This window comes from Hemitrygon akajei, chromosome 23 (genome assembly GCF_048418815.1).
Source record: "Hemitrygon akajei chromosome 23, sHemAka1.3, whole genome shotgun sequence".
NCBI classification, from domain to species: Eukaryota; Metazoa; Chordata; class Chondrichthyes; order Myliobatiformes; family Dasyatidae; genus Hemitrygon; species Hemitrygon akajei.
Window position 1 is genome coordinate 9,575,821 of NC_133146.1, and position 288,358 is coordinate 9,864,178.

General features: G+C 42.4%; 2 protein-coding genes across 3 annotated transcripts; one reads left to right on the forward strand and one right to left on the reverse strand.

The window, feature by feature from the left end:
- Nucleotides 1–5,312: 5,312 nt before the first annotated feature.
- as3mt (arsenite methyltransferase) lies at nucleotides 5,313–43,674 on the forward strand. Its single transcript, XM_073026924.1, has 11 exons — nucleotides 5,313–5,419; nucleotides 6,352–6,403; nucleotides 7,394–7,521; nucleotides 12,907–13,057; nucleotides 16,645–16,781; nucleotides 19,451–19,520; nucleotides 20,817–20,898; nucleotides 21,479–21,610; nucleotides 23,613–23,755; nucleotides 25,212–25,346; nucleotides 42,357–43,674. The coding sequence occupies exons 1-11, from the start codon at nucleotides 5,391–5,393 to the stop codon at nucleotides 42,459–42,461; spliced, it is 1,164 nt and encodes a 387-aa protein (XP_072883025.1). The 5' UTR covers nucleotides 5,313–5,390; the 3' UTR covers nucleotides 42,462–43,674.
- An 8,101-nt stretch (nucleotides 43,675–51,775) lies between these two features.
- On the reverse strand, nucleotides 51,776–219,515 carry LOC140715148 (metal transporter CNNM2-like). 2 transcript variants are annotated; one of them, XM_073026925.1, is made up of 8 exons: nucleotides 217,871–219,515; nucleotides 91,069–91,212; nucleotides 88,999–89,136; nucleotides 78,309–78,478; nucleotides 76,595–76,688; nucleotides 74,228–74,290; nucleotides 57,227–57,405; nucleotides 51,776–52,359 (listed from the first exon to the last, which is right to left on the reverse strand). In XM_073026925.1, exons 1-8 carry the CDS (start codon nucleotides 219,261–219,263, stop codon nucleotides 52,153–52,155), a joined length of 2,388 nt encoding a protein of 795 aa, XP_072883026.1. In that variant the 5' UTR covers nucleotides 219,264–219,515; the 3' UTR covers nucleotides 51,776–52,152. The 2 variants fall into 2 exon arrangements, with proteins under 2 accessions (XP_072883026.1, XP_072883027.1); XM_073026926.1 differs by lacking the exon at nucleotides 74,228–74,290.
- Nucleotides 219,516–288,358: the final 68,843 nt, after the last annotated feature.

The window sequence follows — 288,358 nt, forward strand, 5'->3', positions numbered from 1 at the left end:
TAGTGAGGTAGTGTTTCATGGACCATTCAGAAATCTGATAACAGAAGGGAAGAGGCTCTTCTTAAAATATTGAGTGTGTGTCTTCAGACCCCTGTGTCTCCTACCGAATGGTAGTAAGAAGAGGGCAGGCAAGTTCTAGGTGGTGTGGGTCCTTAACAATAGATTCACCTTCTTGAGGCATCGTTGTTTGAAAATGTCCTCAGTGGTAGGGAGGCTAGTGCCGTGATGGAGCTAGCTGAGTTTACAATCCTCCGCAGCTTTTTCCTAATCCTGTGTGATAGCCTCTCCATACCAGGTGGTGATGCAACCAGTCAGAATGCTCTCCATGGTACACCTGTAGAAAGTTGCTTGAGTCTTTGTTGACATTACCATATCTCCTCAAACTCCAAATATACGTGTCATCATCATAATTACATCAATATGTTGTGCCCAGGATAGATCTTCAGTGATGACACCCTGAAATTTGAAGCTGAAGGGGGGGTTAAGCATGCACCAGTCCACATTGGGGTAATAGTGATGGAGAGAGCAGCTTCAAATTCCTGGGCATTTACGTATCAGAGCACATGGGTGCAATCACAAGGAGAGTGAACCAGAATCTTTACTTTCCTAGGAGGTTACGAGGGTTTGCCCTGACACCAAACATTTACAGATGTGATATTGAAAGTATCATGGTCAGACAAGGTAATTTGAGCAAACAGGAATGCGAGAAGCTGCAGCAAGTAGCGGACTCTGCCGGAAGCATCGTAGGCACAACCCTCTCCATCACTGGTAGAATCTACAGAAGGTGTTGCCTCAAGAACGCAACGTCCATCGTCAAAGATTCCCACCATCTGGGCCATGGAATCTTTTTGCAAGAGGTACAGAAGCTTGAAATCCCACGCCACCAGGTTCAAGAGCAGCTACTTTCCTCCAACCATTTGGATCTTGAACCATCACACACTGTTAATCACCAATTTAGCTTAACAATAATATGATCACTTTACACTAAAATGGACATATTTTGTTTTAATTCTGTTCTTTCTTATATGAATTGCATGTATTTATGTTTCTTATGAATGCCATGTGTCTGTGATGCCAAGGTACCAGTGTGCATGAATTTGTGCATGTGACAATAAACCAAACTTTGTCTATATTTTACACTTGAGAAAGTCTGCAGATGCTGGAAATCCAGAGCAACACACACAAAATGCTGAAGGAAATCTGCAGGCCGGGCTCTGCATCTATGGAAATGAATAAACAATTGACACTTTGGCCCGGGACCCTTCTTTGCTACCTCAGCCTATGTTTGACTATATTTGTTCACAGATAATCAATAATACTGCAAAGTGAGTCATCCCTGAGAAAGTGAATGTAGAACATGGACAAGAGAGAATCTGCAGATGCTGGAAGTCCAGAGCAACACACACAAAATGCTGGAGGAACTCAGCAGGCCAGGCGGCATCTATGGAAAAAAAGTACCGTCGGTGTTTCAGGCCGAGACCCTTTGGCAGGACTCATGGAACGTGGAACACTACAGCTCAGTACGGGCTCTTTAGCCGATATAACCATGATGCCAGATTACCATAAGACCCATCTGCCTGTGCATGGTCCACCTCTCCCATTCCCTGCCTGTTCAAAACATATTAAATGTAATAATCATACCTGCTTCCACTACTTCTCTGGCAGTGGGTTCCAGGCATCCACCATTACTCTTGTGTAAATAAACTTGCTTTACACATACCCCTTAAACTTCTACATTCTCACCTTGAAGCAATGCTCTCCAGTCTTAGATATATCCCCCCTGGGAAAATTATGTGTGAGCCTTTACTATTTACTAGTAATGTGAACGAGCTGTATTTCCTGTTTCCACATTTCAGGAGATCTTTACCCTTTGCAAGACTGTGGATAAATGAGGTGAAAAGGGGCTTGGGAGTCATTGTGCAGGATAACTTGTTGGTTGAGGCAGTGGTAAGGATGACAAGTACTATGTTAATATTCATTCCGAGAGAACTAGAATATAAAAGCAAGATGTGATGCTGAGGGTTTATAAGGCATTGGTCAGACTAGATTTGGAGTATTGGGAGCAGTTTTGCATCCCTTATCTAGGAAAGGATCTGATGGCATTGCAGATGGTCCCGAGGAGATTAATGAAAATAATCCTGGGAATAAAAGAGTTTTGGGCTTGTACTGGGTGGAATTTAGAAGAATGATGGGGAGTCGAATACTGAAAGGCCTCGATGGAGTGGATGTAGAGAGAATGTTTCAAATATTGGGGGAGGTCTAGGACCAAGGGCACAGCCTCAGAATAGAAGGGTGTCCCTTTAGAACAGAGATGATGAAAAATTTCTTTAGCAAGAGGTGCTGATTCTGGTGAATTTGTTGCCACAGATGGCTATGGAAACCAAGTTATTGGGTATATTTAAAGCAGAGGTTGGTAGGTTCTTGAAGAGCATGAAAGGTTTCTGGGAGAAGGCAGAAGAACGGGGTTGAGATGGAAAATAAGCCAGCCATGGTCAAATGGTGTAGCAAGCTCAATGGACCAAATGGACTCATTCTGCTCTTGTGTCTTATGAGAGAGAGAAATCTGCCTCCTTATTCAGCCTGTCTTGTATATAATTCTGGACCCATGAACAAGGATGGCATTTGGCTGGTTTACCAATGCAGCAAGGCAGTTAGTTCAGGGGAAATAAACATGAGGCTCCTTTCATTGCAACCTGCGAGATACTCACTGAGTACTGGAGTGATGCCAGGAAGCAGATTCCGACCTTTCGGAACCCAGAGCAAGGCATCAGCATCTCAGTGCTCAGGCCAGAGAGAAAGAGAGACCTCCTCACTGACAATCCATCATGACAAATCTGGACTGAAGAAATTGTGTTACTTCCAGGCCTGGCCTGCAGATTGTTCACTACTGTAGTGCAGTATTAGCCAGTATGATTCCCTTGCTCCAATCACGCAGTGACACAATTCCTGTGATGTAGGAAATGGTGTTTAATAGGATATCACTGCCCTCATATATGTACGTTCAGGCAGAGAGTCAGGTTTGCCTGAGTATGACGATGTCATAACTTTCCCATTTATTGATTGCAGCATTTGAGTTGGATTAAACAATAGGTGATTGACCACGGTCATTAATCCATAATGAAAATGGCAGAAGCAGACCAAATGGAAAAGAATTTTAGACAAATTGTGTGGAGTATCTGAAATATGGATTTATACCAATACCAAGTAACCAACTGCAGCCAATGTTTCTGTTGTGTGAAAAAGCTTTTTCAAATGAGGCAATGAGACCATCCAGGCTCCATGAATATTTGAGGAAAATACACTCTGATAAAGCAAACAAGAACTTGGTTTATTTTCAGACATTTTGTGAAAACGTTCAGAAATGGAAAACACTTCAAAACATGTTTATCAGCCCTTCACAACAAAATGGTGATGGTTTCCATGCTTCATACAACATTTCATTGCCCCTTGCTAAATCAGGAAAGCCCCTACAACGGGAGAAGATCCAATTTTGCCAGCAGTAAGGGAGGGGTTTTGAGTAAATATGTGTATAACCACCAGAACAACTCTGTTCAAAGACAAATAGATGAAATGTCTGAGAACTTGGAAGACACATTGTGCAACATACTTAGGACAACAGCATTTGCTCTGCAGTTGGATGAGTCAACTTCGCCGGGCAACAGATCTTTACTTCTTCATTATGTCACTTCATAAGTAATGAAGGCATGATTCAAGAGTTGTTATTTTCATGGGGGCTAGAAGGAGATATGAAGCAGGGGTAAATATTTTAGGGTGTTGAGCAATTTTCAAAGAAAGATCATTCTACTCACCAATGTTTTTTGCTTGAGCATCAGACAGGGCACCATCGATGACAGGACACCACTCTGAGCTTATCACTTCCTTGAAAAAAGCTGTACCTGACATATTTACCATTTACTGTGTAATCCACAATCAACATGTTGTCATGAGCTGCAAAATCTTTAAATACTCTTATCACAACTCTAAAATCAAACCCCATGCTCTCAATTCTCAACTGTTTCGAGAGCTTTGTATTGAGAATTATGAGAACTTAAACACTTGTAGTTGCACTCAGAAGTCAGATTGCTCTCAAAAGGACACCTTTAAGAAACTTCTTCATCTATTTGAAGACTTGAATGCTCCATTCAGTAATCAACTCAAGAAGATGAGACATGACATTGCTTATTTGTTAAAATTATTCGTAAATTTTAATGAAATCAATCTTCAATTGCAGGAAATAATAGTGAATCTTATAAAAGTCAAGTCAGTCGTCTCCACATTTCTGTCCAAATTAACCCTATTTACACACAACTTCGGCTGTCGCGACCTTTTCCAATTTCCAAGTCTCTTCTGAGTCGGAAGAGAAAGAATACCAGACGATGATCTTCAAGTACTGTGCCCACCTGGGTGAGCTGCATAAAGTCATGTCGGAGAGGTTTCACGATCTTCTCTTGATCAAATTCTAGATTGAATAATGAATCAATTCCTGAACATTTGCAATGAGGAATTAACGGGAAGGATGGAGGGAGAACTGATCTCGCTACAAAATGTCTGACCTGAATCCCAGGTTCAAAACAACATCGTACCTGATGTAGAGAAGTTGATATCACCGCACCAAGCCCATTCATCTCATTGAAAGGTGAAAATGACGTGGTGACTAGTTATTTGGACTATTAATATACACTCTAAAATCGTTTAATAAATTTGTTTATACTGTAATTAAATAAAGTAATTATTTTATTTGTAACTTTAGATTTAAATATTTTTGCAAATATCACTTTTGAATTTGCAGTTTCTTTCACTGTGCATCATAAATCAAAATTCATTATAGTTTTTATGTAATGGTCGGGAAGGGAGAGGCGGGCGCTGCGAGCCAAGGGGAAATGTTTGGGAATCACTGCTCCACACACTCGACCGCGTGGCTCGGCACAGCTGAAATAAGTTCGCCGACCACGCATCCGTTGTTGGCAGAATCTCAGATGATGCAGGATTCATCGGCTGCTCGGGTGATCGCCACAGTAACCTTGAACCAAACATCAAGGAATTGGTTGTGTACTTTAGAAAGACGCGAGCAATGCCAACTGGTGATCTGTATCATCGTAAAAAAATAGGCAAACTGGAGACATTAGGCCTTTCATCTGGCGTTCGAAAACGAATCTACGCCCACTTTATTATGTTTTTTTAAATTTAATTGCATCTTTTTAGCTTTTACAATTCTATTCCCGTAGAAGGTACCTACAACCTTCGGACGTCTCAATCTTTCAATTAGGGAAATGAACCCGCAAGAACATCCAGCCGCGAGCTCCGGGTTTGCAGCTGATGATTGACAGAGGTTGCCGGGATACCGGTCACGTGGGTGCCCGGAAGTGTTCCGGACTTTGAGAGGAGAAGTCATGGCGCAGGAGCCGGGCTCTGGGGGAAGGTATGCTTGTCTTCTGTACGTTGTAGAGTGGGGGTGGGGGGCAATGGTTCACCCTGCACCCTCCCCATTACCACCTTATTCTGACTTCTGCCCTCTTCCTCTCCAGTCCCGATGAAGGGCCTCGGCCTGAAACGTCGACTGTTTCTTACTCTCCACAGATGCTGCCTGACCTTCAGAGTTGCTCCAGCGTCTGCAGAATCTCGCGTGTTTATGTCTGTGGAGAATCAGTAAACGTTTCTGATGGAACCTCTCCGTCAGAACGGAGAATAAACAAGTTAGCTTTAATCGTCAGCTGTGATGTGGTTGGGTCAGCGGCACAACTGGCGTCGAATCGCAGTGTGCTGGAGGAGCTCGGGGTGTCCAGCACATTGTAGGTGCAGATTCCAGCATCTGCAGTCTCTATTCAGATGTCCTAATGTCCTGTCCCTAAATACGCCTGTACCCCATCGCGAATGCCTTAAAGCTCTCATCTTCACTCGATAGCAAACTCGACTAGGTCCCCTCCATCACTACCCTCCTCCGTCTGGCAGAACTGGATCTCACACTCAACAATGTCTCTTTCGGCCCCTCCCTCTTTCATCAAACTCGAGGGGTAGCCATCCATGTAGCACTCCATCCATGGGCCTATCTAAGAGTCTCTTAACTGTCACCAATGTATCAGTCTCTCATTGATCACCCTGTTTAAAAAAAACAGTACCTTTGACGCCCCCCTATGCTCTCCTCCGATCTACCTCTCCTAGCCATTTTCACCCTGGGGGAAAAGGTGCTGGCTGTCCACTCCATCTGTGTCTTTCCCAGAATGTAATCCTCATAACCGAGGGAGACCTGTAGACACGAGTTTTTTAATCATTAAATTGCTGTGGTGGATTTCTGTCGGGGAAGGCAAGGTTGCGAGCAGCTTCTGACCTTTGGTTTTTAATTATTCCTTGCAGGCTCTCTTCAACTAAATGCCGTCAACGTTCGAAAATCCACGAGGAGGTCAAGGTAACCCAGTCACATACAAGAGAAAATTTGCAGATGCCGTCAATCCAAGCAACACCCACAAAATGCTGGAGGAACTCGGCAGGCCGGGCAGCGGGAATTCCCAGTGGCCGCCAATTTTAATTCCACTTCCCATTCTCATTCCGATATGTCGATCCGTAGCCTCCTCTACTGTCGTGATGAGAACACACTCAGGTTGGAGGAACAACACATATTCCGTTTAGGTAGCCTCCAACCTGATGGCAGGAACACCAATTTCTCAAACTTTCGGTGGTGTGCCCCCCCCAACCCCACCGTTTCCCATTCCCTTTTCCCTCTCTCACCTCATCTCCTTGCCCGCCCATCGCCTCCCTTTGGTGCTCCTCCCCCCTTTTCTTCCTTCCATGGCCTCTGTCTCTTTCACCAGTTTAATTGCCAGTTCTTCATCCCCTCCCCTTCGGGTTTCACCTCTCACCTTGTGTTTCCCTCTCCTCTCCCCCCCCCCCCCCCTCAGCTTTTTGTACTCTTCCACAGATGCTGCCTGGCCTGCTGAGTTCCTCCTGCATTTTGTGAGTGTTGCTAGGAGGTCAAAGTAATATATTTCAATGCAGGTTCTACCTTTAATTAATTTATTTAATTGAAATAGGCCCTTCTTGCCCTTTGAGCCATGCCACCCAGCGACCCCCTGATTTCATCCGAGCCTAATCATGGGCCAATTTACAATGACCAGCTGGTACATCTTTTGGACTGTGGGAGGAAACCAGAGCACCTGGAGGAAACCCACACATCATGGGGAGAACATATAATCTCCTTACAGCAGGAATTGAACCTGTGTTGCTGTAAAGTGTTGTGTTAACCATCTTTCGTGGCAACAGTTTATTATAGTCGTGGTTATGAATGAGTTTTGAGAGATTACCCCCCCCCCCCCCATGTGCTACTCCCCCTAGGGCTCAGTAAGTTCTGTCCTGTCCTGGCAACACTGTGACTCTCTGACGCTCTGCAACTTGCCAACAGGATTACTATGGAAAGAGGCTGAAGCGAACGGAAGATCTGGTACTGAATGCCTGTGTCACTCCTGCTAAAGCACTCGCTAAGCACGTGCACGAAGCGTTGAAAGATGTTCACGAGGAAGTGAGCGCCAGGTCTGAAATCTTTATAATCTTTATGATCGTGATCTGTGATGTTCAAGATTCAAGGTTGTTTAATTTCCTGTACACAAGTGTAAAGGAGAATGAAGTAATTATTATTCTGGATCTGATACAGCACATAGAAAACCACAATAAGATAAAGAACACAATAAAGATAAATACACCTTCTTAAGCCCCATCGCCCCTTCTGGGGCATAGGCCGCTGACAGAAACTGCTCAGAGCCGTCTGTCCTGGTTGAGCCTTCCCTGTTGTCTCCAGTTATAAATACGCAAGATAGCTTATTTATGTTGATTGCATGTCTATAAGATGATGCTCGGGACAGGGGTGTCCGTACATAAGATAGGAAATGTTAAAGTAGTGGTGGAGGTGTTGATCAGCCTTGCTGCTTGGGGAAAGTAGCTGTTTTTGAGTGTGGTGGTCCTGGTGTAGATGATGTGTAGCCTTGTCCCTAATGGGAGTGGGTCAAACCGGCCATGAGCGGGGTGGGTAGGATCCTTCATGGTGTTACTGGCTCTTTTCTGGCACCTTTCTGTACACAGGTCCTTGATGGCAGGTAGGCTGGTGCCGATGATGCATTCTGATTACAGGTTGTAGCGCACCCCCCCCCCGTCCGCCACAGTGCAAGTTTCTGTACCGTGCAGTGATGTAGCTCGTTAGGATGCTCTCTACTACACATCTGTAGAATAATGTGAGTGGAGATGCAGCACAAAAGAGAACATGATAGTTATAAATACGTAAGACAGCTTGTATAGACGTATGTTCATAAAGTGACACTGACACAGGAGTGTCTGTACATAATGTAGTGGTGGTGAGGTTGTACAGAATTTATTTCACTTTCGTCCTACGTCTGTTCCTGTTCGCCTCAGCATGTACACAACTGTTCATACCAACGTGGCACTCTTGTATTGGTTGCTCTCCTGTGGTATTAAGCCCACAGCCCAGCTTGTCACTGCCACCGAGCACATCTGCAGGAAGCATTGCCACAAGAAAGGACTCTCGCCATCCAGGCCGCGCTCTCTTCTCACTGGAGCCAGAGATCTCACACCACCAGGTTCAGGGGCAGTTATTACCCCTCAACCATCAGGCTCTTAAACTTCACTCACCACAGCACTAAACTGATCACTGAAAGCAACCTATGGACTCACTTTCGAGGACTCTACAGTTCACATTCTCAGCATTTATTTATTTATTTATTATTATTACATGTTTATTTTCTGTTTGCACAGTTTACTTTCTTTTGCACGTTGGCTCTTTGTCAGTCGTTGTAGTTTTTCATTGATTCAGTTGTATTTCTTTGAACAACTGTGAATGCCTGCAAGAAAATGGATCTCAGGGTAGCCTATGGTGATGTGTACATACTTGGATAACAAGTTTACCTTGAACTTTGAGCTGTTGAAGTCAAAAGCTTCATTCACTGCACGTACATTGAACCATACAATGGAATGTGCCGTTTGTGTCGACGACCAACGCAGCCCGAGGATGTGCCGTGGCCAGACTGTGTGGCAAGATTCAAGGTTGTTTATTCTCATTCATGAGTGTAAAGGAGAATGAAACCCAGGATAGAAAATACAAAATAAACATAAAAAACACACAAAATATAAATACAAAACATTCCTATAAACACTGTTGAGCGTGGCCTTGTATACATAGACTAATCACGTGTCCATAAAGTGATGCTAGGTGCAGGAGTATCTGTACACAAGGTGAATCTGGCAGTAAATGATAAACTGACAAAGTTCGTCTTGGCAAAAGGAACTCTTCTAGGTAGCAACACAACAGGACAGTGACTGTGTCAGTGTAGGTATGAGGGGTGGATTGTAAGCATAAAGTGATAACGTAGCATGCCCACAACTTACTGTGAGTCTTTGAAATGTGGGAGGAAACCCATGCAGTCCTGGGGAGAAGGTATAAACTTCTTACAGGCAGCGGTGGGAGTTGAACCCCAATCATGGGTGCAGTAAGGTGTTACACTTAATGTTGTCGCTGTCTGTTTTCTCCTGTAGAGGGCCCACCTGTGCACTCCTCAAGGTCATTTGGAGTCAAACTGATGCATGAAGTTTATTGCTTGTAGATAAATTGATTTAGTGTGTAGATATCGAGAGCAAAGTCAGCATTAATTGACCATCCAAATTGTGTTTGAACAGACCGGCGATACAGCTTGTAGAATGCCTGCCTTGTGGTGCTGGAGAACGGATTGAATCTTTGACCTTGAGTGCTGTTTATGTGGAGTTTGCACATTCTTCCTAAGAATGTGTGGGTTTCCTCTGGAGTTGTAATAGATTATTTACTCCTCGGCATTTTTGCTAACCTTGCTTTCTAAACGCAGCATCTTGTAAGATGAAACAGTTATAAGTAAACTTCCAACTAACAGTTTGTTTAACTTCTGGTCATAAATGGAAGTTTTAAAATGTGAATGAAAAGCACTCAGCTTTGCAAGTAGTCTCTGTATTTTGAAAATACTCTGTCAAGAGTCACTGCACCTGCTTTAGGGTAGAGTACAAGATAATGGGTTGTTTCAAACAGACAAGCTGACTCTTAAGTTGTTTAGTTCAAGGAAGCTCATAGACCAGATGGATAATATTGTTTACTGAATCAGTAACTGATATGTTTTTAATTTGAAAGGCTTACGTACTCAGAAGTTAGCTTTACAAAATGAATGGTACTAGCTAAGATCTATACCTCCAAAAATTGCTTTTAAAAGATGTGTTACAAGGATATCTGGTGGACCATGGGGAGGCTCCACTGAAGTTACTAGAGTCTGGTCAGTCTCCTACCAGAAACTGAAGGTGGTCTCAGTTTCAGTGGCCTTGCCCACCCTGTTAGCAATTCTGCGGTGTTGGGGATAGTGCAGATGGTCGTCATAAGTTGCAATAGGATGTCGAGCTGGGCTGAGAAGTAGCAGATGGAGTTTAATCTGGGAAGCATGAAGTCATCCACTTCGGAAGGTGGAACTTGAAGACTGGATGCAAAGTTAATGCCAGAATTCTTAGTAGTGTGGAGGAACAGAGGGACGAAGTAGTGGATCTGTGATTAGGTGGTGAAGAATGTTTATTTTGGTGATAGTCAAGTTGCTGATGATTGGGTAATTCCCCCTGTCAATCAAGCTTGGAGTCCATAGTGTTATGGGTACCCACCCCGCTGTGCATTCTTCTGGGGAAATTCCCTCCAGGACCAGTCGAGGAGAGTTTTTTGTCGTGCACGAGCATGGTGAGTGAGGTGCAGGTACAGTGTAACACCTATCTGCACCTCCATCACAGGCACATAACTACTGACTACACACATTGTATTAATTATACAAAGTCATATACAGTGAAGAGAGGGAAAAGACTGCAAAAAAAGCATTTATTTGTGCAGTTAAAAAACCTAATTGGAGACAAGTCAAGAGAGGTGTGAGAGGTGTCTGTGATGTAAGTTGTCTCGTCTTCCTGGATGAGGTTGGTTTGAAATTCGGTCAGAACTGGTGGACAGGTGGATGTTGGGCTACCCCAGTTCCCCTGGATCAGAGCAGAAGACGTGAAAGCTGGTCAGTTGGCATACCCAAAGTTTGAGCCTGGAAATCAGGGTCCCTTCATTGGCTGGTCTGGAGGTCGAGGTTGAAGATCAGAAACCGAAGGTTGATCAGAAGCCCTGAATTCGAAGCCCTAGCCGAAGGCTAGAGGCTTGGGGGTGGAGGATTGTCTGTGTGCGTGAGGGTGGGGGGGGGGGGAGTGTGAGGAGGAAGGAAAGGGTCTTGTCTTGCTGTTGCTGATTGTGTTCTGTGTTGTCCCGCTGAGCATTGTGGGCATGCTATGATGGATTGTGTGGTGACACTTGTGGGCTGTCGTCGGGTTGTGTTCGTTGTTAACACAAAACAATGCCTTTGTATGTTTCGATGTACCTGTGATGAATAAATCGGAGTCTAAATGGGAATTGGAATTGGTTTATTATTGTCACATGTACGAAGATAAAGTGAAAAGCTTGTTTTGCATGCTCTTCATACAAATTAAACCATTACACAGTGCATTGAGATAGAACAAGGCAAAACAATAACAGAATGCAGAATAAAGTGTAAAAGCTCTAGGATATACAGGAAATACAGTGCAATCAGTATGTCTTTACATTCATTGTGTCATTGAAATGATAAGTAACTCTTACCAAATATCAGTGTTATTTAGTTTGCCTCTTTAAACAGTAACTGCATAAAATAACACCCGCAAAATGCTGAAGGAGCTCAGCATCAATGGAGAGGAATAAACAGTCGACATTTCAGGCTAATGCCCTTCATCAGGACTGTTTGTACATTGTATTGTACACCAGTCATTGAAGGTGGGCATGCAGGTACAGCAGGCGGTGAAAAAGGCAAATGGTATGTTGGCATTCATAGCAAAAGGATTTGAGTACAGGAACAGGGAGGTTCTGCAGTTGTACAAGGCCTTGGTGAGACCGCATCTAGAATATTGTGTGCAGTTTTGGTCCCCTAATCTGAGGAAAGACATTCTTGCCATAGAGGGAGTACAGAGAAGGTTCACCAGATTGATTCCTGGGATGGCAGGACTTTCATATGAAGAAAGACTGGATCGACTAGGCTTATACTCACTGGAATTTAGAAGACTGAGGGGGGATCTTATTGAAACGTATAAAATTCTAAAGGGATTGGACAGGCTAGATGCAGGAAGATTGTTTCCAATGTTGGGGAAGTCCAGAACGAGGGGTCACAGTTTAAGGATAAAGGGGAAGCCTTTTAGGACTGAGATGAGGATAAACTTCTTCACACAGAGAGTGGTGAATCTGTGGAATTCTCTGCCACAGGAAACAGTTGAGGCCGGTTCATTGGCTATATTTAAGAGGAAGTTAGATATGGCCCTTGTGGCTAAAGGGATCAGGGGGTATGGAGAGAAAGCAGGTACAGGATTTTGAGTTGGATGATCAGCCATGATCATACTGAATGGCGGTGCAGGCTCGAAGGGCCGAATGGCCTACTCCTGCACCTATTTTCTATGTTTCTATGTTTATTCCCCTCCATAGATACTGTCTTATGTGCACTTTGCTCTGGATTTCCAGCTCTGCAAATCTCTTGTGTGTATGATTTGCAGCTCCTAAATGTTGACGAGGTTGTCATTCAGGATCCAAAATGGACTACGGATGAATTCTCTTCCCTTGCTCTCGGTCCAGAAACCTTCTTTCCTCTATTTTTTGTCCTGCAAATGCTTGCAAGAAGCTGAATCTCAAGGTAGTACAGAATAAGGTAACAAGTATGGTAACAATTTATTTTGAAATTTGAAACCCTGAAGTTTCTCCAATACTTCCCCAAGGTCTTTGGAACTTTGCTCTGCAATCCTGTTTCCACTCCTCTTTCAGGTAACGGATTTATTTGTTATTGCCTCTGTGATATTTGACAGGTATTACGGATGTGGACTCGTGGTTCCTGAATGCTTGGAGAATTGTTGGATCCTGGATTTGGGAAGTGGGAGTGGCCGGGACTGCTATATGCTCAGCAAACTGGTCGGGGAAAAGGGCCACGTGACTGGGATAGACATGACTGATGGGCAGGTAATGCATGCATTTCTGGTCTTCCCGTTACCTCTGTTCTAAAAGATCGCTCTTCAGTTTTGAGGCTGTGCCCTCTAGTTCTGGATACCCCCACCATAGGAAGCATCCTCTCTGCTCTAGGAAAGTCGTAGAGGCTTTGGAGAGGGTGCAGAAGACGTGGTGTGAGCTATAAGGAGAGGATGGACAAACTTCTGTTGTTTTCTCCAGGGCGTCAGAGGCTGAGGGAAGACATGTTAGAAGTTTGTAGAATCATGAGAGTTTATAAAATTATGGGGTTCTTGTTTCTTGGATGTCTGTGAAGAGTATAATTTTCAGGTTGTATACTGTATACATTCTCTGATACTAAATGAACCTTTAAACATTTAAGCTGAGAGGGGGAAGATTTAAAGGGGAAGAAAATGGAACAGACTGCCGAAGGTCGTGGTGGAAGCAGATATGACAGTGGTGTTTAAGGGGCTGATAGACATGTGAATATGTAGGGAATGGAGAGATACGGATGATGCGTGGGCAGAAGAGGTTTAATTTAATCTGGCATTGTGTTTGACGCGGACATCGGTGGGGAAACGCATTTCCTGTGCTGTACCGTTCTGTGTTCTGTTTCTCCAAGAACAGGGACGCACAGAGCAGCCAGTGACCAGGGCAGATAGTTATGCCCTACCTGAATGGACTGAGGTAGATACAATGGTAATCTTTCAAGAAGGATTTAGATAAATGTTGGAAAACGAAGCACTTGCGGAGTAGGACATTGAAGTAATTAAACCACACTTGCAGAGGAAAAGAGAGGGTGTGGGTGCGATTCTGTGTTCTCCTGAGCATTGTGGGTATGCTATGTGTTGTGCACACGTGCCAGCAGACCCCTGCACGTTCCTCAATGTTACAACACAGCTGATGTACTTCATTGTATGTTTCCATGTACATATGGTGAATAAATCTGAAAGTGATTGGGAGCCCTCAGTTCTATTTCTGAGGCTCTGCTTGTTCGGGCAGAAGGCTGAAGGGAAATTATTTCTGTGACCTTCTAAACTTGAAGGCTGTTCCACTTGATCTGAACAGATGTGTCTGCCTCACCTTGTCCTTTTGGCCTGGTATCTTTCCTAACCACTTCATCCCAGTGCCTTCACTGTGTCACCTTCAGAACTGCAGTGTTGTGGCTTCCAGCTGTACAGGTTACTGATATGGTGGGGGGGGGGGGGGTGCCAAATCTGTGGAATTCGTTGCCACGGACAACGGTGGAGACCAGGTCATTGGGTACATTTAAACTGGAGGTTGATAAGCTCTTGATTGGTCAGGACACCAAAGGAAATGGGAGAGGGCAGCAGAATGGGGTTGAGAGGGATAATAAATCAGCCATGATGGAATGTGGAGCAGACTCGATGGGCCGAATGGCCTAATTCTGCTCCTATATCTTTTGGTCTTGAATCTTATTTTGGTTGTTAAACAAAGGTCACAGGAAGTAGGGGCAGGGGTAGAGTCAGTCATCACAGTCTTGGCTGTTTGTGTTGCCCTGACATCACCCTGAGCTCCCTGATTATCCATAATTCTTCTCAGTCTCTGTTTTGAATGAATTTAATGACCAAACCTCCACCACCTCTCAGTGATGACACTTTTCCTCATCTTTGTTTCAGTAGACTTGACCCAATTCTCATGCTATGTCTCTCTCCCACCAACCCCCCACCCCCGGCACTGCATTCCAAACACCCACCACTCTCTGTGGAAAAATATAAACCCAGTACTCACCGTAAGATAAGTTCTCGTGTGCTAGCCTTTGCCGCGGTGGGAAGAAGTCCCTGTCTGTCCACTCGATCTATGCCACTTCTCAGCTTGTACACCTCTGACAAGTCGCCTGTCACCCTCCTTTGCTCCAAAGAGAAAAGCTCCAGCTCACTCAGCCTTTCCTCATAAACCATACTCTCTAGATCAGGCAGCCTCCTGCACCGTCTCTAACGTAGAAACCCTGTCTTTATTGCTGATTCAGGGCAGTAATCTAGTTCCAGGAACACATTTGTTACCTGACTTTGTTTAACACCTCCAAATACACGCCAGGCTTTCTCAGGGGAGTATTATTCATCAATACTGAACATAAAATGAACAAGTCATTATTCTCCGTTAACACTGCGAAAGAGACCCGAAGCTTACAGTTTCTTATGTGAGTGTTGATCAGGGCTGTATTCAGAACCAAGACATTGAGAGTCCTGGTCCCACTGCAGACTCAACAGAAACTAGTCTGACGTTCCGATGTTCGGATTCAGATTGAAATGTATTTATCAAGTGTATCGAACGTACAGTGGAATGAGTTGTTTGCGTTAACAACAAAAGAGGGCACGGGGACAGCATCCGAGTGTCGCCATGTGTTCTGGGGCCGACATAATATTCCCACCATGTTCATCAGAACAACATGGCAGAGTGCAGAGCAATGTGGCACGGTGCAGAGCACAGCACAGAACAAGACAGGCCTTCAAACCCAGGACAGGCCTTTGAACCTCCTGTCCCTGGTCTCAGACATCGGGCCTCTGGCCTGGAGTTGCAGACTCCACCTTCAGACCTCTACTGATGAATTCTTTGACCTTTCCAGCTTTCTATCTCTGGACCACCCTTAAGTTTTTCCCGCCAGACTTCCAGCTGAAACCTCAAGCTGCTCCCTCAGTGGAGATGACGAATCCCACAGCATTACTTTGGGAAAGACTAAGACTTCGCTCTGGTGTCTTGTCATTTACCCACCACTAGCCCCAAAGCTTATAATTATGGATTCTAGCTGTACTCTAGTTGGCCGGCAATAGTCACAGGACTTCATACTTTCTCATTGGTTGTAAAAAGACTGTGAGGTCTTTCAAAGACTTATGTTTTACTTGACCTTTCTTCACCATTTTAGAACATAAAACATTTCGGCATAGTACGGGCCCTTTGGCCCACGATGTTGTGCCAGTCTCCTTCTATCCTACGCTAAGATCAATCCAAACATACAGTGGAATGAGTTATTATTACCTCTCAGTAGCCGTTACTGCCTCTCAATCATCAGCCTCTGGAACCAAAGGAGATAACTTCACTCAACTTCATTTGCCCCCATCACAGAAATGTTCCCACAACTCACTTTCGAGGACTCTTCATCTCATGTTCTCGATAGTTATTGCTTATTTATTTATTATTATTTCTTTTTGTATTTGCGCAGTTTGTTGTCTTTTGCACATTGCATGAGCACTTAAGTTGGTGCGGTCTTTCATCGATTCTATTATGGGTATTGTTCTGTTATGGATTTATTGAATGTTGTACATGGTGACGTATATGTAATTTGGATAATAAATTTACTTTGAACTTCTGAACTTGCAATCTAACTCTTCCCTCTTACATAGCCCTCCATTTTTCTTTCATCCATGTACCTATCTAAGAGCATCCCCCCCCCCCTTACTTTCCTCCAATTACCTTAAAGTTCTGCTCCTCATATTAGCCATTTCTGCCCTGAGGTAAAAAAAAAATTCTGGCTGTCCACTCAATTTATGCCTCTTAATGTATAATGTTTTGATATATAACTTGGGTTGGAAACTTTTGGCTATGAGGAACTTTCTTGTCTACCTGTTGATTTTGTCCTGCAGATACAACTGGCAAAGAAGTTTGTTGACTATCACACGAAGAAGTTTGGCTTCAGTAAACCCAATGTGGATTTCCTTCAAGGATACATTGAAAACCTTGGTGATGTTGGATTGAAAGACAGTACCTTTGATATTATTATGTATGTTTAAACAGTAACTTTATTTCTTCTGGTATTTTGTAGTTTAACTTTGCTGGCTTTTATCTTTGAGCTGCCTAGGATCAGAGTAATTCTGTGGGTTATATAATTTTTTTTAATCATGGGAGCTTCCCCCTTTTTCAACAACTGAGTTGTTTTCCCCAGAAGGAACACTTGGAAAATGTGGCAAATTGGCCACTTTTTTCCCTGAGAGTAGGAGAATGAGAGGAGAACAGAGTTCAGAGTTTATTATCAGAGTGCATATATGTCACCGTATACAACCCCGTAACTTGTTTGAAATTTGAAAAATCAAAAGTATGTTGCTTAAAGGAAAATTACATGCTGCAGATGGCACAGAGAGTAATTCAAGAGAGGTATATTTAGAAGTTTTGTAAGCAGCCTGAAGCACGTCGCTGTGGTTCACTGTGACATTTTGGACAAGAAGGATCTGGGGTTACAGATCCATAACTCTTTAAAAGAGGTGTCACAGGTTGTGAAGAAAGCTTTTGGCATATTGCCCTTCACAAATCAAAGTATTAAGTGCAGGAGTTAGGATGTTGAAATTGTATAAGATGTTGGTGAGGTCTAATTTGGAGAATAGTGTGCAGTTCTGGTCACCTGCCTTCAGAAAGATGTAAACAAGGTTGAAAGAATACAGAGAAAATTTACAAGGATGTTGCCGGGAATTGAAGACCCGGGTTATAGGGAAAGGTTGAATAGATGTGGGCTTTTTTCTTGGAGTGTAGGAGATTTGGTAGAGGTACACTAAATTATGAGAAGCATGGATATGGTAAATGCTTTTTCCACAGAGAGCTGAAACTAGAACTGGGGATCATAGGTTAAGTGTGAAAGGTGAGATATTTAGTGGAAACCTGAGGGGAGGATCTTCACTCAGTGGGTGGTGAAAGTGTTAAATGAGCTGCCAGCAGAAGAGTTGGTTCTCAGTTTGATTTTAACATTTAGGAGAAGTTTAGTTAAGTACATAAATAGGAGGTGTATGAAGAGCTGTGGCTCAGGTGTGGGTTGATGGGACTAGACAGAGTAATGGTTTGGCATGGACTAGATGGGCAGGAGGGCCTGTTTCTGTGCTGTAGTGCTACAGTATGTGGCTTTGGGAAATTGTATCAGATGACTGCAAGCTTTATACCTCTGTGCAGTGTTGTGCCCCTCCTAACGCATCCACTACCATTCCTTGGATTCTAACACAGCCCACTGGTGTTGTTTAACTCTAAGCAGGCGATGGATGAGATAAGTAATGGCAGGAATTTGCTGAGAGAGCGACAGAGATGTCCATTGTATCCACAATTCTGTTCATCTCTCTGTAAAATAGGATTGACGAAATTATTTCTTCGCAAGCTGCTGTTGGTGTTTGCGGTTTTTTGTGGTAGATTAATGATGGATTTATAGTATTTGTCTATTTGATGTAGACAATAAGACAAAAGGAGCAGAATTAGGCCATTTGCCCAGAGTGTCTGCTCTGCCATTCAAATCCGGCTGATTTATTATTTATTAACCCTCTCAATGCCTTCTCCCTGTAGCCTTTGACACCTTTACTAATCAAGATCCTATCAACCTTACCTTAAATATCCTCAATGACTTGTCCTGAGCAGCTGTCTTTGGCAATGAATTCCACAGATTTAAAGATGATTTAAAAAAAACCCATTAGCTTTATTTGTCACAGGTACATTGAAATATTGAAAGATGTGAAATGCATCATTTACATCAATGACCAGCACAGTCTGGGGATGTGTTGGGGACAACCCACAAGTGTTGCCATGCTTCCAGAGACAACATAGCCCACAACGTGGGAAGAAACTGGAACACTGAGAAGAAACCCATGCCATCATGGGGAGAATGTAAAATTCCTTACACAGTAGTGGGATTGAACTCTGATCACTGACGCTGTAAAATCTTATCCTAGCTGCTATGCTGTGTTATTGTAGAAATGTTATTACAGACTTCGCGGATATTTTTGGGTTTAGGAGGGTAATGTTATTAAACCTTTTGACTGTGAAGCAAATGAGATTTATAATCAATGAACACACACAAAATGCTGGTGGGACACAGCAGGCCAGGCAGCATCTGTAAGGAGAAGCACTGTTGATGTTTCGGGCCGAGACCCTTCGTCAGGACTAACTGAAAGGAAAGATAGCAAGAGATTTGAAAGTAGTGGGGGGGAGGGTTTTCGCATTTCCCCCTCCTTACTATCTTACTGTCTTTCCTTTCAGTTAGTCCTGATGAAGGGTCTTGGCCCGAAATGTCGACAGTGCTTCTCCTTATAGATGCTGCCTGGTCTGCTGTGTTCCACCAGCATTTTGTGTGTGTTGTTTGAATTTCCAGCATCTGCAGATTTCCTCGTGTTTGCTCTTCATAATCAATGCATTCCTATGGATTTCCACTGATTGCTTCAAGGTGTTTAATGCAATAAAATAAATTGAAGGATTTAATCCCTCATGTTAAGCTTGTGGATGCATTTGCAGCTACTGTGGTTCTGGTGTGATGCTTTAAACACTGACTGGGATAGTCCCTTCACTATCAGTCTCGATTGATTTGGGATCCATGAGTACCGTAGACCACTGATACTGCTGGTTATGAATACAGTTGGTGTAACTTTCTGCTGCTTGAATTTTCTATGTATGCAGGTTAAGGGCTTACATAATTTTTCTTTTCAGATCAAATTGCGTGATAAACTTATCGCCAGATAAAACAGCTGTGCTGGAAGAGGCCTATCGAGTGTTAAAGGTACCTGTTTAGTATTAGTCATGCTGTTCTTTTTTTAATTATTGTCAGGAGTATTAAGAGACTGTGAAAAGTTTTTATTTCAAGTTCAAGTTTGTTGTCATCAGACTGTGCATATAATCAACCAAACAAAACAATGTTCCACTGGACCACAGTGCACCCACACACAGCACCTAAAACAAAATGTTACCATAAATATGTTAATAAAATACAGTTCTAAACTGCGTGTAGTGCACAGCACAGGTAAATAGTGAGTAGTTCTTTAAGGTTGTTATAGCTGCGGGTGGTAATGGAGACACGTTCACATTACCTTTTAAGTTCTCCCAGTGCTGTGCAAATCTGACAGCCAAGTCCAGCTCCTGGCCTTCACGCGTGGCTTAGCTGCTAAGCCCAGCAGAACTGTTTCTACTGACAGGAGAAGGAGCAAAAGCAGGTTACAGGCACCTTAAAACCAGTTGCTTGGGGCAGATGGGTCTTGTCAGCCGTGGTTGGCAGTTGATCTAGGAGAAGGAAAACTCTGATCTGAAACCTCCGCTGCTTTGCGGCTACACTAAAGGAATAGGTATAGGTTGAGGAAGGCTTTGGGAGTACACCTCGAAGAAATATCCAGAGCTTAAGTCCCTACATTGAGTTCAACGCTGACTGGAAACTCTTGTGACACAGCTGGTGCCAAACTATCAGTCTCTGCCGTTCTCTTGGATTTGTCAGCTGCATGGAGACAGGGAGCCTGCTATGTGGCTTGCGTATCACTTAGACAACTGGCACACAACATCCATGCTCCACCCCGACTGACGGAGAGCTCGCTGTCCTTAGTGATGAGACCTCGGTGGAGGCAGAGTATTCATTACTTGCGTGCCACCCGTGTGCTCCTACCACCTTTGGTGAGGCTACACCTGGAGAGCGCAGCAAACAGCAGCAAAACAGTCCCCTGTACCTCTCCCACCTACTCGCGCACACAGACCTGGACAGGCCTCCAGCCTCCGTTAGGCTCACGGACTCACAGACAACAAGAAAGTCAGGGCTCCTGTAGGGGAGGGATGAGGTAGCTGGGATGCAGCAGATCTTGGTATAGGGATGGAATGAGAGGCGGGCTATCTCTGCCAGGACCAGTGTCCAGGGGGTGGTGTGTTCACGAGTGTGTAAGGGTTGACTCGTTCCCCAGAAGGATCTGGAGAATGACAAGACAGTTTTTAGTTACTGACTTCGTGATAATTCCACAACACAGACTGATTCAATTCCTAAAGAGTTGAATGCATCGGACGTTATGGACCTTACAGGAATTGATTTTCTCATTGTCAGGATGGTGGTGAGATGTACTTCAGTGATATCTATGCTGACTCTGAACTGCCAGAATCTGTCAGAAAGCACAAGGTTTTGTGGGGTAAGTGGAAAATATTCATAAGTAACACAAACACAATGCCAATACCATTTATTGTTTCTGAGGAATATTAAGTGGTTAGCTTGGCTTAATTTGTGACGTACATTGAAACGTACAGTGAGATCAAATCAAACCAATGAATATGTGGTGGGGGGAGCCTGTATCTTTCACCACCCTTCCGGCACAAGCATGCCATGCCCACAACGTACTAATCCTAACCCAAACGTCTGTGTGGAAGGAAACAGGAGCACCCGGAGGAAGCCCATGTGGTCACAGGGAGAACATACAAACTCCTTACAGGCAGTAGCAGGATTGAACCCCGATTGCTGGTGCTTGAAAGTGTTCTGCTAACTGCTATGCTACCATGCCATGCCCTGTTGCTCCCGATGCGTAATGTGCGGCACGTGAGCTTCCGGGCTCGATGTCTCTCTCTGTGCCTGTACGAGGGGGAGGACTGGCCTGCTGCTGTTAGTTCTAGAGAGCTTTGGGTGGAGATCTGGTACTGCTGGTTGGGAACACAACAATCTGCTGAGTGGCCATCAGGAACTGAAAGAATGTAATTTGTCGAATGATTTTCCTTCAGGTGAGTGTCTGGGTGGAGCTCTGTGGTGGAAAGAGTTTCTCAAAATTGTGGAGAAGGTGGGGTTCAGTGCCCCACGGCTGGTCAGTGCCACCAAGGTCCCCATGGGCAATGAAGAACTCCAGAAGTTAATTGGTAAGTAACCAAAGAGACCTCAACATCTGTTTGTGTCTGCACATTATTCACTTTGATATGGAAAATTGTTTAATGATTGTATCTTAACTGGTCGCATCATGGCCTGGTATGAAAACAAAATGCCCAGGAACAGAAAAAGATACAGATAGTGGTGGATACAGCCCAGTTCATCATAGGCAAAGTCCTCCCCACCGTCGAGTACACTTACATGGAGTGACGTCCCAAGAAAGCAGCATCCATCATTAAAGATCCCCTCATCCCAGCCAGGTCCTCTCCTTGCTGCTACCATTGGGCAGGAGGTAGATCCCACATCCTGAAGCAGAGAGGGAATTGGATTTAACCGATAGGCGATAATGGAGAGAGTGATGAAGGAGCAGGTGCCAGGGAGGACCTTGAGGGGATTTGGAAGGAAGTTTGGAGTGTGGGAGCCATGGTTAAAGGCATTGCCAGCAAAGTTGTTCACAAGGCTGAAGGATGAGGTGCAAAAATATTGAGCAGAGGGCATGAGGTTTTGGGATTAGGGATGGGGAGTAGGCAAGGGTTGATCAGAGATTAGTTTAATGGTAAGTCCAAAACCAGCGTTTGAGCATTGGGGTTGATAAGGTGATAAAAGTCAGGCTGTGGGTGTCCAGAGGGATGAGGTGATGGAGATTTGATTACTTTGGCAGACAGGAGGGACAGTAGTTCTCCAAGGCTGAGAAGGGACGGTTTTAAAACCATGATGTATTTAGATAAATTGAGGAAAGGTTGCGGAAGAGTTCAGGGTTAATGCAAGGATTAATGCATTCTGCATTCTTGTGGCATCAATCAAAGAGAAGCTTCTCCAAATTCTTAAGATTTAAATTTTTTTTTGTGATTGCTGGTAAATGCCGCAGTTCAAAAAGTGGTGCTGAGTGTCACCTTGAATCCTGGAAGTCTCTCCAGTGAAGGTGCATATGTAGGGCTGGTATGGAGATTCCAGGAAGAAGGAGCAGTTGATCATTTTCCTGATTTCTCAGCATTCCCGATCCCAGTTTCTGTTGTATCCCAACCCAGAGCATTCTCAATCCTGGCTCCAGCCGTTCAGAGACTATTGAGTATTGACATTAAAGTGAAGTTTATTGTCATCTGCAGAGAGGCAATGAAAAACTCACTAGCAGCAGCATCACAGGCACAACATTCACAAGAGAAACACACTGTGCAGTTTTTACAAGAAAGAACAGAATAAGAACAAAACAAAGACCATTTTAGGATAAAGTGATCTAAGTGGTTGTAGTGTTGCTAAGCTTGCAATGATCAGGTCTGTGCAGGTTGGTTCAAGAAACAAGTAATTGAGGGGAAGTAGTTTTCCTTGAAGCTGGTGATGTGGGATTTCAGACCTCTGTATCTCCTGGCCAAATGTAGCTGTGAGAAGTGAGGATAGTGAGGATTTTTGATGATACCTCCTTGAAGCATCGTCTCATGTACATGCTTCCGATGGTAGAGAGGGATGTGCCCGTGATCTATTGGGCCGAGTCCACTACACTGTGTGGCTTCTTACATTCCTGCACATTCGAGTTGCTATACCAGACCATGATACAACCAGTCAGGATGCTTTCAACAGTACACCTGTCGATAGAACAGTTAAGCACAGAAACAGTCTTTTCAGGCCACCTTATTGACGAGGATTTAGGAGTGCAGTTTATGGGGAAAAAAAATCAGGAAATTGGGATTAATTGGATAACATTAACAGAGTACAGGTACCTGTGGGCTGAATGGCTTTTTGTGCTTTATCATTCAATTATGTTATGTCAGTGTTGTGACACCTTGACCTTGTATCTGCGGTGAAACATTAACATCAGTTTAAGCATCTCACTAACATTCCGGCTGACTTTAAGCACCAGACTGTGCTTTGCACGTTAACATTGAGGTGATTGATTCAGTATTGTAAAGCACAAAGAGCCTTTCTGCCTACAGCTGCCTGTACCAACTCTCTACTACAGTATTTAGTGGAGCCCATTTTAACTTTTCAAACTTTCCGCAGATGGCTACAAGTTTGTTTCTGTCACATGCCGACTGTTCAAAATCCCAGCCGGCACTGCGAGAGAGAAAAGCCGTGTAATTTACAACAGCTCCATCACGGGCTGCACAGAGAAACTGGAGTTCGACGTCAATTACACATTTAATGTAAGATACAAGTTCGAAGCTCTAGCTTTTCAAGGGATTCATGTCCTAGAACTGGGTGTTTTTTGACTTGGATAAGGAGAGTTCAAAGTCACAAAACCATCAGGTGAAAGTGGAGATATATGGAATGTGTATCAGCAAGATATCCCATCTTATCTCTGTTTTAGTGCAAAGTGGTCATAATGTTGCAAAATTTTAGTGATTAGATAAATACTTTATTGATCCCAGAGGAAATTGCAGTGTCACAGTAGCATAACAAATGCACGGATATACAGATATTAGAAGAGAGAAAGAAGGAAGACTAAAATTAAGTTAACTCAGTCTAACAGGAGGGGTTCATCACTTCCCCGGCTATAGGTTGACTCATTATGGAGCCTAATGGCCGAGGGTAAGAATGACCTCATATAGCGCTCTTTGGAGCAGTGCAGTTGTCTTAGTCTATGATTAAAAGTGCTCCTCTGTTCAGCCAAGGTGACACGCAGAGGGTGAGAAACATTGTCCAGAATTGCCAGGATTTTCCGTAGGGTCCTTTGTTCTACCACAGCCTCCAGTGTGTCCAGTTTGACTCCTATAACAGATCCAGCCTTTCTAATCAGTTTATTGAGCCTGTTGGCATGACTCCTGTTGATGCCATTGCCCCAGCACACCATCACATAGAAGATTGTACTGGTGACAACAGACTGGTAGAACAAGTGAAGGAGAGGCCTCTACTCATCATGGAGTAGAGACGACTCTGGCCCTTCTTGTACAAAGCCTCTGTGTTGGTGTTCCACTCAAGTCTGTCATCCAGGTGCACCTCCAGGACCTTGTATCACCTCACCACATCCACGTCCTCACCATCAACAGTAACAAGGAGCAGTGCAGGCTTAGTCTTCCTAAAGTCCATCACCATCTCATTTGTCTTACTGATGTTGAGCTGCAGATGATTCAGCTCGCACCATTTGACGAAGTCCTCCACCAGGGTTCTGCTGGTTGGTTTGAGAACCCAGTGGCTGAAGGGAAGTAGTTGTTCATGAACCTGGTGGTGTAGGACTTCCTGCCTGACAGTAGCTGTAAGATGATGTCTTGGCTCAGTTTTGGGGACCTTTGATGATGGATGTTGCCTTCTTGAAGAAGCACCTCCAGTAGATACTACCAATGGCGGGGAGGGATGTATTGGGCAGAGTCCGCTACTATCTGCAGCTTCATCATTCCTGCGCATTTGAATCACTGTACCAGACCAAGATGCAAACCAGTCAGGATGCTTTCACAGAGTATCACAGAAACAGGCCCTTTGGCCCACAATATTGGTTTATCTGTTCATTGTTCCTATTTCACCTACCTTTCATCAGCTCTTTCTGTTCCCTCTTCTGTCATATACTTGTGTAATTTCCTGAAGCACCTTGCGGTAAGCAGTGCAGATGGGTGTCTTTTCCAGTTGGTGAGCATTGAATCAGTGTCTTCTCATTCTCTTGACCAGGAAGGACAGACTGTGGTTGTGGACGAGGAAACCGCAGCGATTCTCAACAGCTCCCGATTTGCAGATGATTTCACTATTCAGTCACTTGCCAAAGTGTCTCCCAGCTCTGCAGAATGCCCACCCACTGAGTCGCAGGTAAATCCGTCCAACATTTAAAACAAGGTCGCTTGGTTTTCCGTGTTAATTAAAGTAGTCAAGAGAAATCTGAGCAAGTAATAGGGCTGTGCTGACCACCTCTACCCAGATAGTGTGTTTCTTATGGTGCATCAATAAAGATCCCCTCCAACATCACTCACCACCTTGACCTGGAAATATGCAGATATTCCTTAATTTTGCTGCATCCAAATTCCTGACGTAACAAGGCACTGAGACAGAACTGAGTATTATTTCAGCAGGAGGGACAGAAAGACATCATGTGACACAGTGCAAAGTAGCATTTTGAATGACATCGGGCTTATACTGGACTGAATGAGAATCCAATTCAAGAGTGTGTTTCAATAGAGTCATAGAAAACTGCAGTACAGAAACAGACCTTTTGGCCCATCTAGCCCATGCTGAACCACTTAAACTGCCTAGTCACATCGTTCTTTACCCGGACCATAACCCCCCCATTCGTGTACCTATCCAAACTTCTCTTAAATGCTGAAATCAAAGTTGCTTCCACCACTTACTGGTGGCAGTTCATTCCACACTCTCATCGCCCGAGTAAAGAAGTTTCTCCTCATGATGTTCTTAAACATTTCACCTCTCACCCTTAACCTGTGACCTCTAGTTCTAGTCTCACCCAACCATAGTGGAAAAACCATGCTTGCATTTATCCTATCTATACCCCTTGTTATTTTGTATACCTCTATCAAATACCCTCTCAGTCTTCTACGTTCTAGAGAATAAAGTCCTAACCTATTCAGTCTTTCCTGAGACTTTATTACTCAGGTCTTCCAGTCTGGCAACATCCTTTAAAATTTCCTCTACACTATTTCAGTCTTATTTACATCTTTCCGATAGCAGGTGACTAAAGCTGCACACGATACTCCAAATTAAGCCTTATCAATGCCTCGTACAACTTTGACATAATATCCTATTTCCTGTGCTCAGTTCTTTGATCTATGAAGGCCAATAGTGAAGGTTAGAGAGACACTAGAAGTACCTTCATCATGCAGATGTAGAGTCCAAGGAGACGGCTCTCCACTGCGTTCTCAAACTACCAGGAATGGCCAATGAATGTTGTCCTTGCCACATCATATGTATAATCAAAAGGCTGGAGGCTAAGAGTGGAAGGAAGGTCACCTACCAGATGGCTTTCTTGAACACAGAAAACTAAAAATCTTCAGTGTGTGCTGGATGCAATTCATAGAATTTTGTTCCTCTTGGTTGTAATTATTTGATTGTTCTATTTATATTTCTGATACAAAAAGAAACATCAAGTGAGAATTCACGAGGAAATCTGCAGATGCTGGAAATTCAAACAACACACACAAAATGATGGTGGAACGCAGCAGGCCAGGCAGCATCTATAGGGAGAAGCACTGTTGACGTTTCGGGCCGAGACCCTTCGTCAGGTCTCGGCCTGAAACGTTGACAGTGCTTCTCCCTATAGATGCTGCCTGGCCTGCTGTGTTCCACCAGCATTTTGTGTGTGTTGTATCAAGTGAGAATTTCCGTTTTTCTTTTGGAGAAGTGGATTGGGCGATAAATCAATTACTGAGATACTGTAGAGCAGAGGATAGCTCATGGTGATCTACTGACTAGGAAGATGAAGATAAACAATAGCTTTGTTTGTCACATGTACGATGAAGCAAACAGTGAAGTGAACCATTTGTATTAACAATCAACACAGTCCAGGATGTGCTGGAGCCATTTGCAAGTGTCCCTGTGAGTCCAGCGCCAACAGAGCACGTCCTCAAATTACTAACCTGAATGTGGGAAGAAGCTGAAGCAGCTGGAGGAAACTGGCAGTTGTGGGGAGAACGTACGAGCTGGTGGGAATTGCACCCCTATTATTAACGGCTTAAAGCATTATGCCAGTTGCTGTGGTGCCATGCCGTCCACATAAATACAATAATAAACGCAGCGATGAGTGGAAAAACAACAGGATGGTGCAAAGCTTGTAGTTCAGCCCTAAGAAATGCTGAAGTGACCAAGAGCAGTGGAGAGAAGAGCCTGAGTACGTGGCAGCACCATCGGGATAGTGACTGGTTCAGGAGTGAGGGGGGGCGGGTAGGGAGAAGAAGGATAAAGCTACAAGGAAGTGAAATTAACAACACAAAGTTGCATGTGATTTTGTTTAAAAAGGAGATGCATGATAATGTAAGCTTACAAAAGACAGGACTTCTGGGGAATTTCTCACCATTTTATGAGCTAGTGAGGCAAGAAATGGAAAGTGAAGTGAATGGCTAACGAATACAGGAGTGTGTAGCCGCTCTCACCAAAGTTTATTGGCACGGCTGCGTTTTAACTCAGATCTCACAGTTCACAGTTTGTCCCACACATGGTGCAGACAGATACAGTCTACATCCAGGACTAAACATGATTATTCCAGAAAGTTGTGACTAAATACAAATGAAAGAAAGCTTCCTTGAAGTTTTTAATCTTATTAAACGTTAAACAAGCCAAGGTCTCTAAACTGTCTCAGTCTCTGTCTCCTTATCTCATCTGCCCCAGGAAAGGTGGGGGAGGGTGAGTACCCAGCGGTCGTGGTCCACATCTGTACCCATGGCCAAGGCAGGAAGGCAGATGAGGTCCTGAACAGAACATTTAGGAAGGTTAAGGTTCTAAGTTTAAAGAAGAGAATATCTAGTGTAATCACAGGATTACTCCTCATGCCACAACCTAGTGAGGTCATCATCATCATTATGTGTTATGTCATATGATGCGGGCGATTATGGTCTCTGACCATGATTGTTCTTGGCAAATTCTACAGAAGTGGTTTACCATTAACCCTTTCTAGGCAGTATCTTTACAAGACAGGTGACACCAGTCAAACACAAGTTGCTCTAAAAAGCCACCTCATAGATATTCTACAAAATTCCTCTCTTGGGATCCAACACTAAGCTGATTTTCCCAATTTGCCTGCATATTTAAATCCCCCATGATTATCGGAACACTGCCCTTTCTTCATGTCTTTTCTGTCTCCTGTTGTAATATATAGCCCACCTCCCGGCTGCTGTTCGAAGGTCCGTATATAACTCCCATTAGGGTCTTTTTACCCTTTCAGTTTCTTAACTCTACCCACAAGGAATCTATATCTGCCAATCCTATGTCACCTGTTCCTAAGGATTAGATTTCATATTTTTACCAACAGAACCACCCCACCCCCTTTGCCTACCTGCCTGTCCTTTCGATACAATGTGTATCCTTGGATGTTAAGCTCCAACAAATTATTTTCTTCCAGCCAGGACTCAGCATCATTCCTGGCAATCTTTAACTGCAGGATCATCTAACTTATTCCATATACTGCGTGCATTCAAATATAACACCTTCAATCCTGTATTCATCATCCTTTTTGATTTTTGGCTTATTACACTTTATAACTCATCCCACTGACTGCAATTTCACCCAATCATCTGCCTTTCCTTCCTCACAGTCTCACTATACACAGCATCTAGTTGGTATATTGGAATATACACAGCATTATACCAATTGTCTCATCCCCAGCTCCATCACTCCTGCCACAGTAGTTTAAACCCTCCCCAGAGCTCAAGCAAACCTGCCCATGAGGCTAATGGTCCGCATCAGGTTCAGGTGGAACTTGGTCTTTTTATTCAGGTCATAACTTCCCCAGAAGAGATCCCAATCATCCAGAAATCTGAAGCCCTGTGCCCTGCACCAATTCTTCAGCCACACATTCATCTGTTGAAGTTGCATAAGATGTTGGTGAGGCCTAATTTAGAATATTGTGTCTAGTTTGGTCACCTACCTACAGGAAAGATGTCAATAAGATTGAAAGAGTGCAGAGAACATTTACAAAGATGTTCAAAGATCATTAAGTAACTTTATGTTCTCAGTAGATATATGTCACCATATACAACCCTGAGATTAATTTTCTTGTCGGTATACTCTACATTAGAATAATAACCATAATAATGGATTCAATGAAAGAGCACAGCAACTTGTGCAAACGACAACAAACTGTCGAATACAAAAAGAAAGAAATAATGATAATAATATTGAGAAGATGAAGAATCCTTGAAAGTGAATTTTATAGGTTGTGTGAACTTGAGGACCTGAGTTATAGGGAAAGGTTGAATAGGTTAGGATTTTATTCCCTGGAGCATCAAGGTATACAAATTTGCAAGCAGTATAGATCGGGTAAATGCAAGCAGGCTTTTTCCACTGAGGTAGTGTGAGACTAGGACAAGAGGTCAGGGGTTAAGGATGAAATGTCTGAGAACATGAGGGGGAGCATCTTTACTCAGAGGGTGGTGAGAGTGTGGAATGAGCTGCCTGAGGAAGTGGTGGATGCTGGTTCAATTTCAACACTTAAGAGAAGTTTGGATAAGTACATTGGTAGGGGTGCATGGAGGGCTGTGGTCCAGGTGCAGGTCACTTGGACTAGGCAGATTAATAATAGGCATGGACTAGATGGGCTAAATAGTCTGTTTCTGCACTGTAGTGTTCTGTGATTCTATCAGACCTTCCACCCTCCCTATCTAGCCCCTTCCTGTCCTGACTACTGCATTTTTTCACTTTAGCGTTTAAATTTGTTCCATCTTTCCCATCGATTACATCACCTTTTTGGACCCTGCCCTTCTTGCCAGACTAGCTTAAACCCTTCCAAGCAGCACCAAGCAAATCTCTCTGCCAGGATAATCGCTCTCTTCCAGTTTGGCTGCAACTCATCTCTCTTATACAGGACCCACCCATCCCAGAAAAGAGTCCAGTAATTTCTGTAGCTTAAACTCTCCCTCCTGCACCAGCTCCCTAGCCACACTTAACTGTATTATTTTTTAGTATCTTGCCTCACGAGGTGGAGGGGTGGAGATACATCTCTACTAAAGGAGGTGTAATGTGATCCTTCCCTCCGCTAGCCTGTGTAGATCACCCTTGAGCAAGGTGTAGCATCTACTTAGCACCCACTTCCTCAATCACGGTCACGTGATGCCATGGGAGCAGGTGGTGGATGGTCGTATGAGCAGCTGATGCAGGTCGCAAGTCCTGGTAGTGCGACACAGTTGTCCCTGATGACCACACCTGCAATAGGTGCATCCAGCTGCAGCTCCTATCAAACCGAGTTAGGGAATTGGAGCAGGAGCTGGATGAACTACGGATCATTCGGGAGGCAGAGGCAGAGATAGATAAGAGTTATCGGGAGGTAGTCACACCGAAAAGACAGGAGGTAGGCAAATGGGTGACAGTCAAGAGAGGCAGGGGGAGCAGACAGAGAGAGAAGAGCACCCCTGTGGCCGTTCCCATCAAAAATAAGTATACCGTTTTGGATACTGTTGGTGGGGATGACCTACCAGGAACAAGCTGCAGTGGTCCTGTCTCTGGCACTGAGGTTGGACCCTCGACTAGGAAGGGGAGGAGGGAAGAGAAGAGAGCGGTAGTGATAGGGGACTCTATAGTCAGGGGGGCGGATAGGAGATTTTGTGGGGAAGATCGGGAGTCTCGGATGGTATGTTGCTTCCCTGGTGCTGGGGTCTGAGACATCTCAGATCGGGTGCAGGTTATTCTCGAGAGGGAGGGCAAGAATCCAGATGTTGTGGTCCATGTAGGGACCAACGACATGGGTAGGATGAGTGAGGGGGTCCTGCGTAGTGAGTTCAGGGAGTTAGTTGCGAAGCTGAAGAGCAGAACCTCCAGGGTAACAATCTCAGGATTGCTACCTGTGCCATGTGCGAGTGAGGCAAGGAACAGGAGGATTATAAAGATTAATACGTGGCTGAGAGGATGGTGCAGGAGGGAGGGCTTCAGGTTTGTAGATAATTGGGTTTTGTTCCAGGGAAGGTGCGATCTGTTCCGAAGGGATGGTTTACACCTGAACTGGAGTGGTACTAACATTCTTGCAGGGAAGTTTGCTAGTGCTTCTTGGGGGGGTTTAAACTAAATTTGCAGGGGGTGGGGATCCAGAATGTGAGAGAGGATAGCGAGAGGAAGAATAAAGGACAGGTGGGGACTACACGGTTCCGGAATATTAAGTGTGTAGTAGAGAAAGGTGAGGCGGAACAAGTGATAAGGAGGACACAGAGGGATGGTCTGACAGATCATGGAGTTAAATGTGTTGAACGAATAAGTAAATTTAGGAAGGACAACAAAATTCTTGGGGCATATAGCCCGATGGGAGTTCGGGAAGCTGGGTTAAGCACAATAGGCAGCGATTCAAACAGAGAGAGGAGAAATGGGCTAAAAATTCTATATCTGAATGCACAAAGTGTCAGAAATAAGGCAGATGAGCTTGAAGCCCAGGTGCGAATGGGTAACTATGATGTTTTTGGGATAATGGAGACATGGCTGCAGGGAGATCAGACCTGGGAAATGAATGTACAAGGGTATACGTGCTTTCGTAGGGACAGAAATGTGGGCAGAGGGGGTGGGGTGGCCCTGTTGGTGAGGAATGAGATTCAGTCCTTTGCAAGGGGGAACATAGGGTCAGGAGAAATAGAGTCTGTGTGGATAGAACTGAGGAACAGTAAGGGCAAAAGGACCCAAATGGGTGTTGTCTACAGGCCACCAAACAGTAGCATGGAAATTGGGTGCAAGTTGAATAGGGAGTTAACATTGGCATGTGGCAAAGGTAATGTCGCAGTAGTTATGGAGGATTTCAACATGCAGGTGAACTGGGAGAATCAGGTTGGTGCTGGACCCCAGGATAGGGAGTTTGTAGAGTGTCTACGGGATGCTTTCTTGGAACAGGTTGTACGAGAGCCGACCAGGGACAAGACTATTCTGGATTTAGTGTTATGTAATGAACAGGATTTGATAAGTGATCTTGCAGTAAAGGAGCCATTAGGAGGTAGTGATCATAATATGATAAGTTTTTATCTGCAATTTGAGAAGGATAAGGGCAGCTCGGAGGTGTCGGTGTTACAGTTGAACAGGGGAAACTATGGAGCCATGAGGGAGGAGCTGGCCAAAGTTGACTGGACGGATAGCCTAGCAGAAAAGACAGTGGAACAGCAATGGCAGGTATTCTTGGGAATAATGCACAAGGTGCAAAATCAGTTCATCCCCCGGAGAAGGAAGGATTCAAAGGGGGGAAAGGGGCCACAGTGGTTGACAAAGGAAGTCAGAGATTGCATAGCATTAAAAAAAAAAGGAAGTATGACAGAGCTAAGGTGAGTGGGAGGACAGATGATTGGGAAGTTTTTAAGGAACAACAGAACTTAACTAAAAAGACAATACGGGGAGAAAAAATGAGGTACGAACGCAAGCTAGCCAGGAATATAAAGGAAGATAGCAAAAGCTTTTTTAGGTATGTGAAGAGAAAGAAGATAGTTAAGAACAATGTTGGGCCCTTGAAGAATGAATTGGGTGAAATTGTTATGGGAAGCAGAGAAATGGCAGAAGAATTTAATGAGTACTTTAGATCTGTTTTCACTAAGGAAGACACAAGCAATCTCCCAGATGTATGGATGGGCCAAGGACATAGGGTAACAGAGGAAATGAAACAGATTGACATTGGGAAGGAAACGGTGCTGAGAAGACTGATGGGACTGAAGGCTGACAAATCCCCAGGTCCAGATGGTCTGCATCCTAGGGTACTAAAGGAGGTGGCCCTGGAAATTGCGGATGCATTGGTAATCATTTTCCAATGTTCCTTAGATTCAGGATCAGTTCCTGAGGATTGGAGAAAGGCTAATGTTATCCCACTTTTTAAGAAAGGAGGGTGGGAGAAAACAGAGAACTATCGACCTGTCAGCCTGACATCAGTGGTGGGGAAGATGCTAGAGTCCATTATTAAGGATGAAATAGTGGCATATCTAGATAGCAGTGATAGGATTGGGCCGAGCCAGCATGGATTTACCAAGGGTAAATCATGCTTGACTAATCCGTTGGAGTTTTTCGAGGATGTAACCAGGAAGTTAGACAAGGGAGATCCAGTGGATGTAGTGTACCTCGATTTTCAGAAGGCATTTGATAAGGTCCCACATAGGAGATTGGTGGGTAAAATCAAAGCTCAGGGCATCGGGGGGAAGACATTGACATGGATAGAAAACTGGTTGGCAGATAGAAAGCAAAGGGTAGCGGTGAATGGGTGTTTCTCAGAATGGCAGGTGGTGACTAGTGGGGTGCCACAGGGCTCGGTATTGGGACCACAGCTGTTTACAATTTACGTCAACGATTTGGATGAAGGCATTGAAAATAACATCAGCAAATTTGCTGATGGTACTAAGCTGGGTGGCAGTGTGACGTGATGAGGATGTTAGAATTCAGGGTGACTTGGATAGGCTGGGTGAGTGGGCAGATAATTGGCAGATGATGTTTAATGTGAATAAGTGTGAGGTTATCCACTTTGGGAGTAAGAACAGGAAGGCAGATTATTATCTGAACGGTGTAGAGTTAGGTAAGGGAGAAATACGAAGAGATCTAGGAGTCCTTGTTCATCAGTCACTGAAGGTGAATGAGCAAGTGCAGCAGGCAGTGAAGAAGGCTAATGGAATGTTGGCCTTTATTACAAAGGGAATTGAGTACAAGAGCAAGGAAATCCTCTTGCATTTGTACAGAGCCCTGGTGAGACCACACCTGGAGTATTGTGTACAGTTTTGGTCTCCAGGGTTAAGGAAGGACATCCTGGCTGTAGAGGAAGTACAGCGTAGATTCACGAGGTTAATTCCTGGGATGTCTGGACTGTCTTACGCAGAGAGGTTAGAGAGACTGGGCTTGTACACGCTGGAATTAAGGAGATTGAGAGGGGATCTGATTGAAACATAAAAGATTATTAAGGGATTGGACAAGATAGAGGCAGGAAATATGTTCCAGATGCTGGGAGAGTCCAGTACCAGAGGGCATGGTTTGAGAATAAGGGGTAGGTAATTTAGGACAGAGTTAAGGAAAAACTTCTTCTCCCAGAGAGTTGTGGGGGTCTGGAATGCACTGCCTCAGAAGGTAGTGGAGGCCAATTCTCTGGATGCTTTCAAGAAGGAGCTAGATAGGTATCTTATTGATAGGGGAATCAAGGGATATGGGGACAAGGCAGGAACCGGGTATTGATAGTAGTTGATCAGCCATGATCTCAAAATGGCGGTGCAGGCTCGAAGGGCCGAATGGTCCACCTCTGCATCTATTGTCTATTGCCTGTATTGTGACCACTGATGCCAGGCAGACAGTCTCCGAAGAGTATTGATAATGGCTGGGGTCACCCGTCTTGTAAAGACACTGCCCAGAAGAAGGCAATAGCAAAACACTTGTGTAGAAAAATTTGCCTGGAATAACTGTGGTCATGGGAAGACCATGATCGCCCATGTCATACAACGTGTAGTGATGATGATAACTGTACTGCTGCTGCAAAACCACAAATTTCACTATATACGTCAGTGATAATAAACCTGATTCGGATTTAATGTATTTTCCATTCCATATACGTTTCTCTTTAAAAGAGTATCTGTTTCTTTGGATCCATGTTGTTCTTAGGAAGCCTTTATATATTTCTGTTAAATTTGGCTTTACAAATAGATCCCATGCAGTCTCTGTAAATATCACAGCCTTCTCTTGTTCTGTTGCTGCTGAGATTACACCTGTTACAGTGGCAAACATGGGACTCGTATCAGTTCCACTTCCCATACCGACTCTGACATGTCAGTCCGTGGCCCCACTGCTGCCGCAATGAAGCCACACTCTGGTTGGAGGAGTAACACTTTGTATTCCATCTGGATAGCCTCCAATCTGATGGCATAAACATTGATTTCTCGAACTTCCTGCAATGCCCCCACTTCACCACTCACCATTCCCATTTCCCTCTCTCACCTTATCTCCTTACCTGCCCATCACCTCCCTCTGGTCCTCCTTCCCTTTCTTCCATGATCTTCTACCCTCTCCGATCAGATTCCCCTTTCTCCAGTCCTTTATCTCTTCCACCAACCAATTAACTTCCCAGCTCTTTATTTCACCCCCTTCCCGGTTTCATCTATCACCTACCCGCTTGTGCTTCTTCCTCCTCTCCTCCACCTTATTCTGACTTCTCCCCTACCTTTCTGGTCGTGATGAAGGGTCTCGGCCTTAAACTTTGGCTGTACTCTTCCATAGATGCTGCCTGGCCTGCTGAGTTCCTCTAGCATTTTGTATGTGTTGCTTTGGATTTCCAGCATCTGCAGATTTTTTCGTGTTTGTGACACTAATTCAAGCTAATTAGTGCAGTCACATTCCTTGGATGTATTACCATACCCTGATTTGTTTATTTGTAATTAAAGCTTGTGTTTGGACAGAAACTCTAACCCTGGCCATCAGATGTTTTCCCCCATTCTGCAGGTTGCCCTTTTCATTTTGTCTTTGGGATAATAACAAGAAACCATTTGTTCCTTACTTTACGGACTTTGGTAGATTTGTGCAAATTCATACAGGGCTGGAAGGCAATGTACAGAATTATGTTGAGTCTTGCTGAAGAAAACGTGCAGACAATTGATAAATTCATTAGTCGGAAATATCTTTAGAACAGTGTGTTAAAGTGGATCTAAATCTATGAAAATACTGGCGTGGAAACTGGAAAAAAGACAGCAGAAAATACAATTCATAGAAATAGGGATCCAAGAACAAAAGTGATGGGTATACGGCAGAGTGGTATAAAGATTTTAAAAATGAGTTAATTCCTGTTTTACTCCTCACACTGAACTGGGCTCTAAAAAAGGCGCAAATGCTACCCAGCTGAAAGGAGGCGATAATCTCAGCTATACCGAAAGAAGGCAAGGATAAAATGGAATGTGGGTCATTTAGAGCAATATCTGTTCTTAATGTAGATTATTTACCTCCATCATGACCAAACGATTAGAGGAGTTTCTACCCACACTGATACGTAACGATCAGACAGGTTTTATACAACAACACCAAACACAAGACAATATACGAAGGACACTTCACATTATGGATCATATACAAAAAATAAAATTGAAGCAATAGTGATTAGTGTGGACGCTGAAAAGGCATTTGATTCTGTTAATTGGAGTTTTCTTTACAGAGTTTTACATGGATTTGGTTTACATGACACAATTATTAAAACTATACAGGCACTATATGACAATCCTACTGCTAGGATTAAAATCAACAGATATTTATCAAATAGTCTTACCCTAGAAAGGGGCACGAGACAGGATTGTGCATGGGCTACTCTTCATATTATATCTGGAATTATTAGCTCAATACATCAGACAAAATTAAGCTATTAAAGGGTCAGAGCATAAGTTGGCTTGTTACGCGGATGACATTTTGATATGTCTAGGGCAACCAACATACTCTTTACCTAAATTGATGCAATCTTTTGAACAATATGGTCAATTATCAGGATACAAGATCAACATAGATAAAACCCTCAGAAACTCTCATATAACTATAGCCCACCAAGAGAAATTGAAAGTAGGTATCCTTGGGCATGGCAAACAGAGTCTTTCAAATATTTGGGCATCCTGATGCCAAAAGATTTGGCAAAATTATCAGAATGCAATTATCAGCCTATATATAAAAAAATTAAGGAAGATATAACAAGATGGAACCTGATTCCTTTTTTTAGTCTCAGTTCAAGGATTGAATCCATTAAAATGAATATATTGCCCAGACTATTATATCTCTTTCAGACCCTACCAATAGAAATTAACCAAAATCAATTCAATGACTGGAACAAAATGTTATCAAGATATATTTGGCAAGGTGAAAGGCCTAGAGTTCGTGTCAAAACTGTGCAATTAGCCAAAGAAAAGGGGGGGGGGTGGGGCCTACTTTCTCAGAGATGATTATTTTGCAGCACAGTTGAGAGCTGTGATATGTTGGTGTAACCCATCATATGACGCTCAATGGAAACACATTGAGGAGGGGATACTTCCCATCCCCATACAGGCAATTTTGGCTGACAACAACCTACAAGGTACATGAATACTATTGATAACCCATGGGTGAAATGGCCTCTTATAATATGGAAAACTATTATAAAAGAATATAAACTATAGGGAGATATTGCAATTCTTAAATGGTGTGCATATGACTCGTATTTTATGCTGAATAAACTGGATGCTAGATTTAAGGACTGGACAGCTAAAGGAATAACAGTTCTTAGCAATATAATGAAAGAAGGAACACTGTTCAGTTTTGAAATGCTTAAAGAGAAACACTTATTAGAAAAACAAGACTTTTATCAGTATTTGCAGATGTGACAGTATGTTAATAGGGTTAAAAATATAACCACAAGTACATGTTTGATAGAGCTATTTAGAAAAGCACATAATTCAGATAATGGTAGTAGAATCATTTCAAGCATGTATAGGGTTTGTCAAATCTTAAAACACCTTCGACTTCATACAGTGTGCTTAGCCCACTGCTCTCCTCTCTGTATACACATGACAGTGTGGCTAGGCATAGCTCAAATACCATCTATAAATTTGCTGACGATACAACCATTGTTGGTAGAATCTCAGGTGGTGACGAGAGGGTGTACAGGAGTGAGATATGCCAACTAGTGGAGTGGTGCCACAGCAACAACCTGGCACTCAACATCAGTAAGACGAAAGAGCTGATTGTGGACTTCAGCAAGGGTAAGACGATGGAATACATACCAGTCCTCATAGAGGGATCCGAAGTGGAGAGAGTGAGCAGCTTCAAGTTCCAGGCTGTCAAGATCGCTGAGCATCTAACCTGGTCCCAACTTATCGATGTAGACATAAATAAAGCGAGACAGCAGCTATACTTTATTAGGAGTTTGAAGAGATTTGGCATGTCAACAAATACACTCAAAAACTTCTATAGTTGTACCATGGAGAGCATTCTGACAGGCTGAATCACTGTCTGGCATGGAGGGGCTACTGCACAGGACCGAAAGAAGCTGCAGAAGGTTGTAAGTCTAGTCAGCTCCATCTTGGGCACTAGCCTACAAAGTACCCAGGACAGTTTTAGGGAGCGGTGTCTCAGAAAGGCAGCTTCCATTATTAAGGACCCCCAGCACCCAGGGCATGCCCTTTTCTCACTGTTACCATCAGGTAGGAGATACAGAAGCCTAAAGGCACACACTCAGCGATTCAGGAACAGCTTCTTCCCCTCTGACGTCTGATTCTTAAATGGACTTTGAAGCTTTGGACACTACCTCACTTTTTTAATATACAGTATTTCTGTTTTTGCACATTTAAATCTATTCAAAATATGTAAAATTGATTTGTTTATTATGTTTTTTATGTTTTATTTTCTCTGTGCTAGATTATGTATTGCATTGAACTGCTGCTGCTAACTTAACAAATTTCACGTCACATGCTGGTGATAATAAACCTGATACTGATTCTGATTCTGACTTTTCATGGTTCCTCCTGGCTTTCCTAATTCCCTTCTTACATTCATTGCTGGTTTCTTTATATTCCCCGGGCTTCATTTGATACTAACTTCCGAAGCTTTCCATACTTTTCCTTTTTCATCTTGGCTAAATTCATCACCTCTCTGGACATCCAAGTTTCTCTTATCTTTCTATCGTTGTCTTTCCTTCTAGCAGGAACATACCTTTCCTGTACTCTGTGCAATTGACCTTTAAAAAACTTCCACATGTCTGATGTAGACTTGCCAAAGAAAAGGTGTTTCCAATTAACACTTCTTAGTTCCTGCCTAATGCTCTCGTAATTTGCCCTACTCCAATTTAAAACTCTCCCGCAAAGAGCATACCTATCCTTATCTACAGCTATCTTGAAAGTTAAGGAGTTGTGGTCACTGTCCCCTAACTGTTCACCCAGTGGAAGGTCAGTCACTTGGCCAGGCTCATCCTCTAACACCAGAACCAGTACAGACCCTCCTCTCGTTGTACTGTCCACATTTCGATTTAAGAAACCATCCTGGATACACTTAACAAATTCAGCCCCACCTAAACAATAGTAAATTTACCTTGAACTTCTATCAAGACATCTCTCAACCTCCATTGCTCCCAGAGAAAAGACCTAGCTCATTCAACCTATCCTCATAAAACGTGCTGTCTGATCCCTATCAGCATCCTGGTAAATCTCATTTGCACTCCCTCTAAAGCTTCTAAATCCTTCATATAATGTGAATCTGATGTAACCCCTCCTGTAGATATTGCCGATGGTGAGGAGGGTTGTGCCTGTGACGTACTGGGCAGAGCCCACTTCTCAGTGCAGCTTCTTGTATTCCTGAGTATTCATCTCATCTCCATCCCTATTACCTTTCCCTTAGGAACAGACTGCATTCATCTCATCTCCATCCCTATTTCCTTTCCCTCAGGAACAGACTGTGCATTCATCTCATCTCCATCCCTATTTCCTTTCCCTTAGGAACAGACTGTGCATTCATCTCATCTCCATCCCTATTTCCTTTCCCTCAGGAACAGACTGTGTGCATTCATCTCATCTCCATCCCTATTTCCTTTCCCTTAGGAACAGACTGTGCATTCATCTCATCTCCATCCCTATTTCCTTTCCCTCAGGAACAGACTGTGTGCATTCATCTCATCTCTATCCCTATTCCCTTTCCCTCAGGAACAGACTGTGTGCATTCATCTCATCTCTATCCCTATTCCCTTTCCCTCAGGAACAGACCGTGTGTATTTACTCTGTCTCTGCCCCTCATGATGAAGGTCAAACTTGGCCCTTCTTCCCAAGTGGTTGGAAAATACTGATTTTAAAAAATGCCAAATTGTCCAAGAAGCAGGCATCTGCCTGGCAAAAATTCTGTTCTGCTGAAGCAGGAACCTTGTGCTTATCAATCGTTTTCCCTTCAGCACAGGCCACAAAGAACATTGCTTGCTGTGGAGCCAGCTCACTATCACGTGCCCATTACACAGCTGTGTTGACTTCTGGTGGGCAGAAAAATTCTGTACTTTCAGAACCTTGGATTTCCCACAGAAAGTGTTATGGATGAGAAACAGCACCAGTTTGACTGTATTCATTCAATCTGCATAATTTATTTACCTCTATAAGGTGACCCCCCTCAGTCCCATATGCTCCGAGGAATAAAGTCCTAACTTGGCCAACCTCTCCTTATAATTAATGCCCTTGAGCTCGTCCTCCTCAAATTGCAGTGTGAATTTTATCACATTATGATAGAATTACACGCTGCATCACTTCATGGTACGGAAACTGCATTGCGGCAGTCAGGAAGTCTCCAAAACAGGTAGTCAAAACTGCCCAACAAATTTCCAGCACTTGCCTACATATCTTCAAGAACATGTAGTCACATCAAGTCACTTTTATTATCATTTCAACCATAACTGCTGGTACAGTACATAGTAAAAATGAGACAATGTTTTTTCAGGACCATGGTGTTACATGACACAGTACAAAAACTAGACTGAACTATGTAAAAAAAAACAACACAGAAAAAAACTACACTATGTACACAGAAAGGTGCAGGAAAAGGGCCAGTAACATCACAAAGGACCTCACCCACTCTGCTCATGCACTATTTGTCCCATTCCCATCAGGGAAGAGATTACATAGCATCCAAGCCAGGACCAGACTCCTAAATGGTTACTGTCCCCAGGCAGTGAGACTTGTCAACTCCTCTACCCACTGACTGACCCTGCTAAGCCCCCAACCACCACTACGTTATAATTTTCTATCAGTCACTTTATGTACAGACTCTCCTGTGCCTAGCATCAGTTTGTGAACATTCTATGTATATAAGCTAACTTGTGTACTTGTACATTACTGTACAAAAGTCTTAGACACCCTAGATGTTTTGTATGGTTTCTGATGATATGACTTCCGCAGAGCCCTAATCTCAACGTCATTGCGACTGTCTAGGATTACCTGGAGAGACAGTCAAAGTCTGCAGAAGAACTGTGGCAAGTTCTCCAAGATCCTTGGAACAACCTGCCAGCCAATCTTTTTATAAAACTGCACGGCAGTGTATCTAAGAGAATCAATGCAGTTTTAAAGGCAAAGGGTGGTCACACTAAATATTGATTTGATTGAGTATTTTTACTGCTTGCTGCTCTTTGTCGTAATTGCTTTGATATTTGGAAACTTTTCATTATTTTTGAAAGCACCTTCACATTACAGAATTTTGTTTACATGGGTAAGTGCAGGTAGGAATGGGGTGAGGATGAATGTGTGGCTGAGGAGATGGTGCAGGGGACAGGGTTTCAAGTTCTCGGACCATTAGAACCTTTTCTGGGGAAAGGGTGACCTGTACAAGAGGGACGGGTTGCACCTGAACTGGAGGGGAACCAACATCCTGGCCAGGAGGTTTGCTAATTCCACCTGGAATGTTTAAAATCATTTTGCAGGGGTCTGGGAACTGGTGCACCAGATTAGTAAGGGAGGGATTGGACCAGAAGGTAGATGTCAGGTAAAGTATTGAAAGGCAAAATTGAAATAACAAGTAAGATGGGTTGGATAGTTTTGAAGTGTGTGTATTTTAATGCTAAGGGTATTATGGGTGTTATTGATTTACTTTTTAGCTGGTTTGGCACAACATTGTGGGCTGAAGGGCCTGTTCCTGTGCTGTACTATTCTAGGTTCTTGGTGCTTAAGACTTTTGCACAGTACTGTATTTAGTATGATTTTTGTTATTAGTGTTCTTATTGTGGTTTTTTTTTGCTGCATCAGATCCAGAGTATATTATTCCATTCTCCTTTACACTTGTGTACCGGAAAATGATATTAAACAATCTTGAATCCTTCCCACATCTATTCTTTTCCTCAGCTGCCTATCACCTCTTTCTGGTACTCCTCCTACTTCCATGGTTTCTCTCCTCTCCTGTCAGGTTTCTATTCAATCCTTTACCTCTTCCAGCAATTATCTCCAAGCTTCATTCCCTGGTCTCATCCTTCACCTGCCAGCTTGTACTCCTCACCCTCCTTCCACCTTCTACATCTGCCCCCTTTTCTAGTTCTGATGAGGGGTTTCTGGCCCACTGCTTCGACTGTTTATTCCTCTCCATTGATGCTGCCTGACTTGCTGAGTTTCTCCAGCATTTTGTGTGCGTTGCTTAGAATGTCTTGTTGTTGCAGTCAGTTTGTTAGGAAGAGGCGCCACCTTATGGCAGTATTAATTTTTCTTGCAATTGGTCCTTTAGGCTGCTGCTGTCGTTGATCCTTTCCAGCTGTCCGAGAAACCGGCAGAGGGACAGAATCCATCCTGTGCAACAGCGTGTTGCACACCGAGCAAGGGTTGCTGCTGAATCGCCTGCATCCACTGGAGGAAAGAGATTTACTTGCTTAGATAATCAGCAAACATAATATCTATGAATGATTGGAGGGAAGAGAGAGGTTGGCCTGAAGAGGGTCAGAATTGAATACTGCACCATCGTGCCTTCTTCACCACTGCACTCATAAGAATAGTGCAGCAGCCATCTCATTGTCCCCGTGTGATTGTGGGACTGCTGAGGTCATGTATTGCCTCCTGCAGCTGGTCCTGCTGAATTTAACGTGTAATCTTAAATGATGCTGTTTTAGAAACTCCCAGGAGTTTCTGTGTTGAGTGTGCCTGTGACAAGGTCACAGTGCACAACAATCCAACACATACTTCATGGGCAATGTCGATGGAAAGTGATTTTGCTTTTTAATCTACCTGACGGGGTGTGGGAGGGGGGGAAGAAATTCCTCTTCGTAGGTGAATGTGACTCCATTCTGAGAGCTATTGGCACCAACAAAGTTCAAAGTACATTAATTATTGTATTCATATTTAATACAACCTTGAGAGGTCTTTCAGGCAGCCGCAAAACAAAGAACCTATTAAAAAACAAAGTCTGTCAAAGCCAGCAGATAGCATTCAGAACTGAAGCGTTAAGAAAACGAGGCCACAGACACGAAGCCAGGCATCAATGCAGCCAGAGCAGGCCACAGAGCTGAGCCAACACGGCAGCACTGCGAGCAGAACCCCCGGTCCCGACACCCCGATCACATCTCAGCTCTTACCAGACCATAGAGAAGGCTCAAAGCTCGCGCTTTCGGACTGGCTAGGATTCTGGATACAGCGGAGGGCTGAGGTTTCTATTTCTTGGACGAGAGTTGACCGCTTGAATCTTCAAGCCATAGAAGGCTGCAGAGTCATTCTGGTTAATGAAGACTGCGGTTGGCATGGATTGTGAGCTGCAGGTAGTCCAAGTCTCAGAAAGCTAGAAGGGAGCAGAGAGCATTGCTGTTTGATAACTATATGTAAACTGAGTGCTTCAGCCATTGTGCTCACCAACTTTGTCTTTGACCTTTGATCTGTGTGACACTTGACCTATGGGATGGAGGAGGAGTAAAAAGATTAACCTTGACATTGGATAGCTGATCAGACTCACAAAGCCCCTTAGCCAACTTCTGCTTTTCTTTGTGTTATGATTGGTATAAAGATTCACTAGAGAAATCCCTGATGCTTTTCCCATGCAATAAACACAACTGAGTAAATGACTGTGTGTGTGTATAATCATTGGCCATCTCTGTCAAGGTTTCAGTTCACACTTAATTGTTTTAGGGGACAACATGGGGAGTTAGGGGTCAGGTTAGAATTTAAGGGTCAGAAATGTGGGGGGGGTCCAGGTCTGAGTACTCCTTGGGTCAAAGGCTAGTGATCCCCCGTGGATGGATGTCGGTGAGGATGCGGGCTGGTGACCACTCCCCACAAACTTACAGGTCCGAAGACTGGAGGTCTTTGCAGGGGAAGGCACAACAGCTGATGAATCCTTAAGTCAGCCAGTCCAGAGTTTGAGGCCTAGAGTTCAGGGCCTGTCCTGTGGTTGATACTGAAAGTTGATGATGAAGTCAGCAAGTTGGGTAACAGAAGTCTTAAGGTCTTAGCCCTGGGTCTGCGATTTTGTGAGTCCATTGGGGAAGTCAAAGGCCCGATGCTTGTGAGGCAGGTGGAGGTAAACTGGTCAGGTGTTGGAGGTAGGGATGTGTGTTTCTGTGAAGGTGGATGGGTGGGTAGTAGAGAAGAAAGGGCTTTGTTACTGTTGATGCTTGTGTTGTTTTGCTGAACACTGGGCATGCTATGTTGGTGCCGGAATGTGTGGCAACACTTATGGCCTGTCCCCAACACATCCTTGGGGTGTATTGTTTGTTAACACAAAAGATTCATTTCACTGTATGTGATAAATCTGAAATCATCTTACATAAGGGCGGTTGAAGATCAAGACCTTGGTTTACCAGGCAGCAATGATCTTCTTTCCCCTCTAGGTTTGGATTATCTGTAGCAAATGCCCTAAAGCACTTAAGAGATATTACTAACATCTGTCTCTGCAAAATCCACTGGTGCATTGGGTAATCCAGTGTCCTTCCCAGACCGACATCAATGATTAATTACATTCATTTCACATCAATCTCCAGGCCAATTTTTTGCATTTTTAACACATGCTTCTAGAGAAAAACCTAGTTGAGCTCCCTTTACAATGTCCCATTGAACATCAGGGCAGGAAGAAAAGGGTTTAAATACATAAAGCTCTTGTGAGACTGTCCCATAAAACATCTGCATGGGAGGTCCAACAACAGTTAGGGAAAAGAATATAGCCTACTGACCATTAAAACAGTATGGACAAGAAGTCAAGCTAAAGGCAGAAACTTTGGGCATGTGATAAAATACTAGTGGTCACACTACAGTGCAGTACAGACCCTTCAGTCCACAATGTGCTGACCTTTTAATCTGTTCTAAAGATCAGTATAACTTCCCTCCCACATAACCCTCCATTGTTCTATCATCAATGTGCCTATCTGAGTCTCTTAAATATTGCTACCATATCCTCCTCTACCACCACCCCTGGTAACACATTCCATTCATCCCATCACTCTCTGTGAAAAAAAAACTACCTTTGACATCTCCCCCTATATTTATATCACCTTAAAATTATGCTCCCTTGTATTAACCATTTCTCCCGTTCTATCAAGTACCCTCTTATCCTCTTTCACCCAAGCTCAATTTACCCTCATAAGACATCAGATTCATGTTCTCCAATCCAGGCAGCATCCTAATAAATCTCTGCATTCTCTCTAAAACTTCCACATCTTTCCTATAACGAAGCAACCAGAACTGAATACAATAATAATCTGCAAGAGAGGCAGCAAGTGACTGATTAGATAAGTGCAAAATGAGCTTACTGTTAAAAGATGGAAAGAGAGAACAGAGAGAAATGGCACAGTTCTAATGACTTCAATAGAGGGATTTGAGTGCCTCCATCTTATTTTCTGTTATCTGATCAAAAGACAATACCATTTTGCTACCCCAGTTCCACATGCACTAATCTTGTTCTCCTGCTGTTTGATGCTTTACTGAAAATCTAAATACAACACATTCATTGGTTCTCCCTCAACCACTTTACTAAATATATCCTCAAAGAATTCCAACATTCTCTCCATTCCATTACTGCAATGATTTGGTGTTAAGGTTCAGTCTGATTTCACACTGAGCAGCACTGTGCAAAGTGTTCATTCTGCAGTCTTGCTCCATGTGCTAGACTCATTGTGCAAACAGTGGCATTTACTATGTTGAATCCACATTTTTGCAAAACATTGTGCAGGGGTTCCCAACCTTTTTTATGCCATGGATCAATACCACTAAGCAAAGGGTCTGTGGCTCCCAGGTTGGGAACTCCTGGTAGGGGCCTGATTTTTACCTTACTAGGGAATACAGTGATATTCATTGCACTAATTGATTCCATAATGGGGTACAAACTGGCAAAGGAATGTACATCATGTAGTGCAATTCCATACTTGTTCTTTTGTGTTAACACACTACTAGAATATTAGACCATAAAATACATGAACATAATTAGGCCATTTGGCTGTTGAGTCAGCTCTATAATTTCATCATGGCTGATTTATCAGTCCCCATCTTCTGCCTTCTCCCTTCATGCTCTGACTACTCAAGAATCTATCTACCTCTGCCTTAAATATACTCAATGACTTGGCCTCCACAGCCACCTGTGGCAACAAATTCCACCGATTCACTACACCCTGGCTGAAGAAATTCCTCATCTCCATTCTAAGAGGACACCCCTCTATTCTGAGGCTGTGTCCGCTAGTCTTAAACACCACAGCCCTAGGAAAAATCCTCTCCATATCCACTCTATTGAGGCCTTTCAACATCTGCTGGGTTTCAATGAGGTCACCCCTCATTCTTCTGAATTCCAGTGAGTGGAGGCCCAGAGCCATGAAACTACTCTTTATATAACAAGCCTTTCAATCCTGGAATCATTTTCATGAACCTTTGAACCCTTTCCAATGTCAGCACATCCTTTCTAAGGGGCTCAAAACTGTTCATAATTCTCCAGGTGAGGCCTCACCAGTGCTTTATAAAGCCTCAACATTATATCCTTGTTTTTATATTCCTCTTGAAATGAATACTAACATCACATTTGCCTTACTCACCACCGACTCAACCTGTAAAATAACCTCTAAGGAATCCAGCATAAGGAATCCCAAGACCCTTTGCACCTCAGAATTTTGTATTTTCTCTCCACTTAGAAAAGTCAATGCTTTTATATCTTCTACCAAAGTGCACACTTGTATGAGCATACAAGTACGATTTTGCAAATGCAGAATACTTATTCAGCTTGTCCACCATATCCTTGTCCTCCATTACTACCTCTCCAGCAGTCTGATATCTACTCTTGCCTCTCTTTTACTTTATGTATTTGAAAAAACTTTTGATATCCTTCTTTACTGCTATTGGCTAGCTTAACTTTGTATTCTATCTTTTCTTCAGGACTTTCCCAACACCATATTCGATCTGCCACTTCTTTGCCCATTCTCCTAATATGTCTAAGACTTTCTGTAGACTCTTACTTCCTCAGAACTGCCTGCTACTCCACCTATATCACAAAGCCACCAATTCCATCATCCAAGTCATTGACTTGAAAAAGAAGCCGTCTCAATACAGACCCTTGTGGGACACTACTCACCGGCAGCCAACCAGAAAACGTTCCCTTTATTCCCACACTTTGCCTCCTGCTAATCAGCCACTGCTTTATCCGTGCTAGAATCTTTCCTGCAATACCACGGGCTCATAACTTGTTAAGCAGTCTCATGTGTGGCACCTTGTCATAGGCCTTCTGAAAATCCAAAAACACAACATTCACCGGTTCTCCTTTGTCTATCTTGCTTCCTTCTTCAAAGAAATCCACCAGATTTGTCAGGCAATATTTTTCCCTTGAGGAAACCATGCTGACTACAGCCTATTTTATTATGTGCCCCTTAGTAACCCAAAATCACATCCTTAACAATCAGCTCAAACATCTTCCCAACCATCGAGGTCAGACTAATTGGCCTACAATTTCCTTTCTTCCACCTCTCTCCCTTCTTGAAGAGTGGAGTGATAATTGCAATTTTCCATTCCTCCAGACCCATGCTGGAATCTAGTGATTCTTGAAAGATCATTACCAATGCCTCCACAATCTCTTCAGCCACATTCGTGGTGGTCTAACTGACTCATCTACTTCAGACCTTTCAGTCTCCCAAGAACCTTCCCCATATTAATGCAACTTTACACACTTCTGCCACCCGACACTCTCAAATTTTTGGCTTACAGTTAGTTTCTTCCACAGTAAAGACTGATGCAAAATTCTATTCAGCTTGTCCACCATTCCCTTGTCCCTCATTACTACATCTTCAGCAGTCCAATTATCTACTCTCGCCTCTCTTTACCCGCTATGTATTTGAAGAGACTTTTGATATCCTTCTTTAATGCTATTTGCTAGCTTGTCTTCATATTTCATCTTTTCTTCATGACATTTTTAGTCTCAATCTTCTAACTTTCCACTAATTTTTGTTCTATTACATGCCTGCTCTTTGGCTTTGATTTCTTGTTGGCCACAATTGTATCATTTTGCCTTTAGCATACTTCTTCCTCTTTGGGATAAATATTCTGCACCTTCCAAATTGCTTCCAAATTCCAGCCATTGTTGCTCTGTCGTCATCCCTACCAGAGTTCTTTTCCAATCAATTTTAGCCAGCTCCTTGCTCATTCTTCTGTAATTTCCTATCTATTTATTCATTTACAGGATGTGGGCATCTCCAGCTAAGCCAGCATTTATTGCCCCATTCCTAGTTGCCCTTGAGAAGGCGGTGATGAGCTGCCATCTTCAACCGCTGCTGTCGCTGAGGTGTAGGGACACCCATAGTGCTGCTAGGGAAGAAATTCCACAATTTTGACCCATCGCCAATGAAGGATCGGCCAAATGTTTCCAAGTCAGGATGGTGAGTGACTTGGAGGGGGATTACCACGTGGTGGTGTTCCCAGGTATCTGCTGTTCTCGTCCTTCTAGATGGTAGTGGTCATGGGTCTGGAAGTCCACTATAACATTGATACATCTGATTTAGCTTTTCCTTCTCAAATTGCTGTCATGTTATGATCACTCTCCCCCTTTTTCCTTCTCAAATTGCTGTCATGTTATGATCACTCTCCCCCCTAAGCGTTCCTTTATCTCTGGTTCATTGCACAACGCCTAATCCAGAATAGCAACCACAAGCTGCTCTAAAAAGCCATCTCTTTAGGCATTCAGGAATTTTCCCTCTTAGGATCCAGCACCAACCTGATTTTCCCAATCTACCTGCATATTGACATCCCCCATGACTATTGTAACATTTCCCTTATGGCATACTTTATCTCCCATTGTAATTTGTAGACCACATCTTTAATACCGCTTGGGGGTCTGTATATAATTCTCATCAGGGTCTTCTTACCTTTGTAGTCCCTTAGCTCTTCCCACAATGATTCAACACTTCTGACCCTATGGCACCTTTCTAATGATTTAACTTTTTACCTTCAGAGCCATGCCACCCGCTTTGCCTTCCTGTCTGTCTTTTGATACAATGTGTATCCTTGGACGTTAAGCTCCCAGCTATAATCTTCCTTCAGCCACAATTCAGTGATCTCCATGTCGTACCTCCCAATCTGTAACTGTGCTACAGGTTCATCTACCTTACTCCATATACTGCACACATTCAAATATAACACCTTCAAGTCCTTTATTCACCGTTTTTGATTTGCCCACCTGCGACTCATCCTGCTGTGATTGAGTCTCTCAAAATACTTGAGTATTTTGTGTCACAGTTCAATACAAAATGCTACAATGTTTTCTCTTGTTCTGGGTATGTTTAAAAATTTACAAAAGTGCAGAGTTTGATTTGTAATTTTACACTCTGGAGATTAGCACAGGTTTTCAATCATTCCACAGTGATTATGCAGTAAAAACATTACATGTGTGACCACAATGAGGTATCATGTCCCCTTTCTGCTGCATCCTGTGGGGAGGACGGGTGTAGGTTGGGGAGCTTGATATTTTGTACAGATTTTACCCCTCATCTTTCTTGGCAATGAAGATTTTAAAATCATTGTTTAATCAATACTGCATACAGTTGCAATCTGTTATAGTCATGGGGCACTTCTCCTGTACACATTTTCATTCAACCACTCTGTGAAGACAATACTCAATCCCACAACATAGAATCTGACTGAAAACCACTTTGATTCTAAATCTCTTGAACTTTCCACCATTCAGATCAATTGCATTGAAATATTTCACAGTAGTTGTCAGGTGCAAACACAGGACAGAGCAGAGGTCTCAGATCTGTCTCTTGCACACAGCTATAATTCTAATAATGATGATTCTACTGGATCAGCACCATTCATTCCTTGGTTACAGGACTTGCAACATAGGGTCAGGAACCCATGGGGGACAGGAAGAGAGAGAGAGCACTGGCAGGGGTGGAGCCATGTCATAGCTGTGGCTACTCCACCTCCTTTCAACTGCACTCTGCTGCAACACATCACACACCCACACACACTTAAGAAATATAGGACCATGCTTATGGAATTCATTACCACAGACATCTGTGGAGGCCAAGTCAATGGGTATATTTAAAGCAGAAGTTGACAGGTTCTTGATTAGTAAAGGTGTTAAATGTCACAGGAGAATGGGGTTCAGCAGACACAATTGGCCAAATGGCTTAGTTCTGCTCCTATGTCTTGTTGTCTAAGCCACTCAACCCCTTCTGCTTTCTTTGGATTGCAGTGTGATCACCACTGATCACTAACTTCACACTACTTCCCATGACTCCTTTATTTTGACTCTTCCTGTGCGTACATTCCATGACCATTCCGCACCTCCTATCTGCCGCTTGTAGCAAGGGAAGATTGTCAACGACAGTTGAATGGTGTTCCAGACAAACTGGATAGCTCCTGGAGAAAAGAAACAGAGTGCACCTGAAATTTAAGAGAAGAATTAGTTGCACCTAGCACACCTCACTCATCTATATAGGTGTCTTTACCTGTGAGTTGTATATAATACACCAAAGGTCCTGTTTTCAAGCAACCCCAATGAACAGAGTCTTTGGTCCATTCTCATCCACTTACAAGTTTTCCAGTGTCGGCTGGCTTTGATTATGTACGGTTAAGGAAATGAGGGGTGAATACTGGCAGAATGGATTTAAAGAAGCGTCAATACTCCTTTGTTTACCTGCTATCCTAGATGAAAAACTGCTTGTTCCTAAGCATATCCTGATAATAATTCAGTGCCCATTTAATTATGAATCATTTCTTTATTAAAGTTATTCACTTTTGAAGTATAAAATGAGAAACTCCATTAACCAACTCCAGGCCAAGTTAATCGTTTTCCATTTCCATAATTAGCCCCATTAATGATTGCACAGGTTGTACCTGCTCTAAGGAAACCAAGACAGAGAGAGTGAAGAGGCACTCAATATGAAAAAACAAAACCGTAATGCATACTGAACTGAGAAATAACACAAAGGACAAAGTGGAATGAAAAATCATTTAGAATAAAACCATTTTAACCAAATGGAATGATAGAATCAGAATAAACAAAACAATGAAATCACAAAATATACAAATAAATCATATACAAAATAAATAGTCTGTAATCTACAAAGTCTTTACCATTGTTAATTATAAATGTCATTTAACTGACAATTTTATGAAACTTACACTTCATCCATAGATTTTTTGTGCTTAATATATACATAGTTATGAATACTGTAGTCAGAATACTTCACCTCAGAGTCAGTTTTGTACAATATAATACAAACTGCAATTTACTTGCAAATTTGATTGATTAAACAATATGTAATGATAGTCTATCTGCCATAAGAACACTTACAGTTACAGCCTTGTTTCTCAATTGTGAAAAACCCTTTTTTTTTACATTCGTCCATTGGTGGATTTGGCATATTTACCTGCTATGTAGACACGACTATATCTTCCAAAGGAGTTCTAGAGTCCATATATATTGGAGTGTTATTCACAGTTTGCATACAAGTGTTGAAATCAATTAAGTCAATGATGTTTTGTGCAAATGTGGAATCAAGTTTCCATTTTCAAGTTACAATTTAAATGCCCAGCAACCCCAACTCTTTTGGGATAGAATATGCAGTAACATCCCATTTAATGCAACGGATGTTTAAAATGTCAAACACCTACTAAATTAAGCTGGAGAAATGGAAGCATTTTCAAAATTCCGAACATTCACCTTCAATGACCATCATAAATCACACGCCATAATTTAAAACAAATTTTAGTCTCACACTTAATCTCAATGGGTCGTCATTTAAAAAAATACACATTTCTCTTCCCAGCCAGAATGTGGTGCTTTATACTACTTTCCAACATTTACCATTCTCCTTTTGTGCAAGGAAAATCAAAAGAAAACATGAAAATAAAGAAGGATAACAAGCCACCAGTGTGCAGAGGATCTGTCTGAATCTTGGCAGTTGTTTATAGTGTTCAACTCAACCACCTCTGTCATTCTTCGTTCACCTTCTTGTGCCGAGGCACATCTCTTTGGTCTCATGACAGTGGACATGTGTGCTTGCATGTGCCTGCATACACAACACAGCAGTTCTCAGAACAGTAAGCTAGTGAGCAGCTCTGTCGCTATGCTATATTTTGCCTTCATTGTGCATGCTATGATTTGACTTGTGAGTCACACAATTCTGCTCATTGAGTAGATTTGCTGTTTCATCAGGTAAGTGATCATGCATCTCATTTAAAGTCAATTCAATCTTAGTGTTTTCACTGTCTGACGACTGTGGAGTTTTATCCATGATGGATGCCATCAGGGCATTCTGATAATGCTGTCTTGTAATCTATAAATTGGAAAAAATGCAAAATAGATCTGAATATGTGTTTAAATACATACAATCTATTTATATTTTGAAGATACCTTTCCTCTCTTAAAAACATACCCGAGGATATTTCACTAATTGTCAGCAAAATTATAACTTCCATCTGTTGAGTCTTGTTTAAAAATGAATGCCCTAGAGGTTAAAAATGTGCATGAACAGGCTTAAACAATACAAAGTATAAACCAGGTGTTAAGAAAAAAATCAAATGCACATTTAAGTTACACAGGAGACAATTATAATATCACTCAGGGCTTAAAGAACTTATTATGTGAATAGAGATTATTCCAATCCCAGGGAAATACTAAAAGTGACAGTAATCTACATATTTGCTTCGTATTTTAAAGTACTTTTACTTCCTTGCAGCTTTGATCAAAGTTACAATGGTATGAAGTACCAACATTTCATAATAGTTGATCGCAGCAATTGAAAGTCTAAACTTAAACATTCTGATTTGAATTTGAGAAGTTGCTTAAGACATTAAAATTACCAGTCATGGAGATAAAGGGTTACAAACAGCAGATAATCTGCAGATACTGGAAATCCAAAGCAACACACCGAAGAGAAGGTGGAGGGATTTCCCGGTGGCCATCCATTTCAATTCTATTTCTCATTCCGACATGTCAATACATGGTCTCCTCTATTGCTAGGATGAAGACACACTCAGGCTGGAGAAGGAACATCTTATATTTCATCTGGGAACCCTCCAACCTGATGGCATGAACATTGATTTCCACAGCTTCCAGTAATGGCCCCCTTTCACCATTTCCCATCCACTTTTTTCTCACCTTATCTCCTTGCCTGCCCATCCCCTCCCTCTGGTGCTCCTCCCCCTTCCCTTTCTTCCATGGTCTTCTGTCTTCTCCTATCAGATTCCCCTTTCTCCAGCCTTTACCTCTTCCACCAATCAACTTCTCAGCTCTTTACTTCAACTCCTCGCCCCTCTCCTAGCTTCATCTATCACCTGCCATCTTGTACTTCTCCTGTCCCTCCCTCCCTCCCTCACCTTCTTATTCTGAACCTTCTCCCCTTCCTTTACAGTCCTGATGAAGAGTCTTGGCCTGAAGAGCTGATAGTTCACTCTTTTCCATAGATGCTGCCTGGACTGCTGAGTTCCTACAGCATTTTGTGTGTGTTGGAACAGAGATAAAGGGATTCAGCCATTTAACCTTCAAAATGTATAAAGACCATCCTTTAAAAAAAAATTGCTGCAGCAGTTCATTGTTTGAGAAACGCCAGAAAAATAGCCTCTCCTTAAATGCTTCCACAATTGATTTGAATAGAATGGTGAAAAAACATCAACCTTTGTTTGGTGCCTTATTTTTGTGCATTAGATTTTGTAAATCTATAAGATGACTGATTTAAAAGTTCAATGAAGGCTTCATGGGTCTTACAAGAGTTTTGGTCTCTAAAAGCAGATGTTGGATCTGATCAGCCTGTGTAACAGTGTGACAGAGGCATAAACCTAGTTCAAACAGACTGTTCACTTTATCAGATAAACAATAAAGAACTGAGCAACTAGTTGGAGGAAATCACACACAAGAGAAAATCTGCAGGTGCTGGAAATTTGAGCAACACACACAAAATACTGGAGGAACACAGCAAGCTAGGCACCTATGGAAAAAAGTATAGTTGATGTTTCAGGCCGAGACGCTTCGGCAGGACTGGAGGAAAAAACCTGAGGAGTAGATTTAAACGGAAGTGAGGGGGGAGAGAGAAACACCAGGTAATAGGTGAAACCTGGATGGGGAAGGATCAAGCAAAGAGCTGGGAAGTTGATTGGTGAAAGAGACAGAAGGCCATGGAAGAAAGAAAAAGGGGGGAGGAGCACCAGAGGGAGGCGATGGGTGGGCAAGGAGATAAGGCCAAGAGAGGGAAAAGGGAAGGGAAATAGTAAGGGGGTGAGGTGGGGGGGCATTACCAGAAGTTTGAGAAATTGATGTTCAAACCAAGGTTGGAGGCTACCCAAACAGAATATAAGGTGTTGATTCTCCAAGCTAAGTGTGGCCTTATCAGGACAATGAAGGAGGCCATGGTTGGACATATCCGAATGGGCATGGGAAGTGGAATTAAAATGGACGGCCACTGGGAGATCCCCACTTGTTCAGCAGACGGACCATAGATGCTTGGCGAAGTGGTCTCCCAATCTATGTTGGGTCTCACCGATATACAGGAGCACCAAACACAGTAAACAACCCTAACAGACTCACAGGTGAAGTGTCACCTCACCTGGAAGGACTATTTTGGTCCCTGAATGGTAGTGAGGGAGATGGTGTAGGGGCAGGTGTAGCACCTGTTCCGCTTGCAAGGGTAAGTGCCAGGAGGGAGATCAGTGGTGACAAGGGAGTTGCATAGGGAGTGATCCCTGTGGAAAGCAGAAAATGAGGGGGTTGAAGGAAGAGAGAAGATGTGCTTGGTGGTGGGATCCAGTTGGAGGTGGCAGAAGTTTTGGAGCATTATGTGCTGGATGTGGAGGCTGGTGGGGTGGTAGGTGAGGACAAAAGGATCCCTATCCCTGGGAGGGTGGCGGGAAGATGGGGTAAGAGCAGAAGTGCATGAAATGGAAGAGATACAGTTCAGGGCAGCGTTGATGGTAGAGGAAGGAAAGCCCCTTTCTTTGAAAAAGGAGGACATCTCCTTCATTCTAGAATGAAAAGCCTCATCCTGAGAGCAGATGTGGCGGAGACAGAGGAATTGAGAGAAGGGGGTGGTGTTTTTACAGGTAGCAGGGTGGGACGAGGTATAGTCCAAGTAGCTGTGAGAGTCCATGGGTTTGTAATAGACATTGGTGGATAAGCTATCTCCAGAGAGAGAGAGAGAGAGAGAGAGAGAGACAGTGAGATCGAGAAAGTGAAGGGAGGAGTCAGAAATGGACCTGGTGAATTTGAGGGCAGGGTGGAAGTTGGAAGCAAAGTGAGTGAAGTCGACGAGTTCAGCACAGGATGAGGAAGCAGCACCAATGCAGTCATTAACGTAGTGTAGGAAAAGTGCAGGTCGGTCACCAGCATAGGCTTGGAGTCAACAAACCGGCAAGCAGGCACCCATGCGAGTGCCCTTGGTTATCTCTTTTGTTGAAGGAAGTGGGAGGCGTCAAAGGAGAAATTATTGGAGTGAGGGAGGACAAGTTCCACTAGGTGGAGGAGGGGAACTGGTTAGGTTTGGTGCCCAGAAAAAAAAATTAAGACCTTTGAGGCCTTCCTGGTGGAAGATGGAGGTGTATAGGGACTAGACATCGATAGTAAAAATTAGATATTGTGGGCCAGGGAACTTGAAATCCTTGAAAAGATCAAGAGTGTGTGAGGTGTCATGGATGTAGGTAGGAAGGGACTGAACGAGGGGGATAAAACAAAGTTGAGGTATGCTGATATGTGTTCGGTGGGGCAGGAACAAGCTGGACAAACAGGTTTGTGGATCTTGGGTAGGAGGTAGAAATGGAAGGTGCGCTGTATGGGAGCTATGAAGTTGATGGTAGTGGATGGGAGATCCCTGAGTCAATAAGGTTGATGATGGTATGGGTGACAATGGCCTGGTGTTCCTTAGCGTGGTCCTGTTCAAGGGGGAAGAAAGAGGAAGTGTCTGGAAGTTGGCACCGGCCTCAGCAAGGCAGAGGTCAGTACGCTAGACTACTACAGCACCTCCCTTCCTCCCTTATCTGCAGGTTTGATGATGAGATAGGATTGATGCAGAAGGAGTGGAGAGCCAAGCGTTTGGAAGGAGTGAGGTTAAAATAGGGGACAGGAGTGTTAAAGTCTAAACGGTTAATGTCCCATTGGCAGTTGGCAATGAAAAGGTCCAGAGCAGGCAGAAGACCAGAGCTGGGTATCCAGAAAGAGGAGGAGGTTTGAAGATGGGAAGAAGGGGTTTTCAGTGTGGGGTGGGGAGTCCTTTCCAAAGAAATAGGCTTGAAGATGGAGGTTGCAGAATAAGAGCTCAATAAGCTCAATAAGTGTGGGCGCGGAACTCACTGAGGTGTGGGTACAGGGGGACAAAGGTGAGGCTCTTACTGAGGACAGAACGTTCTGCCTCAGAGGGGAAGGTTGAAGGAAATGGTGAAAACCCGGCACAGATGAGAGCTGGGATCGGAGCAGGCAAGGGGGCTGGCATTGTCTAAGAGGAAGGGTTAGGGAGGGGGGAGGGCTTCAGGGATGGTGGGGCAAGAGGAAGATGGAGTCTCCGAGGCCTCAAGAGCTGGTGGTGGGACTTAAGAGATATGGGATTGCTGAGTGGCAATGGGGGGAGGGGAGATGGAAGTTCCAGTGGCGATGCATGAAGACCTGGCTTGGAGGTCAAGGTTGGAGTTTGATGTTGTGCAATTGGCATTTTGGAGGTGTCCGAGGTCATTGGAACCCACTTTGATAGTGGAGGAGTCTGGGATTATAATCTGTTCTGGATTGTTAGAGCCGTTGAGGTCAGCAGCAGGGATCACAGTCTGGAGACATCCAGGCCTGCCAGCATTGGAGTCAGCAGGTACAGCAGGTAAATAGGTAATCTTCCGATCCTTGCAAGACTTGAGAAAGTCGAAGAACCGGCAACTGAAAGCATGGATCTGGTGGAGGATAAAGAAGCATACAGGTTCATTTCAGCCAGTGGAGAGAGAATCCAAGAGTTGTGATAGGGACACCAGGTACCAAGTGTTTCGACCTGAAATGTCAACTGTACTTTATTTTTCGATAGATGCTGCCTGGCCTCCAGCATCTTGTGTTGAGGGAAGCACAACTTATTTTTGCAAAAGAAAAGTAACTTGAATTGTAAGATGCAAGAAGACCATTTGATTTTGTTACTATGCATTTTTCATAAATGACAATAAAACAATGAAAGTATGCGGCCTCACCTTTACAAATTGTAAGTCAGTCAGAGCACGCACTGAATAGTCTGGAACATACATTTGTAGCAATGAATTTAGTTGACTGTTGTTACTCCCTATCTGCGATGCTATTGAATCAATCCGATCGCCCCGGTTCAGTGAATCAGAATGGTTTAAGCCACATGTTCGAGGTGGAGAACGATTATCTAAGCAAAGAGAAAACAAGACTGAAAAATTGAAATGTCTAGTACATTTTTGATGTATACAGTGATTTACGCTTTTGTGGGATCTTGACTTCAGCATTTCTGACCTTATGAGTAGTCTATAGGAATTTACTGTCAGTTTTCCCTTTAATAACAAGATTTAACGATTAAATTTATGTGCCTGTCCAAATGCTTCTTAAATGTTGACTTTTATTTTAGAGACAGAGCAAGGTAACAGCAAGACTACACTGTCCAATTACAACCATGACCAATTAACCCGTACACCTTTGGGAACGTGAGAGGAAACCCACAGGGTACAAACTCATTACAAGCAGCAGTGGAATTGAACCCGGGTCGCTGGTGCTATAATAGTTAGCGGTTATAACTTAACATTACTGTACTGCCCCACTAGGCAATTCTCTAGCCACTACCACTGTGTAAAAAAATCCCTCATAAATACCCTTCCCCTTTCACATTCATCTTAAACTGAGCAGTATTTGTCATTTCCACTCTGGAAAAAAGATTTGACCCACTCTATCTTTGCTCTCATAATTTTATACATTTCTATCAGGACACCCCTCAACTTCCTAAGTTCCAGAAAACACAATCCAAGTTCGTCTATCCTTTCGCTGGAGCTAATACTCTCTAATCATTGTAATATGGGAACAAAGTCAAAAAGGATGATGAATACAGGACTGAAGTTATTATATTTGAATGCAAGTACTATATGGAATAATGTAGATACTCTTGTAGCACAGATAGAAATTGGCAGGTACGAACTTGTGGGCTTCAGATCATTTTTCAAGAGAGTGAACCCTTGCAGACAACAGACCTTGATGGGGTATCTGTGCCAATTAACTGCCAACCATCTCTTGTTCCTACAACTGTAAGTTCCCATCTGACTTAAAAGAGCAACAATCAACCAAGAGCTGAGTGAGCTGCCTTAATGACCATCATCCAGTGGCACTCATGTCTATGGTGATGAAGTGCTTTGAGAGATTGATTGTGGCTAGAATCAACTCCTGCCTCAGCGAGGATCTAGACTCAACTGCAATTTGCCTACTGCCATAATAGGTCTACAGCAGATGTGATCTCATTGGCTCACCTAGACAATACTAATACCTATGTCAGGCTGCTGTTTATTGACTACAGCTCAGCGTTTAACAATTATTCCTATAGATCTGATCAAAAAGCTCTAAAACCTGGGCCTCTATACCTCCCTCAGCATCTGGATCTTCAACTTCCTCACCGGAGACTACAGTCTATGCAGATTGGAAATAACATCTCCATCTCAGATGATCAACACAGGTACAGCACAGGAATATGTACTTAGCCCACTGCTTTACTCTCTCTAGGCATAGCTCAAATGTCATTTACAAACTTGTTGGTTTGCACTCAACATCAGTAGGACCAAAGAATTGATTGTGGACTTCAGAAAGGGTACGATAAGGGAACACACATCAGTCTTCATAGACGGATCAGAAGTGAAAAGTGTGATCAATTTCAAGTTCCTGGGATCAACATCTCTGAGGATCTATCCTGGGCCCAACATATTGTTAGAGTTGATGGCACAATACTGGTTATAGTTCATTACAAGGTTGAGGAAATTTGATACGTCCAGATAACCATATAACAATTACAGCACGGAAACAGGCCATCTCGGCCCTTCTAGTCCATGTTGAACGCTTACTCTCACCTAGTCCCATTGGCCCGCACTCGGCCCATAACCCTCCATTCCTTTCCTGTCCACAAACCTATCCAATTTTACTTTAAATGACAATACCGAACCTGCCCTTACCACTTCTGCTGGAAGCTCATTCCACACAGCTACCACTCTCTAAGTAAAGAAGTTCCCCCTCGTGTTACCCCTAAACTTTTGCCCCCTAACTCTCAACTCATGTCTTCTTGTTTGAATCTCCCCTACTCTCAATGGAAAAAGCCTATCCACGTCAACTCTATCTATCCCCTCATAGTTTTAAATACCTCTATCAAGTCCCCCCTCAACTTCCTACGCTCCAAAGAATAAAGACCTAACTTGTTCAACCTTTCCCTGTAACTTAGATGCTGAAACCCAGGTACGATTCTAGTAAATCTTCTCTGTGCTCTCTCTATTTTGTTGACATCTTTCCTATAATTTGGTGACCAGAACTGTACACAATACTCCAAATTCAGCCTTACCAATGCCTTATACAATTTTAACATTACATCCCAACTCCTATACTTAATGCTCTGATTTATAAATGCCAGCATACCAAAAGCTTTCTTCACCACCCTATCCACATGAGATTCCACCTTCAGGGAATCTAGTTATCATTATTCCTAGATCACTCTGTTCTACTGCATACTTCAATGCCCTACCATTTACCATGTATGTCCTATTTGGATTATTCCTACCAAAATGTAGCACCTCACACTTATCAGCATTAAACTCCATCTGCCATCGTTCAGCCCACTTTTCTAACTGGCCTAAATCTCTCGCCAAGCTTTGAAAACCTACTTCATTATCCACAACACCACCTACCCTAGTATCATCTGCATAATTACTAATCCAATTTATCATCCCATCATCCAGATCATTAATGTAAATGACAAACAGCACTGGACCCAGTACAGATCCCTGAGGCTCACCACTAGTCACCGGCCTCCAACCTGACAGTTATCCACCACTACTCTCTGGCATCTCCCATCCAGCCACTGTTGAATCCATTTTACTATTTCAATATTAATACCTAACGATTGAACCTTCCTAACTAACCTTCCATGGGGAACCTTGTCAAAGGCCTTACTGAAGTCCATATAGACACCATCCACTGCTTTACCCTCAACTTTCCTCGTAACCTCTTCAAAAAATTCAATAAGATTTGTCAAACATGACCTTCCACGCACAAATCCATGCTGACTGTTCCTAATCAGACCCTGTCTATCCAGATAATTATATATATCATCTCTAAGAATACTTTCCATTAATTTACCCACCACTGATGTCAAACTGACAGGCCTATAATTGCTAGGTTTACTCTTCGAACCCTTTTTAAACAATGGAACCACATGAGCAATACACCAATCCTCCAGCACCATCCCCATTTCTAATGACATTTATAAAATTTCTCTTTTTAAAATTTTTTAAAATTGAATTTTCAATGATTACAGAAGAAAAAAAGTTATCAACCCTTCCCCCCTCCCCCCCCAAACAGATCCCTATAGAAAGAAAGAAAAAGAAAGAGAAGAAGAAAGAAAAAAAAAAGAAAGAATGCCTGGATATCAAAAGATCCCCATATGCTCCACGGCGTTCATAATAACTTTAGTATATATATTTATTTCTTTCCCCAAATAACCAATAGTTTTGTCTTCAGAGCATCTATATATTTAATCCTGTCTTTTGTAAATAAGGGCGCCAAATTTTCAGAAATGTTTCATATTTATCTCTTAAATTATAAGTAATTTTTTCAAGTGGAATACAGCTGAAGATTTCGTTCTTCCAACGGTCTATACTTAAGTATGAATCCGATTTCCAAGTAAATGCAATAGCCTTTTTGGCTACTGCCAATGCAATTTTTATGAATTCTTTCTGATATTTATTCAGTTTGGGTTTGGTTTTATCCCTTTGATATCACCCTTCGATATCTTTTTTGTTATTTCCAATTAAGGGCTTATTTAAGAGATAAATTGGGTCAAACAATGTTATTGCCGAAACCTAGTGAAATAGAAACTTTAATTCAAAAAGGAAAAATTAAAAAAATTATCTCTTGTATGTATAGTTTGATTCAAAAACAGGCAATTAAACAAGGAATTCATAAGACAAAAATGGGAAATTGATTTGAATATTAAAATTGAAGAAACAAGTTGGTCAAGACTATCTCTTGACAGTATGACAAATACAACAAATGTCTGGTTAAGATTAGTGCAATATAACTTTTTACATCAATTATATATTACACCACAAAAAATAAATAAATTAAACCCAAATTTATCTGACCAATGTTTTCGATGTAATCAAGAAATTGGTACTTTTTTACATTCTACTTGGTCTTGTTCCAAAATTCAACCTTATTGGAACACAACTTCCACATAACCCAATATTATTTTTATTTATAATATTTCTGTCAGAGTTCCTGCTATTTCTACACTAACTTCCCTCAAGGTCCTAGGGAATATCCTGTCAGGACCCAGAGATTTATCCACTTTTATATTCCTTATAAGCGTCAGTACTTCCTCCTCTTTAATTGTCATAGTTTCCATAACTTCCCTACTTGTTTCCCTTACCTTACACAATTCAATATCCTTCTCCTTAGTGAATACCAAAGAAATCGTTCAAAATCTCTCCCATCTCTTTCGGCTCCACACATAGCTGTCCACTCTGATTCTCTAAGGGACCAATTTTATCCCTCACTATCCTTTTGCTATTAATATAACTGTAGAAACCCTTCGGATTTATTTTCACCTTACTTGCCAAAACAACCTCGTATCTTCTTTTAGCTTTTCTAATTTCTTTAAGATTCTTCTTACATTCTTTATATTCCTCGAGCATCTCATTTACTCCATGCTGCCTATATTTATTGTAGATATCTCTCTTTTTCCTAACCAAGTTTCCAATATCCCTTGAAAACCATGGCTCTCTCAAACTTTTAACCTTTCCTTTCAACCTAACAGGAACATAAAGATTCTGTACCCTCAAAATTTCACCTTTAAATGACCTCCATTCCTCTATTACATCCTTCCCATAAAACAAACTATCCCAATCCACTCCTTCTAAATCCTTTTGCATCTCCTCAAAGTTAGCCTTTCAAAGACACTCGCAAATTTCTACAGAGGTACCCTGGAGAGCATTCTAACTGGCTGCATCACAATCTAGTATGGGGCCGGGGAGCACTGCACAGGACTGAAGTACACTGTAAAAAGTTGTAAACTCAGTCAGTTCCATCATGAGCACAATCCTCTGTTGCATCCAGAACACTTTCAAGAAGCGATGGCTTAAAAAGGCGGTCTTCATCAATAAAGACCCCAATCACCCAGTAGATACCCTCTTCTCAGTGCTGCCATCAGGGAGGAGGTACAAGGTCCTGAAGGCACACACTCAACAATCTTGGAACAGCTTCTTCCCCTCTGCCATCAGATTTCTGAATGAACATAGAACCCACGAACACTATCTCATTACTTTTTTTGCACTACTTATTTAACGTTACATATTATTACTGTAATTCACAGTTTTTATTATGTATTGAATGTATTGTACTGAATGTATTGCTGTTATGTAATAACAAATTTCATGACAATTGCTGGTGATATTTAACACGATTCTGATTACTGAGTCTTGCTGAAAAAAGATGATAGTTGGGAGCTTAACATCCAAGGATACACACTGCATTGAAATGACAAGCACGTAGTCAGAGTGGCAGAGTGACTCTGTTGGTAAAAAAAAATACCAAGTCCTTGGAAAAAAGTTTGGAAGATTTGCTAATCTGCCCATATTTTCATCCAAATAGAACAGTACAGCATAATATAGTCTCTTCAGCCCACAATATTGTGCCAACATTTTAACCTATTCCCTGATCGATCTAACCCATCCCTCCTATATAACACATAAACCTCCACTTTTTTTTTCCATCCATGTGCCTATCAGTCTCTAAATGTCCCTACTGTATCAAACTCTACCCCCACTTCCAGCAGCATATCCAATGCTCTCACCACACTGTGTAAAAGAAAACTACTTCTGACACCTCCCCTAAATTTTTCTCCATTCACCTTAAAAGGATGTCTTCTGCTTTTACCATTATAACCTGGGAAAATGCCAGCAGCCCACTCAGTCGATGCTCTCATATTCATATGCCTTTATCAAGTCGCCTCTCATCCTCCTTCACTCCAAAGAGAAAAACCCTATCTCGGTCAACATTTCCTCACAAAACATGTTCTCTAATCCAGGCAGCATCTTGGTAAGTCTCCTTTGCACCTTCTCTAAAGTTTCCACATTCTTCCTATAATGTGGTGAAAAGAATTGAATGCAATACTCCAGGTGTGGTCTTACCGGAGTTTTACAGAGCTGTAACATTACCTTGTGGCTCATGAACTCAATTTCCTGACTAGCAAAGGCCAGCAAATCATATACCATAACTCCATCAACTTGCACAGAAACTTTAAGGGATCTATAGACTTAAACCCCAAGAACCCTCTGCTCTTCCACAGTAATCTTATATTCTGCCTTTAAGATTAACCTTACAAAGTGAACCACTTCACACTCTACCAGACAAAACTCCATTTTCCACTTCTCAGCCCAGGACTGTATTTAATCAGTTCATGCCAGGGTGTAAACTCTTATAGCCTCCTACTCTCTCTACAACACCTCCGATCTTCATGTCATCTGCAAACCTATGAAACCACCCTTCCACTTCCACATTCAAGTCATTTATAAAAAACATAAAGAACAGGGATCCCAGAACAGATCCCTGTGAAACATCACTAGTTATCAACAGGCAAGCAGAATGTAGTCCATAATCACTGATATCATGATCTTATAGATCAAATGTTTACTGCTTAATGAATCAGGTATCATGTTATATGAAATTAATTAGCTTAATCAGTTTATTACTTTCATGGATTATATAGATCATTTTAATTGGTTCTTTGGAATGAAATATAAAGAAAACAATTTCTGCGGATTCAATGTTGAATATATTTCACTGTTATCCATTTAAGTAGTGAAGAACGGTATTTGAAATTCATTACTGGATAATGTAGTGAGTAAATGATACAACAAATGAAGGTCACCTCATATTCTTAAGTCAGGAATTTTGAAAATTTCTGGAATGTAGATCATAATGCAGGACTCGATAAATTTTAGAGGTTCCATAGTTACTTGTGTATGAGGTCATGTGAAACATATCATGTGAACCTTAAACTCTTGTGTGTTATCACAAAGCACAGCATCCTGTAAGAGTATAGAGAGCATAGTGCACCACCCAAAACACTAAAAAATCTTTCTCTGTTTTTATAGTTGGATCCAATTAAGGAAGCTGTTTTGAGTTAAACATACACTAAAGCCATCTGTAAGTTTCAGAAACAAAACATCATCCACAATTGTTTTGAAAAACTGTTTAATGCATGATTTTCATCACTTTATCTGAATTTGTAATCTTGAAGCACAGGTTTATTGTACTGAACAATTCTATGGCTCATTTTGTTTAAGCTGGATAACATAATTGTCCCCAAAAGTATTTTTTCCTCTTACACCTCTAATTGGTCCACCTCCAATAACAGCCTGTAGATATACAAGACATTCTGAACTGTGGAGTATAATCAGCTCCCCCCTCCCCAAGACATTTTATATGCCAAATGAACTTTGCTGATAATGTATTTTTAAAAACTGGCATGGACTCTAAACTACTTCAGCCATTTAAACCTTGAGAAACTAATATTATTGGGTGCTCTTTCATGAAATGCACGAAGATATACTGGTGGTACAAGTAAGATGCTGGCCAAATGGTGTGCCAGCCATTATTTCAAGAATGTTTGAGGATAACACTACGATGTCTTAATACAAAAAAAGCCCTTAAGGCCATAAAAACATAGGAGCAAATTAGGCCATTCGGCTCATCAAGCCTGCTCCACCATTCTATCATAGTTGATCTATTACCCCTCTCAATCCTATTCTGCTGCCTTCTCCCTGTAATCTTGATGCTCTGGCTATCAATCTCCCCTTTAAATATGCTAAATGACTTGACATCTAGAGCCGCATGTGGCAATGAATTATACTACCATCTGGCTTTAGAAATACCTTCACATCTCTGTCCTAAGTGGACATCCTTCTATTCTAAGGCTTGCCCTCTGGTCCTAGATTCGCCCACTAAAGGAAAACTCCTCTCCACATCCACACTGTCTAGGTCTTTAAATACAAAAGTTAAAGGCAGAGTTAAGAGCAAGAATAGATGTAGACCAATGAAGGAGATTGCTAATAAAACATTATTAACATTTTTAAAGAAGTGCTCTCTGAAATTTTATGGAGGTAGAAAGTATTTTTTGAAACTGCTGACATTGCAAGGGTTAATACAATGAAGAGTCTGAATATGGTGATGTGAACACAAATACCATTATAGGATGCAAAACAAAGTCTTTCCATCCCATATATGGTCCAACTTTTCCACATGTCATTCTATGTCAAATTCCAGTAACCATCTTCCAAAATACTCTGGAAATGCACAATTTAATTTTCCATGAGTAAACTTAAAATGTATACATTATGTTAAAATTCTCAGACAGGGGACTTGTCATAACAATTTCAGGCATTTCTACTATTTCCATAGCAAAGCTAGTGGATTTCCTTCCATTTCCGAACTACAGGAATGAAGAGAAAATGAAGATTAGCGTGACTTGAATTCTGTCAGACCATAAGATATAGGAGCCAAAATCAGGCCATTTGGCCCATCATGTCTGCTCCACCATTTCATTATGGCTGATCCATTTCCCTCTCAGCTATAATCTCCTGCGTTCTCCTTGTATCTCTTCATACCATCACTAATCAAGAATCTATTAACCTCTGTCTAAATATACCCAATGACCTGGCCTTCACAGCCACTGTGGCATCAAAATCCACAGATTCATCACCCTGAGGCTAAAGAAATTTCTCCTCATCTCTGTTCTAAATAGATGTCCTCTATTATGAAGCTGTGTCCTCTGGTTTTAAAACTACCCCATAATAGCAAACATCCTCTCTACATCCACTCTGTTGAGGCCTTTCAACATTCAAAGGGTTTCAATGAGATCTCTCCTTATTTTTCTCAATTCCACTGAGGCTCAGAGCTGCCAAACACTCCTCATCTAAGGAGCCTTTCAATCTGATATTATTTTCATGAACCTCCATTGAACCCCCTCCAGTTTCAGCACATCCTTTCTTAGATAAGGGGCACAAAACTGCTCTCAATACTCCAATTAAGGCATCTCTGGTGCCTTATAAAGCCTCAATATTACATCTTCACTTTTATATTCTAGTCCTCTCGAAATGATTGCTAACATTGCATTTGCCTTACTCAACACTGACTCAATCTGCAAATTAACCTTTCGGGAATCTTGTACAAGGACACCCAAGCTCCTTTGCACCTCTGGTTTTGAATTTTCTCTCCATTTAGAAAATAGTCTACCCTTTTATTTCTTCTACCTAAGTGCATGACCATACACTTCCCGACACTGTATCCCATCTGCCACTTCTTTGACCATTCTCCTAATGTCTCTTTGCTTCCTCTACACCACCTGCCCCTCCACCTATCTTCATATTGTCTGCAAACTTGACCATAAAGCCATCTATTCCATCATCCAAATCACTGACAAATAACGTTAAGATCCATCCAAGCCTACAGCTAAAATTGACTGTAAAAGCTTTTATAGATATGTGAAAAGAAAAAGATTGGTCAAGACAAATGTAGGTCCCTTACAGTCAGAAACAGGTGAATTGATCATAGGGAACAAGGTCATGGCAGACCAATTGAATAACTACTTTGGTTCTGTCTTCACTAAGGAGGACATAAATAATCTTCCAGAAATAGCAGGGGACCGAGGGTCTAGTGAAATGGAGGAACTGAGGGAAATACGTGTTAGTAGGGAAGTGGTGTTAGGTAAATTGAAGGGATTAAAGGCAGATGGTCTACATTCCAGAGTGCTTAAGGAAGTAGCCCAAGAAATAGTGGCTGCATTAGTGATAATTTTTCAAAACTCCTTAGATTCTGGATTAGTTCCTGAGGATTGGAGGGTGGCTAATGTAACCCCACTTTTTAAAAAAGGAGGGAGAGAAAAACCGGGGAATTATAGGCCGGTTAGTCTGACATCGGTGGTGGGGAAAATGCTAGAGTCGGTTATCAAAGATGTGACAACAGCACATTTGGAAAGAGGTGAAATCATCGGACAAAGTCAGCATGGATTTGTGAAAGGAAAATCATGTCTGGCGAATCTTATAGAATTTTTTGAAGATGTAACTAGTAGAGTGGATAGGGGAGAGCCAGTAGATGTGGTATATTTAGATTTTCAAAAGGCTTTTGACAAGGTCCCACACAGGAGATTAGTGTGCAAACTTAAAGCACACGGTATTGGGGGTATGGTATTGATGTGGATAGAGAATTGGTTGGCAGACAGGAAGCAAAGAGTGGGAGTAAACGGGACCTTTTCAGAATGGCAGGCAGTGACTAGTGGGGTACCGCAAGGCTCAGCGCTGGGACCCCAGTTGTTTACAATATATATTAATGATTTAGATGAGTGAATTAAATGCAGCATCTCCAAGTTTGCGGATGACATGAAGCTGGGCGGCAGTGTTAGCTGTGAGGAGGATGCTAAGTGGATGCAGGTTGACTTGAATAGGTTAGGTGAGTGGGCAAATTCATGGCAGATGCAATTTAATGTGGATAAATGTGAGGTTATCCACTTTGGTTGCAAGAACAGGAAAACAAATTATTATCTGAACGGTGGCCGATTAGGAAAAGGGGAGGTGCAACGAGACCTGGGTGTCATTGTACACCAGTCATTGAAGGTGGGCATGCAGGTACAGCAGGCGGTGAAAAAGGCAAATGGTATGTTGGCATTCGTAGCTAAAGGATTTGAGTACAGGAGCAGGGAGGTTCTACTGCAGTTGTACAAGGCCTTGGTGAGACCGCACCTAGAATATTGTGTGCAGTTTTGGTCCCCTAATCTGAGGAAAGACATTCTTGCCATAGAGGGAGTACAAAGAAGGTTCACCAGATTGATTCCTGGGATGGCAAGACTTTCATATGAAGGATGACTGGATCGACTAGGCTTATACTCACTGGAATTTAGAAGATTGAGGGGGGATCTTATTGAAACGTATAAAATTCTAAAGGGATTGGACAGGCTAGATGCAGGAAGATTGTTTCCGATGTTGGGGAAGTCCAGAACGAGGGGTCACAGTTTAAGGATAAAGGGGAAGCCTTTTAGGACCGAGATGAGGAGAAACTTCTTCACACAGAGTGTGGTGAATCTGTGGAATTCTCTGCCACAGGAAACAGTTCAGACCAGTTCATTGGCTATATTTAAGAGGAAGTTAGATATGGCCCTTGTGGCTAAAGGGATCAGGGGGTATGGAGAGAAAGCAGGTACAGTGTTCTGAGTTGGATGATCAGCCATGATCGTACTGAATGGCGGTGCAGGCTTGAAGGGCCAAATGGCCTACTCCTGCACCTATTTTCTATGTTTCTATGTTTCTCCCAAGAACAGTATGTAATACAAATTTTACACTGAATACAGTGAAGTATTCACTAAAATCAATTGATAAAATACTTTCCTAAGAAAGCAGAACACATTAGACAGAGACATAATAGTGTATGGATGCCATTGTTTATGGAATCAGCCACACCAATTAGAATCTTTGCAGCAAAATATTATATAAGCAAGTTCCTCTCATTAAAAAAAATTGTGGATAAAGTTACTGCTGAACAACTAAAATGCAAAAGAGATAAACTCTCCATATTTTTAATAAACACACTGAATAGTAATGCCCTATGGAGTGGAGGTCCAAGGTTCCCAGAAGGTGGCAGCACATGTAGGTATGGTGGTGAAGAAAGCACAAGAGACATTAACCAGAGCAGAACATTTAAGTAGAGACTAGTGAGACTGCAGATGCCAAAATCAGCAGCAACAATCCCGCTGACGGAACCAGTGGAGTTAGGCTACATTTGTGTGCTGATGGTAAGAAAATGGTTGGGGGGCGGGGGGGGGGGGGGGGGGGAGGAATTGTTAACATTTCTGGTCAAAATCCTGCAAAGAATTTAACTGCACTGAGGTTATGAGATAACTTCATAAAATATTGAAGGTACTGCATACAGTTCTGGTCTTCACAGAAGGCAAGCTTGCTTTCGACAGGGTGCAGAGGGGATTCACTAGGATGTTACCTAGAGCAGGAATTTCAAGTATAAGGAAAATCAGGATCAATTGGATTTAATTTCCTTGAGCAGAACAGGCTGACTGAGGTATACAAGATTATGAGGATCACTGACAGGGGAGGCAGTGAGAAATTTCGCTGTAGCAAAGCTGCCTGTAAGTACAGGCAAATGGTAGATTTAGAGGGGATTTGAGGAAGAATTTTTTTATTTTTTTTACAGAGGTTGGTTGGAATTTGTAAAGCACAACCTTGGGTTTAAGTGGAGGCAATAATTCTCACCATGTTTATGAAGTATTTATTATGGAGGCTAGGGAGCAAGTGCTGGAAGATGAGATGTTTAGATGAATATGTTATGCTTGGAATGGAAACAATGGAACCCATTTCTGTGTCATGGGAATCCAAAGGTAAAATAAGAAGAGAGGAAAGCTAAGTTGGAAATGGGAGATATCTGTTCAGGTGAATGGATTATTTAGAGAGACAAAGAGAAAGAGAAAACAATATTGTAGAGCAGTAACTGAGGTAACAACTAGTGGCAGAATGCCACTTTAGCTGGCACAACTGTTGGATTTTGGTCCCTGATGCTGTGAGGGGTACACACATTTTGTGTTATCATGTGTGCTTTCTCTAGTGTTTCAAAGAACAGGTACATAAGAAATAGGAGGAGGAGTAACCAGCAGTAACTTGGTCAGGAGTAAACTGACCAAGTGTTCACGTGACCAAGATGGCGGCACGAAGCAGTTTGCAGCGGCCACTCTGGAGTTGATATCTGTAATTTGTTAAGCAGGGTGCCGTGCACAAACCTAATCTGATGAAAAACAGACTTGGGAGCACAGCGGAACATCTGGAAATCTCCAGCAAGGCCTTCTTCGTTTCTGCTGCTATTGTGAGGTCTGGGTCTCTGCTGAGAAGAACAGGTCCCCAGTCCTCGGGGTCGCGCTGCCGGTGGCCGTTGGTGGGGGCGCCGTAGTGTGCGCGGCAGAGGATGGTGCTCAGAGAGGCTGTGCCGGAGGGGATGGTCGGAGGCTCGGAGGTTCAACAGACTTGGGAGTCCACTTTCACCGTGTGCTGCATCTGCGAGGCTGGGTCCGATGGCGCTTTCATTGTGTGCTGCGTCTGCGAGGCTGAGTCCGGCGCTGTGGAAGTCCATAGCAGAGGTATTCCCTTCTACTGCCTGTGTGGGATGACGAGTCTATCAAGACCCTGAGGACGTGGAAACTGTGTGGTGGTTTCTTTCGAACTTATAGTCTTTTAACATCTTTGGACTATTTTTACTGTGCCCATAGTCTGTTTTTTTTTATCAATTATGGTATTGTCTGCACATATGTAACTATATGTTAACTATATATGTAACTATGTGGTTTTGTGTAGGTCTTGTAGCTTAAGTTTTTGGTTTGTTGGGTGGTAGAGTTGGTCTCCTGACTTGGTATGTCTGGGTAGTCTTGTTTTGTCTGGTGGATTTGGAGCTCCTTTCCGGGGAACACGCTAAGATGGTAGTGCGATATTAATACGCAGCAGCCTCTCCGGACTCTAGATTTGGGGATTACCAAACGTTATGTGGATTTTCTGGTGTAGTCTGTTTTGTCGTGTGCTTTTGTGATATCATTCTAGAGAACGTTGCCTCATTTTTTAACTACATTGCATTTGTGGTTTCCAAATGACAATAAACCAAAACTGAACTGAACTGAGTAGGCCATCTGGCCCATCAAGACTGCCCCACCATTCAATAAGATCATGGCTGATCTGTTCGTAAACTCAGCGCCATTTACCTGCCTTTTCCCCATAACCCTTAATTCCTCTACTATGTAAAAATCTATCTAACTGTATCTTAAATATATTTAGTGAAGAAGCCTCAACTGCTTCCCTGGGCAGAGAATTCCATAGATTCACCACTCTCTGGGAAAAACTGTTCCCCCTCACCTCCATCTTAAATTTTCTCCCCTGAATCTTGAGGCAATGTCCCCTAGCTCTAGTCTCACCTACCAATGGAAACAACTTTTCTACTTCTATCTTATCTATCCCTTTCAGAATTTTGTATGTTTCTATAAGATCCCCTCTCATTCTTCTGAATCCAAGAGAGTATAGATCCAGGCGACTCAATCTCCCCTCATAGGTTAACCCCTTCATCTCTGGAATCAACCTGGTGAACCTCCTCTGCACTGCCTCAAGTATATTCTTCCTCAAGTATGGAGACCGGAAATGCATACAAGTACTCCAGGTGCGGCCTCACCAGTACCCTGTATGGTTGCAGCATGACCTCCCTGCTCTTGAATTCAATCCCTCTAGCAATGAAGGCCAACATTCCGTTTGTCTTCTTAATAACCTGTTGTACCTGCAAGCCAACTTTTTGTGATTCATGCACAAGCACTCCCAAGTCCCTCTGCACAACAGCATGCTGCAATCTTTCACATTTAAATAATAATCTGCTCTTCTATTAATCCTTCCAATGTGCATGATCGCACATTTACCAGCCTTGTATTCCATATGCCAGACCTTGGCCCACTCACTTAACCTATCTATATCCCACTGCAGGCACTCCACCTCCCCTGTACAATTTGCTTTTCCACTCAGTTTAGTGTCATCAGTAAATTTTGCTACGCTACACTCAGTCCCCTCTTCCAAATCATCAATGTAAATGGCAAATAGCTGTGGGCCCAGCACCAACCCCTGCAGCACCCCACTCACCACTGAATGCCAACCAGAGAAACACCCATTTACACCAACTCTCTGCCTTCTATCGGTTAACCAATCCACTATCCATGCCAATACACTTCTGACTCCATGCATTCGTATCTTATTTATAAGTCTCTTGTGCGGCACCTTATCAAACACCTTCTGGAAAACCAAGTATATGACATCCACATGTTCCCCTCTATCCACTGCATTCATTATGTCCTCAAAGAACTCCAATAAGTTTGTCAAACAGGACCTGCCCTTTCTGAATCCATGCTGTGTCTGTCTAATGGAATCACTCCTTTCTAAATGTTTTGCTATTTCTTCCTTAATGACAGCTTCAAGCATTTTCCCAACTACAGATGTTAAGCTAACTGGCCAATAGTTGCCCATCTTTTGACTACATCCTTTTTTAAAAAGTGGCGTGACATTTGCTGTCTTTCAACCTGCCAGGACCTGCCCAGAGTCTAGAGAATTTTGGCAAATGATTACCAGCGTGTCTCCTATAACCTCCGCCAATTCCTTCAGTACCCTGGGATGCATCCCATCAGGACCAGGGGACTTACCTATCTCCAGACCCTCTAGTTTGCCCATCAGTGACAGTGATTTTATTGGTAGAGGGAGTAAGTGAGGGAATGAAGTTTCCCTGAGCCATTCATTCATTCCAAATGGCTCCCTACAACAATTATGAAGTGCAAGAGCATATCAGGAAGGTACTGAGATTACAAGTAGAGGATTGTACCAGCAAATAGATTCAGAATCAGAGAAAAAGGCAAGTAAAGTTAAAGGCAATTTATCTGAATGCAGATAGTACAGAATCGTAGGCACTTATGTATAGCTAGGATGCCTCAAGACTTTTGCACAGTACTGTATTTGTCAATCTGGAGTGGAGAGTGAGTTTGTAAATCCGGCAGAAGCAAAGGATATTGGGAATGACAAGGGTGGAATGCTGCGGGTGGGGCGTGTGATAGATGGCAGAGAAGGAGTGCCAGAGGTGGGAGGGGGGTGGTTGTGGAGCAGGTGCAGACACACCCAGCCCTGAGATATAAAGCAAAATCATTTGATTCCAAACAATTGCTTTATTGACCACTACAGAATGTCTCTCTGGTGCTTTCCATTCCCTCCCCTCCCCCTTTACCTTCCCACACTCAGTCCACAATAAAATCATGTTTATCATCACTTACATTACATATTGACTTTTGCACAGTACTGTACTCGCAAAAAGATAGATGAATTGACACTGCATTTAGAAATATAACCTGACAGTAATGTGATTAAAGGTGACTAAGGAACTGAATTTTCAAAGTTATTTGATATTTTGGAAGTTTATGTAGAAAGGAAAAGGAAGTGAATGCAGTGGGAATATGTGGGATCCCTAACAATAACTTGAGGATATATAACTGAAAACTGCTATCGGTAATGAGCAAGATAACAGAATTTAAAGAGCACCTAGGTTTCAACAGGTTAGGTAAACCTTGAGGAGAACCATGTTATGACACATAAAACAGTTACACTGGGGATATATCTTCACCATAAACCTAGTTTAACATTATAATAATAAAATATACTGAGTCATATTCTATCTGACCATTATGTTACCACATAGATAGCACACCTACAAGAGTACATTTGATTCTAAATTAGTGCTTTGTGATGTATATGCTGTGATGTAAATGGCTTGGTTCTGCTAATTCCTTTCATCCTGAGACCTATTTGCAGAGATATGATTTAGAACATTTTTAGAGATCCCTTGGTTTTATGGCTGCCATTTCTTCCCCATGTAACCGTTATTCCACATCTACTTTACATGCATTAATAAAATGAAAGATGGGCAAATTATGTAGTGTTCTAGTTTTGAGAATTGAAAATTTCACCCATCACCAGGAATTCCATACAGGATTGAATGGGCTTTAGAATTCTGTATGCTAGAAAAGTGCTCTAACAAAATGATACCTGCATCTTACATATAGAACAGAATTTTACAACACATACAGGCACTCCAGCCCATTATATTATGCCAACCTTTTAACCTACTCTAAGAGCAATCCAACACTCCAAAATTATCACCCAGTTTACTTTCATCCAAGTGCTTACCTAAGAGTTTCTTAAATGCCCTAATGTGTCTGCCTGTATCACCACTGTGGCTGCGCTTTCCATTCACCCAGCACACTCTATGTAAAATATTAACTGTGAAGATTTTAATTTGATGTAAGATGAACATCTCCCATTTATTTGCTAAACTGCAACTTTAAAAGACAAACCCTAAATTAACTTGTGCAAATTTACCTGGTGAGCCAGCCAATGATTCTGTTCTGCTGACAGCAAAAGTACGGGACAGAGACAAGGGAACTACAGTGGAAATGGAATAAAAGAGAAATGTGAGATCTCATACATTTTAAATATATTGATTAGAGTAAGAGTGTCTAATAAATCAACTGCAAACAGATTGATGACCCTTAGTTGATCAGGGTCAACCATGGACTTTGTGTCCTAGCTGCTGAAGTCAATACGCAAAGCAGGGCAGTATGATATTGAGCGCAAACTGTTGCCCATGTAGCAGGCTCCCCCACCTCTCCACTCAGCTGCTGAATCCAAAGAAATGGCAGAGATGTTGTGGGAGCTGCCAGTCAGCATTGAACTCTACATAGGACTGCCTTAGGGACTCCAACTCCAGATTTTTCCTTGGGGTTAACTCCCCAAGCCTTCCCCATGAGTGGATATAGCTGCAAGGCAGTGGAGGTTTGAGATCTTCCTTCAATATAATGGAGGAGTAAAATCTGTGGAGTTTCTATAAACCTAGTCAAGAATGGCAAGATTTTAAACACAGGAGAATGTCTTATACCTGAAAATTGGTATGATGCAGTCTCCTGGACGTTATGAACTTTTATGAAATGTTTCACAAAAAAATTAATAAAAATGAAAGATGTAGGGATTAATAAGAAAACTGAGCATGGATTACAATTGAATTAGAGGAGAAAATCAATGAGTACTGGTTAATGATGTGCCAATGCTCAAGAGGGGAAAATTGATTGGCATCACTGGGTTTAATGTTGAAAGTACTTAATGTCAATTTACATTAATTACTTGCCTTCTAAAATTCTTGAAAACTGAATGGGTCTACAAAAGTGCTTCAAAATACAGACGTCCATTGCATTTAGTCACAAATTATCATTGTCATATAAGACAGACAGACAGACATACTTTACTGATCCCGAGGGAAATTGGGTTTCGTTACAGTCGCACCAACCAAGAATAGTGTAGAAATATAGCAATATAAAACCATAAATAATTAAATAATAATAAGTAAATTATGCCAAGTGGAAATTAGTCCAGGACCAGCCTATTGGCTTAGGGTGTCTGACACTCCAAGGGAGGAGTTGTAAAGTTTGATGGCCACAGGTAGGAATGACTTCCTATGACGCTCAGTGTTACATCTCGGTGGAATGAGTCTCTGGCTGAATGTACTCCTGGCCTAACCAGTACATTATGGAGTGGATGGGAGTCATTGTCCAAGATGGCATGCAACTTGGACAGCATCCTCTTTTCAGACACCACCATCAGAGAGTCCAGCTCCGCAGAGAAACAAAAATGAAGAGTTCACATTGGCTAATAGTTAGTCAAAGTCTTTCAATTTATCACATTTTTTTTTAGGAACTGCAACATTAGTTACTCATCTTATTTTCACTTATTAATTTTAGTTTTCAAATTCTGTACTTCATAAATGATCTGACCCTCTTTCGAAGTTCTTCAGTTAGTTAGTTTCAGTTATTATTCCTTTCCCAATCAGCCTATTTGACACCTTGGTTGACATTTTGACATCTTTCATTCTAAAGAACATTAAATGGATCAAGTGTTGATCTATTTGAAACTGCTCAGACAGAATTCAAAGTTTTCATCGGGTTTATTTTAGATTTTAAGCAAATCCCAATTAAAAGAACTTCAAAAGAAATGGTGTCCAAATACTCTTAAACTAATAAATAAGTTCTGTTAATTATAATTATGATTATATACTTGGTGAAAAGCAGGCTAGTTTTTCCACACCATAAAAGTTGCCTATGTCCTCACCTCATAGGAAGAACTCCAGCAGAAATTTGGGACAAAGCTGAATTCTCAAAAGATTAAGATGTGCATCCTCTAAGTGTTTAGAAATCTCCGTCTGGTGGCAGCAGAGTGCAGCTGATATCTAACTCAGGAATGCACAACATACATACCAAACAGGTTGTTCACAAGATTATTAGAGTTCCTCTGCATCACCTGTGGGTCACAACCACAGCGAGCCATATGTGCAAAGGCAGCACACAGATTTAGTTCGCAACTGCAGTGCCAAGGAATGCACTGTTTCAGAATGCTAGGAATAAGCTGTCAAAAAGTGTGGCATGTCCCAGGAACTAATTGCTCTATCTTCAAATAAACATGTGCATATTTGTAGACTGGGGGGAAAAAAAGTACTCTGTCGCCAAGTTTGGTCTAATCAATAACTTGGTACCCATTAGAGCTAAGCATTGTAAGAGGATTATTTGCAAATTTAAAATCCAAGCTTCTGAGTACTGATTAAATCCTAATAATTTGGACCCAAAACATTTTCCCATTATTTTATTTCATAGAAAACATTGATCCCTCCAAATTCTATAGTTGTTCAACTAAGATTAGTACCTGGAGAGGATGTGAGAGCCATCATGCCGTAGTAAGAGAAGGCGCCTGCTTCAAACTTCATTACTTCTTTCCCAGCTTCCACCTCCACTTTTCCCTGGCCACAAAGGAGCAATTGGCATTATTAAACTACATTCAATAAACAAGAGCCTATTTCCTCACAGCATGAATATTCATTAAACTAAAATATACTGTCTGATCAAATTCAACCAATCTAAGAAACTTTATTCCATAAACTTTATGATGCTATAACAATACAACTGCATTTTCTACAAAGTTTTTTTCACCTCCATTAAGTAGAAGGGTTTACTGAGGAAGAATTTATAAATCTACACAAATTGCTGAAAAGTAACTGGAAGTTCAAAGTAAAGTAAATTCATTATCAAAGTACATATACGTCACCATTACAACCCTGAGATTCATTTTCCTGCAGGCATACTCAATAAATCCATAGAATAATAACCATAACAGAATCATTGAAACTTCCAAACCAACTTGGGTGTTCAACCAGTGTGTAAAAGACAACAAACTGTGCAAATACAAAAAGAAAGAAGTAATAATAATAATAAATAAGCAACAAATATTGAGAACATGAGATGAAGAGTCCTTGAAAGCGAGTCCATAGGTTGTGGGAACATTTCAATTATGGGACATGAGCAAAGTTATCCCCTTTGGTTCAAGAACATGATGGTTGAAGGGTAATACCTGTTTCTGAACCTCGTGATGCAAGTCCTGAGGCTCCTGTATGTTCTTCCTGGTGGCATCAGCAAGAGAACATGTACTGGGTGGTGGGGGTTCCTGATGATGGATGCTGCTTTCCTGTGATAACACCCTGTGTAGGTGTGCTCGATGGTGGGGAGGGCTTTACATGTGATGGACTCAGCTGTATCCACTATTTGTTATAGGAGCTTCTGTTCAAGGGCATTGGTGGTTCCATACCAGGCCATGATACAGTCAGTCACTATGCTCTCCACTACAAATTTAAAAAAGTCTGCCAAAGTTTTAGATGGCATACCAAATCTTTGCAAACTCCTTAGGAAGTCAAGGCTCTGCCATCCAGACAAGGTGTATGAGATGAGCCCAGGAATGAAAGGGTATATAGAGCTTTTTAATGTTCTATGTCTATGCTCGTGGAGCTTAGAAGAATGAGGGGAGAATCTCATTCAATACCAAATATTGAAAGGCCTAGACAGACATGGAGAACATGTTTTCAATAGTGGGGGAATCTAGGACCAGAGGACACAGCTTCACATTACAAGGACATCCCTTTAAAACAGAGATGAGGAGGAGAAATCTAAATTTATGGGGAGCAGGCAAAGGAAGTGGAGTTGAGAGGGAAAATAAATCAGCCATGGAGCACACTCAGTAGGCCAAGTTGCCTGATTCTGCTCTTACATTCACATTTCATCGCATTCCTAGGCATATAAAATTGCAAGGTTCGGAGAACATACAGAAAATTCATTTCAATCTAAGAGCTCTACACATCTCAATGTAACAATGTCTTGCAGAAACAAGGAAAATACGCATTAAAAATATGGTCTTCCAACTGTAATCTCCAATACATGTATATCTGTGTATATTTTATATTTGTGTGCATATATATAAAAAGCGACAGACTTTTGCACAATACTGGAGTCAGATGTGATCATCTCAATCTATATAAAAGCTATTCTACATATAATTCCTTTAGAATCCCTCTCAAGTTAACCCCACTAACCTGCAAAACTAGAATAAAATAGTCCACAGGTTTGTTCCGATGGAAGAGATAATGTTCTGGGGCTTTTTTGTTTCTCTCATCAAATTTCATTTCCTGAATGACATTAGGATGCTTGAGCAGCCTCAGCAAGATCTTCTCTGACATCTGCGTTGGACTGAATGGCTCCACTTCTGAAATAATTAACAAAAAACATATTACAGTGTAATTTCAAGGAACGAGCTTTCTATAGCAATGAATAATCATTAGATAAATTGGTCTAAATTAGCCACCATGTACCGATGCAATAATACTTCACTGAGGAAAAAGAAAGATGTTTTGCAGCAGTTAAATAAATAGAAGTTCCAACAAAAATACCATTTTTTTTTACAACTTACTTATTTAAGAATTTGCATAGGAGAGGAAAATGGAAGTCATCCAACTATTAACAGCATTCTCTCAATGTGGTTAACATAAAAGAGAAGCCAAAGACTTCAATAGGCAGACTAACAAAAGCAGCTTTGCCAAAGGATTGGTTGACAGACTGCAGAGAGGTTCTGGATTAGATGGAAGGCACAGTTCAGGAGCTTTGCATTGCCAAGGAAAAAGACTTGGCTAAAGCTTTTATAAATGAGAATGTTGATATATGGGAAGAGATTAAAAACTGACAAGTACGATCTACTGGAAAGTATCACCTCATCCATATGAGACTTATCCAGGGGTTGTTGAGGGAATTAAGGGGAGAATTTGCAGTACTGCTGATCACAATTTATGAATCCTCTTTCAACATAGTAGTGGCCCCAAAGACAGTAAGACTGCAAATGCCAAATTCATTTTCAAAGGAAGTGGAGAAGATAAACTTCTAAGTACAGTTCCCCAAGTTTAATGCCAGTAATGAACAGGGCTTTAAAAACAATAAAGAAAAAAATAGTTGTTACATGACAAGCATAACCTGAGTGAAGGGAACCAGTAAATATCTGCTAAATATAAATCACATCTGACTAAATTTTCTGCTAAAAGAACTGAGGTCAGTTTAAACCACAAGACACAGAAGCAGAATAAGGTCACTCAGCACCAAGTCTGCTCTGCATTCCACCATGGCTGATTTATTATCCACCTCAACCCCATTCTCCAGACTTTTCCCCCTAACATTTGACACCATGATTAACCAAGAACTTATCAACCTCTGCTTTAATTATACTCAGTGACTCGGCTTCCACAGCCATCTGTGGTCATGAATTACACATTCATCACCCTTTGGCAAAATAACTTCCTTTTCATCTCCGTTCTCAATAGATGTCCCTCTATTTTGAGGCTGTGTCCTTTGATCTTGGGCTCACCCACTATAGGAAACATCCTCACCACATCCACTCTGTCTAAGCCTTTCAATATTCAATAAATTTTAGTGATATTGCCCTCATTCTTCTAAACTCTAGTGGCTACAGTCCTAGAGCCATCAACTGCTCATATGTTAACCCTTTCAATCCTGGAATCAGCCTCAGCTCATCTTTTCTTGGATAATATGGAGCTGAAAACCGCACAATACTCCAAGTGCAGTCTGACTAATACCATATAAAACCTCAGCATCATATCCTTGCTCTTATGTATATTCTAGTCCTCTCAAACTTAATGCTAACATTGGTTCCCTTCCCTACCACAGACTTAACCTACAAATTAATCTTTAGAGAATCCTGCACAAGGATTTCCAAGCCCCTTTGTACTTCTGATTTTTGAATTCTCTCCCGTTCAGAAAATAGTCTACCCCTATATTCCTTCTACCAAAGTGTATGACCATACACTTTCCAACACAGCAAAGAAGTGGCAGATGGAATACATTCTCCCAATCTGTCCAAATCGTTCTGCAGCCACCCTGCTTCCTCAACACTACCTACCTACTCCACCTACCTTTCTATCGTCTGCAAACTTGGCTATAAAGCCATCAATTTCATCATCCAAATCTTTGACATATAACATGGAAAGAAGTGGTCCCTGTGGAACACCACTTGTCACCAGCAGCCAACCAGAATAGGCCCCCTTTCTTTCTACACTTTCCCTCCTACCAATCAGCCAATCCTCTATCCATGCTAGTATCTTTCTTGTAATGCCATCGACTCTTGTTAAGCAGACTCATGTGCAGCATCTTGTCAGAGGCCATCTAAATATCCAAGTAAACAACATCCACCCACTCTCCTTTGTCTATCCTACCTGTTATTTCCTCAAAGCATTCAAACAGATTTGTTAGGCGAGATTTCCATTAAGGAAACCATGTTGACTTGTGTTTACTTTATCATGGTCCTCCAAGTACCCCGAAACTTCATCCTTAATAATGGACTCCAACATCTTCCCAATCACTGAATTCAAGCTAACAGGCCTATAATTTCCTTCATTCTCTCTCCCTCCCTTCTTTAAGAGTGGAATGATTTTACAATTTTCCAGTCCTCTAGTTCTCCAGAACTATTCCATAGTCTACTGATTTTTGAAAGAACATTACTAATGCCTCCACAATCTCTTCAGCTAACTCCTTTGGTACCCTGAGGTATAGTCATCTGGTTCAGGTGACTTATCTACCTTCAGACCTTTCAGCTTCCCAAGCAACTTCTCCTTAGTGATGGCAACTATACTCAATTCTGCCTCCAACACTCCACAATTTCTGGCATACTGCTAGGGCCTTCCACAGTGAAGACAAACACAAAATACTTATTCAGTTTGTCTGCCATTTCTTTGACCCCATTGCTACCTCTTCAGCATTATTTTCCAACGGTCCAATATCTACTCGTGCTTCTCTTTTACTCTTGATATACAGCATTTGAAAGAGCTTTTGGGATCCTCTGATAGTTACGACTAACTTACCTTCATATTTCATCTTTTCTTTCCTTATGATATTTTAGGTGCCTTCCATTAGTTTTTAAAAGCTTCCCAATTGTTTAACTACTTGCCAATTTTTTTTGTGCTATATTATATGCCCTCTCTTTTGCTTTTATGTTGGTTTTGGTTTTCCTTGTCACCCATGGTTGCTTCATTCCCTCTTTAGAATATATCTTCATCTCTGGGGCTTATCCTGCTTTCCAAATTGCCCCAGAAACTTCAGCTATTTCTAGTGACCCCTTCTGATCAATTTTGGTCAACTCCTCTCTCATGCCTCTGAGTTTCCCTTTCTTACACTGTAATACTAATACATCTCTACCTCTCAAGCTGCAGGGGTAATTCTATCATATTATGATCACTGTCTCCCAAGGGTTCCTTTTCCTTAAGCTCCCTTTCAAATCTGCTTCACTACTGAACACCCAATCCAAAATTACCCTTTACCTAGTGGGCTCAACTACATTACTCCAAAAAGCCATCTCATAGGCATTCTACAAATTCCCTCTATTAGGATCCAGCAACAATCTGATTTCCCCTTTTAATACATGCCATACCTTTCCCAGAAAAATTCCCAATTATCCAGAAATCTGAATCCCTGCCCCCTGCACCACTTCCTCAGCCATTCATTCATCATATTCTTGCCCAGACTAGCACATGGAGCTGGGAGTAATCCAGAAATGACTACCTTGGAGGTCTTGCTGTTCAGCCTCTTCCCCAATTCCATATACTTACCGCTCACCACCCTCCCTGAGAATCTTCTACAGCACTTTGAGACATCCTGGACCCTAGCAAATGGGAGGAAACATAATCCTGGCTTCCTTTTTGCAGTCACAGAATCTCCTGTCCATCCCTAACTATTGTCTCATCACTACCATTCTGCCTGATTTTACCCTTCTCTGCCAGCCTGACTGCCACTGACCTGTCTGCTGCTGCTGTGCTCTGATAGGTCATCTCCCTTAGCAGTATCCAAAGGGGTATACTCGTTGCCGTGGGGAGCCCTGCACTGACTACTTACTCCCCTCACTTCTCCTGGTGGTCACTCTGATACTACGTGAAGCCTGTACACTGTATGCGACCATCTCAGTAAAAGACTCATCAATTAACTTTACAGCCTCTCAGATGGTCAAGTCATGTCAAGTTTATTGACTTTAACTATACATATGTATACCATCAAATGAGACATTTCTCCAGAGCAGGGTGCAAAGCACAACAGTACACATTACACGCATATAACACATAATAGCTTAGGAAAGTAAGGATAAAATCTATAAATGAACCATACATAAATAAAGTACATAAATTAAATATTGTAAGCTACAGAACAGATTAATCGGTGACACTTCAAATGCAATGCAGCGGGGAGTTCAGAAGCCTAATGGCCTGAGGGAAGAAACTGTTTCCCATCCTGACCATTCTTGTTTTTATGCATCAGTCTCTGCCCGAATGGTAGAAATTCAAAGAGGATGCAGGATGGATGAGTGGGATTCTTGATGAGGACTTTGACAAGATTCCACACGGAAGGTTAGTTAGGAAGGTTCAATCGTTAGGTATTAATATTGAAGTAGTGAAATGGATTCAACAGTGGCTGGATAGGAGATGCCAGAGAGTAGTGGTGGATAACTGTTTGTCAGGTTGGAGGCCGGTGACTAGTGGTGTGCCTCAGGGATCTGTATTGGGTCCAATGTTATTTCTCATATACATTAATGATCTGGATGATGGGGTGGTAAATTGGATTAGTAAGTATGCAGATGATACTAAGATAGGTGGCGTTGTGGATAATGAAGTAGGTTTTCAAAGCTTGCAGCGAGACTTAGGCCAGTTAGAAGAGTGGGCTGAAAGATGGCAGATGGAGTTTAATGCTGATAAGTGTGAGGTGCTACATTTGTGTGAGGAATAATCAAAATAGGACATACATGGTAAATGGTAGAGGGTTATGGGCTGAGTGCAGGTAGGTGGAACTAGGTGAGAGTAAGCGTTCAGCATGGACTAGAAGGGCCGAGATGGCCTGTTTCCATGCTTTAATTGTTATATGGTTATAATACTAAGGGCCCTGTATACACTCCTGATAAACATCCCCAATTGGTGGTAGGAAGATCCCTTTGACCCTCTCAGCCATCCTTACAGTCCTTTGAAGAGACTTCCGGTCCAATGCTCAGCTGCTCCTATAAAGTTCAGTTAAGATGTTGGGGGCAGGCTTGCTTGCCTCAGTCTCCTTAGGAAGTGGAGGCATTGTTCTGCCTTGTGCCTTCTTGTTCAGGGAGGTGATATTAAGGAACTAGGTGAGTGAGGTCACCTGTGATGTGAATTCCTGAACACTTCCAGCATCAACTCGTATACCTTGTCAGTGAAGAACTGAAGTTGGGTGCGTTTTGTGCAGATGTAGTCATCAGGGAGACAATTACGTATCTTGAAATCCCACATCTCAGAGGAGTATTCTACTGCCTGAACTACCTTCCCGCGTACACTTGTTATGCTTCTAACTTCTCAAACTTAAGTTCTAGCCTGCCCAAGCCTGAACACTTTAACACTGTCCACTCACACAATGACCACTTCCGCTCAAACCCTGCTTCTTTTAATTGGCTCTTGAAAATTAAGCTTAGTTACTATTACCCCAAGCAATTACCCGCTCCGCTCGCTTTTAAAAGCTTGCATGTTAAGTCTGCAAGGAACTGTCTCTAACTCACTCCACAACCTCCCATTTTAGTAGAGGTTGTGTACGTTCATTTCTGAATGCAGCTGTTAAATTGCTACAATATGATAATTATTTCTCTGACGAACTTAATAATTATCAGATTGCTATGAATCTGATAATTGTTAAGTTTAACAGCAAAATGGAAATGAGTGGATGTGAAAAAGATGCACACCCAAAATGGTGGAGGAACTCAACAGGTCAAAGCACCATCTATGCAAGTGAATAAATAGTTGATGTTTCAGGCTGAGACCCTTTTTCAGGAATGGAGAGGAAGGGGGAAGATGCCAGAATAAAAATTTAAAATAATGATACAAAATTGACAAGAGGGATATAAAAAAGGAGTTGCAGTGAATTTTACTTTTGGAATGGAGAGATCTATTCAGTTTTGTACCTCCAAGGTTCCATGCAAGAAACCCTGTTACATTTGAGATATAGTGGCATACTATGTAGATAAAACAAATTTTAGAATTATAGTAAAAACACACAAGTTCATAAGAGACTTACAACAGAAATAGAAAGACTGGCAGAATGAGTAATCATGGCAAAGAAATATGAGGTAATGAAGAACAAGAAGAAGCCTCAAGAGAAATGTTACAGTTCTTCAGGTGAGTCCAGCATTCAAGGTAAATTTATCATCCAAGTACATATATGTTACCATATATGACCTTGAGATTCATTTTCTGACAGGCATTTATAGGAAAACAAGACATACATTAGAATTTTATGAAAAGTTCTTGAAAATGATTCTGTGGGTTGTAGAATTAGTTCAGAGTAGTGATGAATGGAGTTATCCACACTGGTTCAGGAGACTGACAGTGCATGATATTGAACCTGGTGGTGTGAAAACCTAAGGCTTCTGTCTCTCAGCTAGAAGAAAGCATGGCCTGGATAGTGGAGGTCTTTGATAATGAATCCTACTTTCAAAGTTCAAAATATATTTATTATCAAAGTATGTATACATTATACAACCTTGAGCTTTGTCTCCTAACAGGCAGTCACGAAACAAAGAAATCCAAAAACAATATATATATTGCGTTAAGACTGTCTAACACCCAATGTACAGAAAATAAAAAACACATTATGCCCATAACAAAAATAAAATAGAAAAACCCATAAAAAAGACTAATGTGCAATTTAAAAAAAACAAACATCATGTAAACAGCAACCGCAAGCAAATAGTATTTCTCAACTAAAGTCCATAAAGAGAGTCCATAGTTCAGCACAGAGCTGAGTAAATGTCACGGAGCAGCGATCCAAACCGGCCCATAACTCCGCTCAGTCCCAAAACCCTGACCTTTTCAATCCGGCCTGGCACTTAACTCTCCATCCAAACAATGGGTTCTGCAGCTTCTAGCAGTGATTTGAACTGACCCGTAACTTGCATTGATCCTTGACACTCTGACCTTTACAACCTGGCTCAGCGCTCAAATCTCCGTAAGAACAATGGGTTCTGCTGCATGGATGCGCCAGACTTCACTGCCTTGATTCAGCCTGTAAATTTCTGTCCGCATATTATGTTCAGTCATGTTGATATGTTCTGGGTCCTGGACCCCGCGGCTTCAATTCGGCTTTTGCCCAACCTTTCCCCACTGTTCTTAGCGATGGGCCTGCCGCCTTGCCTCAATTCTGCCATGTCGAACTACCTCCAACTCCAGACTTACTTGTGATGATTGCTTGCCAGAAAAAGTGTGGTTAACAAAGTATTTAGTTGCTATCCTTGTTTTGTTAGACACCAGACAGGAGTCGCTGAGGTTCACTAGCACCACCTTAAACTGGAAGTTTCATGTGGCAAAATTCCTTGGAAATGTACTGAATGGCGGGGAAGGCCTTGCCTTTGACAGACTGAGCTGTATCCATCACTTTCTGTACCTTTTTTCCATTCTTTTCATACCAGGTGATGATCCAGGCAGAAGTTGATACACTTCATGACCAACCCCTCAAAGCACTTCATCATGAATCACTTCAAGTGAGTGAAAGATTACAGAAATCTCTCTTCTGCACAAATGATCTCAGCCCAAAGTGTTGACTCTTTACTAATTTTCATAGATGCTGTCTGACCTGCTGAGTTCTTTCAGCATTTTGTGTGTGTGTTCTGCACAAATGTTTAGACAATGGCAGGACAAGTGAATAAAGTACTGAATAATATGACAGAATTTTATAACTAGTGTAAAAACAAGGGTAAAATCAAACATTTTTTATAGGAGATGTGTCTCCCCTCAGCTGGAAAGTTGAGTTCCTTTTAGGAATGTTGTATAGGCTCTACAGGGGTAGCAATTAAGTTTTAAGAGAATAATTTCAAGAAATAGTTACACAAGTTGACTGGAGAAACCTAAGGCAGTTGTCCTTTGAACAGAGAAGGAAGTGAGGAAAAGTATTAAAAATCATGAGGGATTTAAACAAAGGAAATTCTTCTAACAGCTGTAAGGTCAAAAATGAAAGCCACAGATTAATGGTCAAGCCACAGATTAAGCTATTGTGAAATAAAATTTTTATTTGTAAACCAATCACAAACGAGAAAATCTACAGATGCTGGAAATTCGAGCAACACACACAAAATACTGGAGGAACTCAGCATGCCAGGCAACATCTAGGAACAGGGTACAGTTGACATTTCGGGCCGAAACATCAACTGTACTTTTTTCCTAGATATTGCCTGGCCTGCTGAGTTCCTCCAGTATTTTGTGTGTGTTGCTTTGTATTAGTAAATGCATACTGCATTTAGAATTTGAATTAAACTCCTAGTCTGTGTAATGTATAAAGATTAAACAGTAACCTTCAAAAGAAAATTAAATTAATATATTGTGGTGAGCATTTGGTCCATAATGATGGACATGTATGAAAATAAAGAGTCAAAAAACGAACCAAATAGCCCAGATGAAAGAGAAAGTTCCCAGATTTTGAATAAATGTACACTGGCAAATTATAATTCTGTGCTTATCTTTTATATAGAGATACAGGCCCTTCCAACCCAATAAGCCCACCCAATTATATCCATGTAATTAATTAGTCTACTGACCCATATGTCTTTGAAATGTGGAAGGAAACCAAAACACCCAGAGGAAACCCACAGTCATGGGCAGAACGTACATACTCCTTCACATGGCAATGGGAATTGAACCCAGGTCACTGGCACTGTAAAGCATTACATAAACTGCTACACTACCAAGCCACAACTGTTCTATTATAAGTCAACCACAGTACACAGCAATTTAACTCAATTAGCTTAAAATATATAAAATTGTATTATTTATGTAGTTTCCCAGAAACTTAGCACACTATGCTTTATAGGACCTGTACATATACTTGAAAATACGAGATAAATCAATGCTACACCTTATATTGAAGTATGGTAAAACAAATTACTCTGAAGAGCAGACATTTTTCTGATTTATGTTATTTGTTAGAAAAATGCTGGAGAATTCATTTTCCCATCATTTCATTACAGATGCAGCCATTACTGTAAGTGCATTTGCCAAAGACTACCTAGAGTATACATTTTTTGACTGAACATTTTTAACCACATCAATGAATCCCTCGATATAAAATGAGTGGCTATTGGGAACAGATCACCTTTAGTATGTGGGAGTTGGTGTTAATTAACCTTACAGCATGGATTGGGCAGTCTCCACTCAATCTATTCAAATTAGACTTAGTTTGGCAGATTTAAACCACTGTGAATGTCAGTGGCACAGCTGTTGTATGAACACAGACTGCAGCATTACTGAGTTAACCCATACCATTAGAGCACAGTTTCATTTTACAACTTGTTTTCTTATTATATTTCACTTCAAAATTGTTGGTCTATTTTCCCAGATTGTTCAATATTACTAAATACACGCTATTTTTTAAACATGCTGTATAGGTATCTGTGCAGTTGGATACCAAGTTTTGAAAAGATTGTTAGGCAATAACTTTAAGTTCAGTCCAGAGGAAGACGGTGCAGTCAATGATGAGGATGATTGTTAAAATGCCAAAAGTTTTTTGGAAGTAGAAAGCTTGAACTATTATTGTAAGTATGGTGAAGGTGATTCCAATGTAAGGAGGTCAGGATTTAAAAACAGAAGGGTTTGACTGCCTTTGAAATGAACTGACAAGTTGTCTGTAATGTGTGACACAGTCAAATAGGTCAAACTAGGTGAATGAGCAGTTAATCAGAGGGTGTTTATCACCACTTGACTGATTATTGATTGCTTTGCCAGCAGCAAAGTTTACTTCTTTAATATTCTACAAAACAGAATTCATATTCTCAAACCAGCAAGGTAGGGGAGCGGTGGCTTTTTTTAACAGAAGCTTTCTTTATTATTGTGCATATACTTCTTGTGCACTTCAACCTCAAATGCCCCTAGAACCAATATTACATTTTTTTTTTATGACTGTCAGAAATTAAACAGTCTGATTTGTTAATCCCCACAATAGCACTTGGCCATTTTTTGTTTAAAAGTTGCTGGAAAGCTTGTGCTATTTGCTGCATAGGAAAGTTTTCAATGATAAATATAAGATAAACAGCAGTATTTTATTTTCCCAAAGATAATCCACACCTTGATGAGGTACAAAATTTCAGACCTCAAACTGTGTATTTTACTGTAATGAACTTTACAATTCAGGAAATAAACAATCCCAGTTCCTAGGAACCAATAGCAAAACCAAATTTCAAATGAAACCATAATATCCTAAGCACATAAATTAATGGACAATAAAACATCACAAAATAATTGCATCAAGCCTTGTTATGACTTTTATCTAACAGTTCTATTATGTTGCCACTTTTGTCCTCAAAACAATAAACACTTTCATTGCAAGTTGGTTTTAAACATAAGGTATGTCTAAGGTCATACTTAAAAGCACTTAGACTAGAAAGCGGGTGATTAGGAGTATTAAGTTAAAGAAATTAGTTTAAAAAGAAAGGTACAGAAATTAGAGGAAATTGCACAGTGTATGATCTAAGTTATCATCAGGGATGTAGGGAGTACACAGAGCAGAATAACAAACCCTATTAAAGTTGCAGACGATAATGGTATAAGGAATGGCCTTAGGAACAAGGAGCCCAATACAATTGTTATAGAAGCAGTATACAGAATTTATGATCAAGGTAACTACCATAATCAGTCTCGGTATTCACTTCAATATATCATTTTTTACTTGATAACAAAAAAAACTTGCCTGTTGCTAGAAAACGATGTGTTGCTAATAGTAGCTGTGGTGAGATTTTGACCTTCATTTCACTGTCTGTTGGTTTGAAGGCAGAGAAATCTTGTTTTCTTTCACGATGTGTAATTTTCTTTTTGGTTCTGTTATCCGCTGCAGATGTGGAAGACAGTTGAAAGAGAGGAAGTGATTGGAGTTCATTAAAACATGTTTACAGGACTTGATGACCGGCAAGTAAATCAGGTTCTAAAAACAAGCAATTTTTTTCTTAAATTAACCAAAATTAAATTAATTTTCTTTATTTAACCAGCAGAGATCCAAGCTTTCAGTTACTGTGACACAACCTATATGAACTCAATTGAGCTTATAATTAAATCGAAAAAAAGCCTAATTCTGCAGCTTAAGGAATAAAACTTAAAAGATTGCATTTCATCAAATAGAAAGTATATTCCCATTTTATATCTTATACTCTGATATAAAGATGTAATTTTCATCTGGAGGCAAGTTACAGAATAATTAGAATTGCTAATATTAAAAGTATTTGTAGGTGCTGAAGTTTTCACCCCTATTTCAGAGCATTGTTTTATATTAATATTTGCTTTTTACCAATGCAAAGTTGCATTGCTCATTCAAAGAGTTAAAAACAAACAGAAACAGCTTTGTAAGGCATGCTGCAATCTGAAAATGGTATGAAATTTCCATCAACCCACTGTCACAGTTTTTAAATCTGGTTTTACCTCCCTCAGAAAAACCGGTTTCAGGTGCTGTAAGGGAGGAGTGCACACGGTATGTCTTCTAAATGAACCAAGGCAGTTTATGGTTTACTCTCTTCATGAGTATAGTCTAACTCAATTAGTCACACATAAAGAGTCAAAAGAGAAAGAGCTAACAACATTTTTTTCTTAACCAATTCTTACAAAGAGTTTAGGGCCTGGACCTATTCCTTCTTCTTTCATTATGCTTGACTTAATGGGTGCTTCCAACATTTTCTGTTTTATTTCAAGGTAGTTTACAGCATTTTGTTGATTTAATTATTTAACCAGGTCAATTATTTCTTTCCCTTCTCTGCCATGACAGTATCTTGTTGTCCAATCAAAGTGAAGATTAATTTATTCAACAGGAATATTTAAATACTGAACTTTCATTCACTGAAGCTATCTCATGCTGGATGCTGTAAGCAGCTAGTAAAGTTTTAAAATAGTGCAACGGATGTTCTCCCTTGACTGGTGTTGCAGCGCAAGAAATGATGAGATGACTATTAATTGAATGGCAAGCAAATTTTGTTAGGAAATCTGGGACAGGAGGGGATTAAAGAACATCATGAGAAAAAGATGGTAAATTAAACAAAGTGAACACAGAAAAAAATCACTAAGCCAGTATGAATGTTAGCGGAAAATATAATTCAGAATGTGTGGGTCCAAGTGCTACAAATTAGATACAGTGCCTATAAAAAGCATACAACCTCCTTGTAAGTTTTTCGTTGTTTTATTGATTAACAACATTGAATCACAGTGAATTTAATTTGGCTCTTTTTGACACTGATTAACAGAAAAAGATTATTTTATGTCAAAGTGAAAACCAATCACTAAGATCCTGCAGGGCCTTCTTTTCAAAAACAGTAAGTTCTTAAACACAACTAATGACCCGTTAAGGGCTGAGACATTGCTTTGTTTGCTTAATTAACATGTACAACACGCTGGAGGAACTCAGCAGGTCAGGCAGCATCCGTGGAAACAAGCAGTCAACGTTTCGGGCCGAGACATTGACTGCTCGTTTCCACGGATGCTGCCTGACCTGCTGAGTTCCTCCAGCGTGTTTGTACGTGTTGATTTGACCACAGCATCTGCAGTGTACTTTGTGTTTGCTTTGTTTGCTTATCCTTCCACTATATTTGGAGCAGTGTGCGTGCGAGCGTGTTTTTGTGTGCGCGTGCATGTGTTTTTGTGTTTGCATGCGCGTGCACACGTGTGTGTACATACTCACTCTGAGGATAAATGCAACTTATTTCTTATATCCTAAAATATAGTTAAATTATAAAGAAATAAGAAATGTTTACACGTCACAGTATAGACCAAGAACACTCACTATATAAATCAGTCTCATCCAGGATTTCTGATTTGATAATTTCTTCAATTACATCCTCTAGTGTGACAATTCCAAGCACCTCGTAAAATGGATCCCCTTCTCCTTCATTGTTCACTCTCTGTACTATTGCCAGATGAGATTTACCTACAAAGGACGAAAGGGGAAATAACAACATAAATCAATGACACATGCATATCTGAAGGGCTGTGTTTACTTAAATATAAAAAAGCATGCTCTAGTGCAAAGGTAGCATCACCAAACTTAACTATTAACAGAATAAGTCTGTAACAGAAATATAGGCCATTAACCAGAGGAATAATCATCAGATTTAAAATGTGTTAAAACTGCATAAATTGTGAGCAATACTTAAAATATAATTCTTTATATACATATAAATGCTTGAAAGCATGATTAAAAAATGAAGTACATCCTATGTCTTCCTACAAGTGTTAATAATATTCACATATGCCTGTATAAACATGATCTAGATATAAATTCACTGAAGTACAGCTCAACTCATTAGCAAGATAATAGAATTAAATTCAGAATTAGCTATAAAACAAGACGAACGTTTTAATAATACATGCGAACAGCTTGAGCTTGAATGTTTGGAACAAAGAAAATTCCATGTGATGAAAGAAAATGCAGGCATAGCTGGGTCCATGCAAGTGCCCACAGCTACACTTTGATTTTGTAGAAAGTGTGAGGAATTAAAAGAGAAGTTTCGAAGGTACAAAACCAGTTTTGCCAGGTAGATGAGAGTTTAGTGGAGAGGAACTAGCCAAGCCTTTGATCCCAAAGAAGGGGTCTAAGATCTTTCTGATGGGCTATGGACATGCATGCTTCCCAGTTCTACTATTTCCAGGGTTGTGTTTGTAACAACATTACACAACGTTCTGCACATAGGGACTAGTACTCTCATCAATGACTCAGAATCAGAATTAAAGGAAGTTGTGTTTAAAATTGTAAGCAATTAAAACTAGAGAATAAAAGCAGCTGTAAGACAAAACACGCATTTAAAAAGTTAACAACACGCACAAAATGCTGGAGGAACTCAGCAGGCCAGGCAGCATCTATGGAAAAGAGCATAGTTGATGTTTCGGGCGGGGACCCATCAGCAGGACTTGGCCTTAAAAAAGTTAATCTGAACAAGTAGTGTAAAAAGATTTTTAAGAAGTAGTAAGGTAGTTTTTAATGGATTCAATGCCCGCTCAGAAATCTGACGGCAGAGGGGAAGAAGCTATTTCTGAATCGTTAAGTGTGTGCCTACAAGCTCCTACACCTCCGCCCTGATGGTAGCAATGAGAAGAGTGCATGTCCTGGGTGATAGGGGTCCTTAATGATTGTTGCCAACTTTTTGAGGCATTGCTCCTTGAAGATATTTTGGATGCTGGTGAGGCTAGCTCCCATGATGTTTTCAACATTTTACAGCTTATTTTGATCCAATGCCCACACCCATACTGGACAGTGATGCAGCCAGTTAGAATGCACTTCATGGTACATCTGAAGAAATTTGAGAATGTCTTTGGTGATGTACCGAATCTCCTCAAACTCTTAGAACTAAAAAAAAAGAGGCAAAAATAGACTTCAGTGTGAATAAGTGCAAGGTAGTACATTTCATAAATTAAAATGGAGTATGAGAGAAATCCATGTATCATAGTGGAGCAAAGTGATTTCAGGATTAAGATTTACACAACACTTCAAATGTATAGTTTCTAAAAGAGTACTGGGTTTTCGGGCAATTACCGCAACATATGAACAGCATGATGTACCTGAGAACCTAAATTCAACCTTAACAAAGTAGTAATAGGAGTCTGATCTTATTTTGCACTCCACAGTGTAACAAGGATTTCAGTGGAACACAGACAAAATGCTGGAGAAAAGAGGACAGTTGATGTTTCGGGCCAAAACCCTTCGGCAGGACTGGAGGAAAAAGTGAGGAGTAGATTTAAAAGGTAGTGGGAAGGGGAGAGGTGAAACCTGAAGAGAGAGAGATGAAGTAAAGAGCTGGGAAGTTGAATGGTTAAAGAGACAGAAGGCCAAGGAAGAAAGCAAAGTGGTGAGGAGCAACAAAGGGAAGTGATGGGTGGGCAAGGAGATGGGGTGAGAGAGGGAAAAGGGGATAGGAAATGGTGAGGGGTCGCATTACCAGAAATTTGAGAAATCAATGTTCATGCCATCAGGTTGGAGGCTACCCAAACGGAATATAAGTTGTTATTCCAACCTAAGTGTGGCCTTATCACAACAGTGGAGAAGGACACGGATGGACATATCAGAATGGGAATGGGAAGTGGAATTAAAATGGGTGTCTACTGGGAGATCCCGCTTTTTTTTTAGCAGAGTATAGGTGCTTGGCGAAGTGGTCTCCCAATCTACTTCGGGTCTCACTGATATACAGGAGGCCACAACAGGAGCAGCGAACATAGTATGTGACCCCCAACAGACTCGCAGGTGAAATGCTGCCTTACCTGGAAGGACTGTTTAGGACCCTGAATAGTAGTGAGAGAAGCGGTGTAGGGGCAGGTGTAGCACTTGTTCCGCTTGCAAGGTTAAGTGCCAGGAGGGAGATCAGTAGGGAGGGATGAATGGACAAGGGTGTCATATAGGAAGAGATCCCTGCAGAAAGCAGAAAGTGGCGGGAGGAAAAGATGGGCTTGGTGGTGGGATTTGGTTGGAGGTAACGCCACTGATCTCCCTCCACACTAATTTCCCTCCAAGCACTTAGCCCTGCAAGTCCCTTCCCATTGATCTTCCTCATGGCACTTATCCTTTTGCCACCTCCAAAGGGATGAGGACACACTTAGGTTGGAGGAACAACACCTTATATTCTGCTTGGGTAGCCTCCAACCTGGATGGGATGAACATTAATTTCTCAAACTTTCAGTAATGCCCCCCCCCACCTCCCACCATTTCCCATTCCCTTTTCCCTCTCTCACCTTATCTCTTTGCCTGCCCCTCGCCTCCCTCTAGCTTCTCCCCACTTTTCTTCCTTCCTTGGCCTTCAGGTTTCACCTATCACCTTGTGTTTCTCTGTCCCTTCCTCCCACCTTTTAAATCTACTCCTCAGCTTTTTTCTCCAGCCCTGCCAAAGGATTTTGGCTCAAAACATTGACTGTACTCTTTTCCTAGATGCTGCCTGGCCTGCTGAGTTCCTCCAGCATTTTGTTCTGTGTAATGCTCAGATTTCCCACATCTGCAGAGTTTCTCGTTTATGGAAGAATTTCAGTGGGTTGCTTCCCACTGTAAATAAAACTAAATTACAAAGAACGATTCAGATGGTAAACTGAGGAGATTACTGGATGAATTGAGACCGATACATCAAATTAACGGGGACTCAGTTGTTGGTATGCTAATAGAAATCATTGCCACACATTTTATCCTGCTAACAAACTATGTCAAAGTAAATTTGGCCTTTTAAGGTAGATTCAGGCTTCTTGTAAATATTGTGCAATTAGAAATCAGTTTTATAGCGAAATACTCATTCACGCATGCAGAATTAAATACAATACTTTAAAAATCTTGATTTAATTAATGGAAGTGATATTGTAATCTACACATGAGATATTCTTAACATTACATTAACAGATAAAGATTAAACATTAATAAAGAGCTAAAAAAAATAAAATGTGCTATGACAGCCCCCTACATCATGATCATTTTGAAACAGGGAAAAGATTGTCACTACTGGTGTTTTAGATATTCATAAAAACCAAACTAGTTGTATTAAAATAAAATCTCAGAAATTCATTTAAGAATCCTCAAAAGAGGAAACTAGGAGAGATTTTTTCCCCCTGACAATAGATAGTTTTTTTTCTCTGAAACAAGCACAGCCTTCTTTAAAACTTCTGTAAATGAGAGTTGCATTATTTCAGTCATTCATGCAAAAGTTAGCAGTTGACTGTATAAGCCTGCAATTTACAAACTGATAGAATGGAGAAGTGCCTTTTTTAAACTCCATTCACTGGTTATCAATTAGTTTTAATTCCAAGTAACAGCCTGTTTTGTAGCAAAGTTCTTAGTAATTCCCATATTTTACATTCAGTTAAGGTAGATATTGGAAAAGACTACTCCAGCTCACCTTTTACAGGATGTGATAGACTAAAAACCTAAAAATTTGTCCAATTTGTGTAAATAAAGGAAATGATCTAATACATAAATACACCAATAGATTACATATCTCATGCAACCAGTAATAGTTCAGACTATGATAAATTAACTTTTAAGTTATTCTTTGGACTTTGGTTAAAGTTAACTTTCAGGTGGGTGGATTACAGAATGGAAAAGCTTTGGTTAGGTTCACATAAAGTACCACACTCATGTCTGAGCATTGTTTCTTTTAGTTGTTCATTACCTTTTCAAAGCCAACTTCTCTGTCATTTTTATTTCAAGTTATTTTTAGTGGAAGAAGTAAGATGAATAAATGCAAAAAGCATCCTGTTATGATCAAAAACAGTTTGAAAAATGATATCATTCTCCTTTTGGGATCTTTCACTAACAAACACAAATATCAAAACTTAGGTATTAAAGATATGTATACACACAACCACAAAATATTGTATTTAAACAAAACATAATTACTGCACAATTAGCCTTTCAAACTAATACAACCTCCATTTAAGTTTATTTGGACCTGAGAAATCTGCAATGAAAAAACATCTAGGAATTGTGGTTCCTATCTCAGACAAGTTAAGCAAAAATATCTTAAGATCCTGCATTACTTTTCATTATACAGAATCCCCAAAATTAAACATTGCAATATTATGCAAGTTCACAAATGAATACCACTTTATTGCTATCCTAAAATTCCACAGCCAAGCCACCTGAAACTGGCCTTCTACTGACTTGTCATTTTATCATGCAATGCCACAAAGCACAGAAATGTACTAAAATTTCTAGAACGATTGCATTCATCTACATTCTATTTTGAATCGAACAGCTAAGAATAGCTAACAAAAATACAAGTAGTTTTGCGTAGATACATTTTCACAATGACAGACTTGAATTTAAAATAGCTACCTGGCTTCAATTACACTTCTGAGCCCCTGTCAGAACAATTTTGTACAATAATTTGCTTTGCACATGACTGACACATAATCTATAAAATGAAAGATATTGCTACATATAGGTATAGGCATCCGTTAATCTCGTGAGACCATGGATTTGTGCCTTGGAAAGTTTCCAGGGCGCAGGCCTGGGCAGGGTTGTATGGGAGACCGGCAGTTGCACAAGCTGCAAGCCTTCCCCTTTCCACGCCACCGATGTTGTCCAAGGGAAGGGCACTAGGACCCAAGCAGCTTGGCACCGGTAACGTCACAGAGCAATGTGTTGTTAAGTGCCTTGCTCAAGGACACAAACACGCTGCCTCAGCTGAGGCTTGAACCAGTGACCTTAAGATCACTAGACCGATGCCTTATCCACTAGGCCACGCACCTACAGTTACAATAATAATTGTGTTCTTATCATTGCATTTAGTGTTAGAAGCACCTTTAATAAACAAGCTCATGCATCAAAGGCCCCATTTAACAGAGACATTCTCTTGTTTCCTCTCATCCATTGGATAGAAGGTACAAAAGCCTGAAGGCTCAAATACAGTTTATACTCTACTGTTGAATATTCACTCTCAACCTCATTATGATCTTGCACTTCATTGTTTACCTGCACTGCAATTGCTCTGTAACTGTTACCTTTTTATTCTGCATTCTTTTATTGTTCATCTCAATGCCCTGTGTAATGTCTTGATTTGTATGAACACTAAGCGAGACCAGCTTTTCACTATATCTTGATACATGTGACAATCCTAAACCAATTCCAATTAGAGATCATAAACATGAGATTCTGCAGATGCAGAAAATCCAGAGTAACACACACCAGATGCTGAAGGAACATCTAGCAGCATCTATGGAGAGTAATAAAGAGCAGATGTTTTGGGATGAGACCTTTCAATCCTGATCCATTAAGGACCTTCATAACCCAGGCCATGTCCTCTTCTCATAGTTACAATCAAGGGAACAGTACAGGGCCCTGAAGACATACATACAACATTTCAGGAACAGCTTCTTCCCCTCTGCCATCAGATTTCTGACTGGACATTGAACCCATGAACATTACCTCACTACTTTTTCCTCTCATTTTGCACTATCCATTTAATTTAATTTTTTATATTTCTTATTGCAATTTATAGTTTTTATTGTGTATTGCAATGTACTGCTGCCACCAAACAACAAATTTAACAACATATGCCAGTGATATTAAACCTGATTCTGATGAAGAGTTTCAGCCCAAAATATCGCCTCTTTATTCCTCTCTACAGATGCTGTCAGACCTGCTGAGTTCCTCCAGAATTTTAGGTGTTACTTCAATTAGAACTCTGTGGTTCTTACTCTACAAACTCTGGTGTTGTTTCATTGTTGACCAAGGGCCTATAAGATTAGAGAAGATGCACTTTGTATTCTCAATACTTAAAAACCAGTATTAGGTAATATTAACAATGAGTAAGCTGGAGATTTATTGTATGAAACTGTACTTAACCTGCATCATAATGCTCCAATACACAGGATGAAAGTGGTTAAACAGGTGATTTTATTTGACAATTCAATCTCATTAGAGGAGCTGAAATTAACTAAGCAATTACTCATCCAAAATGCAGAAGTGTTAGGTGAGCATTAAGTAATAGAAACAGAACATGCTGTAAATAACCTCCAAGAGGACCACAACCTTGTCGTGGTTTGGAAGCTTGTATGCCTCAATGACCCAAAGAGCTATGTTAGCTGGAATCAGGACTTCATGCTTTGGCTTTTGGTAGGGTCACCCATGTGAAACAGGTCAAAGGGTAGACTGCAGACTAAGTGTGGTCCATTGGCTTTCCAGGCTCAGGGGTTAAGGTCGGGGTTAACGACTCTGACCGATAACACAAAATTGTTACGGAAACAGCAAAGAACTCTTCTACATCCACTGGGGACTTGCATGACTGATTGTGATGAAAACCAAGAGCAAGCTACTGGCACGACGAACGAACACCATCAGAGATGGAAGACATTCATGGCTACCCTAAATGGCAGCAGCATAATGGGCAATAACTACTTACTGCCCGTACATCTTCCAGATTAAGATGGTGCTGGTGAAGCAGTGTCAACAGCAAATAAAATTATCGACTACATTATTAAATCATACTTATTCTTGGAAACAGTTACTGCAATAACTTCCCTTTTGGAGTTGGGCTTTTGAACAGTATGTACGACCTGGCATTTTTGTAGTGTGAACTGAAGTCTCGAAAGTGCAGGATGGCTGTGGATATGGACTGAATCAAGATGGCAGGCTCCAGGCCCGAAAATGTTTGGCCATTAGAGGTAATTTAAAGCAGCAGATTTGAGGCGAGGCAGTCAAGGCGGTAGTGCCTGGGTCCGAGAGTGAGGACTACCCGCTGTTTAGCCAATTTAAGTGCCAGGCCAGATTGAAAAGGTGAGGGTGTATGGGATGGTGTTCAGCTCACTGTTCCACGAGGTTTATTCATCTCTGCGCTGAACTGATGCTGTGGCCTGCAACAAAAAGGCTCCTGGACCGTCTACAGTGATGACTGGCTTCATGACTGTGGACTCTCTTTTGTGAACTTCAGCTTTGAATGTTATTTGTTTTTTATTCTGCACATTGGACATTTGATGGTCTTCATTGTTAATGGATTCTATCTGGTTTCTTTATTTTATGTTTGCCTGCAAGAAGATGAATCTCAAGGTTGCATGTAGTGTACAAAGTCTGATAATAAATGTAATTTGAAGTTTGATGAAATGAGCAAGTCAGCTTTTCTGTGGGAAGAGAAGCAGAATTAATGTTTCAGGCTGAAGACCAGTTCTCAGAACTGGGAAGGAGACAAAAGCAGCTCATTATGGTGGAGGGAGAATGAGAGAGGAGGATGTCTCTAAAAATCTGGAAATAAAGCTCTAAACTTCCAGTGGGGGAAACAAAAAGTTAAAAAAAAGCTGAGCAAATATGATAGACAACTGATAAAGACAGAAATCAAGTCACTTAAATCGCAGAATTCAGTATTAAGTTCAGAAGACTGCAATATGCTCTGATGGAAGATGACGTGCAGTTCATCAAGCGTGCACTGGGCCTCGTGTAAACTACAGGGGGCTATAGACTGCTAGACGGGAGTGAGAGAAGGATGGAGAATTAAAGTGGCAGGCAAGAAGAAAGCTCATGATTGTGCCTGCAGACTGAATGCAGGTGCTCCACAAAACTATAATGCAATCTAGATCTGGTTTCTCTGATGTATAGGAGATCACATTGTGAATACTGAATGCAGAACACTACATTGGAAAATATCGTAAATGATTTGCTGCATTTTTCTCAGACAGAATCCTTCAATACAGTTTTCTGGAAAACAAATTAATATTTTAAAGGTGGATTTCTTTTTAAAGTTTAGATTCTTTTTATAATTAGTAAGGAGCTTCCTTGACATTTTCAGTGATGCATTAGAATGCTGGCGATTGGGGCTTAATTTCTGCTGCCATCTATAAGGAGTTGCACGTTGTCCACATGGGTTTAGGTGCTTTGGTTTCTTTACACATTCCAACAGCATATAGGCTAGTAATGTTCAGTAAATTGTTAGTGCTGGAAGCATGGTGAAACTTACAGGCTACCCCCAAGCACATCCTTGAACTGCATTGGTTGTTGTCACAAATGGCTTTTTTCACTGGATGTTTCAATGAACATGTGACAAATAAAACTAATCTTTATAAAAAGACTGATCAGTTATAGAAATAATCACTTCAATTGATTCAATAATGTTACACATCACTTGAGAATGATACTCGACTTTTATTATGAATGGTATTGTCTATGTGGTTTCCCACAGACGCAGATAATCATGATTCTGATGTCAGAAGCTACACATATTAAATTAGCTCACCATGTCCAAACCTGTAACCAAAACACACAAAAATAAAACTTATCAAAAAAGTTTAACATCTGGTTTCTCAGGAAAATTATTAGTACTTAAACATTCCTGTAAATGCTGTAAGGTTGGAGTAAAATAAATCTTTCCCATTCACAGCTTGTGATCATTTGTAAGGAATTTTCCAAAGCAACTTTAAAACCACAGAGGCTAATATTAAAGTTCAAATGAACTTTCCATTCCATTACAGTGATGTTCACGAAAGTAGTTACTGCTTAATCTGTTTTTTTAAAGAACAAGTAATTGAAATGTACATAAGCATAGTTTAAATACCAGTCTGTCTGCACTGATGAATGCATCAAAAACAGACTTGCTAGATCTACACCAAATTTAGTTATCTATAAGAGCAAAATATTATTTGTTTTTAAAGAAGTTATTTTCCCATAATTTAAATCAGAAGCTATTCAATCTACATTTCTCTATGTTTAAGGAATGTCTAATAAAAGCAGACAAACTATAAATACAGTCATTGGTTTCCATTCTCATCTTGAGGGCTATTCTACATCCTCTTTCCAAACTGATGTTTTGCACTAGTGTTGTGTATTTAGCTATCTGCCAATACCCTTAATGCTGATCAAGCATCTTTTCCTGATTCCCATATAAAATCCTGTAACATCTGCAGTTGCAGGTGTGTTGGCAACATGCAACAAAAAAACAACATTCAGCAATTTTAAAGAATAAAGAAATAAATAAAGTTAAAGGTTAAAGGACGGATGTGGAATAAAATGTGTACAAATCCATTTACAACGTAAGCACAGCATAAAAAGCAGTGCCCAGGGCTAAATACATTCTAATATCACTACTTAATCAGCTGCATTTCTAGAAGGAGATCATAAACATAACATACAGAACTCTGCAAAAGTCTATATATAGACTTTTGAGCTAGGGTGCCTAAGCCTTTTACCCCAGAGCTGCATTTGTCAATGTGGAGTAAAGACAAAGTTTGTAAATCTGGTGGAAGCGAAGGATGCTGGGAATAGTGAAGGTGAAGCACTGCGGGAGGAGTGTCAAGACAGGCAGCAGTGGAGAGCCGGTGGTGGTGTGGTATAGATAGACCAAGCCCTGAAACACCAGGCAAGGTCATTTAATTCCACACAATTGGTTTATTGGTCATTACATAATTATCTCTCTGGTGCTTCCCACTCCCTCCCCTCTCAATTACCCTTTTCCCCAACCTTGACTACCCTCTCCCTGCTTCCTTCCCATTCTCAGTCCACAATAGAGACCCATATCAGAATCAGATTTATCATCACTCACATACGTCATGTTTTTTTCTTTGCAGCCGCACAGTGAAATACTTTAAATTAATACAGTATTGTGCAAAAGTCTTACATGCCTAGCTATATACATTGCCTAAGATTTTTGCATACTGTAATTTTGAAATCATACACTGTAGACACAATATTCCTTTACAACAAAGATCAGAATATACATCACTTGTACATAAAAGTGAGGAATATAAAGGAGAAAGCCAAGAAGGTCAATATTTCAAGTTTTTAAAAATAAACTACAGATACTGAAATCTTCAAGAGGCATCTTGATTTCTCGCTACAAATAGAATCAAATGATTTTGTTGGTTGGGGAAGAAACAAAAAAATTGAAAATGGCAGGGAATTTAACTGCATCAAAAAAGACAAGAAAAACGCCACAAAGTACAATCCAGAATGCCTTGATTATTCAAAGCCCACCTTGAAGATGTACATCAGGTTTACCAGAATCAAGCTGGTATGAGAGAGGTGGGTAAACATTAACAGTCTCAACTGGCAGGTCAGTCATTTAAGAATTCTGGAATTGAAGAGTTTCTGAAAGAAACTACTGAAAATGTTGTTACAGTTTTAAACTTTTATACCAGGAGACCACCACCCCCATATTCTCGTTGTCATGGTAAACAGAAATTTGTCCTTATAGAATTCACAAATCACTACTTGAAAACTTGAGCTATGGAATAAAATTTCTTACAGAATATGTAAACAGTACAGAAATATTTCCCCACATTTCTTGATACACGTACTAATGATATAGTGATATAGACCATTTTCTAGAAATGCACACCTTTTCCCCCTGTTGGGAGTTTGGGGGGGGGGGGGGGGTGTCGCCTGTACACATAATGTAGATAAAAATACATTCACAGCTGATTTTCACAAGATAGTAAGGTAACCACATATATTTCAATTCTTAATTTTCAAGCAAATTTATTCAAATAGGAACAAAGATAAGAGTGAAGATATATAGCAAGAAATAATATCCTATAATAATTTTGCCTAGCTAAATCTCTTTGGATGGATAACTATTGCAATTTTAATACAGGCTTATGACATCCTATGCAAAACTGGAGTATTTCAAATTTCAAGTTATTTATATTTATCTTTCTTTCAAATGTATTAAGGTTTTTCCCATTCTTATTTGATTGGTATAGCTCAGCACTTCAGGATACTAACTACTGACAACTGCTTAACTGTCTCAGCAATGCTCATCCAGATTATGGATTACATGAAAACATGTGATAAAGGAAACATTCAATTTGCCCACAATTTACCTATTTTACATGGTCACTATTTAAATACTCTTATTCTATCATTTTGACAGTGATTCAATGTAATGAGATAATCAGAAAAACCTGTTTGAAATGATTTTCCGTTCACAAATTTTTTATTATTTATAGAAATTATTAGAGAATTTTTCATGATTGCAAGTATGTTACACTGAAGTGCCTGAACCCAAGGTTAATTTCAGTATTATCTATTCATTTCCATTTTTATGACTTCTGAACTTAATATGAACCACAATGAGCAATTCTATATATTCCACCTACTGTTTAAAAATCTGATCAAAATTAATTACATCTACTCAATTCTGTAAAGGTAAGTTTAGGAAATACTGCTTGACCAAAGGAAATAAAGCTGCACATTTATTCTGACTGAATTAAATACAAGATCAATTTTTGAGCACTTCAGAATACATCTCGCACTAGATTTATACTTATATTACTACATACAAAACTGCAGTTGACAAATCATTGTTAAAAATAAAGCACAACAATATAAATGATCTATTCTCGCTGATGCTGAAGTGAACTGCTGCTGTCAGCATTTGAGATTATTAATTTTCAGTGGAGACCCTTTCTCATAATGGCAAGAGTTCCAAGTGTTAGGTTTCTCAAATCAGATCAGTGGGTGACACAGTAGTGTGGTACTATTGTGGTTAGTGTGGTTGCTCCACAGTACCAGAAACTTAGCTTCAATCTTGACATCGGACGATGTTTTTGTGGGTTTACATTCTCTCTTTGCACTTGGCTGGGTTTCGTCCCACAAAGATTTGCAGATTGATGGATAAATTGACACAATATGTTGGCAAGTTAATGAGAATGTAGGAAGAATGTGATTAATGTAGGATTAGTGTGGGAGTCAAAGAGAAACTTCAATAAATTTCTAATGGCGAGAGACTACGAGCCATGGAAAAACAAGATGACTTCAGTATTCCATGTGAACAGTCACTGAAAGTTTGTACAAAAAGCAATCTAAGAGGCTAAAGGATGGTTGGATTTTATCTATTTCCCACCCCCACACCAAAAAATTAACCACTTGTAAGATATGCATATATATGGCATAGGATGTTAATATGTTGTCATACACAATACAAAGCACATGCTATGTTAACAAGATATACATTTTATTCAGTTGACTTCCATTTTTATCATGGATATTCTATGAGCAGTGGCTCGAAGGTTTCCATACAAGTTCGTTAAACTGTGACTTCCCCATTTACAGCTGTTCATTAAGTTTCAACATCTTCCTCAACACATAGAACTAGAACCAATATGCACATTTGGTTGCGAATAGCTCCCTATACCAGAAGAAAAACAAACCTTGAGCATATCAAAATGTGTCTTTCACATCTGATCAACTGTTACCAGAAAAACAAATGCAGAGATATACTCGTCGCACCTCAACAAAGACAAATGCACCTCATTCCAAACCTTCTTGGCAATTCATGCTGTATTTAGAATCCTACTGAGAATGAAGGATCTGAAAGAAGGCCCTTCTCACCATCAGCCAAACAAAATTTTGAAGCTTCTCTGAAAGTTATACTGATTAAGTGTTCTAACAAACATATTAAGAACCAGCCAACATACTGCATGTCTGTTTGCCTGGAACTGACTTGAAATTATTCTATGCAGACCACTATCTGATTGACTTGTAGTCAAAGGCATTCTTCTGCACAATGTTTTCTTCAAGTGACAAGTGTTATGGAATGGCCTGACAGAATGGAACATTCAATATCAACATCACTAGAACCACCCTTTGCAACACCAGTACAGACAGACCTCAGCACAGTGATACTTAATGTATGGATACCCAAGATTGAGTTGGAGCTTGACACACACAAAGGTAAGCATCAAACTCAGGGAAATACTGTGTACATTCTCTCATTGCTTTCTTTAGAGATATTCCTTTGAAGATGACAGCACAATTAGGCTCTATGGGCAAAGAAACCAAGTTAAGATTGAGTAACCTTGATTGAAGAAATACATTTTTACATGATTAAAGCAAAAATGTTTATACTAGAAAGGAAGAAAGAATTGTCAAACAAAACCAAATGACTGGATATATCAGGATAGGAAATTTACTCTGGTGGAAAAAATGCATCACAAAGGATGTATCAAACAGATAGAAAGCTTTGGGTAACCATGAGCACTCAAAATGGCCCAAACTTTGCCTGCCTCTTTGTCAGAAGCCTTCCCCAGTCATACTCCCTAACTCTTTCTCCACTACATCCATGACTACATTGGCGCTGCGTCATGCACCCATGCTGAGATCAACATTTTCATCAATTTTAGCCCCAAACCCACCCTGCCCTTAAGTTCACTTAGACCATTTCTGAAACCTCTACCCCTTTCTTGATTTGTCTCCATCTCTAGAAACAATCTATTAACCAACATCTTTTATAAACCTACTGATTCCCATAGTTATCTTGACTATACCTCTTCCCACCCTGTAAAAATGCTACTCCCTTCTCTCAGTTTCTTTGCTTCCACTGCATTTGTTCTCAGGATGCTTCTTTCCAATCCAGGACATCTGAGATGCCTTCATCCTTTAAAGGATGGCCACACTTGCACCTCCTCCATTTCTCGTATATCTGTGCTCACCCCATCTTCCCACTATCATAAGTGATAGTGTCCCTCTTGTCCTTACCTACCGCTATCTCCAAAAGAGCCCAACACTAAACGCATCTTTACCTCCACCCCCTTCCACAGGGATCATTCCCTCCACAATTCCCTTCAGCATTTGTCTCTCCCCACTCATCTCCCTCCAGGCACGTATCCATGCAAGCAGCCTAAGTGCTACTCCTTGCCCACACACCTCCTCCCTTAACTCTATTCAGGGACCCAAAGAGTCCTTCCATTTGTGGCAACACTTCACCTGCCAATCTGCTGGGGACGTCTATTGTGCCCAGTGCTCCAATAGGGCCTCCTCTACATTGGTGAGACCCATCGTAAACTGGGGAACTATTTTGGTGAGCACCTCTGCACCATCCGCCAGAAGTGGGACTTCCCAGTGGCCAAACAGATTAATTCCAATTCCCATTCCCCTTCTGATGTGTCAATCCATGCCACTGCCTTATGACAAGATGAGGCCACCCTCAGGGTGGAAGAACAACAGCTTATATTCCATCTGGGTACCCTCCAACTTGATGGCATGAATAATGATTTCTCCTTCTGGTGAACAAAAATTTCCCCACCTTCCTTTATTCTCCACTGATCTTTTGCTTCTTCTTACCTGCATATTACATCCCCCAGGTCTTCCCCCACCTTCCCTTTCTCCTAATGTACATTCTCCACTCGCATCAGATTGTTTTTTCTCTAGCCCTTGACCTTCCAACCCACTTGGCTTTACCCATCACATTCCAGCTAGCCTCCTTCCCCTTCCCCACCTTGTAGTTCAGGCATGTTGCCCCTTCTCTCAGTCTTTGAGAAGGGCCGAGGCCCAAAACGTCGACTGTTCACTCCTTTCTGTAGATACTGCCTGATCTGCTGAGCTCCTCCAGCATTTTGTGTGTGTTGCTGTCAGATAGGGCATTTGAAACAAAAAAGGATAAAAATGAAACCCAGAAGGAACAAAATATTTTGGACATATATAAAATGTTTATAATGTATAGTTAATATAACTCACATTCATATAAAACATATTAGCAACAAAGACAGAGCCAAAAGAAAATTGAAAGTACTGAGTAAAGAAATGATAGAAGTACTAAATAAACCTCAAGTGTAGGTATTAAGCTTAAAGAAGCACCCAAGATCGAAGAACAATTAGGAATGTGAAACATCCTGGTTTCCTTGGCTGCATAAATCGAGGGAAGACAATCTCAAGTCCTGCCAAACTTGTGAGATTGTGATGGCTCACCCCATCCCAAACCCTGATTCTGTGGATGCTGTGTAATTTGCTACCCTGTTACAAATTAGTGCCACGAAATAACAGACAATACACACATATGATTAAAGGAATTATATTTATGAATCTTAACTAAAGGGTTAGTAAAGAATAACAAAAGAAAAAGACGCATTCTAATTAAACAGTCAAAAGTGCACAAGCTGGAACTCATCTTGAACTTCTCTGTCACTCACGTGCTGGGCCCTCGTCAACGTGAAAGCATACACCACTTTCCAAAAGTCACTCACAATCCATCTCGAACAAACGGGTCTCCCATGGGATCGTATGCTACGACCAGTTCTCCCCAGTGTCTTCTCTCTCCATCTTCCACTGAACACAAGCCCAAGACCAACTTTAGTGTCCCCCATCAGAGAAACCTCCCCTTAATTTGACCATCCTAATCGGATGGCACAAATTTCTCATCTCTCATCTTCAACAATAACCCAAACAAGCTGAAAATAGAACAGACTGCTCTTACAGAACTGCTAAATGAAATACATACAGCATAACAGTAAAAATATGAACCAGAGCATTACATTCTCTCCCCACCAAAATAGTCATGTCCTCATGTCTTTGAAATAATTTGTCATCCCGTATTAATAACACCACTTTCAAAGGAATTTTGTGATGTCGGTACCTCCAATCCATTTGTAAAGGGTAGTGACACATCTCACCAGGGGGATACTCACACCCCTCTGTTCCCCTGGTGCTACATAAGTCAGCCTATCTGGGGGGGGGTCCCCCAACTCTTTGAGACCTCCTTATCCCATCATCTACGTCTTCAGTTTCAGACACTCCTTGGGCTATTTCTGGTCTACATGGCAAGGCCTCCCTCTGTCTATTATTACTCATTCCTTCTGCAACTCAGGCCCCTTTGCCACTTGGCTAAGCTCAGCTTCATTCCCAGTTACTTTAGATCCCAGCCTCTCTTCGTAGTCCAGCTGCAAACCTGCCTGTCTATTGCTTGTCCATTTCAATGACAAGAACTCCAATTTGTGTGTGGGGTAGTTTCGCTCAGAGGGTGACAGAATCCGGCTGACAAATGCAACAGGTCTCAACTCTGTGCCCTGATCGTGATACAGAACACCCCCCAAGCCCTCTCGGCTAGCATCTGTATGCAATACATATGACAACTGGGGGTCTGTAAAAGCCAGCACCGGTGCTTTCGTCATAGCTCATTTCAACTTCACGCTTCACATCCCATCTCACTCCAAAGGGTTCTGAAGGGCGAAGATAATCTTTACCATCCCTTTCCTCATGTCCTCCTTTTCTTCCCCAAGGAAGGATAACCACACAGAAGCTGTTTGAAAGGGTGACTCAATTTAGAGTAGTCCGTCATGAACCTCCGATAGAATCCACAGAAACAAAGGAGTAAATGTAAGCACTCACAGTCTGGGGCCATGGCCATGTGGTCACCACCTCTATCTTTGTCCGTCGCGTCAGAGAGTCCGACTACCTGTCAGCTTTATTGTGCGGGGTGGCCACACTTGCCGATAGAACCAGGACACCTCAGTCCTAAACTCTGCCATGATCTCCTTTACCACTCCCTGAGATGGGTAATCAGTGGTCACCTGTTGATGGAAGCCTCCCATGCCTAAATCGCATTCTCCTCCTTTCTTACTTCTCTGATCAGCTCGACAAACAAAGGAGGGGACACAACTTATGAGATGTTCAGAGACTCCAAGCGATCAGGTCCAGTGCCTGGGTGCTTTTCGTCACTTGGTTCATCCTTAACTGATTCACTTCAGCCATTTGAATGGCCCCCACTAAACCGCAAGCAACTCAGGTGCCCCTCTAGCCAGAAAATGTAAGTAGAAAGTTTCTCCCCCTTCTCCTATAGCATGTTCTGAAACCTCATCATAAGCTCCATTAGACTTCCAAACACATTTTCTAGCGCTTGCATGTAGCCTGCAGGAGGTAGCAAAGGGCTTCTGTGTCTTTACGGATCTCACTACAGCAGCCAGCTGTCATTTTATAGATTCAAAGCACTGCCACTCATTCAGCATCTGAGAAGTCTGCTCTGCCCGTCTCATACTCCTTTCCCCCTCGGGGGTGGGCTTCACCTCTGAAAACATTCTCAACTTTCGATAGCTAGGACCCTCAGCCTGTGCCCTGGGCCATTAATTCACCAGAGAGGTAAGGGCTGATTCTAACTCAGAATTCTCACTCCTTGCTGGGGGACTTATTAGACATTTCAAATTAGACCACTCCTTTCCCTCGCTCCACAGAAACGAGAACAACCTGTTTTTGAAGACCCACCCCCAGCTACAGGTGACTCAGTTTGCGATTCGGCACAATCACCTACACTCCCCATCCTCCGGAAAGTATGGACAGTCCACAGCCTCACCCTCACCTGGGGCTCCAATAGTACCAGGGAGATCCACTAACATTACGTCAGCACTAGTCTGAACTAGAACAAAGTCTTTGCCCGCCACTTTATCAAACCTCCACTCAACCCCTGCAACATCCGTAACCACTTCATCAGACAATAGTTTAACACAGTGCTAAACACACAACCCACTAGATCAATGCTCAAGGCAATCACACAGCACCCAACGAAATTGATTCCAGAGGATACCCCCACAATGCAACACGCTGATTTCCTAGGCTACACAAGTCTAGGGAAGACAATCTCAAGTCTTGCCAAACTCGTGAGATTGAGACGGTTCACCTCACACCAAACCCTGGTTTGTGTGGATGCTGTGTAATTTGCTACCATGTTACAAATTAGTGCCATGAAATAACAGACAGTACACTGCACATGATTAAAGGAATATTTACGAATCTGAACTTAACTAAAGGGTTAGTAAAGAATAACAAAAAGAAAAGGGCCCATTCTAATTAAGCAGTCAAATGTGCACAAGTTGGAGCTCATCTTGAACTTCTCTGCCATTCATGTACTAGACCCTTAGACAACATGAAAGCACACACCACCTTCCGAACGTCGCTCGCAATCCATCTCGAACAAACGGGTCCCTGACCGGATTGTATACTATGACCAATTCTCCCTAGCATCGTCTCTCTCCATCTCCCGCCGAACACAAGCCCAAGACCAACCTTAGCGTCCCTCACCAGAGGAAACTCACCTTAATTTGACCATCCTAATTGGATGACACAGATTTCTCCTCATCTTTCAACAATAACCCAAACAAGCTGAAAACAGAACTGCTAAATGAAATACATACAGCATAACAGTAAATATATGAACCAGGGCATTACAAATAGATACTATTTTGGAACTCAAATGAGATAAAAGATTTCCTGGACTATATAGTCTGTACCAAAAAATTAACAAACGCTTTGCACCAAACCACGTATGTACACCATCCCAGCCTGGCTGGTTTGATACAATTGGAAAGCTAACATTCAATTAAGGAGCAAAACAATTTGGGAAAAAGTACTGAGAACTTTCTGAGATCAAACTAAGTCCAGCAGATCAACTTAATTTATTCAAACACCAACTTTTAAGAGATCAAGACCAACTTTAGTTTCAAGCTCAGCAGATCAGTTTTCACCATGAGATAGTGGTGGAATAGAGATAGATAGATAGATAGATAGATAGATAGATACTTTATTCATCCCCATGGGGAAATTCAACTTTTTTTCCAATGTCCCATACACTTGTTGTAGCAAAACTAATTACATACAATACTTAACTCAGTAAAAAAATATGATATGCATCTAAATCACCATCTCAAAAAGCATTAATAATAGCTTTTAAAAAGTTCTTAAGTCCTGGCGGTAGAATTGTAATACACTGTAGATACACTGTAGATACACTGCCCTCTATCTTCCAACTTCCAACCTACACTCTACACAAATTAAAATTGTACATCCTGGTCCTTTCTAATCATTTTAATTGATAAAACCTAATTGGTACATGGATCCATTTCTTCATTGTTTGATTACCCTCAAATTTATGTGTGTTCTTTGCGATTATTTGGATAATTACGAAGGTTCAAATTGGGAATTTAACCACAAAGAGTTCCTTTTCATCCTTTATCATTCAACCCTTTGAGGAGGCCAAAACTGGATACAGTTAATCCAAAAGACACCATTCCAGGGTCAAATAGAAGAACAAAATAGCATGCTTTGTCTTAATATTAAGCATCCTTTGAATGTTGCTTCATAGGACACATTTAGAGATGTAATTTCTATAACACTCCAATTCCTTTCCTTTTCTGTCTTCTTCAATTTTGTTCTTGACTTCATATATTATTCTATGCTTTACCAAATAAAGCATCACCTAATTTCCATGTCCCATCTCAAAACATACATCTCCATTTGAAGCAGTTAAACATCATCTACCGTATTAATATTTAAGGTGATCTGTATGCATGCAAATCATACCCACGACCATATCTATTTCATTATAGAAAAATGACGGTAAAAAATAAGACAAAATATGAACGCAAACACAAGGAAATCTGCAGATGCTGGAAATTCAAACACCACACAAAATGCTGGTGGAACGCAGCAGGCCAGGCAGCATCTATAGGAAGAAGTACTGTCAACGTTTCGGGCCGAGACCCTTCATCAGGACTAACTGAAAAAGATGGTAAGAGATTTGAAAGTAGGAGAGGGAGGGGGAAATCCAAAATGATAGGAGAAGACAGGAGGGAGAGGGATGAAGCTTAGAGCTGGAACGGTGATTAGCAAAAGGGATACACAGCTGGAGAAGGGAAAGGATCATGGGATGGGAGGCCCAGGGAGAAAGAAAGGGGGAGGGGAGTAGCAGAGGGAGATGGAGAACAGGCAAAGAGTGATTGTGAGAGGGGCAGACAGAGGGAAAAAGGGGGGAATGAATAAATACATAAGGGATGGGGTAAGAAGGGGAGGAGGGGCATTAATGGTAGGTAGGGAAATCAATGTTCATGCCTCCTAGTAGCCACACACTTTAATTCCATTTCCCATTCCCATTCTGATATGTCTATCCATGGCCTCCTCTACTGTCAAGATGAAGCCACACTCAGGTTGGAGGAACAACACCTTATATTCCGTCAGGGTAGCCTCCAACCTGATGGCATGAACATTGATTTCTCTAACTTCCATTAATGTCCCTCCTCCCCTTCTTACCCCATCCCTTATTTATGTATTTATTCACCCCCTCTTTTTTTTCCCCTCTCTCTGCCCCTCTCACAATCACTCCTTGCCTGTTCTCCGTCTCCCTCTGGTGCTCCCCTCCCACTTTCTTTCTCCCTAGGCCTTCTGTCCCATGATCCTTTAACTTCTCCAGCTGTGTATCCCTTTTGCCAAGTCCTGACAAAAGGTCTCAGCCCGAAACGTCGATTGTACTTGACTGCACTTCTTCCTATAGATGCTGCCTGGCCTGCTGCAGACAAAATATGAGGATCTGTTGGCTTATGTATGAAGATTATGGAGAAAGCTAAGAAAAATTTAGAAAATCAAAACCACAAAATTTTATAGGCATTAATAGTATTTTCTTCAAGACAAAAAGATTGCAAATATGACATTTCGTTTTTAGAAAACCATAGATGATTCCCTCTATTTTAATTGTTACTAAACACAATTTATAAAAGGAAGAAATTATTCTCTTGCAGAATCATGTAAAATATAAGGAATGTACAGAGTGCTATTGGAGGTAAGAAAGACCAAGGATGGAAGGTAGTCAATCACCATTTTCACTAAATAATAAGGCATTGACAAAACAAATTTGAGGGAATGAAACTTTCGTCAAGCACGTAGCTGCTCAGGGAGCTTGCAGTTCCACTGAACCCACTCTTACCTGGAGCAGGTCTACCACAAGCTTCCTCCAGGTATCTGCTCCAACCTGATTGCTTACCCCATATGACTTCTGCCTGTAGTGAGAGAGCTTACTGGCACAAACTTCCTTCAGAAAGCCAGCTTTGATCTGATAAATGAGGCCACAGACAGTTTTCTAACCTTCCAAATGCAAATAGCAAGACCCATTCACAGAACCACATTGCTATTTGGCTAAGCTGCAACTCCTGACTTGGCACTGTCAAAACTATCAGTTTGAATGTTAATGTCTGACACTCAATTCTTTAAAAGCATTCAAAAGTTATTGAAATAAAATAAAAATATTTAAACATTTAAAACTAGAAAACTTATCAAAACCTCTGAACCCTGGTCAGATCAGCCCTCGACCCCTTGCAGTTTGCCTACCAGGTGCACATTGGCGTCAATGATGCTGTCATCTACCTTATGAACAGAGCCTTCTCCCAGTTGGATAAGCAGAGCAACACCGAGAGGATCATGTTTTCTGATTTCTCAAGTGCTTTCAATACCATACAGCCCTCATTGCCGGGGGAGAAGCTCCATTCAATGCATGTTGGCACTTCCATTGTATCCTGGATAATGGACCACCTGACTGGCAGACCACAGTCTGTGTGGCTTCAGAACTGTGTGTCAGGCTTGGCTATAAGCAGCACTGCAGCCTCACAAAGGACTATACTGGCTCCCATCTTGATTACCCTGTATATCTCGGATTTTGGAAACAACACAGTCATGAATTCTGCAGAAATTCTCTGATGACTCAGCCATAGTTGGGTATATAAAGGGAGGATGGGAGAATGAATACAGGACCCTGGTGAAAGACTTTGCTAAATGGTGAAAGCTGAATTATCCGCAGCACAACATTAGTAAGACAAAGGAGAGGGCGGTGGACTTCAGGAAGACTAAGGCTGCACTACTCCTTGTTACTATTGATAGTGAGGACATGGATATGGTGAGGACCTACAAGTACCTGGGGTGCACCTCCATGTAAACTTGAGTGGAGCATCAACACAGAGGCTGTATACAAGAAGGGCCAGAGTCGCCTTTGCTTCCTGAGGAGTACGAGGTCCTTTGGAGTACGCAGGCTTCTCCTTCACATGTTCTACCAGTCTGTTGTCACCAGTACTATCTTCTCTGCGGTGGTGTGTTGGGGCAATGGCATCAACATGGCTGATGCCAATAGGCTCAAAAAGCTGGCTCTGTCATAGGAGTCAAACTAGACACACTGGAGGCTGTGGTAGAACAAAGGACCGTACGGAAAATCCTGGCAATTCTAGACAATGTTTCTTACCCTCTGCATGCCACCATGCCTGAACAGAGAAGCACTTTTAGTTAAAGACTGAGTCAACTGCACTGCTCCAAAGAGCACTATATGAAGTCATTCTTACCCTTGGCCATCAGGCTCTATAATGAATCAACCTATAGCTGGGGAAGTATATTTTTTTATTTCTTTTACTTCTCTTATAATATTTATATTTATGCACTTGCTATGCTACTGTGACACTAATTTCCTTTGGGATCAATAAAGTATTTATCTATCTAAAACAATTAAAGTCAATTGAATTTTAAACAAGTAAAATACTGTATGTTCATATTTAAAGCAACACACACAAAATGCTGAAAGAACACAGAAAGCCAGGCAGCATCTACGGAAAAGAGTGAACAGTCGACGTTTCAGTCCCAGACCTTTCATCTGGACTTTGTTTTGGATTTACAGCATTTTCATAATTTCTCATGTTTGAAGTTTATATTTAACCCTCTTTCTTGCAGCCTTTCCTTTCTGTTGAAACATATAGGTTTGCAGTTCCAATCTGGCACAAGAATAGCAAGCAAAATGCCTATCATTAAGCAGTAGTAAAATGCAGGGTCCAGCAATGAAGTATGGTGAACCTTGGCAGCAATCAGCATGAGGAAGTTCAGTACATTTTTGATTGCTGGGAGCCTGAACTTGTGCATAGTTACAACAGTATTGGCAGTTCGACATGGAATGTCTCCTCTTACCCATCTCCTTACTAGTTAGCTCATTAAGCAGATTTGTGTGAAAATGATAAAATGTCGAGGTTAAAAGAAACGCATTCAAGAGATCATCAAACAAGGTGTTAAAGAAATCAGAATCAGGTTTATTATCAAGAAAAGATTTCAAGACATTTGTCAGTGATAATGAACCTGATTCTGAACTCAGCAGATCAGGCAACACTTGAGAAGGGAATTGGACAGTCAACATTTCATGTCTGGGACCTTCATCAGTCCAGATGAATCCCTTTTTTCCCTTTATTGTGGGGGTCACAGGAGATATTGTCGGAGAGGTTTAGGCGAGTATCTGTGGGGTATTTTGTTGACGGTACCTATTATAGTTCAGTTTTAGATCCAGTTAAATTATGATTTCATCATTCTGTCATCTGAAGGTCAGTTTATACGGATAATAAGCAAATAAGATTCATAAGCAGGTCTCAGATCTTGGATTATTTTCCAAGTTCCTTTGTGCATTAGGGAAAGGGATGATGACAAAGTTTCATTACATTTATCTATCCAAGATGGCAGCGCGACGCAGCTTGCAGCGGCCACTCTGGAACTGATTATCTGTTATTTGTGAAGTGGGGTGCCATGCGCAATCATAATCTACTGAAAATGGACGTGGAAGCACAGAGAAACATTGGGAAATCCCAGGAAGACCTTCTTTGTTGCTGCTGCTGTGAGGTCCAGGACTCTGCTGGGAAGAACAGGCCCCCAGTCCTCGGGGTCGTGTTGCCGATGGCCGTTGGTGGGGCTGTCTTAATATGCTCGGCAGAGGATGGTGCTCGGAGAAGCTGTGCCGGAGGAGATGGTTGTCGGCTCGGAGGTTCGACGGACTCAGGTCGCTTTCGGTGTGTGCTGCGTCTGCGAGGCTGAGTCGGGCGGCGCTTTGGAAGTCCATAGCGGGGGTACTCCCTTCTGCTGCCGGCGTCGGATGGTGAGTCTGTCGGTACCCTGGGGACTTGTGGAAACTGTGGTGATTTCTTTTGAACTTACAGTCCTTTTAACATCTTGGACTATTTTTTACTGTGCCCATAGTCTGTTTTTTTTTAATCAATTATGCTATTGTTTGCACTGTTGTAACTATATGTTGTAACTATGTGGTTTTGTGCATGTCTTGTAGCTTTAGTTTTTGGTCTTGTTTTTGTCTGGTGGATTTGGAGCTCCTTTCCGGGAGAACGTGCTAGACGGTAGCGCGATATTAATATGCAGCAGCCTCTCCGGACTCTGGATTGGGGATTGCCAAATGTTACGTGCATTTACTGGTGTAGTCTGTTTTGTCAGATGCTTTTGTGATATCATTCTGGGGGAACGTTGTCTCATTTTTTAACTGCATTGCATTTGTGGTTTCTAAATGACAATAAACTGAATCTGAATCTGAATTTAGTAAAAATTTCCACACTATGATTATGTTACATAATACACAGTAATATACCAGCACTTCAACTGGCCTTTAGTACTGACAGTACATCATGTTGGCCCATGCTTCCAGGTGTATCTTGCTCGGAACTGAAAAGTCTAACTGTGACTTCAAGATTATTGTGGTATCACCATAACAGCATCTCAACATACACCATGCGACATTTTGGGCTGTGGGGCTCCCATTTGCCGTTAATTGAATACATCTGGTAATAACACATCTCATGGGTAATAATGCTCTTACAGGCTTAGTAAACTCTAAACTCATTATCTGAAAGGTTCGATACAGAACCAGAATTTTGTTTTTTGAAATATTTTTGTGCCCACAATTCCATATCACTCATCCTCCAAGGCCAGTTTGAACATGAAAGACTGATCATAAACCCAGGAGCAGAATTAGGCTCTTCAGCCCAACAAGTCTCCTCCACCAGGTATACAATGCCAAATTTAAAGTTGCTAATCCTTTCCATCTCTGATTCTCCAATGAGGACTAGTTCTGGTCCTTTAGTGTATCAACTATAGCCCAAGTGAAACTATTAACAAAACAACTTTGCCTTCAATCAGTCTGTTCTTCCTTTCAATAAGGTATTATATCACTCCATTACTTGGCCATAGATTTTGTTTTGTGCCATCATACTGGGTTTTCTTAAACCAATTATTTTACGGCCTTTCACCCTCACTGTCCCATACTGGACTAATTGGTGAAAGTCAAGCTGCTTTAAGTTTCAAATAACATTCATCCCTGAATACAAAATGACATCTTCATTTGCATGCATATATTTAAATCTGACATGGGTCAGATGGTTCATATGATCCACTGGCCTCGCTTCCAAAAATATGCGCTGTTGTCTATTGTCAAGGTGAAACTTAAATGGAGAAAGAAAGTGGAGTAATATAGGCATTGGAGCAAACCTGTACAACAGTTGCACCATTCTTAGTACCAGAAAGTGACAAAATATCTCGCTGTTCAAGTTTTACCACAATCAAAGTCATCCTAACATTGGATGCTGTAATTGTGGTAACATTTTAAGTTGTATTTTCCAGCTTTGAAGATGAATTATTTGGGGCTTGCAAATAAATTTGATGCAATAAAATTACTGCAATTAAAATAACTTCAAGTTTGGGTGTGGGCCCCAATAAGGGATCAGGCAGTATTTTTTGCCATGCAGTTTTGGTCCATCTACCTGATATATGGTACTATCAGGTAATCTTACTTTTCCACTATTTCCTTAAATGTGCCATCTTCTTGTGCATCTGTTCCAATGCTTTGTAGACAGTGTATGCAGTGTTGAGCCTGATCACCAGTTGCTGCCAAAACTGGGGCACCACTGTCTTCTAGGAAAGTAGCCCTAAAGTGTCAGCAAGTGGAACCATATCACAAATCCATTCTGATAGCAATTAACAGTGGACAGGGATGATGTATCACTCCACTGCTTGCCCAAGATTTTTCTGTGCCATCATACCAGATTTTTTAAACCAATTATATTATGGCCTTTCATCATCACTATCCCATCTCAACCTCTGACCAACCATGACAAACATGACAATCTGGAAATGAAGTAATAGTGAAATAACATTTATCCCTGAATGCAAAATTACATCTTCAACTGTATGCATCCACTTAATTCTGACTGTGGCCATATTTCTTCACACTGCCTATTGGCTACTTGCCCACACAATGTCAAAGCTGGTGAAGCTGTTCACTCAACTCAAGTTCACACATAAAATTTGAGAAGTCAAATTTCTGTTCTACTGGCTAACTTTGGATCTGCCACAAAGGTCACAAATAGATATTATACATTTCTATATTTAATACAAAATTTAAATACAGTATATCTACTACTAAGACACTTGCCAGTTACTTCCACTATTCGAAGAATATAGGTCTACAAAACGAATACTTTTATTACCACATTTTAGCTTGGATTAAATTTAGTAAAACAAAATGACAATTATCTTGAACTAAACTTATACCACTGCTGTCAAATAGATGCCAAGTTAAGTTCAAAGTAAATTTATTATCAAAGTACATGTATGCCACTATATACAACCCTGAGAGTCATTTTCTTGTGGGCATATTCAATAAAGCTACAGAATATTAACTATAACAGAATCAATAAAAGACCACCCTACTAGGGTGTTTAACCAGAGTGCAGAAGACAACAAACTGTGCAAATAAGAAATAATAAAAAATAAGCAATAAATATAAGAACATGAGATGTAGAGTCCTTGAAAGTGAGTCCATAGGTTGTGGGAACAGTTTGGTGATGGGGCATGAAGTTGAATGAAGTTAGCCCATTTGATTCAAGAACCTGATGGTTTAGGATTAATAACAGCTCCTGAATCTGATGCTGTGAGTCCTGAGGCTCCTGTACCTTCCTCCTGATTGCAGCAGCAAGAAGAGAGCATGTCCTGAGTACTGGGAATCCCTCATGATGCATGCTGCTTTCCCTGTGATAACGTTCCATACAGATGTGCTCAATGGTGGGGAGGGCTTTACTCGTGATGGACTGGGCCATATGCGCTAGTTTTTGTAGCTGTAATGCAGAGATTCATATGCTCTCCACTAGACATCTATAGAAGTCAGTCAAAGTTTTAGGTGCCATGCTGGATCTCTGCAGACTCTTAACGAAGTAGAGGTGCTGCTGTGCTTTTTTCATAATTGCACTTACATGCTGGGCTCAGGACAGGTCTCCGAAATAATAACACCTTGGAATTTAAAGTTGCTAATCCTCTCCACCTCTGATCCTCCGATGAGGACTGGCTCGTGGACCTCTGGTTTCCTTCTCCTGAAGTCTATAATCAGCTCCTTGGTCTTGCTGACCTTGAATAAGAAGTTGTTGTTTTAATTTCCCTCCTACATGCTGATTCACCACCACCTTTGATTTGGCCTCCGACAGTGGAATCATCAGCAAACTTGAATATGGCATTGGAGCTGTGTTTAGCCACAGTCACAAGTGTAAAGCGAGTAGAACAGGGGACTAAGCACAGATCTTTGTGGTGCACCTGTGCTGATGGAAATTATGGAGATGTTAATACCATCCAAACTGATTGGGGTCTGCAAGTGAAGAAATCCAGCATCCAATTATACAAGGTGGTATCAAGGCCAAGGTCTTGGAGATTATTGATTAGTTTTGATGAGGTGATAGTATTGAATGCTGAGCTGTAGTTGATATGTATGCATTCCTGCTGTCCAGATGTTGTGATAACATTTAAATCCTACCACAACTGTCGAGCATCCTTTGCTGATTCAAGTTTGGTCTGGAATTACCACCTCACCCATGAGGTGGCTTTCTAAAGATCATACCCAGACCTCTTGTAACTTTCTTGGTCACCAGACTTGAGTGCTTCCAATCTGACTCTCAGCAGATTGCGAATCTCACGGTTCATACAGGGTTTTTGATTGGGGAAGAAAATGATTTTGTGGGGACACACTAGCCTACAGCTGTTTCAATAAAGTGGGTTACAACCATGCTGTAATAATTCAGATTCAAAGATGAGTCCTTGAACAAGGCCCACTCCACCAACTAAAGCAATCCCACAGTCGCTCCAAAATGTGGACTGGGCATGGAACAGCAGGCATTCCTCATATTAGTATAGCAGTGGTCTAGTGTGTTGGGACCTCTGGTACTACAGGTTATATGCTGATGGTAATTAGACAGGGTTTTTTTTCCCCCAAACAAGCCTAGCTGAAATCCCCAACTATGAGTTAAAGTGTGTCGGGATGGACTGTTTCTTGTTTGAAGACAGCATCATGCAATATTGTGAGCACCTGACTTTATCTGGCTGCTGGTGGTGTGTAAAATATAGTTGGGATCATGGATGAGAATGGTTGGCATTTGACCATTAGGTGTTCCAGGTCAGGGCAACACAAATTTGATAGAACTGCCACATTGGAGCACCGCCAAGAGTTTATCATGAAACAAAGCTCCACCTGTTGCCTTGTTTGAATCCTCAGTTTGGTCCATTCAATAAATCAAGAAGCCTTCTTGTTTGATAACTGTATCTGGTGTACTGGGAGAAAGGTACATTTTGATCAAACATAGAATACAACCACCTCTGATTTCCCTCCAATACATCAACCTTGCCCTCAGGTCTTCAATTTGTTCTCCAGTGAGTTGCACATTAGCCAACAAGATGCCTATCAACCTAGCTTGGAGTCCTCCATCCCACCTCGCCTCATTTCTAAAGATAGCAATGAATCTTTGTTTGCTTAAAGGAGCCATACCGGCCTGGTCCACTGAGTTCTTTGATTGTGCAATTTGAAGATCACCGAGTTGATTTAAAAGTACATTGCTTTGAGGAAAATTACATGCTACAGATTGCAGTGATAGTAATTTGAAAGAGGTATATTTAAAAGTATATTTAGAACTATCGCCTCCAGCCCACAGAATGTTGCCATGGTTCACTGGCACCATCTTATACATACCCAATTAAAATATAAATTATTTAAAGAGGAGTATTACCTTTAGAAAATCAATGCATTAACATTCAAAATCTTGTTATGAGATGAAGCCCTCCTTTGGTCAGGGTCAACCATGGATGTTGCATCCCATCTGTCTACATGGATGCAAACCAAGGCAGTATAAGGCAGGAGTGGGCTCTCCCTCTCTATGCAGTTGATGAATCCAAAGAACAGCAGAGACAGCTACAGTTTGACACTAGGGGTATTACAAGAGTTGAACTCAACGTAGGACTGCCTTAAGGACTCTAGCTCAGGATTTTCTTCGGGGCTTACTCCCAAAGCCTTCCCTATGAATGGGTATAGCAGCAGGTAGTGGAGGTTTGAGATCAGAGTTTTCCTTCTCCTAGTTGAGCTGCCAACCTTGGCTGATGAGACCTATCTGCTCAAAGCGACAGGTTTTAAGGCACCAGTAACCCATCTTTACCCCTTCTCTCATCAGTAGAAACTGTTCTGCCAGGCTTGGGAGCTAAGGTATACATGAAGGCCAGGAGCTGGACCTGTTCGTCAGAGGCTGTTTGAAACACACACTGTTGGAAGTATTTAATAGGCAGTGGGAGCTTCTCCCCACAACCACCCCTGGCTATAACAACCGTAGGGAACCAACAACATTAAGCAACCCTTGCCATGAGATAGCTGGACATACACTGAAACTGCAAAAATTCCTGTAAATGCTTGAGTTACAATTTTGGCAATGCCACAGCTGTATATGATTTGTTAACTTTACCAATCAAAATATTGAATGAAATGGGACAATGTTACACAGTATCTGACAGCATTATAGAGTTGAATGCTTTCAGCACTAATGTTGAAAAAAATGTTTTTAAATGTACTCTGCAAATGGAAAAAGATGATTGCTTTTGCACTAACCACTTCGCTTTTACAACCTTACTGGCAAATTCCATAAATTCTTCTGACACCAGTTACTCAATATATCCCAGCAAATAAAATACCGGTAATGTTTCTTTTACTATAAATTGTATGTTCATATTCTAAATAAATCACCTTAATAAGACAGCCAAACAAAAAACATTTTAGTAACCCTTACTAAATATGCAAAGAAAAGGCTTTTGCAAAAAAATCTGTCATATAACACCTAAACCTACACAAGACATCAAAACCAACACTACGACTCAGCAAAATAGCCCTCCCTCTACAACTCTAAATCGAGCAAGTTCATCTGTAACAGGGTTAAAGTAAATCCAAAAATATAATCTACACACCATAAAACAAACAAGACTGTTATTTATCTATCTACTTATTCATTTACCTCCACGAAAAAGCAGCAACCATTACAGGATACAATGAAAGTAACTTTATAGTCATGGGTCATTTTTCTAGAACCAATGAACAGAAGACTGAACACAACAAAAGCTGGTAATGACAATTGAGCCTACAATGGGCTTAGCCGGATTCCTCAAATGTTATTTTGAATACATCAAGCATGTTCATCCATCCATGTCCTTAACAAAAAAAATCACACTACCAGATTATACGGAGCACTTCTAATCTCTCGCACTCCTTGTGTGTAGTGCCCTCCAGTTTCATATTCTCCATCATTATCCCTATACCTAAGAAAACCAAGGTAGCATGCCTGAATGATTTGTGCCCTGTTGCACTCACCTCAATTATAAGCTGAACTTTTGAGAGGCTGGTTAAATACCACATCTGCAGAATACTACCAACCACACTGAATCCTCTATATTCGCCTACCGACAGAACCAGTCTACCGATGACACCATAGCCACAGCACTACACGCCATCCTCACTAACTTGGAGAAGAGGGATGCATACATTAGAATGCTGATCCTGGACTACAGTTCAGCATTCAATGCCATAATTTCCTTCAGACTTGACAGGAAGCTCAGAGACCTCGACCTGCGCTCTAGCTTGTGCAGCTGGATCCTAGACTTCCTAATGGATCGCCGACAGGTGGTAAGGATGGGTTCCCTCACCTCTGCCCCTCTACACAGGTGCCCCCCAGAGTTGTGTCCTGAGTCCCCTCCTCCACTCCCTTTACAACCACGACTGTGCTGCCACACACAGCTCCAATCTGCTGATCAAATTTGTAGATGACATGACATTGATTGAGCAAACATGAGGAAATCTGCAGATGCTGGAAATTCAAACAACACACACAAAATGCTAGTGGAACACAGCAGGCCAGGCAGCATCTATAGGAAGAAGCGCTGTTGACATTTCAGGCCAAGACCCTTCGTCAGGACTAACTGAAAGGAAAGGTACTAAGAGATTTGAAAATAGTGGGGGGAGGGGGAAATGCAAAATGATAGGAGAAGACCGGAGGGGGTGGGATGAAGCTAAGAGTTGGAAAGATGATTGGCAAAAGTGATACAGAGCTGGAGAAGGGAAAGGATCATGGGACGGGAGGCCTCATGAGAAAGAAAGGGGGGGGGGGGAGAGCACCAGAGGGAGATGGAGAACAAGCAGAGTGATAGGCAGAGAGAGAGAAAAAAAACAAACAAGTAAATATTGTCAGGGATGGGGTAAGAAGGGGAGGAGGGGCATTAACGGAAGTTAGAGAAGTCAATGTTCGTGCCATCAGGTTGGAGGCTACACAGCCGGTATATAAGATGTTGTTCCTCCAACCTGAGTGTGGCTTCATCTTGACAGTAGAGGAAGCCATGGATAGACATATCAGAATGGGAATCGGACATGGAATTAAAATGTGTGGCCACTGGGAGATCCTGCTTTCTCTGGCGGACCGAGCGTAGGTGTTCAGCGAAACGGTCTCCCAGTCTGCGTCGGGTCTCACCAATATATAAAAGGCCACACCGGGAGCACCGGATGCAGTATACCACACCAGCCGACTCACAGGTGAAGTGTCGCCTCACCTGGAAGGACTGTCTGGGGCCCTGAATGGTGGTGAGGGAGGAAGTGTAAGGGCAGGTGTAGCACTTGTTCCACTTACAAGGATAAGTGCCAGGAGGGAGATTGGTGGGAAGGGATGGGGGGGGGGGGGGGGGGGGGGGGAAACGAGTGGATAAAGGAGTCGCGTAGAATCAGAATCAGACTTTAATCGCCAAGTACCTATGCACATACAAGGAATTTACTTCCGGCAGATGTTGTCTCTCTGCTCATAACAATAATAATGATAAATATAAATGAAAATATAGATTATACATACAGGTAGTGCAATCCAAGTAATAGTTAGCTGACAGTTAACTGTTCAGCAAAGTGACCGCAGTAGGGAATAAACTTCTCTAGTGCCTATTAGTCTTAGTCTGGAGGGATCTGAAGCGCCTACCAGACGGAAGCAGATCAAACAGTCCGTGCGCAGGATGGGAGGAGTCCTTTATGATATTCCCTGCCCTCTTCTTCAACCTGGAAGAGTACAGGTCCACAATAGAGGGCAGGGAGTCTCCAATAATGCGCTCGGCAGTCCTCACTGTGCGCTGTAGTCTGGTTCTATCCTGCTTGGTGGCGGCTCCAAACCACACACTGATGGAGGTGCACAGGACAGACTCAATGACTGCAGTGTAGAACTGCAGCAGCAATTCCTGAGGCAGACCGTATTTCCTCAAGAGCCGCAGGAAATACATCCGCTGCTGGGCCTTCTTCAGGATGGAGCTGATGTTCTGCTCCCACTTCAGATCCTGAGAGATGGTGGTTCCCAGGAACCTGAAGTTCTCCACGGTGGACACAGGGCTGCTGAGGACTGTGAGGGGAGACATAGCGGGGGGATGTCTCCTGAAATTCACTATCATCTCCTTTGTCTTGAGCGTGTTCAGCTCCAGATTGTTCCGACTGCACCAGAGCGCCAGTTGGTCCACCTGCTGTCGATATGCAGACTCATCACTACTCTGGATGAGTCCGATGACGGTAGTGTCGTCTGCAAACTTCAAAAGCTTCACATAGGGGTTGGAGGAGGTGCAGTCATTGGTGTAGAGGGAGAACAGCAGTGGAGAGAGGACACACCCCTGGGGGGCGCCGGTGTTGGTGATTTGAATATCCAAGGTGACCTGTCCCATCCTTACCTGTTGACTTCTGTTAGTCAGGAAGCTGTAGGGAGCGATCCCTGCGGAAAGCAGAAGGGGGGGAAGGAAAGATGTGCTTGGTAGTGGGATCCCGTTGGAGGTGGCGAAAGTTACACAGAATTATACATTAGACCTGGAGGCTGGTGGGGTGGTAGGTGAGGACAAGGGGAACCCTATCCCGAGTGGGGTGGCCGGCGGATGGGGTGAGGGCAGATGTGCGGGAAATGGGAGAGATGCGTTTGAGAGCAGAGTTGATGGTGGAAGAAGGGAAGCCCCTTTGTTTAAAAGAGGAAGACATCTCCTTCGTCCTGGAATGAAAAGCCTCATCCTGAGAGCAAATGCGGTGGAGGTGGAGGAATTGTGAGAAGGGGATAGCATTTTTGCAAGAGACAGGGTGGGAAGAGGAATAGTCCAGGTAGCTGTGAGAGTCTGTAGGCTTATAGTAGATATCAGTAGACAAGCCGTCTCCAGAGATGGAGACAGAAAGATCAAGAAAGGGGAGGGAGGTGTCGGAAATGGACCAGGTAAATTTGAGGGCAGGGTGAAAGTTGGAGGCAAAGTTAATGAAGTCAACGAGCTCAGCATGCGTGCAGGAGGCAGCACCAATGCAGTCGTCGATGTAGCGAAGGAAAAGAGGGGGGCGGATACCTGTATAGACTTGGAACATGGACTGTTCTGCATAGCCAATAAAAAGGCAGGCATAACTGGGACCCATGCGGGTGTCCATAGCTACACCCTTGGTTTGGAGGAAGTGGGAGGAGCCAAAGGAGAAATTATTGAAAGTAAGAACTAATTCCGCTAGACGGAGGAGAGTGATGGTAGAGGGGAATTGGTTAGGTCTGGAATCCAAAAAGAAGTGAAGAGCTTTGAGACTGTCCGGGTGGGGGATGGAAGTATATAGGGACTGGACGTCCATGGTGAAAATAAGGCGGTGGGGGCCAGTGAACTTAAAATCATTGAAAAAATTCAAAGCGTGAGAAGTGTCACAAACATAGGTGGGAAGAGATTGAACAAGGGGGTATAAAACAGTGTCAAGGTATGCAGAAATGAGTTCGGTGCTGTCATTAGGTCTACCTGGACAGGCAGGTTTGTGGATCTTGGGTAGGAGGTAGAAACGGGAAGTGCGGGCTGTGGGAACTATGAGGTTGGTGACAGTGGGTGGGAGATCCCCAGAGCTGATAAGGTTGGTGATGGTATAGGAGACAGTGGCCTGGTGCTCCTTAGTGGGGTCATGATCAAGGGGTAAATAAGAGGAGGTATCAGAGAGTTGTCGCTGTGCCTCGGCCAGGTAGAGGTCAGTACGCCAGACAACAACAGCCCCCCCCCCTTATCAGCGGGTTTTATAGTGAGGTTGGGATTGCTGCGGAGGGAGCGGAGAGCAGAGCGTTCGGAAGGAGTGAGGTTGGAATTGGAACACGGTGTGGTGAAGTCGAGACGGTTGATGCCCCGTCGGCAATTAGCAATAAAGAGATCCAGAACAGGCAGAAGACCAGTGCGGGGTGTCCGTGAAGATGAGGAGGGTTGAAGACAGGAGAAGGTGTCATCGGTGGGGGTAGGAGAGTCCTTGCCAAAGAAGTAAGCTCGGAGACGGAGCCGGCAGAAGAAGAGTTCAGCATCATGGCGTACGCAGAACTCGCTGAGGTGTGGGCGAAGGGGGACAAAGCTGAGGCCCTTACTGAGGACAGAGCGCTCTGCCTCAGAGAGTTGAAGGTCAGAGGTAACGGTAAAGACCCGACACGGATGAGAGATGGGATCAGAGGGGGGAGGGAGGCTGGTAGTGTCAGTGGAGAGGGAAGGGTTGGGTTGAGAGGAAGATGGAGCCTCTGAGGGCCCAGGAGCTGACGATGGGTTCTGAGGGAGAAGGGATTGCAGAGTGGTGGTGGGGGAAGGGAAGACGGGAGTCACAGTCGGTGGTTGCGCAATCGCTTTGAAGCTGTCTCTTGCAAAAATGCTATCAGGTTGCTATCGATGCAATGCTCCTCAGACAGGATGAAGAGGTCAATACTCCCCAATGCCATTAGGCTTTACAATTCAACCGCCAGGAGTAAGATATGTTAAAGTGCCGGGGTTGATTGTATTTAATGTATTTAAGTAAACTACTTAAGAACCTTTTAAAAGCTATTATTAATGCTTTTTGAGAGAGTGATTTAGATGCATATCATATTTTTACTGAGTTAAGTATTGTATGTAATTAGTTTTGCTACAACAAGTGTATGGGACATTGGAAAAAATGTTGAATTTCCCCATGGGGATGAATAAAGTATCTATCTATCTATCTATCCACTTCTCACAATTCCTTCATCTCCGCCGCATCTGCTCTCAGGATGAGGCTTTTCATTCCAGGACGAAGGAAATGTCTTCCTTTTTTAAAGAAAGGGGCTTCCCTTCTTCCACCATCAACTCTGCACTCAAACGCATCTCTCCCATTTCCCGCACATCTGCCCTCACCCCATCCGCCGGCCACCCCACTCGGGATAGGGTTCCCCTTGTCCTCACCTACCACCCCACCAGCCTCCAGGTCCAACGTATAATTCTCTGTAACTTCCGCCACCTCCTCCCCTTCTTACCCCATCCCTGACAATATTTAGTTGTTTGTTTTTTTCTCTCTCTCTCTCTGCCCATCACTCTGCTTGTTCTCCATCTCCCTCTGGTGCTCCCCCTCACCCTTTCCTTCTCCCGAGGCCTCCCGTCCCATGATCCTTTCCCTTCTCCAGCTCTGTATCACTTTCGCCAATCACCTTTCCAGCTCTTAGCTTCATCCCACCCCCTCCGGTCTTCTCCTATCATTTTACATTTCCCCCTCCCCACCACTACTTTCAAATCTCTTAGTATCTCTCCTTTCAGTTTGTCCTGACGAAGGGTCTTGGCCCGAAATGTTGACAGTGCTTCTCCCTATAGATGCTGCCTGGCCTGCTGTGTTCCACCAGCATTTTGTGTGTATGACATTGATTGACCTTATTTCTAGCTGTGACAAGACAGCCTACAGAGGAAAGGTTAACACCCTGACACAGTGGTGCCAAGATAACAACCTCTCCCTCAATGTCCAAAATACTAAAGAGCTGATCATGTATTACAGGAGGAACGGAGACGGGCTCATCCCAATCAACATCAATGAGACTGCAGTTGAGAGGGTGAGTAATTTCAAGTTCCTCAGTGTACACATCACTGAAGATCTTACCTGGACTGTACACACCAGCTGTGTGGCAAAAAAAGCACAACAGCATCTTATCCACCTCAGGCAACCAAAGAAGTTCGATATTAGACCCAAATCCATAATACCTTCCACAGGGGCACCATTGAGAGCATCCTGACTGGCTGTATTACCACCTGATACAGGAACTGCACTAACTTTGATCACTGGGCACTGCAGAGAGTGGTACGGACAGCCCAGTGCATCTGTGCATGTGAACTTCCCTCCATTGAGGACATTAACAGCAGAAGTCCTGGAAAATCATCAGGGACACCAATCACCTCAACCATAAACTGCTTCAGCCACTTTTGTCTGGCAAACAGTACCGAACATTAAAGCCAGGACCAACAGGCTGCTGGACAGCTTCTTTCTACAAGCCTTATAAATTCACATGTCTACATTGTGACAGAATCATAACGCAAATATTCTACTCCCTCACATTGTGGGACGGATGTAAGATTCAAATAAAGTCAATTCATGTAATAAATAGGAAATTAATGTTACCTTTCTCACATTTACAGGTACATCGATATGCAAGCAATTTGTTGCAACTGTATTTCTTACACATGGTAACCTGCTGTACTTTTCCTTGATGAAATCTACATACAATCACATATTTAAAATCTAAATATCATCATTTTGCAATTTTATTAACTTCCTGCTCTTGTAATTCAGAAGTAAGACTTTAAAAGATAACCTTGATCTACCAGGAAATTTTTGATTTTTTAAAAAGTCATTATTACCGCTGAACACTGTCCAGCTCTGAAAGTTTTACTGATGCAGTGAATCTTTACCAAGAAACATAGGTTGTAGATTTATTTTTTAATAATTAACATAGTTTTGTGTGTTACTTACTTTTGACCATCATATACTTGTACATTAATTTTGATGTAATTCATTTTCCTTTCTTAAACTTTCTGCTTTGCATTTGAAGGAGTCAGAGTAATTGGCTAAACAGCTTTCCCTGCAATATGGTATCAAGTTTAATCAGACCCTGGAAGGAAGGAAATCTGTGGTGATATGCTCACTAAAGGTCTTCAAGCAGCTGTTTGCAAAATCAGTTTTCCTTGCAGATCAAATAATCCAGTCAATTTTTTTCATTACACAGAAAAAGCCATCTATTTCTCTCCTCAGGTGCATCTATTGTAAGTACAGTAATAAAAACTTGAAGTGCAAAGCATAAAGTAATCCATTTCTAATCACAACAAAGCAAACTTCAAATTATTTAACTGATACAAATAGCAAGAAGTAAACATCATGGCTGGAAGCTAATATGTGTTTTTTTGATTAAGGGAAGTGTGAAACATGATTGTTGAAATGTTTCCCAAAATGGAATTTGAAATTATTTCAACCATTGGTCATACTGAGCTAATGCCTGTGGGTCTTCCCTGGCTAAAGCAGCATTTTTCCATGAAGAATATTTTTCCACATTCAAAAAGAATCAACACATGCACTAAATACATCTAAAACATGCATGTTTGCAATTTTTCCAGTTTTTTTTTGGATTATAGTTCTACAAATAGCCCCTTCATTAGCCTCTCTGTCTGTCTCAGCCAAATGCTACAAGGAATGAGAAAAGTCACCCTCCCCCTGTCTTTTCCCAGGTTTTCCAGCCCTTGTTGTGGGAAAATTATCCTCAAGTATACTTTTAGAGTACCAGGCCTCCAACAACATAATTGATGTCATTTCTTCACAAGCACATGGTAACAATGGACAACATATTTCACAACAGTAGGTGCTAAATTCATTCGTCAACACTTTGTTACATAACTCATGAATAAATGTGTAAACATCTGATTCTGAACACATTCACAATTGAGAATTTCTTAATAATTAAATTGGATGCGTCATTAATATGGCATTTCACATGTTAATAAGATGATTCTTTCAATGCAAATATTTATTGTTTGCTGTTAATTTCCCTTCAAAGATTATATGTTGTTCGAGTTACAAAAACAAAATTTGAAAAATGTTCAAGCCTAATTGTCATTCAACCATACATGAATACAGCAAAAAAAGAACAGTGTTACTCTGGTGCAAAACATTGTATCAACAGTCATACACAGCACAAGCCACATATAATACATATAAGAAATTAGTAGAATATGGTCACACTCAAAAAAATAGTTCCAAGACCCTGAGTTCATAAATGTCAAAGCAGTCTGCAGTTGAACACAATATGACCTGTTATCTGCTTGGCAAGCACTGGGAGGGGGGTGGGGGGGCAGCACTGACTCCAGCTTGGATGCTGTACCACACTGACCCGAGCTCTGGTGGAGTGCACTGACTCCAATACCCTCCTGGATGGCTGTAATCAGGCAAAACCATAGCTTGAAGCCCTATCTTCACTATGACTAAAGCCATGCGGCTCCCCCACCGACTGTTCCTGCCGTCCGCCAATAAATCTGTGAATCAAACTTGCAACATTCTACATTAACAACAGGGTCTTGCAATATCAAGAAGAGCGACTAAGAGTATCACTCACTGTTAGATTGCACACTGCCTTCGCACACAGACTTCTCTGACACAGGCAGCAGCACAATCACGTAGTTCAAGATACTTAGTCCATGAACGTTGCAGCAGTCTGCAAACATAATATTGCTTGTCTTTTGCTGAGTGGACACTGGGGGCAGCACTGCCCCAGCTACAGACTCCCAACACCAGGCATGATGATTTTGTGTGAGACACTCGTGTTTGTATCGTATACAGCCCATGCCACCAGTAATATTATCACTGCCACTTTGTCAAGTGGCTGAAGATTGAGTAAAAGTTTATAGAGGGTGGAAAAGAGCACAGCCTATACACCCAAAAAGCAACAATGATTGCAAAGGTCACTCTAGCACGTGTCTGTATCGGGGGGGGGGGGGGGGGGGTGTAAAACACAAGAATGAAGACAGAGCAAGTATTACTGTTGTTCTGTCTACTCCTATACAGTAAAGGTTGTGCATGGCTACAGTGGACCATTAGATAAAAGATGTTTCAGATAGAGAAATTCAGGTTGATAAAACCAGCTGACCACAAAGCCTGCAACGTGCCTGGATCCTGACTGAACTGTAGAGTTGTGATTATTTTGGTTCCTTACCTGCCTTCATCAGTCAGCATCGTTTGGGGAAACATCATTACTCCAAATCAGTAACGAGCATCAACATGTAGCTTGGATCTTGGTAGACTGATGTGTTTCAATGTGTTCAGAACATCAATGATATGGCAGGATGAGCTAGGCATCTAACTCTTAGTTAAATTCCCCCTTTTTTTTTACAAAGGACATGAAGGAGATGCATCTCCCTTGGTTAATTTCTAACAGTCTGATACTGCACGATTCTGCCTCCTATCATTTGTCCCAGAGGACACACTGCAAAACAGATATAATCTCCAACTGGTAAACCAATTATTCAAAAAAAAAACTCTGTCCAAAAACTTATCTTCTATTTAAAGAAGTTGTTTACAACTGGTTATTATAAATGAGAGCTCTCCAAAGCCAAGGAGTACATGCAGCAGGATGCTCATAAGTGTAACTGACAAAATGTATCAATATTAAAAGGCTGTCACGTAAATTCACATTCATTTTTTTATTACTAGAACATCTAGTCAATCTTCTTGTGTATTTAGAGAAATTTTGTACTGTTTCAATGTACTAGAAATGTATATAATGATTGAAGCTGACTGTATCTTCACACACTTGCTGTATCCCTCTGTAATATACAGTTCAACCTTGATATAACCCAGTTATCAGAGGACAGCTTTATAAGACACTTGTGTTATAAATAAAACCCACATTTATCTAAGTTTGAAAACACTCTCTTCCTCTGAAAGAATGATATAGTACATAAATAGTTTGAACGGATTTTTTCCAGCATCCATTCGGGTTTCCCCCTCAGCATCCTCAGATCCTCAACATCTCATTACAGATCCTCCCCAGTTTACAAACACCTGATTTATGTACAACCCAAACATATGACCAAGTATTTGGGAGACTGGTAGGGTGGATTTGACAGCTGCTGTTCTGCAATGTTGGCTCGCAGCCATATTTCTGATTATGAACAGCTTTCTGGAATGGAACACTGCAGTAACCTGGGGAGGACCTACTGTCATACACCACAGAAATGGCCCTTTAACCCATCACAACCGTTACAATCTTTTTTGCTCATTTACTTCAACCCATTTGCCTACACTGGATCTGTGTCCTTCAATGCCTTGCCTATTTAAGTGTCAGTGTAAATGTCTCTTAGATATATTGGTTGTATGTGATTTCATCTTATAACTTTATATAATTTTACAAGTTAACCCTACAGCATCCTTCACTCCAAAGAAAACAAGCCAGTTATCCAATCTCACCTGATAACTGAAGTCCTCTATTTATCTCCTCTGCATTCTCCCAGCACAACCACATCCTTCTTGCACTGCTGTGGCCAAAATGGCAGTTCTCCATGTGTGGTCCAACCAGCATTTTATGTAATTGCAAAATATTCCAACTTTTTTGTATTCTATCTATAGAATTTTATGTCACATCAAATCAGCAAGGATAAGCTCACAAGTGTCACCCATAACTTACTAAGCCTAACCATACGTCTTTGAACTGCGGAAGGAAACCGGAGCACCTAGAGGAAACCTTTGTGTGGAGAACGTACAAACTCCTTACAGATAGTGGCAGAATTGAACCCCAATCGATGATCACTGATTCTGTGAAGTGGCCGTGGCTAAACTCTACATTACTGTGCTGCCCCCATATCTATCCAATCCTTTCTATAATATATCCTTCCTTTGTCTTAATTGTTCCAAATAGTAATTCTGCTGCCCTAGCAGCACTTTGTGTCTCCTCTGCACCACCTCTTATGCTAGCACATTTTTCCTGCTGTAGGGTGACAAAATTACACATGAAACTCCAAAATGTTATTTTATATACTGACCTATGAACAAGCACTTCTTTTAACATTTTGTGGATTTCTATTGTTGGTACAATTCATGCATTTTTATAGACACACAAATTAGCATCTGTAGTGTCTACAATTAAGGATGAATTCACTGATATTTTGGTTGGGATGATTAGACCATAGTTTTCAAGATATTTGCAGAACTAATAAGATCAAAGAACATAGCACATAGAATAGTTTATCAAAGAAATAGGTCCTTCAGCCTATGTCTACAGTAACCATAACAACATTCTGAACTAATCCCACCTGCCTGCATATGGTTCATACCCCATTATTCCCTTCCTGTGTGTGTCCAAATGCCTCTTAAAAGTCACCATCATACCTGCTTCTACCAGTTCTCCTAACAACATGTTCCAGGCACCTACAACATTCTGTGAGGGAAGAAAAAAAACTTCAATCACACAAGTCCCTCAAACTTCACCCATCTTACTTTAAATACCTCAGGTATTTGACATCTCCACCATGGGTGGGGGTTGGGGTGGTAGGGAGCAGTGGGAGAAGTAACAACCCTAGCTCTGTCTCTTTATATACTTCTATCACGTCTCCTCTGCACCTTCAGTCTCCAATGCTCTGGGGGAAAAAAACAATCTAGTTTATCCAACCTCTTATTATAGACAGTACATTGCATTCCAGGCAAAATCTGGAAGAGTAAACCTCTCCACATCCTTCATAAATTGTGAGGCAATCAGAATTGCAGACAATACTCTATAAGTTGCAACATGACTCATATACTTAAATGTTCTGATTTATAAAGGAAACCATGCCACTGCTGAGCCCTCCTTGAGGACTTTTAGAACCCTATCTATTTATGTTGTCATTTTCAGAGAGCTTTCGACTTGCACCCCAAGATCCTTCATTATATCACTGCTCACAAGGGTTCTGCCATTTTCTTTTCTATATGTCCTCCCCCCAAAACGCATCATCTCACGTATCTGGATTAAACTTAAATCTTTTCTACTGAATTTTCCAATTAAGCTATACACTATTGGAAATCACTTTTAAAAAATACTTTTAACAAACCTATGTATTTTTCACACTCACTGGTAGAAAGTGGTAGAGCAGTTAACATAACAGTTTATCATCTTGCTCATTTTTCATTGGCTAAATATGAGCATATTACCCACATGATGTAATTGTTTTAATTATGAGACCCATTAACTAATTTATCTCTATCTATGGAACCTTCGACAAGCAACATTAGCAGCCAGTTCACATTAGTCTTAAAATGGACATTAATTTATTATAGATAGTTAGGTTTATAACGCCAAAACATAAAACTAATTGAAAGGAAAGCTGAAGGTCCATAACACATGTCTAGCTTTGTTTTTACTTTAAGCAAGGCATGCACATATGATGCAGTGGCGTAATGCTGCATGCCATTTACTTGCTTTTACATATAATCCACAGTGCATTACATAAACAAAGATTGCCTAACCAAACAATATATTTACAATATTACTCAAATATTACTAAATATTAAATACACACTCCTCCCTATTTAGCTATAAACTCCAACTCAATACAAAATGCAGGTTTACATACAGACACACTCACATATATACAGTTGCAAGAAGAGTTTGTGAACACTTTACATACTTTTTTTTAACCTAGACTGATTGTTTAAATAGTGTACTCAGTACTGTATTGACAAGAAGTACAATTAGTGAAGTGTAATTAGTTTAGGCAGGTTGTGTTTGTCTATTATTGTGACTTAGATGAAGGTCAGACATATTTTATGAGTGATTAATGCAATACATCAGGTAACTGCAAAGGGTTCACAAACATTTTCTTGCAGCTGTATATCCTACTTTGTATTTTTCTGCAAGTTTTGCCTTTAAACCTGCATTGGTTTGTTGTATGTGAACAACTTATTTGGTCAGGCCGGTTTCTATTTAGGCATTGCAATCTTCGTCACACTCACTTTTACTCCTGTCTGCAACTCAATTGTGTCTCTGTATGCATCATCAAGCCCATCAAAGAACTGACAATGTCAACCACTGTCTTCAATTCAGCCACCTATGCTAAATTGGGCTCCCCTTCATTTTGGTTCTGCTTATGAAACTTAAATTGTTCTGCATTCAAGAATAGTCTCAGTTCTAATTGTTCCTGCATTACTTTCACGATATCAGCAAAGCACATTATGGCTGATATGGATGAAGCATTAAAACTTCTAAGCAAACTGTATGCCTTTAAACCCAATGCATTCAGCAAAATTGGCACTCATTTCTCATTGGCTATTTCAAAATACTGCTCAATTCGCTCAGTATATAAAGTCCAGTTATGTGTTGTACAATTGATTTGTCACTCTTTCTGATGTAGCCAATCATTTCCACTTTTTTAAAACTTATGATCATCATCACCCGGGACTTAATGTTTATGAACCCATGAATTTCATCCATTTCTTGCCTTTTTTAAACCTGAAAACATATTCTCCACTTGCAAGGAAAATATGCTACAATTTTTAAACTTGAATGTCTTGCTGTGTTTTTTTTAACTCTAATGTCTTGCTGTGCTTCAACAGGTAGGTAGTCTCAGGTTTGTTTTAACATTTCGTCATCACCACTATTGTTCAGTAACTCCAAAACATAAAATTAACTGAATGGAGAACACAGAGAGTCTATAATGCATTTCTAACATTGGTGCGTATTACGTGGTGGCATAATGATGTCGTGTATGCTATTCACGTACTTTTACATACAACCCGCTATGCATTATGTAAACAACAGCAAACTCTCATCCAAAGCAGAAGGAGTGAAGTTTAGTTCAAGTACTTTTCATCTCTGTTTACCATTATAAGCATCTGATGTGGCACTGTTCAAAATGTGGTTGATTGAAACTTGGGTTAATCTAGCCATGGTGGACTATCTTTATGAAGGCAACTTTTTACAACCTCTTCCTGCCTGGCCTGTTAAGGTGGTTTGCAGCTTTCTTAAGAAACCCTCACTACCTGTAAAGTCATTGCTCCAAAATATCTATCAGGCTGTGAATATATATTATAACTACACTAGCACTGCTACGTGTCTGAATATATCCCAGACTTTAACTTCCAATCTTGATGATTAAGGTTGGGGTTAATAGAGTTGTACAGAAATGGTGATGCCTTTATGTACAGATGGTGTAAATGATATCTTATGGTCATATGAAATGTTTAATCAATAATATCATTAAAATATTACTAAAAACTAAAAAGAGATTTTAAAGGAAGTATCTGGAGATTGATGACAGTTCAACTTTGTGCTTACTGGCTTGTCAGGCTTTCTTAACACTTTCTTAACATTCTCAAAATGGACATGAGACTCTACAGATGCTGGAAATCCAGAGCAACATACATAAAACACTGGAGGAACTCAGTAGGTCAGGCAGCATCTACAGAAATGAATAAGAAGTCAATGTTTTAGACCGCGATCCTTCTTCAAGACTGGAAAGTAAGACGGAAGAATTAAAATGTTGGGGAGGGAAAAGGAAGACAAGCTAAAAGGTGAAAGGTGAAGCCAAGTGAGTGGAAAGGTAAAAGGCTGGAGAACAAGACATCTGATAGGAGACAGAAGACCATGGGAGAAAGGGAAGGAGAGGCACCAGGTAGGTGAGAAGAGGTAAGAGGCCAGAGTGAGGAATAGGAGGGAAGGGAGAGGGAAAACATTACTGGAAGGAGAATTCATGTTCATGCCATTAGGTTGGAGGCTACCTAGAAGGAATATGAAGTGTTGCTCCTCCACCATGAGAGTGGCTTTGTCATGGTAAAAGAGGAGGCCATAGACCAACATGTCAGAACAGGAATGGAGACAGGAATTTAAATGGGTGGCCACTGGGAAACTCTGCTTTTTGCAGATGGCGCATGGGTGCTGCCACATGCCAGCTTAATCTCCTGGTTGACTAGAATGAATTTACACCTTAAAGAAACAATGGGGGATATCCATACTAACTATGTAGTACCGTGCTATAGGAGTGTTGAAATAAAGAGAAGCATAGGAGTTAGCATGATCTGCCTCCATGTCTGGCCATCTAGCTTTCATTCCCTCTGGTCAATGTATACTCTCTCCTTGCTAATTCACTGTGCCCACCAAGTATATTCTGCAAGAACCTGAATGAGAGGGAGAAATTCAATCAAACAATGGGGGAGAACAGGGGGATAAAAACATTCATCACTATCCAGTATATAGCACACTGACTTTCATACTGGAAATGTGTAGATTTATTGCCTAGCTTTAATCAGCCCTGCATAAAATTGTTAAATAAATTATTAATGAGTTTAACTCCAAATATCTTGGTACCACTTGGCATAAAATAGCCATGTCAAACAAGCACAGAGAATTTCATAAATTTACTGTTATAATAAGCTTGTATTATGATAGAAAAAATAGTGGAGCGTGAAAGGGAGAAGATAAATGGATTCAGATGCCTCAGATTGGAGTATAGTATGACAATGTACACTTGCTTCAAATTCATGAGCATATGGAAATACCATGTGCATCAACTACACAATAGTCAAAAGTGAGCCTCAGTCCTCCAAATCTCAGATTCAGATATCACATGTATGTCAAAACAATGAAATGTGCCATTTGTGTTAACAACCAGCACAACTTAGGGGTATGCTGGGGACAGCCTGCAGTGTTGCCATACATTCTGGCACCAACATAGCATGCCCACAATGTTCAGCAAAACACAAGTAATAACACCACTGAAACAAAAACAGCAAAACAAGCCCCTCTCCCATACACACAGGTAGATTCTACTCAGGACAGGTCACTACCAGGCCTCTGATCTCCAGTCCCTGGCCTAATCTTGCAGATATTGGAGCAATGAGTGACAGAGATAGAGAGAGCGAGAGCACATGTGTAAATCATTTAGTATGAATTATGCATGCAGAATAGTCATTAATGAAGCAGGATACGTCATCATAATGACGTATTTTCTTTTTTACCAAATTGTTTACAGCACCATGGGGGCAACACAATGGCGCAGCTACCAGAGCTGCTACCTCAGTTCCAACAACCTGCCTAGATTTTGTATGTTCTCTCTTTGAGCTTCCTCTTACATTCCAAAGACGGGCCGATTGGTAGGTTACTTAGCCTCTGTATATTACCCCTTGTGACTAATCAAGTCTGGAGGAGGAGCTGATGAGAAAGTGGGAACAATAAATGTTGGGAGCAAGTGGGCGTTTGATGGTCAGCACGGACAGTGGGGTAAAGGGCCCGTTTCTGTGCTGTTTGACAAGAAAATGAAAACTATATGAGAATTTTGTTCTGGACGTGCACTAAAATCTAAAATAATGTCAAGACAGGAACACCATTTTTCCATGAAGGGCGATATGTTTTGGTATTGTTATGTGCTTTAATAGTCTGTGGATTTTTGAGATTTCTTAACAAAGGCTATCGAATACTTGGGATAGGTTTAGCATTTATATCTCCGCTAACCTTATATTAAACCAGCTGTAATAACATGGGCGATCATATTCAGCTATAGTCCTATAATCTGAGATTAGCTTCAAAGTAGCTAAATAGTTAAAATCCCTCTGGATGCTGAAAGCTGCTTTCATTATTGGAAACAATGCATCTTGTTGTTCTTGATTAACACCAATATTTTTCATTTGACATGATTTCTTGGAATATAGGTCAACTTGGCTCACTGCAGCTTTTTTGCATTTCTGTTTGCAAGACTAATCTGCATTCAGTCTCTCCCACCAATGGTAGACCTGATGTTTAGAGCTTTGACCAGATCTTCAAGTAATTTAAAAAATATTGCTTGGGTTTTTTTTAATGGGATGATGCCATTGTTGGCAAAGCCAGTATTTACTGTTCTTCTTCACTGCTCTTGAGAAGACAGTAACAAGTCACCTTACACCACTGTAAGTATAATGGTAGTAAACGTCCCATTGCACTTGGAAACTCCAAGATTACAACCCAGTGATATAAAAGGTTATAAGTTTGCAAGTCAGGATGTGTGTGATAGTGCTGGTGTCCATATGCAGTCTTAGGGTTGCAAACTGCTACCAATTTTAAATCAATTTTAGCTCAGCACTTATCAAGTGCATTACTGATATATATGTTCCACTATATATGTAATACTGTTTTGCCAACAATCCCTGGTATTCTCTAGAATGCACTGTGATAAATAAGCTGTCCTGTTTAGGCTGTGAACCTATATTTAGTGGAGACCAGCAATAACAAAATTTACTGACACCAACAAAATTTGGCCAAAAGCATATGGCATCACTATACATGGACATGTCTTAAAGAGTCTGATAACTGAAATGTAATTTGGTTCAACTATTGTAAAAAAAAATTTAGATGTTAATCATTTTGTAGATTACTGAATATTCATTGAAGATTTTGCTGGTTTTCATGTGGTTTCTCAGAATGACTAGACTTTGATATACACATTAGCACTGGAAGTTGAATTTATTGTCATATGTATAAGTACAACAAAATACATACAGGCAACAGCATCAGACAGACAACATTCATAACAGAAACAAACGGTAGACAGGCTTTTACAAGAACAAAACAGAACAAAGGAACAAATTTCATTGCAGTGCAGCAGCCATAGAGCTGTCGTAGTAAGATAATGATTAGGCTTATGCTGGCTGGTTCAAGAACCAAATTTTTAGAGGGAAGTAACTGTACTTAAACCTGATGGAGTGGAACTTCAGCTTCCTGTACCTCTTACCCAAAGGTAACTGCAAGAAAATGACATGGCCCAAATGATGGGAATCTTTGATCATAGATATTGCCTTCTTGAGGCAGCATCTCATGTACTGTAGATACCATCAATGGTGGCAAGGGATGTACCCATGATGTATCAAGCTGAGACCACTACTCTCTGCAACTAGGGTCTTCCATCCCTGAGCTTCTGATTACTGTACCAGACCATGATGCAACCAGTTAGGACACTTTCAACAGTACAACTGTAGAAATTTGTTAAGAGTGTTTAGTGACAATAAGTACATCCCTAACCTTCTAAGGAACTAAAGGCACTAGTGAGTCTTCCATGTCATTACATCACGTGCTGAGCCCAAGACAGGTCATCAGATAACACACAGGAATTTAAAGCTAAATACTCTTTCCATAGTAGATCCATCAATGCAGACCGTTCATGTTCACCCTCCTTCCCCTTCCTGAAGTCAATAATTGGTTCTTTAGTTTCACTATTGTTGAGCGTGAGCTTGTTTTGAGGCACTCAGCATTCCTGTGCACTGACTCATCACCACCTGTGGTTCATCCAACAAGTCAGCAAATTTGTACGTGGCACTGGAGTTATACTTTGTCAGTCACATGTGTATGACTGCCGTAGAGGGCATCAAGAGAAAAACCAACAAGCACCTGCGGAGACGGATAGGAGTTCCCCCAAGCTTCTCTTCAGTGGGCCTCTATATTCCATCTGGACAACTGCCGCTTATCGTCATCTGTTGTGGAGGAATTTAAGGTGGCTAAATGCAGAGCCTTATTAAGCTTGAGAGATTCCAATGACGACCTGGTAAAGCAAGCAGGTGTTACAACCAGATCTGGGCGCAAGTGGGCAGCCAACGCAGCAGTAGAACAGACTGTGTGCTCTCTGAAGCTGTGAGATATCATCGGCAACCCCTGCGTCAGGCAGCAAGGCCTCGGCTCAGTTCACTTCCAGCAGTGGGGAAACACAAGCATAAGGAACAGGCGAGACATGGTACAGGCAGAAGTACGGATCCGTGAGGAAGAGAAGCAGATGTCAGTGGAACAAGTGTCCCAGGGTGCCTGGACAAAATGGGATCTGCCCAAGCGCAAGATCTTACGGGCAGAGTTACGGAGACTGGAGCCCTTCCATATTTCCTTCCTCTTGTGATCCATGTATGACACCCTTCCTTCGCCATTACATCTGTACACATAGGGGATGAGAGAGGACCTGAACTGTAAGCTCTGTGGTCAAAAGGGGACACTGGCTCATATACTGTCCGGGTGTAAAACAGCTGTAATTCAAGGACGGTGTAGGTGGCACCATGATAAGGTGCTGCTGGTTCTTGCTGACACACTAGAGTGAGAGGTGCAAGAAGAGGATGGCTGGCACAGATTTGAGAAAGGCCATCACCTCCATCAAAGAGGGAGCCAGGCCTTTCGTAACCAAACAACCAAAGCCAAATCTGCTGCTAATGGCCAGGTCCTGGGAGATGAGGGATAATGTGGGAAGTAGGCTGCAGTTTCTGGAGGTGGTGCACACAACCCTCCACCCGGACATTGTATTGTGGTCAACTGAAGACCAGAAAATAATTCTGGATCAGCTGATGGTCCCGTGGGAGGAGGGATAGGAAGAGGCCAACGAGAGAAAGGCCATGAAGTACCAGCCCTTAGTGCAGAAGTGCTAAGACAGGGGATGGAAGGCATGGTTGTTCCCCGTGGAGATCAGCTGCAGAGGTTTCCCAGCCAAATCAGCGTGGCAGGAGTTGTCAGTTCTGGGCCTGGATGAAAGCAGCAAAAAACAAGCAGCTCGTAGGATGGGGGAAGAGGCAAAACGAGCCTCTTGTTGGATTTGGAGTAGGCAAGAGGAGGGAAGCTGGAAGCCAGCAGCAGATGGGCAGTGATTTGGCCACCACTGCCGGCCCACCAACTGCAGAGGTCGTGGTTAAGGGTTGAAACACTCTGTGAAGGTTGGGAACCACCTGATGACATCTGCTCCTGGCTGAAAGCTACGGTTACCTCATAAGGTATCTGGAGAATGCACCTTGACAGGTGTATGTAACAAGTATAAGGAGTATAACAGAGAACTAAGCACACAGCTTTGAGGTGCACCTGTTTTGATAGGTAGTGGAGGAAGTTGATTTGTGTTACTATCAATCCTCATTGAATGATGAGTAAGTCAAGAGATTACAGGATGACAGTGAATATACTGTTTGCAACCTATAAAACTTCCTTTGATTTTGAAGTCACAGAAGATAGTAAAAGTAGTAAATATAACACCACTATTCAAGGGATTGTGGCAGAATGCAAGAATTATTGGCCAGTTACCGAACAATCATCATTGGAAAAATGCTTGCATTCATAATTAAGGAGACAAGACTGGATATTTTTATGACTTTCTAGGTCAAGATGGTTTTAGAAAAGTAAAATAATGGAAGATATTTTAAAAAATAAAGAGCATGGTGGATAAAAGATGAACTCGAAGACACGGTATATTTGGATTCTCAGAAAACATTCATGAAGGTGCTAGATTTAAAAAAAAGTGGGCTAATGCATTGACGATTATGAAGGAAATCAAAAAGAACACGTGTTCAAAACTGAAGTACAGAAACCTGTATTTGTTACTACAACATTATAGTTAGTTGCCAAAATAAAAACAAAGGATATAGAAATTGTATCCCCTATTAACTGCGCTCACTGACCAAATATTCAGTCAGGAGTCAGAGACTGCAATTCAATTACTTGAAGAATTTGACATTTCTGTTCATGTCAGAAATTACCCAATTTCTTAAAATTGAACCTAATGGTATGGTTAAGGAATACCAGAGTTTTATCTTTATGTACTACACAAGTGCATGTCTGGAATTCTCAGGGTAATATACAAAACAATCCAGATTTATTTTTAAGATTATCTGCTTATTATCATAAAGCCTTCATACTCTTATGCTTCCCTGTATTACAATAATGGTTTATAATCTAAATACATCTTATATGTTATAGATATTTCCATCCTAGAGAATAAAAATTTCTTAAAACTTTTTAACATTTCTACAAGAAACATTCATAGAAAATATCTGTGGTGAACAAAAAATTGTTGATGTTTCAAGTCAAATCCCCACATTAGGACCAGTTGCTCAATGCTGCACAATTTGCTGAGTTACATTAGTGAACTATTTGATAGTCCAGATTCCAGTTTCTGCATTCACTTGTGTATTCATAAAAATACTGCAGATCTAACATCATCCATGCCAGAGCTTCCTTCCAATCTAGTTTGGCCAGCTCCTCTCATACCTCTGTAATTTCCTTTACTTCACAACAATAATGATACATCTAACTTTAGCCTCCCCTTCTCAAATTATAGGGTGATTTTTATCATATTACGATCACTGACCTCCAAGGGTTCCATAAGCAGAATTAGACTCATTCAGCCCATTGAGTCTGCTCTGCCATTCCATCATGGCTGATCCTGGATACCACTCAACCACATACACCTGCCTTCTCACCATAACCTTTGATGCCCTGACCAATCAGGGTTCCTTTACCTTAAGCTCACTAAATCAATTATGGTTCACTACACAACTCCCAATCCATAAGCTGCTCTAAAAAGTAATCTCATTGGCCTTTTACAAATTCCCCCCTTGGAATCCAGCACCAATCTGATTTCAATCAACCAGCATACTGAAACCTCCATGACTATCATAACATTGCTCTTTTGATATGCATGTTCTATCTCTCTTGGTAATTTGTAGACCACATCTTTACTACTGTTTGGGAGTCTGTATCCAACTCCTATCAGCGCCTTTTTATCCTTGCAGTATCTTAGGTCTACCCACAATGATTTTGCACCTTACAATCCAATTACACCTCTTTCTAATGATCTGAATTCATTTTTACCAACAGCCTCCCTAACCCCATCCTTTTGATACAATGTGCATCCTTGGATGTCAAACTCCCAGCTATGATCTATCAGCCATAATTCAGTGATGCCCACCATGTCATACATGCCGATCTGTAACTGTGCTACATGCTCATCTACTTTATTCTGTTTACTGCGTGGATTCAAAATATAGTACATTTAATCCAGTATTCATCTCCACCTACCTGCCTTTTCCCCATAATGCTTATTTCCCCTACTATGCAAAAATCTATCCAACCTTGTCTTTTAATATATTTACTAAAGTAGCCTCTGCAGCTTCATTGGGCAGAGAATTCCAGAGATTCACTACTCTCTGGGAAAAGCAGTCCCTCCTCATCTCTGTCCTAAATCTTGAGGCTATATCCCCTAGTTCTAGTCTCACCTAACAGTGGAAATAACTTTGCTGCTTCTATCTTGTTTATCCCTTTCATAATTCTATATAGTGGCATGCAAAAGTTCGGGCACCCCTGGTAAAAATTTTTGTTACTGTGAATAGCTAAGCTGGCTGCAACACAAGCCCAAAACAAGCCCAAAACATGATTCATCCACCCCCGTGCTTAACAGTTGGAAAGGTGTTCTTTTCAAGAAATTCTGCACCCTTTTTTCTCCAAACACACCTTTGCTCATTGCAGCCAAAGAGCTCTATTTTAACTTCATCAGTCCAAAGCACTTGTTTCCAAAATGCATCAGGCTTGTTTAGATGTTCCTTTGCAAACTTCTGACGCTGAATTTTGTGGTGAGGACGCACGAAAGGTTTTCTTCTGACGACTGTTGCATGAAGGTCATATTTGTGCAGGTATCACTGCACAGTAGAACAGTGCACCAACAGTTTGCAGTCAAACTGGGGTTTTGATTTGCCTTTCCAGCAATCTTATGAGCAGTTCTCTTGGAAAGTTTACTTGGTCTTCGAGACCTCAACTTGACCTCCACCATTCCTGTTAACTGCCATTTCTTAATTACATTACGACCTGAGGAAATGGCTACCTGAAAACACTTTGCTATCTTCTTATAGCCTTCTCCTGCTTTGTAGGCATCATTTATTTTAATTTTCAGAATGCTAGGCAGCTGCATAGAGGAGCCCATGGCTGCTGATTGTTGGGACAAGGTCTGAATTGTCAGGGTATTTACAAAGCTTTAAACTTTGCATCACCTGGCCTTTCCTAACGATGACTGTGAACAAGCCATAGCTCTAACAAGCTAATTAAGGTCTGAGCCCTTGGTAAAAGTTATCTGAGAGCTCAAATCTCTTGGAGTGCCCAAATTTTTGCATGGTGCTCCTTTCCTTTTTTTCACTCTAAGATTGTACAAAACAAAAATAATACACTAATCTTGCTTAAAATGTTGAAAAGAATGTTTCATCTTTAACTTTATGACTTTTGGAGATCAGTTCATCTTCTACTCATTTAACTATTCACAGTAACAGAAATTTTGACCAGGGGTGTCCAAACATTTGCATGCCACTGTATATTTCAATAAGATCTCCTCTCATTCTTCCGAATTCCAGTGAGTACGGCGTCAGGCAGCTCAATCTCTGCTCATAGTCCCTCAGCTCCGGAATCAATCCGCTAACCTCCTCTGCACCGCCTCCACAGCCAGTATATCTTTTGTCAAGTACGGACAACCAGAACTTCATGTAGTACTCCAGGTGAAGTCTCACGGATACCCTGTACAGTTGCAGCATAACCTCCTGCTCTTAAATTCAATCCCTCTAGCAGTGAAGGCCAACATTCCCATTTGTCTTCTTGATAGCCTGCTGCACCTGCAAACAACCTTTTGTGATTCATGCACAAGCACTCCCAAGTCCCTCTAGATTGCAGAATGCTGCAATTCTTTACTGTTTAAATAATAATCTGCTCTTCCATTTTTCCTCCCAAAGTGGATGACCTCGCATTTACCAACATTGCAATCCATCTGCCAGACTCTTGACCACCTACTTAACCTATCTATATATCTCTCTGAACACTCTCCATATCTTCCGCACAATTTGCTTTTCCATTCAATTTAGTATCATCAACAAACTTAGAAACACTACACTCAGTCCGCTCTTCCAGATCGTTAATGTATGTCATAATCAGTTGCGGGTCCAGCCAACGACCCCTCTGGAACACCGTTCACCACTGACTGCCAACCAGATATCACCCATGTATCCCAACTCTCTGCTTTCTATTAGTTAACCAATCCTCTAACCATGCTAATACATCACCCCCAACTCTATGCATCCTTATCTTATGGATGTCTTTTATGCGGCACCTTATCAAACGCCTTCTGGAAATCCAAGTAAATAAAGTCCATCTGTTTCCCTCTATCCACTGTGCTCGTTATATCCTCAGAAACTCCAGTAAGTTCATCAAACAAGACCTGCCTTTGCTGAATCCATGCAGTGTCTGCCTGATGGATCCATTGCTTTCCAGATGCCTCACTACTTCTTCTTTAATGATAGCTTCAAGCATTTTCCCCAACTACAGATGTTAAACTAACTGGCCTGTAGTTAACTGCCTTTTGCCTACTTCATTTTTTGAACAGTGACATGACAGCGGCCTTCTTCTAACCTGCCAAGACCTGTCCAGAGTTCTGAGAATTTTGTTATCACCAAAGCCTTTACTATAACTTCTGCCATTTCTTTCAATACCCTGGGATGCATACAATTAGGACCAGGGCACTTGTCTGTCTTCGGGCTCACAAGTTTGTTCAGCACTACCTCTTTAGTGATAGCTATTATATCAAGGTCCTCACCTCCCATCACATCCATAACATCTTACTTTAGCATATTAAGCATGTCTTCCACCTTGAAGACTGACACAAAATAGTCATTCAAAGCCCCTGCCATTTCTTCATTACCCAATATCAATTCCTTCTTCTTGTCCTCCAAGGGACCTATGTTCACTTTGGCCACCTTTTTCCACTTTATATAATTATAAAAACTTTTACTATCCATTTTTATATTTTGTTTTAGTTTATTTCATAATCTTATCTTCTTTCTTTATTGCTCGCTTAGTGGTTCTTTGTTGCTTTTTAAAGTTTTCCCAATCTTCCAGTTCCCAATACTCTTGGTGACCTAATATGAATGAGCTTTTAAAAGCTTGATGCCTTCTTTTATTTCCTTAGTTATCCAACACTGGCTCTCCCCACCATTAATGTCCTTGCTTTTAACTTGTTTTGCTGAGCACCGTGAAAAATCTCTTTGAAAGTATTCTACTCTTCCTCAACTGTCTCACCATGTAGCCTGTGTTCCCAGTCTACACCAGCCAAATCCTCCCTCATCCCATTGTAGTCTCCATTGTTTAGGCATAATACACTGGTTTTTGATTGAACTATTGCACTCAAACATACTGTGATCACTGTTTCCAAGAGGATCCATAACTACCAGATCATTAATTTTACCTGTCTCATTCAACAGGACCAGATCTCAGATAGCACGTTCCCTTGTAGGTTCAGTCACATGCTATTCAAGAAAGCCATCATGGATACATTCCATGAAGTCATCTTCAAGACTACCTCGACCAATTTGGTTGACCCAATCTACGCGCAAGTTAAAAGTCCCACACAATAACTGCTGTTGCATTCTTAATGCCTCAGATATTTCTGTTTATTACCTGTGCCACTGTAATGCTATTATTCAATGGCCGATAAACAACTCCCACCAGTGAATCTCTACCCAGATGGTTTCAACATTCTGCTCCTTAGATCTTATATTGTCTCTATCACACAGATCTCATCCTTAAGTAAGAGCGCTACCCCAACTCCCTACCTTCCTGCCTATCCTTCCATATTACCTGATTTCCTTGGATATTTAATTCCCAATCCTCTCCACCTTGCAACCACGTTTCTGTAATGACCACTAAGTCATACCTCTTTGTACTGATTTGTGCCACAAGTTCACTGACCTTAGTTTGAATACTACGGGCATTCAGACAAAATGCCCTTACACTCATTGTGCTTTTAAAATATTGTAATCTTTTCTCTCTTGCACTTGACTTTTCTTTATTACTCTTACTTTTCAATTTTTTATTTTTTGCTTTTTCTTTATCCACACTTTTCTTTCACTTTCTCCAATCTGTTGAACCTACCCCTCTACTATTTAGTTTAAAGCCCTATCCACAGCCCTAGTTATATAATTCGCTGTGATCCAGGTCCCATCATGGTTCAGGTGTAGCCCATCCCAATGGTATAGCTCTCTCCTTCCCCAGTACTGGTGTCAATTTCCCATGAATTCAAACTCACTTCTCCCACACCAATCCTTGAGTCACGCATTTAACTCTCTAATCTTCTTGACCCTATGCCACTTTGCAGGTGGTTCAGGTAGTAATCCAGAGATTACCACCTTTCCGGTTCTGCTTTCTGGTGAGCTAGTCCCTAGCTGCTCACATTCCCTCAGCAGAACCTCTTTCCTTGTTCTACCCATGTCAGTGATACCCACATGGACAATAACAACTGGATCTTTCCCCTCCCACTGTAAATTCCTCTACAGGTTAGATAAGATGTCCCAAACCTGGGCACCAGGCAAATAACACAGCCTTCAGTATGCTCTATCCTTGCGACAGAGAACTGTCTATTGCTCTGACTATACTATCCCCAATTACCACTACATTTCTCTTCTTTCCCCCTTTTTTAATGCCCTCCTGAACTACGGTGCAATAGTTAGGTTGCTAATTCTTCCTACAGCCCCCATTCTCATCCACATAGGGAGCAAGAATCTCAGACCTGTTGGACAAGCTCAAGGTCTGAGGCCCCTTCAGCATTGTCTCTTGGATCCCACTACCCGCCTCTCTCACAGTCATATCCTCTTGTCCCTGACCACAGACCAAATCTGAGACAGCTAATCTAATGTGACTACCTCCTGAAACAGAGAACCCAGGTAACTCTACCCCTCCCTGATGTGCCAGTGTTTGAAGCTCCGATTCCAGGTCATTAACTATGAGCCTGAGTTCCTAGAGCGGCCAGCACTTGCTACGGATGTGGTTACCAGGAACACCAGAATGAGGTCCACCAGCTCCCACATTATGCAGATACAGCACATCACCTGATCATCCCTACTTTATTTAATTAACTGTAATTTAGTGATTTTTTATTTGACCTCTATAAAAGCCTTACCTGTGCCTCCTCGCCGAAGCCTCTTGAGCCAAAGCCTCAAGTTTCCAATCCTACACTGATCCACTCATACAATGGCCACTCCACTTTGACCCTGCTTTGCTTTGATTTGCTGCTGCTAATGAACTGCAAACAGATTGGACCACTGCTAATGGCACGAGAGAGGTGAAATTAATTAAATAAATACTACTAATTAAAGTATTTAGTTCTTACTTCAAGAACTTTAAGAATCTCAGCACGAGCCCCACGAAACACATTTTTAAAAACTCTTCTCCCTGTCCTGTGCATCTCTCTCCCTCCCTCCCTCTCCCCCTGCCCCCCACTAATGTGCCAATCCCTGCGAAACGTTCCTTTTTTAAATTCTTCTCCCCAATCTGTAAGAAGTTCTCTCTGCGAATTGATTGCTCTGCCATTAATGCCTGTTTGTAAACCAACTATCTCATCCTCAGCCCTATCACTCCAGTTCCCATCCCTCTGCCAAAATATTTTAAACGTTCCTAAACAGCTCTAGCAAACCTTCCCACAAGGATATTAGTCCCCATCAGGTTCAGGTGTAACGCATCCCTTTTGTACAGGTCATACCTTACCCAGAGAGATGGGGTGAAGGCCAAAGTGCGGAAAATGGAGGAGATGCGGGTGAGGGTATCATTGATAACGGCAGAAAGAAAACCACGATCCTTAAAGAACCTACCTCAACTATACTTCTTCCCACCCTGCCAAATGCAAAAATGCTATTCCCTATTCCCAGTTCCTCCGTCTCCACCGCATCTGCTCCCAGGATGAGGCTTTCCATTCCCAGGACATCTCAAATGTCCTCTTTCTTTAAGGATCGTGGTTTCCCTTCTGACGTCATTAATGATGCCCTCACCCACATCTCCTTCATTTCCTGCACTTTGGCCCTCACCCCATCCTCCCGTCACCACAACAGGGACCGACCGAGTTCCCCTTGTCCTCACCTACCACCCCACCAGCCTCCAGATCCAGCATATTATCCAACGCAACTTCTGCCACCTTCAACAGGACCCCACCACTAAGCACATCTTTCCCTGTCTAGCCCTCTCCACTTTCCGCAGGGATCATTCCCTCCGTGACTCCCTGGTCCACACGTCCCTCCCCACAGATTTCCCACCTGGTACTTATCCCTGCAAGCTTAAGTGCTCCACCTGTCCCTACACCTCCTCTCTTACCACCATTCAGGGCCTCAAACAGTCCTTCCAGGTGAGGCAACTCTTCACTTGTGAGTCCGCTGGGGTCATCTACTGCATCCGGTGCTCCCAGTGCGGCCTCCTTTACATTGGTGAGACCTGACGCAGACTGGGGGACTGTTTCGTCGAGCACCTCCGCTCCATCCACCACAACAGACAGGATCTCCCGGTTGCCACCCATTTCAACTCTGCTTCACATTCCCATTCAGATATGTCCATACATGGCCTCCTCTACTGCATGAGGCCAAACTCAGGTTGGAGGAGCAACACCTCAGATACCGTCTGGGTCGTCTCCAGCCCCTTGGCACGAACATTGAATTCTCCAACTTCCAGTAATTCTCTCCCTCTCCCTTCCCCCATCCCAGTTTCACTCTGCCTCCTCCTCCAACTGCCTACCACCTCTCTCATAATTCTGCCTTCTTCTTCTACACATAGTGCTTTACCCTTACATTCCTTCTTCACCTTTCCTGTCTATCCCCTCCCTGCTTCCCCTCCCCCACCTCTTGATCTTTCCTCTTATTGGTTTTTTACCTGGCACCTAACAGCCTTCTCCTTCCCACCCTCTCCCACCTTCTTTATAGGGCCCCTGCCCCCTCCCTCTTCAGTCCTGACGAAGGGTCTCGGCCCGAAATGTTGACTGCTTGTTTCCACGGATGCTGCCTGACCTGCTGAGTTGTACCTGCTTGTTGTACGTGTTGCTTTGACCCCAGCATCTGCAGTATACTTTGTGTCCACAGATTTACCACCCTCTGACTGAAGCAATTTCTTCTTACTTGGAATATATCTGTCTTGCACTTCCATCATTTTTCACAGAAATTCCAGCTGCTCTGCTGTTCTTCCTGCTAGTGTCTCTTTCCAGTCAACCTTGGCCAGTTCCCCTCCTCTGACCCTGGCACCTGGGAGGCAACATATCCTCCGGATGTCTCTGTTGTGTCCACAGAATCTCATCTCCATTGCTCTAACTGTGGAATCTCCTATAACTACTGCAGTCCTCTTCACCTCTCCTCTTCTGAGCCACAGCACCAGACGCAGCTCTGCCCCCTCAACAGTATCCTAAGCGGTATACTTATTATTGAGGAGAACAGCTACGGAGCTATTCTGCACTGAATACCTATTTTCCTCTCTTCTCCTGACAGTAACTTAATTACATGCCTTCCACAGGGACTAGCTCCCTGCAGCTCTTATCTATCACTTCTCCAGTCTCCCGTATGAGCCGAAGGTCATCGAACTGCCACTCAGAGCACCTGGAGCAGATGTGGTTATCTGGGAGGCTGGAGGTCTCCCCAGAATTCCCACATCTCAGATGCAGAAAACACAGCGCCTCTGAGCCATTTTCACTGCACTAATTGTGCCCTAACAGATGAGTAATAAAAAATACAAAATGACCAGATACTTGCCTCACCTAAGCCTGACAAAATAAAGCTTACACTGGCCCACTCAACTAAAATGGAAAATGCAAAAATTTCCTCTTATCAAAAATTAAGGCATTACGTGCACCTATGGACTTTGCTGTCAATATGATACATCCCATTCAGCTGAAACTTCCTATATGTAATACAAGGTGCAATATGATACACAAGCAATGCCACACATGGACTCATATGGAAATACATTTTCATCAAGATTCCCATACAACAGCAGTTAATCGCGAACTGGAATCTTGCAGAATGCACACTTCATTACATTACATCATACAAAGCATTAATGCATCATGCACAAGCTGCTGTTTTTTTTAAAATACCTCTTTCATAGCCATTTGCTTATGTAATTGAAAATACATTTCTATATTGCATTTATGCATAAGGCTAGCATTGTCTATCCATGACAGATAGTTAACAAGGCAGTTATAGCTTATTCTTCCTGAGTGGCAGTGGTTGAAAAGGTATGATTATGAATGCAAAGACACACAGCTGCCAAAAAGTTCATCTATAAAGGTAAAGTTGGTGCTCTGTTAAATTAAGGGACAATTCTAAATTTAAAGTTATTGTATGAATAATAACTCAATGGTGTAATCACTTAATTTAAATTAATTTCCACTTCTATAACAAAGTGGTGCAAGTTGTCAGATATGTGTAAATGGTCATTGATCAAGGCATATTTTATTCCTAAACTACATCAATTCCTTTTCCAGGATGGCAATGGTATAGTATTTTTGAAGTGCAAGAGAAACATTCTGAACAATTCCAGATACCTGCAGTTCAGAGTCAAGTGATTCAAGCAACTTCACAATAGATTAATTTAACATTAATTGCAGTTCTAGGTTTAAAGGTGATGATCATGTCTACCATCAGCAACTCTAAAATGTCAAACAGCTATTCGCTAACCTGCGTATGCTATAAAATTTAAACAACAGGCAGTACCCGGGTTACGAACGAGTTCTGTTCCTGAGTCCGTCTTTAAGTCGGATTTGTACACAAGTCGGAACAAGTACATCCGGTATTATTTAGCGTGGTTAGTCAAACGATTGTCTTAGTATATATTTTACCTTTCTATGCATATAAAACACTTAAGAACGTAAGTATTCCAATAATTAAACCACTGCATTGCTTAGTAATAATTGTAGCTTTCATCGGGGCAGGGCCTTTCACATGCTCCATTATTCTCACTTTATCCTTTAAAATTGTTCCGATCGTTGACCGATTGTAGCCTAACGCTCTTCCAATGACCAATGATGTTTCACCTCTTTCCAAACGCTTTATTATTTCCACTTTATTTTCAATCTTGATCACTTCCCATCAATGGAACAGAAACACTGCGGGCAGTGGCTCCCAAGGTCCGTTGGGTCCTAAGGACCACCGCACTGAATTCCACGAGTCCTAAACTCCACCACACTGAGCCAGGTTAAATGGGACAAGTGGGGGCTGTGCTGGGTTTGGATATTTGATCCTCCACAATATTCCGCGTGGGTATTTAAACTGGAGGTGCCAGTGTTTTTTTAATGAGGTTGAGTTGCAAGCTTGACATCAACCCGGCACGGGAGCAGTCTGTCACTGGATCGAACTTGGGAACATCCACTCCCCAGCCTGGCGCTTATCTCACTGCGCCACTAGCCGACCAGAACGGGGGGGGGGGGGGGCGATTAGGGTGAATTTTGCTAAGAAAAATTTAAGGCAAATACAAAGTTACACACTCAACACAGTGTCAACGGCAACGACTTAAAATAGCGGACGGCGTTGTGATCCAACTTAAAATGGCGGACAGTGTCGTGATCGGACTTAAAATGGCTGACGGCGTTCTTCTTCCTCGGTTCGTAAGTACGAGTTGTCCGTAAGTCGGACGTTCGTAACTTGGGGACTACCTGTATTTGAAATAAAACTGGTGCTCTTTCTGTTGCTGTCCAATTACATGACAAGCCCATTGAAATATCTGAACTCCACACCGTCAAAAGCCTGATGGACAACACATGCATGAAAGTTAACAAAATGTAACTTATAATTTGACAATAAGCAGTACTTTTTTCCTGGTATCACAGTTAACCATGAATGTAGAACAATACAGCACAAGGTCAGGTCCTTCAGCTCACGACGTTGTGCTGAACTAATTAAACTAGTAATTAAAGCCTACTAAACTAGTCCCTTTTGCCTATGCAATATCTACATTCCTCCATTCTCTTCACATTAATATGGCTATCTTAAGAGATTTTTAAACACTCTTACTGTATTTGCCTCCACTACTGTTCCTGGCAGTGCTTTATAGGCACCACCACTATGTAAAAAACCTGTCTTACACATCCATCTTTGAACATTTCAGACTCCCAACACCTTAAATGATTAAAATCATTTAGTATGGCAAAGCATGAAGATGATTTGCAATTCAGGACAGGTATTATAATGGGCAAGGAAGGTCCAGCTTAATGAAAGATTAACTGGGTTAAGGCTGATTTATACTTCTGCGTAGTAGCCTACGCTGAAGCCTTCCTAAGTGGCCTGTGCCATTGTGAGCATTTATACCTGTGCGTTGGTCCGTCTGCATCGCTCTGCAATTCACCACCAAAACGCTAGTTGGCGGTGGGGTTTCTAAGCCACTGTGTAGAGTTTCTTCGTGTACTTCAAACAATGGTGACCGAAACTGAGCGCATCATGTTGGAGTTGGAGCTAATAAATGTTAAACAAGGATTACTTTTATTAAAATTACTGCAACGCAGAAAAGAGAGAAGACATCGGAGGAGATGGTATGTACAACCATTGAACAGATTGAGGCAGAGGGAGGGTGAATTTTCTGTGCTTGTCTGGCCACTGAGAGACATGGATGAGGAAATGCATTTCAAATATTTTCAGATGTTGACAGGTAGATTGACGATTTGATTCATTTTGATCCAACCATTTATTTTGCATCAGTGTATGCACAGTATTCCAATAGACAGGAGGAAATGCGATGATTCCAAGCAGACCAATCACAGTTGTTGCAGTCTGTGTCACCGCGACGTGCAGTTACATTTTTGGAGAGGTGTGCGTCAGGCTATGGCTTAGGGTACAGCGTAGATTACGCGGCCTCGCCGTACCTACAGCATTCATTTGACACAGAAGTATAAATCAGCCTTTAGTCATTAGAAGGGTTGTCATATCATCAAAACAGTTTGACAGTATGCGCTATGAATGCTGACTCACTCATTCAAACAAACAAGTCTTGAAGCAATTTCTTATTGATGCAGATATTGCCTTTTACAAGAGACAAGCATTTAGTATCAAACATAATTTTGGTAACTCAAGAGCAAGGTTGTCCATTCTAAGCTTTCTATTCATTATGTATTCATGAATTTTCTGTTTTTATTCCATCTCAAAAACAATCAATCACACACTTATCACAAATCTAGCTGCTGTAATGGAACATAGAACATACAGCATAGCAAAGCACCCTTTGGCCCACAATGTTGTGCCAAACCAGCTAAAAAGTAAATCAAAGCCCCCAAAAACTAATCCCTTCTACCTAAACAATGTCCATATCCTTCCATCTTCCTCATAATCATGTGCATATCTAAATGTCTGTTAAAAGCCTCTTATGCATTTGCCTCTACCACCATACCACGCAGCACAATCCAGGCCATCCACCACTCTTGAGTAAAAAACTTACTCTTCACATCCCCTTTGTTCCTACCCCCTCGCACCTTCAACACATGACCTTTGGTATTAGACATTCCTACCCTGGGCAAAAAATACTCCCTGTCTACTCTATCTATGCCTATTATAATTTTGTAAATCTCTATCAGATCTCTCCTCAGCCTCTGCCACTCCAAAGACAACAACCCAAGTTTGTCCAACCTCTCGTGATTAACCTCTTCTGCACCCTCTCCAAAGCCTCAACATCATTCCTATAGTGGGGCAACTAGAACTGTAGACAATACACTAGATGTGGCTATAAAGTTGCAACATAACCTCGAGTTTTGAACTCAATGCCTCGACTAATAAAAACAAGCATTCAATAATTGAGTCCTGACGAAACGTTGACTGCTCATTTCAACCGATGCTGCCCGACCTGCTGAGTTCATCCAGCTTGTTTGCAAGCATTCCATAAGCCTTCTTAACCATCCTATCAACTGTGTAGCCACTTTCAAGGAGCTATGAACTTGGACCCCGAGATCTCTCTGCTTAGCAGCTTAGAGTATTTCCCTCAACAGTGTATTGTCTCCTTGCATTTGCCCTACCAAGATGCAACACTTCACTGTTATCTGGATTTAAATTAATTTTGTATGTGTTTTTTCTACACATACAGTATCTGCAACTGATCTATGTCACACTGTATTCTTTGCCAGTCTTCTACACTATCCACAATTCCACCAATCTTGGTATCATCCACAAACTTATTAACCCATCCATCTACATTTTCATCCAGGTCATTTATGTACATCACAAACAGCAAAAGTCCTAGCACAAATCCCTGCAGAACACTATTAATTACATTTTTCCAGCTTGAATAAGCCCTTTCAACCGATAGATAGATAGATAGATAGATAGATAGATAGATAGATAGATAGATAGATAGATAGATAGATAGATAGATAGATAGATAGATAGATAGATAGATAGATAGATAGATAGATAGATAGATAGATAGATAGATAGATAGATAGATAGATAGATAGATAGATAGATAGATAGATAGATAGATAGATACTTTATTCATCCCCATGGGGAAATTCAACATTTTTTCCAATGTCCCATACACTTGTTATAGCAAAACTAATTATACAATACTTAACTCAGTAAATATATGATATGCATCTAAATCACTCTCTCAAAAAGCATTAATAATAGCTTTTAAAAAGTTCTTAAGTAGTTTACTTAATACATTGAGTCCTAACCCCGGCACTTTAACATATCTTACTCCTGGCGGTTGAATTGTAAAGCCGAATGGCATTGGGGAGTATTGATCTCTTCATCCTGTCTGAGGAGCATTGCATCGATAGCAACCTGTCGCTGAAACTGCTTCTCTGTCTCTGGATGGTGCTATGTAGAGGATGTTCAGGGTTTTCCATAATTGACCGTAGCCTACTCAGCGCCCTTCGCTCTGCTACCGATGTTATACTCTCCAGTACTTTGCCCACGACAGAGCCCGCCTTCCTTACCAGCTTATTAAGACGTGAGGTGTCCCTCTTCTTAATGCTTCCTCCCCAACACGCCACCACAAAGAAGAGGGCGCTCTCCACAACTGACCTATAGAACATCTTCAGCATCTCACTACAGACATTGAATGACGCCAACCTTCTAAGGAAGTACAGTCGACTCTGTGCCTTCCTGCACAAGGCATCTGTGTTGGCAGTCCAGTCTAGCTTCTCGTCTTACTCCCAGATACTTGTAGGTCTTAACCTGCTCCACACATTCTCCATTAATGATCACTGGCTCCATATGAGGCCTAGATCTCCTAAAGTCCACCACCATCTCCTTGGTCTTGGTGATATTGAGACGCAGGTAGTTTTAGTTGCACCATATCACAAAGTCCTGTATCAGTTTCCTATACTCTTCCTCCTGTCCATTCCTGACACACCCCACTATGGCCGTGTCATCAGCGAACTTCTGCACATGGCACGACTCCGAGTTGTATTGGAAGTCTGATGTGTACAGGGTGAACATCCCATGAGGGACTTTGTCAAAAGCCTTTTAAAATCTATGTAGATAACATCCACTGCCCTACCCTCATCAATCTCTCTCATCACCTTGTTAAAAGACTTATTCAAATTGTTAAGACACAACTTACCCACACAATGCCATGCTGGCTCTCCCTAATTAGGCCATGGGTCTCCAAATGCTCATATCCTATCCCTACGAATTTTCCCCATCAGCTACTAGGGACTTGTCCACCTTGATGCTCATTAGGAGACCCAACACTTCCTCCTCCCTGACCTCTAAATGCCTCCTGGGTACACAACAAATTCTTATAAACCACTTGCACAAAGGTCCCAGTTTATATTAGGGAAGTTGAAATTCCCCCATGACCACAACCTTAGTATTTTTCCTAAATCTGTTTACACATTTGTTTCTCAATGTTCCAGTGGTTATTGTGGGTTCTATAGTACCATCCCATGTGACTGCACTTTTCCTGTTCCTGAGTTCTACCCAAATGGACTCAGTGTCTCAACCCTCCATTATGTCTCCCTGAGTGCAGCTGTTACATTGTTCCTGATTAGTAGTGCAACTCCACCCCTCCTCCTTTTACCTCCTCCTCTATCTTTTCTAAAACTTCAAAGACCTGGCATTTCAAACATTCATTCCTGCCCCTCTCTCAACCAAGTCTTTGCAATGGCCACATCATAGTTCTATGTACTGATCCATGCTCCGTTCATCATTAAAGTACACAGTCTTCAAACTATCCATCCCATCATATTTCCATTTTGCCCTATCAATACCGTCCCTGACAACTACCTTTTTGTCCATTCCTTTACTTACGGACCTGGTGCTCCAGTTACCAGCACCCTGCAGATGTAGAATACACCTTCTGGTGCTACTTGGACATGTCTTCAGTGATGAACCCGGGGTCGTAGGATGTTTTGGTTCTTTAATCATCAGACACCCTCACCCGGGCGACCCAGCCGGGGGTGATCAGCCCCCGACTTGTGTCCAAGTGGCACACTAATCCATGGATCCCCCCTCCAGATCCACAGCCACCACAAGGCCTTTTCAGCAACCTCCAGAATGTTCTTGGTGACTCTTCTGCACTGCTGTCCTTTTACTCCATGGAGTTTAAGAGTCCACTTTAATGAATGGCCAGCAAAGCCCCAGCACCCAACGGTGACTGGCTCACAGTGAGCTCTCCAGCCATTGCTCCAACATCCTGCAATAAGATCTGTGCATTTAGCCCTCTTGCACTCGTTAGCCTCTTCAATCCGGTCTTCCCAGGGGACATGAAGTTCCAGCAGGACCACTTGCTTTGTAGACTCCAATATTAACACCATGTCTGGGTGGAGCGGAGTAGCTGCGATGATCTCTGGGAACTTGAGCTGTCTCCCTAGGTCGACTTTGAGCTGCCAGTCTTGTGCAGTGGCAAGAAGCCCGCTTGAGGAGCTAGGCCGATGTTGAGCCTTCTCCCCCACTATAATACAGGTGATGGACTGTTTGGGAGCGTGCTGCTTTGCTGTCTTGAATTGCTGTGCTGATTGCGTTCGCCACAGACCTTCGGACTTGGTCATGGCGCCAGCGGTATCGCTCTTCCCCCAAATCCTTCTGGCAGCAACTGAGGATATGCTCCAAAGTGCCCTTCTTCTGGCACAGTTGGCATGCCAGAGTGTTTGCCATGCCCCACCTGTGTAGGTTGGCTGGGCTTGGGAGAACGTCATAGACTGATCGGATGAGAAAATTGTGCGCAATGGTTCAGCTCCCCAGACCTCTGTCCAGGTGAACTGCGAGGTTCCACATGCTCCCACCTAGTCCTGGCGCCTTGTTTGTACATGCCGACCATCTTGCTATATCGTTCTTCCTCCACTTCTGCTCGTATCTCGTCCTGAACCAGTTGACACTTCTCCTTTCCGTGGGTTTTGTCGTGGCATGGTTTGGGAAAATAGCCCAGTCCCGCCCACCCCACCACCACAGTGCCCACCAAAATGCTGTGCCGCAGCCCTGCCCTCCGCTCTGTTGACAGCTTCCCATGCCTGCCACTTCCTTCTGGTCTTTACATGGATTCCTGCCAAAGTGACTTTAACATCAGAAGAGAGAGTCTCGGTACATCATAATCTCCCTGGCTCAAGTGACTTTGAATTCCTCTGATAGGCCGCTGATGGAATGCCCATACGGGGCAATGCTGCTTAAGGTCCGGGGCAGCTCCAACCGCCTCCGGAGAAACTGACTGATGGTCCTCTCTAGAGCCTCCCCTGTTGACATTGGCACCTAGTAGACTAGAAGGAGCCAGAGTAGCCTTGGCAAGACTCCGTGTTGGCATGTCCAGGCTTTGAATTTTCCTGGAAACCTCGATCTGTCAATCGCGGTGAGCAGGTTATCAAGTCGCTCCTGCAAAACTAGTTTAAAACCTCTTGAGAAACACTAGCAAACCTTCTGGACAGGATATTGGTTTCCCTCCAGTTCAGATGCAACCTGTCTCTCTGGTACAGGCCCCACTTCCCCAGAAAAGGTACTAATGATCCGAGAACTTGAAACACTGCCCCTTGCACCATTTCCTCAGCCAGTCATCTGTGCAATTATCCCATTCCTACCTGTACTAGCCCATGGTACCAGGAGTAATCTAAAAATTACTCTCTTGGAGGTCCTCTCTTCAGCCTCTTTCCTAACTCCCTATAGTTACTGTGTAGGACCTCTTACCCTTTTCTGCTTATGTCATTTGTGCCAATGTGCACCATGATCTCTAGCTGGTCATCCTCCCCCTTCAGAATATCCTGCAGCTGCTCCAATACATCCCGGACCCTAACACCCGGGAGGCAACAGACCATCCCAATGTCTCTTTTGCAGACATGGAATCTTCTAACTATTGAGTGCTCTATCACTAGTGCACTGCCTGGCTTTACCCTTCCCTTCTGAGCCTCAGAGCTGGTCACAGTGCCACTAGCCTGGCTGCTGCCCACCACCCCTTCCCCCAAAGCAGAATCCAAAGAGGTATAATTGTTGCTGAGGGGAATGGCCATAGGGCAACACTACACTGATTAATTTATCCCCTCATCTCTCCTAGTGGTCACGCATCTACTGTCTTGAAAGCCTGTACTCTGGGTATGACCACCTTATGAGAAGTTTTATTTATAAGGCATTTAGCCTCCCGGATGATCTGACTGGTCCACTAAGAGCTGAAGTTGGATGCACTTCCCACAGATGTAGTCATCAGGAAAACCGTCAGGTATCCTGAATTCCCACATCTGTCAGTGAAACTTACACTTTTACCTGTCAAACTGAGGGCAACTTTGGGATTTCTGCAAGTGCATAGTTTAACATGGTCAATAATTCCTCCAGATGTCATTTTTGTTGTGATCCCCACTATCCAGGACACTCCAGCCCCTGTGGTGTCCATGGGTTCAGAAAATCTCAAGTAAGCCAATGGGTACATTGGCTTACAATGGGTCTCTCCACAGACACCCAGGCACTGATAACTTACTGGAAGAGGTACAAGCAGTTGATCTGAACTGATCCCTCAGGGATCATCCTGATTTGGTCAAGGAACAGATCAAAGAGACACCTGAATGATCCTCCGTTTTTCCTACATCAGGTGCAAAAAGGTCACAAGTGCAACTCCTTCAAATATAAAAAAGGGTACTGAAGCCTTTCATCTTCCATAGAAACATGAAACACAGATTCTTCTAGGTTTTAGAAGTGGCAAGTGGTTAGAAAATCAGTGAACCAAGGCAAAATCTGTTGCATGAGAATGTTCTGTGCAGTATCCTGCACCCTAATTCTCTGGTGTAAAAGGGACACGAGCCTCACATCCAAGAGCACCATTTGGGGCCTACGGTAGTATAGTATCTTCCAGGAGCTCTGATTTCCTCCCACAGCCCAAATACATACTAGTTAGTTAATTGGTCACTGGAAGTTGTCCTGTGATTAGGCTAGAGTTAAAAAGGTGGATTGCTGGGTGGTGTGGTTTGTTAGGCTAGAAGGACCTGTTCCATAATGCATCTCTAAGACTTCTCTCAGTGCCAGATTTCAGAATGGATCAGCATGTTGTGTCCAGATACAGATGAAGGTGATGAAATTAAAAGTGTGCAGGAGTCATTCATGTAAGAAATGCCTATATAAGGCACGGAGAGCAGCTACAAGACATGGCTTATGTTGGGTGGAACTGGATCCCAAGAAAGGTTTTAGGGTGTGGATCCAATGAACAATTCCAGCTTAGCAGTGGTTAGCTCAACGTTCGCATATTCTAGAGCCACTGTGACAGGTATGCCAGAGGCTTTTGCAATGTGCCTCAGTGCTAAACAGTTGGTTTCTCGCATATTTTGTTTGGTGGTTCGCCCTAGCGAATGTCTCAAACTCTGAAAATATTGCAGTAAAAGACAGATATCACATGCAGAGCAGTGCAGCTGATGTTTGACACTGGGAGCTCTGAGTCATCTGGGGGATGAACTTTGTCTCCTGTGGATGGCAGCTGGGAGTTGATCCATGTAAGATACCTCTGCATATTTTGAAGGTGTAGAGTCACCACCTGGGTATGAATGCAGAACAACTGAACAACTGCCTCAAATGGAAGACTACCTTTTTTAAGTGTCTCTCTTGGCCCTTAAAACATTCATTCATAGGAACAAGTTCCCTGTAGCTACTCTACCTAAACTAATCATACATCAATCAAATTATCTCAACTTCCTGTGCTCCACAGAGAACAGCTCAGTTCTAAACTTTAGACTACTTTCATAATTGAGCACATATGACACAGAGAATGTTCATATTAGTATCTGCTATAAATTCCCTTAGACAATATACAGTAGGTGTAGGAGTAGGCCACTCGGCCCTTCTAGCCAGCACCGCCATTCACTGTGATCATGGCTGATCATACACAATCAGTATCCCGTTCCTGCCCTCTCCCCATATCCCTTGACCCCGCTATCTAAAAGAGCTCTATCTAACTCTCTCTTGAAAGAATCCAGAAACATGGCCTCCACTGCCTTCTGGGGCAGAGCATTCCACATATCCACCACTCTCTGGGTGAAAAAGTTTTTCCGCATCTCTGTTCTAAATGGCCTACCCCTTATTCTTAAACAGTGGCCTCTAGTTCTGGACTCACCCATCAGCGGGAACATGCTTCCTGCCTCCAGCATGTCCAATCCCTTAATAATCTTATATGTTTCAATCAGATCCCCTCTCATCATTCTAAATTCCAGTGTATACAAGCCCAGTCACTCCAATCTTGCACTTAGAAACCATTTATAACCTATACTATGTCTAGAGTCTCTGGAGCCCCAGGCAGTGCCTGTATTATACAGGATCCATTTGAAAGAGCTGTCCACAATCTGATTTTTACAGGTTTTCTACAACTACCCATATTCTATTGCACTACATATACTTGTTATTTTTTTACTTCATGTTCACTCTAACACTGATTATTAGATTGATTGTCACTATGCTTAATGAACAAGTTGGCACCTTAGCTTAAAAAAGCACCATGGCTGATACATCCAAAGAGCCATAAGTTCTTGGCCAACGCATTTCTATTACTTAACAACAATAATATTATAGCAATCATAAACATTCCAAAATTATACAAATTTATGCTCATAATTACTGTAAATCTCCAAGTCACTACATAAGCATAAAAAATGTAATCATGGTTAACTATTTTGCCTATTGTTAGTGCATATGGTATAGTTTCTCTATGTACAGTATCAACAAGCTATTGAGACATCTGCGGTAACAAATTTGATAATCTGTTAAAGAAAACACTGTTCTGTTTACACATTCTTAAGTTATAAGTTTTAAAATATATAAACATATCAATTACAGAATTGTGAAAGCGCTTTAATCTTAACTGATACCTTGTAATAGGTAAATAACATGGTACATTCTAAACTACTTCTGCTGCTTAGCAATTGCACTACATGCCTTATGCTCAAAGGATCTTGTTTATCATAACACAATATATCAAAGCTGGTGTATATATTTCTGTGCGGTGATACCTAACAATTGCCTAACAACCACTGCAGCTCAAAGCAGAGTACAACTCCCATCAACATTACGACGTATTTAATTGATGGTAGTGAACTTATTTTAAAGTAGTCCAGAACATTAGCACGTTTAGTTGTTATGGCCAATATAGCTGGATCTGCCACAAAAACGACTTGCAATTTTTAATCAGTCAATCCAAACAACAGATACAGGGCTCCAGTCAGGTAGGAGGACTGTAGTCTGGTGACATTAGCAGCATCTAAAGTAAAAGACACAATGTTACTCATTTCTGTGGTACAGGCAGTCTCCGGGTTACGAACGAGTTCCGTTCCTGAGTCGGATTTGTACGCAAGTCAGAACAAGTACATCCAGTATTATTTAGCGTCACTTAGTCAAATGTTTGTTTTAGTATATAGTATATATTTTACCTTTCTATGCATATAAAACACTTAAGAAACATATGTATTCCAATAATTAAACCACTGCGTTGCTTAGTAATAATTGTAGCTTTCATCGGGGCAGGGCCTTTCACATGCTCCATTATTCTTACTTTATCCTTTAAAATTGTTCTGATCGTTGACCAATTGTAGCCTAACGCTTTTCCAATGACTGATGATGTTTCACCTCTTTCCAAATGCTTTATTATTTCCACTTTATTTTCAATTGTGATCGCTTCCCGTCAACGGAACAGAAACACTGTGGCCAGTGGGTCCCGAGCTCCGCCGAGTCCTAAGGACCACCGCACTGAATTCCCCAGGTCCTAAAGTCCACCACACTGAGACAGATTAAATGGGACAAGTGGGGGCTGTGCTGGGTTTGGGTATTTCATCCTCCACAATATTCCGCGTGGGAATTTAAACTGGAGGTGGCAGTGTTTTTTTTAATGAAGTCAAGTTGCAAGTTTGACGTCAACCTGGCATGGATGGAGAGCGCGTTCGGAAGCGATCTGTCACTGGATCGAACTCAGGAACCTCCGTTCTTGAGCCCGGCACTGATCTCACTGCGCCACCAGCTGACCAGAAAAGGTGGGGGGGGGGGGGGGGTCAGGATGAATCTTGCAGGAAAAATTTAAGCCAAATACAAAGTTACACACTCAACACAGTGTGAACAGCAGCGACTTAAAATGTTGGACAGCGTCGCGATCCGACTTAAAATAGCGGACGGTGTTCTCCTTCCTCGGTTCATAAGTACGAGTTGTTCGTAAGTCGGACGTTCGTAACTCGGGGACTACCTGCATTCCTCAAATCCTCCTGTTCCTTCCACGGAAGCATCAAAAGCCTGAAGCAAACAGTAACAATTTAAATTGATGAATGGTGAGTAAAGCAACAAATCTATCCCATTTCCTCCACCTTCAATTCCAAGTGTTCAGTGCCATCCTCGATACACCTGCTCCAACGGGTTGTCACCTTTTGCAGACAGAACTCAACACCAGCTTTCGGCCCCACATCCTTTCTGGTGTATGACATGCCATTGTGCACCTTTAAATGTCTGCTTCTTCCTCTGCTTCATACCAAGATTTATTTAATATCTTAATCGTTTTCAAACTCCATTAAGCTGTTTTAAATATGAATGGCTGCTTTATGGTTACCTCAGGGTTTGGACTAAACAGCAATGTCAATTCAGGTTAATAGCAAATGAATATACACAATATTACCTGCTAATTCTTGCTATGCTATGTAAAAGATCTATTTAAGTGTTATAAATCTTTTCAACTCACATCATTTAAGAAATAATATGAAGCCCCAATGTACTGGACTATTCATTTACTGGTTTAACAACTCACAATGTTGTAACTGCTTTAAAACATGACAGTTTCCAATTAACTCAGAATATAGGATAAGTTGCACATAACATTAGTTCAAAGAAGTCGACTTCTTCCAAAGTTTGTACACACTCAGAGGCATCCACACAATTTCATTAAAAATGAATACAAAATACATAAATTATGTGCAACTTGTCATAATTCAACAAAACAATCTGATCCCGAGCAAATGCTAAACCGATGCTTATTACTTGAATCAGAAACTCATTTAGCCTTTATCCATGCTTACATCATGCTGCAGACAGGATTAGCTTTAATATGACATATACTTTTCCACAAAACTGCTTTAAAATAAACTTACTTTACAGAATATCTCAGAGAATTTTAGCAAAATCACTGAAAAAATTGGAACTGAAGGCCATAGAGCTTTGTTACAGCTAATAAACGAGTGAACAAACAGAACTTGAAAATTCTTATCTTTGAACCAGAGAGGGGGGGGAATAACTTGAAGACTCATTCAGATGAAAGTTTGATGATTCAATGTGGAAAAAGCCAAAAAACATGATAACTGTACTTTTAGTCAAAAGTCCCCATGCTTCAAGGGGATCTGCACCCAAATTATATGCATATCCATTGGAGAATAAAGAGGTAACTCCAGGTCAAAATGTCAGAACATTTTTATTTGCAATTCCATGATTCAACACAGGATTTCTTGACCTATCCTATCTTTTTGTTATATTACATATGTTGATCTCATCCAACTGCTCCTACTTTTTCTTCTAAGTGTGTACTTCTAATCATTTTGAACTAAAATATTAAAAAGTACCTTTCAAACATCTGGCACTTTCAGCAATTGGTAGGTGACAAGATGGGTCACATTGAGAATTTCATAAGTTGAAAAATACACCTGCTATTGCTCTTATTATACAAGTAACACATTACAAACTCAGCAAAACAAATCCTCAGCTCTAAACGGTTAATGAAACTCACATGGATTTCTAGGAATAAAGAAGGGAGGCAAATCTAAACATAAAAGCTTTAAGGTTTTGAATCCAATTGAACTAATTAGAGCCCAAAATCTCTGTCGTAAGCTGTTACTCTGTTTACATACTTCTTTGCAGTAATTTGGTGCATTTGTTTAAAACAAAAATCACTTTAGTCTCTATTTTTATCAAGAACTTTTACCTCCATATTTTAAAATTGACTGTATTTGAAAGTACACAACATCTATAACTAATCCAAAAGGCTGATAATCTTCATTTGTTGTAACATCATTTAAATAACTGCACATACAAAACACTGGAGGAACTCAGCAGGTCAAGCAGCTATAGAGAGATATAACTATTGTTATGTACCCCTAGGGTTCATATTTTCGGTGGACAACCACTTTAAAATGTCTGGAGAATGAGTCTGGCTTTTGGACGCTGTGCTGCTAATAAGAGAGAGAAGAAGGGGGGGGGCGAGGCATCCTACACAGATGACAGAGAGAGACACACACACATAATTTAGTATTATGGCTTCTTCACTGATTATTTACCTTTGCTACAAGGACACTCTTCTTTGCTCATTGACATTCTTGCTGAGACAGTAGGGAGTGGCCCAGTTTGATGGACGTAGACATGGTCAGTTGATGGATGGCTGGTACCCCAGCAGGGGAGATAAAAGGCAGGTCTGCTGAGACACAAGCAGATACACCACAGGACAGTGAAAGAGCATTGTGCATCCACAGGAAGGTGGGGGTTTGGAGGATTAGTTCGGGGGAATCGATCAGAGGCTCACAGTGTATGAAGGCAGACCGGTGGGGGCTTGTGTGTGTGTGTGTGTCCACTCTTGCCTGGGTGACGGGCTCACCACTGAAGAACAGTCTGGCTGGGAACGGAGGGGTCACAGTCAGTGACCGCAGCAGCATTACAGGACAAGAAGACAACGGAAGGTTTGCCTGCTGCAACTGCTCACCTCTCTTTCTCTCTCCAATGGTACAACAGCAACTACCTCGACTTAGACTGAACTGAACTGAATTCTGCATCATCTTAAGACTATTCATTTACCCCTAGACTTCGATAGAGCTTGGTTGATTCCTATTTCTACACTTCCGTAGATATCATTGCTAACCTGTTTTTTACATATATATACACATTTTTATTGTACTGTATTACTTAGTTTACTAATAAACACTTTTAGTTACAGTATCACCAGACTCCAACGTATCACTCCATTTCTGCTGGTTTGGTAACCCGGTCATGGGGTACGTGACACTATGAACAGTTGGCATTTTGGGCCAGGACCATTCATCAGAATATTTCAATAATATTTCTTAGGAAAATAGAAGTTAGCTCTGGACACTAGTTCTAATTGTCACAAGTAATTGTCACCTGAATTCCGCATTATGGAATAAAATTATATAAATTGATAGTGACCTATGTAAGGGAAATCTCAAACAAAACTATTATGTATCACTTAAAATTCTCTCAAAATATGGAGCTTTATCGCTTTAGCTCTAACCCAATTCACCTGCTGCCATGTGTTTCAATACTGAACAGTCATGACATAGATGATACCAATATAACAGTTTTCAACATGAGTAGAAAACTGACATACAAAATAAACAGCATACTGTGGCAATATCACATGTCATATGTAAGAACGTGATTGGACAGAGCTATGAGCATGCGCAGAAATGACAGAATGATCTAGAAGCACAGCAGTGTTAAACGTTGTTGCTGTTAAATAAAAGTTCTAGTTATGTTCTTCCAGAATATGGTTTGTTCTTTGTAATCCACGGTACGCATCAAGAACACAACATGGTGTCAGAAGTCGGTCTGGAAGAATAATTCATTTTTCTAACACGGGAGAAGCGAAGATAATCGAAAAAAAGCGCAAACTTTTTCGTTGTTTGCTAACAGCTTTAAGAATGGAAGTTTTGTAATCGCTGAAAACACTTCAGCTGACTGTGAACGTAGCTGAAAACTAGAAAAGATTTAAACAGCGTTTTGAAATGTGTTTATCGGCGATCAGAGCAGAAAATAAATTGGAAAAAACGAGAGCTGCAATTCTACTCCACGTGATTGGTGATGACACAATTGAGGTATATAACAATTTTACTTTTGAGCATGGAGATATTTTGAATTTAAAAGCAATAATCAACAAGTATGAAGCATTTTGTATACCAAAGTGCAATGTGACATATGAACAGTACAAATGCTTTGCATCCAAGCAAAAAGCTGGTCAAACGATTGATCAATTTGTTACAGAATTGAGAAATCTCAGTAAAACATGTGAGTTTGCAGAGCTTACAGACCCTCTCATTAAAGACAGAATTGTTTGCGGCATTCTGGATAATGGTCTGACAGAAAGACTGTTAGAACAAGATTTGAATTTGGAAAAAGCTGTGGCACTCTGCAAAGCTTCAGAGACCATGATGTCACAGGCTAAAGAGCTTTTTATCAAGAATGGCAGCGTAGACGCTGTAAAGTGCGAACATATTAGAAAAAGTAATGAAGCCACAACGAAACTGACGGAGAGCAAGACATCATCTGAAAGAAAAAAACTTTGTGATCGCTGTGGATGGCAGCACCGACCTAAAAAGTGTCCAGTGTATCGGAAAGTGTGCAACAACTGTGGTAAAAGTAATCATTTTTCACACTGTTGCAGAAGTAGAAAGGAAATAAAACACGTAAATGCAGTGCTTGAAAATGAACGTGAGGAATTTCACACAGATGTGCCTTGTGAAAACAAACAAAGTAAGAATGACTGGACTATGTCATTGCAAGTGAACCAAAACATTATTCTGTTTAAATTGGATACTGGAACACAAGTAAATGTTCTTGCAGAATCTGAGTTTAATGCATTAAAGCCAAGACCAAAGTTACATCAGACAAATATAAAAGTGACTGGGTATTCAGGTGCAGACACTCCAGTTAAAGGAACAACACGTACAAAAGCTGGATGAACTCAGCAGGCCGGACAGCATCCGTTGAAATGAGCAGTCAACGTTTCGGGTCGAAACCCTTCGTCAGGACTGAAGAAGGAGGGGGCAAGGGCCCGATAAAGAAGGTGGGGGAAGGGTGGAAGGTGCCATGTGAAAAACCAATCAGAGGAAAGATCAGCGGGTGGGGGAGGGGAAGCAGGGAGGGGATAGGCAGGAGAGGTGAAGAAGGAATGTAAGGGGAAAGCACTATGGGTAATAGAAGGCGGCAGAATCATGAGAGAGGTGATAGGCAGCTAGAAGAGGAGGCAGAGTGAAAGTGGGATGGGGGAAGGGAGAGGGAGGGAATTACTGGAAGCTGGAGAACACAATGTTCATGCCAAGGGACTGGAGACTACCCAGATGGTATATGAGGTGGTTCTCCTCCAACCTGAGTTTGGCCTCATCATGGCAGTAGAGGAGGCCATGTATGGACGTATCCAAATGGGAATGTGAAGCAGAGTTGAAGTGGGTGGCAACCGGGAGATCCTGTCTGTTGTGGCGGACGGAGCGTAGATGCTCGACAAAGCGGTCCCCCAATCTGCGTTGGGTCTCGCCGATGTAGAGGAGGCCGCACCAGGAGCACTGGATGCAATAGATGACCCCAATAGACTCACAAGTGAAGTGTTGCCTCACCTGGAAGGATTGTTTGGGGCCCTGAATGGTGGCAAGAGAGGAGGTGTAGGGACAGGTGTAGTACTTACGCTTGTAGGGATAAGTACCAGGTGGGATATCTGTGGGGTGGGACGTGTGGACCAGGCAGTCACAGAGGGAATGATCCCTGCGAAAAGCAGAGAGGGATAGAGAGGGAAAGATGTGCTTAGTGGTGGGGTCCTGTTGAAGATGGCAGAAGTTACGAAGGATAATAAGCTGGATCTGGAGGCTGGTGGGGTGGTAGGTGAGGACAAGTCCTCCCTGTTATGGTGACGGGAGGATGGGGTGAGGGCCGAAGTGCGGGAAATGGAGGAGATGCGGGTGAGGGCATCATTGATGATGGCAGAAGAGAAACCACGATTCTTAAAGAAAGAGGACATTTGAGATGTCCTGGAATGGAAAGCCTCATCCTGGGAGCAAATGCGGCGGAGACGGAGGAACTGGGAATAGGGATCTTCAGAGACTTGATCAGAAGGTAGGCGTTGATCTGTTTGTAACTGACAACAAAGAATATCTATTAATAACAGATTACTATTCCTTGTATCCTGAAGTGTGTAGTTTGGATAGAACAGCAGAGAATGTAATTACATGCATGAAATCAGTTTTTTCCAGACATGGTGTATTTGATGAAGTTTTCACAGACAATGGTCCACAATTCAATGCTGAAAGCATGACATTTTGCTCAGAAATTGGGCTTTGTTCATACAACATCTAGTCCATTTTTCCTCCCGTCCAATGGATTGGTTGAGAAGTTGGTAGGAATTATCAAGAAACTGATACACAAAGCAAAAGATAGTGGAGGTAATTTTTATAAAGCTTTGTTAGCCTATAGTAGTACTCCACTTGAATGTGAATTTTCATCTGCTCAGCTCTTGATGGGATACCATTTGAGATCCAATCTGCCAATAAATGAGCCTTCTGAGAACAGAGGAAGGTGAACAAGTGAAACAATGGTAAGATGAACACAACGCAAAGCAGAAAACATACTTTGCCAGATGTTCTCATCCAATACCTGAGCTGCACCAAGGAGATGGAAGTGAGGATACAAGACAAAATGAACACATGGACACAGAAAGCTACAGTACTTGAAGAAGTACAACCCAGATCGTACATGGTCCAAACAGAAGAAGCAGTGTTAAGAAGAAATCCCAAAGACTTCAAGAAAGACCCAACTTCAGAGTTTCCACTAACTGATGCAGACCAGACGAAACATAAAAATAACAACGAAACACAAGAACTGTGTGAACCACTTAGAAGGTCTACTCGTGTTCGTAAACCCCCAGAGGCTGATAGAGACATGTTAAATTATGCATTTGTTTTGATTAATGTTACTAATTGTTTTTCTTTTTAAGGAAATAGTGATATCACATGTCACGTGTAAAAACGTGATTGGACGGAGCTATGAGTATGCGTAGAAATGACAGAATGATCTAGAAGCGTGGCAGTGTCAAACGTGGTTGCTGTTTGCTGTTAAATAAAAGTTCTAGTTATGTTCTTCCAGAGTATGGTTTGTTCTTAGTAACCCACGGTACATATCAAAAACACAACACATACCAAAATCCAAAATTTAGTAATTTGCTCAGAAATTGAGTACTCTTGCCAAACCATAAACAGTTGAACAAAATCTACAAATTCACTGTTAAAACAAAGATTAAAAATTTTATTTTCTGCTGAACACTGAAGCAGAGCCAACTGTAGGCAAATGTTTGTGCAGGTTTCAATTTTATCAGTAGAGATCTTGTATCAACAGATAGTGAACAAATAATTACACCAGAATAGTACCATGCTACAAAAGGAAATCTTCTAAATGGAAGATAACGCAACAGATTTTACAATGCAAGAGAATACACTAAAGGCCCAGTGTAGCAATTTATCTTGAGACAATTCAAAAAATAGCTTATCTAATTTTAAACATTCCTAAAATGAAAGTTATTTCCATCACTAGTGAAACAAAGTTAAACCCATATTGATCACAATATTAAAATTTACAAGAATTCTAATCACCCCGCTCCAGTGAATATTTTTCAATTAATCTGTCCAAGTCAACTTTCTGTATTATTTTCCGTGTTATCGCACTAGCTCAACAGTCACTTACTTTCAAACATTCAATGCTCCAATAATCATCTCCTTCAGATTGTCACCTTGCTACATATTTACCAGCAAGATACAAACTAATTGTCACATCTACTGACAGCAGATTTCTTCATTAAGTTCAGAAGCTTTTGAAAGATCTACAAACTTGAAAACTTCTAAATACAGTGGATTCTTGTTAATTGGGCCATCAGTGAAAAAATGTTTGTGAACCCTTTGCAATTACCTGATTTTCTGCATTACTCATAAAATGTAGTCCAAGACACAATAATAGACTATCACAATCTTGGCTAATAACACACAAACAATTGTACTTTTCATGTATTTACTGAACACAAATTTATGTGATCCCTTGTTTTTAATATCTGGTAGAACCTCCTTTACTAGCAATAACCTCCACCAAATGTTTCCTGTAGCTGCTGATCAAACTTGCACAATGACGAGGAGGAATTCTGGACCTTTTTCCATACAAAACTGTTTCAGTTCATCAATATTTGTGGGATACCTTGCATGAACAGTCCTCTTCAGGTCATGCCACAGCATCTCAATTGAGTTAAGATCTAGACTCTGATTTCTTCTTTATAAACCATTCCATTGATTTACTCTTGTGTTTCAGATCACTTCGTTGCATCATCCAACTTCTATTAAGCTTCAGATGATGGACTCTGACATTCTCGGGTAAAATGTCTTGATATAGTTTTGCATTCATTGTTCCCTCAACAATTGCAAGCTGTTTAGGCCCTGAGGTGGCAAAGCAGCCCCAAACCATGATGCTCCTTCCACCGTGCTTCAGTTAGGATGAGGTTTTAGTGTTGGTGTGCAGTGCCCTTTTCCTTCCAAACACAGCGGTGTGCATTTTTGCCAAAAAATTAAACTTTTGTCTCATCTGTCCACAGAATATTGTCCCAAAAGCACTGTGGAATATTCAGGTGGTCTTTTGCAAGCTTGAGATGGGCTATGTTTTTTTTGAAGAGCAGTGGTTTCCTCCATGGTGAATTCCATGAACACCATTCTTGTTCAGTGGTTTTCTTATTGTAGACAGAGGAACAAGACTGTAGCAAGTTCCAGTGATTTCTGCAGGTCTTTTGCTATTACCCTTAGATTCTTTTTCACCTCCTTCAGCATTGTATTGTATGATCTTTGCAGAGCACCCATTCCCAGGGAGAACAGCAACAGTACTGAATTTCCTCCACTTGTCGTCAATTTCTCTTACTGTGGACTGATGAACACTCAGTTCTTCAGAAATGTTTTTGTAGCCTTTTCCAGCTTCATACATCTCTACTATTCTTCTTCTTCTAAAGTCCTCTGAAAGTTGTTTTGATCGAGACATGGTGCACACAAACAGATCTTTCTTGAGAAGAACAGGCTCTGTCAGTAACGTGACTTTGTCTTTTTTTTTTAAATATAGAGGAGCGCACCTCTACAACCCACACCTCCAATCTCATCTCACTGATTGGAACACCTGACTCCAAATAACTTTTGTAGAAGGCATTACCCCAGAGGTTCACATACTTTTTTGAACCTAGACTGACTGTTTAAACTGACAATACATTCAATTATTTGTGTGTTGTTTGTTTAGGCAGGTTGTATTTGTCTATTATTTTAACTTAGATGAAGATCAGACCACATTTTATGAGTAATTAATGCAAAAAAACCCAGGTAATTGCAAAGGGTTCACAAACTTTTTCATGCAACTATATGCCCCTTAATTGGGGCAGGAGATTGTTACAGAACAGTTTCCGACTAGCATCAGATACATCCACTTGTATAGCAGTTAAGATACTACACCAGATTTTAAGTGAACAGTTTTTAAAATAGTGTCAGTTGTGTGTGTTTGTGAGCAGCAATTTTTGACACTGTTGTATACTACATACATACATAATAAACGTACTTTGATTCTTTGAAAGTTGGCGAGAAATAAGCAGTAAGATACTTCAGAACTGTTTTCCTTACTGTGGTTTCAAGCATTCAGGCTTGGACATGCCAGAAACAGCTATGAGTGAAAATGAAACAATTTCACTACTTCAAAAAGTTAAAAACTATGGAGAATTTGAGGGATGCAATCATTAATAACATTGTATGAAGACAGTCCAATATCTGTACTAGATGTCTATGCAGATTTTGTTTATTTACAGTCAAAAGAACATATCAACCGTGGAATTCATCTGGTTAAGTATTAGGAACTAATACAGTTTTTCATACTGCAGTACTATTGGTAGTGTTTCATTTTGTTCTGTATTTAAATATATACTGTAATTTGCTACTAGTTTTGTTAATATCTTTTTCACCATTTCCATTAAACTTTGGCTAATAGGGGCAGCCACTTAATTGGGTCAAAATGTTCCTGTCCCAATGTGTCCCAAATAACCGGAATCCACTATACATATAATTGTAATCCGAAGTCATCTGCAATTTGGAGTCTTCAAACTTTAGTGCCATTAATTTTCTATACAATGGTGTTAAAGTCACAATTCTATAAATCTTACTATCCAATTTTCATCATCTGCATTAATCAATACAATTTCAGGATTTAGAAAGAACAAAATCAATGGATTACAGCTAAATTATGATGCCTGTAGGGAAGGAAGACTGCGATACAAACCAGTAAAAGCAAAGCTCAAGATTCACATCAGAAAGTTGATATAATAGTACAGTTATAACAAAACAAGTTGTTCGAATCAGATTTGATATCACTGACACGTCATGAAATTTGTTAACTTAGTGGCAGCAGTAACTGCAATACATGATAATATAGAAAAACTGAATTACAGTAAATATATATCTAAAATTGCTAAATAAGTAGTGCAAAAACAGAAATAAAGTAATGAGGTAGTACCCATGGACTCAATGCCAATTCAGAAATCAAATGGCAGAAGGAAAGAATTATTGGTGTGTGCGCCTTCAAGCTTCTGTACCTCCTTCCTGATCGTAACAATGAGAAGAGGGCACTTCCTGGGTGTTAGGGGTCCTTAATGATGGATACTGCCTTTCTGAGGCATCACTTCTTGAAGATGTCTTGGATACTGCAGAGACTAGTGTCCATGATGGAGCTGACTAATTTTACAACTCTCTGCAGCTTACATTGATTGTGTTTGCTGCAGCCCCACCCCACCCCCAGACCAGACAGTGATGCAGCCAGTCAGAATGTTCGCCATGGTACATCTGTAGAAATTTGCGAGTGTTTTAGGCGACATACCAAATCTCCCCAAACTCCTAATGAAATGTAGTCACTGTCTTGCCTTCTTTATGGCTAGATCGATATGTTAGGTCCAGGTTAGGTCCTCTGAGATCTTGACACTTCTGATTCCTCTATGAGGATTGGTTTGTGTTCCCTCGTCTTGCCCTTTCTGAAGTCCACAATCAGCTCTTTAGTCTTACTGATGTTGAGTGCAAGGTTGTTGCTGTGACACCAACTGAACCTGCTGGTGCATCTCACTCCTATATGCCCTCTTGTCATCATCTGAAATTCTGCCAACTCAGTCAGCAAATTTATAGATGACATTTGAACTGTGTCTAGCCTCACAGTCATGGGTATAGAGAGAGTAGAGCAGTGCACCAAGCATGCATCCCCAAGGTGCACCAGTGTTGTTTGCCAGTGAGGTGAAGATGTTAGTTCCAATCCACACAGGAAGTCGAGTTGCAGGGGGAGGTACAAAGGCCCAGGTTATGTAGCTTTTCGATCAGGAATGATGGTGTTAAACACTGCGCTGAGGTCCATGAACAGCATCCTGACATCAGTTTTGTATTCTCCAGGTGATCCAAGGTCATGCAGAGAGCCAATGAGATTGTATCTGCCATAAGCCTATTGAGGCGACAGGCAAATTGCAGCGGGTCCAAGTCCTTGCTGACGCAGAAGTTGATTTTAGCCATGACCAACATCTCAAAGGACTTCATCACCATATATGTGAGTGCTATTGGATAGCAGTTAAGACAGTTCACACTGCTCTTTTTGGGCACTGGTATAATTGTTATCCTTCTGAAGCAGGTGGGGACTTCCAACTGTCACAGAGAAAGACTGAAACTGTCTTTGAAGATTACCGCCCGTTAGTTGGCACAAATTTTCAGAGCCTTACCAGGTACCCCGTCGCGGCCTGCTGCCTTGTAAGGTTTCACCTTCCTGAAAGACAGCCTGACGTCAGCCTCCAAGACAGAAATCACAGGATCACTAGCTGCTGCAGGGATCCTCATAGCTGTGATTTTATTCTCCCTTTCAAATCAAGTCCAAATCAACATTTACTCTTCAATCAACATCACAAAATAAACACAGGTAACTATTTATGGGAGCGTGCTGAGTTCACATTAGTTACATATGTTTCATACATTACCACAGAGACTGTACTTCAAACATTTTATTGTCTGCAAAACACTATGAGATACTCTATGGTCAAATTAAATAAATGTAAGTCTCTTTTCTCTTAAAAGACAAATTATGCAAAGAGTGTAAATTAAGATAAACATTTCTACAAGTGCCTTAAAATCAAAACTTTAAATGTAAGTTCTGTTCAGCACTCAAACAAAAACACTGCACTGAACAGCTTTCATGCATTAAAATTGTACATCATTTTAAAATATTTTGCATAATTTTTTTAAGAAACTGAAAAGTATTAGTTAGTCAAATACATAACTTTTGATATTTCTATATTATTAGATTAAGGAGCACATCCTCATTTGTACAAGATGTCACTGAAACAACCATGCTGCATGGACAACAGATTGCTGTCTATATCATTCTGTCCCAGTTTGCATACTGGCTTCTGTATCACAGGCAGCTGAGACACAAGATCAATGGACGACCAATGGAGGGCCTCATGGAAGAAAAATTTAAATCACTAACAAGAGATGTTTCATGAGGGAGGTAACCCCGTAAGAGGGTCAATTATACACACACACATATATACACATACATACATACATACACTCATATATATACACATACATACATACACACGCAAAAATTTGGGCACCTCGGTCAAAATTTCTGTTACTGTGAATAGCTTAGCGAGTAAAAGATAGCCTGATTTCCAAAAGGCATAAAGTTAAAGATGACACATTTCTTTAGTATTTTAAGATTACTTTTTTATTTCCATCTTTTACAGTTTCAAAATAACAAAAAAAGGAAAAGGGCCTGAAGCAAAAGTTTGGGCACCCTGCATGGTCAGAACTTAGTAACACCCCCTTTGGCAAGTATCACAGCTTGTAAACGCTTTCTGTAGTCAGTTAAGAGTCTTTCAATTCTTGTTTGGAGGATTTTCACCCATTCTTCCTTGTAGAAGGCTTCTAGTTCTGTGAGATTCTCAGGCCATCTTGCATGCACTGCTCTTTTGAGGTCTATCCACAGATTTTTGATGATGTTTAGGTCAGCAGACTGTCAGGGGCATAGCAAAACCAACAGCTTGTACCTCTTGAGGTAGTCCATTATGGCTTTTGAGGTGTGTTTAGGATCATTATCCTGTTGTAGAAGCCATCCTCTTTTCATCTTCAAATTTTTTTTTTAAAAAACAGACAGTGTGATGTTTGCTTCCAGAATTTGCTGGTATTTAATTGAATTCATTCTTCTCTCTACCATTGAAATGTTTCCCATGCCACCGGCTGCAACACAAACCCAAAGCATGATTGATCCACCTCCGTGCTTAACAGTTGGAAAGGTGTTCTTTTCATGAAATTCTGCACCTTTTTTCTCCAAACATACCTTTGCTCATTGCAGCCAAAAAGTTCTATTTTAACTTCATCAGTCCACAGGACTTGTTTCCAAAATACATCAGGCTTGTTTAGATGTTTCTTTGCAAACTTTTGACACTGAATTTTGTGGTGGGGGTGCAGGTAAGGTTTTCTTCTGACTGTTCCATGAAGGTCCTATTTGTTCAAGTGTTGCTGCACTGCTAAATCTTCCTGAAGGTCTTTTGCAGTCAAATGGGGGTTTTGATTTGCCTTTCTAGCAATCCTACGAGCAGTTCTCTCGAAAAGTTTTAATTACATTATGAACTGAGGAAATGGCTACCTGAAAATGCTTTGCTATCTTCTTATAGCCTTCTCCTGCTTTGTAGGCATCATTTATTTTAATTTTCAGATTGCTAGGCAGCTGCTTAGAGGAGCCCATGGCTGCTGATTGTTGGGACAAGGTTTGAGGAGTCAGGGTATTTATAAAGCTTTAAACTTTGCATCACCTGGCCTTTCCTAATGATGACTGTGAACAAGCCATAGCTCTAACAAGCTAATTAAGCTCTGAGACCTTGGTAAAAGTTATCTGAGAGCTCAAATCTCTTGGGGTGCCCAAACTTTTGCATGCCACTGTATACCTACACATACATTCACACACACACACACACACACACACACACACATATATACATACATATACACACACGCACATACATACACACATACATATATACACATACACACACAAACATATATATGTGTATGTACACACACACACACAATTCAAATATTCCCTGGAACAGGACATAATAATTTTTCCAAGGAGATATGAAGAAACTTAAAACATAGGTGAGAAAATGAAAATAAATAATTGCAGTAGACAAAGTGAATTAAATAAATTATAAATTCAGTGCACTCAGGTTAATTGGAAAACATCAGGACCAGTATATTTTGGCCCAATTAAGCAGCTGTCCCAATAAGTCTAATTTTCTTGAGGATGTGATCCTTAATCCAATAATACAGAAATATGAAAAGATATCCATTTGACTAACTAGCACTTTTGAATCTGTCAAAAAGGTATATTTTTATACCTTTTATACCTGAGAAGCAGGACCTCCCAGGTAGTAATTTCTGAATTGCCAGTGAGGGTAGGAACAGGATGATTTGGCAAATAAATGCATGGCTGAGAAACTGGTGCAGGGGGCAGGGCTTCAGCTTCTTGGAGCATTGGAAACTTTTCTGGGGGAGGTATGACCTGTTCAAAAGTGACGGGTTGCAACGGAACCCGAGGAGAACCAATATTCTCATGGGCAGATTCGTTGGAGCTGTTGGGGAGGGTTTAACCTAATTTGGCAGGGGGATAGGAACCAGAGTGAAGGGATTCAGGATAGGACAGATGGTTAAAAAAGTAAAAATAGCATGCAGTCAGACTGTGAGGAAGGGCAAGCAGGTGATGGAACTTAGTTGCAGCCAAAAGGCTGAGTATGAAAACATTAGGGATGCAGAATCAGAAAGGATGGCAAATACAGTACTCAAGGTGTTATATCTAAATGCACATAGTATAAGAAATAAGGTGGATGATCTTGTTGCACTATTATAGATTGCCAGGTATGATGTTGTGGCCATCACCAAATTGTAGCTGGAGGATGGTTGTAGTTGGGAGCTGAATGTCCAAGGTTACATGTTATATTGGAGGTATAGGTAGATAGGCAGAAAGGGCAATGTGACTCTACTAGTAAAGAATGGCAGCCTTTACGTATGTATCCTTCAAGTATGTTAAAAATAAATGAGAAATGAGAGCGGACATAGGTCCACTAGAAAACGAGGCAGGAGAAATCATAATGGGGACAAGGAGATGGATGATGAACTAAGTGAGTATTTTGTGTTAGTCTTCACTGTGGAAGATACTAGCAGTATGCCTGATGTAGCGTGTGAAGGAAGAAAAATGGATACAGTTACTATTACAAGAGAGAAGGTGCTCAAAAAGCTAAAAGACCTAAAGGTTCACAAGTCACCCAGACCAGATGAACTGTGCCGTAAGGTTCCGAAAGATGTAGCATTAGAGATTGTAGTGGCATTAGAAATGATCTTTCAAAAATCATTGGACTCTGGCGTGTTGCCAGAGGACTGGAAAATTGCAAATGTCACTCCACACTTTAAGAAAGGAAGAGGGCAGCAGAAAGGAAATTTTAGACTAGTTAGCCTGACCTCTGCGGTTGGGAAGATGTTGGAGTCAATTGTTAAGGATGAGGTGATGGAGTACTTGGTGACACAAGACAAGATAGTACAAAGTCAGCATGGTTTCCTTCAGGGAAAATCCTGCCTGACAAAACCTGTTGGAATTCTTTGAGGAGATTACAAGTAGGATAGATAAAGGGGATGCAGTGGATGTTGCATATTTGGATTTTCAGAAGGCCTTTGACAAGGTGTCACACATGAGGCTGCTTACCAAGTTAAGAGCCCATGGTATTACAGGAAAGTTACTAACATTATTAGAGCATTGACTGATTGATAGGAGGCAGCAAGTGGGAATAAAAGGATCCTTTTCTGGTTGGCTGCCAGTGACTAGTGGTGTTCCACAGGGGTCAATGCTGGGACCATTTCTTTTTATGCTGTATATAAATGATTTAGATGATGGAATAGATGGCTTTGTTGCCAAGTTTGCAGATGATACTAAGGTTGGAGGAGGGGCAGGCAGTGTTGAGGAAACAGGTAGGATGCAGAAGGACTTAAGACAGATTAGGAGAATGGGCAAGAAAATGGCAAATGAAATACAATGTTGGAAAATGCATGGTCATGCACTTTGGTAGTAGAAATAAACGTGCAGACTATTTTCTAAACGGGGAGAAAATTTGACATGCAAAGGGACTTGGGAGTCCTTGTGGAGAATACCCTAAAAGTTAACTTGCAGATTGAGACTGTTATGAAGGGTATAGATAAGTAAATGCAAGCAGACCTTTTCCACTGAGGTTGAGAGGGACCTGCAACTAGAGGTAATGGGTTAAGGTGAAAGGTAAAAAGTTGAAGGGGAACATGAGGGGAAGCTTCTTCACTCAGAGGGTCGTAAGAGTGTGGAAAGAGCTGACAGTGCAAGTGGTGCATGCAAGCTCAATTTCAATGCTTAAGAGAAAAAAACAGAAAAAAAACAGACAACCTACAGCACAATACAGGCCCTTCGGCCCACAAAGTTGTGCCAAACACGTCCTTACCTTAGAACTACCGAGGCTTTACCCATAGCCCTCTATTTTTCTAAGCTCCACATAGCCATCCAGGAGTCTCTTAAAAGACCGCCTCCACCGCTGGCAGCCCATTCCATGCACTTACCACTCTGAGTAAAAATCTTACCCCTGACATCTCCTCTGTACCTACTCCCCAGCACCTTAAACCTGTGTCCTCTCATGGCAACCATTTCAACCCTGGAAAAAAGCCTCTGACTATTCACACAATCAATGTCTCTCATCATCTTATACACCTCTATCAGGTCACCTCTCATCCTCCACTGCTCCATGGAGAAAAGGCCAAATTCACTCAACCTATTTCTCATAAGGTTTGCTCCCCAATCCAGGCAATATTCTTGTAAATCTCCTCTGCACCCTATGGTTTCCACTTCCTTCCTATACTGAGGCGACCAGAATTGAGCACAGTACTCCAAGTGGAGTCTGACCAGGATCCTATATAACTGCAACATTACCTCTCGGCTCTTAAACTCAGCCCCACGATTGATGAAGGCCAATGCACCATATTCCTTCTTAACCACAGAGTCAACCTGTGTAGCAGCTTTAGAGTGTCCTATGGACTCAGACCCCAAGATCCCTGATCCTCCACACTGCCAAGAGTCTTACCATTAATGCTATATTTTGCCATTATATTTGACCTACCAAAATGAACCACCTCACACTTAACTGGGTTGAACTGCATCGGTCACTTCTCAGCCTAGTTTTCTATCCTTTCAATGTCCCGTTGTAACCTCTGACAGCCCTCCACACTATCCACAACACCCCAACCTTTGTGTCATCAGCAAATTTACTAACCCATCCCTGCACTTCCTCATCCAGGTCATTTATAAAATTCACAAAGAGTAGGGGTCCCAGAACAGATCCCTGAGGCACACCACTGGTCACCGGCCTCCATGCAGAATATGACCCATCTACAACCACTCTTCGCCTTCCGTGGGCAATCCAGTTCTGGGTCCACAAAGCAATGTCCCCTTGGATCCCATGCCTCCTTACTTTCTCAATAAGCCTTGCATGGGGTACCTTATCAAATGCCTTGCTAAAATCCATATAAGCTACATCTACTGCTGTACCTTCATCAATGTGGATAGGAAGTTTGTATAGGTAGCTGTACAGTAGCAGTATGGAGAGCTATTGTCCGGGTGCAGGTAAATAGGAGTAGGCTCAGATCAGATCGTCCGAATGGTCAGTTTCTGTGCTGTATTTTCCTATGACTTTATGACTCCAAATTGTCATTTTCATTGTAACATTCCAGATGATTATCAATACCTTCAAAATCCGCATAGTTCTTAACTTGAAGTAGTGACATAGTTTCATTTTCACTCCTGGCTGTTCCTGGCATCTTCAAGCCTGAATGCTTGAAACCTCAGTGAGCAAAACAGTTCTGAATTGCCTTACCACTTATTTTTCACCATCTATCAGTGCTTTTTGAACATAAAGACATGGAACTGATGATATTTAAAAACTGTTCGCTCTAAGTGCAGTGTCTAATGGGAATGCATGTGCACATGACTGACAATACTTGAAAACTGTTTGTCAACAATCTCCTGCCCAATTAAGAAGCAAAATGTCTCAAATCCCATCTAGTTTCCTAGTCTGTTCCTTAACAATTTGAATTCAATAGCCCATATCACATTCACTCCAAATGTTCACCCCGTATTAATGAAAGTAACTTGATTTTTTAAACACTACGTACGTTCACATTCCCCAAGATTACTGCTTGATTATATCATGCCCTTTATCACTATTACTAAACCCTTCCACCATTGTTTTCTGCCCCGTGGTGATTCTTAGATCCACTCAAATCAAATCTAATTTCTTTACGTTGGTCTGCTGAGCCAAAATCTCTTTTCTCCAATGGACCAATATCAGTCTTTAAATAAAGCACAACTTCATCTCCTTTTCCTTATTTCATCTCCTTCCTTTACGTTAAATACCCTGGTATAATCAAGTTTATTGTAATTTCAGCCATATTCTGCCAAATGAAACAATGTTCCTCTGGACATTATTGCACAACACAGTACATATAACTCACACAACACAAAATAATATTACCACAAATAAATTAAGAAATAAGTTGCATTTACAACACGTTAAAAAGTAATATACTCAATTGATGCTTCATACATGATGAGACCTTGGGTGGTGAACTTTAGTAGTCTCACAGCCTGGAGGAAGAAACTGTTTGCTATCCTAACAGTCCTTCTCCTAATGTTACAGTACCTCCTTCCTGATGGTATGGTGTCAGAGACTGTGGATTATTATTATTTCCTAGCTCCAATCATCTAGCAGCCATGGCTCTGTAATGACACCATAGTTCCATCCAGGCTCAACAAGAAGCTCAGAGACCTCAGCCTTGACTCTGTCTTGTGCAGCTGGATCCTGGACTTCCTATCAGATCGCCAGCAGGTTGTAAGAGTGGGCTCCCTCAACTCCAACCTTCTGCTGCTCAATACAGGAGCCCCTCAGGGCTGCATAGTGAGTCCCCTCCTTTATTCCCTGTATACCCATGACTGTATCACCACCCACAGCTCCAATCTGCTAATTAAATTTGTCAATGACACTACATTGATTTGCCTTATCTCAAACAATAATGAGGTGGCCTACAGGGAAGAAGTCATCTCTCTGACACAATGGTGTCGAGAAAACAACTTCAATGTTGCAAAAACAAAGGAACTGGTTAGGTGGATTACAGGAGGAATGGAGACTGGCCAACCCCTATTGATAACAATGGATCTGGTGTTGAGAGGGTAAACAGCTTTAAGTTCCTCGGCACCCACATCACCGAGGACCTCACGTGGTCTGTACACAACAGCTGTGTGATGAAAAAGGTACAACAGCACCTCTTTCACCTCAAACAGTTGAGGAAGTTTGGTATGGGCCCCCAAATCCTAAGAACTTTCTACAAGGCACAATTGAGAGCATCCTGACTGGCTGCATCACTGCCTGGTATGGGAACTGTACCACCCTTAATCACAGGACTCTGCAGAGAGTGGTGTGGACAGCTCAACGCATCTGTAGTTGTGAACTTCCCATGATTCAGGACATTTACAAGGTCAAGTGTGTACAAAGGGCCCATAGAATCATTGGGGACCCAAGTCATCCCAACAACAATCTATTCCAGCTGCTACCATCCGGGAAGTGGTACCACAGCATAAAAGCCGGGACCAACAGGCTCTGGGACAGCTTCTTCCACCAGGCCATCAGACTGATGAACTCACACTAATAGACTGTACTCTATATTACATTGACTGTTCTATTTATTATAAATTATGAATTACAATGATTCCACATGGCACATTTAGATGGAGACGTAACATGAAGATTTTTACTCTTCATGTATGTGAAGTATGTAAGAAATAAAGTTTATTCAATTACCCCCAATAATATCTCGTGCTATTAATTCATCCATATCATTGTGGATGGTGCATGCATTTTCTCCATCCTATTTCTATACTTGGTTAGCACATGCTATCAAGAATAATCAAAACACATGCTACTTATTCTCTTTCCCAGTGTTCTAACCTCTCGACCATATTCCTCCTACTACCAATATTGTTTGGTACAACTACTGATTCTTCATCCACTCCCTCCACTCTATCCCGTAAAAACCCAGTGCAACAGAGACTCCAATGAAGCTCCAAAGGCTTCATCCCTGAGAAAGGAGGGATCTTCAATGAAAGTGTGTAAACTGCCTGGACACAGGACTCTGGTAAATATTCTATGTCCCAGTAGGGATGATGGACTTAAGAAAAAGAATATTTCAACATGTGCTTGTGGGAAAAAAAAACACCTAGTAATTAGTGGTTAATGATAGTGCTTTTAGAAATGGGTTTTGGAGGGGCTAATTACAATTAGTACTATTTATCTCCACAAAATAGAATAGACATCTTGTATTAGTCTTAAACCAAAGCCAACTGTTCCTACCAGGACACTAAGAAAAATCTAGCTATTAACATGAGCTATCAAATTAACACAAAGCTAACAGCTGACAAAATAGTTTTTGTAAAAATCAATCAACCTTTAAACATACAGACATGCTTATCCCCTAAACCACTTCCCTAAACTTTGAAATTCATTCAACCATACATTCTCTATTCTCCCCTTTCCCATTGGACAGAAGATACAAAAGCCTAAAAGCACACCACCAGGCTTAAAGATAGCTACTATCCCATTGTTATCAGACACGTGAATAAGCTTCATGTACAGTAAGATGGACTACTTGCTACACAATTGACCATGTTGTGATCTTGCACTTTATTGTTTACCTAAACGGTGCCTCTTCTGTAGCTTTTATACTTTATTCTGCATTGTTACTGTTTTATCTTGGTCTAGCTCAATCCACTGTGTAATGATTTGAGCTGTATGAATAATCTGCAAGACAAGCTTTCCACATATCTTGGTACATGTGACAATAATAAACCAATACATTTTGGTCCCTCTACATAAGCATACAAGTATGATTAATTTGTTAATCCAACAGGACTCTATCAGTGCCAGATCTGCATGATCAAATGTCCTTTCTTAGACACTGTTGGTAAGGGATGGTAAGAGCAGAATTTAAATTGTACTGTTTTGTATTATCAGGTGGCTTAGTTATTATACTATCTGAATACTTCTGATAGCATTGCCTAGAAATGTGGATAAATATCAATTCACTATTTATTGAAAGCATGAATAAATTACTGACAGCCATCGTAAATGGAGTTTCATGAATGAATCAAGAGATCATGCAAAGAAAGAATGAAATACTGCTCCAATAGTGTTAGAGGACTTTTTTCTTTAAAGCAATGATATCCAAGGGCTACATTTTAAATACACAGAACATAAGTTTTCTACAGATATTTATTTACACTATATACAGAGAAACTCAGATGCACAGAACTGTGCAGCAACTCTCCTTCATTCTTTAATATCAGAATTTCAGACTGTAGTTTGCCTCTTTTCCACACAACAAGTACAGTCATGACCAAAATAATCAACAGGGTGATTATGTGATTAATATCAAACTGTGCACTGCAATAACTTCACTGTACATCTGGCACTCAGAAATAACACACACTAATATCTGTGAGTATGTGCATACTTGGCTCTGCTTTTAGCCTGCTAATCATAATTCCACTTCATAAACAAATCCTCAATAAGCTTTAATGCCATAATGAGCTAACAGAGGTGAAAGCTCTTGAACCAGAGAATATTTGTAAATACTGTTTTAAGGCTGAAACTGCATTCAACAAAAAAAGTTCATTTTCAAAAACCACCACATTAAACGTTACATTAATTATTCTACATTATGTACATTTAAATAAGCAACATTACTTACATTGTTTCACAAAACTTAACACACTGCAAAAATAGAGTTCTATTTAAAACATTCAAATCTAGCAAGAAAGTTTCCATGGAGAAATCAATTTTCCAATAGATATTTTTGTTTTAAAAAAGGTAAACAACTCAGTGTTAGATTTTGCATGTAATTTTCTATAAAGTATTTATTTACCTTATATTAAAAAATCAGTATTGTTCAGTGTAGCCTGTAAACCTATGTTCACAATACTAAGACAGAATTTTATAAATTTACGGATAATCACAAAATGTATTCCACAATAGAGTACACAATGAACACCCAATGATACTCCTCAAAAGCAACCCTACTAGATCAAAATTTTCATAAAAATCCAACAAGTTTGAAATGAATATGACAAGTCTAAAATATTCATTTCCCAATAAAATTGCACTAATTCACATCTTTAAAAAAAATCTTAAAATTTCCATTTAAATCAGTTAACTGCACTTAAACCATAACTGTGCCAAAGATACACTAGTCACTGTTTCGATCAGATTATTTCAGTGTAACTCTACAGTAACTTGAATGTAAAGCTGCTAGTCCTGAACCAGCAATTGTAACGAGTCCATGACTAAAAATTCATAAGAACATATTGAAAAAGCAATCAATCATCAGGCTCTTCAAGCTTGCTCCACTTTTCAATGATCAAAGATAATCTATAATCAACTCAACTCCTCTTCTGTATATCTCTTTATTCCTTGATTAAATATTTATCAATCTCCACTTTAAATATTTCTGCCCTCCAATTTTGGCCATCTGCCAAGGCAGTGAATTTAATACAATCAATTCCACCCCCATCCCCCTACAAAGAATTTGTATACTCAGTGGCCAGTTTATTAGATACATCTGCTCCTTAATGCAAATATCTAATCAGCCAATCATGTGGCAGCAACTCAATCCATAAAAGCATGCAGATATGGTCAGCAGGTTCAGACCAAGCAACAGAATAGAGAAGAAATGTAATTTAAGTGACTTTGACTATAGAATGAGTGCTGGCGGCAGGCAGAGTGGTTTGAGTATCTCAAACTGCTGATCTCCTGAGATTTTCCACAGAGAAGTCTCTAGAGCAGGGGTTCCCAACCTTTATGCCATGGACCAATGCCACTAAGCAAAGGGTCCGTGTTCCCCAGGTTGGGAACCCCTGCTCTAGAGTTTAAGAGAATGGTGCAGAAAAACAAAAAAAAAATTCAGTTCTGTGGGTGAAATGCCTTGTTAATGAGAGGTCAAATGAGAATGGGTGACTGGTTCAAGCAAACAGGAAGGTGACAATAACTACAACAGTGGTCTGCAGGAGAGCATCTCTGAATGCATAACATATTGAACTTTGAAATGGATGGCTACCAACCTACTTAACCCTAGCCTAATCATAGGTAGTTTACAAAGACCAATTGACCTATTAATAGTAGGTCATTAGACTGTGGTAGGAACCTGGAGCACCTGGAACAGTTAGAGACAAAGACTTCAGAAGATTAGGACTTCTTTATAAAGATGAAGATTTTTGGTATGCAAGTCAAAGATGCCTTAGATTCATGTCCTGACCATCACAAATGGTCTGGGGTATTGTGCTGCTATTGAAATTATTTATCAATTAAGACATCACCCAGAATCTACCCTATGAAGCATCCTGCATTACCAAATGGCAAGATCTGCTTGTATAGCAAACAGGCTGCACCTTCACATACTGTACACCAGTAGCCATTTAATCAGAATCTTCATGTCACATAACATTCACCAATTTATATTAACTCCTTTTAGTCATTTTGATTCACTGTACGGTGTACCATAGTACGTTCTATCTGGACTCAAATAACTGTCTCTACAAAACTAAACCTTAGATTTTGTTCATCTACATTATCATTTCATTTGTCAGTTTGAGACTTCTAAATCAAAATACATATACACAAAGTGGTGAAATGAAACAAAAAGCTTAGTAACAATTGTTAAAAAGATAGTTCAATCAGTTTAATTCTCACTAAACATAGTTCTCCTTTATAATTGGCAAAGAACACAATATTAAAATGCATGGTAATGGAAAAAATAGGCTAATGAAGATCCAGTAATATAGTACATTTAGTGAACTTCAAACCCTCCACACTATAGTTTCAGAAATAAGCACAAGTCACTCCAATCATTCATTAAAACAATGCTCAACCAGCATTAACAGACCTCAAGAAACTGTTCACGGATTTCAGCAGATTATCTTTACATATTGCATGGAAATAATTTTCCAATTAATGGATACACCTTTAATTAACTGAAGTATTATCAAGCATTTTCTGAATCAAAAGCATATGGAAAAAAATGACAATTTGTGAATTCAGTTAGAAACATCGAAACATAGAAAAATTACAACACAACAGCACAATACAGACTCATTCCTGCACTGTCTCTTTAATAAGAGTTATTTCATTAGTCTCAATGCAAAAAGATGCCAACACTCCTGACAGTGGAAAGGGAGGGACACAAGGAAAGAAAGTAAATCTTATCAGGAGGATCTTCATTAGTAAAACATCAGAAACTGGAATGTGAGGATACTCATTAACCCAAAAAAATATTGCAAGGAAGATAAAAAATCATTGTGGCACAAGAGCTGACCATAACCGTCTGCAAAATCAAATATGCCTGTGACAGGCAGCATTTAGAGGTCATGCAGGATAAATTAGTTAGGAACTTTCATGCAGTCAGATACAAAATCAGCTGCAAAATCACTGTTGTCGTCCCTGAATCCTTTTCTGATGTCAATAAAAGGCTGATCATTCTTCAAAACCAATTCAGGTGAAGCCAATATCTCACTGTGCATATAACCTATCACCAAATTCTGATAGAGGCAAAGGATTTCTACATCACATCTCAAATACCCTCAACTCCATTCCAAAGGATGACAAGAGCACCTGGATTGGATATGGCCATCATTTCTAAAATGGAGCCACTGATAAGAATGTCAACAGGAAATATCTTCTAATGGTGGCCACAAAGACAGTCTCAAGACTATGTGGAGACAAGAGAGGTCAGGTGCTTGCACCTCCTAGACTATATTATGATCAATGGCGTAAATGTGTGACATACTTATTATAAAGTCCAAAGAATGCTGAATAGATCACCTTGTACACTTGTATGCTTGTTCCAATTTGCCAGAAGATCCAGGACACTGCCCAGTGTCAGTTCAGCACTAAAGGATTTATAACACTAGGAAAAGCTTGAAATCAGATCCACAGCTGATTAGAGTGATTTTGTTTAACTAATGACAACTCCATATAAGAACACTGGAAGCAAACTGAGTCAAAGATTCTACAGCCAGATCGCTCCATAGGAGCACAAACCTCCCGCTGCCAAGGACATCTTCAGGAGGTAGCTTACATCATTTAAAGACCCTCACCATCCGACTCATGCCTCATCATCAGGGTGTAGTTACAGGAACCTCGAGACCACATTCAACATTTTAAGAACAGCTTTTTCCCCTCTGCCACTAAATTTCTAAAAAGTCCATGAACACTACCTCATTATTTGTCTTTTGAATTATGTATTTTGTAACCAATAATGTCTTGCACTGTATTGCTGCCACAAAATAAATTTCACAACATATGTCAATAACAAATCTGATATTGCAGCTGAAACTGAAGACTATCAATATGAATAACTTATGGATACAGATCAAGGGTTATGAAGGCAAGCATAACTCTTTTCAGCCACCAAGATGGCCTACAGACTTAAAGAAAATACTATTACTAAAAAATAGCAATAAGTTATTTGACCTGTGCTTGAACATTGCCAAGTTCATCCATCAACCTCTCTCAGTGCTGTTAAATACTCCTTGCACACCACAAAAAATAATGCACACTTTCTTTTCTGCATCTTGGATGTAGCAGCCAGATGTCAAGTATTAGAAGCCTATGAACCGTGTCATTGTAAACATCCCACTGTACACCATCTGGAAAATTGGACAAGCAGATGGAGGCGTTTTGGATATGATGCCTTGTGGAAAAATACTATTTGATGGATTACAGACTTCAAATAAACACTCATAACATATGAACCAAATGATTACACTATTCGTACGATGACACAAAGTAATTTGAAGTAGTTAAGGAAACACACAAGTGGAAGGTGGAGATATGTCTCCACTAAAAAAGGTGAAAGACATTCCTTCCCTCTACTAGCCTTCAGATCACCCTTCTGCAAGGTGTAGTACCTATTTAGCCCCTCCCCCCCAAAATCAGGGTCAAGGGAAGCCACGGGAGCAGGTGGTGGATAGTCGCATGAGCAACTGGTGCATATCACAACGTATCACAAGTCCTGGTTATGTGACCACTGATGCCAGGCAGACAATCTCTGAAAAGTATTAATAGTGGTTAGGGTCACTTGTCATGCAAAGACACTGCCCAGGAGGAGGCAATGGCAAACCACTTCTATAGAAAAACCTGCCAAGAACAATCAGATCATGGAAAGACCATGATTCCCATGGCACACAACCAACGAACTAAAGAAAACTCATTAATGTATGGGTAGGATTGGAATTAAGGTTGTGTAAAGATAGTGAAGAACCAAGCAATGTTTGGAAAATATATGGAAAAATGTATAAAAGTTGCCTTACAAGATGACCAGCAGCAGTTGAGGGTAGTTGATTTGCCTCAGATGCAGTGATTTAGGGTTATGCTTATCCTAGCGTGCAAAGTCATGTCTGCTTAACTGAATGGATGAATCACCAGTGAGATCAAACAGCCATGAAAGCAGCTCTGCAGTGTTCTGAGAACAGAAAAGAGCATGGTAAGCCACAGAAGACATCGTGGCTTTCCAGTGCAAACAAGTAGGTCTCCATTTGTGTCACTGGAATAGAGCTTGAGGCCGAGAGAATGGAAATGCCCTAGTGCAATGGCTTTTCCACTTTAAAAGCTTTCCTGCACAGGTTCCTTTGTGCAGCTCTATCATCAAAATTGATGGACAACCAACGCTGAATTGGCAACAACAGTATAGCTCCGTTCTTCAGGAAAAACAACACCATTCATCCGCCCTGGAAGCAACATTCTGAACTCCTTATCAAGAACACACGAGGAAATCTGCAGATGCTGGAAATTCAAACAACACACACAAAATGCTGGTGGAACACAGCAGGCCAGATAGCATCTATAGAGAAAGTTAGTCCTGACGAAGGGTCTCGGCCCAAAACGTCGACAGCGCTTCTCCCTACAGATGCTGCCTGGCCTGCTGTGTTCCACCAGCATTTTGTGTGTGATGTTCCTTATCAAGCATGTCAACTATATTGAAGAGATCCTTAAGCAAATCCATAAAGGAAGATTAAACAGTACAGGATGCTGACAGAAAAAAGTGCCTTGCTTATAGAAGAGATTGGATAGGCAGAGTTTATTTTCACTGAACATGGAAGCTGAGGGTGACATTGGAGATTTATAAAATATGAACATAAATAGGATAGATAGATCACCCAAGGACAGAGGCGTCTAGAACTAGACGGCACGTTTAAAGTGATGAGGTTGAAATCTGGAGGGTACATTTTTTCCTCATTGAGGGTGGTAGTCTAGTCTAGTTTTTGTACTGTGTCATGTAACACCATGGTCCTGAAAAACATTGTCTCATTTTTACTATGCAGTTATGGTCAAAATGACAATAAAAGTGACTTGTAAACACAAAGTACACTGCAGATGCTGTGGTCAAATCAAGACGTACAAAAAAGCTGGATGAACTCAGCAGGTTGGGCAGCATCCGTTGAAAGAAGCAGTCAATGTTTCGGGTCGAGACCCTTCGTCAGGACTAAAGGGGGGGGCAGGGGCCCTATAAAGAAGGTGGGGGGAGGGTGGAAAACCAATCAGAGGAAAGATCAAGGGGTGGGGGAGGAGAAGCAGGGAGGGGATAGGCAGGAGAGGTGAAGGAGGAATCTAAGGGGAAAGCACTATGGGTAGTAGAAGAAGGCAGAGTCATGAGAGGTGATAGGCAGCTAGAAAAGGAGACAGAGTGAAGGTGAGATGGGGGAAGGGAGAGGGAGGGAATTACCGGAAGTTGGAGAATTCAATGTTCATACCAAAGGGTTGGAGACTACCCAGACGGTATATGAGATGTTGTTCCTCCAACCGAAGTTTGGCCTCATCATGTCAGTAGAGGAGGCCATGTATGGACATATCCGAATGGGAATGTGAAGGAGAGTTGAAGTGAGTGGCAACCGGGAGATCCAGTCTGTTGTGGCGGATGGAGCGTAGGTGCTTGACGAAGCAGTCCCCCAATCTGCGTCGGGTCTTGCCAATGTAGAGGAGGCCGCACCGGATGCAATAGATTACCCCAACAGACTCACAAGTGAAGTGTTGCCTCACCTGGAAGGACTGTTTGGGGCCCTGAATGGTGGTAAGAGAGGAGGTGCAAGGACAGGTATAGCACTTACGCTTGCAGGGGTAAGTGCCAGGTGGGAGATCTGTGGGGAAGGACGTGTGGACCAGGCAGTCGCGGAGGGAACGATCCCTGCGAAAAGCAGAGATGGGTAGAGAGGGAAAGATGTCCTTAGCGGTGGGGTCCTGTTGAAGGTGGCGGAAGTTGCGGAGGATAATATGCTGGATCCGGAGGCTGGTGGGGTGGTAGGTGAGGACAAGGGAGACACAGTCCCTGTTGTGGTGACGGGAGGATGGGGTGAGGGCTGAAGTGCGGGAAATGGAGGAGATGTGGGTGAGGGCATCATTGATGACATCGAAAGGCTAAATGATAATGCACCATAAAAGTCAGGACCAACAGCCTCCGGGACAGCTTCTTCCACTGGGACATCAGACTGATTAATTCACACTGATACAACTGTATTTCTATGCCATACTGACGGTCCTGTTGTGCATATTATTAATTACTATAAATTGCAGATTGCACATTTAGACGAAGATGTAATGTAAAGGTTTTTTACTCCTCATGTATGTGAAGAATATAAGAAATAAAGTCAATTCAATGATCCAACAACTGCTCCACCAATTCATCCAGTGACTTAAAAAGCATCAGGGGAACAAATGTGACTGTGAGAACTAGAGGGCGATTTCCACCGAGATGTAACACTGAGCGTCATAGGAAGTCATTCCTACCTGTGGCCATCAAACTTTACAACTCCTCCCTCATAGTGTCAGACACCCTGTGCCAATAGGCTGGTCCTGGACTTATTTCCACTTGGCATAATTAACTTATTATTTAATTATTTTTGGTTTTTATATTGCTATATTTCTTCACTATTCTCGGTTGGTGAGCTGTAACGAAACCCAATGTCCCTCAGGATCAATAAAGTATGTCTGTCTGTCTGTCTTCCAGACTATACCCTGAGCCACCTTTGCAAGCCCATGAAAAACACAATGGCAACATGAGACTGTCCTCCAGTCCCTTGCTTACCTGCTATCAATGCACCAACACTTATGCACACATCACACACAAAGTTGAGTGATTTCCCCTTCTTGTTTACATTCTACCAGACGGTTATCACCTACAGGGTGTCACCGAGTTACGAATGTCCGACTTACAAACAACTCGTACTGCCATTTTAAGTTGGATCATGTTGCTGGTAACACTGTGTTGAGTGTGTAACTTCGTATTTGGTTTAAATTTTTCTTAGCAAGATTCACCCTGTGGAATTTAGAACCTAGGGGAGCTCAGGACCCACCGCCTGCGGCTACTGCTGAATTCGCAGTGTTTCTGTTCCGTTGATGGAAAACCATCACGATTGAGAATAAAGTGGAAATAATAAAGTCATCGGAAACAGGTGAAACACCATTGGTCACTGGAAAAGCATTAGGCTACAGTCGGTCAACGATAGGAACAATTTTAAAGGATAAAGTGAGAATAATGGAGCACGCGAAAGGCCCAGCCCTGATGAAAACTATAATTATTACTAAGCAACGCAGTGGTGTAGTTATTGAAATACATACGTTTCTTAAGTGTTTTATTTGCATAGAAAGGTAAAATATATGCTATATATGAAGACAAATGTTTGATTGACACTAAATAATACCGGATGAACCTGTTCCAACTTACATACAAATCCGACTTAAAGATGGACTTGGGAACGGAACTCATTCATAACCTAGGGACACCCTGTACTTCATTTGAGACAATCACTAGGCATCAACCTCCATTATTAAATGGGCAGGAACGTTTTCACTCTTGGTTACTACAGTGCTGAACCAAAATTCATCATCAAGGACATCTGCACCTTGCAGTTTCCCAGCAAAAGCTGCATTGTAACTCCCTCTGCTCAGGGCCTGCAAATGTTACTAGATCTCTTTATTGCTTTAGGAATAACTTGATCAGTCCTTTTTGATTGCCATGATAAGGCCCCCCATCAACTTCTCTCAGGTTAAAATTTTCTTGCACTCTGGAAAATATTGAACACTTTCCACACCTTGGTTGTCATCTCTTGCAGTATCAACAGTGAAATCCAGCATCAGTGCTTTCTTCAAGTGGCAACAAGACTTAAGTTAATGAAATCCCTGATCATTTATCTACTACAGTAAAACCTGTACCAACAATGCATGCCAAATTAATTCTGGAGGGTTTCACCAATCGTGCTTCCATCAAATGCTGGGGATCAGATGGAATGACCACCAGACCAATGTGAGTATCTTACAAAAAGCTGCATTCACCCACAGAAGCTTGGAGAATAAGCTTGAATAGATAAGCCATTGCATCCTGATTCCTGAAAAGCATTTTCTTCACTAATCTTAATTCTCCCAGCTCCCAGAGAAAACATGGACACTGCTTGAATGCTCAGAAAATCCACTTACCACATTGGATGAAAACAAATCAACTGAAAGACATCCTGCCAAGGCCAAAACTTTTTTGGACCTGTATTCCTGAGTTATACTATTCTGCTATATGGAGTGTATGAGATGTCCATGGAGGGGTAGCACCTCTGGTGGCAGACTTGTCAAGCTCTGCCCAGGGTCAGCTCATCCACCTTTGGTTCCCACCTGCCATCCAGTTCTCACCTGTGGCTCCAAGTAACTGTTTGTGTGCGACAGTGGCCACAACCCAGTATACCGCTCCAACAGGCTGGCTAAACCAGTTGAGGGTAGTCAGAAACCTCTAACCTGGTGAGCTACAGATATGCCTAGCCCAGCATGCCAAGTCAGTTCCATCAGACTAGGAAGATGAGACCAACCACAAGATCCAATGGCCAAGAAGGCGGTGCTACAACACTTTGTGGAGAGTGAAGGACAGGGCAAAAAAGGCATCATGGCTATCCACTGCAGCCGGGCAGGTCTCCAGTTGTTACGAGTTTTCATACCCTGGAGCAAGATTTTTGAGGTCGAGAGAGTAGAACTTCCCCAGTACAACAGTTTTTACTATAAAGCTCTTCCTGCACAGATTTTTCCTCCGTGTAGCTCTTTAGCCAAATTGATGAGCTGCACAGACAAACGTCATTGTCAAAAATGACAGACAAACAACACATTCTGCTATATTATGAAGAGTATTCTAAGTACACTTGTCCTGAGAAAAGAATGCAGTTTTAAAGTATGCAAAACTCTATCTTACAGGCAAAGATCCAAATGTGACCTAGATTCAAAAATAATTAAACTGTCACTTCCCTTTGGTCAGGAACATTTATTGCTTCAACTCATTAATTTTATGTTCCTAACAGGATATACAAACTGCCACTTTGCACAACATTAAATTGGTCTTGAACAGCAGATCACCATTCTTAGACATTGCTTGGTTCAGTAACCAGTAGTTCTAGCTGTCACCAGTAAATATCCATATGGTCATGAAAAACTGTTCTATGAAAATATTATATTTAACTTCCATCATGGAAATACATGGTACATTCTTAAAACAATCTTAAAAATCTCCAAGTTTATGCAGATGAATTTCAATACCTAAAGCAAGTCAGTTTAATAATTTGGGTCATCCTCAACTTATAAACATCTGACTTGTGTACTGCCTATACATATAAACAAGCATTTGGATGGATTTATTGGCTGCTGTGGAGTTGCAGGCATCTTTTTATTCATATTGGGAGGTGGAGCTAAAGATGGGATCAACTCATCAGCGAAACAGTTAAATTCTTCCTATTCTGAAGTCTTTAGTTTTCTTTTCAGGGTGCCTGGGGTCCTATTGTGATCTTTGCTCTACAGCAGCATAAAAACTGTGGTTCTATAAGGACAGCGTGTTTCCGTTCTTGGAACTTGCCAATCAGTTGTGTTTCGATATGTCCAGTGGGGGCCTGAAGTCAGTTGACTTTGGGGCCTTGAGTGGCCCTTTTGTGGACACGAATTTTCTCTGGTGTCGCGAACTGAAGCATAGTGGGAGCTGGAACTTCAAAGACAGTGAGAGTAGCTGTCGGAGGGCTCTGCATTAGTGAGAGAGAACGCCTGTGGGATGTCAAAATGTTGGAGTGAACAGTTAGTTTGTGATGTACTGTAGATCATGGTCTCTCTTAGGGAGCTTTGCTGTTGCTTGCATGGTGGATGGTGGGAATACTGATACTTTATGCTAGAATAAGTGGGTGGGGGGAGGACTAATGCATATTGCTGCTGAATGTGTGCGGGAGTTGGGGGGGAATTGGGAAGCTGGGGGTTCTTATGCTTTTCCTGTCACTCATTCTTTGGGGATTTTCTTCTGTCTTGAGGATGTCTATGGAGAGTAAGAATTTTAGGCTGTATATGTTATACATTCTCTGATAGTAAATGGAACTACTGATCTTCTGCTGTTTACAAACTTGGTTCACAACCACATTCTGACTAGCAAATGGTTCAAGTTACTTGGATGTACAGAGCATAATTTCCAAATTCCAAGTCCAGTCATCATGTCTTCCAGCAAGATGGCACCAGTGATCAACTGCGGCATCTTGAAGACAGCTTACAAAACTACTGGATACTCTCCTTCAAGATATACTTCTGAACAATCAACAGCAGCCTTTTAAGAATGTATTTTTGGTTGACTAATCTCATATGTCTACAATTTCCTGGGGGATTTGGCATAGAGTGCAACTACAGCTGTCCCTGGGGTGGCTGCATCGATTCCTAATGGCAGAACACGAACCCATGGTCAGCTCTATTACTTCACACTGATTAAGCGTTGAGTAAGATTAAAATCAATGAGAGTGAGAGTGAAAAACCAATGAATCTTCAGTGCCATTTGTCTGTGTTTCATCTGTCTCCCTCTCACTGCTGCCAGCAGAAGGTACAGGAGTCTTAGGTCCCATGCTGCCAGGTTCGAGTGCCTTGGCTGCAGTTTAATGCCCTCAGTGCTGAACTCACTTTACTATTATGCAATTTGACCGAGGCACTTCGGCGTGAAACTGGACCTGCGATGTGGTCTGCACTGAGTGACACAATGGTTGTGGCCGCAACCACTGGCTCCCAGACCAGCTTCAACTGTTTTGGCGGTTTGTAGCTGTAGACCAGACAACCCCAAAAGGCGGACCAGGTCCGGACCGCAAGAACCAAATGTCTAGACCACACCGACCCATTGGTGCTTATGTGAACGCACCTGTCATAACATATAAATAAAGAAAGAAAGAAAGCAAGGTGAATATCACAGAAGACCTGACTTGGTCTAACCAAACAGAGTCTACTGCCAAGAAGGCCCACCAGCACCTTTACTTCCTGAGAAAGCTGAAGAAATTTGGCCTGTCCCCTAAAACCCTCACTAATTTTTATAGGTGCACCGTAGAAAGCATTTTTTTAGGGTGCATCGCAACCTGGTATGGAAGTTGTCCTGTCCAAGACCGGAAGAAGCTGCAGAAGATCGTGAACATAGCCCAGCACATCACACAAACCAATCTTCCATCCTTGGACTCACTTTACACCGCACGCTGTTGGAGCAGTGCTGCCAGGATAATCAAAGACATGACCTACCTAGCTAACACACTTTCTGTCCCTCTTCCCTCCAGGAGAAGGTTCAGGAGCTTGAAGATTCGTACGGCCAGATTTGGGAACAGCTTCTTTCCAACTGTGATAAGACTGCTAAACGGATCCTGACCCGGATCTGGGCCGTACCTTCCAAATATCCAGACCTGACTTGCACTACCTTACTTTCCCTTTTCTATTTTCTAATTATGATTTATAATTTAAATTTTTGTTATATTTACTTCGATTTGTACTTCAGGGAGCGCGAAGCGCAGAATCAAATATCACTGTGGTGATTGTATGCTCTAGATTCAACTGTTTGGTGACAATAAAGTACGTGTTGTTGTAATTTATTTTAACCTCATCCCACACCATACACTTGACCTATGCACCAGCTACCCGCCTGTCATCTAAGAAGCGAATCTGTCACCTAAAAGTGAATTGTTACCAGCAGTAAGTCACGGACCCTAAACCAAGAACAACATGGCCTGCGCGAAAAAGTGCAAAGTCGACCAGGAAAACCGTCAGTTCAAATCTGACTGTACTGATCAGTTTTGTTTTATTTTGCCGAACCAACATGGTTAATATGCATGCAGTTTGTAGCTGTCTGCAAATCAGAAAATCTAAAGTGGCACTTCAACAATCTGCATGCTGCCAGTTTTAATGCCAACTACCCTGCAAAATCAGATCAACGCAAACAAAAAGTTGCAAATATGATAACATCATACAAACACTCCGTTTCTACTATCTGTAAGTCAACATCTGCACAAGAGAGCGCAACAGCTGCATCACTGCATGTGTCATGGAATCTTGCCAAAACTAAGAAGCCATTCGCTGATGCTGAGTTGATTAAAACGTGTGCAATTGATAGGGTTGGCGAAGTTTTAAGTCACGATAAGAAAACCAAGAAAACAGTTGTGGAGCGATTAAAGACGGTGCCATTGTCGGCTAACGCGACGACAAAAAGAGTAGAAGTTTTAGTGGAGGAGTGTTTTTCCAATCTACTCACCGACTTGGAGAAAGCAAAAGCCATATCACTAGCCATAGACTCGTCCTGTGACCGAACTGATATGGAAGAGCTATCTGTGTTCGCAAGATTTTCTAATGGGAAGACCTTTCGGGAAGAGCTACTTTGTTTGCTTCCTCTGCCTGGGCGCACAAATGGGGAAATAATTTTTGACGAATTGACACAGTTCTTTGAGAAGAATGGCTTGGATGTGAGCAAAATTATGTCCATTGTCACCAATGGGGCTCTGTCGATGGTGGGACAACACCAGGGCTTGGTAAGCAGGTTGGCCGCTGTGAACCCAGCACTCTTGGTATTTCATTGCATTATTCACAGATCAGTGTTGTGCGCTAAACTGTGTGGGGAAATGAAAGAGGCAATGGATACAGTAACAAGACTGGTAAATTTCGTTCGTGAGCATTCTAGTCTGCAACATCGTCTTTTCAGAGCATTGATGGAGGAAACGTCAGCGGAACACAAAGATCTTTTGCTGCACAATGACATTCGCTGGCTGAGCAAAGGCCGTGTGTTGGAGAGGGCGTGTGACCTACGCGATGAGTTTGTGTCATTTTTATCCAGCCTGCAGAGCCTAAAAGCCCAAGGATTTAAGAGGTTTTTAAGTGATAACAAGGTGATAGCACATTTTTTTGTGTGACATCATGTCTCATCTAAATCAACTTAATCTGCAATTACAAGGCAACAACCACACAGTTGCGGACATGTACGAAGCGACTGAAGCTTTCTGTCAAAGCTGAACCTTTTGGAGAAGAGACATACATGGGAGAAAGTTGCACCTTCCATGTCTGCAGGAGCATTGCGAGAAGAATGAAATGCGGGAGGATCCAGTGATGAAGGATTTCATGACAAGACTAGCAGAAAACTTCAGGGAATAATTTGAAAGCTCCCCTAAACTCTCAGGTGACATCCTCCTCTTCCTGAGACACCATTTTCCATTTCGGCTGACGGCCAGTGGACTGCAGAGGCCAAAAAGCTGGTGCTTTCCACAGATGAGGCAACTCTCCAGATGGAGGTCTTGGAAATGGGAACATCTGATTTGCCCAAAGCACAAGACAAGGGCGTTGGGGTGAGTGACTTTTGGATCAATGTGGTTCCCCAAGCTCAATTCAAAAACACGAGAGCTATTGCAATGCTCCTACTCACACTGTTCCCCTCCACGAACATATGTGAGTCATCGTTTTCTTCAATGAACTCTATCAAGAACCAGGACAGAAACAGACTCTCCAATGCACATCTTGGCCAGTGCCTCAGGATTGCCACAACAGGATACAGGCCCGACATCAGAAGGATTGCCTCATCCCATCGCTGTCACTTCTCTCATTGATTGGTGAGTGAATCAATTTATTTTTGTCCATTTGTCAATGTTATTGTGGCATAATAATATTACAACAATAATACTGATAATTTCATTTATAGCTACACTTCATACTTCAAATGCTACGTAGCTTAATTAAAAAGAACAAATAGATTAAATGAGAGAACAGAAACAGTGGAAAAGGCAGTACTACTAAAACTGTGTGGAAGAGAAGTGGTGAAGACTACCATGTTGTTTGTGTTTGTGCATGTGCTTGTGTTTTAAGTCCCAGATGAGTTCTCAATGTGACAGCTGACAGTTGTGATAGCTAGAGTCGTAATTAAATGGTTGGTTTTGGACTTATTTTGTTTCAAGAGTTGTTTGCCTGAAATATCAAATCCATTTCTCATTACATTGCTTCTACTGAACTATCCAGCAATACCTGCATTTATTTCAGATCTGCAGTTTAAAGAAAATTCTACTGATGCTCTTAATTCATCATAAAGCCCCCACTTAAACAAAATCTTTAACAATCCATGTTGGCAATCCATGTTTAACAATCCATATTGTTGGTCAATACACACTTAGTCAAGTGATATATTTTATCCCCAGTTGTTGCTAAATTTTGTGCTTCTTGTTGAAAAACAAAGTATGTAACAGATGTTTGGAAGATTATGACCAAGGACTATAATTTCCACTCTCAATTCCCTCAACAACCAAGAATCCAGATCAGGTAATTTATCTTTTTTTAAAGATAGCTTGGCTTTCTAGTAACACTTTATCAATTTTTAAATTTACCAGGAACTCAACTACCGTAGATTCCGGATTATAAGCCGCTACTTTTTTCCCACATTTTGAACAGCTTTGAACTCTGCGGCCTTTAATCCAGAGCGGCTAATACGTGTTTTTTTTTCATGCCGCCTCGTAAACATTTTGCCTCGTAACAGTAGACCAATAAAATTGATGAGTAGTTCACAGAGGTCCAATGAAATTGTACGATAAATCAAGCGCACTTTCACAATTAAATTATTGTAAATCAGTCATTTGTACTCACCCTCATCAACATGGAAAATACTCGAAGAAAAGCAAGACCCGAGCGCGTCAGACCCGATTAGACCCGATCGCGTTACGCAAGCGCGTCAGACCCGATCGCGTTACGCAAGCGCGTCAGACCCGATTGGACCACGCAAGCGCGTCAGACCCGATTGGACCCGATCGCGTACGCAAGCGCGTCAGACCCGATTGGACCCGATTGCGTACGCAAGCGCGTCAGACCCGATTGGACCCGATTGCGTTGCGCAAGCGCGTCAGACCCGATTGGACCCGATCGCGTTGCGCAAGCGCGTCAGACCCGATTGGACCCGATCGCGTTGCGCAAGCGCGTCAGACCCGATTGGACCCGATCGCATTGCGCAAGCGCGTCAGACCCGATTAGACCCGATCGCGTTGCGCAAGCGCGTCAGACCCGATTAGACCCGATCGCGTTGCGCAAGCGCGTCAGACCCGATTAGACCCGAGCGAAAACGCTGCTTTTAAGTTAAAGTCGATCAATAACTTTTCCTGGTAGGCTGCAGTATATATATTTTTACCAGTCGCTGGGAGATATTGGAATGTTGTTCGTGCTGTTCAGTAAAAAAGTATCTGCAACGTAATTTGTGTTACCGATACGTATGTATATTTAAAAGTAGCGGTGCGGCCTAAAATCCGGTGCGGCCTTTACAATTAAAAAATTGATTTTATTTCTAAAATTAGAGCCTGCGGCTTTTAATCAGGTGCGCTCTGTAGTCCGGAATCTACGGTACTACTTCCTTTGCTAAGTTTCTAGTGGCACATTCTTTCTTCATTAAAGACCAGTACAAAACGTGTACTCAACTATAAATTCATGGAGAACTATTTAAACCAGTGGTTACGATATGGGACTCAAGCTCCACAGAAAGGATATGACAAACTGTTAGGTACATTTAATGTGAAGCCGGGAAAACACTGAAAGATAAAGGAAGATGTTGAATATAAAGGAATTGTAAAATTCTACTGTGGATCACTAGGACCATTCCTGCAGCATAATGTAGATAAGAGAGGAGATTAAAAGAAAGCAAAGGAAGTAAAACCACCATCAACACTCACAAAATGCTGGTGGAATGCAGCAGGCCAGGCAGCATCTATAGGGAGAAGCACTGTCAACATTTCGGGCCGAGTCCCTTCGTCAGGACTAACTGAAAGGAAAGATAGTAAGAGATTTGAAAGTAGGAGGGGGTGGTGGAAATGCAAAATGATAGAAGACTGGAGGGGGTGGGGTGAAGCTGAGAGCCGTAAAGGTGATTGGCAAAAGGGATACAGAGCTGGAGAAGGGAAAGGGTCATGGGACGGGAGGCCTAGGGAGAAAGAAAGGGGGAGGGGAGCACCAGAGGGAGATGGAGAACACCATCAATGCCTTTATCTAGCAGCAAATTTGCAGTTGGCACTATCTGATTCCCTTATCTCTGTCCACTAAGGTAATCAACACAATAAAACTAAAAATTAAGATAACAAATTTTCAGAGCTAATCAGAAGGCAGAAATCTGATTAATAGAACTCACAGAAAGTTATAAGTTGAGAACTTTATATGTTCAATACTTTTCAGATGTGCTTCTTCTTGATGTGCTAAACCAGAAGATCAAATGTACACACAAATGCACAACTGCAGAAACACTAAAGGATGAATGAAACATCAACTTTATCAAGTCGATCAGATAGCTGGATTGAGCATTATGCTAAAACACTTTTTAAAATTCCCATTTTTAATGTTTCTTTGTACTTCAAATTATTATGCTCCTCATCAGTAACTTCAGATGCAAAACTGTATATCCAGATAGCCTCAAGATTTTAGAAATCCTACAAGCAGGAAAAACACTCAAGAGATTTTACTTGGATCCCATGGCTTAGAATAGAATTTGAAAAATGATCAGATTAAAGTGGAGAAGCAAACTGCAATTATGCATTCTGTAGACTTATCTTTATGTAGGTCAGAGCGGTAATTTAAATTTCAGCTTGTAAATAGACAACCCAGCTGTTGCACTCTGTACTGCTCATTGAACTCTTTGCACAACCTTGCCAATCTACAAAATCAAAACATTTTGTGTAACAGATTAATCCATTTCAATTGTTACATTAGTGGAAGTTGTGCCTGTTTGTATTGCTGTCAACTTCATAATTGAACCATTGTACCAGAGATGACACCAATCCCAAATACAATTGTACTTGCTATGGCAGTGGTCCCCAACCACCGGGCGGCAAAGCATGTGCTACTGGGCCGCGAGGAAACAATATGATTTGGCGGTATGAAACATTACGAGTCAGCTGCACAATTCTTCATTCCCTGTCACGCCCACTGTTGAACTTGAGCGCACAAACGCACAATGCACAAGGTCATCAGTCGCCTAAATGCAGTGATACCCTCACGTCAAGGATCACTGGTTGGTCTTGAGTAACCGGCCGCCTTGAGCGACCGGCGAGAAATGCCATTGCTTCTGGCCTGGAGCGCTGCCTTTAAAACTGTTTAGCACACCGAATGTTCCTGGGGAACCTGATGCTAAAACATTCGCAGACGACCTAATTCGATCTCAGGGTTTTGTAAGTAGTAGAGCAACTACCTCACTGCAATCCACTGAAAGTCATCCCTCCAGCCAAACTTTTGTCGGCTGAGAGATCCTACCTACGGGGGGGGGGAAGAGAGAGGCAGGCACACACCCTCTCGCACTCTTCACTCAGTCGGTCGCTCTCTCCGGATTGCGACCGCCGCGGCCCTGGCACAGGGACCTCCGGCCCTTACCTTGCCCTCTTAACCCCATCCACGACCAGCCGCACCTGGCCAAGGCGTCTGGCAGCAGGAGGCTGTCTAATGAGGCAATGAAACCCTCAAAACTGCATCGGCACCTTGAGTCCAAGCACCCTGCATTTAAAGACAAACCCGTTGAGTTTCTGAGCCAAAAAACCTTCAGCAAGTGGGACAGAAGCAAGTGCTGAGAGCCACAAAAACTAAATTGCGGAATAGACTGGACATAAGAAACGCCCTTCAAGTATCGCTGTCTTCTATCAGCCCACAATGGGACTGTCTTGTTGCAGGGAAACTAGGCCAGGGCTCCCACTGTTTCAGCGATATTAGTGTGTTGCAATGATTTTATATGTTCACACGAGGAAAATATGTGCTATGTGTTTAATACCCAAATGTTACTTAAAACGTTATGATGCTATTGACTTATAAGTGAGTTATAATTGACTTTTCACTATATTCATGCGAGGAAAATATGCGCTGTGTGTTTAATATTAAATTCGTTAGATAAACCCTTTTAGAAACGAAATTGAGTGTATTAGCCACTTTTAGTGGACATTGATGTCCCATAAGGGACCGTTGTCAGCTTGCTGCTCTACTCATGATTGAATGGTCAGATTCTGCATTAACTCCAAGAGGTTCGCAGAAGGCATCACCGTTGTGAGCCAAATCTCAAATAATGATGTGTTGGAGTACAGGAAGGTAACAAGGAAACTAGACAATAACCTTTCCCTCAATATCAGCAAAACAAAAAAAACTGGTCATTAACACAAGAAATTCTGCAAACACTGGGAATCCGAAGCAACACACAAAACACTGGAGAACTCAGCGGGTCAGATTGCATCCAAGTAATGAACAAACAGTTGATGTTTCAGGCTAAGATTTTTCTTCAGGACTTAAAAAGAAGGGGAAAAACAACAGAAAAAAGGTGGGGGCAGGGGAGGAAGAGGGAAGAAGAATAGCTAGAAGATGATAGGTGTAGCCAGGTGGGTGGGAAAGGTAAAGGACCAGAGATGAAAGAATCTGATAGGAGAGTGAACCATTGGAGAAAGGGAAGGGGGGGGCACCAGGAGAAGGTGATAAACAGGTGAGAATAGGCAAGAGACCAGAGGAGAACAGAAGAAGAGAGGAGAGGGAAGGATATTTTTTTTTAAACTGGAGGAGAAATTGATATTCATGCAATCAGACTAGAAGCCATCCAGACAGAACATAAGGTGCCGCTCTTCCACCCAAAGGGCAGCCTCAACATGGCACAAGAGACCACAGACCTACATGTCAGAATGGGAAATGGAATCAGAATTAAAATTTTGGGCAACTGGGAAGTTTCAATTATGGCAGATGGAACAGTGGTACTCAACAAAGCGGTCCTCCAATTTATAATGTGCCTCACCAATGGGAGGAGGCTATCATTAACCTCTAGATGAAGGGGTGGTGCACATGCTCCTGTTTACATCAATAGTGCTGAGGTTGAGAGGGTTGAAAGTTTCAAGATGTTAGGGGGCAAAATTACCAAGGACCTGTCCTGGTACAACCAAAAAGAAGCCATGGCCAAGAAAACTCAACAGTGTCTCTACTTCCTCAGGAGGATATATAAATTTAGCATGCCTCCTTTTACCCTCACCAATTTTTAATCCATGCACCATAGAAATCATCCTATCCAGATGTTCCACAGATTGGTATAGCAACTGCTCTGCCCGTGACCACAAAAAATTACACTGAGTTGTGGACATAGCTGAGTATATCATAGAAAAGAGCCTCCCCTCCATGGAATCTGTCTACATTTCTTGCTGTTTTAGTAAAGAAGCCAACATGATCAAAGACTCCACTCACCCTGGACATTCTTCTCCCCTCTCCCATCATGCAGATGTAAAAGCAGGGAAACCATGAACACCAGGCTCAAAGACAGCTTCTGTTCTACTGTAATAAGACCATTGAACTATCTCCTAGTACAATAGGATGGACTCATAGTCAACCTCATTATGACCCTGCACACCATTCCTGCCTGCACTTTCTCTTTAACTGTGAAACTATATTCTGTATTGTGTTATTGCTTTTCCCCTCAATGTACTGTTGTAATGAAATGACCTGCATGATGCCATGTAAAAAAAATTTTTAAAATATTACTTCAGTGTGTGTGACAATAACAAGGCAATTTGATTTATCAATTTAGTTTGATGAACTTCACACATTACAATTATGTTCATATTGCAAAGTCTTTCAATGGAATGTCCTGAGCTTGCAATAGTATATAAATCCAAGTCTCAGATTTCCTTACATTTTGGTCCAATTATTTGTTAAAATAATGTATTCCTTTATTGTTTCAGTTCTTCTTTTGCCTTAATTCAATGCAGCATTTAGCTTCCTAGCCATGCTTAATCAGTACCACACTCACTTCCAAGCAAAATTGTCTACATGCAAGAGCCACCCCAAATACATGAGTACCATTAAGCTCATACTTTAACCCATTACTGGCCATACAATTAACTGCTGTTGGATTAGACAATTCACATTAAGCCTATTTGTTTGTTCAGCTGGAAAAGGCCAACCACAAGCACAATTCAAGTAATAGCAAGGACTTTCCGTAACTTGCACACAATTTGAAAATAATGCAGACTGGAGTAAAATGGCACCTCAGAAGTATAAAATCAAGTCCTAAAGAGTCTCGGCCCAAAATGTCAAATGCTTACTCATGTACACAGATGCTGCCTGACCTGCTGTGTTGTGTATAAAATCAAGGTCTATGCTTTACATTGACATTTGAGGGGGTAATTCAATTTTGCATAGTAGTCAACTACTTCAAAAAACAATGTAAACTTAATTATTGATTAGAAATACATAAGAGAAAAGTAGACTGAAACAATCATGCTATTATATGGATTAAACTTTAATCTACAACAGAAAAAATTGGTATACATACCAAAAGTAAACATCACATAAATTAGCCAATGTAAGTTTATTGTTTCTAATTAGTTATCATTCTCTACATGCACACAAATATATCTGTTATTAACTGACAAAGATATCAATTACTAAACTTAATATTTTTAAACCATTGCTCATGCCAGCTGAAATTGCTCATTAATTTCTTTCAAAACCATCTCCTCAGAATACTCGTCCTTCTAAAACCAACTGACTTATTTTTACACCAAGCACTTTGCCTGACATCTCAATGTATTGCCAGTTTTCACCATGCCCCTCTTTCTCCTGTGTTTGAAAAGCTTCAGCCACTCCCAAAGCAATGAAACAGATCTAATCCACAAGAACCTCCATTTACCATGAGAATGGAGAAATGGTGATAGGCAAAATTCTGGGGGAGTTGCTGGGAATGTGGGGAAAATTAGCGGGAAATGAAATTGGTCTGTGTTGACATATTCACAATGGACCAAAATGGCCTCCTTTTGTGTCACAAGGAAATGTGGTAAATATGCTGAACTTTCAACTAACTTCTGATAGGCCAACAGCTTAACATAAGGAAAGACTTAAACCATCATCTTGAAGACCCTGCTGCTTGCTGAGTACACTTCCTGTAGCTGCAGCCTCAGGATAAACCCATTTTTTAATTTTACAATCTCTTAATTCTATTTCATCTGAAGAGAAGACCCCAAATTTCATATCTTCTCCATTACACTGATTACCCATATCTACCCTTGTAATATGATGCAACTTTCCTCCTCCTTGCTTTGAACGCCTGAAATACATTGCCACTTACACACTCAATATGCTAATACAGTCGGCCCTCCTTATCTGCGGATTCCATATGCGCGGATTCAACCAACCGTGGATCGGGAAAACCCGGAAGTTCTCTCTCCAGCACTCGTTGTTTGAGCATGTACAGACTATTTTTTCTTGTCATTATTCCCTGCACAATACAGTATAACAACTATTTACATAGCATTTACATTGTATTAGGTATTATAAGTAATGTAGAAATGACTTAAAAGTACAGGCAGTCCCCAGGTTATGAATGAGTACCATTCCTGAGTCCGTCTTTAAGTCAGATTTGAAGTCGGAACAGGTACATCCGGTATTATTTAGCGTCAGTTAGTCAAACGTTTTTCTTAGTATATAGCACATATTTTACCTTTCTATGCATATAAAACACTTAAGAAACATATGTATTTCAATAATTTAACCACTGCGTTGCTTAGTAATAATTGTAGCTTTCATCGGGGCAGGGCCTTTCACATTCTCTGTTAAAATTGTTCCGATCGTTGACCGACTGTAGCCTAACGCTCTTCCAATGACCGATGGCATTTCACCTCTTTCCGATCGCTTTATTACTTCCACCTTATTTTCAATCACGATTGTGATTATTTTCGTGAACAGAAACACTGCGGATTCAGAGCTGCGCTGCCAGGTCCTAATGTCCACCGCACAGAGACATGTTAAATAAAGTCCGGGGCTCTGCTGGGTCCTAAAGACCACCGCACTGATACATGTTAAATAAGGGACTTGAACATCCGCAAATTTTGGTATCCACGGGGGGTCCCGGAACCAATCCCCCGCAGATAAGGAGGGCCAACTGTATTTACCTTCTACAACTTCCATTCTGCACCTTTTACAAAAAAAATCAACCTAATGTTAATAATGTTACTTGTTCTATCCTGTAACATTATCCTTAACTTTAATCTTCACCTTCTTACATTCGAAATGCCAAACCCAAAACCACCAAAACCTCTTGCCCTTATGTTTGAAATCCCTAATCAGCATTATTTTTATCTCTCCAAACACTTCCTCCCCTTTCCCTGATCTCACCCCTTAAAGTACTTTTCTGTACATGTAACCTTATAAATGACATAACTGGGACACAGCTTCAATTCATCTTCATTAGATGCAGAAACCATACCAGTTATAAGTATCACTATTTCAAGTGACCCATTTATTCATATAACTGCTTAGGTACAATCTTCTTTGTATCTATATTTTATTTACAATTTTTGAACATCTCCAAGCATGTCCAAATATATGTTTGACACCATTTAAAGAACAATTCAGTTATTGAGCTCAAATGCTTCCTGATGTTTTCCTTTACTGTGGTTTTGCATCAAACATTATAAGCCTATTTTTTTTTAATATAAAACAAGTTACCACCTGAAAAATAGATAAAGACCTTACTTGGACCACCAGATCTCCTCATTTCAACTTATATTTACTGAATAATTTAACTATAATCAGTGATGAGAAACACTGAACTAAAACCAGTTTAACTGGAGATGTTGGCAGAGTCAATTAATACATCTGATCATCTTTAGAGTGGCAGGCAAGTAATCCTTTAATATACTATGGTACCTAAAGTAACAAATTCCTAACATCTTTTCATTTAAATGTTTCACCTTAAAATGAAAATTCCCTAAGTAATGGCTTTCCCTCCAGTGTTAAAAGACATTAAAAACTGAAAATATGACCAGATTACAGTACTCAGCAATAATTACGAACCTTTTCTAACATTTCCGGCTAAATTTGTAAACAAGGTTCACATCATTAACAAAGTTTAGACAGCCAAATCAACTGGAACAGACAAAAAAATTACATTACTTAATTTTATCTTTCAAATTTAATATGTCACCCGGGGTTTTTTTTTAATTGGCACTACATAATTAATAACTTAAATCTTTGCTACCTGTTGTACTAAGTAAAATAGGTCCTGTTAACCTTCCTGGATCTGTCAATATTTAACAGATGGCAACTAAAATCTCCTGTCAATCTATTCTTAAGAAGACAGCCTACTGTAATCTCTTAGTCTACTCTAAACCCTTTCCGGTGCCATTAAATGCCCTGTTGTACATAATCTGTAAGCAATGCTCCAGCTATGAGCCACTTTATGAAGTACAAATGTGACCTACCTGCTTCAGTACTTTAGTCATGATTAATAAAAGTATCCAGACACTTTCATCATTACCTTATCTACCTGACTTGCTATTTCCCCCTCAAGGACCTATTAACATGCATTCCAAGATCCCTTTGTTCTTCGACATTTCTCAGATTCCCACCATTCCCTTGAGTAGTCTGCCCTCCAAATACATTACATCACATTCCTTGGAACTGAATTCCATTTGCCATTTTTGTATCCATCTAATAAGTTGCCTGAGATCATTATCATTCTACAATTTAGGAACTTTCTTCCAATGAACTACATCACTAATTTTGTTATCATTAACAAAATTCTTATGTGTAGCAATCATGAAAGAAAAACAATTTATATATAACACTATTGAATGGAAACTCTTATTTTCCAGAGGTACACATGTAAACACCAGTCCAAAAAGGGAAAACAAATGAAAATTAATTGAAGTTATGTGCATTTTTTCGTACTGAACTAAGCATTTTCCGCAACCAAAGAAGAGAAGCACAGATTAAATACAGAATACTGAAACAATGACAGGGAACATGCAATCAGATTAGCCTACTACAGTAATGGTAAAATAAGTTAACTGCTAGAAGTACTGGAAAATAAAGAATTTTAATTAAAGGCCAATTTAAAATAGCAATACGAAGAACTTAATTCTGAATGAGACAAATGTCAAGATGCTGAGACAAATTGAATAAACAATCTATAATCTACTTATTGGGATCATCTCACACCAAAATAAAAAATGAAATACAAAGAAATCAGTAAGTCAAATCAGAAGCTAGAACATAGAACACAAAATAGTACAGCACAGTACAGGCCCTTCGGCCCACAATGTTGTGCCGACCCTCAAACCCTGCCTCCCATATAACCCTCTCACCTTAAATTCCTACATATACCTGTCTAGTAGTCTCTTAAATTTCACTAGTGTATCTGCCTCCACCACTGACTCAGTCAGTGCATTCCACGCACCAACCACTCTGAGTAAAAAACCTTCCTCTAATATCCCCCTTGAACTTGCCACCCCTTACCTTAAAGCCATGTCCTTCATGTATTGAGCAGTGGTGCCCTGGAAAAGAGGCACTGGCTGTCCACTCTATCTATTCCTCTTAATATCTTATATACCTCTATCATGTCTCCTCTCATCCTCCTTCTCTCCAAAGAGTAAAGCCCTAGCTCCCTTAATCTCTGATCATAATGCATACTCTCTAAACTAGGCAGCATCCTGGTAAATCTTCTCTGTACCCTTTCCAATGCTTCCACATCCTTCCTATCGTGAGGTGACCAGAACTGAGCACAGTACTCCAAGTGTGGCCTAACTAGAGTTTTATAGAGCTGCATCATTACCTCACAACTCTTAAACTCTATCCCTTGACTTATGAAAGCTAACACCCCAGAAGCTTTCTTAACTACCCTATCTACCTGTGAAGCAACTTTCAGGGATCTATGGACATGTACCCCCAGATCCTTCTGCTCCTCCACACTCTCAAGTATCCTGCCATTTACTTTGTACTCTGCCTTGGAGTTTGTCCTTCCAAAGTGTACCACCTCACACTTCTCCGGGTTGAACTCCATCTGCCACTTCTCAGCCCACTTCATCCTATCAATATCTCTCTGCAATCTTCAACAATCCTCTACACTATCCACACCACCAACCTTGGTGTCGTCTGCAAACCTGCCAACCCACCCTTCTACTCCCACATCCAGATCATTAATAAAAATCACGAAAAGTAGAGGTCCCATAACTGATCCTTGTGGGACACCAGTAGTCACAACCCTCCAATCAGAATGTACTCCCTCCACCATGACCCTCTGCTTTCTTCAGGCAAGCCATTTCTAAATCCACCTGGCCAAACTTCTGACTTTCTGAGTAAGTCTACCGTGTGGAACTAGGAAGGCAATAGGTCAACACATCATGTCAAAACCTTATAGCAGAACTGAGAGAAAGAGAGAACAGGAAAGATTACCAATATATGCAGTATAAAAGGCAGTAGGGTAGAGTATGGTAAATGGAACAAGATTGGGAGGGAGAGGGGAGGCGGCATGGAGTAGTGGAAGTGTTTGCAGGGAAATGTTTGAACAAAGAGAGATGAATACTAGACTCACAAATTAATGTGCGTGGGAGCCTAACAGAGTGTGGATTACCTGAGTGTGAAATATTTCTACCATTGTGTTGTAAACTAACCATTCAAAACATGAGATGTCTCATATTTTGTGTCTGGCCTCAAAGAAATGGAGAAGGCAGAGGACAGAGAGGTCAGTGTGGGATTGGGAAGGGAAGTTAAAATGACAACAATAAAACTTACAAAATGTTTTGCACTTGGTTTCACCAGCACAGAAAAGGCCACACTGTGAGCACCAAATATGAATGACCAATTTGAAAGTGGTGCACACGGATCACTGCTACGGAGACCAAATAAAAATTAGAAGAATAACATCTCATTCTGCTTGAACAGCTTTCAAAGCAATTCCATGAATGTTCAATTTCACATAACCCACATCCCTTTTGGTCTCCTCCCACATACTCACCTGTCTCATTTGCTTCATCTCTCCCATATCATCCTGCCATTTGCTTTCTAATGCCCTCATCCACTCCTCCTCTAGCTCCACTTATCACCCACCAGCCTCTATCTCATCGTCCTTCATACCATCAGTCATTCCTGCTCCTCTGATTCCTGATACAGGGTCTCATCACAAAACGTCAAATTTACACCTTTTGTCTCTGAAAATGTTGCCTGACCTGCTTTGTTATTCCAGTGTTCTGGTTTTGTTCCAGCTTCCATTTATATTCTCTAGTCTTCTCTCTGATACCAGCCAGTTCTCTACCCATTAGTTGCTACTCAAAGTTCAAAGTACATTTGCTATCAAAGTATGCATGCAATAGACAACCCTGAAATTTGTCTTTCCACAGGCAGCCACGAAACAAAATTATGGAACCTATTCAAAGAAAAACATAAAATCACTTCTTCCTCCAATGCGCAAAAAAAAAACTGTAAATGGCAAAAAAACAAGTGATACAACAGAATATAAAACACAAAATTGAAGTATATTTACTTCAGTTAAATCTAGCGCTGTGTCATTCCTTATTGGTATACCGCCCCAAGCAAAATAGCAACTATAAAAAAAGAGGAGTGACCAAAAATCAAGAACACATCATAACGTGAACCACAGAATCCAATCCACAAAATGGACCAGTTAAAACTTGCCCAGGACCCAGGACTCCTCTGACAGCATCGAGGACAGAGAGACCAGTTGAGTGCAGGTACCTTCCTCCGGTACCTGCAAGCAAAAGGCGAGTAGACGATGCTGAACATCCGCTCACCTTCTGCACTTGATTCAATGGTTTCAATCATCCCTGATGCTTCAATTGGCGAGATCAGTGAGAAATGCAGTCAATCATGGGCTCGTGCGTCTCCAGGCTTCTTTGCCTCAAAAATGCACGTATCACTCGAAACCTCACAGAACCCTCTCGGAGACTGCAAAGTGCCAGATTGGTGAATCAACCCAAAAACACACGACCAAAATGTAGATCACAGGCTCCAACAGTAGCGAACCACAGTTGAAAGAAAAAGAACACATAAAAGAAGCAGTTTCATGAACTGTCTGGAGATTGTGATGTTCGCTGGCTCCATCTTCTTCCAGAAATTTAAGGAAATACCTGTGCCTCAGGATTTCAACAGTACAACTGAACGGAATAATGTCTGGATTTGGCAACACTGACTGACACAAAGGCATCTTCTTCAGGGTTTCAAAGCATTAATGAACATGGAGCTTTAAACAGGATCTCTGATGATACATGGGTCATGTGGCAATTACTGCATGTTTAAAACACAAAGTACACTGCAGAAGCTGTGGTCAAATCAACATGTACAAACACGCTGGATGAACTCAGCAGTTCGGGCAGCATCCGTGGAAACGAACAGTCAATGTTCTGGGCCGAGACATTGACTGCTCATTTCAACAGATGCTGCCTGACCTGCTGAGTTCATCCAGCTTGTTTGTACTGCATGTTTAAAAGTGGTGGATAAAACTCTGGTCAAACTATGGTCCACATTACCACATTCATGACTTAGCCCAGAATTCAAAAGAATAATCTGAGGAAAAAATGCCTCTCCAAAAAGATCATAGAGTACTGCGTTTCTAAAAACTCCATAGAATTTATATATGTACAGCACAGAAACAGGCTTTTTAGCCCATCTTATCCATGTTGAACTACTTAAAGTATACTCACCGGGACCATAGCCCTCCATATCTCTATCATCCATATATCCATCCAAACTTCACTGAAATCAAGCTCGTTAGCATCTCATGTCACTTTCACAACCCTCTGAGTGAAGTAGCTCCCCTCATGGCTCCTTAAACTTCGCACCTTTCACCCTTAACCCATAACCTCTCTTTATAGTCCCACCCAACTTTGGTGTAAAAAGCTTGCTTTATGCTATTTATACCCTCATAATTTTGTATACCTTCATCAAATCTCTCAATTTTCTATGTTCTAAGGAATGAAGACCTAACCTATTCAATCTTTCTTTCCCTTTAACTCAGATCATCAAGACCCTGCAACATCCTTGTACATTTTCTCTGTACTCATTCAACCTTATTTACATCTTTCCTGTAGGTAGGTGACCAAAACTGCACACAATGTCTTCAACTTCAACATAACATTGCATCTCTTGTACTCAATACTTTGATTTATGACTCTATCTATCTGTGATGCCACGTTCAATGAATTATGGAACTGTATTCCCAAATCCCTTTGCTCTACCGCACTGCTCAGTGTCCTGTGCAAGGCCTACCCTGGTTGGTCCTACCGAAGAGCAACACCTCACACTTATCTACATTGAATTCTATCTATCATTTTTCAGCACATTTTTCTAACTGGTCTACATCCTTCTGCAAGCCATGATAGCCTTCCTTGCTGTCCAAAACATCCCTAAACTTGGTTTCATCTGCAAATTTGCTGATCCGCTTAACCACATTATCATTCAGATCGTTGATATAGATGGCAAATAACAACAGACCCAGAACTAATCCCTGCGGAGCTCCACTAATCACAGGCTTCCGTCACAGAGGCAACCCATCTACTACCACTCTCTGGCTTCTCCCTCAAAACCAATGTCTAACCCAATTTACTACCTCATTTTGAATGCTGAGTGACAAAACTTTCAACAGACACCACCCCCCCCCCCAAATGTGGAACCTTGTCAACTGCCTTGCTAAAGTCCATGTAGACAACATTCACTACCTTGCCTTATCCACTTTCCTTGAAAAACTTTACAAGACTGGTTAGTCATGACCTACCACGCACAAACCCATGCTGACTATCCTTAATCAATCCATGTCTATCCAAATACTTACACATCCGATCCCTCAGAATACCTTCCAAAAACTTTCCCACTACTGTGTCAGACTTACCAGCCTATAATATCCTGGTTTCTGTTTAGAGACTTTCTTAAACAGTGGAACAACACTGGCTATCTTCCACTCCTCTAGTACCTTTCCTGTAGCTAAGAATGATTTAAACATCTCTGCTGGGATCCCAACAATTTCTGCACTTATCTCCCACAGGGTCTGAAGGAATGCCTTGTCAGGCCCTGGGGAGTTAACCACCCTAATTTGTCTCAGGACAGCAAACACTTCCTCTTCTGTAACCTGAATGGTGTCCACAAAGTCGATGCTGCTTTGCCTCACTTCTATTGACTCTGTGTCCATCTCCTGAATAAGTACAGATGCAAAAGTTCATTTAAGATTTCCTCCACCTCCTTTGACTCCACACATGGATTATCATTCCGATCTTCTAGAGGACCAATTCTGTATCTTGCAGTCATTTTGCCCTTAACATACTTGTAGAATCTCTTAGAATTCTCTTTCTTTGTGTCTGCTAGGGCAACTTCATGCCTTCTTTTAGCTCTCATGATTTCTTTTTCAAGTGTTCTCTTGCATTTCTTATACTCCATAAGCACTTCATTTGTTCCTACCTCCTATGCAGCTCTTCTTTTAACCAGGGCCTCAATATCTCTTGAAAATCAAGGTTCCCTACAGCTCTTATCTTTACTTTTTATTCTGACAGACATATGCAAGCTTTGTACTCAGAGTACAAGTCTGTTTAGAGGCAATATGAACCTTGAATTTCCAAAATGATCTGGCAGACAAATTAACAGAAAAAAAATTAAAAGTATAATTAAAATAGTCTCAAAGACCTGTAACCACAGAATTAACAAGCATCGTGCAGAGGAAAACCCAAAAAAACCCAGCAAATTTAGTTTCTGAAAGTTGGCAAATATGTCAATAAGTATTAGACAACTACTTAAGAATGGATGATTTGATACAGCAAACATATTTAATGAAATATTAATCCCTGGACACAGAAGAAATCTACCTAATTAAAATGTATGCCTCATTCTTAAAAGGATGTTGGTACATTGGTGGAATCATGCCTCGAAATCAAGCTACAGTCTGGGGATTTGGACACAGTCTTGGCTGACACTTCAGAACAGAATGGGAGGGATGTTGAACTGCACTGAGGTGACAACCTTTAACGTCAAAGCAAGGCACAAACTACTCTTCCAGCTGAATGTAGCAAGAGTTCTCTCCAAAATGTTTTTTAATATGTTAATCCTCAAATAAAATAAGGAAAAACAAGATTTTTGGTCATTTATCTCTTTGCTATGTGAGTTGTACACAAATCAACTCCAATATTTCTAACAGTAATTACAATGATTAAACCTCTGAAGTTCTGCTTTACTGGAGAAGATTACAACTCAAATCCACAACCTTTTTAGTTTTGTTAGGATTATGAAATGTACCTTTCAAAGTCAACTTTTTTAGGCATATTTGTATATAAAGGAAAAAATACAATTTTGGCTTTCTTCTTTCTAATCGAAGAAAATCAATGGTAATGCTTTTACAAAAGCCACCTTCCAATCAGTCCAATATTAATATTTTATTCCTTAACTCAAATTCCAAATTCCTGTATTTACATCACTCACAGAGCAACCCAGAAGAATACAGTTCTATTCATGCAGCAGGAACAAACTTACTACTGACATCCTGAGTCAGTAAACTACATATGCTCCTATAAGGGTTGGATTTAGACATTTAGATAGTTGAGCAATGGAATATGCAAGTGTGCCCCTTGCTCCAACAGTGAAGTCTTACTAATTCAAAAATTGACATAACATGTTTTCCAATGAGCTTGATAAAATTCATGTCTGTTTGTTCACTCCTTCTCAAACCCCAAATCACAATTTTATTTATTTTTAGAGATACATCATGGAGCAGGCCCTTCCAGCCCAACAAGCCATACCACTAAGCAACCAACCTATTTAACACTAGCCTAATCACAGGACAATGTACAATGACCAACTAACCAGTACATCTTTGGACTGTGGGAGGAGACTGAAAGAAACCCACACGCACACAGGAAGAATGTATGAACTTTCTTACAGAGGACGATGGAACTGACCTCCGCACTCAAGCTGTAAAAGCATCATGCTAACCACTATGCTACAGTAGTTTATTCCTTTGGTCAAAGACTAGGAACATTTCCTACATCTCACTACATACTTGCAAAGCACATTGGGCTGCTTCAGTCACATCAAATACTGGTGCAGCTAACAGAAAGTACAATCTAGTTCAACTATGCTAGCAGCAAGATGACCAACTGCTGTGTCACCATCAGTCCAATCCCATAACATACAGTACTTACAGTATGGGTCAAATACCAGTCAAAGCTAGCGAAACTTGACCTCTGCCCACAGTTGGAGAGGCACTGGGCATTCTTCCGAGGATAGAACTGCTGGCATTTCTCCCTCCACTAAATTTCCCCACCCCTTGCTGGTCAGGAGCCAATAGGCAAGGAGGTCCCAACAGTTCAAACCCAAAACATTACTAGAAACCAAATTCCACCCACTGCCCTACACTTGACCTAAGCAAGAAAAATCCCTGACCCTAAATATCCATAGAGATCTTTAATACTATGGATCATTTGAGAAGCTCCAAGGTGTGCAGGTGGAGATCAATAATATCACTCAAAGCTTTATATGAAGCCTTAAAATATAGGTGGAAAGATGGAAAGTCTCTGTACCATGCAGAAATAGAAAAAAGATAGCAAAGAAATGGGTTAAATGTCACAAAATTACCAGGAGATATTCATGCACCTTCTTCTAAAGAATGCTGCAAAACTGCATTTTTGGCGTTAGCCATTGATTAAAACTGGTCGCTGATTCTTGCTGCAAAGCCTCAAGTTGTATCCAGAGTATATTTAGGACACTACTTAGAAGTAATTAAAAGAAATTAATAATAAGCCCCTCACAAAGGCAAGCTGGCAATCAAAGTGCTTTTTAAAAAAAAATTCTCCATGCACTTCAGCAAGAGAGAGACTGACATTTCAACTCACTTTCCTTTCACTGCTGCTCCAACTCAAGTCACCAAAATGCTGGCCTGAACATACTTCCAATTCTGATTATCAGAGAGGTGATAGATACAAATTTCAATGCAATGACACGCAGCAATTAATCTTCATTTCTCCCACCCTAGAGTCAATTGTCTGCATCTGGAAATGGAATTTAACTGCAGCCTGGTCTTTTCCACAATACATGACTTGCAACTAGCAAAAAAAAAATCTGCTGACACATCCATCATTCATAATATTCTGTTACAGATCACTAATATTTTGAAATCTTGGTAAATGCAGCTCTGTTTTTGAATAAACCCAATCAATCCAACAACTGAGCCACATATTCTCTCTACTTCTACAGAATGAATGATAAAATAGTCTTGGTTCATAAAATGTTGACAGTGGCCAGCTGCCAGTGATAGATTTGTCATATCCTTATAATTCCGTGTGCTCACTGACAGCAATGGGATTATTAAATTAAAATACAGCTATCCATTTAAATAGTGACTTCAGATTTTAAAAGCAGGCTACACATTTTAATGGACATTCTGGAACCCCGACTTTAAAACTACAGTAATTTTGAAGATGGAAAAACATTCTGGAAGCTTTAGACTCAATCTTTTTCAGATCTTCAAAACAATCTCAGCACTTTTATACATCTTTTGGCACCGTTTAGCTGCGCACCTGGGAAAAGGAAAGTGTGTGCACAAAACATTGCAGGTAACATCCTGCGTTGCCATATGCAGCTGACAAAACCACCGAGATAACCTAAATATTTCATCGACTTGAAGAACGGCGCATATGTCGCGCAGGGCTGACAATAGACCTGAAAGAAAAGTGTACAAGAGTTACGATTTGATAGAAAATAAACCATGGTCGGTATTATCCCACCTTTTTTAAATTCTTCCAGCATCGCATCCAACTTAGTGTCGTTAAAAACGAAATGCAAGGGATGGTTGTAAAATTTGGTGATGGTCTTCAAAGGTGTGCAGTCATCGGGGTCCACGAAGGCCAGGTCCTTGACAAAGAGCAAGTCGACAATGTTTGACCGCTCGCCCTCGTAGACGGGGATCCTGGTGTAACCGCTTTCCATGATCTCGGACATAGTGTTGAAATCCAAGATCGCCTCGCAGGCGATCATGAAGCAGTCCCGCAGCGGGGTCATCACGTCCTCCACAGTCTTAGTCCTGAGCTCCAACGCGCCCTGGATGATGTTCAGTTCCTCCTTGACCAGGTCGTTGTAAGGGTCGGTGACCCGCAGCATCTCCAGCAGCTTCTCGCGGTTGTACACGGTGCCGATCTCCTGACCCAGGATTACGTCGAGCAGCCGGCTAACCGGGTACGAGGCAGGGAAGGTGAGCAGCATGAAGAACTTGGTGAGAGCGATGGTGTTGGCGCCCACCGCCAAGCCGTGCCGGGAGCAGATAGCCTGGGGCACGATCTCGCCGAAGATAACGATGCCTACGGTGGAGACGGCCACGGCCACCACGCCCGAGCCGGCGATGTCGTCCAGCAGGATGGTGAGGGTCGTGTTGACCAGCACGTTGCCCAGTAACAGCGAGCACAGCAGGTAGTTGCCCTGGCGCCGCACCGGCTCGATACGCTTGGCGTAGTTCTTCTCCTTGTCGGTGCCGCAGTTCTGCACGATGCGCAGCTCCATGGGGTCGAGAGCCATCAAGCCCAGGTTGAGGCCGCTGAACATGCCCGACAGGCAGAGTAGCACCGAGATGAAGATGACCTGCAGCCAGAAGGGCAGCAGGAACTTCCTCTCCTCCACCACCACTACCATGGTGTCTTCAGCGTCGTGGTAGAGCCAGTCGCCCGGCTCGGGCGCCCGGCCCGCCGCCGTGCACAGGTAATAGGCTTTGGTCTTCTCCGTCTTGCGCAGCGGCTTGATCTCCATCTCGATGACCCCGGTGCTGCGGCGGCTCACCGCCACGCCGGGCAGCACTACGATGTCGGAGGTGCGCACGCCGCACGGGTCGAAGGCGCGGTCGGCCGCCGTGCGCCGGTGCTCTGTGAAGCCGATGCGGCTCCAGGTGCTGTTGTCGATGTGGCGGCCGTAGAGCCGCAGCCGGACCCGGGTGCGCTCGCTCACCCGCACCACGCCTCCCCCCATGCTCGTCACGTCGTCCGTGTCCTCCAGCCGCAGACCGATGATGACCGTGCCCGCCTCCTCCCCCTCCGCCGTCGCCTCGCAGCCCCGCAGCAGCAGGCAGCAGCAGCAGGCGCCCAGGAAGAAGCCGACTCGGCCGCCGCGGCTGCCAGCCGCCATGTTTGGCATGGAAATGGAGGCGCTGCCCCCCCTCAGCGAGTGTTAAATGATAGTTGTGGGGAGGGTAGGGGGGATCGCATCTAATAATCAGTGTCTTTCATTCCTCTTTTAACATTTCTCCTTCTCTTTGCGTCGGCATAACACGCCTTTTCTGGTGTGAATGGCTATTTTCTTGGCCGGACCATCGGTCCGCCGCCGCCAGCCACCTCGCGCTTTGACTGGAAATTCGGACCCAGCTCTGCCGCGAGCCTCCAGCCAACCGTCATTGCCCCGCCCACCTCCTGCTTTGATGGACAGGCTGGCGGGGCGCGCGGTTGGAGAGACGGCGGCAGGCTCGGCCAATGGGAAGGGAGGCGAAAGGTGGGCGATTCCTGGATAGCGGTCAATCAGAAGGTGTGCCGCACGTGGAGTCCCCGCCCATCAAAATGCTAGGTTTGATTCTATTAACCACCTACCGCCTCCCGCCGCCCCTCTTGTTCCGATTGGCTTACCTTTCCAGGCACGTGATAAAGAGTCCCGCCCACTCGAATACTGGACAGCCAATCCGAAATTTGGATTTCAGGAGACTGGACCCAATCGGCGCGTGTTTTCCTTCACGACGCGCAGTCCGCTGCGAGTTCTTACACAGATCTGGTGTTTGTATCCATGAACGTCAGGAAACACGTGCGTACGTACCTGTCAAGTCAGCGAGAATTGGAATGGGTTTATTAATGCCTCATGCACCGAAATACTGTGAAAAGCTTATTTCACATACAGTTTTTTAATGCAAAGCAAAACATTACACAGTGCGTTGAGGCGGAATAAGGTAAACTAATAATGCGGAGTAAACAGCTAAAGAGAAAGTGCATTATTAAACAATAAGAAGCAAGATCACAACGTGATTGTGAGGGCAAGAGTCCATCTTATCAAACTAGGGAACCCTTTAGTTCAAACAACACACACAAAATGCTGGTGGAACACAGCAGGCCAGGCAGCATCTATAAGGAGAAGCGCTGTCGACGTTTCGGGCCGAGACCCTTCGTCAGGACTAACGTTAGTCTCGGCCCGAAACGTCGACAGCGCTTCTCCTTATAGATGCTGCCTGGCCAGCCGTGTTCCACCAGCATTTTGTGTGTGTTTGAATTTCCAGCATCTGCAGATTTCCTCGTGTTAACCCTTTAGTTTTATAGTTCCACTTAATGTCAGTGAATGTATACAAAATACAACCTAAAAGTCTCACTGTCCGCAGGCATTCTTATGACTGAAAAAAACAAAGAATGAATGACGGAAAAACAGTGTAAGAACCCCAAAATCCCCTGCCCCCACCGCCACTCAGCAAGCAGCATCAACCCTCCCTCTTCCCTCCCCCTCATTCTCGCAGAAAGCATCGGCTTTAATGAAGGTAGAGCAGTGGATGTAGTGTATATGGATTTCAGCAAGGCATTTGAAACGGTACCCCATGCAAGGCTTATTGAGAAAGTAATGAGGCATGGGATCCAAGGAGACCTTGCTTTGTGGATCCAGAACTGGCTTGACCACAGAAGGCAAAGGGTGGTTGTGGAGATTTGTATTCTGCACAGAGGATGGTGACTGGTGATCCACGGGGATCTGTTCTGGAACCCCTCCTCTTTGTGATTTTTATAAATAACCTGGATGAGGAAGTAGGAGGGTGGATTAGTAAATTTGCTGATGATGCAAAAGTTGGGGGTGTTGAAGATAGTCTGAAAGGTTGTCAGAGGTTACAGTGGGGCATCAATAGGATACAGAACAGGGCTGAGAAGTGGCTGATGGAGTTCAATGCAGATAAGTTTGAAGTGGTTCATTTTGGTAAGTCAAATTTGATGACAGAATGTAATATTAATCGTAAGACTCTTGGCAGTGTGGAGTATCAGCAAGATCTTGGGATCCATGTCCATAGGACACTCAAAGCTGCTGCACAGGTTGACAGTGTTGTTAAGAAGACATCTGCTGTGTTGGCATTCATCAACTGTGGGATTGAGTTCAAGAGCCGTGAGGTTATGTTACAGCTATATAAGACCTTGGGTAAACCCCACTTGGAGTACTGTGTTCATTCCTGGTCACCTCATGACAGGAAGGATGTGGATGCTATAGAGAAAGTGCAGAAGAGATTTACAAGGATGTTGCCTGGAGTGGAGAACGTACCTTATGAGAATAGGTTGAGTGAACTTGGCTTTTTCGCCTTGGAGTGATGGAGGATGAGCGGTGACCTGATAGAGATGCATAAGATAATGAGAGACATTAACTGTGTGGATAGCCAGAGGTTTTTTCCCAGGGCCAAAATGGCTAACACGTGGGTGGGGGGGGGGGGGGTAATAGTTTTAAGGTGCTTGGAAGTAGGTACAAGGGGGATATCAGCGAGGTTTTTCATGCAGAGAGTGGTGGGTGCATGGAATGCACTGCCAGTGAAGGTGGTAGAGGCTGACACAATAGGGTCTTTAGATACGTACATATAGATTCTCAGATAGGTATAGATAGGAACTTAGAAAAATGCTCTCTTGATAGGAGCTTAGAAAAATAGAGGGTTATGCGGTAGGGAAATTCTAGGCAGCTTCTAGAGTAGGTTACTTGGTTGGCACAACATTGTGGGCCTGTAATGTGCTGTAGATTTTCTATGTTTTACGTTCCATGTTCTATTCCCACCAGCCACCATCCAGCAACAGCACAGCCTCCAAACAGAGACCATGGTCTATAGTACCTCAAAAACAAACTGTTAACTCCAACATTTTCAGCATCCTTTAGGCACTCTCTCACCCTCGAGAGAGAGAGAGAGATCAATCGATCGATTACTGAGTGCAGAGCTCCCTGACAGCCAATCTTGCTCATATTAGTGGAGACGAATCTCCAAGAGCACCACAACTGTGTCGTTGGGTTTGGAGGCTTACGGGCCTCAATGACCTGGTGAGCTTTGTCAGCTGAGTCAGAGCCTTGTGCTACAACTCTTGGTAGGGTCACAGCTAAAGGGGCAGTCGCCTCATCGTGGCCATAGAGCAGGCCCTGAACCAACATGTCAGAATGGGAATGGGGGAGGGGGGGGGTTGGAATTGAAATGGATGGCCACCAGGACATCTGTGGTATGACAGCCTATTGGGACCAGTCCGGAGTCCAAAAACATACAGTAAATTATCACAGATACATAGACTATAACTTCCACATTTCTTTCTGTATCCTGGGATGCATCCCATCTGGACCAAGGAACCTAACTACCTTTAGGCCTGTGATTTTGCTCATCACAACCTCTTCAGTGACAGTAATGGTCTCAAGGTCCTCACTTCCCATCATATTCATAACATCTCTCTTTGTTATGTTAGATCTGTCCTCCATCATGAAGACCAACACAAAACAATCGTTCAACACCTCAGCGATTTCCTCATTACCCGATATTAATTCCTCTTTCTCATTTTACAAGGGACCTACATTCACTTTAGCCACTCTTACCTACTTATAAATAATATCAATCATGGGAACTTTTACAGTTTTATATTTTGGGCTAATTTACCTTCAGAATCCATCCTTCCTTTCCTTATTGCTTGCTTAGTGGCTCATTGTTGCTTTTTAAGGTTTTCCCAGTCTTCCAGTTTCCCGCTACTTTTGGTGACTTTGTACACATGAGCTTTTAATTTGACGCCTTCCTTGCTCTTTCCATTCTTACTGTCCTTGCTGTTATCTGGGATATAGTTTTGTTGAGCACCTTGAAAAATCTCTTTGAAAGCCTTCCACTGTTCCTTAACTTCCTCACTAGTGTCCCCAGTTAGGCAGCTTCTTCCCGTGTAGTCTCACTTGCTTAAGCATAATACACTAGTTTTAGATCGAACTATTGCATTCTCCAATTCTATAAGAAATTCAGTCATATTGTAAGCGCACTTTCTGAGAGGATCCCTAACTACAAGATCACTAATTTTATCTGTCTCGTTACACAGGACCAGATCTGAGGTAGCATTTTCCCCTGTAGGTTCTCTAACATGCTGTTCAAGAAAGCTAACATGGATGCATTCTGTGAAGTTCTTGTCAAGACTGTCTCAACCAATTTGATTTGCCCAATCTATGTGTAAGTTGAAGTCCCCCATGCCAACTGCTGGCCCATACTACATCATATATTTCTTGCTTAATTACCTGTGCCACAGTAAGGTTATTATTCGGTGACCTAGAGACAAATCCCACCGGTAATTTATTCCCTTGATTATTTCTGATCTCTACCCAGACGGACTCAACATTCAGTAACATTCAGGTCACGCAATTTGGTGTTTTGTGGCAGCAGTACAGTGCAAAACATAAAACGTACTCCCAAGTTACAAAAATATAAAAATAGTGTAAAAAATGAATAATGAGATAGAGTTCATAGACCATTCAGAAATCTGATGGCAGAGGGGAAGAAGTTGTTCTTGAATTGTTGTGTGTGGGGCTTCAGGCTTCTGGACCTCCTCCATATGGTAGTATGGAGAAGAGGGTATGTTCTAAATGGTAACGGTGCTTAGTGGTTGATTCTTTTGCTTGAGGCATTACCTCAAGATGGTGTTCTCAGTGGTAGGGAAGGTTGTGCCATGATGGAACTAGCTGAGTCTACAGCCCTCCTGTGCATTGGAGTCTCCGTAGCAGGCAGTGATGCAACTAGGCGGCATGCTGTCCTCTGTATACCTCTGCAATAGTCTTTGGTGACATACCATATCTCCTCAAACGTTTACTGAAATAGAACAGTTGGCATTCTCTCAGTTTTCTCTTCCTGACGTCCACAATCAATTCCTTGGCCTTGCTGATGTTAAGTGCGTGGTTGGTGTTGCGATTTTACTCAACCAGGCAGTCTGTCTTGCTCCTATTTGCTTCCCTGACGCCATCTGAGATTCTGCCAACAACAATGGTGTCATTGGCAAGTGGTTGTTTGAGCTACGACTCACCACACAGTCATAAGTGTTAAGACAGCAGAGCAGTGGACTAAGCACCTTTCCATGAGATGTACCAGTGTTGATGGTCAGCAAGGAGGAGATATTATCACCAATCTGTTCTGAATGCTTTAAATGACTGACTATTAAATGACGGAGAATACCATATAAGTTTAACAAAATTATCAGGTTGTAAAAAATATTCCCTTTAAATTAATTACTGCAGAATATCTTGGAACCACTAATGCAGCAGTTTCAGTTTATAGCATATGTGGGATTTTAGATTTGAATTCTTGTTTTAATTTGTCTTAGAATCATGCAATAATTGCACAACAGGAGGCCATCTGGCCCATGGTGTCTGCACAGATTTTCTATCAGACTCCCTCATCTTCAGCCCTTCTTCGTAGCCCCATAAGATTTTCCTCACTGACTGTATTTCTGCGTGTCCCTGATAACTCTTACAAATCTTTGCACAGCTTTTTGGATGCATCACAGGTTAATACAGCAACTGCTGAGCCCAAGGCTGCAAGAAAGAGAGTTGCGAACACAGCCCAGTCCATCCTACAAGCCATTCTCCCCTCCATTGACTCCATCAACACTTACTGCTGTTTTGAGAAGGTAACCAACGTAATCAAGCACCTCTCCTACCCTGGTCATTCACTCTTCTTCCCTCTCCCAGTGGACAAAAGATAAGAATAATTGAAAGCAAGTACCAGCAGACTTAAGTACACTTATATCCACACTTCTGTCAGACTCTTGAACACACTTCTTATACAACAGGGATAAGTTCTTAATCTCTGAGAGCCCTTGTCATGGCCCTTGCACTTCATTTCCCCACTTGTTCCACACATTCCCTGTAACATTATATTCCTTGCTCTGTGTTTCTTAACCCTTTGACTGCACAGTTGTGCTGTGAGGGTTGAAGTCAGTCAGGGTATCGAGGTTGGTTCAGAAAGCACGTCGTGCGTTGTCCTTCATTAGACGAGGAATTGAGTTCAAGAGCCATGAGGTAACGTTGCAGCTCTATAAAACTCTGGTTAGACCACACTTGGAGTATCGTGTTCAAGCTCAAAGTTTGGAAGTTCAAAGGCAATTTATTTTCGAAGTACATATATGTCACCATATGCTACCTTTAGATTCATTTTCTTGCAGGCATTCACATCAAAACAAAGAAGTACAACAGATCGGTGAAAAACTACACACAAAAACTGACAATCAATGTGTAAAAGAAGACAAACTGCAAATATCTGTACAAGAAAATCAAATAATAATGATCAATAAATATGAAAAATAAATAATACTCAGAACATCAGTTGTAAACTCCTTGAAAGTGAGTCTATAGGTTGTGGAATCAGTTCAGTATTGAATAAGCAAGGTTGTCCACGCTGGCTCAGGAGTCTGATGGTTGAAGAATTCCTGAACCTGGTGGTGTGGGACCCAAGGCTTCTGTACCTCCTCCCCAGTGGCAGCAGCGAGATGAGAGCAACACCTGGATGTTAGGGGGTCTTTGATGATGGCTGCTGCTTTCATGTGGCAGCACTCCTTGTAGATGTGCTCACTGGTGGCCTCATTTCTGGTCGCCTCTTTATCTGAAGGATGTGGAAGCTTTAGAGAGGGTGCAGAGGAGATTTACCAGGATACTGCCTGGTTTAGAGAGCATGTTTTATAAGGATAGGTTAATGTTGCCAGGGGAGTCTCCATCCTTCTGGAAATCTGTCTGTCCAGCAGCACCTCCCCTCCCCCACTGCAGGTCTCCTATAAATCCAGAAGATATAGAAATGGATTAGGCCATTTGGCCCATCGAGTCTGCTCTGACATTTCATCATGGCTGATCCAATTTTCCTTTTGACCCCAATATCCTGTCTTACTCCCACCCACCCCCTCCCATGCCCTGGCCAATCAAGAATCTATCAACCTGTGTCTTAAATATACATAAAGACTTGGCCTTCACAGCTGCCTGTGGCAATGAATTCCATAGATTCACCACTCTCTGGCTAAAGAAATTCCTCCTCATCTTCGTTCTAAAAGGACGCCCTTCTATTCTGAGGCTGTGTCCTTTAGTCCTAGGCTCTCCTACCATAGGAAACATCCTCTCCACATCCACTCTATCAAGGCCTTGCACCATTCAATATGTTTCAATTACAATTCATTCTTCTAAATTCTCATGAATACAGGTCCAGAACCATCAAATGCTCTTCAAATGGCAAGCTGTTCAATTCTGGCATCATTTTTCAGAACCTCGTTTTTACCCTCTCCAGTATCAGTACATCCTTTCTGAGAAAGGGGCTCAAAACTGTTCACAATGCTCCAGTCCTCACCAGTGCTATATAAAGCCTCAATACCTCAACATTACATCCTTGCTTTTATAGTCCTCTTGAAATGAATACTAACATCACGTTTGCCTTCCTCACTACAGAATCAACCTGCAAATTAACCTTTAGGGAATCCTGCACAAGGACTCCCAAGTTCTTTTGCACCTCAGATTTCTGAATTTTCTTTCCATTTAGAAAGTAGACTACCCTTTCATTTCTTCTATCAAAATGCACGACCATACACTTCCCGACACTGTATTCCATCTGCCACTTCTTTGCCCATTCTCCTAATCTGTCTAAGTCCTTCTGTAGTCCCTTTACTTCGTCAAAACTACTCGCCCCTCCACCTATCTTCGCATCATCCGCAAACATTGCAACAAAGCCATCAATTCCATCATCCAAGTATTCGACATATACAGTATATATCCTGTGCTTTCTGCATTGCTTCCAGAAATTTCAGCCGTTGCTGCTCTGCCTTCATCCCTGTCAGTGTCAATTTGGGCCAACTCTTTTCTCATGCCTCTGTAATTCCCTTTACACCACTGTAATACTGATACATCTGAATTTAGCTTCTCCTCAAATTTCAGGGTGAACTCGATTATATTACGATCTCTTTCCCCTAAGGGTTCTTTTACCTTAAGTTTTTCTAGTTCTTTTACCTTAATCAATTCTGGTTCATTCAACAACACACAATCCAGAACAGCTGGTCCCCTAGGGGTTCAATCATGAGCACTCTAAAAAGCCATCTCGTAGGTATTCTAGAAAATCCCCCTTGTGGGATCCAGCACCAACCTTATCTTTCCAATCTACCTGCATATTGAAATCCTCCGTCCTTTTGGCATGCATTTCCATCTCCCATTGTAATTTGTGGACTACATCCTCACTACTGTTTGGGGGTCTATATATAGTGTCTTTTTACCCTTGCAGTTCCTTAGCTCTACCCACAACAATTCAACACCTCCTGGCCCTATGTCATCTCTTTCTAATGATTTGATTTCAATTTTTACAAAGAGCCATGCCACCCCCTCTATCTACCTGCTTGTTGTTTGGATACACTGTGTGTCATTGGACATTAAGCGTTCCGTACAACCTTCTGTAGCTTTCGGTTCAGCTGGTGGCTTAGTATAGGGGATGATTGCCCCCGACCTGGTCAAACTTAACAAATCTCATTTGGGTGGATACTGCATGATGTGTCCCCTGTTACAAATCAGTACCCTGAAATAACAAACAGTACACAATATGCAATTAACCAATTGAGCTTTATAATTCTTAATTTGACCATATGGTTAGTAAAGAAACAAAAAAGAGAAAAGGGCCCATTCTTATGAAACAGTCTATCATGCAATGTTGGAGCTCACTGATAAGACCGTTCATCCACCATCGACCTCCTCCGATCGTCACTGACCTTTGGACCCTCGATCCAAGTCCATTCCATCCAGTGGTCTACCAACTCTCTCCATTCACGTCTTCTTTCCTCATCTCTCCCCAGCAAAAGAGCACAAAATCTCTCTCCCAGACACACAAGAAAGAACAACATCCCACTCATTGGCTAACATGCCCCGTTATCTCTAGTCATAACCAAACATTGCTGCAACAGAGAAACCATTACCTTAGCAGTGGAACATTACAGAGAGGCCATTACATTAGCAGTGAAACCTTACAGTGTGTTACACTTCTTTCAGCCATGACTTAGTGATGCCTACAACATCATACATGCCAATCTGTAACTGTGCTGCAAGTTCATCTACCTTATTCAATTTCTGCACACATTCAGATATAACACCTTCATTCCTGTCAATCGTTTTGATTTTGGCCACCTTTTACATTGCAACATATCCTGCTGTCTGCAATTTTGCCCTATCATCAGCCTCTCCTTGCTTGGAGTCACATCACATATTGCCTTTGTTTGTAAACTGCCTACCTGATCCTCAGCACAATCACTCCAGTTCCCATCCCCCTGCCAAATTAGTTTAAACCCTCCTGAACATCTATATCAAACCTGTCCACAAGGAGGAGGTCAATGGTGGACGAACCCTTGGGTTCAAGCATAACCTGTCCCTTCTGTACAGGTTGTACCTTCCCCAGAAGAGATTCCAATGATCCATAAGTCTGAACCATTGCCTGCTGCACCAGTTCTCTCAGCCACACATTCACCGACAAATGATCCTATTCTTACCCTCACTAGCACGTGGCACATTCAGCAATTCAGAGATTGCTACCCTGGAGATCTGGTTTTTCAGCTTTCTACCTATGTCACTGGTGTTAATGTGCATCCAAACTTCCGGCTGCTCACCCTCACCCTTGAGAATGCCATGTGCACAATCCGACACATCCCTGACCCTGGCACCAGGGAGGCATCATACTGTCCAGGTGTCTCTATTGTGTCCACACAATCTCGTCTCTGTTCCTCTGACTATGGAATCTCCTATCAACACTGCCGTCCTCTTCACTTCTCTGCTCTTCTGAGCCACAGCACCAGACTCAGTGCCAGAGACCCTGTCACTGTGACTCCCCCTTGGTAGGTCGCCCCTGTCGATAGTATCTAAAGTTGTATCACCCAGTTACCTGTCTACGGCTGACTACCTCCTTGTAGTTCCTGTCTATCGCCGCCTCATGTTCCTGGCCAAGTCGAAGGTCATCAAGCTGCAGCTCCACTTCCTTAATACGTTCTCTCAGAAGCTGCAGCTCTGTGCACCTGGTGCAGGTGTGTTTATCTGGGAGACTGGAGGTCTCCCAGCATTTCCACATCACACACAAAGTACAGAACACTGCCCCGGAGCCATTCTCACTAAACTACTATGCCCTAATGGATGAAGAATGAAGAGATAAGAACAAAAAGAGAAAGCTGCCAGATACTTTACCTTGCCCAAGCCTAATCTCACCCAAGTCCGATGAGCCAAAGCCACTCTAAAGACTGGCACACTCAAAAGAATGGCCACTCCGATTGCATCTGCGTTACTTTTATTTGCCCTTTCTAGTGAATCCCTCTCTGATGATTGGTCACGGTACAAATCAGAGAAGCTGCCGTGAAGCTCTGCCTCTTAAACCTTGATCGGGGACTTAATTGAACAGGTATCTCTTTTTACCTACCCCCTGTCTGTTGATTGGTTGTCACATAACTCTGCATAAAACTTGGAAGCAGGTACAGAGGAGATGTCAGGGGTAAGTTTTTTATGCAGAGGGTGGTGAGTGCGTGGAATGGGCTGCTGGCAGCGGTGGTGGAGGCGGAAGCGATAGGGTCTTTTAAGAGACTCCCGGACAGGTACATGGAGCTTAGAAAAATAAAGGGCTATGGGTAAGCCTAGGTAGCTCTAAGGTAAGGACATGTGCGGCACAGTTTTGTGGGCTGAAGGGCCTGTATTGCACTGTAGGTTTTCCATGTTTCTAACTCTGCTTAAATGACTAATACAAGGGGGCATAACTTTAGAGAGAAGATTATAGGGGGGATGTCAGAGGTAGGCTTCTTTATACAGAGTGTGTGGAACGCTCTGCCGGGTGTGGTGGTAGAGGCAGATACATAGGGGCATTCAAGAGACTCTTACATAGACACAGGGAGGGCCGTGTGGAAGGGAAGTGTTAGATTAATCTTGGAGTAGGTTAAAAGGTCAGTACAACATCCTGGGCCGAAGGGTTTCAACTGTACTGTTCTATGTTCTAATTGTCTCATACTCTTGTTTATAGGAAGGGAAAACAAAACAATGTTCTCATTCATGTTCATTGTCTTGTATTTAGCTAATTAGTTAGCCACAGGATCCAGCCTTTCTCTGATCCTCTTCCTGATGGAAAAGTCTGCCGAGACTCGTACCTGAATACGCTTACCAGAGTGGGATAACAAGTGATTGAGGATTCGTCACATGCCACAGAGGCAACACCTCGAGGAAGGCAGTAGAAATTAATATACAGATAAATGAAAAGCAAACACCCAAGTTCAAGCCCCAAAGTACTCAAAGCTTTAAATTACATTGTAGGCCAAACAAAAGATATTTCAGTTTGTTGTGCAAAGTATTTCAGACTCCTAAAAGCCTGTGTTATACAGTCATATAGTTATAGAACACTACAGCACAGAATCAGACCCTTCAGCCCATCTAGTCTGTGCCAAACAATTATTCTGCCTAGTCCCATCGGCCTGCACCCGGACCATAGTCCTCCATAACCCTCCCATCCATGTACCTGTCCAAATTTCTCTTAAATGTTGAAATTGAACCCACATCCGCCACTTCCACTGGCAACTCATTCCACACTCCCACTGTCCTCTGGGTGAAGAAGTTCCCTGAAACATTTCACCTTTTACCTTTAACCCATGACCTCTAGTTCTAGTCTCCCCCACGTTCAGTGGAAAAAGACTGCTTGCATTATTAGCACCAGTATGATACTGGAGATTTGAGATTTTGACGAGCTTCTTTTCCAAATCTGCAACTTCTTAAGCATTTGTTAACACAGTAAGTCTATAGTTGAAATGGCTTGTAACGTTGAACACATGTTTGTTGAAAATAGAACATATTTGCAAGATCTGGTAGGTCATTCAATGTCTGAAAGAGAAAGATGAGTTAATATTTCACTTGAATTCTTAACTTGTCTTTTCTCTTTCTGATTCATGGATTATCTATTTCCAAAATGTTATACTTTCCTTTAAGATTTCAGATTTGTATTTTATCTTTTTATCTCAAAGGTTATTGCTGACATCATGGTGGAGCAGATAATGGAAACTGGAATATTTCCTGCAGTTCAGATTGTAGCACATTGAACATCACAGCACAGTATAGTTCCTTTGGGCTACAATGTTGTGCCTGTGGTGAACTACATATACCTGTCTGGACTGCTCCTGTGGCTCCTCCCACAGACCCCTGTATAAAGGCGACTGAGGCCTGTTGCCCAGCCTCATTCCCCAGGATGTAGTGTTGTTCATTCTTCCAGTCAATAAAAGCCGATACCTCGCTTCCTACGTCTCAGCGTGAGTTATTGATGGTGCATCAGTGCCAACCTTTTAACCTACTCCTAAATCAATCTAACCCTTCCCTCACATTTAGCCCTCCATTTTTCTTTCATCCACGTGCACATCTAAGAGTCACTTAAATGTCCCCAATGTATCTGCCTTTACCAACATCCCAGCCGAGTTTTACGCATTTACCATCCTCTGTGTAAGAAAAATCGACCTCAGAAACTTTGCCCCTATATTTTCCTCCAAACACCTTAAAGTTATGCCCGCTTTTACTAGCCAGTTTCACCCTGAGGAACAAAGTCTCTGGCTGTCCGTTCTATCTATGCCTCTTGTACACCTCTACAAAGTCATCTCTCATCCTCTTTCACTCCAAAGAAAAAAGCCTAACTCATTCAACTTATCTGCATAAGTCATGCTCTCTTATCCAGGCAGTACCCTAGCAAATCTTTTTGGCATCCTCCTTAAAGCTTCCACATCCTTCCTATAATGAGGTGAGCAGAAATGAATAGAGTTCATTGTGGTGTAACCAGAGTTTATAGACCTGTAACAACATTAAAACATTGTTGCTGACTTGGCTGTTAATTGTGATCAGTGGTACAAGAGATGTTTCTCCGTTAACCTCACAACCACAAAATAATTTAAAGAGATATACTCTGTGAGTCTTCATACCAAATTAGTATTAGAAGCTGTGCAATGTGGATTCACAATGATTGGGCTACTTTATGAGGAGAAATTGTCCTGGAGTTAAGATGATGAGAGGCATTGATTGTGTGGATAGTCAGAGGCTTTTTCCCAGGGCTGAAATGACTGCCACAAGAGGGCACAGATTTAAGGTGCTTGGGAGTAGGTACAGAGGAGATGTCAGGGGTAAGTTTTTTTACGCAGAAAGTGGTGAGTGCGTGGAATGGGCTGCCAGCAACGGTGGTGGAGGCAGATATGATAGGGTCTTTTAAGAGACTTTTGGATAGGTACATGGAGCTTAGAAAAATAGAGGGCTATGGGTAAGCCTGGTAATTTCTAAGGTAGGGACATGTTCGGCACAACTTTGTGGGCCGAAGGGCCTGTATTGTGCTGTAGGTTTTCTATGTTTAGACATGTGAGAGGGGGCCTGGGAAAGTAGGGACACTAAGAATGTGTTCTTCCAGCAGGAGAGTTCAGATCTAGCAGATGTAGAGTTAGGGTAGGGGACCAGTTATTGCCAAGTACCACTCCCATCCATCCCACAATCTCTCTGACCTCCTACCATCTGGCAGAAGGTACTGCAGTATAAGAACAAGGACTGCTAGGCTGGACAACAGCTTCTTCCCCTAGTCTAAGAGACTTCTGAACATCCTGCTATCACCCAGTACACATTATTTACCACAATGCCAGCAGCAGTAATACTCGTGTATATTTAACTATATGTCATATATGTACTTTATGTTGATCTGTAAATCTAAAGAATACTTTTTTATTTGTTAATATTACAGTATTAATATTATTTTATGTGATAGACAGTATGCACTCTGTTTTGCGCCTGTGGAATGTTGTTTCGTTTAGCTGTATACATGACAATAAACAAACTTATTTCGGACTGAGGTGAAAATTTCATTTACTCAAAGGTTTGCATATCTTTGAAATCTTCTTGCTGGGTGAGTTCTGAATGTTCATCCATTGAGTTATTTGAGACAGCGTTAGATATTTGGACTTAGGGGAATTGAGGAAATGAAGGAATAAACAGGGAAGTGTATACTGTCAAGCTGAAAACCCAACAGCATTTATTGTCATGTCAAGTTTGTTGTCCAATGCACAAGTACGTGTGTGCACAGGTGCAATGAAAAACTTTCTTGCAGCAACGTCACAGGTATTTTGCATTATATAAACAGCATCACGAGAAAAATATAAATTATACACATTTTTTCACAAAAGCACACAATTAGAACAAAATAAAACAACATCCATTTTAGTACAAAGTGGTTACAGTGTTACGATGTGCAATTATGCCCATTCCTGTTCAACAGTTGCTATTATTCTGTCTTCCTAAACTGCTCTGGTTGCTCTGGTGAAGATAATGCAGAGGAATTCCACAGTGGGTGATGCCAAGACCAATATCCACCAACTAATGGAGACACAACAGATTGAAGATGGGATCTGGAGCGAGAAACAATCAGCTGGAGGAACTGGGCAGGACAACAGCATCTGTGCAGGCAAAAGTACATTTCAGATCAAGACGGCGTCATCCACTATCTAATCTCTGAAAACATGCTTAGTACTGCATGTTTGGCAGTGCCAAAGAAACTGGTGTATCACTGAAAAACTAGCAAGCATCTGCACCTTCAAAGAACAATGCACCAACATTTTCTTTCATAATTTCTATTGTATTTCTTTATTTTCCATAAATGCCTGCAAGAAATAAATCTCATGGTGTGTATGATAACAAATATGTACTTTGGTAATAATTTTTACTTTATTTTTGACTTTGAGAACAAAAGGCAGCAGGCTTTTCTACACAGATTCTCGTGGCACAGTCAGATGTGCCCCTGGCTACCTGTGTTTGATCCTGGTCTTCAGCACGGTTTGTGTATTCTCTTAATGTGCAGTTTTCTGCTCCAATTTGCTCCTGCATCCCAAGGACATGTAGATTGGTTAATTAATTGGCCACTGCAAGTTGCCCCCAGTGACAAAAGATGTACGGGTTAGGGTTAGAAAGTTGTCGGCATGCCATGTTGGCAGCAGAAACATGGTGACACTTGCAGGCTGCTCCAGCACACCCTAAGACTATGTGTGTTGGTTGTTGACACAACGCGATGCATTTCACTGTATGTTTCAGTGCTCTGTTGTAATGTGATAAATAAAGCTAAACTTTAGTGAGTTGATGGATGTTTGAAGCTGGGGAGAATAAAATGCAGCTAATAGATATGGGTTAGCATAATCTGAACGGGCCCAGTAGGACAAATGGCCTGTTACTATGCCATTCAATTCTAATCCTACTATGCAGCCGGAACTGGCCACCTCACCTCCATTTTCCTGTGGTCACTGTTGTTCTGTTTTTTTTCTTGGAGATCCCTCTTCAAAGACAAACTTAATTTGTTAAGCCCAGATTTTCCAGTGCTTGTCCCTGAGTTATCTTGGCTGAGAGACATAGGCTGTGAGGTGTTAAGACAAATACAAATACTTTATTGTCGCCAAACAATTGATGCTAGAGCATACAATCATCACAGTGATATTTGTTTCTGTGCTTCGCGCTCCCTGAAGTACAAGTCGAAGTAAATATAATAAAAATTTAAATTATAAATCATAATTAGAAAATAGAAGTAAGGTAGTGCAAGTCAGGTCTGGATATTTGGAAGGTACGGCCCAGATCCGGGTCAGGATCTGTTCAGCAGTCTTATCACAGTTGGAAAGAAGCTGTTCCCAAATCTGGCCGTACTTCATGACTCTGGATCTAGATGGGGAGTTGATGGATAAGACCCGGTCATAGAGTCATACATTCCTGGACAACAGAATGGAAAACCATTAGGCTATATTTGTTCTCCAGAACCTGGGCCTCTGTACTTCCCCCTACAAATGGATCCTTGACTTCCTAACCAGAAGACCACAGTCTGTGTGGATCAGAAATAATGTCTCCACCTTGCTAACGGTCAACAATGCCACGTCTCAGGGGTGTGTACTTAGCCCACTGCTGTACTCTCTCTACACCCATGACTGTGTGGCTGGCTATAAATTTGCTGATGGTACAACTATTCTTGGCAGAATTTCAGATGGTGATGGGAAGGCATACAGGAATGAAATATATCAGCTAGTTGAGTGGTGTCACAGTAACAGCCTTTCACTCAACGTCAGTAAGACCAGATAACTGATTGTGGACTTCAGAAAGGGTAAGACAAGGGAACACACACCAGTCCTCAGAGAGGGATCAAAAGTGGAAAGAGTGAACAATTTCAAGTTCCTGGGTGTCAATATCTCTGAAGCTCTATCCTGGACCCAACATATTAATGCACCTACAAAGAAGGCAAGACAGTGGCTATATTTCATTAGGAGTTCGAGGAGATGATTTGGTATGTCATCAAAAACACTTGCAAATTTCTACGGATGCACTGTGTAGAGAGCTGTGGTGCACAGCTGTGTCTGGTGGCGCAGTGACATTAGCGCCAGACTCCGGAGCGAAGGTTCCCGAGTTCGAATCCAGTTGGGCACTTTCCATTCGTGCCGAGTCGAGTGTCGAGCTCGCAACTCGGCTTGGTAAAAAAAAAACTGCGCTGTGAGAAGGACATAGGGGACCACTCACAGAATCTTTCCTCCAAGACAACCACTTGAAAAATTAAAGTGGTCGCCGAGGCTCTGGCAGAGAATGGCACACAAAAAAAATTGTGTAGAGGATTCGAACTGGATGCATCACCATCTGGTAGGTGGGTGCTACTGCACAGGATCGAAACAAGCTGCAGAGGGTTGTAAACTCCATCATGGGCACTGGCCTCTGTAGTATCCAGGGCATCTTCAAGGAGTGATGCCTCAAGTCAGCATCCATCATTAAGGACCTCCATCACCCAAGTCATACTTTGTTCTCATTGTTACCATCAGGAAGGAGGTACAGAAGCCTGAAGCACACACTCAATGATTCAGGAATAGCTTCTTCCTGTCTGCCATATGATTTCTGAATGGACATTGAACCCATGAACACGACCTCACTACTTTTTTTTAAATTCCTATTTCTGCTTTACTTATTTAATTTTATTCATCTATTTTATGTATAATTCTGTTTCTTATTATATATGTGAGTCTCATTCTTATTTATGACCTTCTCAAAAATGAGAAACCGCAAGGTTGTTCCTTAGACATCCCTTTTATAAATGCTCTGCAGGAAGCATCCTATCTGGACCCATCGTGGTTTGGTAGGACAAGTGGCCTGACCAAGACCATTAACAATTGCAGAAAGTTGTGGACACAACTCAGCACAGAAATCAGCCTCCCCTCCACAGACTCTATCTACACTTCCTGCTGCTTCGGGCAAGAAGCCAACATAATCATAAACCATCAGTCTTCACTGTGGAAGACATAAACAGAATGCCAGAAATTCGAGAATGCCAAGGAGCAGAGGTGAATATAGTTGCTATGACTACAGAGAAGGTGCTTGGAAAGTTGAAAGTAGTAAGTCACCTAGACCAGATGGACTACACCATAGAGTTATGAAAGAGGCAGCTCAAGATAATGTGGAGGCATTAGTAGTCATAGGACACTAGAGCAAAGAAACAAGCCTTTTGGCCTATCCGGTTTGTGCAAAACCATTAATCTGCCTGGTCTTGTTGACCTGCACCTGGAGACCATAGCCCTCCGTACCCCTCTCACTCAAATTTCTCTTAAATGTTGTAATCAACCTTGCATCCACCACTGGCGCTGGCAGCTTAATCCACACTCTCACCTCGCTCTGACTGAAGAAGTTCCCCTTAAACATTTAACCTTTCACCCTTAACTCATGACCCCTATGACCTCTAGTTGTAGTCTTATCCAAACTCGGTGGAAAAAGCTTGCTTGCATTTACCGTATCTATACCCTCATGATTTTGTATGCCTCTATCAAATCTCCAATCAAACTTCTACGTCCTAGGGAATAAAGACCCAACCTATTCAACCTTTCCCTGTAATTCGGGTCGTCATGTGCTGGCAACATCTTTGTAGAATTTCTCTGGACTTTTTCAATCTTATTTATGTCTTTCCTGTAGGTAGGTGACCAAAACTGGAGACAATACTCCACATTAGGTCTCACCAATGTTTTATGCAATTTCAACATAACATCCCATCTCCTGTACTCAGATGCATTGATCTATGAAGGCCAATGTTCAAAAAGCTTTCTTTATGATTCTATCTACCTGTGATGCCACTTTCAAGGAATTATGGATCTGTATTCCCAGATTCCTCTGTTCTACTGCACACCTCAGTACCCTGCGTAAGATCTACCCTAGTTGGTCCTCCCAAAGTGCAACACCTCCCACTTGTCTGCATTAAATTCTATTGGCCATTTTTCCAGTTGGTCCAGATCCTGCTGCAAGACTTGATGGACTTCCTCACTGTCCACTGCACCGCCTATCACCCCCAATCATCATCTGCAAATTTGCTGATCCAGTTTACCAAATTATCATATAGATCATTGATATAGATGATGAACAACAACAGACCCAGCACCAATCCCTGTGGCACACCGTTAGTTACAGGCCTCCAGTTAGAGAGGCAACCATCCACTACCACTCTCTGGCTTTTCTCGTGAAACCAGTGTCTAATCCAATTTACTACCTCATCTTGAATGCTGAGTGACTGAACCTTCTTGACCAACCTCCCTTACGGGACCCTGTCAAAGCCTTGCTAAAGTCCATGTAGACAACATTCGCTGCCTTGGCTTCATTAGTTTTTATGGTAACTTCCTTGAAAATCTCTATAAGATTGGGTAGATGTGATCTAACAAATACAAAGCCATGCTGACTATCCCTAATCAGTCTCTGTCTATTCAAATGCATATCTATATCATCCCTTAGAATATCTTCCAATAACTACTGATGTCAGGCTCAGCTGGCTTATTCTTCCTTAAACAACAGAAGATTAGCTATCCTCCACTCCTCTGGCACTCTACTCGTGGCTAAAGATGTTTCAAATACCACTTCCAAGCCCCCTGCAATTTCTGCATAGCGTCCCAAACTGTACGAGAGAACACTTCGTCAAGTCCCGGGAATTTATCCACCCTGGTCTGCCTCAAGGCAGCAAACATCTCCTTCTCTGTAATTGGTACACAGTCCAAGTACGCTGCTGTTTTGCCTCACTTCTCTAGACTGTGTCTGGCTCCCGAGTGAATAAGGAAACAAAAAATCCATTTAAGGTCTTTTCCATCTCTTCCTGCTCCATGCATAGATTTCTACCCTCATCTTCCAGATGACCAATTTTGACCCTTAATATTCTTTTCTTCTTAATATATCTGTAGAATTTCTCAGTATTCGCCTTCACTTCATCTGTTAGAACAAGCTTATGCCTTCTTTAAGCCCTCCTGATTTCCTTCTTAAGTGTTCTTTTGCACTTCTTATATCCTCAAGTACCTAATTTTTTTCTACCTTCCTATAGCTGCTGTTTACTTCCTTCTCTTTCTTAACCAGGGCCTCAATTTCTCTTGAAAACCAAGGCTCCCTAAACCATTCTCCTTGCCTTTCATTCTGACAGGAAAATACAAACGCTGCATTCTCAAAATTTTACTTTGTAAGGCCTCCAGCTTCCCAAGTACACATTTGCCAGAAAACAACTTATTCCAATCTACACTTGCCAGATTATTTCTGATACAATCAAAAGTGACCTTTCTCCAACTTATAGTCTTAACTCAAGAACCAGACCTATCCTTTTCCATAATAACCTTGAAACTAACAATATTATGATCACTTGATGTGAAGTGTTCCTGTTATGTTTTGTAATTCTACAACATAAAACTAATTGGAAGGAAAACAAGAGGAGCCCAGGAATAAACATGTATTTCATTCCTACTTTTAGTGAGGCACGCACATATAATGTGGCGGCATAATGACGTGTGCCATTTACGTACTTTTACATGTAAACTGTAATGAATTATGTAAGCAAAGAATTCTTAATCAGACAATATATTTACAATATCACTCAAGTATTACTGACATATTAAATACTCAATGGCTCCCTACACAAATATGGTCACCATCCCTGTCTCATTCCCTAATAGAAGATGAAGTATCATACTCATTCTAGTTGGCACTTCCATTATTTATTAAAGAAACTTTCCGCAACATATTTGACAAACTCTTTCCCATCCAGCCCTTTTACAGTATGGGAATCCCAATCAATATGAGGAAAGTTAAAATCACCTACTATCGCAACCTTATATTTCCTGCAACAGTCTAAGATCTCTCTATAAATTTGCTCTTCCAAATCTCGTGGGCATTTGGGTGGTCTATAATATAATCATATTAAAGTGGTCATAGCTTTCTTGTTTCTCATTTCTACCCATAAAGCCTCACTAGTCGAGTTGTCCATCCTGTTCTGACTGAGCGTTGTTGTGACATTTCCCTGACTAGTAATGCCACACCTCACCCTTTAATCTCTCCCACTCTGTCACATCTAAAACAATGGAACCCTGGAACATTTGCTGCCAGTCCAGCCCAGGCTGCAACCAAGTCTCACTATTGGCTACAATATTGTAATCCCATGTGCTGGTCCTTGCCCTGAGCTCTTTCACTTTTCCTACAATACTCTTGGAATTGAAATATATGTAGCTCAGAACCTTAGTCCACCATGCTCAATCTTTTGATTGCTGACTTTGTTCATAGGCTTAACAACATCTTGCTCCATAACCACTCCACTATCTTTTCTGGTGCTCTGATTCCCATTCCCGTCACACCCCCATGCAGCACTAGCAAACCTTCCCACTGGGATATTAGTCTTCCTCCATTTCAGGTGCAATCCGTTGTTTCTGTACAGGGTGCACCTTCCCTTAAAGAGAGCTCAATGATCCCAAAATCTGAAGCCCTCCCTCCTGCACTAACTTCTTAGCCACTTGCTAAACTGTATGCTCTTCCTATTTCTGGCCTCACTAGCATGTGGCATGGGTAGTAATCCTGAGATCACAGCCCTAAACGCCCTGTCCTTTGACTAAGCACCTAACTCCCTGAACTCATTTTGCAGGACCTTGTCACCCGTCCTACCCACATCATTGATACCAGTGGGATCACTGTCTCTAGCTGCTCACCCTCTCTTTTAAGAATGCTGTGAACTTGATCTGAGATATCCTGGACCCTGACACCTGGTAATTAATATATCATCTGGGAATCTCATTCTCATCCATATAACCTATTTCTGTTCCCCTAACCAATCCCCTATCACTACAGCTCACCTCTTCTCCCACTTTACCTCTGAGCCACAAAGCCAGACTCAGGCTTCAACAATCACTAGATTCCGGAAAGGTTTTGGGGACCTGGAAAATCACAAGTATCACTCTATTCTTTAAGAAGGGAAGGAGGCAAGATCAGGAAATTCCAGGCCAGTTAGCCTGACTTCAGTGATTGGCAAGATTTTGGATGGAGTCCATTACAAAGGATGAAGTTTTGGGGTACTTGAAGGCACATGATTGATCCACTTGACCCGAAACAGGAGTGTGCGGGCCATGCCAGTCAGAACTCAAACTGGGCACGGCACCTGATGATGATGAAGGCACATGATAAAATAGGCCAAAGTTAGCATGATTTCCTTAAGGTGAGTTCTTGTACGATGAATCTGTTGAAATTCTTTAAGGAAGTACCAAGCAGGATAGACAAATAAGAGTCAGTGGATGTTGTTTACTTGGATTGTCGGGCCTTTGTCAAAGTGCTGCACGCGAGGCTGCCTAAGGTAAGAATCCTGTAATATATTACAGGAAATATATTAATGTCGATAGAAGATTTGCAGGAGGGAAAGAGTGGAAGTAAAGGGGCCTTTTTTTGGTTGGCTGCTGGAGACCAGTGATCCTCTGCAGAGGTCAGTGTTGGGACCACTCCTTTTCATGCTATTTGTCAGTGCTTTGGATGACGAATTGATGGCTTTGTGGCCATTTCCAGATGATTCAAGAATAGTTGGAGGGGCAGGTAGTGTTGAGGAAGCAAGGACTTAGACGGATTAGGAGAATGGACAAAGAAGAGGCAAATGGAATACAGTGTATGGTTATGCACATTGGTAGAAGAAATACAGGCATGACTATTTTCTCATTAGGAGCAAATTCAGAAAAGGGACTTGGAAGTCCTTGTGCTGGATTCCTTAAAAGCTAACTTGCGGGTTGAGTCAGTAGTAAGGAAGGCAAATGAAATGTTAATGTTCATTTTGAGAGGAGTCGAACATAAAAACAAGGATGTAATACTGGGGCTTAATAAGGTATTGGTCAGACTGCACTTGGAGTACTGTGAACTGTTTTGGGCCTCTTAAGAAAGGATGTGCTGGCATTGGAGAGGGTCTAGAGGAGTGAAAGGGTTAACATGTGAGGAGCATTTCATGGTCTTGGCCTGAATTTGCTGGAGTTTATAAGAAGGGTGGCGGCGCAATCTCATTGAAACCTATTGAATATTGAAACGCTAAGATAGAGTGGATGTGGAGAGGATTTTTCCTATAGTGGGTGGGGGGGGGGGGGGGATCAAGAACCAGAGAGCACAGCCTTCGAATACAAAAACGTCCTCTTAGAACAGAAATGAGGAGGAATTTCTTCATCCAGAGGGTGCTGAATCTGTGGAATTTGTTGTCACAGATGGCTGTGGAGGCCAAGTTATTAGGTATATTTAAAGCAGAGGTTGGTAAGTTCTTAATTAGTAAGGATGTCGATGGTTATGGAGAGAAGGCAGGGGAATTGGATTGAGAGCAAGAATAAATCAGTCATGATGAAGTGGCGGTGCTGACTCGATTCTGCTGTTATGTCTTACGGTCTAAAATCCCTCCAACCCCAGACATTCTCTCTTCTACTCCTTCCATTGAGGAGGAGATACAAAAAAGCTTGGAAGTGTGCATTTACAGACTTTCGGAAAGTTTCTATCCCGCTGTCATGAGACTGATGCTCAGATACCTTACACATAAAGATGAACATTTGACCTCACTTTCTGACTCTTGCAGCTTACTGCCTGCCTGCACTGCTCCTTTTCTGTAACTCTGACCCTGTACTCTACACACCTTGTACTACTTCCATGTACCGATGTTTTGAAATGATCTGGACAGATGGAATACAACACGTATTTTTTTTCACTGTGTCTCAGTAGATGTGACAATAATAAAGCAATGACTAATTATCAGACCCCTTTATCACTGCTTCTCATTTTAGTTCCAGAACTGTGGAAGTCGAACCGACTGGAATAGTTTTCCAGATGAGCTGGTGAGCTCTCCTCACAAGTTAATGTGAGTCCACTACCCATGGTTACCGAGTGCACCGAGTCCGCACACAAACTTGTGACATCAGTGGCATCCATGGAAAATCCAGTTTGGGATCAGGTGGCACAGTAGTGAAAGGGTTAGCACAATTGCCTCCCAGTGTCAGCACTCACCGATTGGGCTTCGATTCCCATTGCTGTTCTGTAAGGAGTTTGTACCTTCTCCCCATGTCTGCATGGATATCCTCCCACATGCCAAAGGTGTCCTGGTAAGAGTTAGTGAGTTGTGGGCATGCCATGCTGGCACTGGAAACATGACAACACTTGCGGGCTGCCCTTAACACAATCCTTAGACTTTGTTGGTGATTGACATGCAACAGCACATCTTCACTGTATGTTTTCATTTGACAATTAAACCTAATCTTTAATCTTTAAATCTGGTTCACAGCAGGTCACAACCGGAAAGGATACGGGGAGGCATAATTTTAAGGTGACTGGAGGCAAGAGGGATGTCTTTACACGGGGAGCGAAGATTGTATGGAGCGCATTGCCAGGGGTGATGGTAGAGGCAGAAGCATAAGGGACATTCAAGAAACTCTTATATAAGCACAAGCAATAGAGAAAAATGGAGAACTATGTAGGCGGGAAAGGCTAGATTGATGTCGGAGTAGGATAAGATGGCAACACACCACTGTGGGCTGAAGGGCTTGTATATGCTGTAGTGTTCTATGTTCCTTGTTTAGCTTAACTGGACTTTGGCTGCCACGGTAGGGTCCTCTGCCACGATTCCTCAGGGTTGGAGTACTTACTGTTTACCTGGATGGTTGCAGCCACAACAAGGCTTAAGAAACTGAACGGTTAAATGAGTTCACATGGCTGACATTCCTAACACCATTCTCAGTGTTTACCCATCCGTCGCCTGTGCATTGTGCACAATGATGATTTGCAGGATATGTCACAGCCACTCACCGGGGTTATTTTGATTTCCATTTCATTTTCTTCCCGACGAGAGTAGGATCAACTTTATCTCCACCTCCATCACTCCCAGCTTTCTTTCTTCTTTGCAAAGAGTGTCTTACCATTACTCAAGAACAACAGCAATCCGTCATTTTCTCCAGACTCTAGTGATACACAACAGAACAGAAACATTTTAAAATTTAATTTTATGTGTTATGTAAAACAGTGGCATATTGTATTGATCAAAGAAAGGGAAGGAGTGAGCAGAGAGAATAGATCTGTGAAACCATCAAAGGTTTCAAAGATGCATTTAATGTCAGGGAAATGTATAGAATATATCTTGAAATTTTTTTTCTTCGCAAACGCTCACGAAAACAGAGGAGTGTCCCAAAGAATGAACGACAGTTAAATGTTAGAACCCCAAAGCCCCCCCTCCCCAGCTCCCCCTCCTACACATAAGCAGCAGCAGCAGGGGAGTAACTAATTAATTGCTACCATATAAAACTTTGTCCATCTGCGAAACTGGGGTAGGAACTCCGTGTCTATGCAGGTGAGAAGCATTAGATTGATCATTAGCAGCACACAAAATGCTGGAGGAACTCAGCAGGTCAGGCAACATCAATGGGAAGGGAACAAACAGTCAACCTTTTGGACTGAGACCCTTCATCTCGGAAGAGAGCAGAAGCCAGAATGAGAAGGTGAGAGGAAGGGGAGGAGTTCAAGCGGGCAGATGATAGGTGAGACCTGGTGAGGGTTAAGGTGGCTGGATGGAGTAGGGCGAATGAGTAAGAAGCTGAGCTGTGATAGGTGGAAGAGGTAAAGGACTGAAGAAGAAGGAATCTGATAGGAGAGGAGAGACAATGGAAGAAAGGGAAGGAGGAGGGCAAGAGGGAGGTGATGGGCAGGAGAGGAAAAAGCAAGAGGGAACAACCAGAATGGGAAATGGAAAATAGAGAAGTGGAAGGGCGAGAAATTATGAAAGTTTGAGAAATTGATGTTCATACCATTATGTTGGAGGCTACCAAGACAGAATACGAGGTATTGCTCCTCCAACAGAGTATGACCTCATTGTGCTAGAGGAGCCCATTGATTGACATGTTGGATTGGGAATAGGAAGTTGAATTGAAAGATCCTCATCACCCAGGCCATGCTCTTTTCTCACTGCTGCCATCAGGTAGAAGGTACAGGAGCCTCAGGACTCACACCACCAGATTCAAAAACAGTTACTACCCCTCAACCATCAGGCTCTTGAACAAAAGGGGATAACTACACTCATTCTATTTCTGGTGTTCACACAACCGATGGTCTCACTTTAAAGACTCTTTATCTTGTTATTTCATGCTTGAAATTTATTGCTATTTATTTATATTTGCATTTGCAGATTGTTGTCCATTGATCCTGTTTACAGTTACTTTTTGATAGATTTGCTACTATGCCTGCAGAAAAAGAATCTCAAGGTCATATGTGGTGACACGTATGTACATAAATTTTACTTTGACCTTTGAAATGGGTGGCCACTGGGAGACCCTGCCTTTTGCGGTGCACAGTGTGAAGGTGCTCGACATAGCAGTCCCACAATTTGTGTCGGGCCTCCTAATGTAGAGGAACATGCACTGGGAGCTCCAGCTACTTCAGTCGTGAAGTAGGTCTATACTGGTTAGCACAGCGTTTTTTGGCCAAAAGACCTGTACTGTGCTGTACTGTTCCATGTTCTTTGTTCAGTGCAATGTATAAGGTCCATTTCATTTTCAAAATACTCACTCTATTCCTACAAGTACAGTGGGGGGTGGGGGAGGTGGGGGTGGGATGCTGCAGTGCTGGAAACACGGCTCTCTAACCCAGGCACTGACTACCCTCATGTGGTCATGAAAGATGCCATTTTGTATCAGGACAGATGAATTCTTCCCGGAATCTTGGCTAACATTCATCCCTCAATCAACTCTGTTGGTCTACCTGATCCTTACAGCATTGCTGCCAACCGGTGGTGTAGTGGCGTCCGCGTCGGACGTCGAGGCGAGTGGTCCCAGGTTCAAATCCATCCCTGCTAGGCCCAGCGACTCAGCCTTGTAAAATAAAGAGACAAATGCTAAAGAAACGGCAAGGTTGCCACCCGATGCTCCACAAGGCACGGAGAGGAACAACGTATCGCATTGTTGTTTGTAGCAGTGTGTTGTACAAACATTGACAGCCTATTTTACAAAATTCATGATATTTCAAAGGTATATATTTGGCCCATTTAGTCCATACCAGCTGTTCAACATAGTCCCATTGACCAGCCCTTCTATAACCCTCCCGTCCATGTATTTATCAAAGGTTCAAAGTTTGAATTTAATGTCAGAGAAATGTAAACAATATACATCCTGAAATGCTTTTTCTTCACAATCATCCACGAAAACAGCAGTTAAATGTGAGAACCCCAAAGCCCTCCCAGATCCCCCTTCCCGCATGTAAATGGCAGCAAGCAACAATCCCCCTCCCCCTCAAAATTTCTCGTAAATGTTGCAATCAAACCTACATCCACCACTTTCACTGGAAAATTGTTCCACACGCGCACCACCCTCTGAGTGAAACATAGAAACATAGAAAACCTACAGCACAATACAATGAAATTCGCTCTCAGGTTCCCCTCACACATGTCACCTTTCACCCTTAACTTATGACCTCTAGTTCTAGTCTCAATCAACTTCAGTGGAAAGTGTCTGCTAGCATTTACCTCATCTATACCCCTCATAATTTTGTCTCCCTTTATCAAATCTTCCCTCATTCTCCTGCACTCCAGCGTATAAAGTCCTATCTATTCAACCGTTCCCTATAATTCAACTCCTCAAGTCCCAGGAACATCCTTGCAAATCCTCGTATTGCTGATGAAATACTTTAGGATGTCCCAAGGAAGGATGTTAGTTTCTATATAAATGCCTTTTAGAGTGTTATAAATTTATCTTGAATACCTGCTGTAGATGCAGCAATCATCTCTGCTATTGAGATGAACCATAATAACTTTATCCTTCAGAGGAGGAGACATTTATAGTCTGATGCACCCTTGAATGAGGTATTTTCTACAGTTAGACCCCTCATAAGGTTTCAAAACTGTCGTGTCAAACCTATAGGGATGATTTTACAAATGGTGAGGTTTGACCACAGTTGATGCACCATCAATAACTCTCTCTGAGACGTGAAGTCGAGATATCGGCTTTTATTGACTGGAAGAAAGAACAAGCAGTAGTTGACCACCATACTACATCCTGGAGAATGAGGCCGGGCTCAGGCCTCAATCGCCTTTATACCGGGGTCTGTGGGAGGAGCCACAGGAGCAGTCAGCAGGGGGTGTGTCCAGACAGGTATATGTAGTTCACCACAACAGTCCGTTACCTATAGTTGACCCGTGCACAGAGCCAGCTTGCAAGATTTCTTGCCTTCAGTGCATCCTTGGAAAATCAACCATAAATCTTTGAAAGCAAAGAGGGAATTTGAAACTCTGTATTCTTCATAAAGCTGTTGTTTATTCCGGGTGTTGATGTGAGCTTGTTGTTTTTTATTTTATTGTGTCTAAAGAGAATATTCCTCTTCTAAAAATAGGGGCATAGAGATGCTCTTAATCACTTCAAGGTCGAGAGTAGTCTTTGAGTACTCAGATAATTGGCGCCTCAGACGAGTCTGACCATTGCAAGAGCTGGTCAGAGCCATGGATGTTGAAAGTTTTCAGGTATTTATTTCGTTAATCCTACTCTTAACTTTTTCTTTATTTAGTTTTAGGTCACTGTGCTATAGAGCATGTTTTGTTTTCAGGAAAACACATGCAGAAAGCAGCAGCCACATTATGGCATACAGACACCACAACACAGGAGGTTCTGACAAAACATAAACAGTGTTGTTTTTTTCCAAAATAGCCACTGTTTATATGGATTATAGACTCTCTTTCCGTTTTGTTTTCTGAATGCTTTCAGCCTGAGCAATGTCTCTAGCACTTCAAATTTTCACTCATATGGCATGCATAAACAGGCTTTTGACTACTCAGATAATATGTGAGTGCACCATAGCAGTTAGAATAACACCATTAGAACACCAACAACTAGACTTAAATTCCACCGCTGTCTGTAAGGAGCGTGTGCGTTCTCTCCGTGCCTGCGGATGTTTTATCCAGGTGCTCCGGTTTCCCAAGACACACAGGTTAGGGTTAGTTGTGGCACTGGAAGCACGGTGACATTTCCAGGTTCTCTATTGCAATCCTCGCTGACTTGATTTGATGCAAACAATGCATTTCACTGCATGTGTTGATGTTTCGATGTACATGTGACAAATAAAGCAAAGCTTTTGTTTTTTTTATTTCAAAAGGTTCACATTTCGGGACCTATATATGTTGACTGGCAGAATGAACTCACAGGACCATAGCCAGTCAAGGAAGGAGACACGACCTAGCTATCCAAAAAGCCTGGGCAAAGAGGTTGATTTTAAGATTACAGTTTAAGCGAGAGGAGGGAGTGGTGCTGAGATTGAGAAAAGGAATTTCAGAGCCTGGGAATCAGAGGCACAAAAGAAGTAAGACGTGGAACATGGACCTGAGTTAGACCATTCCACAGTCCTCAAAGGTTTGCACAAGATAGGGCAAATGATCTTATTCTGTGTCATAAATTTCCTCTGTCCTTTCAGGTGATTCCAGATATAGGGAGGATGGAAAACCATGGAAAGACCTAAAAAAACCACAGACTGCTAAAGTGTCTCTGGGGTCACATTAGCCAGCAGAGACTAGTTCAGATGAATGGCTCTATAACAAGTTAGGAACTCATTGAAACCTACCAGATGTGGAAAGGCCTAGATAAAATGTACGCGGAGAGGATGTTTCCATTAGTAGGAGAGTCCAGGATCTCTTCAGAATAAAGGGGCATTAAAACTGAGATGATGAGGAATTTCTTTAGCCAGAGGCCTCCCCATGCTCTCCCATTAATTCTTAGCCTGTATGTTTCCAAATACCTCAAGATCATAATATATAGCAGTAGAATTAGGCCACTTGGAGTTCAGAGGTCAGCAAGTCCCAAGGTCAAAGCCCAAAAGTTCAAGATTGATGCCCCCAGATTGGCATTTCTGGAGGTTGGAGGCCCAATATCTGTGAGTCTGCATGTCTGGGCCAGGGACTGGAGAGTAGGTGGCCAGTCCTGGGGCTGGAGGCCTGTCTGTGTGTCAAATAGCTTGGGAAAGGGGCTTGTTCTTCTGCTGTTTTGCCTTCTTGTTGTTACTTGTGCTGTTCTGCTGAAGACAGTAGGCTTGCTATACTGCCGCTGAAATGTGTGATGGTCAATAACCCCACTTGGAGTAACCATCACTTGCTTCGGGCAGCCACCATCCAAGGTTTTATAAGTATGTTCAATGTCCCTGTTGGACAACAACTTTTCTCACTGTATCTTGTTTAAGAGTGTGAGCAAGGGCCCAGCTGGTGCAAGAGCAATGTACAAACCTGGAGTGGACTTGGGCTCTATGGAAATTCCAATAAACTATGTGGAAGAAGGTATGTAGTCTAATAAGTGATCTATTAAATAGTATTTTATACAGCAACGCAGAACAGAAGCCTTTGCTCCCTATTCATCACCATATCAAATAAAGACTTTATTTCAGTCTATTGCTAAGGTCATAGACAAATAGTATCTTCTTTATTTTAATCTGCTGGATAACAACTGGAAGATAACAAGAAGATAAGATAAAGAATATGAATCAGAATCAAAATCAAGTTTAACACCCAGAATGCTGGGGGAGCTCAGAGTCTGGCAGCATCTGCAGAGTGGAACAAATAGTCTGGATCCAAAACGACAAAGCACCTGCAGGATCTCTTGTGTTCAGGATCAGGTTTATTGTGACTGACGTAAGTTGTGAAACTTGTCATTTTGTGGCCCCAGTACAGGGACAAGAAGTTACAAAAAATATATAGTCAAAAGAGGAATGGTGAAGTAATGTTGATAGGTTCATGGACTATACAGAAATATGATGGTGGAGGGGAAGAAGCTGAAAATGTTGAAAGTGCATCTTCAGGCTCCTGTACTTCCTCCCTGTTGGCAGTAATGAGAAGAGGGTATGTTTTCTTTATCAGTGATGTTCCTACTTGAACAGTGCACAGATCTCAATAGCTACTTCTGCAACTCAATGCAAATGCAGATCAACTTAGTACAAAGAAAACAGATTTAATTCCTCAAGCACCAGTAGAACGTCCCAAGGCATTTTAGAGAAGTGTAATCAAATTTAATTTGACACTGAACCGACAAAGGAGATGTTTGGTCAGAGAAGTAGATTTGAGGAGCAGATTAAACGGTAACCAATCAACAGGTTGGTTGATTTTGTTTTTAACCAGCACATAGTTGAAGGCCTTGTTAGATAGAGCGAAAACAAGGGATGAAAAAAAATGCTGTTGCTGGAGGTCTGCAGGACAGGGGAGGTGAGGGAGGAAGGCTGTGAAACAGCAGAGGGCTTCAAACCAAGGGTGAGATATTCAGGTTGTTGTAGTGAAACCCAGTGCAGGTCAGGGACCACAAAGGTCATAGAGTCACAGAGTCATGGAGCACTCCAGCACAGAAACAGACTCTTCAGCCTATCCTATACTCTGCCTAGACCCGTCAACTCACATAGTCTTCTACGCTGCTTGCATTGTGGTACTTATGCAAACTTCTCACATCCACCACTTTCTCAGGCAGCTCGTTCCACACTCTCTCCACCCTCTGAGTGAGGAAGTTTCCCCTCAGGCTCCACTTAAATATTTCACCTTTCACCCTAAACTTATGCCCTCTACTTCTAATTTTACCCAACCTCAGTGGGAGAAAAACTACTTGCTTTTACTTTGCCTATACCCCTCATAATTTTGTATACCTCCCCTCATTCTCCTAAGCTCTGGGAAATATAGTCCTAACCTATTCAACCTTTCCCTGTTTCTCAGGTCTTCAAGCCCCAGCAACAACCTTGTAAATTTTCTCTGCACTTTTTCAACCTTACTGATATCTTTATTGTAGATAGGTGACGAGAACTGCATAGAATACTCCAAATTTGGTCCCATCAACTTTTAATGTGTGGAGAACTGAGTACACAAGTTCCCACCTCTTGTTTCACATGCCTTCGTTAATGCTCTTCACTGACGGCTGCGTAGGCTGTCAGTCTCACAATCAAGCTCACACAACGAAAGTGGATACATAATGTGTGATCAGGGTTTGCATGTCTTCTGAAACTTTGACAAACTTCTATAAATGCACAGTGGAGAGTTTCCCAACTGATTCTATCATGACCTGGTATGGAAACACCGATGGCCAGGAACTGTAAAGGCTGCAGAAAGTGGTGGTCACAGCACAGTCCATCACAGTCTCCCACATTAAGCACACTGACATGGAACACTGCCACAAGAAAGGAACATCCATCGTCAAGGACGCCCACCAGTCAGACCATGCACTCGTCTTGCTGCTGCCACTGGGCAGGATGTATAAAAGCCTTAGGTCCCACACCACCAGGTTCAAGAACAACGCTTCAACTGTCAGGCTCCAATCATCATCACTCTGAACTGATTCTACAACCTAGAGAATCGATTCAAGAACTCGTTACAACTCACGCTCTCAGTGTTATTTTTTGTTATTTGCACAATATGTCTTCTTTTGCACAAAGTTAAACTTTGTTTATGTAGTTTTTCATGAATTCTATTTTATTTTTGTACTTTCCTATAAATGCCTGCAAGTGTATGGTAACTTTGAGTTTGACTTTGAGACATTGAAAGGGAATTGTTTTGATAAAGGGAAACTAATTGTTAAATGGTTTATTATTGTCACATGCAATGAGGGATAGCGGAAAACTACGCTTTGCATTCCATCCATACAAATCATTTCAAAACATCAGCACATTGGAAACATGCAATATTGTATGTGCAACGTAAGTATGGATGAGTTGGCCTGAAGGATTTGTTTCCATGTTGTGGACCTCTGTGGCTATGAAAAGTCCTAGGTCACCAGACACACTGTTATCAAGCTCACTGGCGCCCATGTTCCCATTAACTTAACCAGCGCTCCATTTCCTGTGTTCCCTTTCAGCTCATTAGGGCCACTGGAAAATGTATTAACTATTGCATAATATCTAAAAGAAAGTGAATTAAAAGTGTGTCGAGGTAATATTCAACGAACCGGAAAAACTGTCAGTTTGTCAACATGAAAATCTCTGGCATGTCAGATTATCAGACTTCAAACTAGAGGTAAGTCTTTTGGAAAATATTATGATGCAGTACAAAGATAACAAGTCCAGAATAGCCTGTCCTAAAAAGTTGATAAGGGTGGCATCAGTTAGAAATTATAAACCTGAACTTGGTCAATGTTTGCAGGGTTAGAAAACCAGGGTGGATAGAACAAGTGATTAAATTATTATAACTGCAGACTCTTAAATACATTTCTATAATTTGACTACTCTGGTTTAAGCAGCTTACTGGAACATAACTACTTAAAGCTCTTCTTTAGACAAGAGCACCAAGGGTATTTTGATATTGAGCAAACTGTTTTATCACATATTTCTTAGAGTCTTCTGTTAATTAGCAGCCAGCTCCTTGTTGCTTATAATGGGTCATAGAGTTATTGGGCAGCACAGCGTAGAAACAGGCTCTTTGCCTCATCTAGTCCATGCTGGCCCATTTCTCTGCCTAGTCCTATCTACCTAAACAGAGACTATAGTTCGTCATGGAACTCTCTTCCACGTACCAATTTAACTCATATCAACCACTCACACTGGCAGCTAATTCCACACTTGCAACACCTTCAACGCTTTGCAACACTTGCAATACCCCTTAAGTATTTCACCTTTCACCTAAAACTATGACCTCCGGTTCTAATCTCACCCTACATGAGGGGAAAAAGCCAGTATGCATTCAGCTTATCTTTACCACCCCCCCCCCCCCCTGTAATTTTGTTGTTCTCCAGTGCTCCGGGGGATAAAGTCCTAATTCCCTATAACATACGAGCTCAAGTCCTGAAAACATCCTTTTACATCTTCTCTGCACTCTTTCTCAAGCTTATAAAAAGACTCTCTTTCAAGGGTTTCAGTACCTATTGTAATAAACTACACAGTACAGTTAAAAAAGGTAAGTTGCTCCATCATATGGTTTAACCAAAAGCGGCAAATTTCACCTTAATGTGTTGGCGAAACATGTGAATTATCTGTCAAACGTTGAATCCAATATGGTGCCGGCAACATGAAAGAGCATTGGTCAGGTTAATGGGTGTGTGGGAAAGTGGGCACTAGCAAGTTTAGATCATAAGATATAGGAGTATAATTAGGCCATTTGGCCCATCAAGTCTGTTCTGCTATTCCATCAAGGCCCATTTGTTATTCCTATCAACCCGTACTAACAAAGAACCTATCAACCCTGCTTTAAACATATCCAATGACTAGGCCTCCCCAGCCATCTGTGCAATTAATCCTACAGATTCACCACCCTCTGGCTTATAAGACCATAAGGCAGTGTGTTAGCCGTGCCAGATGCCAAAGTATCAGGATTTCTCACAGTCACAGAAATAGGTTATTCAGGCCAACTCATCCATGCCAACCGAGATATCAATCTGTGCTGGCTCTGAACTGTTGCAGAATGGATAATCAGAGTTTTGTGTATATCTCCTTTCTCTGGATTCTCCCACTAAAAGATTCACCGCTTCTCTTAATTTTATAAAACCCCTACCAGGTCTCCCCTCAATCACCGATGCTCTAGAGAAAACAGCCCAAGTTTGTCTAACCACTCCTTATAGCTAATGTTATGTTTTGTAACTCCAAAACATAAAAACTAATTGAAAGGAAAGCGAGGGGGCTGGGAGATAACTCAAGTACATTCGTTTTCACTTTAAGCTAGGCGTACGTTTATAACTTAGTGGCATATAATCATATAACAATCACAGCACGGAAACAGGCCATCTCAGCCCATCTAGTCAATGCTGAACCCTTACTCTCACCTAGTCCCACCTACTTGCACTCAGCCCATAACCCTCCATTCCTTTCCTGTCCATATACCTATCCAATTTTTTTTTTAAATTACAAAATTGAACCTGTCTCTACCACTTCTACTGGAAGCTCATTCCACACGGCTACCACTCTCTGAGTAAAGAAGTTCCCCTCGTGTTACCCCTAAACTTTTGCCCCTTAACTCTCAACTCATGTCCCCTTGTTTGAATCTCCCCTACTCTCAATGGAAAAAGCCTATCCACGTCAACTCTATCTATCCCCCCTCATAATTTTAAATACCTCTATCAAGTCCCCCCTCAACCTTCTACACTCCAAAGAATAAAGACCTAACTTGTTCAACCTTTCTCTGTAACTTAGGTGCTGAAACCCAGGTAACATTCTAGTAAATCTCCTCTGTACTCTCTCAAAGATGTCTTTGTTGACATCTTTCCTATAATTCGGTGACCAGAACTGTACACAATATACACAACTGTACACATGATGACATACTATATAACATTTATGTACTTTTACATATAACCCATGATAAATTATTTAAATAAACTAGAATGCTTAATCAAACAACGTACTTACAATATTACTCAAATATTATTGAAATATAAAATACACAACAGCTAATACTCTCTAATCCAGGCAGTGTCCTGGTGAACTTCAGCACTTTCTCCAAACTTTCCCCATCGCTCCTGTAATCTAAGGAGCCAGAGCAGCAGAACAAAATGTTGCAGTGAACCAGGTGAGTTTAAAGGGAGCAGGATACGCACGTGCGCTCTGGATCTGGGTTCTGGTTAAAAACCCACCCACATTCCTGACCCCTGGTGTCCCTGCCGCCCAACCACACACTCCTAGCCCTCTGGATCTGGGTTCTGGTTAAAAACCCACCCACATTCCTGACCCCTGGTGTCCCTGCCGCCCAACCACACACTCCTAGCCCTCTGGATCTGCCCACATGCCCTGTGGCTCTCACCTTCATTTCCAGATAAATAAATGAGCCAACAGACAAGCTACTGGAATAACTCAATGAGTCAGGAAGCAACTGTGGAAGTAAGGGGGTGGTGAACATTTCAGGTGGGGAGCCTGTGTCAGGTCTGACAATGGGAAGGAGGGGTGAGACAAGGGCTGGGAGGTGATAGGTGGAACTGGATGCGTAGGAGCTAAAGAGGCGATGGAGCGAGGGGGGAGATGGGAGTGTTGAGATGAGGATGAATCAGAGACAGGTTTATTATCACTGACATATGTCATGAAATTTCAAAAGCAAACACGAGGAAATCTGCAGATGCTGGAAATTCAAGCATCACACACAAAATACTGGTGGAACACAGCAGGCCAGGCTGCATCTGTAAGGAGAGGCACAGTCGACGTTTCGGGCTGAGACTCTTCATCAGGACTAAAGAGTCTCAGCCTGAAACGTCGACTGTGCTTCTCTTTACAGATGCTGCCTGGCCTGCTGCGTTCCACCAGCATTTTGTCTGTCATGAAATTTGTTGTTTTGCAACAGTACAGTGCAAGACATACAAATAACTGCAATGTTAAAATAGTGCATAAAATATATTAAAATTACTAAAAGTTGCAATAAGAATATATTATGAAAAGTTAATAAATAGTGTAAACAGGCATTACAGGAAATCAGATGAGGGAGTGAGGTAGGGGAGGTGGGGAGGAGGGTTGTTAAGAGGGAGGGTGATAGGTGATAGGTGGAACCATAAAGCAGACAGATGGAGCTAGGAGGGTGAGGAGGAAGAGGATGAAGGATGGAATTAGAGAGGTGCAGCCAGGAAGATAGGTGAGTGAGCCAGATGCTGCACCGTCAGGATTTACAAACAAATTTTGCCGGATTCTGTGCGCTTTAGTCTCCATGGTTACTGGACTTCTTCTAGGCCCCAGACCCGACTCTGTGTGCATGAACTGTGTACAATTCTCTATAGTGCTTACAGAGCAACGTGCAGCTCATCCGAACTACAAGAGCAAATGCGGAGAAGAATCAGACAGAGGCTGGGACGCTCAGTTCCAAGTCCGGGCTGCACCAGGCAGGAATGTACTAGGTTTGTGTTGGAGAGAGGAGTCTCGCCAGGGCAGTCTCGATCGTTCTGGTAATCCCTCTGCCTGGCAGCCCGTCCCACTGCAGGTCTCCCGTCTGCTTAAAACAAAAAAGCAGATCAACATTGAAATAAAAGAAGCGTGTCAGATGGTGACAGTGGACAGTTAGAGATGTTTTCTCAGGGCAGAAATGGCTAATATGAGGAGGCATAACTTTAAAGTGATTGAGGAGAGTATGGGGGGGAGGTGATATCAGGTGGTGGGTGTGGGGAACACCCTGCCAGGGATGGTGGAAAGGGAGATACTTTAGGGACATTTAAGAGAATCTTAGGCACAGGGATGAAAGAAAACTAAAGGGCTACGTGGATGGAAACCTTTAGATCAGGGGCTTGCAACCTGGGGTCCATGGACCCCTGGCTTAATGATAGGGGTCCAAGGCATAAAAAAGGTTAAGAACATAAGAAATAGGAACAGGAGTCGGCCATCTGGCCTGTCGAGCCTGCTCCACCGTTCAATAAGATCATGGCTGATCTGGCCATGGACTCATCTCCACCTACCTGCCGTTTCCCCATAACCCTTAATTCCCCTACTATGTAAAATATAGTTACTCAGGTAAAAATCTATCCAACCTGTCTTAAATATATGTATTGAGGTTTAGATTGTACTTAGAATAGGTTAAAAGGTCAGCACAACATCGTGGGCTGAAGGGCCTGTACTGTGATGTACTGTTCTATGTTCCCCAAATGAAAATGGGAGTGGGTGGAATTATGAATAATCTTTGTGCAGATTCTCTCTGCTTGTGAACTTTGTTATTTGCCTCAGAACTGAAGCCACACCACAGCAGCAGAGCAGAGCTTCGTCAGTGCTTTACATTGTCTGGTGCTGGCCAGTTGGAGTCAGTCACACCGCTGTTTAAAATCAAAATATGTTGTCTTAGCCATGCAGTCCCACAACATTGAGGAATTGCAACAGCTGGAATCTCTTCTCGAGGCTGTGGGGTTTAAATGCAAGAATTCCAGTTGTCCAGTGATGTAGCGGAGGATCGGAGATCAGCAGGGTACAAAGGAGACAGGAAAATGAGGCGGACTGGGATCATACGAACAGGACAGACAGAATGTGAGGAATGCTAATTTTATTTCTTTGTTCACAAGATGGGAATGTTACTGGCAAGTCTACTGTTTATTCTCCACACCTCAGGCACACCCTTCCCCCCACTCCCAGCCAAGAGACCACTGCATGAAAGGGCCCAGAGTCACACAGAACTGGATTGAGGAAGGAAGGCGAATTCCCTTCCCTGAAGGACAGTGGCGAGCCATTTAGCACTTTTAAAGTCATTTTATGGACACCACTACTGAGTGTGTGGACCTGTCTCAATGATTATTGCCCAGTAGCACTTACATCCACAGCAAAGAAGTGTTTTAAAGAGGCTGGTGATGAAACATATCAACTCCTGCCTGAGATACAATTTAGATGCGTTCCAATTTGCATACCAGATCAACAGGTCCACAGCAGATGCCATCTCATTGGCTCTTCACTCAACCCTGGAACCCTGAAACAGCAAAGATGCATACATCAGGATGCTCTTTATCAACTACAGCTTGGCATTCAGTGCATCATTCCCTCGAAACTAATCAATAAGCTCCAAGACCTTAGCTGCAATACCTCCTTGTGGAATTGGTCCTGGATTTCCTCATATGCAGACCCCAGTCAGTCCGGATTCGCAACAACGTCTCCTCCGCCATCTCCATCAGCACAGGTGCACCACGAGGCTACTGGGTGGGCTTCCATTGATTCTGTTATAGTTATCATTCTATAGAGTTATTGAGTATACCCACAAGAAAATTAATCTCAAGGTTGTATATGGTGACATATATGTACTTTGACCTTGAACTTTAGAACTTTTTACTGATGTTGGTCCTTAAGTCCAAGCCTCCTCTTCTCACTCCTCATTTGAAGGTCAGTGACGTGGACCGGTGCTGAAAGACATCTGGATTCTAGGCTTCCACTCTGCGTTCAAAGACCAGCGACGTGGATGGGTGACAAAGGACATCCATGGATGTCGGGATATCCCAGGTCAGTGGGTCCCTTGACCGGTTGTCCACGCAAGCAGCAGGCACAAGAGCCGGTGAGTTGCCACGCCCAGAGTTTAGGATCCAGTCATCGGCCGGTCTGGAGGTTAATCGGAAGGGCAGTGGTCGAAGCCTGGAGACTGGAGGCCCAGAAGCCAGTCCTGGGGTTGGGGGACTGACCGTGTGGAAGGGAGGAAAGGAGTTTGTTTTGTTGCTCTGCTGAGCATGGTGGGTACGTCAGCGCCGGAGTGCGTCGTGATGCTTCTGGGTCGCTCTCAGTGCCTCCTCAGGTTTGTCTGTTGGTTGATGCGTTTCACTGTAAATTTCGATAAATAAATCTGAATAAGAATAATTCTATTCTGAGGAGTGGATGGTGAGAGAAGTCAAAATGGGTGATTGTAGTAAGGGGGAACTGAAGAATGGATGTGCATTGACAGAACACGAAGCCTGAGCCAATATTCATTCCTAAGCCTCTGTCATGTGGAAACAGGAACAAAAGAGCCAAAGGAATTTGGTTTGTAGTCACCCTGCCCCATTTCACCACCTCATCCAGCAGCAAATCCCACTCCCTTGTCTTGACCTCATCCTTGGCATCTTCCCTTTTCCCTAAAAATCAGCCTGTTTCTCTCTATCCGCCAGGTGTACCTTCTGTAACCCCTTGTCACTAATTCCCCAGCCCCCTCAGGTTCACTCATATCATCTTTCCTCAGCTATTCCTGATGGCATGTTTGATTTCAGTGTCTCAGGTCTGTCTTGCTCCTCAGCCTCAGCCTCCGTCTGTCTTGTTCCTCAGCCTCAGTCTCCGTCTGTCTTGCTCCTCAGCCTGTCTCCGTCTGTCTTGTTCCTCAGCCTCAGCCTCCGTCTGTCTTGCTCCTCAGCCTCAGCCTCCGTCTGTCTTGTTCCTCAGCCTCAGCCTCCGTCTGTCTCGTTCCTCAGCCTCAGTCTCCGTCTGTCTCGTTCCTCAGCCTCAGCCTCCGTCTGTCTTGCTCCTCAGCCTCAGCCTCCGTCTGTCTTGTTCCTCAGCCTCAGTCTGTCTTGTTCCTCAGCCTCAGTCTGTCTTGTTGCTCAGCCTCAGCCTCCGTCTGTCTTGCTCCTCAGCCTGTCTCCGTCTGTCTTGTTGCTCAGCCTCAGCCTCCGTCTGTCTTGCTCCTCAGCCTCAGTCTCCGTCTGTCTTGCTCCTCAGCCTGTCTCCGTCTGTCTTGTTCCTCAGCCTCAGCCTCCGTCTGTCTTGCTCCTCAGCCTCAGCCTCCGTCTGTCTTGTTCCTCAGCCTCAGCCTCCGTCTGTCTCGTTCCTCAGCCTCAGTCTCCGTCTGTCTCGTTCCTCAGCCTCAGCCTCCGTCTGTCTTGCTCCTCAGCCTCAGCCTCCGTCTGTCTTGTTCCTCAGCCTCAGTCTGTCTTGTTGCTCAGCCTCAGCCTCCGTCTGTCTTGCTCCTCAGCCTGTCTCCGTCTGTCTTGTTGCTCAGCCTCAGCCTCCGTCTGTCTTGCTCCTCAGCCTGTCTCCGTCTGTCTCGTTCCTCAGCCTCAGCCTCCGTCTGTCTCGTTCCTCAGCCTCAGTCTCCGTCTGTCTCGTTCCTCAGCCTCAGCCTCCGTCTGTCTTGCTCCTCAGCCTCAGCCTCCGTCTGTCTTGTTCCTCAGCCTCAGTCTGTCTTGTTCCTCAGCCTCAGTCTGTCTTGTTGCTCAGCCTCAGCCTCCGTCTGTCTTGCTCCTCAGCCTGTCTCTGTCTGTCTTGTTCCTCAGCCTCAGCCTCCGTCTGTCTTGTTGCTCAGCCTCAGTCTCCGTCTGTCTTGTTCCTCAGCCTCAGTCTCCGTCTGTCTTGTTCCTCAGCCTTAGCCTCCGTCTGTCTTGCTCCTCAGCCTGTCTCCGTCTGTCTTGTTCCTCAGCCTCAGTCTCCGTCTGTCTTGTTCCTCAGCCTCAGCCTCAGTCTGTCTTGTTGCTCAGCCTCAGCCGTTTGTCTTGTTCCTCAGCCTCAGCCTCCGTCTGTCTTGCTCCTCAGCCTGTCTCCGTCTGTCTTGTTCCTCAGCCTTAGCCTCCGTCTGTCTTGCTCCTCAGCCTGTCTCCGTCTGTCTTGCTCCTCAGCCTCCGTTTGTCTTGTTCCTCAGCCTCAGCCTCCGTCTGTCTTGTTCCTCAGCCTCAGTCTCCGTCTGTCTTGTTCCTCAGCCTCAGCCTCCGTCTGTCTTGCTCCTCAGCCTGTCTCCGTCTGTCTTGTTCCTCAGCCTCAGTCTCCGTTTGTCTTGTTCCTCAGCCCATTGCATGTAAAGCCCTCCCCACCATGGAGCACATCTACATGGAGGAAAGCAGCATCCATCAGCAAGAATTCCCACCATCCAGGACATTATCTCTTCTCGCTGCTCCCATTAGGAAGGAAGTACAGGTGCCTCAGGATTCATATCTCCAGGTTCAGAAACAGTTATTACCCCTCAACAATCAGGCTTTTGAACCAGTGAGGATAACTTGAACTGTCTCCACAACCTATGGACCTCCTTCAAGGCCTCTTCATCTCATATTCTAAATATTTATTGTTTATTTGTTTATTATTGTCTTTTTGCGCATTGGTTGTTCTGCAGGATGTGCTCTTTTATTAATTCTATTGTGCTTCTTTGTATTTGTTGTGAATGCCCATGAGGAAGTGAATCTCAGTGTTGTAAGTGGTGACATAAATGTACTTAGATAATAAGCTTACTTTGAACTTTGCTGTTTCTGTGTGGGACACTTGATGTCCATTCAATGTCCTTCCACTACAGGGCAACACATCACCCCAGCTTTGGATTAATCATTACAAAACTGAGAAAAGAATCTCAGGGTTGTATGTGGTGACATATGTGTACTTTGATAATAAAATTGACTTTGAACTTTGAAACTTGCCATAAACTCCTCTTAAAGTTATTGATCTATATCTTTAATTCTAATTCTCCCCATCCAGGTTCTGCCTTTCCAGGGTTTGTAACCATCGCAGTCTTGGTCACCTGTCCTCCTATCTCTTTATTTAAGTTGAGGTCAATATTTGAATGACAATCACAATTGAGGGATGTTTTAGTGTAAAAACAGAAAATGCCGGAAAAACTCTGCAGGTCAAGCTGTGCTTCTGGGGAAAGAAGCAACTAATGTTTTCAGCTTGAGGCCCTTGGTTGACAGAAGGGACTCACAGGGTCAAAGAGTCACACAGCACGGACACCAGCCCTTCAACCTAGCTGCTCCATCCCAACCACAACTCCTATCTAAATTGGTCGTATATTGGCCCATATCCCTCTAAACCCATCCTATCCATGTACCTTTTTAAGAACCCTTTAAATGTTGTTCGTATATACAATGCAATCACTCAAGTCAAGTGTGATGTTCTCCTAGGGGTTTGTCTACTGGTGGGTCCTCAGGAGGCTGTTCTGGGATCCACATTTTCTGGTGCAGGGTGGGAAAGAGGAAGTGGTGGCTGTGGTTAGCGTTTGGATCTTCTGGCTGTTCAGTCTCTGCAGCCCCGCGGAGGTTGCTCTTACATAAAGCGGTTCCCTCTTGAACAGATTTCCTCCGGCAGAATAAAAATCCTAGACTAAGCAAAAAATATTTCCAGAAGCCTAAGCAGGAGGGTGGCTTGGCTTTGCCAAACCTATTGGGCAGTTAATACTTGATATTTAATATTTTGGACACAAGAATCGATCATAGCATCTTGCCCACAATGGGTAAATTTGGAATGTAAATCTGTACAAGACTTCTCATTGTTTTCAATTTTAGGATTTTTACTTCCTTTTTCTTTATCTAAATTGAATAAACAAATAACTAATCCTATAGCTAAACATACATTGCGAATATGGTTTCAATTTCATAAATTTTTTGGCTTGAATAAGTTTATCCTGTCAAGCCCTATTATATCTAACTTTTTTTTTCGGCCCTCTTGTATGGATCAAGCCTTTGTATTATGGAAAACAAAAGGTATAACATGTTTTCGTGATCTATTTTTAGATAATAGTTTTATGTCCTTTGAACAGCTATCTAATAAATATAATTTACCTAAAACTCATTTTTTTTAAGATATTTGCAAGTTAGAAATTTCTTGAATAATATGTTACAGTCTTTTCCGAAATTATGTCCAACGGACATTACGGAAATTTTTTTAGCTCTGAATCCTTGCCAAAAGGGTTTAGTAGCCACCATTTATAATATGATCATGAAAATACAGCCAGAAGTATCAGAAAAAATTAAGAAGGAATGGGAAAAAGAACTTCATTGTCTTATACCCACTGAGCAGTGGGAGAAAATTTTACAATTAGTCAATTCTTCCTCTATTTGTGCTAAACATGCCCTAATACAATTTAAGGTTGTACATAGGGCTCATATGTCCAAGGATAAACTTGCTTGATTTTATTCTCATGTTAATCCAACCTGTGACAAATGTCATTCTGAAGTCGCTTCATTGACCCACATGTTTTGGTCTTGCCCTTGTTTGCAAAATTATTGGAAAGATATTTTCGGTACTATTTCAACAGTTCTGAATATCAAATTGCAACCGCATCCTATTACTGCAATTTTCGGTTTACCAATGGTGGATAATCGTTGTTTATCCCCCTCAGCTCAACGGATGATTGCATTTGTCACATTAGTGGCTAGAAGATCTATCCTATTGAACTGGAAAGAAATTAATCCTCCAACTATATTTCAGTGGCTTTTTCAAACTATCTCTTGTTTGAGCTTAGAAAAAATTAGAAGTGTTGTCTTTGATCCTTCAGTTAAATTTGAAGAAACTTGGAGACCATTTATTCAACATTTTCATATGAGCCAAACTGACTTTTCCTAAACCTTACTTTCATTATCCTTAATTATTTGGATGGAGGTGCGGAGTTATTGATGCTACTGTGTATATTTGACATAATGCAATGGCCCATGTTGGTTAGTTTTTTTCTCTTTTTTTGGGGGGGGGATTTTTTAAAATTTTCTCCTTTTTTCGTAATTACTATGAGTTTGGGAGGTTATTATATATATATGGATTATCATCTATTTGAATGTATACTTAATCTATTAATTATGTACTCTCAAACTCTCTGTATTCATGTTTCATTTATGCTTGTTTAAAATTAATAAAAAGATTTAAAAAGAAAAAGAAAAAAGATTTCCTCCAGGTGCATCTATCGAGTGCAATGTCCTCTCACCTTTTAGATGTTACATTGAATCTCTTCAGCCTGATTTTGATGTTATCGTTGAAGGAGGAGGGGCACCAGGGGGAGGTGATAGGCAAGTGAGGAGGTCAGCCGCCAGACCAGCGAACAGAATAAGTGGGAGGGGGAAGGAAGTATTTTTTACCAAAAGGAGAAATTGATATCCATGCCATCAAGTTGGAGGCTCTCCAGACAGAATATAAGATGTTGTTCCTCCACCCTGACGGTGGCCTCAGAGTGGCACAAGAGGAGGACATGGATTGAGATGTTGGAATGAAATTGGGAATGGGAATGAGAATTAAAATGTTGGGCCTCCGGCTAGTTCTGCCTTTGGTGGATGGAATGGAGGTGTTCGGCAAAGAAGTCCCCCATTTTCCAATGGATTCCACCGATATAGAGGAGACCACTTCGGGGGCGCTGGATACACTAGTAGACCCCTGCAGGTTTGCAGTTGAAGTGTTGCCTCACCTGGAAGGACTGTTTGGGGCCCTGAATGGAGGTGAGGGAGGAGGTGAATTGGCAGGTGTAGAACTTTGGCTGCTTGCAGGGGTAAGCACCAGGCTCTATCTCCCTCCTAGCACTTATCCATGCAAGTACACCTGCTAATTTGCCTCTTACCTCTTCTCTCCTGCCTACCACCTCCTGGTGCCCCTCTTCCTTCCCTTTCTCCTATGGTCCACTCTCCTCTCCTATCAGATTCCTTCCTCTTCAGCTCTTCACCTTTCCCACCCACCTGGCTTCACGCACCACCTTCTTCCCCTCCTCCAGTCTTGTTATTCTGGCATCTTCCCCCTTCCTTTCCGGTCCTGAAGAAGCGTCTCAGCTTCAGATGTCGACTGTTTGTTTGTTTCCACGGATGCAGCCTGACCTGCTGAGGTCCTCCTGCATTTTGTGTGTGTTAGTTGGTAGGTCATTTCCTTCACCAACACCGCTTCAAGTAGTCTTTCTATCTACATGAGATATAATTGTATGAATATTTTTTAAAGAGAGCCAGAGACTGTCTCTGCTTTTTCTCTTAATTGATCAGCACTCTTTAACTCTTTTGCTGCCATTTAGATTCATAGACTCATTGAGCAAGCATACAGGTCCATCAGCCCAACCAGTCCACGGTGACCACATAGTCCACCCAACTCGTCCCAATTTCCTACATTTGGTCCACATCCCTCCAAATCCCACCCATCCATCCACTTACCTATCAAAGTGTTTCTCAAATGGTACTATTGTATCCACCTCAACTACTTCCCTTGGTAGCACATTCCATCATGTGAAAAAAAATCCCCTCAAGTCTCTTTTATCTTTCACTCTAAACCTATGACCCCTACTGTGAAGAAAAGACTTAACTATGCAAAGGCCAGAGTAAATGTGGAAAGGATGTTTCCCATGGTGGGGGAGTCTAGGACAAGAGGGTAGAACCCCAGGATAGAGGAGCGCCCATTTAAAACAGAGATGCGGAGAAATTTCTTCAGCCAGGTGGTGGTGAATTTGTAGAATTTGTTACTACAGGCAGCTGTGGAGGCCAGGTCATTGGGTATATTTAAGGCAGAGCTTGATAGGTTCTTGATTGGACATGGCATCAAAGTTTAAGGGGAGAAGGCCGGGGAATGGGGTTGAGGAATGGAAAAGTCAGCCATGATTGAATGGCGGAGCAGACTCAATGGGCCAAATGGCCTAATTCTGCTCCTTATTGTCATATACGTCTCATAATTTTAAAGATTTCCCTAAGGTTGTCCCTTATCCTTCTATATTCCTCAGAATAAATACCTAGCCTGTCCATCCCCTCCCTATAACTCAGGCCCTCTTGTCCTGATAATATCTTTGTAAATATTTTCAACACTCTTTCTGGTTTAAATACATCTTTCCTGTAGAAGGCTCTCTAAAACTCTATATAGTACTCTGGGTGTTACTTTACCAATGACTGCAAGATAATGTTCTATCTTCTAAATTCAATCCCCGAATGACGAAGGCCAGAGTGCGAAATGCCTTTTTTACCACCCTGTCTACCTCTGCCACTGCTTTCGATGAATTATTTACCGTACTTGAACTCCTGAGTCTTTGTGTTCCTTCAGTATTACCTCCTAGTTGTATATCTGTGAGCATGCACTTGTGTACCTAGAATGCTGGTAATTTCATACAACATAAGTTTAGATACAGCAAGTGGAAATTGCACACACAAAATGCAGGAGGATCTCGGCAAGTTCAAGGTTGTCTAATGTCATTTCCAGTACACAAGTGTAAAGGAATACAGAATAATTTTTACTCCGGGTCCGATGCAGCAAATAAAAAACACACTAAGATAAAGAACACAGGAATAAAAAAGCACAATAAATAAAAATCTATAAGATAGCTTACATATATAGATTGTTTGTATGTCCGTAAAGTGATGCTAAGCTGTACGTAAGGTGACTAACAGGAAATAATAAAATAGTGGTGGAGTTAGTGGAAGGAGGAGTTAATCAACCTCACTGTTTGGGGAAAGTAACTGTTTTTGAGTCTGGTGGTCCTGGTGTGGATGCTACATAGCCTCCTCCCTGATGGGAATGGAACAAACAGCTGATGAGCAGGGAGCAGTGTTGAAAGTAAAGCAACATCTATGGAAAGAAAGTAAGAGTTGGTGTCTTGGGCCAGAACCCTTCTTCAGGACTAATCAGAATAAGACAGTGATCCATTTTGCCAACAGTGTCCTTGGCCAAGGGTAGCGTAAACCAGGAAAGGCAAGCTGGTGAAGGAGACAAGTGTAGTAAAAACAGAGTGTCACAGAGAGTTGGGATACCAGACAAGGAAAGGAATGTAGAAAAGGTTGGGCTCAGCTGATTGCAATCCCAGAAACATTCACAAGACGACAGAATTCAACATTGTTGTGGCATCTGGGAATGTAACAGGAATTCCAGAAATGCAACCAAGACTTAATGACGGGATGATTAAATCATGGAAAAGTCTCAAAGTTCTGAAGAATTTATTACTTAACTTTTACAGGCACTTTGGGACTAGCAAGACTATTCTTGGTGACCACGTACACTCAGTGTCCACTTTATTGGGTAAAATAGTGTACCTAATAAATTACCTGCAGGAGTAGAACCCAGTGTGTTCTTCTGCTGCTGTAGCCCACCCACTTCAAGGATCAAAATTCAGAGATGCTCTTCTCCACACCACTGTTGTAATGTGTGGTTATTTGAGTTACTGTCTCCTTCCTATCAGTTTGAACCAGTCTGGCCGTTCTCCTCTGACCTCTCTCATTAACAAGTTGTTTTCACCCGCAGAACAACTGCTCACTGCATGCTTTTTTTTTGTTTTTCGCACCAACCTCTTGACCACGTCTGCATCATTTGATACACTGAGTTGCTGCCACAAGGCTGTCATACGTTCTATGTCCTGCCTTTTGTAGTTCCTGCACAGATGAGTGTGTTTTGGCACAGTGGTTTAGTCTGATCGACAAACGCAGGTTGAGAGATCTCAGCCATTCTGGCGGTGAAGGCTAGCTGCCTTGCCCAGCACAGTTGCTCATGAACACAATAGTTTCTGCAGATGCTGGAAATGTTGAGCAACACAGACAAAATGCTGGAGGAACATGTGTTGAACACATTAGGGTCTTGACTGTTTATTCCCTCCACGGATGCCGTCTAAATGCTGAGTTCATCCAGCATTTTGTGTGTGCTGCACAGCAAATTGGGTGGTGGGGGGATATGTCTCTACCAAAGGAGGTGTAAGGCACTTCTTCCCTCTGCTAGCCTGCTGGTCACCCTTGGGCAAGGTGTAGCACCTGCTTGGCCCCCTGATCAGTGTCACTTGAAACCATGGGAGCAGGTGGTCTTATAATCAGTTAGCGCATATCACAAGTCCTGGTTATGTGACCACTGATGCCAGACTGACAATCTCTGAACAGTATTGATAATGGCTGGATATCACCCGTCTTGTAAAGACACTGCCCAGAAGAAGGCAATAGCAGATTGCTTCTGTTAAAGTTTACTAAGACCAATTATGGTCATGAAACCAAAATCACCTATGTCGTATGACACGGCACATCATGATGGCGATGATGCCCAGCAAAGTCATGGCAGGGTTAAGGTAATGTGGGAAGGAACTATTGCTGACTGTGGCCAGGTACCAGTCACTCTGCAGGACTTCCAAAAGTAATATTCTGCGGATGTCAGAAGTACAAGATAAGAACAGGAAGGACTCAAGTTTACATCTGAGGTATAAAACAGTGGTGAGGATCAAGAAGGTGTGGTCAAGGGAGGCAGAGGAGTGCTTACAGCTGGTGGATAGGGCATTATTCAGGGATTCATCTTTGAATCTCAATGAATACACTTAAGTTGTCATCAGCTTTATCAAGACCTGTGTGGATGAGTATGTGCCTTCAAAACATACTTCAAGACGTACCCAAGCCAAAATCCAAGAACCAGGAGATTCATAGTCTGCTGAGGACTAGGTCCGTGGCATTCAAAACAGTGATCCAGAATTATACAAAAAAATCTAGGTATGACTTACGGAAGGCTATCTTAAGATGCACATCAGCTCTGGCAGGGTTGGCAGGCCATTACTTCCTACAAAGTGAAACCCAACACCATGACTGTCTGGGGTGCTTCACTCCCAGATGAACTCAACGTATTTTACGCACGCTTTGAAAGGGAGAATAAAACTACGCCTGTGTGAGTCCCCACAGCATCTGGGTGACCTGTGATCACAAACACGGAGGTCGATGTCGGAATATCTTTGAAGGGCTAAACTCTCACAAGACTTCAGGCCTTGATGGCGAACCTGGTAGGACTCTGAACACTTGTGCCAACCAGCCTGTGGCTGTCAAAGGATGTCTTCAGTCTGTCACCGCTGCAGTCAGAGTTCCCACCTGCTTCAAAAGGGCGACAATCATATCAGCAAACAAGGAGAGTAGGGTGAGCTGTCTCACCGACTGTTGCCTGTGGAACTCACTTCTACTGTGGTGAAGTGCTTGAGAAGCCTGGTTATGGCTAGAATCAACTCCAGTAATGCAAGGGCACGGTCCCACTGCAGTTTGCCTATCATCGCCATTGGTCTACAGCAGATGCAATCTCACTGGCTTTCCACTCAGCCTTGGATCAGCTGGACCGTAGTGATATTTACGTCAGGTCACTGTTAATTGACTACAGCTCAGCGTTCAGCACAATCATACCTTCAGTTCTAATCAACAAGCTCCAAAACCTCGGCCTTTAACCCCCCTCTGCAAATGGCTCCTTGATTTCCTCACCGGGAGAACACAGTCTGTGCAAATTGGAAATAACATCTCCTCCTCGCTGACAATCAACACTGGCGCACCTCAAGGATGTGTGTTTACTCTCTCTACACCCATGGCTGCGTGAATAGGCACAGCTCAAACGGCATCTATAAATTTGCCAACGACACAACTGTTGTTGGCAGAATTTCAGATGGTGAAGAGGAAGTGTACCTCAGTGAGGTTGAGTGGTGTTGCAACAACAACCTGTCACTTAACAACCAAGGAGCTGATTGTGGACTTCAGGAAGGGGAAGTCGAGGGAACACACACCAGTTCTTATCGAGGGATCAGCAGTGGAGAGAGTGAGCAGTTTCAAGTTCCTGGGTGTCAACATCTCTGAGGATCTAACCTTGGCCCAACGTACTGATGTAATTACAAAAAAGGAACGACAGAAGGTACATTTCATTTGGAGTTTCAGGACAATTGGTATATCAGCAAGGACACACACCAATTCTACACATGTACCAATGAGCATTTCAACTGGTTGCATCACCGTCTGGTATGGAGGGGCCACTGCGTGGGACAGAGAAAAGCTGCAGGAAGTTGTAGACCCAGCCAGCTCCATCATGGGTACTAATCTCCCCAGCATCAAGGACACCTTTGAAAAATGATGAATCAGAAAAGTAACATTCATCATTAAGGACCCCAATCTGCGAGAACACGCCCTCTTCTCACTGCTGCCGTCAGGGAGGAGGTACAGGAGCCTGAAGACACACACTCAACAATTCAGGAACAGCTTCTTGAATGAACAATGAACCAACCATGAACACTGCCTCAATATTTTCTATAGTTATTATTGTGTTTTTTTCATTTACTCCTGCCACAAAACAAAGGATCTCATGACCATATTAAACCCGATTCTGAAATGCCTAGCAATAGTCTGCCCTCTGTCGTATACCGAGCTCTGGTGGGGATATGTAACCCAAGCAGTGCACACAGAAAATGGTGGCAGGATTCAGCAAATCAGGCAACATCGGGGGCGGGGGGGGGGGGGGGGGGAGAGAAAACAGATAACGTGTCAGGTCAATCACCTTTCCTCAGAACAAAGCGAAGTTTGAAAACATGCCAAGTCGCGGGGAAGAGGGAGCGGTGGAGGTATTTGTGATAGGTTGAATGCCAAAAGAAGACCAAACATCTTTTGATTGCCGGCTCCAATAAATGAAACCATTCAGAAGTTAATTGATCTCAAAGTTCACACTGGAAGGTTCTAAGAGTCATGATGCCTTTGCTTGTGGTGTCTGTGAGTGGGCTGGAACATCAACAGGTGGATGTTTGTCCAAGAACTTTCCCGGCGATTCCTCACTGAACCCAACGTGTGCGTGGAAAACGAGTGCTTGTTCTGTACAATAACCAGCTGTTCACAGGGGCTTTCCCACATCACTCTCGTTTATTGCCACATCAACAACAAAGGCCTGGATGGAGTGCATGTGGAGACCGTGTTTCCAGGAGTGGGAGAGTTTGGGAACAGCGGGCACAGAGATGAGGAGGCAGAAGGGTGGTGAATCTGTGGAATTCATTGCCACGGATACTAGTGGAAGACAAGTGATTGTGTATATTTAAAGCAGAGATTGATAGGTTCTTGATTAATCAGGCTGTCAAAGGAAATGGGGAGAAGGCAGGAGAATGGGGTTGAGAGGAAAAATAAATCAGCCATGATCACCCAGGGCAGCACAAATTGCTGGGCCAAATAGCCTAATTCTGCTTCTATGTCTTATGGTCTAAAAGCTCACATTTCATAGCAAATCTCAATCCAATGCATTTGTTTTATTATGTGGATAGCCTTCCCAAAAACATTTCAATAATCAGAGAATAAAAATAAACTTTTATTTAGGAACTCCGTAATCACAATGCAGCAAATCTTGCAGGAATCAGGACGTTTTGGAAAAAAGGTTACATTTATAAATTTATCCAACCACTGGTCTGGAAGTCTTTATGTTGTTTTCAATAGTTGGTGAGTCTAGGATAGGAGGGCACAGCCTTAGAATAGAAGTATGTCCCTTTAGTCCAGAGATGAGGAGAAATTCCTTTCAGCAGAGAGTGAGGAATCTGTGGAATTCATTGCCACAGACTGCCGAGTCATTCAGTGTATTTAAGATGGACGTTGATAGGTTTTTGATTAGTAAGGGCATCAGGGGTTCTGTGGGTTGTCCAGAATGGGAAAATAAATCAATCATGTTGAAATGGCGGAGTAGACTCAATGGGCCAAGTGGCCTAAATCTCTGCCTGTGTCTCACGGTCTCATCTCTTCCCATTGTTTAAGGCAGAATGGTTTGCTGCACCGAGTTAGTGGCAGGGGCCGTGTCTCGGGGAGTGCACCCTCCGTTGTAATCCCGGCTCACAGGCTGACCTATTCTCTCTGAAGTTTCCTGAATAGTGGTTTACCTTCGTTTATTGCCACTGGGAATAACGGAGCCACCAGGCATGGAAGGTGATTGAGATTGCTTTTCAATCCCATGAGCTGGTACAGGCGCAAGGCAACGGAGTTTTCCTTCTCCTAGATGAGCTGCCAGCCACAGCTGATGAGGCCCATCTGCCCGTAGCCAGTAACCCACCTCTGCACCTTCTCTGCCGAAGCCACACTTGAAGGCCAGAAGTTAGACGTGATCGTCGGAGTCTAATTGACATGCACACCATTGGGAGCATGTAATAGGTAGTGGGGAGCTTACCCAAACCCTGGCACCAAATAACTTTAGGCACCAAATGGAAATATGCATAATGTAAATATTTAAATAAATATTTTTAACAACGGTTAAATGCTGAATAAAGCTCCTTCTACACTGTCTCATGGAACATTTCAGGTAGAGACAGGGCAGGCCAGATGCAGAGTAACACTCCCTCTTGATTGCCCCATTGATCGCCCAGGACACAGCTGTAGTGTAAACATCCCACTGCACTGCCCCATCAGACACTGCCAGAGGAGGGAGGAGTTCCAGCCTCGGTTAGATACAGAACAAAACACACAAAAAACGGGTTAGTTAGTAAAGCTTCCAAAAATTGTCCCAAATGATCCCATCAGACACCATCGTCATGTGTAAGCTTGCTCCATACTGCCACCTACTGTAGAGTGTCCGGTATAGAATAAATCAAAGTAAAGGTATCAAAGTAGGTACTGTACATGTCACCATATACTACTGTGAGATGCATTTTCTTGTGGACGTTTGCAGGAAAATAAAGAAATATTATACAATAATTTATTAAAAACTATACATAAACAAAGGTTTTTAAATAACCAATGTGCAAAAGAAGACATTACGCAAATAAAAATAACAATAGAGCATCTCCAAAGTTCAAAGTAAATTTATTATCGGAGTATATCTAGGTCACCAAATGCAACCCTGTGATTCATTTTTGGGCAGGCATTATCAATAAATGTATAGACTATTAACTATAACAGAATCAATGGAAGACCAACCACCGATTTAAGGCCGAATTGAAAAGGTTGGGTACAGGCCAAATTGAGGTGGCAGAGTCTGGGCCCCAGAGCGTATTGAAGCGACTGAACCTGATGATTTAGGTGCTGGGCCAGATTGCAAAGGTCAGGGTGTCAGGGCCCAAGGCGAGGGATGGGCTGGTTCAGCACGTTGTTCCACATCATTCACTTGGCTCTGTGCTGAACTAAGCGTCCGTGGACAAAACTCTCTGAACATCAGATCAGAGCGCTATTTGCTTACGTTCATTGTTTGCATTATTTCTTTATTTTTCTCTGCATATTCGGTGTTTGGTGGTCTTTTTACAATTTTTTTTGGCTTTCTTTGTTTTGTGGCTGCCTATTAACAGACAAGTCTCAAGATTGTATAACGTAGACATACTTTGATAATAAATGTACTTTTGAACTTTGAATCAGAGTACAGAAGACATGAAACTGTGCAAATAGAAAAAGAGAGGAATAATAATAAATAAATAAGCAGTAGATATCAAGAACAGGAGATGAAGAATCCTTGAAAATAAATTCCTTAGTTGTGGGAACACTTCAATGATGGGGCAAGTGAAATTGAGAGAAGTTACCCCTTTGGTTCAAGAGCCTGATGGCTGAGGGATAATTACTGTTCCTGAACCTGGAGGTCTGGGTCCCGAGGCTTCTTTCTGATGGCAGCAGCAAGAAGAGATCATGTCCTGAGTGACAGGGGTTCCTGATGACAGATGCTACTTTCCTCTGTCAGTGTTTCATGTTTGTGCTCAGTGGAGGAGACTGCTTTACTTGTGATGGACTGGGCCATATCCTTTACTTTTTGTGGGATTTCCTATTCAAGAGCATTGGTGTTTCCATACCACGCTATGATGCGGCCAGACGATATACTCTCCACTACACAATCTAAAGTTGCTGGCTGGTGCCATAATGGCATCAGCGCTGGACTTTGGAGCGAAGGCTCCTGAGTTCGAATCCGGCCGGCTCCCTTGCACGCTTTCCATCCGTGCTGGGTTGAGCGTTGAGCTAGCAACTCGGCCTCGTAGATCAAAACAAGTCAATGACAGCGTCCCGATGACTCCACTCAGAGTTGAGGGCTTTCTTCTTCTTCTCACACATCTATAGAATGTGTGTCCATAAAGTACAGGTGCTTCTGTGTTTTCTTCATAATTGCAGTTATGTACTGTGAAATAATAAAACGGAGGAATTTAAAGTTGCTGACCCTGTCCACCCCTGATCCTGCAATGACGACTGACTCATAGTTTCCCTCTCCTAAAGTCAATAATCAGCTCCTTTGTCTTGCTGACATTGAGTAAGAGGTTGTTGTTATGACACCACTCAGCCAGATTTTCAGCCTCTCTCCTGCGTGCTGATTCATCACCACCTTTGATTCGACCTATGTCAGTGTCATCATAAACTTGGATATGACGTTGGAGCTGTGCTTAGCCACACAGCCAGAAGTGTAAAGGGAGTAGAGCAGGGGGTTAAGCCTTGTGGTGCATCTGCATTGATGGAGCATGCAGAGGAGATGTTGTTGGCCAATCTGAACCGACTGAGGTCTGCAAGTGAGGAAACCGAGGATCCAATTGCGTAAAGATGTATTGAGGCTAAAGTCTGTGCATTTTAATTACTTTGAGGGGAGGAAAATTGGAAAGTTTCTAAGTCACTTCTGAGGCAGGGGTTGATATGTTTCATCACCAACCTCTCAAAACATTTCATCACTGTGAATGTAAGTAACTTTGTATGCATATTGACAAAAGCAGACTCTTTCTCTTCCACACGTGCACACACACACACACACACACACACACACTACACACAAGACACACACACACACACACACAGTCATAAGGGGACAGGAGGCTGGACCCAAGTGCAGGACACAGGCACTGAAGTACCAGGGGCAGGACAGGAACAATTAAACGATAGACAAAATGTGGTGACTGTAGTGTGCGTGAGGGACGTGACGTTCAAGCTGATTCTGGGGTTCCGGGAGAGTCTTAGAGTTCAGGTAAGGTGGATCCCAGAGTTCACTGGGTGGGCCACATAACTCCTGGGCAGGGCCCAGACCTCCCAGGCAGGAATACGGGGGCCTGAGCAGGTCACGGGACACCTGGGTAGGTTGCAGGGCACAACCCATCAGCAGCGAGGGATGGAACGGGGCAGAGTCCCTCGCCAGGCAACGGCAGTCCAGCCAGGCTTGCCCAATGGAGGCAAGGGATAGGAAGGGAACTAAGTCCAGGGTGACTACCAGACTGACTTGAAGAACTCTTCTTTAACAAGGGTACCTCCAAGCCAGGACAATCAGAGGAACAAAACAACACCCCAATTCTACTCAGTCCCAGAGCCCCCTATATACACCGCCAGCCGACGGGCATCAGGTGCGCCTCCTTGAGCCCCAACAAGCCACGATGATCCACAGGTGTGACTAATTGGGCAAAAGGGAGAAAGGAGGGACGGCTACAAGACCCGGAGTCTGGAGTCCACGGACCGGATCAAGACCCAGAATGCGGGCTCCGGACCGGACCATAAAACACACACACACACACACACACACACGTTTAAGGACGGGTATCCTGTGCATTTGCACATTTCTTTATATTTCTGTGTTACCGGCTCTCCACAGTTGTCAGTCTTTTGCTGTTTATCTCTGTCTGTCCCATTGCTCCTTTGCCCTGGATCGGACAAACCAGATACAGGACTATGAACGATTGGGACTTTGCAATGACCGAGTACACTCCCAGAGTCCTGATGCCTGGATGAAATGAGCAGCAAGTTTGTAAGTGACAATACCCATGGATTTAGTGAGTTCTATCAGGTAAATGAGTAGATAAAAATTTCTCTCAGTCTCTCAGCTCCCTCTGCTGACAGGTTCAAAGAATTGCAGAGATAATGGTGAAACAAGAACTAAACTTTTTTTTCTCTTTCTTCTTCTTTTATTCATCATTTGTCCCTGTCCTGGGAGTGTGTGATGGGACAGTGTAGAGGGAGCTTCACTCTGTACCTAACCCGTGCTGTCCCTGTCCTGGGAGTGTGTGATGGGACATTGTAGAGGGAGCTTCACTCTGTATCTAACCCGTGCTGTACCTGCCCTGGGAGTGTGTGATGGGACAGTGTAGAGGGAGCTTCACTCTGTATCTAACCTGTGCTGTCCCTGTCCTGGGAGTGTGTGATGGGACAGTGTAGAGGGAGATTCACTCTGTACCTAACACATTTCCATTCCAACTCTGGTGAGCTGTGTCGGGCCTTGCCCCAGTAGGAGTGATGGTCTTTTCCTAAGCTAATCGTAGGACAATCTACAATGACCAATTAATCTCCTCAGCAGTACGTCTTATGACTGTGGGATGAAACCAAGGCACTCAGAGAAAATAGATGCAGTTGACAGAGAAAATATAAAAATTCCTTAGAAACTCCCGTTCTCCAACCTTCTCACTCTGTCTTCTCTTCTTCCTTTCAATTCCTGATGAGGTGTCTCGGCCCAAATCGTTTAGACTTTTCCAGGTGCTGCCTGGACTGCTGAGTTCCTCCAGCATTTTGTACGTATACACACACACACACACACACACACACACACACACACACACACACACACACACACACACACACACACACACACACACACACACACACACACACACAGCTAAATGAGCGCAGATAAAAATTTCCCTCAGTCTCTCAGCTCCCTCTGCTGACACGGTCACAGAATAGCAGAGCTAATGGTTAAACAAGAAATAAACTGCGATTTTCCTCTTCCTTTCTTCTTCTTATATTTATCGTTTGTCCCTGTCCTGGGAGTGTGTGATGGGACAGTGTAGAGGGAGATTCACTCAATATCTAACACGTGCTGTCCCTGTCCTGGGTGTGTGTGATGGGAAGGTGTAGAGGGACCTTCAATCTGTATCTAACCCGTGCTGTCCCTGTCCTGGGAGTGTGTGATGGGACAGTGTTGAGGGAGATTCACTCTGTATCTAACCCGTGCTGTACCTGCCCTGGGAGTGTGTGATGGGACAGTGTTGAGGGAGCTTCACTCTGTATCTAACCCGTGCTGTCCCTGTCCTGGGAGTGTGTGATGGGACAGTGTCGAGGGAGCTTCACTCTGTATCTAACCCGTGCTGTCCCTGTCCTGGGAGTGTGTGATGGGACAGTGTAGAGGGAGCTTCACTCTGTATCTAACCCGTGCTGTCCCTGTCCTGGGAGTGTGTGATGGGACAGTGTAGAGGGAGATTCACTCAATATCTAACACGTGCTGTCCCTGTCCTGGGTGTGTGTGATGGGAAGGTGTAGAGGGACCATCAATCTGTATCTAACCCGTGCTGTCCCTGTCCTGGGAGTGTGTGATGGGACAGTGTAGAGGGAGCTTCACTCTATATCTAACCCGTGCTGTCCCTGCCCTGGGCGTGTGTGATGGGACAGTGTAGAGGGAGATTCACTCAATATCTAACACGTGCTGTCCCTGTCCTGGGTGTGTGTGATGGGAAGGTGTAGAGGGACCTTCAATCTGTATCTAACCCGTGCTGTCCCTGTCCTGGGAGTGTGTGATGGGACAGTGTTGAGGGAGCTTCACTCTGTATTTAACCCGTGCTGTCCCTGTCCTGGGAGTGTGTGATGGGAGTGTGTTGAGGGAGTTTCACTCTGTATCTAACCCGTGCTGTCCCTGTCCTGGGAAGGTGTGATGGGACAGTGTAGAGGGACCTTCACTCTGTATCTAACCTGTGCTGTCCCTGTACTGGGAATGAGTGATGGACAGTGTACAGGGAGTTTCACTCTGTATCTAACCCGTGCTGTCCCTGTCCTGGGAGTGTGTGATGGGACAGTGTAGAGGGAGCTTCACTCTGTATCTAACCTGTGCTGTACCTGCCCTGGGAGTGTGTGATGGGACAGTGTAGAGGGAGCTTCACTCTGTGTCTAACCCGTGCTGTCCCTGTCCTGGGAGTGTGTGATGGGACAGTGTAGAGGGAGCTTCACTCTGTGTCTAACCTGTGCTGTCCCTGTCCTGGGAGTGTGTGATGGGACAGTGTAGAGGGAGCTTCACTCTGTATCTAACCCATGCTGTCCCTGTCCTGGGAGTGTGTGATGGGACAGTGTAGGAGGAGATTCACTCTGTATCTAACCCGTGCTGTCCCTGTCCTGGGAGTGTGTGATGGGACAGTGTAGAGGGAGATTCACTCTGTACCTAACACATTTCCATTCCAACTCTGGTGAGCTGTGTCGGGCCTTGCCCCAGTAGGAGTGATGGTCTTTTCCTAAGCTAATCGCAGGACAATCTACAATGACCAATTAATCTCCTCAGCAGTACGTCTTATGACTGTGGGATGAAACCAAGGCACTCAGAGAAAATAGATGCAGTTGACAGAGAAAATGTAACAATTCCTCAGAAACTCCTGTTGTCCCACCTTCTCACTCTGTCTTCTCTTCTTCCTTTCAATTCCTGATGAGGAGTCTCGGCCCAAATCGTTTACACTTTTCCAGGTTTCCAGGTGCTGCCTGGCCTGCTGAGTTCCTCCAGCATTTTGTACGTATACACACATATATACACACACACACACACACACACACACACACACACACACACACACACACACACACACACGTTTAAGAAGGACGGGTGTCCTGTGCATTTGCACATTTCTTTATATTTCTGTGTTACCGGCTCTCCACAGTTGTCAGTCTTTTGCTGTTTATCTCTGTCTGTCCCATTGCTCCTTTGCCCTGGACCGGACAAGCCAGATACAGGACTATGAAAGATTGGGACTTTGCAATGTTAGAGTACACTCTCAGAGTCCTCATGCCTGGATGAAATGAGCAGCAAGTTTGTAAGTGACAATACCAATAGATTCAGTGAATTCTATCAGGTAAATGAGTAGATCAAAAATTTCTCTCAGTCTCTCAGCTCCCTCTGCTGACAGGTTCACAGAATAGCAGAGCTAATGGTTAAACAAGAACTAAACTGTTTTTTCTCTTTCTTCTTCTTTTATTCATCATTTGTCCCTGTCCTGGGAGTATGTGATGGGACAGTGTAGAGGGAGCTTCACTCTGTATCTAACCCGTGCTGTCCCTGTCCTGGGAGTGTGTGATGGGACATTGTAGAGGGAGCTTCACTCTGTATCTAACCCGTGCTGTCCCTGTCCTGGGAGTGAGTGATGGGACTGTGTAGAGGGAGCTTCACTCTGTATCTAACCCGTGCTATCCCTGTCCTGGGAGTGTGTGATGGGACAGTGTAGAGGGAGCTACACTCTGTATCTAACCTGTGCTGTACCTGTCCTGGGAGTGTGTGATGGGACAGTGTAGAGGGAGCTTCACTCTGTATCTAACCCGTGCTGTCCCTGTCCTGGGAGTGTGTGATGGGACCGTGTAGAGGGAGCTTCACTCTGTATCTAACCCGTGCTGTCCCTGTGCTGGGAGTGTGTGATGGGACAGTGTTGAGGGAGCTTCACTCTGTATCTAACCCGTGCTGTCCCTGTCCTGGGAGTGTGTGATGGGACAGTGTTGAGGGAGTTTCACTCTGTATCTAACCCGTGCTGTCACTGTCCTGGGAGTGTGTGATGGGACAGTGTTGAGGGTGTTTCACTCTGTATCTAATCCGTGCTGTCCCTGTCCTGGGAAGGTGTGATGGGACAGTGTAGAGGGAGCTTCACTCTGTATCTAACCCGTGCTGTCCCTGTCCTGGGAGTGTGTGATGGGACAGTGTAGAGGGAGATTCACTCAATAACTAACACGTGCTGTCCCTGTCCTGGGAGTGTGTGATGGGACAGTGTTGAGGGAGCTTCACTCTGTATCTAACCCGTGCTGTCCCTGTCCTGGGAGTGTGTGATGGGACAGTGTTGAGGGAGTTTCACTCTGTATCTAACCCGTGCTGTCCCTGTCCTGGGAAGGTGTGATGGGACAGTGTAGAGGGAGATTCACTCAATAACTAACACGTGCTGTCCCTGTCCTGGGTGTCTGTGATGGGAAGGTGTAGAGGGACCTTCAATCTGTATCTAACCCATGCGGTCCCTGTCCTGGGAGTGTGTGATGGGACAGTGTAGAGGGAGCTTCACTCTGTATCTAACCCGTGCTGTCCCTGTCCTGGGAGTGTGTGATGGGACAGTGTAGAGGGAGATTCACTCAATAACTAACACGTGCTGTCCCTGTCCTGGGTGTCTGTGATGGGAAGGTGTAGAGGGACCTTCAATCTGTATCTAACCCATGCGGTCCCTGTCCTGGGAGTGTGTGATGGGACAGTGTAGAGGGAGCTTCACTCTGTATCTAACCTGTGCTGTCCCTGTCCTGGGAGTGAGTGATGGGACAGTGTAGAGGGAGCTTCACTCTGTATCTAACCCGTGCTATCCCTGTCCTGGGAGTGTGTGATGGGACAGTGTAGAGGGAGCTACACTCTGTATCTAACCTGTGCTGTACCTGTCCTGGGAGTGTGTGATGGGACAGTGTAGAGGGAGCTTCACTCTGTATCTAACCCGTGCTGTCCCTGTCCTGGGAGTGAGTGATGGGACAGTGTAGAGGGAGCTTCACTCTGTATCTAACCCGTGCTGTCCCTGTCCTGGGAGTGTGTGATGGGACAGTGTTGAGGGAGCTTCACTCTGTATCTAACCCGTGCTGTCCCTGTCCTGGGAATGTGTGATGGGACCGTGTAGAGGGAGCTTCACTCTGTATCTAACCCGTGCTGTCCCTGTCCTGGGAGTGTGTGATGGGACAGTGTTGAGGGAGCTTCACTCTGTATCTAACCCGTGCTGTCCCTGTCCTGGGAGTGTGTGATGGGACAGTGTTGAGGGAGTTTCACTCTGTATCTAACCCGTGCTGTCACTGTCCTGGGAGTGTGTGATGGACAGTGTAGAGGGAGCTTCACTCTGCATCTAACCCGTGCTGTCCCTGTCCTGGGAGTGTGTGATGGGACAGTGTAGAGGGAGCTTCACTCTGTATCTAACCCGTGCTGTCCCTGTCCTGGGAGTGTGTGATGGGACAGTGTAGAGGGAGATTCACTCAATAACTAACACGTGCTGTCCCTGTCCTGGGTGTGTGTGATGGGAAGGTGTAGAGGGACCTTCAATCTGTATGTAACCCATGCTGTCCCTGTCCTGGGAGTGTGTGATGGGACAATGTAGAGGGAGCTTCACTCTGTATCTAACCCGTGCTGTCACTGCCCTGGGAGTGTGTGATGGGACAGTGTAGAGGGAGATTCACTCAATATCTAACACGTGCTGTCCCTGTCCTGGGAGTGTGTGATGGGACAGTGTTGAGGGAGCTTCACTCTGTATCTAACCCGTGCTGTCCCTGTCCTGGGAGTGTGTGATGGGACAGTGTAGAGGGAACTTCACTCTGTATCTAACCCGTGCTGTCCCTGTCCTGGGAGTGTGTGATGGGACAGTGTAGAGGGAGCTTCACTCTGTATCTAACCCGTGCTGTCCCTGTCCTGGGAGTGTGTGATGGGACAGTGTAGAGGGAGCTTCACTCTGTATCTAACCTGTGCTGTCCCTGTCCTGGGAGTGTGTGATGGGACAGTGTAGAGGGAGATTCACTCTGTACCTAACACATTTCCATTCCAACTCTGGTCAGCTGTGTCGGGCCTTGCCCCAGTAGGAGTGATGGCCTTTTCCTAAGCTAATCGTAGGACAATCTACAATGACCAATTAATCTCCTCAGCAGTACGTCTTATGACTGTGGGATGAAACCAAGGCACTCAGAGAAAATAGATGCAGTTGACAGAGAAAATGTAAAAATTCCTTAGAAACTCCTGTTCTCCAACCTTCTCACTCTGTCTTCTCTTCTTCCTTTCAATTCCTGATGAGGTGTCTCGGCCCAAATCGTTTACACTTTTCCAGGTGCTGCCTGGCCTGCTGAGTTCCTCCAGCATTTTGTACGTATACACACACACACAGACACACACACACACACACACACACACACACACACACACACACACACACACATACACACACACACACACACACACACACACACACACACACACACACACAGCTAAATGAGCGCAGATAAAAATTTCCCTCAGTCTCTCAGCTCCCTCTGCTGACACGGTCACAGAATAGCAGAGCTAATGGTTAAACAAGAAATAAACTGCGATTTTCCTCTTCCTTTCTTCTTCTTATATTTATCGTTTGTCCCTGTCCTGGGAGTGTGTGATGGGACAGTGTAGAGGGAGATTCACTCAATATCTAACACGTGCTGTCCCTGTCCTGGGTGTGTGTGATGGGAAGGTGTAGAGGGACCTTCAATCAGTATCTAACCCGTGCTGTCCCTGTCCTGGGAGTGTGTGATGGGACAGTGTAGAGGGAGCTTCACTCTGTATCTAACCCATGCTGTCCCTGCCCTGGGAGTGTGAGATGGGACAGTGTTGAGGGAGATTCACTCAATATCTAACACGTGCTGTCCCTGTCCTGGGTGTGTGTGATGGGAAGGTGTAGAGGGACCTTCAATCTGTATCTAACCTGTGCTGTCCCTGTACTGGGAATGAGTGATGGACAGTGTACAGGGAGTTTCACTCTGTATCTAACCCGTGCTGTCCCTGTCCTGGGAGTGTGTGATGGGACAGTGTAGAGGGAGCTTCACTCTGTATCTAACCTGTGCTGTACCTGCCCTGGGAGTGTGTGATGGGACAGTGTAGAGGGAGCTTCACTCTGTGTCTAACCCGTGCTGTCCCTGTCCTGGGAGTGTGTGATGGGACAGTGTAGAGGGAGCTTCACTCTGTGTCTAACCTGTGCTGTCCCTGTCCTGGGAGTGTGTGATGGGACAGTGTAGAGGGAGCTTCACTCTGTATCTAACCCATGCTGTCCCTGTCCTGGGAGTGTGTGATGGGACAGTGTAGGAGGAGATTCACTCTGTATCTAACCCGTGCTGTCCCTGTCCTGGGAGTGTGTGATGGGACAGTGTAGAGGGAGATTCACTCTGTACCTAACACATTTCCATTCCAACTCTGGTGAGCTGTGTCGGGCCTTGCCCCAGTAGGAGTGATGGTCTTTTCCTAAGCTAATCGCAGGACAATCTACAATGACCAATTAATCTCCTCAGCAGTACGTCTTATGACTGTGGGATGAAACCAAGGCACTCAGAGAAAATAGATGCAGTTGACAGAGAAAATGTAACAATTCCTCAGAAACTCCTGTTGTCCCACCTTCTCACTCTGTCTTCTCTTCTTCCTTTCAATTCCTGATGAGGAGTCTCGGCCCAAATCGTTTACACTTTTCCAGGTTTCCAGGTGCTGCCTGGCCTGCTGAGTTCCTCCAGCATTTTGTACGTATACACACATATATACACACACACACACACACACACACAACACACACACACACACACACACACACACACACACACGTTTAAGAAGGACGGGTGTCCTGTGCATTTGCACATTTCTTTATATTTCTGTGTTACCGGCTCTCCACAGTTGTCAGTCTTTTGCTGTTTATCTCTGTCTGTCCCATTGCTCCTTTGCCCTGGACCGGACAAGCCAGATACAGGACTATGAAAGATTGGGACTTTGCAATGTTAGAGTACACTCTCAGAGTCCTCATGCCTGGATGAAATGAGCAGCAAGTTTGTAAGTGACAATACCAATAGATTCAGTGAATTCTATCAGGTAAATGAGTAGATCAAAAATTTCTCTCAGTCTCTCAGCTCCCTCTGCTGACAGGTTCACAGAATAGCAGAGCTAATGGTTAAACAAGAACTAAACTGTTTTTTCTCTTTCTTCTTCTTTTATTCATCATTTGTCCCTGTCCTGGGAGTATGTGATGGGACAGTGTAGAGGGAGCTTCACTCTGTATCTAACCCGTGCTGTCCCTGTCCTGGGAGTGTGTGATGGGACATTGTAGAGGGAGCTTCACTCTGTATCTAACCCATGCGGTCCCTGTCCTGGGAGTGTGTGATGGGACAGTGTAGAGGGAGCTTCACTCTGTATCTAACCCGTGCTGTCCCTGTCCTGGGAGTGTGTGATGGGACAGTGTAGAGGGAGATTCACTCAATAACTAACACGTGCTGTCCCTGTCCTGGGTGTCTGTGATGGGAAGGTGTAGAGGGACCTTCAATCTGTATCTAACCCATGCGGTCCCTGTCCTGGGAGTGTGTGATGGGACAGTGTAGAGGGAGTTTCACTCTGTATCTAACCCATGCTGTCCCTGTCCTGGGAGTGTGTGATGGGACAGTGTAGAGGGTGTTTCACTCTGTATCTAACCCGTGCTGTCCCTGTCCTGGGAAGGTGTGATGGGACAGTGTAGAGGGAGCATCACTCTGTATCTAACCCGTGCTGTCCCTGTCCTGGGAGTGTGTGATGGGACAGTGTAGAGGGAGATTCACTCAATAACTAACACGTGCTGTCCCTGTCCTGGGTGTGTGTGATGGGAAGGTGTAGAGGGACCTTCATTCTGTATCTAACCCATGCGGTCCCTGTCCTGGGAGTGTGTGATGGGACAATGTAGAGGGAGCTTCACTCTGTATCTAACCCGTGCTGTCCCTGCCCTGGGAGTGTGTGATGGGACAGTGTAGAGGGAGATTCACTCAATATCTAACACGTGCTGTCCCTGTCCTGGGAGTGTGTGATGGGACAGTGTTGAGGGAGCTTCACTCTGTATCTAACCCGTGCTGTCCCTGTCCTGGGAGTGTGTGATGGGACAGTGTTGAGGGAGTTTCACTCTGTATCTAACCCGTGCTGTCCCTGTCCTGGGAAGGTGTGATGGGACAGTGTAGAGGGACCTTCACTCTGTATCTAACCCGTGCTGTCCCTGTCCTGGGAGTGTGTGATGGGACAGTGTAGAGGGACCTTCACTCTGTATCTAACCCGTGCTGTCCCTGTCCTGGGAGTGTGTGATGGGACAGTGTAGAGGGAGCTTCACTCTGTATCTAACCCGTGCTATCCCTGTCCTGGGAGTGTGTGATGGGACAGTGCAGAGGGAGCTTCACTCTGTATCTAACCCGTGCTGTCCCTGTCCTGGGAGTGTGTGATGGGACAGTGTAGAGGGAGATTCACTCTGTACCTAACACATTTCCATTCCAACTCTGGTGAGCTGTGTCGGGCCTTGCCCCAGTAGGAGTGATGGTCTTTTCCTAAGCTAATCGCAGGACAATCTACAATGACCAATTAATCTCCTCAGCAGTACGTCTTATGACTGTGGGATGAAACCAAGGCACTCAGAGAAAATAGATGCAGTTGACAGAGAAAATGTAACAATTCCTCAGAAACTCCTGTTCTCCCACCTTCTCACTCTGTCTTCTCTTCTTCCTTTCAATTCCTGATGAGGCGTCTCGGCCCAAATCGTTTACACTTTTCCAGGTGCTGCCTGGCCTGCTGAGTTCCTCCAGCATTTTGTACGTATACACACACACACACACACACACACACACACACACACACACACACACACACACACACACACACACACACACACACACACACACACACACACACACACACACACACACACACACACACACAAACACACGTTTAAGAAGGACGGGTGTCCTGTGCATTTGCACATTTGTTTATATTTCTGTGTTACCGGCTCTCCACAGTTGTCAGTCTTTTGCTGTTTATCTCTGTCTGTCCCATTGCTCCTTTGCCCTGGACCGGACAAGCCAGATACAGGACTAAGAAAGATTGGGACTTTGCAATGTTAGAGTACACTCTCAGAGTCCTCATGCCTGGATGAAATGAGCAGCAAGTTTGTAAGTGACAATACCAATAGATTCAGTGAATTCTATCAGGTAAATGAGTAGATCAAAAATTTCTCTCAGTCTCTCAGCTCCCTCTGCTGACAGGTTCACAGAATAGCAGAGCTAATTGTTAAACAAGAACTAAACTGTTTTTTCTCTTTCTTCTTCTTTTATTCATCATTTGTCCCTGTCCTGGGAGTATGTGATGGGACAGTGTAGAGGGAGCTTCACTCTGTATCTAACCCGTGCTGTCCCTGTCCTGGGAGTGTGTGATGGGACATTGTAGAGGGAGCTTCACTCTGTATCTAACCCGTGCTGTCCCTGTCCTGGGAGTGAGTGATGGGACTGTGTAGAGGGAGCTTCACTCTGTATCTAACCCGTGCTGTCCCTGTCCTGGGAGTGTGTGATGGGACATTGTAGAGGGAGCTTCACTCTGTATCTAACCCATGCGGTCCCTGTCCTGGGAGTGTGTGATGGGACAGTGTAGAGGGAGCTTCACTCTGTATCTAACCCGTGCTGTCCCTGTCCTGGGAGTGTGTGATGGGACAGTGTAGAGGGAGATTCACTCAATAACTAACACGTGCTGTCCCTGTCCTGGGTGTCTGTGATGGGAAGGTGTAGAGGGACCTTCAATCTGTATCTAACCCATGCGGTCCCTGTCCTGGGAGTGTGTGATGGGACAGTGTAGAGGGAGTTTCACTCTGTATCTAACCCATGCTGTCCCTGTCCTGGGAGTGTGTGATGGGACAGTGTAGAGGGTGTTTCACTCTGTATCTAACCCGTGCTGTCCCTGTCCTGGGAAGGTGTGATGGGACAGTGTAGAGGGAGCATCACTCTGTATCTAACCCGTGCTGTCCCTGTCCTGGGAGTGTGTGATGGGACAGTGTAGAGGGAGATTCACTCAATAACTAACACGTGCTGTCCCTGTCCTGGGTGTGTGTGATGGGAAGGTGTAGAGGGACCTTCATTCTGTATCTAACCCATGCGGTCCCTGTCCTGGGAGTGTGTGATGGGACAATGTAGAGGGAGCTTCACTCTGTATCTAACCCGTGCTGTCCCTGCCCTGGGAGTGTGTGATGGGACAGTGTAGAGGGAGATTCACTCAATATCTAACACGTGCTGTCCCTGTCCTGGGAGTGTGTGATGGGACAGTGTTGAGGGAGCTTCACTCTGTATCTAACCCGTGCTGTCCCTGTCCTGGGAGTGTGTGATGGGACAGTGTTGAGGGAGTTTCACTCTGTATCTAACCCGTGCTGTCCCTGTCCTGGGAAGGTGTGATGGGACAGTGTAGAGGGACCTTCACTCTGTATCTAACCCGTGCTGTCCCTGTCCTGGGAGTGTGTGATGGGACAGTGTAGAGGGACCTTCACTCTGTATCTAACCCGTGCTGTCCCTGTCCTGGGAGTGTGTGATGGGACAGTGTAGAGGGAGCTTCACTCTGTATCTAACCCGTGCTATCCCTGTCCTGGGAGTGTGTGATGGGACAGTGCAGAGGGAGCTTCACTCTGTATCTAACCCGTGCTGTCCCTGTCCTGGGAGTGTGTGATGGGACAGTGTAGAGGGAGATTCACTCTGTACCTAACACATTTCCATTCCAACTCTGGTGAGCTGTGTCGGGCCTTGCCCCAGTAGGAGTGATGGTCTTTTCCTAAGCTAATCGCAGGACAATCTACAATGACCAATTAATCTCCTCAGCAGTACGTCTTATGACTGTGGGATGAAACCAAGGCACTCAGAGAAAATAGATGCAGTTGACAGAGAAAATGTAACAATTCCTCAGAAACTCCTGTTCTCCCACCTTCTCACTCTGTCTTCTCTTCTTCCTTTCAATTCCTGATGAGGCGTCTCGGCCCAAATCGTTTACACTTTTCCAGGTGCTGCCTGGCCTGCTGAGTTCCTCCAGCATTTTGTACGTATACACACACACACACACACACACACACACACACACACACACACACACACACACACACACACACACACACACACACACACACACACACACACACACACACACACACACACACACACACACACACACACAAACACACGTTTAAGAAGGACGGGTGTCCTGTGCATTTGCACATTTCTTTATATTTCTGTGTTACCGGCTCTCCACAGTTGTCAGTCTTTTGCTGTTTATCTCTGTCTGTCCCATTGCTCCTTTGCCCTGGACCGGACAAGCCAGATACAGGACTAAGAAAGATTGGGACTTTGCAATGTTAGAGTACACTCTCAGAGTCCTCATGCCTGGATGAAATGAGCAGCAAGTTTGTAAGTGACAATACCAATAGATTCAGTGAATTCTATCAGGTAAATGAGTAGATCAAAAATTTCTCTCAGTCTCTCAGCTCCCTCTGCTGACAGGTTCACAGAATAGCAGAGCTAATTGTTAAACAAGAACTAAACTGTTTTTTCTCTTTCTTCTTCTTTTATTCATCATTTGTCCCTGTCCTGGGAGTATGTGATGGGACAGTGTAGAGGGAGCTTCACTCTGTATCTAACCCGTGCTGTCCCTGTCCTGGGAGTGTGTGATGGGACATTGTAGAGGGAGCTTCACTCTGTATCTAACCCGTGCTGTCCCTGTCCTGGGAGTGAGTGATGGGACTGTGTAGAGGGAGCTTCACTCTGTATCTAACCCGTGCTATCCCTGTCCTGGGAGTGTGTGATGGGACAGTGTAGAGGGAGCTACACTCTGTATTTAACCTGTGCTGTACCTGTCCTGGGAGTGTGTGATGGGACAGTGTAGAGGGAGCTTCACTCTGTATCTAACCCGTGCTGTGCCTGTCCTGGGAGTGTGTGATGGGACAGTGTTGAGGGAGCTTCACTCTGTATCTAACCCGTGCTGACCCTGTCCTGGGAATGTGTGATGGGACCGTGTAGAGGGAGCTTCACTCTGTATCTAACCCGTGCTGTCCCTGTCCTGGGAGTGTGTGATGGGACAGTGTTGAGGGAGCTTCACTCTGTATCTAACCCGTGCTGTCCCTGTCCTGGGAGTGTGTGATGGGACAGTGTTGAGGGAGTTTCACTCTGTATCTAACCCGTGCTGTCACTGTCCTGGGAGTGTGTGATGGGACAGTGTTGAGGGTGTTTCACTCTGTATCTAACCCGTGCTGTCCCTGTCCTGGGAAGGTGTGATGGGACAGTGTAGAGGGAGCTTCACTCTGTATCTAACCCGTGCTGTCCCTGTCCTGGGAGTGTGTGATGGGACAGTGTAGAGGGAGATTCACTCAATAACTAACACGTGCTGTCCCTGTCCTGGGAGTGTGTGATGGGACAGTGTTGAGGGAGCTTCACTCTGTATCTAACCCGTGCTGTCCCTGTCCTGGGAGTGTGTGATGGGACAGAGTTGAGGGAGTTTCACTCTGTATCTAACCCGTGCTGTCCCTGTCCTGGGAGTGCATGGAGTGCTGGATGGAGTGCATGTGGAGACCGTGTTTCCAGGAGTGGGAGAGTTTGGGAACAGCGGGCACAGAGATGAGGAGGCAGAAGGGTGGTGAATCTGTGGAATTCATTGCCACGGATACTAGTGGAAGACAAGTGATTGTGTATATTTAAAGCAGAGATTGATAGGTTCTTGATTAATCAGGCTGTCAAAGGAAATGGGGAGAAGGCAGGAGAATGGGGTTGAGAGGAAAAATAAATCAGCCATGATCACCCAGGGCAGCACAAATTGCTGGGCCAAATAGCCTAATTCTGCTTCTATGTCTTATGGTCTAAAAGCTCACATTTCATAGCAAATCTCAATCCAATGCATTTGTTTTATTATGTGGATAGCCTTCCCAAAAACATTTCAAAAATCAGAGAATAAAAATAAACTTTTATTTAGGAACTCCGTAATCACAATGCAGCAAATCTTGCAGGAATCAGGACGTTTTGGAAAAAAGGTTACATTTATAAATTTATCCAACCACTGGTCTGGAAGTCTTTATGTTGTTTTCAATAGTTGGTGAGTCTAGGATAGGAGGGCACAGCCTTAGAATAGAAGTATGTCCCTTTAGTCCAGAGATGAGGAGAAATTCCTTTCAGCAGAGAGTGAGGAATCTGTGGAATTCATTGCCACAGACTGCCGAGTCATTCAGTGTATTTAAGATGGACGTTGATAGGTTTTTGATTAGTAAGGGCATCAGGGGTTCTGTGGGTTGTCCAGAATGGGAAAATAAATCAATCATGTTGAAATGGCGGAGTAGACTCAATGGGCCAAGTGGCCTAAATCTCTGCCTGTGTCTCACGGTCTCATCTCTTCCCATTGTTTAAGGCAGAATGGTTTGCTGCACCGAGTTAGTGGCAGGGGCCGTGTCTCGGGGAGTGCACCCTCCGTTGTAATCCCGGCTCACAGGCTGACCTATTCTCTCTGAAGTTTCCTGAATAGTGGTTTACCTTCGTTTATTGCCACTGGGAATAACGGAGCCACCAGGCATGGAAGGTGATTGAGATTGCTTTTCAATCCCATGAGCTGGTACAGGCGCAAGGCAACGGAGTTTTCCTTCTCCTAGATGAGCTGCCAGCCACAGCTGATGAGGCCCATCTGCCCGTAGCCAGTAACCCACCTCTGCACCTTCTCTGCCGAAGCCACACTTGAAGGCCAGAAGTTAGACGTGATCGTCGGAGTCTAATTGACATGCACACCATTGGGAGCATGTAATAGGTAGTGGGGAGCTTACCCAA

What these genes read in the sequence shown, in the direction of transcription:
- LOC140715148 (XM_073026925.1), bottom strand. Translation starts at nt 219,263, where the DNA reads ATGCCAAACATGGCGGCTGGCAGCCGCGGCGGCCGAGTCGGCTTCTTC. An exon ending in ATTTTATTCTAGTTTTGCAG is followed by an intron (nt 76,689 to 78,308) that starts GTTAGTGGGGTT and finishes CTTTGTGGCCAG; the next exon opens with GGAAAAGTGGAGGTGGAAGC. An exon ending in CTGACTTACAATTTGTAAAG is followed by an intron (nt 52,360 to 57,226) that starts GTGAGGCCGCAT and finishes TCCAATTTATAG; the next exon opens with ATTACAAGACAGCATTATCA.
- as3mt (XM_073026924.1), top strand. Translation starts at nt 5,391, where the DNA reads ATGGCGCAGGAGCCGGGCTCTGGGGGAAG. An exon ending in AGTACCTTTGATATTATTAT is followed by an intron (nt 16,782 to 19,450) that starts GTATGTTTAAAC and finishes TTTTCTTTTCAG; the next exon opens with ATCAAATTGCGTGATAAACT. An exon ending in AGGCCTATCGAGTGTTAAAG is followed by an intron (nt 19,521 to 20,816) that starts GTACCTGTTTAG and finishes TCTCATTGTCAG; the next exon opens with GATGGTGGTGAGATGTACTT.